We start from the raw sequence: 243,793 nt of genomic DNA, 5'->3' as shown, positions 1-243,793 counted from the left end.
TTTCAAATGAGTCAGATCTTCGCATCAGGTGGTCAAAGTATTGGAGTTCCAGCTTCAGCATCAGTCCTTCCAATGAATATTCAGGACTGATTTCCTTTAGGATGGACTGGTTGGATCTCCTTGGAGTCCAAGGGACTCTCAAGAGTCTTCTCCAACACCACAGTTCAAAAGCATCAATTCTTCTGTGCTCAGCTTTCTTTATAAGTTCAACTCTCACATCCATACATGACTACTGGAAAAACCATAGCCTTGACTAGATGGACCTTTGTTGGCAAAATAAAGTCTCAGTTTTTTAATATGCTGTCTTGGTTGGTCATAACTTCTTCCAAGGAGTAAGAGCCTTTTAATTTCATGGCTGCAGTCACCATCTGCAGTGATTTTGGAGCCCCCCAAAATAAATCTGTCACTATGTCCACTGTTTTCCCATCTATTTGCAATGAAGTGATAGGACCAGATGCCATGATCTTAGTTTTCTGAATGTTGAGTTTCAAGCCAATTTTTTCACTCTCCTCTTTCACTTTCATCAAGAGGCTCTTTAGTTCTTCTTCACTTTCTGCCATAAGGGTGGTGTCATCTGCGTATCTGAGGTTATTGATATTTCTCCCTGAAATCTTGATTCCAGCCTGTGATTCATCCAGCCCAGTGTTTCTCATGATATATTCTGCATATAAGTTAAATAAGCAGGGTGACAATATACAGCCTTGACATCCTCCTTTCCCTATTTGGAACCAGTCTTTTGTAAGATTGGCTGATAATTTCCCCTAATTCTCCTAGGTTATAGAAATTTTAATATTGGTACTTACACTGCATTTGGTGATGAAGGATACTTCCTCAAACAGTCTGTTTATAGTTCTTCTTCACGTGATGCTTATAATCTAGTATTGTTTTCAGAAAAGTAAATAGACAATTAGAACATAGTGTAATAATTCCTTGGGAAGTGGAGCTTGGTTTTTTTCTATATACCTGTATATGAATACTGCAAATAACAAGGGTTAAAAGTTATTAATTCAATGGCCACAGCTTGTACTATTTTAACTATAATAATGAAAAATTTCCAGATCTGCTACAACATATAAAGAGTTTCTACTAAACAATTGGTCATTTATAATTAAAAATTAAACAGAAACTATGGGGGTCTCTTGGCAAACCCATTTTCTGTGCATTTACCAATTTCCAACTCTCTTCCCCTGTTAGGTCAGTGGTTCTCAACTGGGGCCAATTTGTTGCCCTGGGGGCACATTTGACAATGTCTAGAAATATTTGGGGTTGTCATAACAGGAGTGAGGTACTCCTGGTATTGAATTCGTAGAGGGCAAGTATATTGATAAACATTCTAAAATGTACAGGGCAGCAACTCTATAACAAAGACTCACCCAGCCCAAAAAGTCAATGGTGCCTTAGTTGAGAACCTTGGACCTGAGTGACCATTCATCCCAGTTTGCTCAGCACATCCCATTTTCACATTGAAAGTCTTGCGTGTCAGAAAACCCTCCAGTTTTAGGTAAACAGTGAAGAATGATAAACCTAAATCCTACCTACTAATACTAGAAAAGCAGTCTGTATTCATTTAGTTGTTTCTTTTGGCATGAATGCTCAGTGTCCTATTGTAACATAATAAAAATCATAGTCAGCATGAACATACATTAAGCACATATTTTGTTCAATATTATGCCAAATACGTTACCTCTTTTAGTCACCTTAACAATTGCCTGAGATAACTATCATTGTCTCTATTTTACAGTTGATAAAGAGTAGGCTTATAGAGTTTGAATATGTTCTTAAACTTTACACAGCTGGTCATGGTCAAATTCAGATGATAAAGCAAGGTCTATTTTTTTTTTTTTTTTTGCTTAATTTTTTATTTTTTTAAAATTTTATTTTATTTAACTTTACAATATTGTATTGGTTTTGCCATATATCAAAATGAACCTGTCACAGGTATACATGTGTTCCCCATCCTGAACCCTCTTCCCTCCCCCCTCCCCATACCATCCCTCTGGGTCGTCCCAGTGCACCAGCCCCAAGCATCCAGTATCGTGCATCGAACCTGGATTGGCGACTCGTTTCATATATGATATTATACATATTTCAATGCCATTCTCCCAAATCATCCCACGCTCTCCCTCTCCCACAGAGTCCAAAAGACTGTTCAAAAAAAAAAAAAAGCAAGGTCTATCTTGAGTATAGTGCACATATATCCTTGCTTTGAAAGACTGGAATTACTTCTTCCACACTGTGCTAATATCATAACATAGCTTGTATTTATAATGATAATTGTTGGCATTACAAATCAAACAATACATTTGATATAATTATGGCTTTGTTTTCCAAGTTGTTGCTGGTTATGACTGTGCTGCATGAGATTTGAGCTAGCATGAAGAATATAGCCTTCTCTTAAAAAGTATGGATTTTATATAGAACAGTCTTATGGACTCTGTGGGAGAGGGAGAGGGTGGGAAGATTTGGGAGAATGGCATTGAAACATGTAAAGTATCATGTATGAAACGAGTTGCCGGTCCAGGTTCAACGCACGATAATGGATGCTTGGGGCTAGTGCACTGGGACGACCCAGAGGGATGGTATGGGGAGGGAAGAAGGAGGAGGGTTCAGGATGGGGAACACAGGTATACCTGTGGCGGATTCATTTTGATATTTGGCAAAACTAATACAATTATGTAAAGTTTAAAAAAAAAAAAGTATGGATTTTGAAACCAAAGAGATTTGAGTCTAACTTGATATGTGATCTGGGTTGAATTACCTAATTTCTCTAAGTCTCATGGGGGGAAATGCATAAATAAATAAAATAACCTTTCTAAAGTCCTTTGTATAGTGCTTGGTATGTCAAAGGAATTCCGTAAGTGGTAGATATAATTGTCCATGTGGAGAAATGTTTGATTTAGATGGCAGAGATTAGTTTATTCATGACATTTTCACCGGTAGGAAAGGAAAAAGGAAGAGAGATAAACAATGCGAGATAATAAAGAGAGATAAGTAAATGTTGTCATATTCATCACAACAGTTCTAGTCTGGAATAATGAAAAAACTCTGGTGTCAGGGTTTTTAGAAATCCAGTGAGCTACTTAGATATTGTGTAACATTTATCTTTTATAAAAGGAAAGAAACAATGCTCTTTACTAAACACTGTGCAGATTATAATGACATACAATACATATCCTGTACATCTTCCTGCTTCTTTAAAACAAGAAAAAACAGTTCTGTTCTTAGGACATTGTTTCCAAAAAGTTAAAGCAGATCAAAAAGAATCAAATGCTCCACTGCAAATACTACTTTGAATGACAAACATTCTGTGATGAAAATGAAATATCTATTTTGCCTGCAATTGGCAGTCATAGTCAGTTAAACAGGTGCAGTTCTATTTTCTGTTATTTGTATGAAGGTAGGCAGGGACGGGGGAGCCTGGTGGGCTGCTGTCTCTGGGGTCTCACAGAGTTGGACACAACTGAAGCGACTTAGCAGCAGCAGCAGCAGGCACGACACCTGGGCTTCCCAGGCGGCACTAGTGGTAAAGAACCTACCTGCCAATGCAGGAGATGTAAGAGATGCAGATTTGATCCCAGGGTTGGAAAGACTTCCTGGCAGAGGGCCTGACAATCCACTCCAGTATTCTTTCTTGGAGAATCCCATGGACAGAGGAACCTGGTGGGCTACAGTCCATAGGGTTGCACAGAGTCATATGACTGAAGTGATTTAGCATGCACACACAGGCATGGCTCCTAAGGTAACGAACGATGCATTCAGAGCCGCAGGGCAATTGGAATGACTCTAAATTACAGTATACTGAAGGTAACCACCAAATAGTTGTGGATCAAGTCCATTTTTGCTTTGTTTAGAGTAACAGTAGGATTAATTTAGAAAAACACTATAAGAAGTCTGTAATTCTGTGATGAATAAAAATGACACTTGTGAGCACGGGGTAGATGAGAAGGGGATGGATTGTGGAAGAATTACATTATCAAGCTGGGTAATTTCCTTGGCAAAAGTAAGAAAATCTTCCTTGGACAAGATTTCCACATTTGTGGTGAACAGATGGACCAAGGGCATGAAACAGGCTTGTTATGAGAGGTCAACTCAGAGTGAACAGTATTTTCATTGTTGAGAGCTCAGAGGAGAAAGGACAGCCAGGGACTAAATTGAGAGTGTATTTCTTTATGTTCGTGAAGATTTATTCATCTAATTCCTTTATTTTTTATACTCATACTTTTTGTCTCCCTTAGTTGGATTTGGAGAATATCTGACCACTTCCTGTTCTTTTTTTTTTTTTCATATTGGTTATTGAGAGGAGCAATACGGAATCTGTAAATTAAACAGGTGGATTTGGGTAATGAGAAAGGAGTTCTGAAATGATGATACTTTTTGCTGCCACTGAGTTTTATCCAACTTAACAAACCACAAGATGACACAACTGGATTCAGAGCTGCAATAAATGCTGAGGAAGATACCTGTGAATACATGAGGCTATTTGGGTATTATAAACAAAGGGCATATGAATACTGTGAAACTACCCGCAGAAAGTCTCCTAAAAACAACCCACAGACAGGGGTAGATCCAAATTTTGTGGTGGCTGATATTTACATAATTTGGTGAGGCCCTTTATGCAAAATTAGGTACAAAAAATGAACACTGAAATGAAAAAAAAAAATACGATGACTACTCTAACTTTGGAGACTGCGCTCCTTTTTTGTTGTTGAATTTCTTTAGGTGATTGTCAGAAATTCTCCCCCAGAAGTTTGTTGATTGCTGAAACTCTCAACAACTCCTCGGGTGCACAAAGGGCCCTGCAAATGAGGCCTGGCCATTAAGCATCATTGGTAGCATCTTCTGCCTATAAAAATTTCCCGCTGTAGTTTACTTTATCTTGTTTGAGAAACCTAACATTACCATGAAGCATAAATAACAGAAACTTTTCATCTGATGCTTGCCGTTTCATTGTAAGAACTAAAACCTCACACACCTATCCCCTATCTGGACCTCGGCCGCGCAACTTGAGTCCTAGGTTTTAAGGGTACCTGGATGGTGTCCAATTGGGCCTCGGGCGACTCACCACGCTGCACGGCCACAGCGGGAGCCCTCAGGGACCGCACTCCTCGAGCGGCTGGGAGCTGGGGGCGGGCCGCTCGCTGGAGGGCGAGCCCGGGCCGCGCCTCCCGCTGATTGGCCCGGCGCGGGCCCTGGGGGCGGGCTCTCCCCCGCGCTAGCCGGGCCCGGGGTGGCTATCTTGGCACCGTTCCTGCTAGGTCGGCTTGCTTCCTCGCGCTGGGCTGGACTGGTGTAGAGGGCTTCTGAGGGCGGTGCGGGCGCAGGAAGCGAAGCGAGGCTGCCGAGAGCGAGCCGGGGGCTGCGGGGCTGCAGTGAGATGAAGCAGCGGCTCAGGGAGCGAAGACTGGCAGTGTGGCGCGACGGGCCGGCCGGGGGCCGAGGCTGCTGCTCCGGAGGCTGCTGAGTCGCCGCGGCGGCCGGCGCGGAGAGCGACAGGCGAGAGCAGGAGAGGCAGCGGAGCGCTGGGAAGCCGGCGGGGCGGCGGGCGGCTCGAGTTGGCCTCCCCGGTCGGGATCCCCCCGGTGGAACCATGCGGGTGGTCAAGTGGCTGACGGGGCTGCTCTACCAGCTCTCGCTCTTCATCACCAGGTCTTGGGAAGTTCACTTCCACCCCAGGCAGGGTAAGGTCACCGCGGGGCGACTTCAGGAGCGAGGTGGGGCGCGGGCCAGAGGGGGTGGGAGGACGGAAGCGGGGGAGCGACTCTGTCCTTTGGGGGACCGTAGCCCTGCCGGGGCTCTCGGAACTCCGGTGTCCGTCAGCTCGAAGCATCCCCGGAGGTTGCGGCTATGCGGGGTTTCTAGGAATCGCGCGCGCAGGGACCACGTCTCTCTTCGGGGACCACGCGGCGGGGGCGCGAGGGGCAGGATGGCGAGGGCGCCAGCGGGCACGAGTTGGCGGCCACAGGGAGGAGAAGAGGGACGCGGGAAGGAGGTGGCTGCTGAGGACCCTGAATGTCAGAGTCCGTGCTTGGGGAGGGTGGAGAGAATCGGGGGTGTGGGAAAGCAGGCAGGCACACTCACAGAGCGCACGTGTGTGTATGCGCGCGCGCTGGCCAGCGTGTGTCCATTTGTCGCGCCCGGCCGGGGATATGGGGACCTGGGGCCTCGGCGCTTTGGAAAGGAAGTCTGGTTGATGGAGTTCGAGGCTGGGAAGTTGGAAACGGGTGGGGCTCAATGGCCGTATCGCTGTGATTGCAGAAGCCTTAGTGAGGACACTGGCCTCCTACGAAGTGGTGACCCCCGCGCGGGTCAATGAGTTCGGCGAAGTATTCCCACAGAGCCACCACTTCAGCCGGAGGAAGCGCAGCTCGGAGACTCTGGAGCCCACACCGTTCAGAACCCACTACCGAATCCGCGCCTACGGGCAGCTCTTCCAGCTGAACCTGAGCGCCGACGCGGCCTTCCTGGCTGCGGGATACACCGAGGTGCACTTAGGGACTGCTGCGCACCCGGCGGAGGAGCGCAGCGCGGCGCCCCCAGACCTACGCCACTGCTTCTACCGCGGCCAGGTCAATGCTCGCGAGGATCATACAGCGGTCTTCAGCCTCTGTGGAGGCTTGGTAAGCTCCCTCCGGTCCCTTAGCGTTTTCTTGGGATCCAGTTCAGTAAGCCGGGTATTGGCTTTTCCTGAGTGCGCGGTTGGGGGACCCAAGCGATCAGAGTGTGCCACCAGAGGGGTTAACACCTAGACGAACCCAAGCCAGAGGCCACTCCTTCCTGCAGGGGGAGTGGGGTGTGGAGGATCAGCCTGTCCCTCCCTGCTGGGCAAAACTGACCCTCTTTTGCAAAGCTGTGAGAAAAAGTGTTAGATGCTGAGCTAGTCGGGGAGGCAGGCAGGGCTCTTTGCCCTTACGTGAAGTGCGGTTTCCAGCAGGAGGGCAGGCCCTTACATTTACACATCCATGCTGGACTCTGTTGAGGCCAACACCTCTGAATTTACTTAAATATGTTCTTTGAATGAAGAGTGATAGAAGAAAAAGAGAATGAATATAGGGTTTGAAAGGAGTTTTTTTTTTTTTGGCTAGTGTGGGGATAATCATTAATCTGTGAATTACAGGATAGGGAAAAGGTTGAAAGTGTCTGTTTAAAATGTTCACTTAAAAATGTAGAGCATCTACAAAGATCTGGTGCCAATAAATGAGAAATGATTATCAGAATGACAAGAGTAAAAGATGTGGATTTTGTAAAAATCTCATTGTAGAGAGAGGAAATAAAATGAAATATTGGATTCTGTGTTTTATTTGTTTTTCTCCTTCTAAAACAGAGGTTCTAAACCTCTTTTTCTCCCCCATCAACTTTTTCAGCATTCTAGGGGAAACTCAGGACCTCCTGTCAGCGTAATTTTACCGTGCAAAATAGCATACATGTTCTTTAATTGGCTTTCTTTTAAATACTAACAATAATCAAAATGTTATAAGTATATAATTTGTGATGTCATAATACTTCCTTCTTTATTAATGCATTAAATAATATCTGTTGGGGAGAAGACTATTTATATACTTCTGTGGTGGTAATGAGAATAAATAATCCAGATAGTTTCATATTGCATTATGTTAGTGTTGAAGTAGCTATTATTTTGGGGCTTCCCTGGTGGCTCAGTGGTAAAGATTCCACCTCCAATACAAGAGACACAGGAGATGAGGGTTTGATCCTTGGGTTGAAAAGATTCCCTGGAGAAGGGCATGGCAACCCATTCCGGTATTCTTGCCTGGAGAATCCATGGACAGAGGATCCTGGAGGACTACAGTCCATGGGGTTACAAAGGGTCAGACACGTCTGAAGCAACTGAGCACAAATGCACAACTATTCTTTTGTTGCTAACAAAGTCACAATGACTGTAGTTTTACCTGCAATCATAATTGAAGGAAATGTTAGGTATCAGAGGTTAGGGAAAATAAAGATGTAACACTTTTTTATCCAAGTTCACAGAACCTGTAGTTGTGAACGCTTAATGTTAAAACACACATGAACTTACTTCATGTAAGTTAGTGTTCAAGAAGAGGACACTAATAATTTGGCTACAGGATTCTCTCCAAGTATTCTGGCTTTTGTTGGTCAAAATTTAGAAGAGTTTCAGAACATCAACATTATTTACTTTTTGATGAAGTAGAAAATTGATAACAGTTCCCTCTAGGCAAAATATAATACTTCCTTCCAGGGTAATTGATGTAAGATGTCTTTCTGGGTGTGAGTATTGGTCATTACTAAGTAGATTTGGAATGTCTCTTTGTTCTTTTCCCTGCTATTGTCTTGTATATATATATCAAGATATTACATATATATATCTATATATATATATAAAATTATTATTTTGATTTATACATACAAGGAATGCCTTGGACAATTTTCTTTCCTGCTATAGATAAATATAAAATTCAACATCAGAATGGCAGAAACATGCTAATATTTACACAGTCATCTACACATAAAAGGAAAGAAAAATATTCTCTTTTCTAGAAACTTTCAAAATGTTTAGTTTGTCTGGACAATTCTAGATTTACTACCACAAATTTGCCACGGTCAGTATGTTTTCTTGATTTAGTATTTAAGGCATGGAAAAAAGTCCAGATGGGAAAAGTTGTTAGGAATGATGTTTCTGCTTATGTTGATTCATAATGGTGGTGTAGTTCAAATTATTTTTCAGCATCTCCTTTTTGAAAATGTTTTTAAGTCTTAACAGAAGTTCATCCTTTCCTATCACTTCATCAATTTGGACATAGTTGTCCATTTATCCTGCGTTATTAATTTGATTTATGTATGTACTTTGCTTTTGATAGACTTATTGATATTATCAGAGTTTAATTTGATTTAACATTTAAAAACATATTTTTCATACTTACATAAATCAGCTTTATCTCACTTTCTTTGTATGTGTAAGTCTGTGTTGAAGACATCAGTCATGACAGAGATAGAAAATTTCCAGTAACACAGCAAATAACTAGAGGTACCAGGATCTAAAAATCTTTTAGAAGTGTGATGAGGACCAATTACAAGTCTGAATCACTAATGAGATTAGTGACATTTCTTTAATTTTCTTCACTTATGATATTAGTACTAGAACAGATATTAGCTATTATTTTGGGCTTCCCTTGTATACCAGCTGGTATAGAATCCACCTGCAATGTTAGAGACTGGGGTTCAATCCCTGGGTTGGGAAGATCCCTTGGAGAATGGAAAGGCTACCCACTCCAGTATTCTGGCCCGGAGAATTCCACACACTGTATAGCCCATGGCGTAACAAAGAGTCAGACACGACGCCTGAGCAGCTTTCACTTTATGATTGTTTTATTTCTACTTTGACTCGCTCCTTAGAACTCTTTGGAATAATAGTTCCATCAGGTGGCAGAATTTCTGGTAGGCTTTAGAGTCTGTTTGTTGTAACACCAGATTTCTTTTTTAAATCTCAGATTAGTCTTTAGATCCAGATAAAGTTGCATTACCCACAACCTGAACCAGCTGAATTTTTGCAGATCCACCTTGATGCAATGCCCAGGTTGTCAGTAATGCTCACCTACAGCCCTGCTCCTGCTTGTTTCTCAGCTCATCTTTGTGACTTTGTATATGTGCTGCTGTAATGATCCAGCTTTGATCTCTGTCCGTCCATTAATAGCTAAATTTGAGATTTACTGAAGGATATTTAGAGCAAGTCTTACTGAGGTTCTCTTTTTCTGGTTGCTCCTTGCTTTTAGTTTTGCTTTTAATCATGAGTAGATGTTGTACTTAGTCAAATGGTTTTCCCAAATATCTTAAATGAGTGTGAGACTTCCTAATTTTTCTTTTTTCCGTTAATGTTCATTATCTTGAACATTGCTGGATTCAGGCAAATGTTGACCATTGATGAAAATGACCTTATACAGGGCCATAAAGTGTTCTGAGGCCTTTGTATTGCTTGAGAGGAGGGTGGGGAAATCATATGTGTCCTCCAGTTCCTCTGGCCTCCAGTGTCTTTTGTGCCTTGGTCTCTCTGCATTTTTCTGGCACCAGCAGCTATATTCTGAGCCTGATGGCTTTTCTTTGTTCAGTTGGATTTCACTGACTCATTCCCTCGTGGGTTCTCCCTAGTGCTGTGTGTCCCTCTGAGTTCTGGCTGCAACACCTGTTTGATTTCTTGTCTGCCTGATGCATTGTGCAGCCCTCGACACAGGGTCACTTAACTCCTGTGCAGTGCTGTCCCCATGTAAGGTGGTTTGGTGACGCCATTGGTAATCTTCCAGACCCCACTAAGGTTCTAAGACCCTCCAGGGCATGGGGACTTGATTCCTCCCCTTGCCAGACTCTGCCCTGCCTCTTAGTTCAGTGTGTGTGTGAGAGGGCCTTGCAGAGAGAAATCCCTTCCCTGAATCCTGTGTAGCACACTGAAGCACTTATCTTGGCAGTCCCCCTAGAGCATCTAACTCGCCTTCTGCTTCCAGACCTTAACCCCCAGTGAAAGAGTCATCGCACACACTTCCTTCCAACTGTTTCCTTTGCACCCATCCTTCTTTTCTTCCTGGAATCCACTAAGTTCTCCTTTCATGTCTCATTCATCACTTGACTTGTTCCCCTTCCATCTTCTCACTTGCAGTAGCATCTGTCCTTCCTTTCTCTGGTATCTGCTGAGGAACTTGACTTTTAGAGGAAAGGAATAAAAAACAAATTACTATTTTCCAAACATCTCTGAGCATACAGCCTTTAAAAAAATTGACACCGCAACATATTTATTGATTCCTTTTAGTTGCTAGTGTTGCAACTCAGATATATGAACTAAAGCTTTCTTTTAATTTCTATTCAGCTATATTTTCCCTACTTCTGGAAGTCTTAGGTTTTACCTGTTTTTCCCTTTCACTAAACCACTGAACCATAACTTGTATTGTTTAGTTTTCTTAAGTGTTTTAAGACACTTTAAGTGTCTTAAGAACCAGAAGGGGCTATGAGTCTGCCAGAAATTTTCTTTGTTTCATGTGGGTATAACTTTTGCTTTTCTAACCTTACCTTCCCTGTAATTTTTCTTTCTCATAAGTATTTATCACATGCTCAAACATTTCTGATTATTTTTATGTTTCTAAAATCTATAGTAGATATGAAAATACAGCCAAATCATAAAGTTACCTATAAGCAATATAATGGCTAATCAAACTCTGTTTTTAGTTCATTGATAAAGTCACAGACTATATAGTTATCAGGCCTTAATACCCCTAGATTCAACTACAGACTTTTTTTTATGGTCATATTATCTATCTTCTCATAATGTTGATAGGCAGTTGCCGAAGTAGAGGTCAGTATTCCATAAGATATAATATTGGGGGCATATCCTTGTCAGGATGGCATGTGTAAATTGTACAGAGACGTTCCCGACAACCCCTGTCTCTCAGCTCTCTTACATTACCTGGTGGGTTCCCTTCTTCCAAAGGCCCTCAGGGACTAACCCGACTGCCTAGACAATTAACTTCACTGTTTCTTGGTGGGATTTGAAGCAATGCAGTCTTTTTGGTTGAAAGAAACAGTTTCCAGATGTCATAAAACCAGACGTTGCATCTGGCTTTTACAGTATTCTCACGGAGTAGCTTGCAGTGTCTGTGTGCACTTTTTTGAAGTTTCTCATGTGAACCATTCTGCAGCATGTCAGACACTAATGCCCTCTGATGACTGATTATTGAGGTGCTCTAGTAACTCCTTGTTCAGACAGGAAATAACTGCATGGAAACCATCAATAGTGTCTTTACTGTTTTTTTGTCTTCTTGTAAAACTTTTATTTTCTAAACTTTCTATTTGCTCAGAAGTCCTATAGCCTTAGATCATTACACATGCTAGTCTGTATTTTTTGTTGGTAAAATTCACAAGGACCCCTTTTATTTATTCCCATACTCAGTTAAATAAACAACACTAAGGAGACTTTCTTATGCCTCCGCCTTTAACATTGTAGTGTTAGCCTAGGTCCTCAGATGGCAAGGTGGGGTTAACTGTGCAAAGAGTTTATTTAGGGGAAGTGTCTCTGTTAGAGAAAAGGAGAGAGCAGTGGAGTCTGAAACTGGTGAAGAGAGGATGACAGTGTTGGGTAGAAGTACCCCAGGCTGCAGGGCAGTCTAAGCAAGGTTCCGCAAAGCTCCCCCTCAAAACTGTTTGTCCTTCAGAGGAATCCCTTGCCTCCTGAGAGAAAGTTTCCTCTTCATAGCCAGGCCACACTTGGTTACTGACTGAGTGGTGCATGGGAGATACTGCTGGGGCAAGAGCACGATGGATTTCAAAGCATACTGTGGGAGTCCTTAGCTAATTATGCTCAGCCTTCTCAGGGCCACCACACAGTGACGTCAGGCACACACACACACACGCATACACACATCCATTCAATGAAATAGTCTGTTAAATGCTGTTAACAGAGGAGTACAAGAAGTGCTGGGTGAACTTTGAGACACGTGCGAGTAAGAGTGTTATGACACCTAGGCTGTAGGAGGCTTCTCAGCTGGACTTTGAGGGACGACTAAACACTTGGGGATGTGAAAATTCAAGGGCTTCTTGTGGGTCTCAGGTGCTGAAACGTAGCGTGGCTTGTGGAGTAAGGGAGAAAATTAAGGTTAAGTTCAGATGAAGGCTTGAAATGTATTATGAGAGAGTGAGGGCTTAAACTGTAGGTGGTATGTTAGTCTGATGTGTTAGGAGTGGTCTCCCCTTATGCACATTGTGCAGGGGCAGAGGAGGCGCTGAGAAGACCACCGTTGTGGAAGGACGACCCCTGTATGGGGAGGGGAGGGGAGCCGCGGGAAGTAATGTGGTTCCAGTGGCAAGAAGAGTGGGTCCCTGTGGGCAGGGCACATGGAGCCCAGTGTTTCTCAGCTGGGGCAGTTTTGTCCCCTAGAGAACATTGGCAGTGTCTGGGGAAACTTTTGGTGTCACAGCTGTGCAGGGCCAGGGGAAGCTAGTGGCATCCAGTGCGTAGAGGCCAGATATGTTGCCAAACATCCCACGATGCCCAGAGCAATGAAGCATACCAAAATGTCAATGGTGCTGAAGTTACGCAACCTTGTAGGGGACCTATTAGAATTTTGGACCAGAAGAGCAGTCAAAATATGGTTCTAATGACTCATGACTTAAACGACTGAGTGATCCTGTAGCCATTAACCAAGAAAGTCAATACCAGGAGGAGGTGGCAAGAAAGAGATACTTATTCTAGAAATATTTGTTTGATTTTACCACAGATATATTTTAATCTTCAGAAGGATTTGAGTTCATATTTACTCTTCTCTTTGTCTAGAATGTCCTTTTCCTAAAACTCCTACTCATCTTACTAGAGCCATCCTGAGCCTTCCTTTCTTTGCCCTGACCTTCTCTAGGAAGAGCTGACCAGCCCTACCTTCATTCCACCACCAGACTTTATATACATCCTATATGGAATTGTGGTTATTTGTCCATGTTTCTGTCATTTATAGATTTTAAGTAAGAGAATGATAGTCCTGTTTACTTTAGCACCCAGTATAGCATATAGAAACGTTCAGTACTTGAATGAATGATCTAAAGCAACTTTTATTTATATGTTCCAAGTAATTAGGTTAACTCTTTTCTGGAATTCAGTGCAAGAAAATTATTTTATCAATTTTAGTTGAAATAATTTTATCAATTTTAGTTGAAATAAAAAATTTTATCAATTTTAGTTGGACATATTAAAAATTTTTTTTCATATAGGTTGAATCTTTTTCAGATGTCCAAGTTAGTTGTGTTCCATTTATTACTTCATTTATATGGCTTGGAGAAGGAAATGGCAAACCACTCCAGTATCTTTGCCTGGAAAATCCCATGGACAGAGGAGCCTGATGGGTTGCAGTCCACGGGGTCACAAAAAGTCGGGCTTGACTGAAAGACTAACACTTATATGGGCTTACACTGAACCTTTGTTACTTGTGGCTGTATTTCTGTTTATCTTGTAACTGCTGTTTCCCATAAAATAATGTTAATTAAGCTGTCCATTTCATACTAATATTTAGAGGAAGAAATAGATCATTCTTTTCAACTGATCCTTATCAGTCCTTATGTACCAGCCACTGTTATATATGACATACAGTCCTGTCCTTATTACAACAGCAGTAAATCTATTAATTAAAAATATTCATGAGTTACATAAATGCTTTATTACCATAGTAACAGAATTGGAAAGGCATACCTAACCTCTTGACTCCCTCAGTCCAAAGGTGACACACACCACTTCTATCTACATTTTGTTGATGAAAACTTATTGCCTGGCTCTGCCTAGATGTCAGGGGCTAGAAAATGAGGGATGGTGCTATGCGCATGAGGAAGAGAGGACAGTAGATTCTGGTGATCACCAACACTTTTCACTGTAGGCTGTTTTTCTGTTCACCAAGTATACCTTTACTTTTCTCTTCTTACACTTCAAACATATTTATATTGTATATAAGGAGACAAGCCTTCAGGGGCACTGTTTCTGCTCATGTGCAGGATCTCTGGGTAATGCACAGTCTTTGCCATAAAGTTCAGATGTGGCTCCTTGTGGTTTAGCAATTACTGAATTAAAAGGTAAATTATCTGCACCACCCCCAACCCAATATACAGCATGGCTGTAATTCAAATTTTAACTTCCTATAGAATGTTGGGGTAGTTCTGAGGGTCTGTAGATTATTCTACAATGAAAGTGTCCAGGGCTTCTTTAGTCTAGGCTCATGTATCTTGGAAAATGTAATCTTGAAAACCCGGTTGACTTCTGATGGGAAGTCAAGTTTTGGTAATTGTTTCAAATTAGTTTCTTGCGATAGTTACCAAAGCCTGAAAGGCATTTACATTAAATCCGTGATTTCCAAGACTCTTCTATGAAGAGAAGCAAAATATTGAATTCTTATCTTTGGTAAACCAAATTCCAACTGTATTAAAGAAGTATTGATAGAATAAACTTCCTGTATATTATAATCATTAGAGAAAAATGTAAAGGGAGATGTAACGAGTGACAAAGATGATATTTGCCTAATAATTGAAGAGTACCATATGTCCGAATAATGGTAAATAAATTGAAAATTTAAAGTGAAACTAGGAAAATATATGCTGTAAATATGACAGATGGTCTGGCAGGTATATGATATGTGTCCTTCTAGCTATTTTATATACGTAATACTTACATATAAATCTTTGTTAAGTAATATTGGCTTTATAATGTTTTCACACTAGATCATGAACATCTTTTCATTATACATCTATGGAGTAGTTCTTAATCATTTCTTATTGTTTTAAATTTATAATTTGTTATAATGGCTTTAGGCCTTACGTCTTCACAGATATTTTAGTCAGAGGTTGGGAGAGACTTTTCTGAGGACCACTACCCAGACTCCACAAGAGTATAGCCATTTCTTTGACAGTTCTCTCCACTTCTAGTGAGTCCACGCGACTTCAAACACATCTCAGTTCCTCCAGGAAAAAGAAATGTTACAGAATTTACTCTTTGTTAGTGATGTCGCTGGGACACAGTTTATATAGCTGAGTCATTTGGCTGCATGAATCTTGGGTAGATGGATCCAGAGTCTGTCTTATATTCTTAATCCTCATGGGTCAGGACATGGTGAGAGCATTGTCTTTTTCGGTGAGTATCAGCAGTATTTCCTCTCATGTTCACACTGGAGATATGGAGTTGTCCTGTGGAGTGGGGAATACAGAATGTTACCGGAAAACTAGCCAATCTGATCACATGGACCACAGCCTCATCTAACTCAATGAAAGTAGGCCAACCGTGTGGGGCCACCCAAGACGGACGGGTCATGGTGGAGAGGTCTGACAGAATGTGGTCCACTGGAGAAGGGAATGGCGAACCACTTCAGTATTCTTCCCTTGAGAACCCCATGAACAGTATGAAAAGGCAAAAAGATAGGATACTAAAAGATGAACTCTCCCAGGTGGTATATGTGCCCAATATACTACTGGAGATCAGTGCAGAAATAACTTCAGAAAGAATGAAGGGATGGAGCCAAAGCAAAAACAACACCCAGTTGTGGATGTGACTGGTTATAGAAGCAAGGTCCAATGCTGTAAAGAGCAATATTGCATAGGAACCTGGAATGTTAGGTTCATGAATCAAGGCAAACTGGAAGTGGTCAAATAGGAGATGGCAAGAGTGAACGTCGACATTCTAAGAATCAGTGAACTAAAATGGACTGTAATGGGTGAATTTAACTCAGATGACCATTATATCTACCACTGTTGGCATGAATCCCTTAGAAGAAATGGAGTAGCCATCATGGTCAACAAAAGAGTCCGAAATGCAGTATTTGGGCGCAATCTCAAAAACTAGGGAATGATCCCTGTTCGTTTCCAAGGCAAACCATTCAATATCACGGTAATCCAAGTCTATGCCCCAACTAGTAACACTGAAGAAGCTGAAGTTGAATGGTTCTATGAAGACCTACAAGACCTTTTAGAACTAAAACCCAAAAAAGATTTCCTTTTCATTACAGGGGACTGGAATGCAAAAGTAGAAAGTCAAGAAACACCTGGAGTAACAGGCAAATTTGGCCTTGGAGTACAGAATGAGGCAGGGCAAAGGCTAACAGACTTTTGCCAAGAGAACACATGGGTCATAGCAAATACCCTATTCCAACAACACAAAAGAAGACTCTACACGTGAACATCACCAGATGGCCAACACTGAAATCAGATTGATTATATTCTTTGCAGCCAAAGATGGAGAAGCTCTATACAGTCAGCAAAAACAAGACTGGGAGCGGACTGTGGCTCAGATCATGAACTCCTTATTGCCAGATTCAGACTTAAATTGAAGAAAGTGGGGAAAGCCACTAAACCATTCAGGTATGATCTAAATCAAATCCCTTTTGATTGTAGAATGGAAGTGAGAAATGGATTTAGGGACTAGATCTGATAGATAGAGTACCTGATGAACTATGGACAGAGGTTTGTGACATTGTACAGAAGACAGGGATCAAGACCATCCCCAAGAAAAAGAAATGCAAAAAAGCAAAATGGCTGTCTGAGGAGGCCTTAAGAATAGCTGTGAAAGAAGAGAAGTGAAAAGTAAAGGAGAAAAGGAAAGATATACGCATTTGAATGCAGAGTTCCAAAGAATAGCAAGAAGAGATAAGAAAGCCTTCCTCGGCAATCAGTGCAAAGAAATAGAGGAAAACAATAGATTGGGAAAGACTAGAGATTTCTTTAAGAAAATTAGAAATACCAAGGGAACATTTCATGCAAAGATGGGCTCAAGGACAGAAATAGTATGGACCTCACAGAAGCAGATTTTAAGAAGAGGTGGAAAGAATACATAGAATTGTACAAAAAAGATTTTCATGACCCAATTAATCACGACAGTGTGATCACTGATCTAGAGCCAGACATCCTAGAATGTGAAGTCAAGTGGGCCTTAGGAAGCATCACTATGAACAAAGCTAGTGAAGGTGATGGAATTCCAGTTGAGCTATTTCAAATCCTGAAAGATGATGCTGTGAAAGTGCTACACTCAATATGTCAGCGAATTTGGAAAACTCAGCAGTGGTCACAGGACTGCAAAAGGTCAGTTTTCATTCCAATCCCTAAGAAAGGCAATGCCAAAGAATACTCAAACGACCACACAATTGCACTAATCTCACACACTAGTAAAGTAATGCTCAAAATTTTCCAAGCCAGGCTTCAGCAATATGTGAACCGTGAACCTCCAGATGTTCCAGCTGGTTTTAGAAAAGGCAGAGGAACCAGAGATCAAATTGCCAACATCCGCTGGATCATCAAAAAAGCAAGAGAGTTCCAGAAAAACATCTATTTCTGCTTTATTGACAAAGCCTTTGACTTTTTGGCTTTGACAAAGCCAAAGCCTTTGACTGTGTGGATCACAATAAACTGTGGAAAATTCTGAAAGAGATGGGAATACCAGACCACCTGACCTGCCTCTTGACAAACCTGTTTGCAGGTCAGGAAGCAACAGTTAGAACTGGACATGGAACAACAGACTGGTTCCAAATAGGAAAAGGAGTACGTCAAGGCTGTATATTGTCACCCTGTTTTAACTTATATGCAGAGTACATCATGAGAAACGCTGGACTGGATGAAGCACAAGCTGGAATCAAGATTGCCGGGAGAAATATCAATAACCTCAGATATGCAGATGACACCACCCTTATGGCAGAAAGTGAAGAGGAACTCAAAAGCCTCTTGATGAAAGTGAAAGAGGAGAGTGAAAAAGTTGGCTTAAAGCTCAACATTCAGAAAATGAAGATCATGGCATCCGGTCCCTTCACTTCATGGCAAATAGATGGGGAAACAGTGGATACAGTGGCTGCCTTTATTTTTCTGGGCTCCAGAATCACTGCAGATGGTGATTGCAGCCATGAAATTAAAAGACACTTACTCCTTGGAAGGAAAGTTATGACCAACCTGGATGCATATTGAAAAGCAGACATTACTTTGCTGACAGGGGAACGTCTAGTCAAGGCTATGGTTTTTCCAGTAGTCATGTATGGATGTGAGAGTTGGACTTATAAAGAAAACTGAGCACTAAAGAATTGATGCTTTTGAACTTTGGTGTTGGAGAAGACTTGAGAGTCCCTTGGACTGCAAGGAGATCCAACCAGTCCATCCTAAAGGAGATTAGTCCTGAGTGTTCATTGGAAGGACTGATATTGAAGCAAAATCTCCAATGCTTTGGCCACCTGATGCAAAGAGCTGACTCATATAAAAAGACCCTGATGCTGGGAAAGATTGAGGGTAGGAGGAGAAGGAGACGACAGAGGATGAGATGGTTGGATGGCATCACCGACTTAATGGATATGAGTTTGGGTAGGCTCTGGGAGTTGGTGATGGACAGGGAGTCCTGGCGTGCTGCAGTTCATGGGGTCACAAAGAGTCCGACATGACTGAGCGACTGAACTGAACTGAACTGAATCAGAGGAGAGAGGACACATCTTTTCAAAAACTTTGCAGTGAATCTCCTGCTTTAGGCCCCTGGGGCCAGTTACATGTTCTTCCTATCATCTGTTCATTCATTCAGTGTGTGCTTGTCTATAATACACCATTTCCTCGGCATGATTATTAGTGTAATAATGAGGAGCTGTCAGGGGAAAAATCCTTTTGCATTGAATAGAGTGCCCTAAAATAAAGATAAAACTCAGAGTTAATCTTTATCATCTTTTATTACATAACACTTATACTTTATTTAGAATAAAAAATAGTGGCTGTAACATTTGTGGTTTTAGTGGAGACTTTTCCATCCTGTGTCAAATGTACTGACTTTCAAAACAGTTATTGACATTATTTTAACACACACTTTGCCTTTCTAAGGAAGTTAGGTGCTGGACCATGCTAAGTTTCTTCAGTCGTGTCTGACTCTTTGTGACCCTATGGCCTGTAGCCCTCCAGGCTCTTCTGTCCATGGGATTCTCCAGGGAAGAATACTAGAGTGGGTTGTCATGCCCTCTTCCAGGGGATCTTCCTGAGACCCAGGGATCAAACCCACGTCTCTTATGTCTCTTGCATTGACAGGCGGTTCTTTACCTCTAGTGCCACCTGGAAAACCCAGTGACATCATTTTAACAGACATTGCCTTTCTAAGGAGGTAAGATAGATGGAATTATGTGTTTGTTTTATAAGTTGTGGAAATGAGGTTTGAGATATGAAGTGGCTTGTGCAAGATTCCATGAGTGCAAAGCGAGGATTCAGACTTCCTTATTACAAATGGTGTCAAAGTGATTTTCATATGACTTAATAATTAAAGATTGAGAAACTAAACATTTTGACTTCATGATATTAATTACCAGTGTTTCAGACCTTAAATAAAAATCCGATTTTATTAATAGTTGGGAGCAATTTGTTACTGAAATATATTCTCAATATTTGCTCTAATTGTCTTGTTCAATAGTACTGCATTTTGAACTAGTTCTGTAGTTGCCAATGTTAATGTGATTAGCTGTACGTTTTGGGAAAAGAGTCCAAATGGTTTATATTTTGTGCTTGTTTTTTTACCCTTTAATAAAATCTGAGAATACATTATTGTTTGTGGCCACAGTACATGTGCTTGCCATGTTATTAGAAAAAAGTATGTATGAATGAATGTCACAATAGTGAAATAGAAACATTTTGGAAAAACAATTGTATGAAAATCCTCTAAACATAAAAATTTTAGCCTATGAGAGCAAATTAGATCTTGGTGTATAATCACTTACTGCCTTTCAAAACAGTGTGGCAAGTAGCAGATTATTGTTTCAAGAAATTTGGAACCCCTTGCTCAAGTGAAAGCTAGTTATTCTGCTTTTAATAGTCATCAAAAGGAAGAATTTGGAATTTGATTGGCATTTCTCATGAATCAAGTTGCAGTGACTCTCTGTACAGAGGCAGTTGCTAAAAATACGGCATGCTCTAAATATAATTCTATGAGCCACCTGTTTTATTAAGTCTTCCAATGCCTTACCAGGTTCCTTTCCAAGTTAAAAAAAATAAATAAATAAGTGCTTCGTTAGGACCTTTAGGCAAGCTCTAATATTTTTATTATTTATGCAGAAAGTCCTCTGCAGTGGAGTGGTTTATAGGAAAATTGTTAGAAGCAAAATACTTCTTTCACTGATAAATACGGGTAAACCCCTTTGAGGACAATTATTTTTTTCTTCAACTAATTCTTTTAAAACATGAAATTTTGTTGAAGAAAAGACGTTTGAGTTATAAAAGTATTATTATTAGCAGGGTAGTATTCTAGGGTCTTTCCTAGTGGCCCAGTTGGTAAGGAAACAGCCTGCAATGCAGGAGACTGGGTTCAATCCCTGGGTTGGGAAGATCCCCTGGAGAAGGGAATAGCATCCCACTCCAGTACTCTTGCCTGGAGAATTCCATGGACAGAGGAGCCTGGCGGGCCGCAGTCCATGGGGTTGCTAAGAGTCGGACAAGACTCAACAACTTCACTTTCACTTTCACTTTCATGCATTGGAGAAGGAAATGGCAACCCACTCCAGTGTTCTTGCCTGGAGAATCCCAGGGACGGGGGAGCCTGGTGGGCCACCATCTGTGGGGTCGCACAGAGTCGGACACGACTGAAGCGACTTAGCAGCAGCAGCAGCAGCAGCAGCAGCAGCATGACTCCAGGAGGTACTAATGGACTTAAACAACCATATTCACCTTTCATATGAGAATGAAAGTTGGACCTGTGTGTGGGTTTATTTGAACATTACCACTGAAGTACCCCATAGTAAAATTTTGTTCAAAAAGAAATATAAAAAAGTGTCCAAGATATGGATATTTTCAGCATTGCTTGGGAAAAATGTGACATTATTCAAAACATTTTTGGGATGAGTAACAAGCCTCCTCATGTCTATTTGTATCTTTTACCAGGATGCTATCACATTTTCCCTCCTCAGCATGCTTTTTAAAATAGGCAGAAAGTGATTTTTCATATGGGTCCCTTTACTCAGGTTTCAGAAATAGTCTGTTACTTCTAAGTATAGTTAATTATTTTTCTGGGAAGGCAAATAAAGCTAGAATTCTGGTATGCGTTGAAAATAAGTGATTTGTAGTTCTGTTTGAAAAAAAGCACTGGTAGAATGAATGAAATATGCTAGAATATAATATACTAAGAAACATACATATAATATACTAAGAAACATACATATAATATACTAAGAAAAGATATCTATATATCTTTTCTACTCTATAGAATGTCTATATATCTGATGAAATTTCCTTTATATTAAGCCTTTAAAATGTGTATTCCTAATATACATTAGGTTACCAAGAATGTCTGAACATTTAAATTTTTAACATTGAAAGAAATCATGCTAATCTCAGCCAAGTCCCTAAACTATTGTAACTTAAAAATATTAGAGAAAAAAAATAAAAGATCAGTAATGTGTATATGGTGTGGGGAAATCAGGTACATTACCATGTTACAAAAATGTTTATTTCTGTAGATATGTGTTGAGTGCCTGCTATGTCTCAGGCAATGGTTTAGATTTTGGAACTGTAGAAATAGTAAAGACTTGGTTACTTTTGTGTGGTAATAATTATGAATGTAGAGAAGAATTTATGACTATAATTGCCTGAGTCATTTAAATAGCTTTGAGTGACTATTCGGTTAAAATAATGATTTAAATACGTTATTAACAATGAAATTTAAAGCAACCATGTCAAAGTTATTATCCCTAAATAATTTAAGGATATTTACAATTAAGAAATGGAATTGAAGCCTCATTCACTAAAACTGTAGTTGTCATAGCATCCATAATTCAGTAATTCATTTCTGAATTGGCTCTTCCCAGAAATATGCTTTTCTAAGTGGAAATTTGCCAAGTTTTACATGTAGGTAAATGTATATTTGTGTCTTTGGAGGCATGATGAGTGCTTTTCACTGTCAAATGTAATGAGTACAGCGGGCTCCTGCCTGTTGAGCTTCTGCTGTGTATCCCTTGTTTGCAAATCTTCAGCCGCACTCTTCTCTGTCGCTTGAACCTGCCAAGCTTTTCCCCGTCACTGGGCCTTCCAATCACTGCTCTTCTGTTTGCAGTGTTCTCCCAGAGTTTTCCATGGCTACCTCCTCATTATTCCAGCCTCAGCCCAGAGTGCCTCCATCTCTGGGATTCTGTCTCCCTGCCTTATTTTTTCTTTATTGCACCTATTACTACCAGGCATATTGCATTTTTTTTTTATCTGTCTTTTCCCATATAAGTGTGAATTCTTTGAAAGCGGAAATTTTGTCACATTCACCTCTGTATGTCTAGTCCCTCGACCTCTGCCTGCTTTTTAAATATTTGTCAGCTGTTTTTCGGGTTTATCAGAATTGGTGTCCCATCACTAACACAGTGCACTGTATTAAGGCACAAACTATGGAGCCAGCCTACCTGGGTCCACACCTTGATCCTGTTATTTACTAGGTGTAAGACCTGGACAAGGTGCTTAACCTCACTGTTACTCCTTTGTCTCACCTGTAAAGTAAGGATAATAATAACTTGCTCAGAGTTATTGGTAGGTGGAAATAAATGATGAATGTATATGAATGATATCTGCTGTATAATTTCAGAATTAGCTACTGAGATAATGATAAATGCCTGTCCTCTGTGATTTAGCCTCACCAAACTAGAGAAAGAGATCTATTTCCCTCCCCCACTATGTCTACAAGACCATTCTCTACATCTGTATCTCCATTCCTTCCCTGCAAATGGGTTCATCAATACCATTTTTCTAGATTCCGTACATATGTGTTAATACGCTGTATTTGTTTCTCTCTATCTGACTTCTTTACTCTGCATAGCAGGCTCTAGTTTCATCCACCTCACTAGAATTCACTCAAATTCATTTTTTATGGCTGAATAATATTCCACTATACATACGTACCACGTCTTCTTTATCCATTCATCTGCCCATGGACATTTAGGTTGTGTCCATGTCTTGACCATTGTAGGTAGAGCTGCTATGAACACTGGGGTACGTGTGTCTTTTTTGATTATGGTTTTTTCGGTGTATATGCTCAGTGGTGGTGTTGCTGGGTCATGTTTCATTTGTAAATTGAATTGCTTCTTCCATAATATCTTCTCATTGTTTTTTATATATATGAATACTATTTAATCTGTATATTCTGTCACTAAATTCACTTAGTTTTTATAGCAGTTTTTCAATTCTTATTTGTTAAAAGTGTACATCGATGAAGATGACAGTTTTAACTCTTCTAATTTTTTGTTTCTAATCTTTTATCTAATTCTGTTATCTAGAACAGGTGATACTGGGCATCCTTGTATTCCTGACCTAAGTGGGAGTGCCTTTGTTACTCATGATACTGTCTTTGGGCTGTGATAGAATTTATCTTGTTTAGGGAGCATCTGTCTATTTATATTTTATTGATGTTTTTAAAATCAAGAATGTTGACTTTTTTCAAAAAGCTTGTGATTTTTTTTTTCACATTTGTGTAAGTAGCTATGATGAATTAAGATTTCAAATGTTGAACCATAGTTATATTCTTAGGATAAACTCCATCTGGTCATTTTCAGATGGAGTTACTGACTTTTGTTTGCTTATATAATTTAGGATTTTAGCTTGATAGTCACATGCGAACTTGTCCTATATTTGTTTTTTTTTTTGTTTTTTTTTTTGTAGTTGTTTTGCTTTTGTGCTGTCTTAACTAGGTTTTACCATGTGTTTACACTATTCATAAAAATAACTAGTGTTTTTTTTTTCATATTTTGAAACGGTGAAAATAACAGTGAAATTATCTGCTCTTGCTAGGTTTGGTGGGATTCCTCTGTGAAATTATCCAGGCCAGGAGTTTCTATGATATAACTCTGGTATCTTTTTCTATTGTTTGGTAGTAAAGAGGTTTGTTGGATTTTTACCATCTCTGAAGTCATTTTGGTAAATAATATTTTCCCGGAAAATTATCTCTGTCATGAATTCTTCCTCTCACTGTCTGCTTTTCTGCTCTCCTGAGGCACTGACATCATGTAATCTTTCTCTTCCAGCTGCTATACCGTCACTGTCACCGTAATTTAGGTTTTGTTACCTCCCTTCTGGGCTATAGCTTCTACCTTATAAATTCTAGTATTTTAACACACAGTGTCACTAGATTAAATTTTATTGCCTACAATATTATTCATTCCTTTAATATATATTGTCCAATATGCTATGTGGTAGGCATGACAAGCATGCAGAGAAGACAGACAAAGCTCTATTCTCATGCACTTACATTTTGGTGAATGGTGTCAGACAAGTAACACATATAAGTCATAATCTATCAGGTAGTGATAAGCATTATGGAGAAAAATGAAACTGGATAGTGGGGATAGACATAGGAGGCTGGGTAGCATTTTAATACATAGAGTCATGAGTGTTGAGCAGGGACTTGAAACAAGTCATAGAGGGAGCCAGCTGGGAAAAGTGCTTGAGGCAGGTTTAGTAAGTCATAGGTCCTGAGCTAGGAGAATACTTGTCATATTTGGCAAAACCAATACAATATTGTAAAGTTTAAAAAAAAAAAAAAAAGAATAGCAAAGACATCAGGATTGGAGCTCAAGAATGAGCCAAAGTGGAAGAGCAGAAGATGAAGTCAGAGCTCTTGGTTGTCTGTGTATTTGGAGGGATGGGGTGGTGGAAAGGAGTGGGCAGATCGTGCAGGGCATTGTGGACCATGATAAGGAATTTGGATCTTACTGAGTGATTTGAAAAGTTATAATACTTTTTTTGTTTTTGTTCTTTTTTGAGAGCAACATGATCTCGACTAAAGACAAATTATTGTGGCTCCTCTGTAGAGACTGTAGAGGGCTATTGATGTAGTTCAGGAAGGAGAGAAAGTTAGGTTAGTTTATGGATATAGTGGTAAAATTTGGGAGAAGTGGTTGGATTTCAATTATATCTTGAAGGTTGAGCGATTTAGATTTGCAGATGAATTGAATGTGAGATTTGAGAGAGAGCCATCCTTCATTTTTCTCTAAGGCTTTTGTCTGAAGCAACCTGAATAATACTGTTGCCATTTATTGAAAGAGAGAGCATTGAAGAATAGCAGTTTGGACTGAAAATAAAGAGTTTGGCTTTGGACATTCGAGGTTGAGAATGCTATTGTTGATCTAAGTGGAGATGTCAAAAAGCAAGTTGGATATTGCATTCTGGAGTTCAGGTGACAGGTCTTTGTGAAAACTCTTCACTGGCTGTCAACTTCTCACAAATTTTAGATTGCTAGTATCACACTCGATATCTTTTATCTGACCCTAGCCTTCCTTTTTGGAGAAGGCAATGGCACCCCACTCCAGTACTCTTGCCTGGAAAATCCCATGGACGGAGGAGCCTGGTGGGCTGCAGTCCATGGGGTCGCTCAGAGTTGGACACGACTGAGCGACTTCACTTTCACTTTTCACTTTCATGCATTGGAGAAGGAAACGGCAACCCACTCCAGTGTTCTTGCCTGGAGAATCCCAGGGATGGTGGAGCCTGGTGGGCTGCCGTCTCTGGGGTCACACAGAGTTGGACATGACTGAAGTGACTTAGCAGCAGCAGCAGCAGCCTTCCTTTTAAGACTTGTCTCACACTATTACCTTACATAGACCAAGCCAAACAGGCTTTCTCACTTCTAGAATGTGCTAAGCTTTTGGCCATTTTGATGCAGCTGCTTATGCTATTCTTTCTAGCATAATGAAATCCCTGTCATTTCAACTCTGTTTATTGGCATATTATTCATTCTCCATGACTTTATACATAAGAAGAAGACGTGAGCTAGGAAAGGAAACAGTATGTTCAGTTGATGACTTTAGTGACTGAACTCCTGGCTATCTTGTTCTGTGTCCTCATTTTAATCTGTGGGACAGCACAACACTTTTTCTACTTAGTGACAGAAGAAAATTAATTTTTATTTTCTTTATTTCCAGATGGGAACATTTAAAGCACATGATGGTGAATATTTCTTAGAACCTATAATGAAGGCAGATGGGAGTGAACATGAAGATGATCATAACAAGCCACATCTTATATACAGACAGGAATTAAAGAGGAACTATTTTCTGCAGTCTCACAAGCCTTGTGATGTTTCAGGTAAACTGTGAAGTAAAACTCTTTATGGTAAAACTGTAATATTATTTTTATCTTTTTTAGTTTAGAATTTATGTATTTTCTTTAAATTTTGATATATGTGATATTTTAAACAAGTTTTCTTGACCCGAGGGATCCATTAGAAATTTATCTATAGGCAATTTTGTTGTACATTAAGTTTACATTCAAAAAAGTATTCAGTAGAGTTAGCCTTTGAAAAACATGACGGTTACTGATCCCCTGCCCAGTTGAAAATTCATGTATAACTTTACAGTTAAAGCTCCTTATATGCAGTTCTGCATCCATGGATTCAACCAATCATAAATTGCATAGTGCTTTAATATGTATTTAGTGAGAAAAACTCACATAAAAGTGGACCTGTGCAATTCTAACCTGTGTTCAGAGTCCACTGTATTTGAGATTTGTAACAAAGAATCAGAAATTTTTTACTTTAATCTGTTAGTGATAGTAGTATGATTTTTCTCAGCAGAATTCAAATGATTGAAAAAACTGAACCTTAGTAACAATAACATGTTGCTCAACTTTACATCCTTTTAAATTTGTATAAAGGAAATATTTCAAATAGTTTTCGGGGACTTTTTTTGCTCAGCATTGTTTCTAAGGGTTGGCCATGTTGGTACATGTAGCAGCTGTTCATTTTCATTGCAGGGTATATATCACAGTTCACATATCCATCTTCCTGTCAATGAGCTTATGGGTTATTTGCAGTTTTTTGCTACTATAAAAAATGCTTCAGTGAAAATTCTCATCCTCATCTCTGTGTTTGAGTCCATCCAGAGTATACACATTGTTACTAGAGAATTCCACATTATTTTGCAAAGTGTTTTTTTTTTTAATCAATTTTTATTTCCAGCAGTATATGAGAGAAGTATGTTCCTCTTTTTTTTCCCTATAAAATTCAAACTAATGAAGATTATTCATGGTTTAGAACTTAGGAATTGATGATTTCTATAAAATGTAAGTCTGTTGCTAGTAGAATACTTGTATATTGCATAGAAGTTGTATTAAGAGCTGTGTCCTTATAATATACATGAATCTTCATCATATCATTTTATGTCACTCTGTGAAGAATGGTGAAAAGCACCTGCACTTACCATCAAAGTATAAAATCTAGACAAGAGTGGGATTAGAAAGGATTTATTTGAGATTGTAGGTGTCCGTGAACTATGGTTCCAAACACTGCATTGCCATCTGTTTTGGGATATAATGATATGTAGGCCTTTGAAGGTTTTCCCTGGGAATGCACTTCTTAACCTTTGCTATTATATGAGTGCCATTTTGGAGTGGTTCTCACTGTGTCTAAGGCCGTGTTTTAAATCTATTGACATAATAGATGCCTTTCTTATGCTTTTAATATGAGCATAAGGGTTTCATTTTTATGGCTTCAAAGAAAACACAAATGGGTACAGCTCCACAATAGAATTCTACGGAAGGCAGCTTATGCTTGTTCTGATCCACCATTCATGAGCAGCTTGTTTAATGAATTGTTTAGCTTCTTAAGAAGAAAGCCACCAAGTAGACACTCTGAATGCGTAAATGTTTCACATAATGATATGCAGGGTTTTGCATTCACAATCTGTTCATTATCAGAAAGAGAATGGTTCAAGAAAAGCCAGACCCTTTTGTTTAAAAAAACAAAAACAACAACAACAAAAAAAACCTTGTACTAAATTAGATTTATTATAAAAACTACAAATAGCAAGCAAATAGAAAGCTATGAGTTTTAGTTTTCTTTTAATCATGATATATTTTCCCAAAATGTTTATCTACTAAAATGCTAAAGTAGTATCATTCTTTTCAATTCTTAAATTACCTACATTTAACATACATATTTTTAATCACTAAAAAGGCAATCAATTAATGGCCTAAATAATTAGCTGCTAATCATCATCCTGTTAGTAAAATGGAGAGTTGTAAATGTCATTAGTAAAATGTTATCAAGGTTTTTTTCTTCGTCCCCAGTTCACACACTGCTGTTCTGTAATACTTGCAGGATCTTATATATTCTAAAAACATGAGGAGAATTCTTCAAGTAGGTAGGCCTAAAGCTTTAACTTATGAACCAAAAGAATTAATTGGAAAAGGAAAAGCCATTTTCCCCCATATTTCTCTTGATTTAAATTTATTTAAAATTCTAAAAGGCTGTAATTCAGTCTTGATGGATTAAATTTTTTTTACATCAGATTTCATCATGTGGCATATGAATTATGTTTGGTAGCTGAACCTTAGCCATTGTGGATGCCAGGTTTCCAGGTAGATATCAGACATATTAGAAGTAAAATCCAGTGGAAATGGCAAAATAAGCTCATAAAACCCATGAGATGAACAAACAACCACACAGTAACAAAATTAAAACCCAAGGGGGAGGGAAACCCTGAAAAGATTGATAGGAATGAAAATAACCCTCTGGATTCTGCTAAGTGTGGTTCTGCCATTACTCACTCTTCAAGGCAGATCAGAGCTGGTCTGTGTTCCTTGGGAGGCTGGGTGAGCCTTATTCCCATTCTGCCATCACTACTCTGTCTCTCTCTTCTCAGTGTCCTTTTCTTTCTTACCTTTCTTCCCATTTCTCTTCTTGGTTGTTATTGCTATTCCCATCTTCTAAGTTGAATATTTTTTAAAAGTGCACCTCTTGGCCGCCGCTTTATACCACTTCTTACTTAGTCTATGTGATTTTCTTTGTACTTCTCTAATTTTTAGCTACTAATTTAAAAGATACAGAACTTACACATGTTCATCTTCAGCTCGTCCTAAGATGAAATCTCGGGGTTACAACTGCCAGATGCCAGTGTTTTCTTGGATGTCCCAGGGTATCTTAGATTCAATACGTCTGAATCCAAAGTTACTCTCTCTCCCATTTCCCTTTTTACCTGCACTCCCCAAAAGAAGCCTGTATGTTTTTGGTATTCAAAGCATATGCTATATGATGCAAACTTAACAAGTATTAGTTTTTAAAGTCCTGTTCAGTTAACTAGAAAAGATTGATTTCTTTTTGTATAACAGATTATTTGCCTCAACCTTCAGGTTTTCTTTTTTGATTTGTTAATCAGCATTCTAAAGTTCATAAAAGTAGTTTATTTGCTCAAGTGGCTATTCTTCACTTATTATACTAGCAATGTTCTTAAGTGCAGTTTCATCACAAGAAAAGAAAAATACCAAACTGTGAAATTTGACCAACCTATTAAGATTTTGAGACTGTGAATGCTATGGAATAGAATATATCTATCTATCTATCTATATATATATATATATCTTGTTGTTTAGTCCCTCAGTCGTGTCTGACTTTTTGTGACCCTATGGACTGTAGCTCGCCAGGCTCCTGTGTCCATGGGATTTCCCAAGCAAGAATACTGGAGTGGGTTGCTATTTCCTTCTCCAGGGGATCTTCCCAACCCAGGGATCAAACCTGTGTTTTCTACACTGGCAGGCAGATTCTTTACTGCTGAGCTCCCAGGGAAGACTATATATATATATATATATATGGATCTGTACTTTTCAAAGCACTCCTTATAGTCATGTGTCACTGTTCCTTAGAATAATTCTGAGCTGTAATCATCCTTGGCTCATACATGTTTTCTGTGAGGGGAAGACCTAGTAGTGCTGTGACAAGTATTTGTTCTGTGCATATAGCATTATTTTATTAGCTGACCTATTTTGCCAGTTGTGTGTTCTGCTTGCTATAATAGTGAAATGTGCATGTATTAAATAATTCATTCCAAAGAGAAGGATCAGTCTGCCATTTTTGATACTTACTTTGTGTTGTTATTATTATGTCTGTGGCAGTTCCCAGAACTTTGAAATCCTTTTTTATTTGTGAAGTCTTATATTATCTAGTTTTACTTGTAATGAAGTTAATGATTCCCGTTGGGTGAATTGTGTTTTAAATGGGATATGAAGAAGGGAACGCACATGCTGGGAACCAGAGGATATGTTTATCCAGTCTGACAGGTGCATTTTGAAAATATGTATCATGGAAAGTCACTGTGATCCTTCATTTTTTAACTGTGGTAACAACAGTTCTTTCCAGGAAGGACTACCCACGCTTAAAAATTTAACAGTTTTTAAAAATCTTCCTTCCTGGATGCTAGGGGCTGGTGCACTGGGACGACCCAGAGGGATGGAATGGGGAGGGAGGAGGGAGGAGGGTTCAGGATGGGGAACACATGTATAACTGTGGCAGATTCATTTTGATATTTGGCAAAACTAATACAGTTATGTAAAGTTTAAAAATAAAATAAAATAAAAAAAAATAAAGTCCTGAAGATTAAAAAAAAAAAAATCTTCCTTCCTCTGTATTGGGATTATATATTTCATGCTCTGTCTTTAAACTGGAGAATGTTTTGCTGGTAGGAATAATGATCCATTCTTCTAGTTTTGAAGTGTAGTCTTTTTCTTGATGTTGTCTTTGTACTAACTTGGGAATGATGGGGAGAATTGTGCTTCTCGAGGTATAAAAGAAACAATCATAATTATAACCCCTAATTGAAGAGTAAACTACACCTGTGTCTTAAACATAATAGTGTCAAACCACTTCTTATGTTTCTGTTAAAGGTTTGCTTATCTCTCGCTGTAAAATTACAGCTTTTTTTTTGTTGCTAGGCATTCTGATGTCAACTTGTTCTGGTTCATGTGTTCATCAAATCTCTGTTGAGGTGAGACTGAAATTGTTAATCCTTCTTTGACATGCACTGTGCATCTGTGTTTCTCTTCCACCTCCATTAAGAACTTTTCTGTCTTTGTTTCAAATTGATACACTTCCTGTTTTGAAATTTCTTATGTAGTGTTCTTAGTCACTTTGCAACTTGATTGTTTCTATGTGTTTTAACTTGACGGTAATATAAGCCTCACTGCTAGAATTGAATACATCTCCATTTACCCTTTATTGTAGCAGTACTTGTTCTTCAGTGCTTTGTCTCCACCATATGTTTCCTTTGGCTTCTTTCATACTCTTAGTCACTTGTTCTTTAAAGAAATTTCTCCTTAATGTTTTCTCTACAGGGAGAGGTATCTCCTCAAATTTCTAAAAAATCCCTTTGCTGTAAATATGTTTATTTAGATATTTAAGATGCTCTTCACTTATAGAGATAAAAATGTGAATGGAGTTATTAGTTTTTAGCTCTTTTACTAACTGTATCTTAGTATAGTTTCTTACTCTACTAAAAGTTGCTATTCATTTTACTTATATTTAGCATCTTACTCATTCTCCTATGGTTAACATACCTGCTCATGATTTTGTCAGATTAAGATCATGGACTTTTGAATGTCTGGCTCTGTAATATCTCACGATTTAGGGGCTGCTCTATTTATTCTGCACATAATTAACACTATCTTGTATTGTTTTAAAATTTCTTATGTGCTCTGTTATCCTACATTTCAGTTTTAAGATTCCTTGTTTATGCTCCTTAAACTAAAGGGTATATTTTATTTCATTTTTTATATTCCTCACAGCAATTATTACTATGTTATGGTTATAATACATGCCATGTACATAGTTGAGAAATTGTTAGTACTAAAATAACTGTACTGCTTACAGATAGGTATGGAAGATGAGGTTCATTTAGAAGATGATTTGGGGCATCATACAAAGACAGTCTAACTCAGATATGAAAGTTGTAGAAGCTTACTTGAGAAAATAGCTCATTATCTGAAACCCAGAAGAAGAGTAGGGATTAGACAGGGAGAGGGTGAGAAGTGTTCCATACAGAAGCAGGATGATCTAATACCAGGGGGTAGACAAGGGAAAGTTCATGGAGGTCAGTGTAAACTGGATTAGGGGTTTGGGCTTTACCTCAGCACTGATCCTGTAGATATTGAGAGTCATCTCCTCAAGTAGGTCAAACAAAGATCCTGATATGGGGTCTAATTATGTTGTTTGGCCTGACTTGGTCTGAATTAATTGCTGTTATTGGGAGACAGATGTAACCAGGGTCAGGTGAGTGTAACTGGAACTACTGACTAAGTGAATAGATGGGGATAGATACCCAAAGAGAAATTGGGGACTGTTGTGAGGAGTTAGGTGAATAAATGCTAGAGACGGGAAACTGCAGAAACGCAAGATTGGCAGTTATAATGTTGGTGTTATAAAAATTGTTTGGTGCCTATGAGCACTGGCAAAAGAAAATGCCAACAACTTACAAATACAGAATGAAGAGAATATTTCTGACATTATCAGATTAGTAGCTGAACTTTGTGTTGAAATATACAGAATGAGTAGAGGACTGAGACATTAATAACTAAAATACAAGCTCTGGTACAAGTAAGAGAACTAGTAATTTAGTTCTTAGTGAACACTGTCCAGAATTTTCAGTCAATTCATTTTTTTCTGCTGTCATGGTATTCAATAATTTTGCATCAGATCAGATCAGTCGCTCAGTCATGTCTGACTCTTTGCGACCCCATGAATCACAGCACGCCAGGCCTCCCTGTCCATCACCAACTCCCGGAGTTCACTCAGACTCACGTACATCGAGTCAGCCATGCCATCCAGCCATCTCATCCTCTGTCGTCCCCTTCTCCTCCTGCCCCCAATTCCTCCCAGCATCAGAGTCTTTTCCAATGAGTCAACTCTTCGCATGAGGTGGCCAAAGTACTGGAGTTTCAGCTTTAGCATCATTCCTTCCAAAGAAATCCCAGGGCTGATCTCCTTTAGAATGGGCTGGTTGGATCTCCTTGCAGTCCAAGGGACTCTCGAGAGTCTTCTCCAACACCACAGTTCAAAAGCATCAATTCTTCGGCGCTCAGCCTTCTTCACAGTCCAACTCTCACATCCATACATGACCACAGGAAAAACCATAGCCTTGACTAGATGAACCTTTGTTGGCAAAGTAATGTTTAGCAAATTTGGATTTCCTGACCACCTCTCAGTTTTTTATTTTGGTGATGGAGAGAATGCAAATAGAAAGACCAAGATGATATTCAGGTTATGACTTTTAAATTTGTGCCACAAGAAAATGGAAGAAATTTCTGAATTCTTTCTCTTTTACTATAGTAGTACATTCACTACTAGCCCTAGGGGACTCCATTTATAGCATTCAGCAGGAAGGAGAAAACATATGATGTAGGGTCAATGAATAAAAAGCCTGTCCATCTTGTGGTGTGCTAGAAGAAGAATGAAGAAGGGATACAAGAAGAGTTCAGTGGTGAAATATGTGTGCAGGTTTTCCCTGCTCTGTGTTCTGGGGTGAGATTAAATTGAATAAGTGGAGAAAAGAGCTGACCGCTAAGAGGAGACTCTGGTTCTTGTTTCACAACAGTAACTCTGGAGGATGAGGTCTCAATTTGACCCTAATGTGGGTTTGTTTATTCACTTGTTCATTCATTTATAATATATATATTTAAGCACTTCCTTCACTGATGCTGCAGTGGTGCAGGGGCTGTATAACTCATCCCATGACCAGCCTGTACAAGTACAGTTGCTGTGAGCAGGGTGAGAGGGTAGAAGGAGATGAAGTAAACATCTCCTATGGGAGGCTAGATCCTATAGATGTAGGTGAATCCAGGTTGCGGGACCTGGAGATTACACAAGGGGAGCTTCTTTAAGAAAAACAATAAATAAATCATGAGTACAAAAGCTTTTAGGTTTCCTTCAAGGTCTTTGAAAGGGACTTTGTAAGTGAGAGATCGAAAGTTAAGCTATTTTAGATTCATGATGAACCTGCCTCAACATATAGGACGTTGTAAGACACAATAATGGCTTTGGCTATAACTTCAACACTGGAAGCCACTGTAGGATTTTGAACACAGGAGTAACCTGATCAGCCTCTTTTTTAAAGATATCACTCGGATTGTTGTAAGGAATCCTGAAACGCTAGCAGAAGGGCAGAAGCAAGGAAGGTTAAGAGGATATTGCAGTAATCAAGTTGATAAATGATGTCTTGAATTGGGGCAATAGCCATGAAATTAGCCATGTGCACAGATACTGTGTACATCTTAATTGTCAAGCTGATAGGTGGAGTGAAGATGGGGGTTAAGAATAAAAATTTTCACATATTATTTATAAGTTTTATATTTGTTTTTCCTGAACAAATGGAAGAATTGTAATTTACCAAGATGGGGAAGTCTGTGGAAACCATGGATTAGAAAAGAATATCAAGAAATTAGCCTTTAGATATTTTAAATTTAAGGTGCTAATTAGATATCCAAAAGGAGAATAGTCAGGTAGGCAATGGAATATATGAGTTGGAAGATCAGTAAGGAGTCTAAGCTTGGGATAATAATTTTGAAGTCAGACCATATAAATGATGTTTTAAGATAAATTTGTATAAAATTGTGTAGGGAATGGATTAGATGCAGAAGAGAAAAAGTCCAAGGACTGAACAATGAGGCATGTTGATTTTCAGCAGTTGTGGAGATGAGGAGAAAACTAGGAAGACTGAAAAGTAGGGAGATAATAAAAAAAGCTGAGACAATAGTGTCCCAATCCAAGTGATAAAAGATTTTTCAAAAGGTAAGACTAATTGGCTAAATGGTGCTGAGAAATCAAAGAAGATTTAGAACTGATTATTGGATTTTGCCAAGTAGAGATAATTGGTGACCCTAAGTATCGTGCTAATTGGAATGGGTTCCAGAATATTTTCAGGAATAAAAATTCATAAAATTAAGGTATTACAAAGGAGACTTAGATTAACTATCTTTAGGCTTTGAGAGGACTAATCCTTTCAATGGTGAAAACTATTGTAGAAAAAGTGATACATTAAGCTTTGGAATGCAGCATAAAATAAACTAAACTATATCTTTGAAATTAAGAGCTCAATTTATCCATTTCAAACTTTGATTTGTTCCTTTTGTCAAAATCCAGAAATAGTAAACTTAATAAAGCTTTTGAGAAAGCAGTGTAAATAAGTTTATTTCATGTATATCAATTGAGATATTTCCTAGGAATTTAAAACATTTAGCATAACATTTATTTTGAAAAGTGTTGATATATGTGGATCTGTTTTAGATATAATTTTTTTCTTCCATTGGCCTATTTATGATAGTGTGCAAAGACAAAAAAAGCTAAAAACAGTCCCCAAAATATTACAGCTCTGTTATAAGTCTTGAAATGTGGTACAACAGATCCTTGATTTTATTCAAAATTTGTTCAAGATTGTTTTGGCTATTCTTGATATATATATTGTTGATCTCCACAAAAGAATAAAGGGGATTTTTATTGGATTTAAATGGATTAATAGATCAATTTGAAGCATTGACATCTTTCCAGTATTATCTTCTAATCTACCCTATGACATATCTATAAAGTCCTGCTTAATTTCTCATTTAAATGTCTTCTAGATTTCTTTGTAGAAGTCTTGTGTATTTGGATTCTTCCTGGGTATTTAGCCGGTTTTGACAGTATTGTAAATGATATAATTAAATTTTATCTTCTAATTATTATACATAAAATGCATACATTTTATATATAACAATTTCATTTTCTAATTATTATACATAAAAGTGCAGGCAAATTCTTATATTGATATTGTTCTGCTTATATATTCCATTTATCTGTTTATAGTGTTGGGTTTTGTATATGAAAATATAAGACAGTTTTATTTCTTTCTTTGAAAGATTATTTCCATATTTTATTTCTTTTCTTGCCTTATTGCACTGACTAGGATTTCTAGAACAATGTTGAATGGAAATTGCAGTGATGAAAATTCTTGCCTCATTACCAGTTTTGGAATGAAGCCTTTTGATGTTTTCTGATGTGCACAATGTCTACAACAAAATGTTGCAGGTCTTTCTTAGGGAGAAAAATCAATTTTTATCTGATTAAGAAAGTTCCCCTAAACTCCTGCTTCATAAAGAACTTTTATTAAGAATGGATATTGAATTTTATCAAAACATTTTTTCCTTCATATACCAAGGTGATCATATTTTCCCCCTTTGTTCAGCTATTTGATTCTCAAATGGCAAATCTGGCTTGGGTTCTTATCAGACTAGTTTTGGTAATATTTTCTTTAGAGTTTCTGCATCTATGTTTACAAATGGATTTGGTTTGTAATTTTTCCCTTATTGCATAGAAAAGAGCAAGGAAGATGAAGGACTATTGAAAAGAATGATTAAAATGATGGACTATGAAATATAAGCTATATAGTCATTTTTGTTTTATACACTTGATATTCTTTTAAAATTACTCAAAAAGTAAAGAAGTAAATAATTCAATAGATTTTTGGAGAGCAATAAATGTAAAATTTTCTATGTAAAGTATTAGTTTATAATCAGCCAGATTGTTCATTTTACAGTTTTGTTTTGGTCTTCCAACACATGACTTAACTACAAACGCTAGTGAAGTAAATTTTGATCTTTGATCGCTAGTATTGAGTCATGTGATGCTTTTCTCATGAAGAAGATGCAAGATTCTAATTATTTGCAATTAAAATCTAATTCAGAATTGCAGCATTCAAAAGCAGCTCTGTTTAAAGACATCAAGACATGAGATTGTCTACTTTCACAATGAGTACAAATGTTGGAGAAAATTGCACAAGGATGGGCCAGGTTCTTGGCTGGTCCCAGCTGGTGTTTCTCTCTTTATGAGGATCATTACTGGTAGAGTGAGAGCTGGGCCAGTGGTCAGGTCAGCGACAGACATCTGTTTCATGTGGAAAGCATCCAGTTCTCTGGACCTCCCCCAAGGAGGCTTCTTCCTTGTGCTTTTCTTCCTTGGAAAAGAGCCAGAAAACTGAAGATAAAAACTCCCTTCCCACTCTGATCTGATCTGCAGTTTGCAACTTCTTTTGCCTAAATACAAATGTACCTAGATATAAAATAACTTCCTGGTGTACAATTGACAAAAATATTCTTTTAGAAAGTGGTAATTTGTTAAATTCTGAAGTGTAGCATAAGATAAACAAAATACCTGTTTGCAAATAAGAATTTGACCTATCAGTGATTTGAGTTTGATTTTATTCCCCCACTTTTGTTAGTAACTAAAAGAACTGGACTTAATAAAAGCCTTTACAAAAGCAATGTGAATAAAAATTTAGTCTATAATAAAGATGTTAATTACTGTTAAGATATTGCATAAAATTTTATTTTTAACATTTTATGTTCATTTAATGACTGTCTTTTAATTAGAGCTCTGAGTTTTTCACTGTTAAATTTACTTTGGGAAATACCTTTAATATTTCTTTTTTTAAAAAAAAATTAAGCAAATATTAAAGTTTCAAAGAATATTTCATACAAGAAGTCTATTTTCAGCCAAAGCTGTTTCAGGAATTTTAGAGTTAGGAAGAGTACATATATATATATATATATATATATATATATATATATATAGTTTAAGAAATAAATTGTAATGACTGCAGTAACATTGGAATAAAGAATAAGTTAAAGTATATCTTTGTGTTACATTTTATATTTTTATGAGTTATAACTTTATTTTCCAAAAAATCTGAGACATAAATCATAGTTAATAACACTACAGGAAGTGTAAGATTTTAAAGAGTTACTTAGTAATAGTGTGGAAAAATAGTATATCAGTTCAGGGATAGAGAAAATAGGGTGTGTGTGCATGCTCAGTCATGTCCAGCTCTTTGCAACCCTTGGACCATAGCCTACCTGGCTCCTCTGTCCATGGGATTTTCTAAGTAAGAATACTGAAGTGAGTTGCGATTTCCTCCTCCAGGGGATCTTCCCAGACCCAGGGATCAAAGGGGCATCTCCTGCATTGAGGGCGGATTCTTTACTGCTGAGCCATCAGGGAAGACCCAAGTAGCATGTAATGCTTATAAATGTCTGCTTAGAACTAACTTTGTACTTTGGGAGGTGTTCTAGGATGCTTAGTACTTAAAATTATCTCAAGGCAGTTCTGGAATGATTCCACATGAGGCAGATTGTCAGATAATATGGGGAAATGGAGCTCTAGGAGCAAGTCATGGAAAGTTTGGAAAGCAGAGGGAGTTATTTTATCTACTATTAAGTAATAGTAAGTGGCTGTGGTTCAGGAGTGGCTGGCCATGAAAGCTCATCTGAAAATAGGAAGACAAGACTAATGTAGAATTCTTAATTGGTGTCTATTTTAATAGTGTTATGCTCTGTTCTAATTTCAGCAGTCGTGCACTCTTGCAAAATAAGCTCACTACATATCAATGAGATATGTAGTGTTCAGCATGAATTCTGAATAACTGACTTTTCTTTAAAGAATGAAATGTCACATTTCATTTACATGTTTAGTTGCTAAGGGTATAAATTTAACTCATTAAGATTTTCAGCATCTTTTCAAGCAGTTATTATCAATATACAATATAACTTTGTTATATCAATATATGTAGTTGTACATTCAGATTCTTCTTACATTTGTATCATTTGATTAGTTTGTCTTAGTCTCACTTTTTTTTAGAATTTCTGAAAAGAGATAGGATTTTAAGACCTGAAAAGGCACTTCCTAAAATGCAAAGGGCAACACAAGTGTTCCTATTCTATGGAGGTTGGCGTGCCAAAAGCTGATAGGAGACAATGGATGTGTATTCCTCTCCATTTAACAAATCTTAAAGGTTTTGAATTTATGAATGAATGTATGCTTGTTTTTAACTCTTGATTTATGCAAGAATCCTTGATTCAGCTTATTAGAGAAATTGTCTTGTACATCTTCAGAGCTAACCCCAAAGGTTGACTTTTGATAATGTGGAAGAAAGGATATTTACTCTGTAATATTTACCAGTGTTCCCTTTGCCCTGTCAGAACACATAGCAGAAGGAACTAGAATTTCTTGCTATATGTAGGATTAATGGGAGTAATTTGGGGGTTTCCAGTGTCCCCTTTTTTTTCTCCCTGAGGGCCACTAAAGTAAAAAGTAAAGTAAAAGATCAAGCTAAACCCTTTTATATCAGAATTTTAGCTCAACTCTATGGCTCTGTAATGCAAAGAAGACAAGATCCCATATTTTCATGCATATGACTAACTCCTCTTTTAATTTTGTAGGAGGCAGGATTTTCCATTATAACCCTAATTACTAAATTCTTAACATTCTGCATGAATTACCCACTCTTGACCTTTAAAAGGGTCATGTGATGTGGAATTCAGATGTAATAATTGATATTGAGAAAATATGAATTCATCTCTTTGTTATGCCACTTATTTTTGGTGGCTGTTGAAATTTTATGTAACTTGTGTCACATGTCTCTGTTTTTAAAAGTACACTATAATAGTAGCTGATTCAGGGATGTAATGGGGACTAATGATGTAATAATGCTTTTATATTTCGTGTTTCAGCTGGCCACAGGCAAGTCCATGATGCCTGCACTTTTATCACAAATAGATGGGGTTCTAATTATTAACTTGTGAACCTCTTTAAAATAAAGAATTATAAAGTGTTTTATAAGCAAATTCTTTAACAGTGGTTGATATTTCTAATATTGACAAATCAGAGAACTATAGATTTTTATGAATTTTTATGTTATGGAATACTACTGTTTTAAAAAATATGTTCTGAAATTATATTTATAAGCTATGTTAGCATTATATTTGTTAATGAAATTATATTTATAAGCTATGTACAGTTTACTTGACCCTCCTGTTCCTCGCTTTCTTCAAATAAAGATAATCAAAATACCCACCTTATAAAGTTGTTAATAATGAGATAATTTACAAGTACCTGATACATAATAAGCATTCATTGAATATTATGTTTGCCATTATTGTTGCTAGTAATATAAAGAAGAAAACTCAATAGGGTTGCAATATAGGATATATACTAGATCCAGAAAGCAATTTAAATCATGAGAAAATATAATTGAGATTTCACAGTATATGTGATATGATCGTCTTTTATGTCAAGGCACACTCAGTTCTTTGAGCTGAGAGTCCTTTTGAGTATTTAACAAGTAGTTTGAAATATTGAAAGTCTAGAATGAGCTTCATGTGATTTCATGCTTGTTTTTAAAATGGATGATTATGTGCTGTTGGAGAATGTAAAATTTGTTTACTCATCTGGTTAAATACAGAGCAGGAATATCAATTCCAGCCTCAGCCCAGAGACCAGAATGAATGTTGTACTTGATATGTTTTTTTTTTTTAATTCAAGTATAATTGCCTTACAATATTGTGTTAGTTTCTGCTGTACAGTAAAGTGAATCAGCTTTATGTATATAGTTATGCCCTCCCTCTTGAACCTCCTTCCCACCCACTCCCTTAGGTCATCAGAGAGCGCCAAGCTGTGCTATACATGGCAGGTTCTCACTAGTTACCTGTTTTACATACGCTTTGACAGAAATCACAGCAAAGCTCTTTTAGACCCACCTCCTAGAGTAAGAAACAAAAAAAACAAAAATAAACAAATGGGATCTAATTAAACTTAAAAGCTTTTTTACAGCAAAGGAAACCATAAACAAGACAAAAAGACAACCCTCAGAAGGGGAGAAACCATTTGCACACGAAGCAGCAGACAACTGATTGGATTACCCCTGCTCTGATGTGCTCCTCTGATAAATTTATTGTCTTGTTCCTCATTATATTCCTTTCTTCCATCTCCCTCCTTCTATCTTCTCTTTTTCTATCACACTTCCAAATTTATCATCCTCACTTTCTTCCTCCTTCTCCTTTTCCTTTCTTTCCATGAACATTTATTCAGTTCAGTTCAGTCGCTCAGTTGTGTCCGACTCTTTGCAACCCCATGAATCGCAGCACGCCAGGCCTCCCTGTCCATCACCAACTCCCGGAGTTCCCTCAGACTCACGTCCATCAAGTCAGTGATGCCATCCAGCCATCTCATCCTCTGTTGGCCCCTTCTCCTCCTGCCCCCAATCCCTCCCAGCATCAGGGTCTTTTCCAATGAGTCAACTCTTCGCATGAGGTGGCCAAAGTACTGGAGTTTCAGCTTTAGCATCATTCCCTCCAAAGAAATCCCAGGGCTGATGTCCTTCAGAATGGACTGGTTGGATATCCTTGCAGTCCAAGGGACTCTCAAGAGTCTTCTCCAACACCACAGTTCAAAAGCATCAATTCTTCGGCGCTCAGCCTTCTTCACAGTCCAACTCTCACATCCATACATGACCACAGGAAAAACCATAGCCTTGACTAGATGGACCTTTGTTGGCAAAGTAATGTCTCTGCTTTTGAATATGCTATCTAGGTTGGTCATAACTTGCCTTCCAAGGAGTAAGCGTCTTTTAATTTCATGGCTTCAGTCACCATCTGCAGTGATTTTGGAGCCCAAAAAAAGAAAGTCTGACACTGTTTCCACTGTTTCCCCATCTATTTCCCATGAAGTGATGGGATCAGATGCCATGATCTTCGTTTTCTGAATGTTGAGCTTTAAGCCAACTTTTTCACTCTCCACTTTTACTTTCATCAAGAGGCTTTTTAGTTCCTCTTCACTTTCTGCCATAAGGGTGGTGTCATCTGCATATCTGAGGTTTATTGATATTTCTCCCAGCAATCCTGATTCCAGCTTGTGTTTCTTCCAGCCCAGCGTTTCTCATGATATACTCTGCATAGAAGTTAAATAAGCAGGGTGACAATATACAGCCTTGACGCACTCCTTTTCCTATTTGGAACCAGTCTGTTGTTCCATGTCCAGTTCTAACTGTTGCTTCCTGACCTGCATACAGATTTGTCAAGAGGCAGATCAGGTGGTCTGGTATTCCCATCTCTTGAAGAATTTTCCACAGTTTATTGTGATCCACACAGTCAAAGGCTTTGGCATAGTCAATCAAGCAGAAATAGATGTTTTTCTGGAACTCTCTTGTGTTTTCCATGATCCAGCGGATGTTGACAATTTGATCTCTGGTTCCTCTGCCTTTTCTAAAACCAGCTTGAACATCAGGAAGTTCACGGTTCACGTATTGCTGAAGCCTGGCTTGGAGAATTTTGAGCATTACTTTACTAGTATGTGAGATGAGTGCAATTGTGCAGTAGTTTGAGCATTCTTTGGAATTGCCTTTCTTTGGGATTGGAATGAAAACTGACCTTGTCAAGTCTTGGGGCCACTGCTGAGTTCTCCAAATTTGCTGACATATTGAGTGCAGCACTTTCACAGCATCATCTTTTAGGATTTGAAATAGCTCAACTGGAATTCCATCACCTCCACTAGCTTTTTTCATAGTGATGCTTTCCCACTTGACTTCGCATTCCAGGGTGTCTGGCTCTAGGTGAGTGATCACACCATCATGATTATCTTGGCGGTGAAGATCTTTTTTGTACAGTTCTTCTGTGTGTTATTGCCACCTCTTCTTAATATCTTCTGCTTCTGTTAGGTCCATACCATTTCTGTCCTTTATCGAGCCCATCTTTGCATGAAATGTCCCCTTGGTATCTCTAATTTTCTTGAAGAGATCGCTAGTCTTTCCCATTCTGTTGTTTTCCTCTATTTCTTTGCATTGATCACTGAGGAAGGTTTTCTTATCTCTTCTTGCTATTCTTTGGAACTCTGCATTCAGATGCTTATATCTTTCCTTTTCTCCTTTGCTTTTTGCTTCTCTTCTTTTCACAGCTGTTTGTAAGGCCTCCTCAGACAGCCATTTTGCTTTTTTGCATTTCTTTTCCATAGGGATGGTCTTGATCCCTGAACATTTATTAAGCATATCCAAAGGGCAGAACATATTGCCCAGCAGTGTTTTCAGGCCTTGATGGAGTATATTGCTTAATGGTAGTGGGGATGACTATGTTTAGTGGTGGGCTGATGGGGAGGGGCTTGGGACTTCATCTTATCAGCAAAGATGATCCATTGTAGTTTCCTGAATAAGGATGAGATGAAAGGGATAGTCTAAAAATGAAACATTTTGGATACAAATGAAGGGTGAATGGGAGGGAGAAGAGACTAATAATGATAGTGGGATCATTCAAGAGATAGTTTGTGTCTATTTTGATTTACAATTCATGCGGGCCTTAAGAAGTCAAGTGTGCCTTAAGAAGCATCACTTCAAACAAAGCTAGTGGACGTGATGGGAGTAGTTGAGCTATTTCAAATCCTAATAGTTGATGCTGTAAAAGTGCTGCACTCAATATGCCAGCAAATTTGGAAAACTCAGCAGTGGCCACAAGACTGGAAAAGGTCAGTTTTCATTCTAATTTCAAAGAAAGGCAGTGCCAAAGAGTGCTCAAACTACTGCACAATTGCACTCATCTCACACGCTAGCAATGAGCTTCCCTAGTGGCTCAGATGGTACAGTGTCTGGCTGCAATATGGGAGACCTGGGTTTGATCCCTGGGTTGGGAATATGTCCTGGAGAAGGAAATGGTGACCCACTCTAGTTTTTCTGCCTGGAGAATCCCAGGGATGGAGGAGCCTGGTAGGCTACAGTCCATGGGGTGGCAAAGAGTCGGACACAACTGAGTAACTTCACTTCACTTCCCGCTAGCAAAGTAATGTTCAAGATTCTCCAAGCCAAGCTTTAACAATACGTGAACCATGAATTTCTAGATGTTTAAGCTGGATTTAGAAAAGGTAGAGGAACCAGAGATCAAATTGCCAACATTCATTGGATCATCAAAAAAGTGAGCGAGTTCTAGAAAAACATCTACTTTTGCTTTACTGACAATGCCAAAGCCCTTGACTGGGTGGATCACAACAAACTGTGGAAAATTCTTCAAGAGATGGGAATACCAGACCACCAGACCTGCCTCCTGAGAAATCTGTATGCAGGTCAAGAAGCAACAGTTAGATCTGGACATGGAACAACAGACTGGTTCCAAATTGGGAAAGGAGTATGTCAGGGCTGTATATTGTCACCCTGCTTATTTAACTTATATACAGAGTACATCATGCAAAATGCCAGGCTGGATGAAGCACAAGCTGGAATCAAGATTGCTGGGAGAAATATTAATAACCTCAGATATGCAGATGACACCACCCTTATGGCAGAAAATGAAGAAGAACTAAAGAGCCTCTTGATGAAAGTGAAAGAGTAGAGTGAAAAAGTTGGCTTAAAACTCAACATTCAGAAAACTAAGATCATGGCATCTGGTCCCATCACTTCATGGTGAATAGATGGGGAAGCAATGGAAACAGTGAGAGACTTTATTTTTTGGGCTCCAAAATCACGGCAGATGGTGACTGCAGATATGAAATTAAAAGATGCTTGCTCCTTGGCAGAAAAGTTATGACCAACCAAGACAGCATATTAAAAAGCAGAGACATTACTTTACCAACAAAGGTCCGTCTAGTCAAGGCTATGGTTTTTCCAGTAGTCATGTATGGATGTGAGAGTTGGACTATAAAGAAAGCTGAGCGCTGAAGAATTGATGTTTTCGAGCTGTGGTGTTGGAGAAGACTCTTGAAAGTCCCTTGGACTGCAGGGAGATCCAACAAGTCCATTCTAAAGGAAATCAATCATTGAATATTCATTGGAAAGACTGATGTTGAAGCTGAAACTCCAACACTTTGGCCTCCTGATGTGAAGATCTAACTCATTTGAAAAGACCCTGATGCTGGGAAGATTGAAGGCAGAAGGAGAAAGGGATTACAGAGGATGAGATGGTTGGATGGCAGCACTGACTCAATGGACATGTCTTTGAGTAAACTCTAGGAGTTGGTGATGGGCAGGGAGGCCTGGGGTGCTGCAGTCCATGGGGTTGCAGAGTCCACAGCAACTGAGCAACTGAACTGAACTGATTGCAACAATGTTACTCTTAAGTGAGAAAGCTCTGAATAAGTTTAGAGGCAATAATATTATTGACAACAGGAGCAATACAAGGAAAAATATGAAGAAGTGGCAAAACTTGGTGATCAGATACAAACGGTGAAGGAAAGATAGGAAGAGCCCAATTGTGGTGTAGAGTTTAGTTTCAGTATGGTATTTGGAAGTTATTGCCCACATTGATAGAAAAAGGGAAACTCAAGATGGGAAAAGAAAATTAACTCATTTTTATATGCTTTGAATATGAGGTGTCAGTAGAATGTTCACGTCAAATTACGGATAATTTCATTATTGTTTGACAAACTTTTTAGTAGTTTATATTTGCATAGATTATTTAATCACCTTGCATTCTAGAATACTGTATGCTGTTGTAAGAGTTATTTTTGCTTTTGTAATTTTAAGTATTTTATGTTCTAATAAGCAGATTATCATCGTTGCATGATGTTTAAGATGTAGTGCTTTGGTCTAAATTAGTTTTGAGTCATACTACGCTTGTTATTAATAAAGGACAAGACATTGTTTAAACATTTGAGTTAATGGAGCATTGCATAGAAATGGTGTAATTGAATTGGCAAAGAGCTTTGCATAATGCTCATTTATTTAGGGTATTTGGAAAGGTCATTTTTATGATCATTTATTATAGTACTTAAGCATAAATATCAGAAAAAGGTAATGAGATAAAACGTTTAGCCTAGTTACAGATACTGTGTTCAAAAATAATAGTATAATTCAGAAACCAGTAAACAAATTCACTGTAATGATTTAAAGGAGACTGAGATATTAATGAAAGAATTTAGTAGTTGTCTAGTCACACCTCTCCTTATGACCAGTGCTAAAAGTCTGAGGTATATACTTCCATGTATTTTTGGCTCGTCATATAAGTTTTTATGAATCTGTATATTTTGTTAAAGTTTGTTTTCACAAAAATGAGATCATACTATCATTCATATTATTTTGCCACTTACACTTTTTACTTAAAAATGCATCATGAACATCTTTCCTTATGAAAACACATAGACCTCATTCATTTTTTTTCCATATCTGCATAACATTCCATTGTTGAATTATTCCTTTGTTGAGGATTGTTTGTTTAAAAAATTTTAAATGTGGGCTCTTGGTTATTTTAGTTATCAAAGCCATTTGTCTTTGCAAAATTCGATTTGCAAAACATTAGCAATCAAAACATTAGCAAAAAAACTTTCTAATATTCAGCATTTCTTTCCTGATATTTAGCATTTCTAAAACTACTGTATGATGGCTATCAGAACTGTCCTGTTATTTTAATAGTAGTTGGTTTTGTAAATTACTGTTTGTTAAGAACTTGTTAATAATAATAATGAAAGTCATGAATATATAAACAAATATGAAAAACAGCATTTGGACAACAGCCCATATATGGCCACACAATTTTGCTTGCACCCACCCTCTCATTTAGTCCACCTACCTCCCCTCACCTGATCATTCTAAATGTCATGCATGTCATCTCCCTGCTTTTTACATAGTGTTATTGCATCCATATATATTTCTTAAATCTTTATTTTGTTTTTTAAGCTACATAAAAATGTGTCGGATTTAATTTTTTTCATTTTTTTCACTTGTAATTAACAAAATTCACTCATATAGTTGTGTGTTAAAGCATGAAATCAGATTTCTTCCAAATAATTCAAATATTTTACAAAGTCTGCACAATATTCTTATCATTATTTCATTTTCTATAGAGATCAAACCCCTGATATCTGTTTTGGTGAAAGTGTATTTGTTGTTAAATTACAGTTTTCTTTCTTTTTTTCCTTTAACCTTCATTGTCAAGCAATATGTTTTAGTGGTTAAAATCATCAACTTTGGAGCCAGATATCTAGGATTTCAATCTCAGATGTGCTACTTATTAATTAAATATGGCTGTATTTTACTAATCTAATTCTATAAAGCCTTTGCTTTTTGATTGACAAATTTAAACTACCTTTATTTGTATATGAACCAGTTACTTTTTTTTCCTGGTTTTTGAAATGAACCAGTTATTTGTTTTCATTCTCAGCTCAGTCAGTTCAGTTGCTCAGTCATGTCCAACTTTGTGACCCCATGGACTGCAGCATGCCAGACCTCCCTGTTCAGCACCAACTCCCAGAGTTTACTCAAACTCATGTCCATTGAGTCAGTGATGCCATCCAACCATCTCATCCTCTGTCGTCCCCTTCTCCTCCCACCTTCAATCTTTCCCAGCATCAGGGTCTTTTCAAATGAGTTAGCTCTTCACATAAGATGGCCAAAGTATTGGAGTTTCAGCTTCAACATCAGTCCTTCCAATGAACACTCAGGACTGCTGTCCTTTAGGATGGACTTGTTGGATCTCCCTGCAGTCCAAGGGACTCTCAAAAGTCTTCTCCAACACCACAGTTCAAAAGCATCAATTCTTTGGCACTCAGCTTTCTTTATAGTCCAACTCTCACATCCATACATGACCACTGGAAAAACCATAGCTTTGACTAGACAGATTTTTGCTGGCAAAGTAATGTCTCTGCTTTTTAATATGCTGTCTTGGTTGGTCATAACTTTACTTCCAAGGAGTAAGTGTCTTTTAATTTCATGTCTGCGGTCACCATCTGCAGTGATTTTGGAGCCCAAGAATATAAAGTCTGCCACTGTTTCCACTGTTTCCCCATCTATTTGCCATGAATTGATGGGACTGGATGCCATGATCTTAGTTTTCTGAATGTTGAGTTTTAAGCCAACTTTTTCACTCTCCTCTTTCACTTTACTAAGAGGCTCTTTAGTTCCTCTTCACTTTCTGCCATAAGGGAGATGTCATCTGCATATCTGAGGTTATTGATATTTCTTCCAGCAATCTTGATTCCAGCTTGTGCTTCATCCAGATCAGTGTTTCTCATGATGTACTCTGCATATAAGTTAAATAAGCAGGGAGACAATATACAGTCTTGATGTACTCCTTTCCTGATTTGGAACCAGTCTGTTGTTCCATGTCCCATTCTAACTGTTGTTTCCTGACCTGCATACAAATTTAATTAACTGTGTATGTTAATTCCTTAATCTCTGTGTATTTTGGATTACTCATCTATAAAGTGGGGTTAATAATAGCACTTACTTTATATGCCACCGTTAAATAAGTTGGGCTTCCCTGGTGGCTCAGTGGTAAAGAACCTGCCTGCCAGTACAGGAGATGTGGTTTCCATTCATGAGTCAGGAAGATCCCCTGGAAAAGGAAATGGCACCCCACTCCAGTCTTTTTGTGTGGCAGATCCCACGAACAGAGGAGCCTGGTAGACTACAGTCCAAAAGAGTGGGATATGACTTAGTGATTAAACAAAAATTAGATGAGTTAATATAAGTAAATTTGTTAGAAATGAAAAGTTGACCCATAAACAAGGAAGGAGTTTGAGGTGCTGACTTCCCTGTTCAGTGTAAAATCTGCATGTACCTTTACAGCTGGCTCTCCATATCTGTATTTCTGCATCTTCAGATCTGCAGATCATAGTCCTATAGTACATATTTATTGAAAAATATCCATGTATAAGTCAACCCACACAGTTCAAGCCTGTGCTGTTCATGGATAATCTCTACTTGATTTATAATAGACAATATACATTGTGTTATTTGTATTTCATATTAATTTTATTCTGTTGCTTTTTTTTCTATTTCCTTACTTTTGCTGATTTTTCTGTTCTTAAGTCATCCCACAACACTTTGAATTTAGAATTTGTACTAAGTATCTTTTTCCTTTGGTAATGTGCTTATTTTAATAGCAGTATATATGCATACCTATACTTATTGATTTTAAGGGAATATAATAATTGTATCCTTTTTGCACTAAGCTATGTGACATATCCCAATTCCTTCTTAGTCCACTGAAATTTTACAAAGTGATTATTCCACTTTTCACTGTCTCCAGCAGTATATGAGAGGTTCAGGAGCCCCACATTATATTACCATGCCTAGTTATTTTCAATATTTTTCATTTTAGCCATTTGGGAGGATATATAGTTAAATTTCATTGCGTTTTAATGTGCATTTCCCAGATTATTGGTAATTTTTGGTACTGTTTCCTGTGTTTATGCCTTTGAATTTTGCCTTTTGTGAAGTATTCAAGTCTCCCTTATTTTTATTATTATCTTATTTGCAGTGGTTAATGATATAATCTGTATATAAGTCCTTTGTTTATATTTATTCCAGATATCTCTTCCTTTTCCCATAATAATGTTGTTTGGTGAACACAGTTCAAAGTCTTGGTTTACTCAAATGAATAGTCTTTTTGGTTAGTATTTTTTGTCTCCTAAAGTCCTTTCTCAAACAAAAACCAAGGTCATGAATATATTCTGATATATCATCATTTAAAAGATGAAATGTGTTTGAGATCTTTCCCTTTTTTTAAGTTCTTAGAAAAGTTTTGAGAAAGTAGTGCTATTTCTTCTTTAAATGTTTAGTCATGTTTGCTGGTGAAGCCCCTTGAGACTGGGTTTTTGGGGGAAGAATTGATTAGAGTTCAATTTTTTTAAGTTATGTGGCTGTTAGACTTTCTAATTCTTCGTGGGTCAGTTTTGATAAGTTGTGTTTTTTTCAGAAATGTTCTAGAAAACGTTTCTTAATTTGTTTGTATCAAGTTGTTTATAATATCTTCTTAATGTTTATTTTTCCCTTTTTAAAGCAATTACTCCAGAATTGAATTTTAAATTTGAATTGGTATATTTTTTTGTTCTAAGGATTCTTTTTTTTTTTTCTGTGTATATTGTTTATCCAGTGTTTTCATTCCAGTTTGGAGTTCTTCTTTCTTTCTTTCATTATTTCAGCCTACAGAGAGTCACCTATTCTAACTTACTGTCAATCTGACTCCTTCAAGCCACAGTAATTACTCAATTGTGTTCTTGTTTAGCTTACTATTAACCAGTGAGATGTTTAATTTTGTAGCACCCAGGCTGGACAGAACTTTGGGGGCTATCTCAGGTGGAGATATTGACAGGCCCTGGTAACCAACCATTCAATTTTGTTTCTATGATTTTTGACTGTTTTAGATAGCTAATAAGTAGAATCAAATAGGATTTATACTTTTGTGCCTGGCTCATTTCTAGTTATCCTACTATCCTCAAGATTCATCCATATCAGAGCATGTAATAATTTCCTTTTTTAAAGATGAGTAACCCATTTGCTATATATACCGCGTTTCATTTATCTATTTATCTATCAATAGATATTTGAGTTGCTTCCACCTTTTGGTTATTGTAAATAATGCTGCAATGAACATGAGTGGGCAAATATTACTTCAAGACCCTGCTTTTAATTCTTTTGGATATATACTGAGATGTGGAATTGCTGGATCATTTGGTAGTTCTGTATATAAATTTTTGAGGTACTTTTATACTACTTCCCATAGCAGTTGCACCCCATTTTATAATCCAACCAACAGTTCATAAAGGTTCCAGTTTCTCCACATCCTCATCAACACTTATTATTTTCTGTTCTTTTTAATATTAGCCATCCTAATCAGTTTGAAATGATATCTCATTGTAGTTTTGATTTGCATATCTCTAATGATAAGTAACATTGACCATCTTTTTATATGCAGTTGTACATTTTTTACCTTTGGTAAAATGTCTATTCAAGTTCTTTCCCCATTTAAAAAATCAGATTATTTTTATTGAGTCATGAAAGTGAAAGTTGCTTAGTCGTGTCTGACTCTTTGCAACCCCATGGACTATATAGTCCATGGAATTCTCAGGCCAGAATACTGGAATGGGTAGCCATTTCCTTCTCCAGGGGATGTTCCCAAGCCAGGAATCGAACCCAGGTCTCCTGCAATTGCAGGTAGATTCTTTACCAGCTGAATCACAAGGGAAGCCAAAGAATCCTGGAGTGGGTAGCCTATCCATTCTCCAGGGGATCTTCCCAACCCAGGAATCAAACTGGGATCTCCTGCAGTACAGGTGGATTCTTTACCAATTGAGCTATTAGGGAAGCCCTTATTGAGTTATAAGAATATATGTATATGTATAGTGGGTATTACCTCTGTAGCTCCTCATCAGATATGATTTGCAAGTATTTTCCCATTGCATTTTCACTCTTTTGATTGTGTTCTTTAATGCACATGCATTTTTAAGTTTGCAGTCACGTTTGTCTGTTTTTTTGCATTTATTGCCTGCGCTTTGGTGTCATATCCAAATAATCACTGTCAGACCCACTGTCATGGAGCTTTTCCTCTGTTTTCTTTTAGGAGTTTAAAAGTTGTTTTAGATCTTAATCCATTTTGAGTTAACTTTTATATATGATATAAGATGAAGTCCAATTTCACTCTTTTGCATGGACATATCTAGTTGTCCCAACACCATTTGTTGAAGAACCTATTCATTCTTCATGGGCTGTCCTTAGCACACTTGTCAAACATCATTTGACCATATACATAAAGGTTTCTTTCTTGGTTCTTTATTCCATTGGTATTTATGCAGGTCATGCTATGGACATTCTTAGTGTTTTTTGGACATATGTTTTCCTTCTTTTAGGTATCAGGATTGCAATTGCGGGGTCATAGGATAGGTGCATGTATAGTTTAAAAATTGCCAGATAGTATTCTGAAGTGGCTGAGACAATACTTGGTATTATCAGTCTTTTAAGTTTTAGCCATTTTGTTAAATCTTTTGATTGAATTGTTATTTAAGAATTAATTTGAGAAATAACTTTAAGTCCTTTGATATGTGTTCATTTTTTTTACTCTTCCCACTGGAGTATAAACTTTATTAGATGCTATTTGCTGCTTAATTTCTGATGTTTGGTGACATTGAGCAGGTACTCAGTGAAAGTTTATTTTGAATGAATGAAATGAGTGAACAAATAATCAAAATATGAATATTTATCTTTTTCCTGATAACGCTGGGATTTGTGTACATCGGATACATCTAAGATCTTCTCCAGGGTCAAATAATTAGTCATGAATATTTTGGTGGGCTTCCCAGGTGGCACCAGTGGTAAAGAACTTGCCTGCCAATGCAGGAGACATAAGTGATGCAGTTTCAGTCCCTGGGTTGGGAAGATCCCCTGGAGAAGGGTATGGCAATCCACTACAGAATTCTTGCCTGGAGAATCCCATGGACAAAGGAGCCTTGCAGATATGACCGTAGTGACTTAGCACAGCACAGCACATTTTGGTGGTTGACTCACCTTAGGAAAAATATGGCAAGACAAAATGTTAGGAGTCTATATTCAGTTTGTCAGATGCCCATAGTCTCCCACTGAGCTACATTTTAAAACTTAACAGTGTAGTAATATTAAAAGGCAGGATAGTTTTAGAAATTAGAAAAAGCAGTTCATCTGTAGAAACGTTGTTCAAGGACTTTAGTTTCATTTTTTACAACCATAGAGTTGCTACTAATTTTAAGGGAAATGAATTATTTTTGTAATACAGGTTTATATTCTGTCTAATCCTTGTAATACAACTAAATCTTGATTGTTGTAGTATTGATGATTTGACTTATGAACTATCCAGGACCTTTTATTTCTTCTTACCTGTTTGCTTTGATCTACTTTCCTGTTCTAAATATTTTCACCAAACAATTATCAGAAAAATTAGCGGAGAAAAATAAGAAAGAGAGTAGAGAAACAAATTGAAGGAGAAGGAAATAGAGCAAACACTCAAGCTGCCTATGAAATTTTTTCCATTGGCACAAATAATCATGAATTTAGAAATGACTTTTATAGAAGGACTTAAAGTGGTTGCCATAATAATCCCTAATGTTTTAGCAGTTTTAATGCTGTATTTATATATAAACAAACATAATCAAAGTAATCAGGTATTTTATATAATCAAGTATTAAAAAATTTATATCAACATTTGAATTTCTGGGTTTGAAAAGCCATCTATTGCCATATGGATTCATTTTCTTTCGATGCTCTTTAGATGTTGCATAACAAAAAAATATATTTGTTTTCTGTACTTTATGAAGGTTTATCCTATAAAATATAATTTCTCTGTGATGAGATTAGATGCAGTCAGTGGCTTGAGGACCCAATTTACCTACTGAAAAAAGCCTGAGTTCTCCTTGGTTTGTTTTTATTTTCTTCCCAGTGGTTAATACACATTTTGAATAGTCATGGCTGTTAAAGTAAGACTTATATATGGTTTTGTTACTGCAATATGTGAAAATGTGAACATTATATTACTATGAGTAATAGTAATGCTTATGCTAATGCGGTGTAAGACTTTAAAATAAATTTTTTGTCTTTATATTTCATATTGGAAGCAGATGTAAAAATATTAAATATTTTTGGCCCTTCTATTCTGTGCAGTATTTTGAGCCACATCCAATTTAATGACTCTACATTATTATATTTTTCCCCCACCAGAAAGTGAAATAAAGAAAACTACTTTATCCTTTCATAACTACAGCGACGTGAATGAAAATCTCAATATAAAGGAGGAAAGAGTTTTAGGATACACTTCAAAAAATATATCGTTGGAAGATGAAAGAAGTCAATTGCATTCCAGGAAAAAACGTTTTTTATCATATCCAAGATACGTGGAAGTTATGGTTACAGCTGACTCTAAAATGGTTCATCATCATGGACATAACTTGCAGCACTACGTACTAACTCTGATGTCAATTGTAAGTAAACTTAACAGGTCCTTTGTATTTTCTAAAATGTTTTACATAATATTTTTTCACATTTAATTAAAAATTTCCCCAAACTTTAGATGTAAGCAAATTGTTTACATTTAAGCCAAAATATCTGAATGAAATTTAAATAGATGTATATAGCAAGTATTCCATTCTGTTACTTGGACAATTTTTTAAAAAATCTAAAACTCTTTTAAACAAACCCCTTACAGAAAGTGCTTCAATCTTGACTTCATCATGTGAATGACTTCTGCCCCCTAGTGACAGAATTGATCTTTTGCCCTTTGAATCTGAATTTTTAATCTTGTTTCTGTATAGAAGGAGGGAATACTAATTTTACTACTACTGCATTCACCAAATCAAATTGGGACACATATTTTAAGTTATAAAGGTATTTATGGTAATAAAAGGAACTCTATTATTAATAGAGCTGCTTTAACAAACTTGGGATGTAAAACTAATCTTAAGATCATGGCATTCGATCCTATCACTTCATGGCAAATAGTAGAGGAAAAATGGAAACAGTGGAAGATTTTATTTTCTTGAACTCCAGAATCACTGGATGGTGACTGCAGCCTTGAAATTAAAAGACATTTGCTCCTTGGAAGAAAAACTATGACAGATCCAGACAGTGTATTAAAAAGCAGAGACTTTTTAACCTTTTTATCAGTTTGCTAACAAAAGTCCATAAAGTCATAGCTATGGTTTTTCAGTAGTCATGTATGGATGTGAGAGTTGGACTGTAAAGTAGGCTGAGTGCTGAAGAATTGATGCTTTCAAACTGTGGTGCTGGAGAAGACTCTTGAGACTCCCTTGGACTGCAAGGAGATCCAACCAGTCAATCCTAAAAGAAATTAACCCTGAATATTCATTAGAAGGACTGATCCTGAAGCTGAAGCTCCAATACTTTGGCCACCTGATGTGAGGAGCCAACTTGTTGGAAAAGACTCTGATGCTAAGAAAAATTGAGGGCCAGAGGAAAAGAGGGTGACAGAAGATGAGATGGTTGGATGGCATCATGGACTCAACAGCCATGAGTTTGAGCAAACTCAGGGAGAGAGTGAACGGCAGGGGAGCCTGGTGTGCTCTAGCCCATGGGGTCGCAGAGTCAGACACAAGAGTCAGTCAGACAGAGTCAGTCACTTAGTGACTGAACAACGACAACGAACAATAAGAGCACAGTAGCTACAAGAACTTTTGATCTAATGTTAACATCTCTGTTGAGCAGTGGTGGTGGCATATGAAAGATTTCTAGTGCTAGTGAAGAGCACCAGTTCTGTGTTAGTGGTAGCGCTCTATATACATAAAAGTACATAGGCACACATTACATAGGTATGGGCTTTCCTGGTGGCTCAGATGGTGAAGAATCTAGTGCAGGAGACCCAAGTTTGGTTTCTTGGTGGGAAAGATCTCTTGGAGAAGATCCCCTGGAGAAGGGAATGGCTCCCCACTCCAGTATTGTTGCCTGGAGAATTCCATGGACAGAGGAGCCTGGTGGGCTTCAGTCCATGGGGTCACAAAGAGTCAGACACAACTGAGGGACTAATGGGCACATATATATACACACCTGTACCTACTGTCTGGGACATTCCTGGATTAAGTCCTGTTCTATTGAAGTAATTGCTAAAAACAGCTCTTTCATGCTCAGGAGTATCTTGGTTTAGCTGATGAAATTTATAGTTTCCTCTATTTATACACATTCAGGGTATTGGATCATATCTCATATTCACAGGGAGGGAATTCAGGGCTGCTTGGCTGAAAAGATGGGACCTGGACACATCTATTATAAATTTCACTTAGCAAGAACTCTCTGATCAACTTCATTGTGACCAAAAAGACCCTAAGACCTTGTTATTTTCCTTACATATAGCATTTTATCTTAAATTCTTATACGTGCTAGGAATACATTGCTTCTGTGTCTAAACAAAGTATCTGTTATGAAATGAGCACTCAATAGTTAGTAAAAGAATAAGTAGATAAATGATTAAGGTAATACTTTTTTCAGAATAAGTGACATTATAATGGGAAACAAACATATAATCTAAAATGACGCTTTGAAATTTGTGCAGTGTAGATGTGTTTTATTTCCTTGAATTGAATTTTTAAAGTGACAACACAGCAATACATACAGATTTATCCTGATTACTTTTTAACCTCTGAATCCAAGTAACGATCTAGATATGTATAATTATCTAGATGTGTAATTATTTAGATACTGGTGTGGCATGCTCATTGTGAAGGGCTTCTAATGAGAACATTGACATGGAGGATGCTGATTGATATATAGGAAATTATATCATTTATATGGAATCAGTTCAGTTCAGTTCAGTCGCTCATTCGTGTCCGACTCTTTGCGACCCCATGAATCGCAGCACGCCAGGCTTCCCTGTCCATCACCAACTCCCAGAGTTCACTCAGACTCCAGTCCATTGAGTCAGTGATGCCATCCAGCCATCTCATCCTCTGTCGTCCCCTTCTCCTCCTGCCCCCAATCCCTCCCAGCATCAGAGTCTTTTCCAATGAGTCAACTCTTCGCAAGAGGTGGCCAAAGTACTGGAGTTTCAGCTTCAGCATCATTCCTTCCCAAGAAATCCCAGGGCTGATCTCCTTCAGAATGGACTGGTTGGATCTCCTTGCAGTCCAAGGGACTCTCAAGAGTCTTCTCCAACACCACAGTTCAAAAGCATCAATTCTTCGGCCCTCAGCTTTCTTCACAGTCCAACTCTCACATCCATACATGACCACTGGAAAAACCATAGCCTTGACTAGACAGACCTTTGTTGGCAAAATAATGTCTCTGCTTTTCAATATGCTGTCTAGCTTGGTCATAACTTTCCTTCCAAGGAGTAAGTGTCTTTTAATTTCATGGCTGCAGTTACTATCTGCAGTGATTTTGGAGCCCCCCAAAATAAAGCCTGACAGTTTCCACTGTTTCCCCATCTGTTTCCTATGAAGTGATGGGACCAGATGCCATGAACTTCGTTTTATGAATGTTGAGCTTTAAGCCAACTTTTTCACTCTCCACTTTCACTTTCATCAAGAGGCTTTTTACTTCCTCTTCACTTTCTGCCATAAGGGTGGTTTCACATGCATGTCTGAGGTTATTGATATTTCTCCTGGCAGTCTTGATTCCAGCTTGTGCTTCTTCCAGCCCAGCATTTCTCATGATGTACTCTGCATAGAAGTTAAATAAGCAGGGTGACAATATACAGCCTTGACATACTCCTTTTCCTATTTGGAACCAGTCTGTTGTTCCATGTCCAGTTCTAACTGTTGCTTTCTGACCTGCATACAGATTTCTCAAGAGGCAGGTCAGGTGGTCTGGTATTCCCATCTCTTTCAGAATTTTCCACAGTTTATTGTGATCCACACAGTCAAAGGCTTTGGCATAGTCAATAAAGCAGAAATAGATGTGTTTCTGAAACTCTCTTGCTTTTTCCATGATCCAGCAGATGTTGGCAATTTGATCTCTGGTTCCTCTGCCTCTTCTAAAACCAGCTTGAACATCTGGAAGTTCACAGTTCATGTATTGCTGAAGCCTGGAATAGTGTGGGTTAAACTTGGGAATTTTATATGGTTGAAGAAGATATTCATTAATAAAATTGGGAAGGTGATAGAGATACTGAAGAAAAATACTAGATTTTTTAAGTACAGCAGGTTTTGATGCTAAATGACAACTCCCTTATCAGTGCTTTGGAAATACTGACTCTAAGAGGTAAAGGAACACAAGAGTAATTTTTGAATAGTTACATCCAGTTTTGGTGATGGTACCATCCTCAGAAAAGTTTTGTCATGTGTATTTTATGATTAAAATCATTATAATCACAGTATCAATTAGAAGATACTGTGATGTACCTTGTGAAGTTGTCCATGGGGGTTTTAAAACCAGAGTTCATCAATGACAAAGTCAACCTTCTGCCATCATGAAAAGAAAATCTGTTCTGAGATCGCTTGAAACCGCAGACCAGCGCATGCACGTACCATTCCCTAGATGTTTAATTACATTAGGAGAGCCCGTTTCAGTTAAGATGAAATGTTCATAGATGCTGTCAGTTAGTTTGTGTTTAGCTTTCATTCATAGGGAAATACTGCCACAGTTGAGGAACAGGGGGATATTCCAAATATAGATGTTGTTGTTGTTTAGTTACTAAGTCATGTCCGACTCTTTTGCAACCCCATGGACTATAGGAGGAAAAATTTAGGAGGATAAATCTCCCTTTTGAGGTAGTTTTGGTTTTATACATACTTTCTTTCCTCTTCAGAGGTCTAATTTCAGATGACTTCAGATTACCTGGGTTTTTTGTTTTCCCTATTCCTTTTTTCTTTCATTAAATGTTTAAATACGGATATAGGAAAGTCAGCAGACTTTATGATTTTGGACATGCATTGTTATTTTATTAGTTAACAATAGTGGCTATAGCTATATTTGTAGATGTAAACCATATTAAAGGTAAGAAGAAACTTGGAGAAAGAGTCAACAGACTTGTTTTGCTTGGGAATTTCTTAGTTGTAGTATTAAAAGTCTTATATCCCTGGAAATCCCTCAGTCCTGAGCAGACAGGACAGTTGGTCACACTACATAGAGACTCATCAAATATGATCCAGCTTGTTTTATCTGCACTTGTGAAGACCATTTCCAGATTGCTCTAAAGAAGTAAGAGGAATGCTGTCTCCCCAAAACTGTCCCCAAATGTTGCCAGTTGAAGAAGAAACCATTCAAATTTTGTGTATGTCCTAATTTTTAAAGAGACCTTAACTGTATTTATTGACACACTTGGGGTATTGGTAATATTATTTGGTCATAGTACTTTAGGGAAAAGACAAGAACATGTGATTTACACCTGGAATATGATTGAGAGTCATTTAAAGAAAAGTTCAAAGTGATGAAAGAGATTTTGTGTTGAGCCCCAGATATAGTCGGGGAGATTGCTGAATGCTTTCAGCATTGAGCAGATGGATTGTATACATACTTTACAGAGGTGATTATCTACCCTTACTCATCCCATACAAAGTAAACAATTCTGCTGTCTTCTCAAACTTTTCCTTTTCTTTCAACAGTTTAACAATATCTGAGTGCAGTGGATATAGAAATAATGTGCAATTTAATTCACCTTTTAGAGTGCTTTACTCATGTTGTAAAAATAGCTTAGTGATCTCTATTCAAAGAGTTTCTAGAAATAACATTAAAATTAGCTGAGAAAAACACATTTGTGGTGTATAGTGTACCTAATGAAATAAGTGTGTGTTAAATGAGCAGAGATGTTCAGTTTTTCGCTACTCTAAAATTATTCCTTAGAGAATTTGGGGGATATTATCAGGTTAAAATGTCAATTTAAATTCATTATTAAACTATTAAGTAGTATTTAAATTAGGAAAATTACTTTTTTAGCAGATTTATTTTGATATGCAATGACTTACTGTTTAATAAACCTTGGATATATTGTCAGAAGCCTCTGCACTCCTTTTGTATACAAAGTTTGATTTGATAATATTCACCTTGTTACAGATTTAATAATGTAAATCTCAAGAGCATCATTTGTCAGGAATTAGCCCTATTTTTAAAAACACAGTTGCTATTAGAGGCATTTATTAACTAGAAAGTTTCACCTACATTACATTGACATAATATCATTGCTTTCAATTCTTTGAGTTGTTTTTACTGATGTTATTTAGGATGGGGAAAATTTTCAACCACATTAGAGTAAAAACTAATGATTTGCTTTCGTACATCACATTCAACCATTTTATTTTACCTTTTCCTTCAACTCAGTGCTCTACCTGTTCTTAATTCTTTGCATATATTTTCTTTGGACATATGTGGACATACGTCATTTTCTAACTTAAAAACAATAACATCTTTCTGGTAAGTAAGGATCTATGTAACAAAATCTGTTCACTTTGCTAAAATCAGATTTTTATAGATAACTTCAAAGGTGAAGGTGGTCAGAAGGTACAAATATCCAGTTATAAGATAAATTACTCCTGGGGAATGTAATGTACAGCGTGGTGACCGTAGTTGCTGCTGCTGCTGCTGCTAAATCGCTTCAGTCATCTGACTGACTGACTTCAGACTGTCTGACTCTTGTGCGACCCCATAGACAGCAGCCCACCAGGCTCCCCCGTCCCTGGGATTCTCCAGGCAAGATCACTGGAGTGGGTTGCCATTTCCTTCTCCAATGCATGAAAGTGAAAAGTGAAAGTGAAGTCGCTCAGTCGTGTCCGACTCTTAGCGACCCCATGGACTGCAGCCCACCAGACTCCTCTGTCCATGGGATTTTCCAGGCAAGAGTACTTATTGTAGTGGTCATTTGCAATACACACACACACACACACACACATATAACAAATCATTGTATACCTAAAACTAATACACTGATATATGTCAATTATCTTCATTTTTTTAAATGGCTTTAAAAAAATGGTGGTCTCTAAACATGCCATATATGAACATTTGCTGAAGCTGTGTTTCAAAATAGTGGTCAGTTAATAGAGATATAATTTACTTCATGCTTTGCATGAACTGTATGTTGCTTGAGATTTTCTTAAATATTTAAACAATTTATAGCATTTCTTTTCCTTTTGCTAATTATCTATGAAGCAATGTTTACTATTTTATGAAGCCTGTAAAGCAATATGAATTCTATATGCCAGGGGGGCGGAAAACACTTATAGAATAAAGGACTGAACACATTTTAATTGGATCAATAAAAGTCCTAATGCATAGCACTCTAAAATGGAGTGATTACAGTTATATATAATAATATTATGTAGTTTTATAGAACAGAAAAGATACCTTGGAAATCTGATCTAGTGTTTTATACTGTATAGTCTGTGGGGTGGGATGCTAGTCCTGTGGCTTGTTCATGGAGGGGAAAAGAGAATTTGGCCAGGCAATTGAGTGAGATGCTGCATATAATAAATACCTCTCTTGTACATTTAATATTTATGCATGTCAAGACTAGTCAAGGCTAGTCAAGACTTAGCCTAGTCAAGACTCCATGAAGAGTTATCCTTGGAGTTATCCACTCCAAGATATCCATGAAGCTATCTTTTTACTCAACTTTTCTCCAACTGTGGAATAATTTTTTTCTTTAAAACAAATGTTTGCACACCCTTTTCCCAACAGCTTCTGGTGAATACTAATCCAGTACACCAGGGCATTGTGACCAAGGGTGCTTGGTGCTCAGTGTGGTGGGGGGTATTGAGACAAAAAGTAGATAAATCTATTTCCAGAGCTGGATAACTGGCTTGTAACTAGTAAGAGCCAGAACTGAAATCTAGGTCTCCTGTCTGTGTAGGACTTCTGAGGCCATGGTCAAGTAACTGTAGCAGGACAGTGTCAGGGGGTAGGGCATGAATCACTCAGGGTCTAAAATACCGTTTGTGCCAAGAGCTATTTAGGAAGTACTTAGGGTAGAGTGCTGAAATTTCATAAGATCAGACAAAGTAGTCAGAGCTGAAGCTAGACTACCTCGGGTGGAAATTACTCTGTTGCTTCCAGCCACCTAACCTTGAGTGTGTTATGAATTTCTCTGTACCTTAATTTTCTTATATGTAAAATGGACACCATAGTTTCCAGCTCATAAAATTTGTTGTGAGAATTATTAAATGAATTAATACATTTAAAACTTAGATCACATCTGACAAACAGTAAATATTCAATAAATATTATTTCTAGTTATGTATTTATAAGGAAGTTGCAAACATGATACCCTATCATTATGGTGGCCTATTATGGTGTGGCAGTTTTAGGGATAAGAGAAGCATGTTGTCATGATAATTAGAAAATTTTCTGAAATAAAAAGTAGGCCTTCTGATCGTTTACCTGCCTGATTCACCATTCAGCTTAACTGAACAGTTATTCAATAAAAGCACCTCTAAATATCCAAATACTGAAAAAATATATATGTATAGAATGTGAGGACATAGATTATAAAGGTCAATGCATAAAATAGTAAGAAGTAAGTGTCTACAATTAAATAAGCAAAATGACCTTGAAGAGACATGCCATTTAATTTTAATTAATTTTTATTGCCGTGCATTTGCTTTACACTGTTGTGTTAGTTTCTGTTGTGCAACACTGTGAACCAGCTATCTGTATACATATATGCCCTCCCTCTAGAGCCTCCCTCCTAACCGCCACTGTCCCACTCTTCTGGGCTGTCGCAGAGCACTGAACTGAACTCTTTATGCTGTACAGCATCTTCCCACTAGCTTATCTGTTTTATGCACGAAAGTGTATATAGAAACATGGCATTTTAGTGTAAAAACAAAATACCATCCTGAGGATTTTTTGGGGGGTATATGAATAATTATTTAAACTGAACCATCTGTGTCTTTTACCCCTGGAAGACTGAATTTTTAATGGTATTAGGTAAGCCAGTAGATATTTAATAAATATCGAACGAGATAAAACTGTGAAGCTTTTGGATCCTTTGCTTTCAATTTGCCATTCTATGATAACTAATTTGAAACACATGAACTAGAATAAACATTATATGTAACATATGCCTTTTCTTCTGAATGTAGTAATAATAGCTGTCATTGATCACTGTGACCCAGACCCTGATCTAAATCCTTTTCTTTAAAATAACTAGTGTTCTTTATTTTTTATTGTTGTTGCTTTTGTTTGTTTGTTTTTAATTGGAATATAATTGCTTTATGATGTTTTGTTGGTTTCTGCTGTATAATGAAGTGAATGGGCTATATGTGTATATATATCCCCTCCCTCTTGAACCTCCCTCCCACCACTCCCTCCTACCCTTCTAGGTCATCACAGAGCATTGAGCTGAGCTCCTTGTGCCAGACAGCAACTGGCCGCTCACTGTCTGTTTTACACGAAGTGGATGTGTGTCAGTGCTGCTCTCTTAATTTGTCTCACCCTCCCCTCTCCATTCCCCTCCCCGCCGCCCATGTCCACAAGTCCCTTCTCTATGTCCGTGTCTCTATTCCTGCCCTGAAAATAGGTTCATCAGCGCTATTTTTCTAGTGATCTAAATGCTTGTTGTACACCATCTCATTTAATCTTTATAGCAGCCTGGTAATTAGGTGTTATCAACAAGTGGCAGTTAAAATTGGAATTAAAAGGACTCTGCTTCATAACATTGCCCATCTTACATAATTACTTGAATTATTTTTTTTCCTAAAGTTAAATTTTAAAAGAAATTTTGCTGAAGTAATATATTTAAAAACATAGTGTCGGAACACTGGGAATGTGTTTCTAAATTCTAGCTGGTTGCTTGGTCACTTGTCAATCAAGGTGCCACATCTGTTTTCTTCTGAAACTGAAAACATTTTTGTGGTTATTTTATAGTTTATATTATATATCCAGATTGTCATTTGTAGGCAGCACATTTCAGGCAATGCATAGAGAAATTAGCCGTTTAGATACTTCACAGTGCCTAAGCTTTTATCTCTGGAGGACCAGGAATGCATGCCGGCCAGTGACAAGTCTTCTCAATTGGCTTTCATTAGAAGAGCCTTTGTGCTTACCTTTGAGGTGCTTTGTTTACCTTCTAGTTTGACTTAGGGAAACATCTACTTTTAATCTCACATGATCAGAGGATAACTCAGAAGGCACACATATGGGTATACTTTGTTTTTTACAATAGATGCTCATTTTCCATGTAACTCTCTATATATTAGTCAGCCATAGATTTTTCCACAGCTGCCATTTTAAAGTGAGCAATACTGCAATACTAGCCGATCAGCATGAAATTGCCAGTCATCTGCCTGTCTCTGTTTAACTGAACTCTTAACTCCACTGGGGTGACCATCACTCTTGCCAAAAAATACTAGAACAAAAGGCATCACTACAGGTAAAGATGGTCAATCTGTGTTTGTGGTTGTACAGCTAAAACAATAGGAAAAATGCTAGAAACTTTATTTAAGTTCATGCTGACCTACAGGGTCAGCATTTCCAGAGATGCTTTTGGGCCTGGTTCTGATGGTTCTCATGTTATTCATTATGTTGAAGCAACTTTGGCTGATAGCATCAGGGCTTCACTACTGGTTCTTCTAGCAAACTGTAAGCTCCACAAGGTCAGGGACCATCTTCTCTTCCCTGTATCTGGGTCTGTAGCCAATAAAGGAAGGAATATTTGCTCAATATTAATTAAATAAATGAAAGAAGTAGCATCTCCTGAAGGAATTGCTGTCTTGGTTTGGACAGTGGTCCAGGAGATGGTGATCCACATTCAGAAGCAATTTTCATGGCACGGGTGGCCCAGCTCCAGAAAGGTGTATCTCTACAGAAATCCTAGGCAGAGGCGTTGGTCATGGAATACACTCTTGCTATCTGGCAACCTCCATGGTGGCTATAAGAGGAGGATATTATTTGGTGAATTGTACAACACTATGAGTCACAAACTGAGCCCATGCAGAGTCCCTTGTAGAATTGCATTCTCCAATTTTGGAGAGTGGAAGACCAGATTGTGACCTATGACTTCTTCTGTGGCTCTTTGCTGACTTGATGGACATGAGTTTGAGGAAGCTCCAGGAGTTGGTGATATACAGGGAAGCCTGGTGTGTTGCAGTCCATGGGGTCACAAAGAGTTGGACATGACTGAGTGACTGAACTGAACTGATGACTCTTTGTGATTCTTGATGAATTTGTCTCCATGGATTCTAATGGTGCTAAGCAATTAAAAACCATAAGCATATTCAGAATTGAAAATACCCAGTCATGGCAAGAAAGATTAGGTAAAACTACCAAAGAATAGGTAAAATTTATGTGTTTATTTTTATGGAGTATTTTGGTCACATAAATTGTGGATTGTGACACAATTTTTTGCTGAATCATCAAGGACAGTATTTCCAAGCCACAATCCATATTCAGATGCCTTGGAGATCTTATTAAACTAAAGTTTCTGACTCACTTGTCCAGATGGGCCTGAGAGTTTGTATTTCTAATCAGCTCTAGGTGATATGGATGCTGCTGATCAATGGATTAATCTTGGTAACAAGATTAAGGATACTGTTTCTCAAACTTGGCTTCACATTGGAATCAGAAAAATGCCAGGGAGTTTTAAAAGATACTGATGCCTGTGTCTCAACCCTAGAGATTCTGATTTAATTAATAAGGGGGGATGTGGCCTGAGCTTTAAGGTTTATGAAAAGCTCCCTAGGAGATTCCAGTGTGCAAATGAATTGGAGAATTGATGATGTCAGATTGGTTTTAATTTCCTTTTGAGGAAAAAACATTGATTTTAGGCATCAAATCTTATACTTTTTCCTTGCAGGTTGCAGCAATCTACAAGGACTCAAGTATTGGAAATCTTATAAACATAGTAATTGTAAAATTAGTTATAATTCATGATGAGCAGGTAAGAAACAGTTCTAAAACTAATATTCCTAGTTGTAGTAAGCTCTTAGCAGGAATATATGTATGTAGATCATGAAATGGGATAATTGAAAAATACATGTTAAAAATCTTGATTCAGAAAGGAATGAGGTTGACTTTTTCCATCATGATGGAAATGACAACAGAGGAAGTCACAGAAAGTAATAAACAATTTAAAAAGTTAAGGTTGATAACAATCAGATATTCACTTTTTATAATTCTACTGTTAGATTTAAAATATAAATTTTAGAAGTTAGTTTTTTGATCTGAAATATTGGATGCTTACATTGAGAAGCATCTAATTCAATTCTGTTTTCATCACGATGTTTTAAGGATTGCTAAAATATGTTTGAGGCATGAGGGAGCAATGAAGTGACTTCTTCATTTGCCTATAAAAATGCTATTTAATGAACTGCATAAACACTGACAAGTTTGGAAGGGAGAGGGCATGAATGTTTTGATGTAATTTTGAATTGCTGAATTTTTGTGTGTGTATAGGAAGGACCAGTCATCAGTTTTAATGCAGCTACCACGTTACGCAACTTCTGTTTATGGCAACAAACTCAGAATGTTCTTGACGATGCCCACCCATCCCATCATGATACTGCTGTTCTTATCACAAGGTACAGTTCTAGAAATAACCCTTCCAATGAAATTGTTTACCCTTTCTCTCCTGCATGATCACTGATACTTCTTGTTACCTTAATTCTTAATCAGTAGTACATAGTAGTGTTCTATGAGAACTTGTATTATGAAAGATACCCTTGAATGAAAGCATTCTTCTGTTTCTTTCAGACCAGAACACTGGCCTGATTCCTTAGGAAATTAGCAGCATTAGGTTGCTAAGTAATGGCTTGACCTAAACAAAATGATTTCCTTAGTATGTTAGTGACAGAATAACAGAATTAGGAAAATTATTTGAAAATTAACATAGTTATGGAACTGAGAATGCATTTTGTTTTTTCCCTATTTGACCTTCCAATCGCTTGGAAAAGAAAGCCTCTGAATTTATTTTGGACTCCTTATACTTAAAAAAAAACCCTATCTGCTCTGTGTTTTGTTGCTCAGTGCGTATCTTAATTACTGGGCTGCTTTTGCTAGGCTCTTTTCAACCCTATTTATTTATATGAAAAACAGCTGCTATTATTATAAAATGATTATTTTACAAGTACATTGTTAATTCACACTGTTGTTTCAGCAACCGTCATGGTATAAGAATCCCAGGTTTGTAGTTTGTTTTGCTTGGTTGGTTGGCCAAAGGGGAAAAAAATCTTTTGTTTGAAGATTAGACTCAGAGAAATTTTGACTTTCTAGAACCCTGAAATGAAAACCTTTAGTCAGTGTAAAACAACTGACATAGTCCATGTGCTTTATCTGTTTTCCAAAGTAAAGCAGAATTGCTCACATTTATACACTGTATTCTAATGCCCTATGTTATGGCTAGAGATAATATATTAAAATGGGAGGGAAGAAAAGGGCTCTAAGAGGAGACCATGGGGAAGGAGACTAGAGAATTGTCATACTGAATGGTTAGAGACTGAGTAATGCAGAAGCAAAAAGTTTAAGCAACTTGGTAACATTTGAGAACATCATTATTTTGCAGCAGAGAATAGTTTTAGTTCATAATGATGTTGAAACATCAAGAAAAGAGTATTACATATACTACTGCAAAGGTAAAGGCAGAGAGGTGAAAAATACATTGAGAAGGCTTTTCATTGAAAATGATTAAGCTCCAGCTGTTTATAGCAGTCACCTTTATACTGTACCTATTTGCTTATTGGTATGCAAAAATGGTGCCTTACTCTAGGTTTAAACTTATTGAGAGCTTGAGAGAACTAGATCTTAGAAGTCAGTTTAGGGCAATAGACATGTCAAAATTAAAGCTTTTTTGTCTTTGCTTTGGCTTGTTGCAAAAATATTTTCTAAAAATGCTTCAAAATCTTTTGTTTTAAGGGAAGACATTTGTGGAGCTAGAGAGAAATGTGACACATTAGGTAAGTTATTTTGTAAATATAGCTTATATAATTGTTTACTGAATTATTTAGGATGATGTTTAGATTATCTTTCTTTTAATTTACATATTGATCATTTTGTTTAGTTGTCTTAATTAATGATTATAGTGTCACTATTATTTGATTTTTGCTTCTATAAGTTTTAAAGAATAATAGGAACTACTATTTATATAACAATTACTAAACATCAAGTGCTGTGCAAAGCTTGACATATTTAAAGTATTTTATTATGTATCATTTGATCATACAAAATAGTACATAATAACTTATATGCAAATTTAAAGCAAGAAAAATAAAATGAATGGACATGAATCCACTATCAGATTTATGAATTAGATTTAAGAATTAGAAATTTAGCAGTACTGTTCTATGGCCTGTGCTAAGTCCTTATTCTATCCCTTACATTTTCCCAAGAGATAATTAGTTGCATAAATGTTGTATGTGCTAGTTCCTTCCATTTTTTTGAAAAATAGTTGTATGGCACATGTATGTATTCTTAAAAGAAATTGCTTGATTATGTTTATTTTTGAGCTTTAGTTCATGCATTTTCACTGTTACAGAATATTTCAACCACAGTTCACATATCTTTATTATGTCAGTGAATATTTGGGCTGATTTCAGCTTTTTTCTATTAAGAACTTTATTATTATTTTTTTTAATTTTATTTTATTTTTAAACTTTACATAATTGTATTAGTTTTGCCAAATATCAAAATGAATCCGCCACAGGTATACATGTGTTCCCCATCCTGAGCCCTCCTCCCTCCTCCCTCCCCATACCATCCCTCTGGGTCGTCCCAGTGCACCAGCCCCAAGCATCCAGTATCGTGCATCGAACCTGGACTGGCAACTCGTTTCATACATGATATTTTACATGTTTCAATGCCATTCTCCCAAATCTTCCCACCCTCTCCCTCTCCCACAGAGTCCATAAGACTATTCTATATATCAGTGTCTCTTTTGCTGTCTCGTACACAGGGTTATTATAAGACCCTAAGGTATATTCCTAAGATTAGAATTTCATGTCATTAAATGTGCTCATGTTCAACTTTATAAGATATACCAAAGTATTTTGCAAAGTGGTACCAATTTTAATTTTTTATCAATAGTGTATAAGCATTTCTTTTGATTATATTCTTATCAATACAAGAATCTTCAAATTTCTCATTTTTGCCAATCTAAATTTAATATATTTCATTATAGTAGTAATTTTCAGTTCCCTGGTCACTAATGAGTCTGGACATCTTTTTATATATTTACTAGCCATTTATATATCTTTTCTGAGAGGAATGAAATAAATGAAAAAAGTTGCCTGTTTTTCTGCTGTAGTACTTTTCATTTTCTTATGCCTTTTAGTGTTCTTTATAACTTCTTGATACCAAACCGTTTTTGGATTATATGTATTGTAAATATCTCTTAATGATTAGTTCCTTAGTGATTATTGTTGTATTTGTATGAAAATATATACTGTAGCTGAATTTATAATTTTTGAGTTAGAAATCTTATGTCTTATTAATGAAATTATAGCCTTCTAAGAATTCTATAGTGCAAAATCTGCATGTATTATTCTGTTTTCTTATAAGGATTTAAAATTTGTCTTTTCACATTTAAATCTCTATACTATTTGAGTTTTTTTGATATGGTATCAAATAAGGATCCAGTTTTGTAAGATTCTTTTTTGTGTGGATGGATATCCAGTTTCCTGAGATCATGTTTTGATTAGTTTCCTAGACTCTGCAGTGCCTTTCCTTAGAATCTGCAATGCCACATATAAAATTTCTGTTTGCACTGGCATGTGCAAACATCCTGCTGTTTCATTAATCAATACTTTTTATTTAGTTCATCTACCAATTCCATAAATTCAAATTATATAGTTCTATAATAAATCATCATAATTCATAGAGTATATACTCCATCTAATTTTCTTCAAGAGTTTGTGGCTATTCTTGGACCTATGATCTCCTATAAAATTTTAGACCAGTATGTTAAGTCATTATGAAACAATTATCTATTTATGAAGGTCTTTTAAAATATTTTTTAGTAATATGTATTATTTTCTTTCAGAGTTTATTGTGCCCAACTTTCATTTACCTCTTTTATTAGTATATTGGTGTATGATGTTGATTGATAGAAATATAATAAATTATATGGATTATTGATTTTAAATATAGACACCTGATTCATTAATTAATCTCATAATTTACCTGTGGGCATTTATATCATTGTGAATTATGGCTGTTATTCTTTTCCCTTCTTCAATCCTTATAATATTTTTTCCTTTTTTTAAATCTTTTTCTTTTCCTTTTTTTTTTTGTCTTAAAGTAAGATATAAACCTTATTGAATGTTGAATAGAAATGATGATGATAGCCTTTTTCCCCTGGATTTTAAAGGGAATATTTGTAAAGTTTCACCATTAGGAATATTTGCCACAGGTTCTTCTTGGCTGATAAACTTATAGTTTTCTGAAACTTAGAAAATATATACTTTTTATTAAAAAATTTTGCAGATCTAGTAATGATCATATGATTATTTTAATCTTATGAATTCCTTTTATGAGTTTTGTAACACTAAACCAATCTCGATTAAGGTTTTTTCTTTTTTTTGTTGTTTCTAAACACACCACTAGATTTCATTCCATGCATATATTTTCAGGAGTGAAATGACATTCCTTTGATTGTATTTCTCTGATTTTGATACTGTACTACTGCTGCTAAGTCACTTCAATCGTGTCCGATACTGTGAGGAGAGAGCAAATTAGCCAAGATGGCCTGGTCAGGCTATCTCACCGCACGTTTTGTAAATAATAACTATGTAACAGCTGAGCTCACTTACAGCACTGCGCATGCCCATCACGAGATACTTGCTTAGTCACAAGCTGCTTTGTGCCTTACGCCCGTCAGAGCTTCACCACAAAAGCCGTAGCTGCTATGGCATTGGGGCTACATTGGAGTGGCATCATGGTTATGTTATATGAGGTTATGCCATGGCTGTATTACTGCTGCATTATGGTTATGTTGTGGCTGCTGCTACTTCTGCTACGTGAGTCAGGAGAGAGGCTGTGTAATGGCTGCTGTGCCAGCCAGGAGAGAATAAATGTGTCTGTAGTTCCTACGGCTCCTTTCAGCCTCTCAGCTCACGCCTTGTCTAGCCTGCTGCTGCTGCTGCTAAGTCATTTCAGTCGTGTCCGACTCTGTGCGAGCCCATAGATGGCAGCCCACCAGGGCCCCCCGTCCCTGGGATTCTCCAGGCAAGAACACTGGAGTGGGTTGCCATTTCCTTCTCCAATGCATGAAAGTGAAAAGTGAAAGTGAAGTCCCTCAGTCGTGTCCGACTCTTAGCGACCCCATGGACTGCAGCCCACCAGACTCCTCCATCCATGGGATTTTCCAGGCAAGAGTACTGGAGTGGGGTACCATTGCCTTCTCCTTGTCTAGCCTGGGTTCAGCGAAAAGTGTGGACAGTGTGAACAGCGAGACAGTTGGTGTCATGAGTAGGAAGAGCCACACAGATACCAAAGTTTTATTCACCATGCCAAATTTGTTGGGAGTATATTGTTTCTTTTCCCATTCTCTGGAAGATTTTATGTAGTGTTGGAGTGATCTATACCTTGAAAGCATGGGAGATCCCACCTAGAAAACCATCTGGGTTTTTGTCTTTCCTGTGTGGAAATATATTTTGCCATTTAATTTCTCCAAGGATAATCAGACTTAAAAAAACATCTTTTTGAATAATCTTTAAAAACTGTTTTTCTAGATATTATACCATTTCTTTTAGTAGTAAAATTTATAACTTAAATTATTCTCATAGCATTTTCATTTAAACTGTCTTGTCTATAGCTGTCTACAAGCCTCATTTTATTTCCAATATTATTTATTTGAACTTCTTTAAATGGCTTAAATTCACTGAAATATTGTCTATTACAATTTGTATTTTTTTACAGGATCAACTCTTTCTTTTAATCTCATTTTTATTTCTTTAATTTCTCCTTTCTCTCTCTCATTTTTTCTCAATTTACTTATGCTTGTTTAGCTCAAAAACACCCCAAATTTTTCTTTTCTAATTTGTTTAAGACTACCCATTTACTTCAAGGTATCATTTTGCTATGTCCTACATGTTTTTATAGATATTTTCAATGACATTTAAAATTTAAAAATTCTAAGTATGTGTAAACCCATCTTGATTTCTTCACTTATTAACTAGACTTATAATTTAGAAATGCATTTAAAATTTTATGAGTGTATCGAGATTTACTGTTTTTTATTGAATTTCATTGTAGTTGCAGAACATGATCTATATGATACCCATTCTTTGAAGTCTTTTGATATCCCCTGTATGGTCTATTGTTCAGTCACTCAGTCATGTCTGACTCTGTGCGACCCCATGGACTGCAGCACAATAGGCTTCCCTGTCCTTCACCATCTCCCAGAGCTTGCTCAAACTCATGTCCATTGAGTTGGTGATGCCATACAACCATCTCATCCTCTGTCATCCCCTTTTCCTCCTGATCTCTATTTCCGAGCATCAGGGTCTTTTCCAATAAGTTGGCTTTTCCCATCAGGTGGCCAAAATACTGGAACTTCAGCTTCAGCATCAGCCCTTCCAATGAATCCTCAGGACTGATTTCCTTTAGGATTGACTGGTTTGATCTCCTTGCAGTCCAAGGGATTCTCAAGAGACTTCTCCAAAACCACAGTTCAAAAGCATCAATTCTTCGGTGCTTAGCTTTCTTTATGGTACAATTCTCATATCCATACATGACTACTGGAAAAACCATAGGTTTGTTTAGATGGACCTTTGTCAGTAAAGTAATGTCTCTGCTTTTTGAAATGCTGTATAGGTTTGTCATAGCTTTTCTTTCAAGGAGAAAGTATCTTCTAATTTCAAGGCCACAGTCACCATCTGCAGTGATTTTGGAGCCCAAGAGATTAAAGTCTGTCACTGTTTCCATTGTTTCCCCATCTATTTGCCATGAAGTGATGGGACCAAATGCCATGTTCTTAGTTTTTTGAATGTTGAGTTTTTTTTTTTTAATTTTATTTTATTTTTAAACTTTACATAATTGTATTAGTTTTGCCAAATATCAAAATGAATCCTCCACAGGTATACATGTGTTCCCCATCCTGAACCCTCCTCCCTCCTCCCTCCCCATACCATCCCTTTGGGTCGTCCCAGTGCACCAGCCCCAAGCATCCAGTATCGTGCATCGAACCTGGACTGGCAACTCGTTTCATACATGATATTTTACATGTTTCAATGCCATTCTCCCAAATCTTCCCACCCTCTCCCTCTCCCACAGAGTCCATAAGACTGTTCTATACATCAGTGTCTCTTTTGCTGTCTCGTACACAGGGTTATTGTTACCATCTTTCTAAATTCCATATATATGCGTTAGTATACTGTATTGGTGTTTTTCTTTCTGACTTACTTCACTCTGTATAATAGGCTCCAGTTTCATCCACCTCATTAGAACTGATTCAAATGTATTCTTTTTAATGGCTGAGTAATACTCCATTGTGTATATGTACCATAGCTTTCTTATCCATTCATCTGCTGATGGACACCTAGGTTGCTTCCATGTCCTGGCTATTATAAACAGTGCTGCGATGAACATTGGGGTACAGATAAACCAGCTTTTTCTCTCTCCTCTTTCACTTTCATCAAGAGGCTCTTTATCTCTTTGCTTTCTGCCATAAGGGTGGTGTCATCTACATATCTGAGGTTATTGATATTTCTCCCAGCAATCTTGATTTCAGCTTGTGCTTCATCTAGCCTGGCATTTCGCATGATGTACTCTGCATATAAGTTAAATAAGCAGGGTGACAATAATACAGCCTTGATGTGCTCTTTTCTCAATTTTGAATCAGTCTGTTATTCCATATCCAGTTCTAGCTGTTTCTACTTTACCTGTATACAGGTTTCTCAAGAGACAGGTAAGGTGGTCTCATTTCCATCTCTTTAAGAATTTTCCTCAGTTTGTTGTGATCCACACAGTCAAAGGCTTTAGTGTATTCAATAAAGCAAAAGTGGTTGTTTTTCTGGAATTCTCTTGCTTTTTCTGTGATCCAGCTGATGTTGCCGATTTAAACTTTGGTTCCTCTGCCTTTTGTAAATCCAGCTTGTACATCTGGAAGTTTTCTATATAAGCTCTCTCCATGTGTACATAAGATGGAGAAGCTCTATATAGTCAGCAAAAACAGGACCAGAAGCTGACTGTGGCTCAGATCATGGACTCCTTATTGCAAAATTCAGACTTAAGTTGAAGAAAGTAGGGAAAACCACTAAGCCATTAAGGTATGAACTAAATCAAATACCTTTCGATTATATAGTGGAAGTGACAAATAAGATTCAAGGGACTAGATCTGATAGACAGAGTGCCTGAAGAACTATGGACAGAGGTTGTAGCATTGTACAGAAGGCAGTGATCAAGATTATCCCCAAGAAAAAGAAATGCAAAAAGGCGAATGGTTGTCTAAGGAGGCCTTACAAATACCTGAGAAAAGATGAGAAGAGAGGCAAAGGAGAAAAGGAAAGATATACCCATCTGAATGCAGAGTTCCTGAGAATAGCAAGGAGGAGTAAGAAAGACTTCCTAAGTGAACAATGCAAAAAAAAAAAAAAAAATAGAGGAAAGCAATAGAATGGGAAAGACTAGAGTTCTCTTCAAGAAAATTAGAGATACCAAGGGAATATTTAATGCAAAGTCAGACACAATAAAGGACAGAAATGGTATGAACCTAACAGAAGCAGAAGATATTAAGAAGAGGTGGTGAGAATACACATAAGAACTATACAAAAAAGATCTTAATGATCCAGATAACTACAATGGTGTGATCACTCACCTGGAGCCAGACATCCTGGAGTGCAAAGTCAAGTGGACCTTAGGAAGCATCACTAGCAACAAAGCTAGTGGAGGTGATGGAATTCCAGTGGAGCTATTTCAAATCCTAAAAGATGATGCTGTGAAAGCGCTGCACTAAATATGCCAGCAAATTGGAAAACTCAGCAGTGGCCACACAACTGGAAAAGGTCAGTTGTCATTCCAATCCCAAAGAAGGGCAATGTCAAAGAATGCTCAAACTATTGCACAACTGCTCTCATTTCGCGTGCTAGCAAAGTCATGCTCAAAATCCTCCATGCTAGACTTCAACTGTATGGTCTATTATGTGGTCAATTAAAAAATGTTTGTGTATGTTCAAACAGAATGTGTATTCTTAACTATGTCTGTTAAATCAATTTATGCTGTTCAAATCAACTATGTATTTACTATTTTTTTTTTTTTTGCTTACTAGGACACTAACCTGAAACATAAATATATCTTTGTTACTCTTTATTTTTAATTTGACATTAAAATTTCTTCAATTACAGTATTCATATACTTTGTTTCATCTATTTTTGGGCTAACTTATTAGGCACATATAAGTTTGATTTGAACTGTTTGCAGTTGTATAGTGACTTTTTATCTCTAATGCTTTTTAAAGAAAATATAGTCATTATTTTATTTTTATAATATTATGTCTAGCAATACTATAACTAGACCAACTTTTTCTTGTTTAATATTTGCTGGATATATCTTTTGTTTCAATTTTTCAGAGTCTCATTTCTTTAGATAAATCCATCATATAATTGGATTTAAAAAATTATATCCATAGTAATCTTTGTTGCTACCAAAGTTTGTCCATTTACATTTATTATAATTTCTTTATAATTATAATTTCTTTCTTTCTATCTTCTTTCTTTATTCCAGCAGCTCTAATGTGCATTTTATTATTTTTTTTCTTTGGCTGCATCTAATTTAGTATTTCATTCATCTTCTATATTTTCCATTTCAACATGTTTTACAATTTCAAATATTCTACTTAGTTGTTATTCAAAATCTGCCTATTTATTTTGTTTATACTCTTTTTATATTTTCTTATATTTATCATTGCCTTTCATATTTACTGAAACATTTTATTTGGAGTAATTTTATATTCCATCTTTGACAGTTCCCATATTCTAAACATTTGATAACCAAATATGTGGTGTCTGCTAATTTTCTGCTATGTTTACTTGTTTGTATGTTTCATGATCTCTAAGCGTAAGTTCATATTTATATAAAAATCATCCATACGGTTAGTGGTGAACTGCTTAAAAAGTGTTCTTTCCTCTAGAGAGATTTTCACTTATTTTTGCTTTAATCTGAAGGGTGTTAATAACCAAGGTCTCTGACTTAAGGCAGGGACTTCAGAATCAGATTCTCTACTTTGAAGCTTCCTCTAGCAAGCTCTTAGTCTCTGCATCATATTGCTTTTCTCAGTATTTGCTCTCAGAGTAACTCCTATTCTTACTATTCCTTGCTTGCTGTTTAGGATTTAGCACATGATATAAATCATATGGGCCTTCCCTTGTGGCTCAACTGGTAAAGAATCCGCCTGCAATGCGGGAGACCTGGATTTGATTCCTGGGTCGGGAAGATCCCCTGGAGAAGGGAAAGGCTACCCACTCCGGTATTCGGTCCCGGAGAATTCCATGGACTGTATAGTCCATGGGGTCGCAAAGAGTTGGACACAACTGAGCGAATTTGACTCACATGATATAATTGTTTATATGTATGTATGCATGCATTATTAGGTATGAGATGAGCAGGGAGAGAATATATCTTAGGTTTTGGAGGTGTGTGGTTTTGATAGTTCTCATACATCATGAGCTCAGTATTCATTTAAAAAGTAGTTTTTATTACTGGATGTGTTTCTTTGTGGTAGAAGGACTGTCTAGAAGTTAATCTTCCACAAATGTGGAAGTAGGCACCTGCCATTCTAATTTTTACAACAGACCTTATTCTCTTCTCCTTGCAAGCTACTATCTAACTTTGTAGATATATTCTATATAATTTGATATATTTACATATCTAGATGTATTATTCTATATATCTAGGCTTCCCAGGTGGTGCTTGTGGTAAAGAGCCCGCCTGCCATGCAGGAGATGTAAGAGACGCGTGTTGATCCCTGAGTCAGGAAGATCCCCTGGAGGAGGGTACTGCAATCCACTCCAGAATTCTTGCCTGGAGAACCCCATGGACAGAGGAGCCTGGCAGGCTATAGTCCATATGATGGCAAAGAGTTGAACACAACTGAAGTGACTTGGTACTCAGATATATATGTTCTATATTTCTTAGATTATCTTTGCCTTGTTTTCACATATTTATACTAAAAATTAAGTATGAATATATTCGCTATATTTTTCTATTTTAAAAAATGATTTAAAACTAAATTTTGGGTTACTCACTCCCCATTCATTTTTTGCAGTTTTCAGCTACTCCTGTGCACATAAATCATACTGATGTCTAGAAACATAGACTATGCAAATCAAAGTAGCCCTGTTATCCTTTAAGTCAAGAGTAGCAGTGATTATAATGATAGCTGATATATTTGAATGCCTATGTATCAAACATTACATTAAGGTTTAACATGATTATACTCATTTAATCTTTACAACAAACCTATGAAGACCTATTATTCCAATTTTATAAATGAGGATAAATAATTTGCCCAAGGCTACACAAGTTGTATTAACCCAAGTTTTAATATTTTAGTTTCCCTTCTAAAATATGTGGGAAAAAAAACCAAACTGTGAATAGTTCTTAATAACAAATACAAGATACTGGCAATAATTACTAAGTTTCCTGCTTATATCTCCTTTTGCAAGTATTGTTGTCTTAGTCTCTGGGCATATTTTACAAAGTAAGTTAAAAATTGTTGTTATTCTTCAAGATGACAGATTGGTGACTCTGTGCAGCTTCTTGAACTTTCAAACACAGGGAATCTGTGTCAAATTTGGGCTGTGCTAGTTTATTCTGTTAATATCTCTGCCCAGTTTCAGAGAGCCCTGAATCAGAATGAGTGAATCTAGGCATAAAATCTCAGCCAACTGCTTGGTACTATAAGGCTATACATTCACTTTGATTTTTGTTAGTCTTGTTTATCTAATGAACGTGCTTGAGCTTGACCTTTAATCATATGCAATGCTAGTTTTTACAGATATGTCATGTGACTAAGATGTTCAACTTAGAATATATCCATCTTTAGGCTGGAAGGAGTTGCCATTTCTTTCTCCAGGGGATCTTCCTGAGCTAGGAATTGAACCTGGGTCTCTTTCATTGCAGGCAGATTCTTTACCGTCTGAGCTATAGGGAAGTCCCGCCCATCTTCAAGCATGAAGCAAAGTTTGGGTGGTAATGGAGTCAATGAAAAAAGTGAAAAGTTAAAGTATTAGTCACTCAATCATGTTCGACTCTTTGCTACTCCATGGGCAATAGCTTGCCAGCCTTCTCTGTCCATGGAATTCTCCAGGCAAGAATACTGGAGTGGGTATATTCCCTTCCCCAGGGGATCTTCCCAACTCAGGGATTGCACCGATGTCTTCTACATTGCAGGCAGATTCTTTATGGTCTGAGCCACCATGGGAACCCAATGGAGTCAATATTGTATTTCAAATACCCAGCACTGTAAATGAATAGTACACTGGAACTGAGCCACTAGGCAAATTGAAAATACTAGTGAAGGCAAGGGAACAGCACATATTCTTAAAAAGCAATGTGTACAGTTTAACTTATTTTGACAAAGGAGAAATACAAAATTCACTAAAAATTGCCCATACAGTATAAATTTTAAAATCTTAAAGACAGTAATAATTCTCTCATTCTTTCTCAGAGGACTGTTAAAAGAAAGAATATCTTTCTTTTTTTTTTTTTTTTTCATTCTTGCTTTAGTCTTGATTCTAACTAAGGAAAAGTTATTTTGGGGGGGACTTTGCCCAAGCAAGGCTTTTTGGCATTAGAGTCAGAAAGAGGGCATCTTTCATTTTTGTTAAGAATGTATTGGTGAGTGAACTCATTAGTCTGACTTTTTTCCAGTATTTTTAGATTCTTTAGTTAACTTCTATTTCTTTTTTTAGGTACACATAATAGGAAAGACCTAAAACATAGTAGCTAATATGTCTGTTTATTTTATATTAAGAAATTTCTAAATGAAAAACAGTAAGAAACTGGTTATTGTACATATGAAAATATATATTTTTTAATCAAAGGAATCATCATAGGAGAGAAGATAAATTTGTAAGCAAATGTTGAAGGATAGCAATAGTGAAAGCCATGGTGTTATGTTAAAAAGTAAAATGGAATGCTAACTTGATGATGAAATATAGAATATTGTAATGAGCACTTATTTTATATTTCTTACCCTAGATTAAAAGACTATATCAGTTGTAACTATTGTCTTTGGTGTCCAGCCAGTTCATGTTGTCATCATTTTTCGGCAGCAATTCCAGTTGCAAGTTGTTATTTAAATGAGTGGCTAGATCTTGATGTGTGATACGTTTTCCACTGCTAAAATGGTTACAAAATCAAGTGCTTCCAATGATTATGTCATTATCATGCTTTATTTAACATCTATTAACTCCAGGCACTATTCTAAGTATTTAACATATTTTTAGTCATTTAATTATCATATGGTAATTGAATAAGTGTATGCTGCTTCAAAGCTTTAAAAAATTAAATAAAATTTATAATTTATATTGTTCTGGACTATTTTCTTTATTAGTACTGTTACCAGTTTAGACATTCAATATCTTTCCTACTAATTAGTACTGTTACCAGTTTAGACATTCATTACCTTTCCTACTAACCCTGCTGCTGCTGCTACTGCTGCTAAGTCGCTTCAGTTGTGTCCGACTCTCTGTGAACCCATAGATGGCCTCCTACCATGCTCCTCTGTCCCTGGGATTCTCCAGGCAAGAACACTGGAGTGGGTTGCCATTTCCTTCTCCAATGCATGAAAGTGAAAAGTGAAAGTGAAGTCGCTCAGTCGTGTCCGACTCTTAGCGACCCCATGGACTGCAGCCTACCAGGCTCCTCTGTCCATGGGATTTTCCAGGCAAGAGTACTGGAGTGGGGTGCCATTGCCTTCTCCACTAATAACACTAACGTGGCCTAAAATTTCATTCTTCCTGTGGCCTTTTCCTTTTCCTGTCTTTTACAAAATTGTTTGCTTATCCCATATTTTGGATTATTTTATTCAGTAAAAGTATATGGTTTCAGCTACTGATAAATCATTCTGTTCTTTTTTTTTTTCCTTTGCCTTATAAAATATCTGTGCAGTATTAACAGTCAACTGTGCATTTATTTCTAAGTAGTAATGCCAAATGATAAATGCTTTAGTGCTTTCTGTATGATTCTGCTATTCCCCATTTTGTTGAAATACAAACATGAAATTTTTCAGGTTTAGCAGAATTAGGTACCCTGTGTGATCCTTTACGGAGCTGCTCTATTAGTGAAGAAAATGGACTCAGTGCTGCCTTTACTATAGCCCATGAGCTTGGTCATGTGTAAGTACCTTCTGTCACTTCAGTAGTGTGCCTTCTACATAGCATGGCATGAATGTCTACAATTCTGTCTTCAGCTGAGTAATTAGCATCTTTATATCTTTACAAAATATTAGTAGTGTAATTTTAACCCCTGAAATGCTAACTCTGGCTCTTTTGTGATCTATGTTAGGTCAGACAGGCTACACAGATCAACAGACTAAGCAAAGAACTAGAACTTTGGAACTCTTTTCTTTCATTTACTGTATTGGATTATATGACAAGCACTTCTGGCCTCTATCCCTTGTTATCCTATGCATGACCAGGTACTGTGCTCTACCGTCTTATGGGAGGGCCTGTAGGGTCCCCTGGTTCTAGGGAACTCCCCCAAATATTTGTAGTATCAATTCATTTCTTGCTTTTATTGCTCAGAGCCCCAACAGAGTATGTGGTCTGTGGGAATTTCTTAATCACTGAAATATTTTCTTAAAACTTTTTCTCCCAGATCTATAGTTTTTTTTTTTTTTGGTAAACATTTGGAATTCTCCCATAGGTTCCTATATTATTAAAAATTCCGCTGGGGTTTTATGCTCTAAAAATGTGGAGGCCATGATTTCCCCTGATACCCGTGAAGCTCCCATAGAAAGTCAGAAATCCCTAGAAGTTCATCCTCTGAAAAATGATTCCCAATGTACCCACCCTACTCTTTTGATTTTTTGGTTATTTGCTAATAAGGAATTGAAGCTGGAACGGCTTCTCTTGAACTCCATTGTCTTTTCCTGGTCATGCCTTGACATCCTTAGAGTATTCAACTGGAATAATTTCAGGCAGAGATAATTTTTATTAAACTATTTCCTCTTCAGTTCCCTGTAGCATAGTTATATCTCATGACCACCCACCAAATGCACACTCAGATTTGTACGTGTTTGCTGAAGTAGAGCAGGTTCAGCAGCATGCCCGAGGTATATCATGCATTGCGGTAACATCCTGAAGGCAGTGTTTGCTGGTTACCAAGGGTGTTAACTAGTACAGTGTTCTTGCAAAGGATACTACCTTTTATTTTCTTCCTGAGAAACTTTTTAGGTGTGTTTAGAATATAAGTAAGTAGTTTAATTAAAACACTGATATTGAGTACAAATTTTGACAGGTAAGGACTGAATCAAGTGGTTTCAATATCCCTTCTAAATGTAGTTTTTACTGGGATCCTCAAAAAATATGTAGAATCTGTTGCTGAACAGCTGATCATTTAATGTCATTGCCCTTGTAAATATTTGGTTGCCATTTGGGAATATTTTTACTATTCCAGTCCTATCAGTCATAATTGCTTTATGATTATAAACCAGAAAGAGCAGTTAAGCTGTTTCATGTGAAATAGGTGGAAAGCATAAAGTGATATGGAATTAAGAATTAAAGAAGTTTTTTTTTTTTTTTTTTTTTTAATTCTGTAGTGATAGTCAGTAGTCTGGAAGTTATTGTGGTAGAGCCTTTACCTAATCTTTCTACACACATTGCCTTGGGTATGCATGTTGGAAATTATAATTGTTTTATGTGAATGCTGTGTTGATATTGTGATGAGGTGAGCCAGAATCCAAATAATTTGATTGTTGAAATTAACATACCAAAGCAGCAGACTGTGCTACTGATCAGAATTATAATCTACTATTTCTTAAACATCATGTACTTTTAAACATGAAGGTAAGCCTAGCATTTCAGTACTTTATGAAGAGATCAAGAGTACAAATCCTGATATAATCAGATTGATCTACATTTTAGATTATATTATAAAATAAGAGATCTGTTTCTAATGTGTACATTTCATTATTCTTTTTAAGTGTTTATTTTTATTTTTAGATTTAATGTTCCACACGATGATAGTTTTAAATGTAAGGAAACTGGAATTAAACATCAGTATCATGTCATGGCTCCAACTTTAAATTACCACACAAGTCCTTGGACCTGGTCAAAATGTAGTCAGAAATATATCACTGAATTCCTGGAGTAAGTGATTTCGTGTTACTTTAGTTACATAATTGAACATTTATTAGATTATAAAGTTTGAAATGTGTATTCTTTTAGAATAGTTCAATCTCTGTTGAGTTTTTTGTTGCTTAAATTTAAGTTTGCTTCCACTGTACAAATGGATGTTTAAAGACAAAGAGTTTTATTATTTCATTCTTAACTATATTTTTTTTTGGTGGGGGATTTAATTCAGAGCTATCTTTTTTTTTTTTAACTTGCGTTCCTGTTATGATAAAAACTCCTTCTTAGGGGGATGTTTAATGGGAATCAAAGCTTCCTTGTGTATTAGAATTTCTTCAGAAGCTGCTAAATAATATTTTGAGAGGAGTTTGAGTGGCTCAAGTTTGAGGTGTCCTTGAAGGACAGAGAATAGCTGAAGTCAAATTATGAGCATTCCAAATAGTTCCTTAAAGAGATGTGGAGTCTCTGGGTTTACCTGTCCTTTGGAGGCTATTGCTAGCTCAGATTGCCTCTTCATCTCCTACATTTCTCTGCTTCCCAACTTATCCAAATGCTGTTTCTATCCTAGTTACTGAAACTTGTTCTAAAAGCAAAGCCAAACTCTTTCCAGGTAATCTTTTGGTGTAAACATAATATTGTTTGATTTTTTTCTACTACATATTCTAATCACCAATTTACACAGTTTCACTTACCTATCTCTATGAGAACTATGGGAATGAATGAAACCATCTTTTGGAATATATATTTATAAATGTATACCTTAGTTATGATTAGCAGTGATTATTTATCCTTGTATGGGAACTTGATTTAAAAGCATAGCACATAGTTGCTGATCTGTACATGGTGGCATATGGCTTTGTTAGATTGCTGACTGAAGCACTGATTAAAAATACCAGTAGGTATGCTTATTTTTGGAAGGAGGTGATATGATTCTTGCCAATGGGTATTTTAAAAGTTATATGTTCATTTTTGGGGGACAAAATTTATTATGCCCTCTAGCCAGTAAAAAATTCCCCCCAAAATGTTTCTTCTAATTATTTCAAATTGAACAAATGGTTGCTTTTAACTGAATTGAAGTGGCTGAACATTTTCACAGTTTTCTATATACTATATATTACTTGACAAACTAGGAGTAGCAAATACACATTTTTGCCACTATCTACTATTTTGCAAACTCCTTTGAAGATATTAAATCATGCATTTAATAGCAACTTGCAAGGCAGACATTTCTACTCTCAATTAGCAGATGAGAAGTCTTAGACCCAGGGAGACTGACTAACTTGTTCACACCATGCAATTCGCAAAGTGGTGACACCCAAATGCAAAGTCCCAAGGCTGGCATTCTTTACCCTGCATTATATTCTCTTCCTAAGAAAATCTGTTTGAGACAGAGACAGCATAGCACTTTCTGAAATTCCTTTATTTTGTTGTCAACTATAAACGAACTTTCTCAGATGATCTGAAAATGTTACTTTTTACATTTTGACAGATTGGACATTAGATATAGGGCATTCCTGTTGGATAGCAAAGCAGACCAAAAGTGTAGTGTGATCAACATAGGAATGCATGTTTTAAACATTATATTTGATGAATTTTTGATTATTTTTCATTATTCTTTAAAAAAATTTTTTACCTTTAAGGCAGTTGTGGGGGTTAAAGGAGAACAAACACATATAATAAGTCCTTTATAAACTGTGAGGTTTTTTTATTGACTTTGATGTGAATTGGTTTTTAAATTATGAAAAAATACTGATGTTCTCTTTGAAAGTGCAGAGCTACAGAAAAATGTAGTAAAGAATCTTCTACTGAAATACATCCATGTGTATTCACAATATTTTTTTCCCTGTCGTTGCTACAGTACCGGTCATGGGGAATGCCTCCTTGACAAACCAAATGGAAGAATATACGATCTATCTTCACAGCTTCCTGGATTAATGTATGATGTAAACAAGCAATGTGAGCTTATGTTTGGTCCTGGATCACAAGTGTGTCCCTATTTAGTAAGGAAAATTATGTTCTTTTGTTTGCAAACTACCATAAAGTTGTAGTTAAGATATATTTCAAAATGTACTTTATTCTCTTGGACAGGTAGTGTGCTGAACTTATCTTGATTTTTAAATATTAGAAAAATTTGGTGTTTGTCAGAAAGAGGTTTTTAAAAAAGGGAAACTATAATTTATTGAATACTTATTATTCGCCAGGTGCTGTTTTAGATGGGCTTCCTTGGTGGCTCAGATGGTAAAGAATCTGCCTGCAACGTGGGAGACCCAGGTTCGATCCCTGGGTTGGGAAGATCCGCAAGAGAAGGGAATGCCTACCTACTCCAATATTCTTGCCTGGAGAATCCCATGGACAGAGGAGCCTGGTGGACTATAGTCTATGGGGTCGCAAAGAGTCACTCTTTGTTAGTCACAACTGAGTGACTGACTTTCACTTTCACTTTGTTAGATACTCAAAAATTATCTTTCAGTTCAGTTCAGTTGCTCAGTCGTGTCTGACTCTTTGCAACCCCATGAATTGCGGCACGCCAGGCCTCCCTGTCCATCACCAACTCCCAGAGTTCACTCAGACTCACGTCCATCAAGTCAGTGATGCCATCCAGCCATCTCATCCTCTGTCATCCCCTTCTCCTCCTGCCCCCAATCCCTCCCAGCATCAGTCTTTTCCAATGAGTCAACTCTTCGCATGAGGTGGCCAAAGTACTGGAGTTTCAGCTTTAGCATCATTCCTTCCAAAGAAATCCCAGGGCTGATGTCCTTCAGAATGGACTGGTTGGATATCCTTGCAGTCCAAGGGACTCTCAAGAGTCTTCTCCAACACCACAGTTCAAAAGCATCAATTCTTCGGTGCTCAGCCTTCTTCACAGTCCAACTCTCACATCCATACATGACCACAAGAAAAACCATAGCCTTGACTAGATGGACCTTTGTTGGCAAAGTAATGTCTCTGCTTTTGAATATGCTATCTAGGTTGGACATAACTTTCCTTCCAAGGAGTAAGCGTCCTTTAATTTCATGGCTGCAGTCACTATCTGCAGTGATTTTGGAGCCCCAAAAAGAAAGTCTGACACTGTTTCCACTGTTTCCCCATCTATTTCCCATGAAGTGATGGGACCGGATGCCGTGATCTTCATTTTCTGAATGTTGAGCTTTAAGCCAACTTTTTCACTCTCCACTTTCACTTTCATCAAGAGGCTTTTTAGTTCCTCTTCACTTTCTGCCATAAGGGTGGTGTCATCTGCATCTCTCACAAAATCCTATGAAATATCCTCGGTCAGAAAACAGTCACATACAGGTTAATGAAAATTAAAACATTCAAATAGTTATTTTCAAATGATGTTGTTTTGTGGGTGGGAGAGATAATACAAGTGCTTTGATAATGAATTGTATTAAAGACCCCAAGAATTTCATAGACTATATTTTACTTTATACAGATTTGAATCCAAAGGAATGAAATTTGGAGCCTATTGTTTAGTTTTCTTTAATCATTACTTTATAATTGGTTTCAAGGATTTTTTATAGGTTCAGTTCAGTTCAGTTCAGTCACTTAGTCATGTCCAACTCTCTGCGATCCCATGAAATGCAGCACGCCAGGCCTCCCTGTCCATCACCAAGTCCTGAAGTCCACCCAAACCCATGTCCATTGAGTCAGCGATGCCATCCAACCATCTCATCCTCTGTTGTAGCCTTCTCCTCCTGCCATCAATCTTTCCCATAATCAGGGTCTTTTCAAATGAGTCAGCTCTTTGCATCAGTTGGCCAAAGTACTGGAGTTTCAGCTTCACCATCAGTCCTTCCAATGAACACCCAGGACTGATCTCCTTTAGGATGGACTGGTTGGATCTCCTCACAGTCCAAGGGACTCTCAAGAGTCTTCTCCAACACCACAGTTCAAAAACATCAATTCTTCTGTGCTCAGCTTCCTTTATAGTCCAACTCTCACATCCATACATGACCACTGGAAAAACGATAGCCTTGACTAGATGGACCTTTGTTGGCAAAGTAATGTCTGCTTTTTAATATGCTGTCTAGATTGGTCATAACTTTCCTTCCAAGGAGTAAGCATCTTTTAATTTCATGGCTGCAATCACCATCTGCAGTGATTTTGGATGTTTTTCTTGAACACTCTTGCTTTTTCCATGATCCAGCGGATGTTGGCAAATTGATCTCTGGTTCCTCTCTGCCTTTTCTAAAACCAGCTTAAACATCTGGAAGTTAATGATTCATGTATTGCTGAAGCCTGGCTTGGAAAATTTTAAGCATTACTTTACTAATGTGTGAGATGAGTGCAATTGTGCGGTAGTTTGAGCATTCTTTGGCATTGCCTTTCTTTGGGACTGGAATGAACACTGACCTCTGAAAAAGTTGAGTTGACATTTTTATTGACTCTGTAGCCAAGATTTTGTCTTCTTTTGGGGGTAAATTTAGGATTTAGTTCTAATAAATGTCATTACTTTGGTGAATCCATGCCTTGCTTTTCCAAGCAGAATACTCATTTCATTTTCTTCAATCCCGTGCGGACCTTTGCCAAATTGCTTACTATACTACTAGATTGTGAAGATCATTGAACCAGGAATCTCACTTTGTTCATTCATTTAAATAAAGATATATTCCAAGGATTTAGTTCAGATCTGTCATATAATAGGAGCCATAAAACAAATGTTTACTGACTGTTGAATGAGTGAATACATGAATGATTTATGAATGAATGAATGGATGTATGAATAAATGAAAGGTACTTAACAGTGAGCACAGGGACATGCAAAGCATACTGCATGTAGTGAATATTATTCCTAAAATCTTAAATTTAAAATCACAATTATTTATGTCTTTAAATATCTACTCTGAAGAGGGGAAGATTTACGTCAATTATTTTTTATAAAAAAATACGTTTTTTTTCATACTGACTTGGATACTGAATGAACTTTGAATTTAAATTCAAAGAAAGAAAGGGATTATCTTGGGCATAGCTCCTATGAGCCTCTGTGGATTTTCATATCTTGTGAAAACTTCAGAACCCTATGTTCAAAAATTGAAAGTATGCATTATATTTACAAAATAGGAAACCAAGATACATTATACAGTTTTTCTATGCACATTATTCATACATTCCACTGTTGGATCAAAAGGACTTTTGGAAACTCCTTGTGATTAACATTTAACAACAAAAAATCCTTTAGAAAAATGTCTTGCAAAGAGAGAAAAGTATCTCAGTAATTTTGAATGCTTTGCTCCAAGTCATCTCTTCCATTGTTCAGTGTTTGATGATAATCCAATTTTTAAAAAACTAAATGTTGCCATTTTATGTGTTTAGAGGAAAATTGATGACCAAGACTGACTTAGTAAAGGTTATTATGTGTATCTGTGTTAGTTGTTCAGTTGTGTCTGACTCTTTGCAACTCCACGGACTGTAGCCCATCAGGTTCCTCTGTCCATGGAATTTGCCAGGCAAGAATACTGGAGTGGGTAGCCATTCCCTTCTCCAGGGGATCTTTCTGACCCAGGGATCGGACCCAGGTCTCCTGCATTGCAGCCAGATTCTTTACTGTCTGAGCCACCAGTGAAGCCCTAGTAAAAGATTATTACTGATTATTTCCAGCTCTGACCATGAAACCAGGAAGTATCTAGGATCAATGTATAAATCAATGCATGATACTGAATTGATCTGGTGGTTGTAGTGTTATTTTTACTCTTGCTGGCCTGCCTTTTATTACTCTGCAGAAACAATGCAGGCGTCTCTGGTGTACCAGTGCAGAAGGAGTTCACAAGGGCTGTCGCACTCAACACATGCCACTGGCAGATGGAACAAACTGTGGTCCTGGGATGGTAGGTTTTCTCGAAGGGTGAGTTTTGTATCAAGAGATTATCCAAGGATGTGATTGCTCTGTGTTTCAGCACTCTTCATTATTCACCGTCATATTTTCTTCTGCTAGTTGAATTAATGTTTTTGCTGTATTTGTTTACTGTATGTTTTCAAGTGAACTAGAATTTCTATTTTATCCTTTTTTCAAGATAAAGCAGATGGATATTATAGTTATATAATTGCATGGACATTTACTTATGTAAGCATATTATAGTCTTGTTATTAAAAATGTGTCTAGCCATAAATATTTCAGAAAATATCTGAAATACTCCAAAATTTAAGGATTTACCATTGTATACATTTCTTCTAAAAATTCAGATAAATATAAATGAAAGTTTTAAGTTTCTTTGGAACTTTATTGGTTTTAGTGTTTTTAAATACATTGTATCTCTAAGACAAACTGTCAATCATACTGCATCTTTTCCATTCTAGCATCAGTGATAAACTTATGTAAATCTGCCAACATGATGTGAAGTGACTGGGTTCACCGTGATAATGACATGTGATCTATCACATACATTGATTGGTGGATATTGAACAATACATCCCACTCAATCATAGTGTATGATCCTTTTAATGTATTGTTGAATTCAGTTTGCTAATATTTTGTTGAAGATTTTTGTATCTATGTTCATCAGTGAACTGGTCTGTAATTTTCCTTCTTGTGATACCTTTGTCTAGTTTCGTTATGAGGGTGATGCTGGCTTTGTAGAATGAATTCCAGAGCATTTCTTCCTCTGTAATTTTTTATAATAGTTTGAGAAGTATGGGCTTCCCTGGAGGCTGAGCCGGTAAAGAGTCTGCCTGCAATGCGGGAGTCCTGGGTTCGATCCTTGGGTTGGGAAATACCCTGGGGAAGGGAAAGGCTATCCGCTCCAGTATTCTGGGCTGGAGAATTCCATGGACTTGTATAGTCCATGGGGTCACAAAGAGTCAGACATGACTGAGTGACTTTCACACCTGCAGAAAAATAGGTGTTACTCTTCTCTAAATGTTTGTCAGAATTCACTTGGGAAACCATCTGGCTCTGGACTTTAAGGGTTGGGAGTTTTTAAAATTATTGATTCAATTTCATTACTAGTGAACTTCATTAACTGGTATTTTAACATTTTCTTCCTGATTCAATCAGGTAAAATTGTACATTTCTAGGAGTTTATCCATTTCTTCCAGGTTATCCATTTTATTGGTATGTAAGTGTTCATCGTAATCTCCTAGGATCCTTTGTGTTTCTGTGGTGTCAATTATAACTTCTTTTTCATTTTTTATTTCATTGATTTGCTGCTGCTTAGTGGCTTCAGTCATGTCCAACTCTGTGAGACCCTATTGACTGCAGCCTGCCAGGCTCCTCTGTCCATGGAATTTCCTAGGCAAGAATACTGGAGCGGGTTGCCATGCCCTCCTTCAGGGGATCTTCCTGACATAGCTATTGAACCATATCTCCTCCACTGCAGGCAGATTCTTTACCACTGAGCCACTGAGAAGGTTTTAGCCTTCTCTTATTTTCTTGATGAATCTAAATAATAAATTTTGTTTATCATTTCAATTATCAGCTCTTACCCTCTTTGATCTTTTCTATTCTTTTTTTGGTATCTTTTATTAATTTCTTCTCTTTCTGATCTTTATAATTTCTTACCTTCTACCAACACTGAGTTTCGTTTGTTCTTTTAATTCTAGTTCCTTTAGGTACAAGGTTGAGGTATAAGGTTTACTTGAGATTTTTCTTCTTCCCTGAGGTAGGCTTGTGTTGTTACAAATATTCCTCATAGAACTGCATTTGCTTTCATTGCATAGTTTAGATTGTTGTGTTTTCATTTGTCTCCAGGGTTTTTTTTTTTTTTTTTATTACTTTAGTGACCTATTGGTGGTTTAGTAGCACAGTGTTTAGCTTTCACACTGTGTCTTAGTTTTCTCTTTGCAAAATGTTTCTTGTAGTTGATTTCAGGTTTCATAGGGCAATGGCACCCCACTCCAGTACTCTTGCCTGGAAAATCCCATGGACAGAGGAGCCTGGTAGGCTGCAGTCCATGAGGTCATAAAGAGTCGGACACGACTGAGCGACTTCACTTTCACTTTTCACTTTCATGCATTGGAGAAGGAAATGGCAACCCACTCCAGTGTTCTTGCCTGGGGAATCCCAGGGACAGGTGAGCCTGGTGGGCTGCCATCTATGGGGTCGCACAGAGTCGGACATAACTGAAGTGACTTAGCAGCAGCAGGACTGTGGTCAGAAAAGATGCTCAATATGATTTCAGTCTTCTTGGTCTTATTGGTTGCCAGATTCTGTCTTGTGCGGAGATTGCTGGCCACTTGCAGGTTTGATGGGGTCCTGATGTGGCTGGCTGCATGGTCAGTGGACGCTTGGTCTTGGTGCTGGCTCACTGGTGGTTGGATCTCGATTCCAGGGCAGTTGGCTGAGGTTCCCAAGAGGTCCCAGAGCTAGTGCCAGCCTGCTGATGGCCTCCTGATGGGTGGTCCAGGTCTTTACACAGCTGGCTATGGAGCCATGGTACTCCCAGGAATGGTGTCTGTGGGGTCCAGGGAGTCCATGTACTTGTCCCTGCCCACTAGCGGCTGAATCTGGCCTCAGAGCTAGTAGTTGCCCATGGCGAATGGAGCTGGGTTCTGGGGTCCCTGTGTACCTGGGATGTCCTGGAGCTGGTGTTAGTTTCCTGGTGGGTAGGCTAAGGCCCAGGAAGCCCTAAGACTGATCTGGTCTACTGGTCGCTGAACCTGGTCTGGGTTCCTGTCTTCAGGGCCCTGCTAGTCCCCAGAGTCAGTGTGGGCCAGCAGGTGGTATGGCTGGAGCCCAGGAGTTATAAGGGCTGGTACCTGCCCCTGTTTGGGTGGAGTCTTCTCTGATGGCTGGCTGCAAATCTCTTGGAACTTTGGGGTTAGTGATGATCCACTGGTGGTTGGGGCTGGGTCCTGGGCCCTCTGGTGGTCAAGACCAGCTTTTGGAGTGGCTGGGGTCTCAGTAGGTTCTATGGCAACTGGCTGGCTAGAAGATGGGTCTGTGTTCCCTCCCAGGTAATTGCTTGCCATGGGGTGACCCAAGGTATGTGCCAGCAAGCCAGTGAATGGGGCCAGGTCCTGATGCTAATAAGCTAGCAGAAGTGAAAGTGGTGCTTGCCAGTACCAGTGTCCTCGTGGTGGGACGAGATCCCTAAAATGCCTTCTGTCAGCTTCTGTGTTACCAGGGTGAGGCCCAGATGCTTTCTTTCTTTTTGGGAAGCTCTCCAAGATCAGCAAATGGGTCTGACCCAGGCTTCTTTCAAATTTCAGCTTCTTCTCTGGGTCTTGAAGCATGTGATATTTTTTGTGTGTGTGTGCCTTTTAAGAGTGGAGTCTCTGTTTCCTACATTTTTCTGACTTTCCTGAAAGTAAGCCTTGCTGGCATTCAAAGCCAAACACTGTGAGGCTCGTGTTCCTGGTGCAGGACTCCCAGGCTAGGGAGCCTGCTGTGAGGTTTAGACCTCTGGGTCCTTGGGGAGAACCTTTGCAATTCTAATTATTCTTTCGATTGTGGGTTGCCTACCCAGGGGTGTGGGTCTTAACTATACTATGTTCCCTCCTACCCATCTTGTTGTGGTTCCTTCTTTATATCTTTAGTTATAGTCTTTTCTTCTGCTCTTCAGGTCACTCTCATTGATAGTTGCTCTATAAATAGTTGTAATTTTTGTGTGTCCTTAATGAAACTATCTAGTATACTCTCTCTTGGCTAGGAGCTAGTGGGTCAAGCTTCTTTTGTTCAACATGATGGTTTTGAATTCTATTCATATCATTGTGTGCATCAATACTTCTTCCTTTATGTGGCAGTTTAATGCAGTTGTGCCATAATTTGTTTACCATTCTTCTGTTGATAGATATTTGGGTCATTTCAAGTTTGGGGCTTTTATGTATAAAGCCACTGTGAGCATCCTTATATAAATCTTCTTGTGGCCATATGTTTGTATTTCTCTTGAGTAAATTGTTAGGTTATAGGGTAGGAGTGTGTTTAACTTCATAAGAAAGTACCAAACTATTTTCCAAAGTACGTGAACCATTTTAGACTCACCAACCAATATAAGAAAGTTTGAATTGTTCTGCATTCCCTGCCAATTTATTTTGTTAGCCTTAACAAACTTTTAGCCATTCTAGGGGGTACAAAATAGAATTTAATTCTTATTTTGACTTGTATTATCCTAATTATTATCAATTTTGAGCATCTTTTTTATTAGCTCACTTAACTATTTCCCCAATGAGACAGTATGGAGAGCATGGGTTTGTTGAAATCCAGGTAAATATGGTGAGATACTGAGACCTACTTTAAAACCCATGTAGATTAACAGTAGGGGTGACATTTGGCATAAAATGTAAATCATGCTAGGTATAAATTCCCTTTAAAAAATTAACTGAAAATAGTTAGCCCCTATGCATTAGCCATATTGAGTATTAAGAGGTCCTGTTAATCAAGGAAAGTTTAAACAAATATCCTATAATTTTTCCTTTAGTTCTTTTATCTTGTGACTATCTTACATGGGTGATGTCTGTTAAACACTTTTCATAGAAAATCTATTTGCATGTAGACATGCTGAACCCATCTGACAATGAGTTAATTTTACTGCACGATGAACAACATAGCATTCTTTTTCATGGTCTGTTCCTTCAGAAACATATAAATAAAAAGGGAATGTGCCAGGATTATTTAAACATTTCTGGAAGATGCCCATAAAATTTACCTGCACACAGTATATTCTATTTTGAGATTTTATTTTTGTTCACTTCTAGTATGGCTTTCTCATATTAAATGATTTTTTCTAATGGAGGGCACAAAGCATTTTTTTTCTGCTAATAATCTTGGTTATATGATTAATTAATTCAACAAAAATTTGTCAAGGGCTTCCTACATGTCAGATACTATTCTAGGTGCTCAGAATATATCAGTGAACAAAAGAGGAACAATCCCTGCCCCCGTCCTGGAGCTTATATTCTAGTTGGATACTGCAGTATTAAAAACAATATAATGGTACCATGAATAAGAGAAATAGAGCAGAAAAAGGATTAGATGTTGTGTGGTAGGAGAGGGCAGATTTGCAATTTAAAATATGATGGTCAAGGGTGATCTTATGGGAAGTTGCCTAATGAGCTGTTTTAAAGGAAGTGAGGGAGTTTGCTATGAGGACATCGCAGGGGAGTTGAGCTCCAGGCAGAGGGAACAGCCCGACTTCTAAATCTGGAATTTTCCTAGAGTGTTTTACTATTGCTACTGCTAAGTCGCTTCAGTCGTGTCCAACTCTGTGCGACCCCGTCCCTGGGATTCTCCCAGGAAAGAACACTGGAGTGGGTTGCCATTTCCTTCTCCAGTGCATGAAAGTGAAAAGTGAAAGGGAAGTCGCTCAGTTGTGTCCGACTCTGAGCGACCCCATGGACTGCAGCATACTAGGCTCCTTCGTCCGATGGAGGGACTGATTTTGGATTTTTCATGTCTACTAATGGGCAGGAAGGCTGCGTACTGGGTGGAAGGGATGGTGGGAGATTTTGGGTATTGGGTGGGTAGAAGAGGTTGTGGGAGATTTTGGACACATTCTTTTGTAGATTTCCACTTTCTTGATGAAAACAAGAAATAAAGTGATCTTTGAGACTTTGAATAAGATAGAGTAGAAAGTTAGCTAAAAGAGTAGGAGAGTGATAGATACCTTTGCATAAAAGGTAGAAGCATGGTTATAGACCATATTAATCAAATATTTGTTTGCTTCTTTTTCAAAAATACTTTTCATTATTAAGTTTTCCCCATAGGTATAGGTCTTCCTTCTCCAGTGAGACTCCAGCTCTCATAAGCACAGTAAATTTCCTGTTCTTTTTTGCATTCTGTTGATTTGTTTACAGTTACTCAGTATATACTCAGGAAATATTCACAAAATGGTATCAAATGTAATTTCATTTCTGAATTGATAACATTCTGCTTAAAGTTGTATGCATTTTCTGCTACTGGTCTTTCTGCTGTTGTTATTATTACTGTGATGTCCTAACTAGATAACACACGAATCATTTCTTTTTGTGTCATTTTCATAGCATTGCCACCATGGGCTATGTGTAAATAAAGAAATGGAAACACGTCCTGTAGATGGCGATTGGGGACCATGGGGACCTTACAGTTCTTGTTCAAGAACATGTGGAGGTGGAATCAAAAGCACAAGCAGGCTCTGTAATCGCCCCGAGTATGTCTTTTTTATGTCACTGTAAATTAAGATTATCTCAAGGCACCAGAAAGTAAACATCAGTTTCATTCACTTCTAAAACTGGAGGTCAGTCTGTAAGTTTCTGAGATTCAGAAAACTTCTGGAATACTTTAAGCCATATTACTCTCTATCTTGGTAGATTCAAAGTAAAATACTTTAAAGAATTTGAGTTAAGACAGCCATTTTCTTTCTTTTTTGATTTAGTGTAAATTTGAGAAATAGTTGCAAATAATGACAGTAATATAATGGGATTTTTACTTTTACTGTGCTTTTGTTAAAAGAGCCTGGCCCCTTTCAACTGTGCTTTGGTTTTCCTGGGTAAACTAGGTAGTTTTGTTACTGGTTCTTACTGTTTGGTATAATTTGTCATGTCATATTTTCTTTTTCTTATTTTCATCTTATAGTTGCTTCAATGTCTTTAGCTTGAATAAGTACTGAAGCACAGATCCTGCTCACCAAACTATTTAAAAGAATTTAGGCATTCCATAAAAATTTTTAAAAATGGTTCTCTTATTATAGATATAAATAAAGAATTTTTAATGCAGAAATATGACATAGTATGAATAGAGTATGACTTAGTTTATTTGAATTTTAAAATAGTTGAATTATGCTGAAAGTCTTCATATAAGAGTTTAATCTTCCAACATAAACTGAAATGGAGTTGGATGTCTATAGATTGATACCATGAAATTCTTTGAACTGAGTGATATGTAGGATATACACAACAAAGAGTAATATATACTTCTTTTTAATTTTAACATGGTGTCATCTTCCTTTGTGATCATCTTGGGCTCACTCTATATGTCTCCCTGCCTCCAAAATGAATAAACAAATCCCCACCATTAGTTCCTTGTTAGTTAATCTAGTCGTGAATAAGACATCATTTCTGCCCTCCGGGCCACAATGTCCATGTTAAAATGGATTTTCTATAGTTCATTAACCACAGAGTTGCTTCCCAATCATGTTACGTACTTCTGTTAAAAACAAAAAGTGTTAGTGGGACATCAGTGATTTTCCAGATCCTGGAAAGGGATGGAACAGTTTTAGAATGAAATGGCAGAAATAACCTTGTACTGATGTGCTTTAAACTGTAATGAATTTGACTAGGCCAAGAAACGGAGGCAAGTACTGTGTGGGCCGCAGGATGAAATTTCGATCATGTAACACTGATTCATGTCCAAAAGGCAAGCAAGACTTCCGTGAGAAGCAGTGCTCTGATTTTGATGGTAAACATTTCAACATCAATGGTCTCTCCCCTAACGTGAGGTGGCTTCCAAAGTACAGTGGGAGTAAGTAATTAGAATGTTTTTTTGCTGTGAACAATTTTGAGACAAAGGAACACACAGCTGTGTTCGTGTCCACCCAAATTGGACTTTTTCTTACAGTTGCTGTAAAAGATCGTTGTAAACTCTATTGTCGGGTGGCTGGAACCACTAGCTTCTACCAACTGAAGGACAGGGTTGCTGATGGTACTCCTTGTGGAACTGAAACAAATGACATCTGTGTTCAAGGCCTGTGTCGGGTAAGTAAAATTATTGCATTTAAAATGACTTTCAGAATACTGTTTTCCTTCTATTTTTCTAGCCAGATATTACTTCTGCAACTTGATATACATTCTTATGAATTTCAGTGCAGCATCCTTTGTTGCTACCCTGCTGTCTATAGGAACATGGTTAGGAGCTATTGTTTGCCATCAGGAGTGACTCACGAAGCAGTAAGATGAGTTTGCTGGTTTTGTTTTGCCTATGGTGCTCAAAATCAAGATGAGGGATGAAGTTAACTTCCTAAGATGTCTCAGGACCCAAGGAATGCAAAGTTCTTTCGCTAGTTTGAACATGACCTTCTGTGGAGACACTTTTTCCTTCTGTGTTGGAAGTGGTGATATCCTCCCACCCTCTTTCCATTCTCCTATTTATATGCATTAGACAAACTTTTACCAAATTTCTATTTGGGCTCCCCCAGTGGCACTAGTGGTAAAGAATCTATCTTCTAATGCAGGAGACACAGAGACACAGGTTTGATCCCTGGGTCAGGAATATCCCTTAGAGGAGGAAATCGCAACTCACTCCAGTACTCTTGCCTGAAGAATCCCATGGACAGAGGAGCCTGGATGGCTACAGTCCTCGGGGTTGAAAAGAGTCAGATATGACTGAGTGCACACACACACACTCTGAATGCAACATACTGTTCTAGTCACTGAGATGAAAGGATAGAAAAGAACACCCGCCTCTGACATGGTGGCAGATCTGTGGGGGAGATGGGTGCACACACAGGGCTGTGGGCTTATCTGCAAGGTGGCATGCAAACATTGTAGATGGCATGTCTTATTCTATGGGGAAGTGGCTAAAGGATTTGGGGAGGCTCATGCAGGGTGTGAGTCTGGATCTAATTATTAGGATAAGAAAGTTTTAGAAAGGTGAAGAAGTAAGGGGCCAAGGTTGGAGGTGGCCACCAGCTAATGGTTGTTATGTGAAAGTGTTTTCCAAAGTCCTTGAAGATCCAAGGATTTGGAGTTAAGCAAGAGGTGTGATTTGATTTGCATGTTAAAATCTTCAGAATGTACTGAGTTGTTAGGAAACTGGAGTTAGGAAGGCCATTTAGCAGGGCTTCCTAGGTGGTGCTAGTAGTAAAGAGCTGGCCTGCCAATGCAGGAGATGTAAGAGACGCGGGTTCAATCCCTGGGTTGGGAAGATCCCCTGGAGGGGAGCATGGCAACCCACTCCGGTATTCTTTCCTAGAGAATTCCATGGACAAAAGAGTTTGGCAAGCTGCAGTCCAAAGGATTGCACAGAGTTGGGCATGACTGAAGCGACTTAGCACACATGCACTCAGGCAGGGTTTTAGGTGAGAGCAGATGAGCCCCTGAATTAAAGCATGTAAATTGCAGATGGCAATTCTAAAAATGGATGGTGAGTTTGAGAACTAGGATAGTGAATGTTGTCTAAAGAATATAAGTATCATCTTGTGAACTCATTCCTTAAGTGGAACTTAATAGGACCAATTCTTCTCCCTATAACCAAACATCTGTTATTACCTAGGTGATAAAGGCCTTGCACCCAAAGGGCTAATGAGATGTTTAGAGAAGCTGAAAATAACTTACAGATTGGAAATAGCTTTCAACTTCCCTGATAGTTCAATTGGTAAAGGATCTGCCTGCAGTGCAGAAGACCCAGGCTTGATTCCTGGGTCAGGAAGATCCTCTGGAGAGGGATAGGCTACCCACTCCAGTTCTTGGGCTTTCCTTGTGGCTCAGCTGGTAAAGAATCCACCTACAATGTGGGAGACCTGGGTTGGATCCCTGGGTTGGGAAGATCCCCTGGAGAAGGGAAGGGCTACCCATTCCAGTATTCTGGCCTGGAGAATTCCATGGGCTAGTCCATGGTGTTGCAAAGAGTTGGACATGACTGAGCGACTTTCACTTCACTTTATTTGACTTTTAAATGTGAGAAAAAGGGCACTTGGTGCCTGAAAACTTGTTTTATCTAAGTTAAACCCAGAGAGTCAGATATAATGAGAAAATATGACATATGTCTGAACATAAAGATGCATGTTACTTTCAGAAAATATCTGGATGAAATTTTCATTTTGGAAATATTTACCTTGTAAATACAAAGTCATAAGGCCTATGAATTTTTCTTATTCTCCTGATCACTAAATTTAAAGGAGTGTTCCAAAGAACTAAATGTTACTGCAGTGTATGCAGAGGGCACCATCTGTGTGGAAAAGAGCTGCATTTGTTCTTTCAAAGCCTTGGGTCAAACTGTGTACTCTCACCTTTATTTATTTACTCATTTGTTTCTGAAACACTTTATTATGCTGGATATTAATTTTAAGGAAATAAGTTATTTCTTTCAGATATGCTCAGTTTATCCTCAGACTTCTAAGGTCATAAGTTAAAAAAAAAAAAAAAAAAAGTAAATCATCAACGACCTCTTTTTGAAGTTAGTATAGTGTGTTACTTTTTGTCCCATTTGAATCACATGTCCTTAAAGAATTACTCTCAAATAATTGAAATAGGAATCACTGTCAATATTTATTACAATGTGGATTCTTAGTTTTTAACCTCCAGGAATTTTTAAGAACATTTAAGAATCTATCTTTAAATCCTACACCAGGTGATTTTGATGCAGGAAGTATGTAGATGATCCTTTAAAAAACTGCTTTTTCAACCATGTGAACAGCTATGTGAAAATACCGGTGTACATATAACAAGATCATTAGATATTCTGAAAAAAATCCTGTTGTATTGAATTTCCTGTTAATTGAAAGAATATTTTTGGAAAGAACTTTGTAAAGCCCCATTAGTGGTTTGCTGGTCATTTTAATAATCTTGACTGTAATTATTGTATTTTGAAGCAAGCTGGCTGTGATCACGTGTTAAACTCCAAGGCCAGGAGAGACAAATGTGGTGTGTGTGGTGGGGATAACTCCTCCTGCAGAACAATGGCAGGTGTCTTCAACAGCGCACATTATGGTGAGCTTTGCATTTCTTTCCAGTTTTCTCTTTGGATATAATAATGGGACTATATCATTAAGGAATAATAGTGTTGGTTTGTTATTGTTTATTCTGTATTTTAGTTCAAAATGATTAATTAAATCTTGTACAAGTTGTATGATTGAATTAATGAATTTACCTGCTTAAGACAAGTTTAATTCTTAAAAAAAGTTTAGGTGCATTTATTAGAATAAATCCAGTACAATTTGACAATGATGTGTAAATAGTCCCCCTGTCGTACCAGTTAATGAAGTGTTTTTAATGCTGCTTCTGCAATCTATATTGTATATGTTTATAATCTTTCCAGGAAATTTGCTTTCAGTTATTTTTAATCATCTGAACCACATGCTTTCTGTGTGATCTGGCCTATCTGTTTTTTTTTTTTTTTTTTTTTTTTTACTCTTTTTTTAAATTAATTTATTTTTATTTTCTATCTGTTGTTTTTTATTGATGATATATTGAAACTGATTGAAGGTGAAGGATGAAGCTGTTAACTTAAATGTTAATTTGGAATTATCATTACATTTGATTTTTCAGTAAGTCTGGATTACAGATATAATTGATATTTGGCCATGGCTTCATTTTTCCTGAAAATTTTTATGAGAATATTTCAGATATTTTCCATTAAATTTTCTGAGAAATGTTTTTTATGGTAATAAAATAAACCCATTAAAACTTTCTTTGCAAAATAAATGATGTATGTTTTACAGTTTTATTGTTCAGCTTCAAATTGTATTCACTTGTTTTTGAACAGAGTTGTTTAAGGTAGTAAGAATTGCTTCAGTTAAAACAGAGTCATTTAGATCACTATATTTGTATGAAAAGTGTAGAACATTTACTATTCTGGTCATGCTTATGCATCTAAGTTACTAGATGATTTGACATTATTTTTCTAGTTGTTATGATTCTTTATTTCTTGGAAACCATATATATTTGATCCCTTTTTATCATCAGTGGCACACATTTATCAAAGTCTGGTCTGTATTCACTGAAAAGTAATTTTGCTATATAAAGCCGAATGCACCAAATTAGAATTTAACCTTGCAAAATTGTGCTATGAATTAATCAGTTTGCAAATGGAAAAAGATTAAATTCATGCGCAGGTTCTGAACAGCATTTGTCACATTACTGCCCCCTAGTGTTAGCTTTCATCTTGTCACATTTGCAATGCCTTGGAATACTTTCTTGAAAAGCATAGCAAAGACATAAATAGTGGAGCTGGTAGGAACATTTTATAGTGAAAAAGAATCATGAGTCAAATTATTTTTGTAGGCTTATAATCTACAACCAGTATGCATTTAATGTATACAGAATAACCATACCATTTATCACCTTATATTTAAATGTGATATCTTAAAGAGATATAAATAAATAAGGCTGCTCTGAAAACACAAGATAATCTCATATGAGACTTAACCTCTTTTAAAACTTCCTCTTCTAAAGTTAATTTCATATTTATAAAATTTAATGTATATGAAAAATTTCAACTCTTTTTGTTTTTATATTAAATGAAAGAGGAAAATCCTAGTAAGAGAAAGGAAAACCTTAGAATAATATCACTAGAGCAGAATTAATTGTTGACTTAAAACCTGAGAGTATTTGGAAAACGATGTGACATGAGTGGTTTTAGTGCAGGAAAAATGTTTCTTGTTTAATGTATATTTGTATATGTAATGTAATGTATATTTGATATAGTGTTTCCTTATATTTTGAGAAGTGCCAGTGTTATTGAATTTGGTCTCATAAAACATTTCTCTAGAGTAAACTTTTTACTTTTCTCTTGACAATTTGTTAGTAGACTTTAAAAAATAATGTAAAATTTGGGGGATAGCTATGGAGATTCCTGCTTACACTGGAACCTAAAAGCTTAAGAAAAATATTTCTCTTTAACGTTCACTATTTTGCTGTTCACTGAGTCTGTGTAAACATCTAGCAATGGTCAACTATTTTTATATCTCCTGGATTTGTGAATAGCATTTGGAATCCTGTATTTTTCCCCATTAGGAAGTATAAAATGTTAGCAGTATTGGTCATATTTAAAAATTAATGTGTGTGTTAAGTAGTTCAGGAGCTAAATTACTAGATTCATTTTTATTCTATATTCAGAATTTTAAAAGTAAGAGAAATTAGGAAGTGCACCTTAAGAATTGCAAACTCTGTGTTTCTAGACAACAACCACTTTTTGTTAATCCTTAGTAATTTGTATAAGATATTGATTCAAAAAGAATAAGCACATATCATCTTTCAGAGATAAAATGAAATTAATTCTGACTATACTATTCAGATTTTTCACTCAGCAGTACTAGCCTCTGGGCCATCTGCTTTTCATGAAAGTTAACATGTATAAAATTATATTGCAGGTTATAATGTCGTTGTAAAGATTCCCCCAGGAGCAACAAACATTGATATTCTTCAGCACAGCTATTCTGGAAAACCAGAAGATGACAATTACCTGGGTAAACATTTTTAGTTCAATGGCAGCCAGTATGTGCAGTTTCATGGAGGTCTGTGGTTGTAAATTCTTGGAAGGCAAGAAGAGCCCCTTGAATAAACATGCAATTTCGGCTCAGACTAAGCCAAGTCATCTGACTCCATATATGTGTTCTCTTTTTGAATTACATACCATATCATGTTTTAAAGATACTGAATTAAATTCTGGAAGACAAATTAAGCTTTTTTCCCCATGAGGGTGTTTTAGATAACCAGGGGTTATATTCAGTTAAAGTTGTGTGTGTATTTAGAATACAGTTCTCTAGTTATAAACCTCATTGGGGTTAAATGTTTTTAAAAAAGTGAAGTCGCTCAGTAGTGTCCGACTCTTTGCGACTGCATGGACTGTAGCCTACCATGCTCCTCTGTCCATGGGATTTTCCAGGCAAGAGTACTGGAGTGGGTTGCCATTGCTTCTGCAGAGGATCTTCCCAACCCAGGGATCGAACCTGTGTCTCCCACATTGTAGGCAGATTTCAAACCATCTGAGCCACCAGGGAAGGGAAATGTTTTTAAAATTGTTTCTTAAATATCTTTACCATGTAGTACAAGTCTTTTAAATACAGTTTTTTATTGTGATTGTATTTTTATTGCTCTTGTGTAACAGAAAGAGAACTATAGTTTCATATTTTTGGATGTTAATGAACATAGTCCTAATATATTCTCTTTTAGCTATTTCTAGAGTATACATTTCAGTTGTTATTTACTTTTTGGAAATTGACTTTAAAGTATTTCACTTAGGCCCAGAGATGAAAAGAATGCTTTACAAATCTTTTGTTTCTGTCTGATAAATACCTTAATATTGACTTACATGTAATTCACTAAGCTGGCGATATAAAGCTGATAATGCAAAAACACCTGCCTCACATTAATGAAATGTGAAATATTGGCTCAAGTAATCAATGCTTTGAATTGATTGGGAATCTGAATCGATAATGAACAGCCCATTTCAGAAATTATATTTGGCTTTATAGAGTCAACTGTAGAAAGAACAACTGCTGAATGGATGCAGATTTTCCTTCCAGGGTGGTGAAAAAGTTTAGACAACTAGTAGAGGTTACACAGTGTTGTGAATGTACTACATGCCATCAAGTTGTTCAGTTTAAAATGGTTAATTCTGGTTTTGTTAATTTCACCTCTATTTAAAAAAAAAATTCCTAAAGGGTAAATGTTTTAACTGTTTACATTTAGTTGCACTTCTTTTTCTTTTGCATATACATAGATATATGCCATATATATCATTTGGTATAGACATTTGCCATATGTATTATAGATAATTTGTTATGTCTCTCTTAGGATCCAAATGTAGATATTTGGTTCTGCTCAAGTTTAAAGATTAGAAATGTTCACTACTAAAATATCAGTATACTTTGTGAAAGAACTACTAATGGGAATATCAAAATCTAAATAGGGGAGCAAAATATATGTGTGGAGTCTTTAGAAAGGACTTGTAATTTGCTTTGGTAACTAAAAATAATGAAATATATTTAGTTTTTCTCAGTAAAATTTTGTTTATTTCCCTTAATTTTAGTGTAACAGGCAGTCCTTTAAACAGGGCTGTCCACTTCTGATAATGTCCAAATTTACAGAGTGACTTTCATTTTGTTGGTTCTTCACTGAATTCAGTGTAGTGTATAAAGACAATCACAATAGTCCACACAGACACAGAATCACCAAACATATTTGGTAGTATTCCCTTCAGCATTGGTTTAAAGTGTGTAGTATTTGTTAAGTTTAGTCATGGTAACTTGTGTGCTTTGGGTAGGGTTTCCTGGAAGACCAAATAAGTGTTTTCCAAAAAGATTATTCCACTGAGAAGTATAGTAAATCAGCAAAAATGTATTTAATTAACATGGGGGTTTTATTAGTGTAAAATTTAAAATATTAGACACCCTCTCGAAAATTTAAACTAACAGCACAGTGCTTTACAATTTATACATTAAAAAAAAAAACATTTTCCAAATTTTATTCTAATTAAAAGTCTGTGAGTTGGGAATTTTTATTATTCCTATTATGCAATTAAAAAGCAAGTAGTTTATCCAAGATCACATAGTAATTAATTGGAACAATTTGAATTTAAATCAACCGTACCAAGTCCTGTGGTCTTTTTATGACCACAACACTGTGGACGCCATGCATTTTTGTATTTACAAAAGTAACAAATTATGAATACATACTCTGTTCCATACTCATATACACATGTAAATATTAGTGTATAGATAGGCACACATATACTTATTTGATATGCAGATGTTAATACCTGTCCATGGGAAAGCGCAAGAATCACCAGGGGCAAGAACAGAGGGGGCAGTGGAAGGGTTCTGAAAAAGTAACCACTCACACAGGCATGACCAATGATGAGTGCCTCCCATGAAAAAGATCCAGATGTTTACAGAGGGAGGAGTGGATAGGCATGGGCTTTTAAAATATTGACCCTAGGATGTTGAAGCTTTATACATGTTTTCCAAGGTAAACAGAACACTACAGCAGCCTGGCTGCCCTTTCTTTCCTCCCCGTGGATGACCAGGATTGATTTAGCTGATCTGTCTGCATGACTTCTCTCTGTTTTTCCACTTCCTGTATGTCTCTCCTGGTGCTGCATGCTTTGTGAAAGATGACCTTCTCAGAAAGAAAAATTATAGAGTGAATGTATTTTCATGGGTTTGGCTGATATGCTGAAGTTTCGCTGCTTATGGGTTAGATACCACTTTATAGTAAAATAAAGTTTATTTCCTCTGTATTAATTTATATTTATATTCTCTAACTGCAGAAGAAAAGAATGTGAATTGTAAAAGTTAAAACTGTTTCTGGACCGTTGACGGTTTTGCTGTTTCATGAGCACTATCCTTTTACAGCATTATCGGACACGCAAGGGAATTTTCTTTTGAATGGGAATTTTGTTGTAAGTATGTCCAAAAGGGAAATCAACGTACAAGGAGCTATTTTTGAATACAGTGGTTCAAACAACTCAATTGAAAGGATTAATAGTACTGATCGACTGGAAGAAGAACTTGTTTTGCAGGTAAATTCTTAGTAGTTGTTACTAAGACAATTTTAATCATAATAGTAAAATATGCTTAAGTAAATAATTTGTATTTATTATTAAACATAAAGTGATATCTTTTAAGAATACATCTTTTATGAATTGATTGTGTGCCCCTTTGCATTTTTATTGAGGTTTTGTGCGTGGGTAATCTATACAACCCTGATGTACGTTATTCCTTCAATATCCCCGTGGAAGAGAAGAGTGATCTATTCACATGGGACCCATATGGACCATGGCAAGACTGTACAAAAATGTGTCAAGGTACACTAGAATTAAATAAAAGGGACATAAGTTCAGCTGTGGCATGCTGGTATAATTTGGGGTGCTCTTGAGTCTGGCTGCCTGTGGAACCCACATACTTATACCACATAGACTTACAAAGGTTTCCCGTCTTTGTTCTCTGTCTGCTTTTCTCCCCACTCATTCTGGGCTTCTTATGCTTAACAGCCTCCCTTATCTCAGCCCTTTTCAACGTTTTGCATCACAGCTCCTTTCCTACCATGTCCTTAATCTTTTTCTCGCAGTTACAGAAAGGTTCGCTTACCGTGACACAGTTTTCTAGTGAAATGCTCACCTTCTTGTCCTTTTTCTTCCATCCACTTTCCCAGACACCCATCTCCTTCTTTTAGTGTTGTGGGGTCAACATTCTCCCATCCTCTTATTTCCCTTCTCTGACCACAGGGAAATGTGTTTGTATTGATGGATGAATAACTGAAAGGAGCACAGGGGAAGATGAAAAAGCCATGACATTATAGTAGAAAAGCAAGTGAAGAGGCTGGTATCTTTGGGCAGTCTATAATTATGAATACCTGGTTGTGTGATGCTACCTTTGTTTGAATCAGTAAATGTTTATCGACAGACTATTGTTTTGGATTATTAGGACCCTGGTTTTGCATTCAAATTTTAAAGTCTAGTGGATGAAACACAAGAATGAGTAAATTTTCTTAATTTTAAATGGTAAAAGCCATGCCACAAGTAGGCATCGAGGAGACCCCAGGAGAGATGGAATGAGCAGTATGAGGTGAAATGGGAAGATAGAAATTGGTGTAGAGTGGAAAAGTAGTTCCCAGGGGCACTAGAGACAAGGTCTGGGAATTAGGGGAGCAGTGAGTCAGAGGAGAAGCAGCTCCGAACAGTACAGAAATGAGCTGAAGAAGGTAGGTGGCCAGAGGCAGGAATCACAGAAGATGGGAACTTGAAGGGCATGTTAACAAACTGACCTCAAGGTACTAAAGGAATGGTGGTATCCCATCCCAGAAAAAGGCACAGACTTGGTCCTGTGGTACTAGAACAGCAGTGCCCGGATGCTGGTGTGGCTGTGGAAACAGGCATTCCTGTTTGAACAGTGTCTCCGGGGAGGGAGACTGAAGCAGATGATGCCAGGCTGACTGGAGCAAACACTGCAAGTAGGAACAAAGCTTTGGTAACACACAAGACAGAGGAATTCATTTCGGCAAAAAGAACCTGGTTGTGCTTTATAGAAGAGCATAGAGAAGTGGTTTGGGCGTCTGGGACCAGTATTCCAACATAACTGGGTAAAACTGGTCTGTGGCAGTAGAAATGGGGAGCTAGAAGAAATCTAAATAAATAGTTGAATGAAGGAACATTCTAAAATATGGGGGACACACCAAATAAACACATAGCAAGATGCAAAATGAAAGGCTGGAGAAGGCGTTTTGAGATAGTTTGAGAGTCTGAACCAGGAAAGATCTCTTTCCTACAGAAGGAAAGGAGCCATTAATTCAATGGCCACAAAGTATATACTATGATTATAGTTCCTTTTGTATGTGTATAACTTTTGCGTTTCTCTAAAGTGAAGTTTCTTTAGTTTTGTTCACTTGTTTCCCTGTGCACTGAAAATGATCAGGCTCCAAACATTTTGTGAACGCTATAAATTTTGTGTTAATATTTTGGAGCTCTATATTCAGTGTATTGGTTTCAGCTTTCCTTTCCTTTTTCTTATCTGTTGCTCCCTTGGCCCTCTCCTCTCCTGCTCTCACTTGGCCATGTTGCTTTTCAGGCCTGTTACCCGGCTGTCATCGTGTGCTTTCCCTTCTTTATCATCCTGTGAGGTCTCTTTAACTTTCTTCTGTGTTGGATTCCCTGTGTCCCAAATTCTGTGAATTCCTCTTTTTATTTCCTCCACTGAGGATAACATAGCTGTCGGACATTTCCTGAGAAAGCAAGGCAGTTTTTAGAGACCTTTCCTGTCTGAAAATAGCATTATTCTGTTCTCACCCTTGATTGATAGCTTGGCTCATATAAAATTCTGAGATAGATTATTTTCCTTTAGAATGCTGAAAATCTTGTTTTCCAATTTCCAGTGCTTGGATATGATACTTCCTGGTATAGAAATTTTGTGTCTCCCCTCCTAAATTCCAGGAGTGAGAAATGTCAGGACACTGTGTGTTGGGTTGGCTTTTCCTTTCATCTATTTCCCTGGTAATTAGGATGCCTTCCAAACTGGAAACACAGATTCTTTGATCTGAGAAGTTTTATGTATGATATCTTTGATAATTTCTCCACATTAAATTTTCTCTTCTCTCTTTGTAAAATTTATATTGTCTGGGTATACAGCCTCCTGGTCTGATCTCTTATCTCGTAATTTTCTCTCCAAATGTACATTTTTTTCCTTAGTGTTTCTCATCAACAGCTTGCTTTTGTTTCATGGATGTAATACCTGTGTCCGTGAGAGTATTAATTATAGTCTTGGAACTTTCTTCTTCTCCCTGACATATTTATTTCCTTTTAATTCTGTTTCTGCTTATTTAGGTCTCTTTTGTGTGAGTTGTCTTTCCTATATTGCCTACTGATCCTTTGATGTTTATTCATATTTAAGACTAAAATGCTAATTGAAAGTCCTGTGTGGGTTAAATAAGTCTTCTTATAGTTCTTTACTGTGTCTTTGGGGGAAAGGCTCAAATGTTGCTGTCACTTAATCTTTCTTCTTGAGCTAAAGAGTTTTCCAAGAAAGGAATTCTCCCATCTTCTGATGGCCAGTGAGGGGACTGGAGAAACTGTAAAAATTGGCTTGGAGCCAGAGGGAAATGGAGGGTGAGCCCAGTGGGCCTGAATCTCATCATTTCAGCATGGAGACTTTTATTGAGTCCCTCTCTTTTCAGTACAGAGCTTCCCCAGCTTCCCTCAGCTGCTGTGTCTGTGCCCCCAAGGTCATGTGCTCTGGAGCTATGCTATCCAGTATCCGGTATGGTAGTTACTAGCCACATGTGGCTAGCCCATTGAAATATGGTACAAGTGTGAAATGCACAATGAATTCTGAAGGCTTAGGATGAAAAAAGAATGTGAAATATATCATCAATAGTGTTTCTGCTGACATCATGTGGAAATGATCCTATTTGGATATTTGTATCTTTTTACTTTTTCATGTCACTACAAGACCATGTAAAATCACATGTGGTTCACATTGTTTTTATTAGATAGCGCTACTGTTGACTCTTAGGTGAAAGTCTGACTGTTCTTCATGAATACTTTTCAATCACGTCTCCATTTTTTCAGGCCTATGCCTTACACATTCACCTCTTCAGGGGAACCTGGTGTTTTTGATTCCTGGGCTTTGGTTGGATTCTGTGGCATGAATGGTTTGTTTCTTACTTTCTTCCTCCACAGGCTCAGGTTTCAGCTTCCTTGGCTCTGTTAAAATAGTAATTTCCATCTTCTTTTCATATTTAAAATTTCCTTTTCCTGCCTACTGTTCCCTCTTTTATTCTTTTAGGTTTTTGCCTTTTCAAAATTCTTTATAGTTATTTCAGATGGTACGCATGCAGAGATAAACATGCATGTTCATGTTTCGCCAACTGGAAGTACACAGTTGAACTTGGAGAAAACAGAAATTCGATCATGCCACTGACAGCTTGAACTTTTTCCTATCTCCTCATTGTGGAAAGTGCAAAATTCAGTCTACTCTGGCCTCTCTGACTTCTCTAAGTTTCCTTCATTGTGGTTATGCACCATATAAACAACTGCTAAATCTCAATGACTTAGAACAACAAACATTTATTTCTCACTCATACTGTGTGGTGGCTGCTAATTGGTTCTGACTCTTCTTCAGCTTGTTATTTACATCCATGTCATTCTCAAACAAATTAATAGACTTTATTTTTTTAGAGGGGTTTTAGGTTTGGGTTCAATCCCTGGGTTGGGAAAGTCCCCTGGAGAAGGGAACAGCTACCCACTCCAGTATTCTTGCCTGGAGAATTCCATGGACAGAGGAGCCTGGCAGGCTGTTGTCCATGGGGTCACAAATAGTCAGACACCACTAAGCGACTTTCACTTTCACACTAGGTGTATAGAAAGTTGGGCAAAAACTGCAAAAAAGTCTTATATTCTCTTTTCTTCTACAACCCCTCCCCAGTTCCCCTATTATTACCATCTTGCATTCATGTGGCATATTTATTCCAGTTGGTCCATTATTATCAACTGAAATCTGACCATGCTGCCTTTTCATTCAGGATTCCAGGCTTGATTGATCAGCCCCATCTGGAGAAGGCTGTTTTAGAAACAGAGAGATAAGAGTTGGCAGAAGCAGGAAAAGACTTTGAGAGCTTCTGCTTGGAACTGGAATAGTCATATTCCCTTCCAGGTGGTTGGCACAAACCTGCTGTCAATGGGCAGGGAAGTCTGCTCCTCCTCCGGGAAGTTATAGAAATGTTGTAGCAAGTAGAGATGTATAATTTTGTTGCAGTGAAAAGGCAAGCAAATAATGGGGAGCAGTAGTATACTATATCATATCAGCAAGGATTCTGCCCACTCAGTTCTCCACTAGCAACCCTTCCATCCAGCTGTAATAAATTTCTTCTTACTTCACACACTTGCCCCACCTTCCTTACATTTCCTTACTCAGCAAACTCCTCAGTGTTTCAGGATTCAGCTTGCTTATTGTAGAAAGTGATTCCTGACTAGTTCAGTATGCTAGCCTATTTGTATGCTATGTTGGAATTGTTTTTGCTTTCTTAGCTGCATCCTTCAAGCTTTTAGCAGAAGTAAATTATTATAAACACATGTATACCTGTGGCGGATTCATTTTGGTATTTGGCAAAACTTATACAATTATGTAAAGTTTAAAAATAAAATAAAATAAAAAAAAATTATTATGGAACATCTCCTTATGTGAGTTTTCCTTTAATTTTTATTTTTCATTTGACTTTGGCCAAGGTCTTCATAAAAGAAAAATTACTTGTGTACGTAAGAGTGATCATATGGTCGTGTCTGATCAAAGCTGTGACCACTTACCACTTCCATTGCTGGTGACTGAAAGGTGCAATACAGACTGTGAACTCAGGTAAGAAAAAAAGAAATAACGTATAATATAACCAGATAAAAATCAATAAGTGAGATAAGATGTAAAGAATCTACTGCAGTGCCTGGTATAAGGTGGACATGTAATTAATGTCTGTCCTTTCCCATTCCCTTAAAAAAACTTTAGACCCACTAATTTATTGTGAAACTCACCAATTGGTTTGAGTTTTTTATTCATAGTATTTGCTGAATTTCAGTATAGAGACCTCAATATTTTGTGTAAGAAATGGAAACAGATTTGTCTGTAAAATAAATACAGGAAAACTCTAATCTGAAAACCTATGGTTTAAAGCTCTGAAACAATACATTTAAGCATGATCCTCTAATTCCCATTGAACTCATGTACCAATAAACTTTTAAAGTTTGAGGATTAGAGAATCGATAGATTGATTTGTCTATCTTATCAACATTTTGTCCATTAAACTTTAAGTAATGAGATCCTAGACCATGGCAGGCAAGTTTTTTCTTCTAAAATTCTTGTCATTTGTTTTCTTGTGGTGGGTCTTACAGTGATGCTAAGAGCAATAACCCCGTCTAGCAGGCGACAGTCAACGTTCAGAGATGGCCAGAATCTCCTTTACTCAGCAAGGATGAGAATTTTTATGTACTTGTGGTGGTGTTTGGAGACATGTGGTGCAAGGCTCATGGTAGAATGGCATGTACAAGTTGCATCCTCTGCCTTGCTGTAGAGTGAAGTGCAACGAAATCCTTGAGATGCTGTTCAGATGGAAAGAAGCTCCATGAATTCTCTTCTTTGCTGTACTGCCGTGCTCATACTGAGAGATTGCTTGAGTGTAATTGGGATAATTTGGCTAACGCTGGCAGATTTTACTTGTGGAAAAAAAAAAATGTTCTCTCTGAAAGCATGTCTAAAAGTAGATTATATGAGTTAATGAGAAAATGTGATATGCTTTATAAAGACAAGTTTACCAACTTTTAAAGGCTTTTGATGTAGTTATGTTCCCAGATGTTCTCTGATCCTCAGTCAAATAAAGATGTTACATAGGGAGACACCACCTGATTATAGGTCAGATATATTTGGTTATAGTTTTAAATCTGCCACTTAGTAACCTTAATCTCAATCTTAATCTCAACCAGGTGTTTTCAAAAGTCTAGGGAGAGGCTTGGGATTCCTAGGAAGAGAACCCAAATTTCCCTGGGGTTCTTCTAGGGTGAGGCTTGTGGTTCCTCCAAATGCCTGGGTGTAGTGCTGGTTCCCTACCTCCAACTTTTATGGATTTGGAGTAAATGTTAAATTTTATTTAAAGAAAAGTAAAATTTCTGACAGAAGCCAAGCATATATACCATTTGAATGCACAGCACCACTGAGCTTCATTTTCTCATCTATATGATGAAAGTTTGGACTCTCTGATCTCTAAGAAGTTTTCATCACTAAATCAATGATATATCAAATATTTTTATTGTGGCTTGTCCATAAATTCTAACATAATTTTTAAACTTGAATAATATGTGTGAATTTTTCTGAATCCATGTTTTAAATTGTGTTCATCAGCATACCTTCTAAGCATAATAACATCATTTTTTATAGGTGGCACATCACTGGCAAAAGTGAATGTTCAGCCCTTTGCGGTCAAGGATACAAGTCGCTGGACGTCCATTGTATGAAGTATTCCATTCATAAAGGACAGACTGTTCCAGTAGTTGACCACCACTGCAGTGACCAACTTAAGCCTCCAACCCGAGAACCCTGCCATGGTGATTGTGTCTTAACCAGGTGGCATTATTTAGAATGGTCTCAGGTACAAAGAAAAAAGTATAGCTTAAGAAAAGTTGCTCCTTTATTCTACATCTAATTAAATATTTGTCACTTCAGAGAAGCGTTTTGTTCAACTTTTTATTTCGTGTCCATTTCGCACCACTTTTCTTTTTTTAACCAGTGTTCCAGGAGTTGTGGAGGAGGGGAGAGGTCTCGAGACTCTTACTGTATAAATAACTTTGGCCACCGTCTTGCTGACAGAGAATGCCAGGAACTTCCCCGAGTGACAGTAGAGAATTGCAATGAATTTTCCTGTCCCAGTTGGGCCACTAGTGAGTGGAGTGAGGTAACATTAAACACTTGAGGCTTAGAATTATTATAACATTGTACAGGAGATCTTTGTAATGGAAGGCTATATAATCCAAAAAAATATTTCAATTTGCTTTATCATTTGGTAAATAACTGTATTATCAGGGTAGTAAAATTTAAAAATGGCTGGTCCTTAAGCTATTTACAGCATCTGGCCAAAAATGACATAATTGGTGTTTAATCTAAAACCATTTTCATAGTGGGCTTTCCTGGGGGCTTCCCTGGTGGCTCAGATGGTAAAGAATCCTCCTGCAATGTGGGAGACCTGGGTTTAATCCCTGGGTTGGGAAGATCCCCTGGAGAAGGGCATGGTAACCCACTCCATTATGCTTGCCTAGAGAATCCCCATGGACAGAGGAGCCTGGCAGCCTACAGTCCATGGGGTCACAAAGAGTCAGACACGACTGGGTGACTAAGTACATTTTCATGGTGTGCACAGTAGGCTGAGATACATACTTGTTCTAAGATCGGTTTTGTATCTTTATTTCTGGAACAAATAGATGTTGTGCTGGGATTTGGGCAGCAGAAATTTGGGGTGGCTGATTTTACCCCATGAAGATCTCTGGTTTTTCTGAGGCGTGGAGGGAAAATATCCTTAAGGATGATCTTTAACTGTATTTGAATATACAAATTGATCGTTGCATTTTTTTGGGTATTTGTGTTGACTAATACTGAAAGTAATGGTCAGTTGGATTTTTCCAGTGTCTGGTTACCTGTGGAAAAGGAACAAACCAGCGGCAGGTGTGGTGTCAACTGAATGAAGATCACTTGAGTGATGGCTTCTGTGACCCAAGCACCAAGCCTGAGTCTCAAAGACCGTGTGAGCTTCATGCGTGCACTTCCTGGCAAGTAGGACCTTGGGGTTCTGTGAGTATATTACAGTACATGCACTTCTGCTCTAATCCATCATTACAGAATAGCACAGAATTATAGTATATTCAGTCTTTTAGTGGCTGCATCTAATTTTGGGTGGCTCTTGGAGAAAGATTCCTGAAATGTAAATTTGTACCTGTACAATTTTTTCAGTACTGCTAATTTTGCTGTGGTAAATATTCTAGCTTTGACTTTTAACTCACTTTTGTTAGCCACAATACTACAAATTTCTGTATTCAGTATCATGCCATAAGCCGTAATAGAAAAGAATATGAAAAAGAATATATGTATGAATAACTGATTCACTTTGCTATATGCCAGAAATTAACATAGCATTGTTAATCAGCTGTACTTCAGTAAACAATTTATGCTTTCACCAACTTTATGTAAACTATGCATTTTCATGTTTGGTGCCTAAATTATTCGTTCTCCTGTATTTAGAGTAGCCCTTGTTGGGAAGTTTTCCCAAACAGGTGGTTAGGAGATAATCTGATGGATGAGTTGTGAGCAGCTTAATATTCTGTGCAGATTGCCACACTTGCAAGGAAAACTGCTCTCATCTGCCCTTTAACTCTTTCCTGTTCTTTTCTTTCTTTATCTATTCAAAATTTACTTAGTATATTAAGCGACATGCATACACCAGGTCAATTTTGAAAAGTATTTAGTTTGCCTAAACTGTATTGACTCTGCCACCAAAATATGAAGCTTCTATTGATAGTTTTACATGATAACTTTTTAAAGATACAATAATAATTGCCATTTCAATTTCACTATTTTCAATTCAGTTCAGTTCAGTTGCTCAGTCGAATCCAACACTTTGCAACCCCATGGACCACAGCACACCAGGCCTCCCAGTCCATCACCAACTCCTGGAGTTTACCCAAGCTCATGTCCATTGAGTCGGTGATGCCATCCAACCATCTCATCCTCTGTCATTCCCTTTTCCTCCTGCCCTCAATCTGTCTCAGCATCAGGGTCTTTTCAGATGAGTCAACTCTTCGCATCAGGTGGCCAAAGTATTGGAGTTTCAGCTTGAGCATCAGTCCTTCCAATGAACACTGATTTCCTATAGGATGGACTGGTTGGATCTCCTTGCAGTCCAAGGGACTCTCAAGAGTCTTCTCCAACACCACAGTTCAAAAGCATCAATTCTTCTGTGCTCAGCTTTCTTTATAGTCCGACTCTCACATCCATACATGACTACTGGAAAAGCCATAGCCCTGACTGTACTGACCTTTGTTGGCAAAATAATGCTGTCTAGGTTGGTCATAACTTTCCTTCTAAGGACTAAGCGTCTTTTAATTTCATGGCTGCAGTCATCATCTACAGTGATTTTGGAGCCCCCCAAAATAAAGTCTGTCACTATTTCCACTGTTTCCCCATCTATTTGCCATGAAGTGATGGGACCAGATGCCATGATCTTAGTTTTCTGAATGTTGAATTTTAAGCCAACTTTTTCACTCTCCTCTTTCACTTTCATCAAGAGGCTTTTTAGTTCCTCTTCACTTTCTGCCATAAGGGTGGTGTCATCTACATATCTGAGGTTATTGATATTTCTCCCGGCAATCTTGATTCCAGCTTGTGCTTCTTCCAGCCCAGCATTTCTCATGATGTACTCTGCATAGAAGTTAAATAAGAGGGTGACAACATACAGCCTTGACGAACTCCTTTTCCTATTTGGAACCAGTTTGTTGTCCAGTTCTAACTGTTGCTTCCTGATCTGCATACAGATTTTTCAAGAGGCAGGTCAGGTGGTCTGGTATTCCCATCTCTTTCAGAATTTTCCACAGTTTATTGTGATCCACACAGTCAAAGGCTTTGGCATAGTTAATAAAGCAGAAATAGATGTGTTTCTGGAACTCTCTTGTTTTTTCGATGATCCAGTGGATGTTGGCAATTTGATCTCTGGTTTTCTGCCTTTTCTAAAACCAGCTTGAACATCTGGAAGTTCACGGTTCACGTATTGCTGAAGCCTGGCTTGGAGAATTTTGAGCATTACTTTACTAGCCTGTGAGATGAGTGCAATTGTGTGGTAGTTTGAGCATTCTTTGGCATTGCCTATTTTATTAGTATCTATATAAATTTGAATAAAGATGTATGTTGATTAAATTTCCTCATTTTAAGTCTAGAATCTGGAATAAAGGACTAATAAAAATATCTACTGAAAGTAGATTCTTAACTGTGTACATGTTAAGAAAATTAAGTCTATGTAATGTCTGAGCGATGGTGTTCCGTATCTGCTTATATTCTTCCAGTGCACAGCCACGTGTGGACAGGGGTACCAGATGCGTGCTGTGAAATGCGTCAACGAGCTGTTCAGTGCAGTGCTAGATGACAGACTGTGCCATGGAGCTAGTCGCCCAAGTGAAAGGCAGGTAAACAACACCTCTCCATGGATTATAAACAAAAATGTTTGATACAGGAAGATTATTGATGTGTTAAAATTATTTCCATATGTATTTTTCCACTTAAACGTATATGCCTTAAAAATGTAGGTGGGCATCAGAGAGTTTATTGTTCTTGGTTTTGCCAGCTTTATTGATGGATTTGTTTTTACTCTTCATCTGATATTGGATCACTCATTTAACTTATGTTTCCATCCTTTGAACTACAGAAGGATGATGCATTATTATGAGTATAATGAACTTCTCAAGTGTGGCTTAAGGTAGTGATCTGTGTTCATTCAGAAGGTTTCAGCTTAGTGATATTTTTCAAAGACTATTACTCTTTTCTTTTTAAATCATTGGGCAGAATGATCCAAACTTTAACCTTCAGAGTCAAACTATCCACTTCTAGCCCTTGATAGTACTTTGTGCTTTTGGAAAATAAAAACCTTTACATTGCTTATTTGTAGTTTACTATGCAGCCGTTCTTGACTTACATAATTGAAAAAAGAAATGAAGTATAGGATTTTAGTATCAATCATAGTGTTTAATTCATTAATGTTTCATGAGGTCCATTTTTCTTTTGAACAGGATTGTATTGTTACACCTTGCCCAGTTATCCCTAAAATTGGGGCCACTTCCTTGCCAGCTGTTCCCGTGAGAAAGATAACACAATGGCGATATGGTTCTTGGACCCCAGTAAGTGAATTTCTTTAAGAGAGACAGTATTTCTACTATGGAGGCTTTCAGTTGCTCCAGATTTGCCAAATTAATATATGCATTCATTCTCAGGTATTTTGATGGAGATGGTGTTAGAAGAGCATAGGGTTTCAGATCAGATCAGATCAGTCACTCAGTTGTGTCCGACTCTTTGCAACCCCATGAATCGCAGCACGCCAGGCCTCCCTGTCCATCACCAACTCCCGGAGTTCACTCAGACTCACGTCCATGGTGTCAGTGATGCCATCCAGCCATCTCATCCTCTGTCGTCCCCTTCTCCTCCTGCCCCCAATTCCTCCCAGCATCAGAGTCTTTTCCAATGAGTCAACTCTTCCCATGAGGTGGCCAAAGTACTGGAGTTTCAGCTTTAGCATCAGTCCTTCCAAAGAAATCCCAGGGCTGATCTCCTTCAGAATGGACTGGTTGGATCTCCTTGCAGTCTGACGGACTCTTAAGAGTCTTCTCCAACACCACAGTTCAGAAGCATCAATTCTTCCACGCTCAGCCTTCTTCACAGTCCAACTCTCATATCCATACATACATGACCACAGGAAAAACCATAGCCTTGACGAGACAAACCTTTGTTGGCAAAGTAATGTCTCTGCTTTTGAATATGCTATCTAGGTTGGTCATAACTTGCCTTCCAAGGAGTAAGCGTCTTTTAATTTCATGGCTGCAGTCACCATCTGTAGTGATTTTGGAGCCCAGAAAAATAAAGTCTGACACTGTTTCCAGTTTCCCCATCTATTTCCCATGAAGTGATGGGAATTAGGTAATTTAATGACTAAATCCTGTTCTGTCTTTCAAGAGCTCTGTTTCTGTGGGCAAGAATTTAAGTTTTCTAGATCTGTTTTTTAATCCTACCAAATAAGGATAATATTTATGTCATAGGTTGTTATGAGAAGCAGATGTGATATTAGACTTTTATTAGATTTGGAATATATACTTGCTTTAGTCTTATATGAAAGATATATTTTTAAGTTTCATATATTCTCTGAATATTTTAATTATGAGAGTCTATCTTCTCTATTACCTAGGTCTTTCAGAGTTGTCTTAAATGTTATCTTAAGATTCTCTTATCTATAATCTTTTTTATAATTTTGACAAATAGCTAATCACTATTCTGAAAAGTTGAGTGTTTTGTTTTATTATCACAAGCATTCTGATTTGTGAAGTTTATTTTTTAAACTCATTGGAATATTCACTGCCCTGTCTTTGACTCAGAAATGATGCCAGGTGATAATATTTATAAATTAAGTTTTTTCAAGAATCTTGAGGTTTAGAAATTTGAACAACAACCAAGTGTAAGGGATGTAGGAGTGTCCTGTATAATGCTTTGGTATTATTCAATTTTTCAGTGCTCTGTGTCTTGTGGAAGAGGAAATCAAGCCCGCTATGTAAGTTGTCGTGATGCTCATGATGGAATAGCAGATGAATCATTTTGTGCCCACTTACCCCGACCAGCTGAAATAGCTGTCTGTTTTAGCCCTTGTGGAGAGTGGCAAACAGGGAATTGGTCACCTGTAAGTACTTTTTTGCAAACAAAGTGAAATGAGAAATTTAAATATAATATTTGAACTTTGAGGTAATGCAGTTTATTGGCTAAATTTGTGATCAGTGTTCAGCTTCCTGTGGCCGTGGAAAAATGACTCGACAAGTTTTATGCATCAACTATCATCAGCCAGTTAATGAGAATTACTGTGACCCTGAAGTCCGCCCTGTGATAGAACAAGAATGTAATCTGGCAGCCTGCCCTCCCACGTACAGCCACTTTCCGAGTTCCTCTGAGCAGCCAAGCCATTTTCCAGGCAGGAATTTTCCATTAACTCACAAACCAGAAGATAATCAAAATCAGGGGGTCCATCCATCAATCAGAGAAAACCAGTGGCGAACAGGACCATGGGGATCAGTAAGCCCTCTTTATTGAGTTATACTAATTCTGTAATTTTGTTATGTTATATGGCCTTTTAACAGAAATGTACATAATGACATCAGATGCTTTTAATGCTAATTATTTCTGAAGATCAGTAGTTTAAATCTTAAAAAGATTAAGCAATTTTTGATGCAGATTGCAAATCTCTAGAGTTCTAATTGAATTATACCCTAATGTGGTATTATGATTACAGAGGAATCCATTTGAAAAAAATCTTAGAGTCCATTATAGTAAAAATGAAATCTTTTAAGTGTTAAGATTACCAATGTCTATGAAGAAAAATATCAAACCCAGAAATTACTATGATAACAGTGCAGTAAGCTGGTGTAAAACCATGATTACTTTGTACAAAAGGTACAATTGTGGTTTGTATTTTGTATGAGATTAATGATACCAAGCAAAGAAAAATAACGTGAAAGTTGGGAAACTTAACATTATCTTTTTTTTTTTTTTCCTTCCTAGTGAGACCTGAAAACTTGAATTCCTTTTTACTTAATGCCTAGGACAAGGGTGAATTTTTTATGGCAAACTTTAAAGATTTACCTTCCTACCAATAAATTTTAATGAAACTCATGGTAATACCCAGGTTTTTTTGACAGATATTCTTTATTCAAATTATGATTCCAAAGGAAGGGTAACTTGACGAGCTTGAAGTTGAGTCAAAGAAGCGTTTTTCTTTTATCTTAGTGTTTTGTATGTAATTTTGTGACATGGAGTCTCAGCTTGTGTGTTCCTGTGTTCCATCCTTTCCAGTGCTCTAGCAGTTGTGCTGGAGGTGTTCAACGTAGAGTTGTGGTCTGCCAGGATGAGAATGGACAAAGTGCCAGTTACTGCGATGCAGCGTCCAAACCCCCAGAGTCAAAGCACTGTGATTCGGGACCTTGTCCACAGTGGAACTATGGAAGCTGGGGAGAAGTAAGTCCTACTGTCTCCTAAACTTGCGGAAATTATGACAGCCCCTAAGACCGAAAGTTAAGCGCTTCATACCCTTCCTGTTGAATAATCTTACTTCACTATACTAGACAGATTTTTAAAAAATTGAGTCACTAAAACTATAATCTTTTAATAAACATTGTATCATGGTATAAATCACTCATTTATGATAGGAAATATATGCTCCAGATTTTTGACAGAATGCTATGTGCTAGCCAGTAGGTGACTTCCTAAACCTCTCTACGGAGAAGGCAATGGCACCCCACTCCAGTACTCTTGCCTGGAAAATCCCATGGACGGAGAAGCCTGGTGGGCTGCTGTCCCTGGGGTCGCTAAGAGTCAGACACGACTGAGCGACTTCACTTTCACTTTTCACTTTCATGCATTGGAGAAGGAAATGGCAACCCACTCCAGTGTTCTTGCCTGGAGAATCCCAGGGACGGGGTAGCCTGGTGGGCTGCTGTCTATGGGGTCACACAGAGTCGGACACGACTGAAGTGACTTAGCAGCAGCAGCAATACCTCTCTAAAACTAGTATATTATTGTCTTAATTTCTTAGAAAATTAATTGATATAAAGACAGAAAAATAGAGTGATATGTAGGCCATGTTAATATCCTATTATGGAACCATTCATTTGATGAATCTAAAATGAATAGCTATCAATTATTGAGCACTTTCTTCATGTCCTGACCTTCTTTTAGGCACTGGGATATGAAGATAATTTTTAAAATGGTTGTAATAAATACTAATTCCACCTATATTATGCATGAGAAAGAAGAAAGACTTACATTGGCTTTGGATAAATAAAACAAGCCACCTAATTTAATTAGTCAAATATTTGTGTTTAATGATTTTTAAAAAATTAATTTATTAATTTTTGATTGCACTGGGTCTCTGTTGCTGCGCTCAGGCTTTCCTTAGTTGCAGCAAACTGGGGTTCCTCTTTATTGCAGTGCTCGGACTTCTCATTGCAGTGGCTTCTCTTGTTGCAGAGCACAGGCTCTAGGCGCATGGGCTTCAGTAGTTGGCAATGCGCGAGCTCAGTAGTTGTGACGTATAGGCTTAGTTGCTCTGCAGTATGTGGAATCTTCCTGGACCAGGGATCAAACCCCTGTCCCCTATATCGGCAGGAGGTTCGTATCCACTGCACTGCCAGGGAAGTTCCCTGTTTAATGATTTTCAGTACCTATTTTCTCTCCATTGGGAATTTGGAAATCATTGTTTAAAGATACACTTCTGATCAGGTGCTAATAAAGTATGTCTTTAAAATATACTTTTACAATTTTCCAAAATGAAAGTAACTTTTTCAGTTGTGAGTTAATTCTTGTGAAAATTCAAATAATTTGAAAAATTGTGAAAAGATATGAACTTTTAATATTGATACATTTCCTGCCAGACTTTAGTTCTGTGTGGGTTTCAGAAATAGGTTCATTAATTATACATGTTGCTTTGCCACCTGCTGTTCTCATGTAATAGATATATTCAACATCTTTCTGTCTTTATAAATTTAGATTTCCCTTCATGGATACATAGCTATGTATCTTTTGATAGGATACCATATACATTATGTAGTTATTACCTATTACAGTACTAATTTTCAAAATTTTGTCTTTAAAAAAAAGGATGGAACTGAAACTTTGATTTATTTTTGAAGAAATGTTGAGAGTTATGAAGAAAGGATAAACTTTAAGCTGTAGCAGTTCTGATTATGTACTCATCACTGAATCAACCAGCATAATATTCTCTTTGAAGCCACATAGTTTTTCTCTTCCTTCTTATTTTTAGTGTACACAAACGTGTGGAGGAGGAATAAAATCAAGATTTGTAATATGTCAGTTTCCCAATGGCCAACTGTCACAAGAGCAAAACTGTGAAATGTTGAACAAGCCACCTAGTGTGGTACAGTGTCATATACATGCTTGCCCTGATGATGTATCATGGCATCGGGGACCATGGAAATCGGTACGATAGTACTCTTATTTTTATCCTTCTGTTTTGTTTTATTCTGTCCCTTTTACTTTAATTTTCTCTCTTTATAAATTGTGATGCACACATTTTATCTTCCAATATTTTTTAAAGCAGACCATTGGCCATGTTGGCTTGTGTCATTAAATTTGATAGTTTGAAAGAGTATTCATTCAAGTACTGTAATATATACATATATATATATATAATAGTTTTACATGTATTTATTTTTTATAAGTGAATTTTGAACCATAGCACTAATCTAATGGAAGTGTTTTTCTCCAGTACCGTTTTGGCTTGCCACAAATTAATTGAAAATGTTTTACTATTTACATTTGTACATAATGTTAACATTGTGCTTGTAACAATGGCAAGTTAAGGCTGTGTCTTGTTTGAGTGTATAACTGTTTGTGGCTTTTGTCTGTCAATGTCCAGTAACTGATCTAAAAGCAAATAACATTTTTATAATTGTTAAACTTTAATATTTTGTTGGAAATGTGAAAATATTGTATTAAAAAAGAGAAATTTACTTACACAAAGTAAATTAATTGTTTATAATTTGTTACATACATCATGAAAAAGTATGATTTATGTAGTAATTTATATGAATGTTCATATCTTCCACTGTGTGGAGTTACTGTATTTTGGACTGTTTTAATTTTTTATTTTTTGAAGCCATAGATAAAAATTCATAAATAGTCATGAATGATTAATTTCTTCTAGTATTTTTTAACTACCCAGGCTTTGAAGAATAATTAATATATAGATACAGTGAAACTAGCATTTTGGTCAATTTTGATATTTTAAATCACAAACAACCAAGTATACTTCTTTCTGGTGATAAAATGATTGGAGTCTATAATCTATTTATAATTAAGATTATAAAGTTAAGCAGTTCTTTATTTGGAAAATAATTAACTCTGATTTTATACCCGAACCTGATGTAGGCACTTGTTTAGCTTCACCCAGGTCAAAGTTTTACAGTGAAATGTAAACCTGTTTCAATTCATGCTATTTGAAGAACAGGTCAAGTTCTAGTTCAGACTAAATTCATCTTTTTAGTCACTATGACTGATACAAAACAGCAGAGCATTTTAACTTTATGGGAAGATCTTAAATTGCTGCATTAGAATTAGAGAGCCATAACTTTTTGGGAGCTAACAAAAAGCATTTTGCTATAAGCATTCACATATGTACTTAAAATGTTCACTGACCATGTGCTATATCCTAGGGACTATTCTGTCGTGATACTATAAAGACATATTTGTTAGCCTATGGAGTTTACAATCTAATTGGAGAGATATGAAGTCCTGTAAGAAGTCACTATAGATTTTTTTTTGTTAGTCGTTTTTGGTTGGAAATTCACTTTCTCTGTACTATATCTGTTACATTTTCTTTTGTTTTATTGGTTTAATTATAAGCCTAGTCATTAATAAGACTTAATCCATAGATTGCCTTCTTGGAATTTGCCTCAATTGGGACAGCAGACATAAAGGTTTTATTTTCTCCATTCATGAATTCATTCATTCACAAAGCATTCAACATTTACTCATGGCTTCTGCTTTGTGCTGTATATTGAAGTTCCTAAAATTAAGTGGTCTGAATCAGATCTTCTATATCAGGGATCAGCAAATTATCAAACCTGGCCAATTGTCTATTTTTATAAATAACTTTTATTGGAACACAGGCATGCACATTTTTTATGTATTACCTATGGCTGCTTTTGAGACTTTCTTAGACTCAATAGAGACTTTCTTTTACGATAGAGACTGACCCTCAAAGCCTGAGATATTTACTATTTGGTCTTTCTGGGGAAAGTTTGTTGATTCCTGTTCTATTTAATAAACATCATGAAACTTTAAAAATTTGACACACCTAAATTTATAGCATATTGGAATTGCAAATATTCATTTGGAGTCAGTTTTAGATTTTTTGATCCTTTGTTTAATATTTTAAAATATTTTAAGGTTTATCAATCTTTTCTACATATTCACTATAGTATTTACATAATTTTGCCCCATCTTTATTGAGATATGTAGTCATATTGTATGTTTAAAGTGTACAACCTCACAAAATTTTGATTGTGTTGGATTCCATCAAATGCTATATTCCAATAATTTGTATCATGATATTTTTTGGTATGTCATAAGTGAAAAACCCGAATGTTCACTAAAGACCCTTTGCAGAGATAACTTTGTCAACCTCACAAAAACAAGTGACCAAGAAAACAATAATTTCAAATTACAAAATAGTAAAACAGAAGTATATAATTCTTCATTGTTTATTACATGTCTATCCCACAAAGGAGTTCATTGATTAATTCAGTCTTTGCACTAGTAAAGAACTAGTAAATTGAAGATAATTTAAAAATTACAATAATTTTATTTATTAATTTTTAATAAAGTAAATATATATCATTAAAGTTTCTGGATTTCTTATTATATGAAGAATTTTAATCCTTAAATTAGCCTTTTATATTAAAAGGGTTTAAGGGATCTGAAGTTTTATTGTTAAAACCAGTTATAACTTTTAATTTACCTCTTTCAGTGTTGCTACGTATTAGCCAGATTTCAGAATACCTCTTATTAACATATCAGGTTAATATTCTTTAATGCATAACTTTAATTTCAGAAGATCCTATTTACTAGGTTAGAAAAGTAAGAAAACGTGTATATATGTATATAAGTAAACATATATAAATAACATGAAATCTTAAATACTTTTCATTTTAAAGTAAAATTAAAGTACCAAGTGCTAAATAATTAAAATGTAGCTAGGAATTAAGTTGTAAATATACATGTAAATTTTCTCCATGTTGGAAACTTTATGTTGTAATAATCTATAAGCATGATTAAAGAAAGAAAGTAATCTTAACATATATCTGTTAATGACTGCATTTTTGTGACTAGTCAATGTGAAATGATTGTATTTTAACCCTTGCTTATTAATGATGTGTTGCTGGCCTTGTGCTTTTCTTAATTCACATGTATGTTGTATTTTTATTCTTTGAACCAATATCTAAAATGTTTTAAGTCACTGAACCGATTCTGTATTGTAAAGAATGCCTCTTTTCTTTTGAGGGTTTTTTTAAATAACAAATTGCTAATTTTTCTTATTAAACATTTAATTGTTGAATAGTATATGTTTTTATAATTTTACTGAGTATGTATATAAGCTACTGTTATTTTTATATAATCTTATTAGAAATTGACATTGGTTTTTAAAAATAAGATTTATTGTTTAGCTATCAATTTTTAAATACTAGGAATTTTAATATTCATATATTATAAATAATGAATAAAAATTTATGGTGTAAACAAACTTACTTAGTAAATTAATAGATGTACTCATGCCCAGTATAGTCTTTAAAAGGTGAGTAAAATTTTTATTTTTCTTTGATAAAGTGAGGGACACTACATGTAACATAGACTATTTTAGCAAATGCTCTTTAAATAAATTTGTATTAATTTCTTTATATTTCCCCATAGGCTTCATTTAAGTAATTCATTTTCCTAGAATGTTTTCATTCTGTACATAAAATCAGTTCATATTTGGTAAGAAAATAATGTGCATTCCATTGTTTTCTGGAGTTAATGATGATCCAACAGAAGTAAAGAGAATAATTTTTCATTTAAGATTGTTTTTTCTTCTAAAATTGAGAAAATATTTTTTAAAAAGATGAAAGCTTGGTGCTTGAACCCTCTTGATCCTACTGCTTTTTCCAAAGCATTTCTTTATAAAATAGTACCCTCCTGTAGCACTGTGTTAAAACATATATATGTATACGTGAGTGTGTGTGTGTGTGTGTGTATGACTAAATTTCTATTAAGATACAATGGAATGTGACAAATAAAAACACCTTCAGAAATGAGCATGGGGTAGCTGCACACACCTAGTAAATTTGCAGTTTGTCAATTTAACAGTTTTGTGTAACAAAAGAACATTGAGAGTCTGAGCAGGAGGGGTTGGGCTCCCACTCAAGGTGGAATGCACTTGGAAAGGAACTTGCTCCTAAGTTCAGCAGCAGCCAGGGGAACAAGGTAATGTGTGGGGAAATGGTTTCAAGAAGCTGTCAATTCTTTGTAGAGTGTTCAGTAAAACTATAGTAATTGGTTATTTTCTTGAATTTGGAAAAGACACACATAAGTATAGCAAAGGGCTGGAAATCTACTTCATTACCAATTTATCATGGAAATCTACTGAAATAATGTTTCTATTTGTTATATTGCCATACCGTTTTATGGTACATTCAGTAACTCCCCCAAATTCTAAGCATTCCCTACATGTTATAGGCATTATGTTAGTCACTAGAAGTAAATCGGCACAATCTCTGTATATAAAGAATTTGCAGTTTAGTGGTGAATGTACTAAATAAACAGATGATTAGAAGCAGAATGGGATTCCTATCTCTTTTCAGTAACAACCTTGTGATTTGTAATAGTGAAGACTCATAATATTAGGGGCTTAATAGACTATAATTATTCAAGAATTTGTAATGAGGATTGTACTTGACAACATAATTATTATTGCAACAATTCCTTCCAGAAAGCCTAAACTAGTATGATATATTCCATTACAACCTGGCAAGAGATGAGTGGTGTTAAAGTCTATGCTAGAAGAATACTTTAGTTTTTGTGTAATTGCAACATCTTTTTCTTTTTTTGTGTATGCATAGATTTCATGAATCACTAAAAGGGAGGATGTGGACTGATTTATAGTTCGCCCTAGCTGTGATGCTTTGAAAACAGTTTTAGAGGCACAAATGGGCCTTGCAGGTTTGACATGTGCAATCTAGGCAAAACTGAAGGAGACAATCTAATGATGAGAATGTAGAAAAGACATTTGTATGTGTGTTTGGTTGAGTGAAGTTAGAATGTAATTTGAAATAACTAAAAAGTTAACTTTATCATTATAGTTAACTAAAAGTTTATATGCTGCTGCTGCTGCTAAGTCGCTTCAATCGTGTCCGACACTGTGCAACCCCATAGACGGCAGCCCATCAGGCTCCTAAAGTTTATATAGTTTATAGTTAACTATAGTTTGAAGTTAACTAAAGTTAACTATATCATTAAATGGTGATATATGTATTTTTCTTAATATTAAAAAATAGACAATCATGTTTCTGTTGTAATTCTATTTTTTCAGGCATAGTGCTTCAGAATATTTAAGAATCTCTGGAAATAGATTTTTAGATGTTTTAGAAGAACGTAGTCTCAGTATTCTACAATATCTGTGTGCTATATAGAACTATATAGCACATTATTAATATTAGCATATTTATTAGATACTCTGACTTTGTTGTTAATTATATAGGCACTAAATCTTATTCTCAAGCTACCAAATGTTGATACTAAATTATAACAAAAAATCAAACATTAATATATTTGGCAAAACTAATACAATTATGTAAAGTTTAAAAATAAAATAAAATTAAAAAAAAGTCTATTTGACATTTCTACACAATTTTCTAATTTTTTAAATTATATGTATATTTCTCAGTAAAATAGTTTGATCATATACCCTTATGTATTATTATATAATCTATACATTACAAGCATAGACTAACATATAAATGTAATTTATAGAATAGATACAAATAAGAATTTAAGAGGATAAGATGAATATTTAATATATTTTTAATTTTGTGGATAACAAAATTTTTCTCTATTTTTTCAATAGTGAGCTATTGTTATAGTCATCTCATTTTTAAAAAGTGATAGAATGTTTCATTATTTTCATTAGTTTGAAATCTTTGTTCAGCACAGTTAGAGTGGTTCAAAAGTCTGATTTATTCTAATATGTGATTTCAATAGCTTCCATAGCTGAAAAAATTACTTTGCAAAAGTGCATATCTCCATGTAGCATTACCACTGACTGTTCCTGTTATAAAATAGTAATTCAATTTAAATCCAATATTCTAGTTATTGAAAAAAATTTATTGAAATTTAACAAATTTCCATTTTCCATTCTGTCATTCACTTCTTGAAAAGTATCATACTAAAAGGAGTTATATCTTTGTATTTTAACAAATAGTGTTAAAACTCAGTGAAAGTTTGAAATATTTGGAAACAATTTAAACATATTAGAAAATTTTGCTCCAAAGTTTTAAATACAATGGAGAGTTTTTATAGTTGGTATATTTACAGTGAGTGAGTGAATGAAGTTGCTCAGTCATGTCCCACTCTTTGCCACCTTGTGGACTGTAGCCCGCCAGGCTCCTCTGTCCATGGGATTCTCCAGGCAAGAATACTGGAGTGGGCTGCCATTTCCTTTTCCACGGGATCTTCCTAACCCAGGGATTGAACCCTGGTCTCCTGCATTGTGGGCAGATGCTTTATCCTCTGAGCCACCAGGGAATCCCATAACACTAGAAATACTTCAAATAATTTCAAAATGTTCTCTCCTTAGGAGAAGGATTTTAAAGAAGCACTTATTATTATTATTATTGTTTTTGCTGCACCAGGTCTTAGTTGTGGCATGCGAACTCTTAGTTGAGGCATGTGGGCTCTAGTTCCCCGACCAAGGATTGAACCCAGATCCTCTGCATTGGGAGTTCAGAGTCTTAACCACCAGACCACCAGGGAAGTCCCCCAAAAGCAGTGTTTTCTTGTCCAGTGTTAAATGTCTCCTTTGCCTTAAAGAGAGATTATGACTATTTGTTTAAGTGCCAGGTATCACATTTTTATCATTATCATAGAAAAAATTCGGCAGATTTTGAACAAGCCTCTTTTTGTAATAGAGTTAGTAATTACTTCATCTTCATGAGCCCATTTGGTACTTTGAATACAATGTGTAAAACTCTGGAGAAGGGCATGGCAACCCACTCCAGTATTCTTGCCTGGAGAATCCCATGGACAGAGGAGCCTGACAGGCTACAGTCCATAGAGTCACATAGACTACACATGGCCACACATAGTCTCATACACTATGGCTACAGTCCATGGAGTCACATAGACTACACATGGCCACACATAGTCTCATACACTATGGCTACAGTCCATGGAGTCACATAGACTACACTCATAGTGTATGAGACTATGAGTCTTATACACTATGGCTACAGTCCATGGAGCTGGACACGACCGAAGTTATTTAGCACACTGGGCCTAAAACAGAGAAAAAAGCAGCAGCAGTGTGTCCTGACACTCATCTCATTAGAGTGTTACAAATGTATAAATGTGTAACTATAACCGTTCATTTTTCTAAATGGGTGTGTGTGACGTGTGGTGAGTACACTGAAGGTGAGTTGCAATTGATGCTCTCCCTGCCAGCATACCTGGTGTATTATATGCTTGACATATCAGGCTGGCACATAACTCCATATAGTAAAGCCTATTTTCTTATTTTAGGTAAAAATAAATGTGAACAGAAATTATTAAAAATGTTTTGGGTACTCCGTTGAATCACCTTGTCTCTGAAATACACTTAAAGATTCAGTAACATCTCTAAAATCTCATACACTACACAGGAAAGACTGGAATTATGTAATTTGTTTTCATAGACACTATCATCTGCTCTCTGGTTGTACTCCCCCACCCCTAAGATTGTACTTAAACTCACCAATGTACCTAAATCCAGTAGGAAATTGCTCTATCATATCCTATTGTGATATGACCTTTGTACTAAAACTGGTATCATATGATATATATATATATATATCATATCATATTCATATATTTGGGATAATTCAATGAAGTATTACAAAGTTTTTGGTAGATCACATAAAAAATTCTTCTATACCAGTTGTAACTGTGCTCTAAGGTGATCCTCTAAGACCACTCTGATCCATTTTCAATCTTCTTGAACTTTTGACATTTTGCAGTTGTGACCCAGGGAAACTCAGAGACTTTGGAGGTAACTATGAAGGGAATGGTGGCTACTGAGCTGCCAAAAAAATCTCCCATCAATCCATTCAAGGTTATAAAGAGTCCATCCTTAATAGGCACTGGGCTAAAAAAGCTCGAGATGAATAAGAATGACACACTGTATTCAAAGGACTCACAGTTCAGGGAAAAATAAATACACACACAAATAACTGTAACAAGACAGAAATAAATGTCATGGAAAGTGAGAAAATATTATGTATCCCGTTGGAGAAATGTAAGACTTTCTGAAGAAGGCATGAGCCCTGATACAGAGATAGGATTTAAGTGGGAAAAGAGGTACCAGATTGGAGACCACTCTGAGCAAAGCCAGAGGCCAAAAAAGTAGTTTCATTTGACTGGTGTCAGTTGGTTTGTGAGAGACAAGGGGCAGGAATAAAGTTAGAAATATGAGTTGGGCCACAACAAGGAGGACTAATGAATATTATACTTGAGAGTTTTAAAAAGTGAAAATTCTGTAAGTTTTTTTATGTGCCATTGAATTTTTTGGCGTACGATCACAATGGTGTTTTAGGAAGATTTATAATAGGCATTTCTCATCATGAAAACATTCAGAACATGAGAGACTAGAGAAATCCAGGACAGGACTCTTCTAAAAATTTAGGGTGATGATTTAGGGACCAGGAGAAGGTAAAGGCAACCCACCCCAGTACTCTTGCCTGGCAAATCCCATGGACAGAGGAGCCTGGTAGGCTGCAGTCCATGGGGTCGCGAAGAGTCGGACATGACTGAGCGACTTCACTTTCACTTTTCACTTTGATGCATTGGAGAAGGACATGGCAACCCACTCCAGTGTTATTGCCTAGAGCATCCCAGGGATGGGGGAGCCTGGTGGGCTGCCGTCTATGAGGTCACACAGAGTCGGACACGACTGAAGCGACTTAGCAGCAGCAGCAGCGGCGGCAGTTATTATCACATATTTACAGATGACTCACAGCACTCAAACTGTAGTGGAGTAGATGAAGCCAGTAGACGAGAGATTCATGGAACTATTGGACTTCGCAAATGGGAGGAAAAGATGTATAAGAGAAAACCTTGTCAAGTACTTTATTGTCAAGATAATAAAGCTGAGAAAAGTCATGGTTGATAATTATAAGATCAATTAAGTTTGGGTTTGAAGAGAGTAAACATGTGGGGCAATGAGTCAAAGACTGAAGAGTATTAGGATTACAAACTGCAGATTGAAGAGCCCATTTGATGGTGTATACTTGGTTTTGTGTTAGTTTCATGTAAGAGAATATAATCAACTTTACCAAGAGAAATATAATTTTTCATTTACCAAAAAAGCTTTGAAGCAATACTATTATTCTTAAGCCTCTTGAATCTTTAAATATTAAGTCTCTCCTACATCTTGAGATTAAGAATTGTGGTAGCATGCCTAGGTTTGGGTTAAAATTGCTGTTGTTTAGCAGAGTAACTTTTGGAAAGTTACTTAACATTTCTAAGATTTTGTTTCTTAGAGTATAAAATAGTGCCTATCTAAAGAGGACATTTTTTAGTATTAAAAGGAAAAATAGGTAAAGTGGTTGACACAAAGCTCATTACTTAAAGATTCCATTATTTTGATTTGTATTATCACTGATCTACTAAGAAGTACTGGATATTTATGTAGCAGTTAAAAAGTGTTACTGATAGTTATGCAGCACTAGATGTGGAGGGTAAAAATACAAATGTATCAAGAGATAGAAGGTAGGACAAATTACAGGTTAAGTACATATTACTGGTTAAGAAAAGACTAAAACAACACAAATTATACATTTAATTATGACTATCATAATTTTGAGACAAATGTTTGTTTTAATGTGTAATTTATCAATAGCAGGAAATATAACTTTAACCTAGTTCCAGTTCAGTTCAGTACAGTCGCTCAGTCGTGTCCGACTCTTTGCGACCCCATGGACTGCAACACGCCAGGCCTCCCTGTCCATCACAAACTCCCGGAGTTTACTCAAACTCATGCCCATTGAATGGTGATTCCACCCAACCATCTCATCCTCTGTTGTCCCCTTCTCCTCCTGCCTTCAATCTTTCCCAGCAGAAGGGTCTTTTCCAATGAGTCAGTTCTTCCATCAGGTGGCAAAGTATTAGAGTTTCAGCTTCAACATCAGTCCTTCCAATGAATATTCAGGACTGATTTCCTTTAGGATGGACTGGTTGAATCTCCTTGCAGTCCAAGGGACTCTCAAGAATCTTCTCCAACACCACAGTTCAAAAGCATCAGTTCTTCGGTGCTCAGCTCTCTTCACAGTCCAACTTTCACATCCATATGTCACTACTGGAAAAGCCATAGCCTTGACTAGACAGACCTTTGTTGGCAACATAATGTCTCTGCTTTTTAATATGCTGTCTAGGTTGGTCATAACTTTCTTTCCAAGGAGTAAGCGTCTTAATTTCATGGCTGCAGTCACCATCTGCAGTGGTTTTGGAGCCCCCAAAATTAAAGTCTGTCAATGTTTCCACTGTTTCCCTATTTACCATGAAGTGAAGCAACTGGATGCCATGATCTTAGTTTTCTGACTGTTGAGCTTTAAGCCAACTTTTTCACTCTCCTCTTTCAATTTCATCAAGAGGCTCTTTAGTTCCTCTTCACTTTCTGCCATAATGGTGGTGTCATCTGCATATCTGGGGTTATTGATATTTCTCCCGGCAATCTTGATTCCAGCTTGTGCTTCATCCAGCCCAGCGTTTCTCATGATGTACTCTACATATAAGTTAAATAAGCAGGGTGACAATATACAGCCTTGATGTACTCTTTTCTCTATTTGGAAGCAGTCTGTTGTTCCATGTCCAGTTCTAACTGTTGCTTCCTGATCTGCATACCGGTTTCTCAAGAGGCAGGTCAGGTGGTCTGGTATTCCCATCTCTTGAAGAATTTTCCACAGTTTGTTGTGATCCACACAGTCAAAGGCTTTGGCATAGTCAGTAAAGCAGAAATAGATGTTTTTCTGGAACTCTCTTGCTTTTTTGATAATCCAACAGATGTTGGCAATTTGATCTCTGGTTCCTCTGCCTTTTCTAAAACCAGCTTGAACTGGTTTTAGAAGTTCACGGTTCACATACTGTTGAAGCCTGGCTTGGAGAATTTTGAGCATTACTTTGCTAGCGTGTGAGATGAGTACAATTGTGCAGTAGTTTAAGCATTCTTTGGCATTGCCTTTCTTTGGGATTGGAATGAAAACTGACCTTTTCCAGGTCAGTTTTGAACCTAGTTCCAAAATCTAAATAAAAACATAATTGAAAATACTGTGACAAGTAATCAGATTTCTGCGGAACATAAATTTGGTCCAGTTATTACAATTGCCAGAAAAAGGCTCATCCACAGTAGAACCATTTTTGTTTATAGGCTGTAATTTTTTTCAGGGTATAAACATATTTGGGCCTCCCTGGTGGCTCATTGGTAAAGCCTCCACCTGCAATCTAGGAGACACAAATTTGAACCCTGAGTTGAGAAGATTCCCCTGGAGAAGGAAATGGCAATCCACTCTGGTATCCTTGCTTAGAAAATCCCATGGACAGGAGCCAGGTGGGCTACAGTCCTAAGGATCTCAAAAGAGTTAAATGCAACTTAGCAACTAAACAACAACAATATAAACATTCACAAAAATTTCTTTCTTATGGTAGATTTTACCCATCATAAACAAACTGACAAGTAGAACCAAAAAGCATTTTCTGTGATTAAAGATTATTCACTATGTTTGGGATATCATTAAATATAGTGTGAGAATTAAAATGTGCAAATTATACTGTATAAATGGTGATGTGTGCTCTGTGAGAATATAGTCTTTATAGGAGAATGAAAGAATAAAAGGAAATTTTTACTGCCACACTAATAAAAAAATGTTTCCATATTCTACCACCAAAGTTTGCACCCTTCCATCTAAGGGAAACTTTTTCACTGTTTATTCTTAGGCCTTTGGAGCATTTTCACATCTCGGAGTAGGGACGATAACCAGGCTTGGCTCCTCCCACATCAGTGTCCAAGCTCAAAAGAACAGTAGGAGTTCATATGGGCTCCTGTTTCCAAGTCAGCATTTTGCTGCAAGATCTTAATTTTAGATACAACCAGAAGATTGCATTCTTCTCATCTCTGCTGACCCACAGGGTACCCCATAGAATCAGAACAATAACATCAAAAATCTTGAGGAAAGAGATGTAAATTAGATGAAGCTTTCCTTTCTGTATAATTTTTGTAGAACTAAAGTTCATCCAATCTACCTCATTCAAGTAACATAAACTGCATATTTAAATAATCTTCGTGTGTATTTGCTCATACATTTTTTCTATATAACATTTATTCAGTAAACGTTTATAGATATGGTTTCTGACCTTATTAAATTTAGAATTCTCTTTTATTCTTTATTTCAGCACCTTTAATGTGTATACCTACTTTGATAGAAAATCTAAGTATTTTTGTTGATACATAATTTAAACATGAAAATCATCCTAATATCTAAATTTTTATTGTGCTAAGAAGGATATGGTATTTATTTAGATATATTAAATGGACCATTTAAGATTATGGTTTAAACTGAGAAGAACACTGGAGACTTTTTTTGTATTTTATGAAATTAAATATTTTCTTCAAGTTAAGAAACCGCCTGCAATGTGGGAGACCTGGGTTCAATCCCTGAATTGGGAAGATTCCCCTGGAGAAGGGAAAGGCTACCCACTCCAGTATTCTGGCCTGGAGAATTCCATGGACTGTATAGTCCATGGGGTCTCAAAGAGTCAGATATGACTGAGTGACTTTCACTTTCACTTTCAAGTTTTTTGTGACTGTGTCACTATCAAACTATGAGTATTTCTTTATAGTTACTTTTAAAGTCAAAATATGGAGAAAACTTTTAAATAAAACTCACTTCCTTATCTATTGGGAAAATGTTTCCATGTAGAGTGTTGAGGAAGTTTCTAAAAAAGTTATGAAAGGAGAAATTAGTTGGAATGTTTTTATTTTACATCTGTTGTAATAAAAAACAGATTATTTTTTCAAAACTATTTTATCAGAAATTAAAATTTAAAAGTCTGGAAATAACTTCAGGATTTCACTCGATACCTATGTCATAGTAAATGAGGCAATATCAAACTATAAAATTGATTTGAAATTCTTAAGAGTTAAAGGATGGCATATTCTCCAACTGAAGGATGTCCTATAATTCATGTGTGCAGAAATTTTCATTTTCTCATTTTAGTAAATAATACAATTTTTAAAATAAACCCCTAAATATATATATCTGAAGAGATTGTTGTGATATTTGAAATATTTTAAAAATAGTTTTCTTACATTTTTTGGTATTATATCTTTAAAATTGGGAAAGACTTACAATTTCCTCTTTCATATCCTACTACACAAAGCGTACATTATTAAGTTTCTCATCTGAATTATACACAGTTTCTATATTGAACATTTCTAAAGGTTGGAGACTATGCATAACACAACATAACCCACTTTCTTTCTAGGAAAATTATGTGATTTCTGTTCTGTATTTTGAGCTGAAATTGATATATATGAAATATTCATCTGTAACTTTCATTCTGTACCCTGAAGTAAGAATACATCAAATTCCTCCTCCACAGGGCAAATATTTGAAGGCAGCTATTTTTCTGTTTTCCTCATTAAATATATCTATTTTGTTCAGCTCTTCATAAAATCTGACATCTAGAATTTCATTCATTGGCAAAATTGGTCTAACTGTTAAGAATATAGCTAGAAAGAATATTGCCACTTTTGATATGAACACTGTGCCCAATATAATCAATATTACATCAAAATTCAGTTCCTAGTTGTCACCTAGTCTTTTTTTATACTATTTACATCCGTATAAGCCTAATATGTATAGTATATGATAGGGTTTTGAATAATTTTATTTATCCATAGCAGTAGATATTTTTAAGCAAAAGTATAGAACTTCTATTTTTCTGTAATATTTTGGATTCACATATCTTTTTAAATTCTTATATCTGAATTTTATTTTTAAATTCTTTTCCAGTGAAAGGATTCATTTTATTTATTTTTAAAATGTTATTATTGGAGTATAATTGCTTTACAATGTTGTGTAAGTTTGTGCTGTACAGCAATGTGAATCAGCTATAAGTATACATATATCCCCTCCCTCTTGAGCCTCCTCCACCCCATGCCATTCCTCTAGATCATCACAGAGCACTGTGCGAGCTCCTTGTGTTATACAGAACCTTTCCATTATCTAGCTATGTTACACATGGTAGTGTATATCTGCCAATGTTACTCTCCCAATTTAACCCTCTCCTCTCCCTTTGTATCCACATGTCCATTCTGCACATCTGCATCTCTATTCCTATCCTGCAAATAGGTTCATCTGTACTGCTTTTCTCAACTCCACATGTATGCGTTAATATATTATAATTGTTTTTCTCTTTCTGACATACTTCATTCTGTGTGACAGACTCTAGGTCCATCCACATCACTACCAGTGATTCCAATTCATTGCTTTTTACGGCCAAGTAATATTCCATTGGTATAATATTCCATTGGAGTTGGTGATGGACAGGGAGGCCTGGCGTGCTGCAATTCATGGGGTCGTAGAGTCAAACATGACTGAGCGACTGAACTGACTGAATATTGCATTGTATATATGTACAACAACTTCTTTATCCATTCATATATTGATGAGTGTTTAGGTTGCTTCCATGTCCTGGCTTTTGTAAATAGTGCTGCAATGAACATTGGGGTACATGTGTCTCTTTCAGTTATGGCTTTCTCAGATTATGAACCCAGTAGTGCAATTAGTGAGTCATATAGTTGTTTTATAGTTTTTTAAGGAACATCTATACTGTTCTCTTAATGCCACCCCACTCCAGTACTCTTGCTTGGAAAATCCCATGGACGGAGGAGCCTGGTAGGCTGCAGTCCATGGGGTCGCTAAGGGTCGGACACAACTGAGCGACTTCCCTTTCACTTTTCACTTTCCTGCATTGGAGAAGGAAATGGCAACCCACTCCAGCGTTCTTGCCTGGAGAATCCCAGGGACAGGGCAGCCTGGTAGGAGGCCGTCTATGGGGTCACACAGAGTCGGACACGACTGAAACGATTTAGCATACTGTTCTCCATGGTGGCTGTGCCAATTTACATTCCCACCAATAGTGTAGAAGAGTTCTCTACTCCATACCCTCTCCAGCATTTATGGTTTGTAGATTTTTTGATGATGGCCATTCTGACAGGGTGAGGTGATACCTCTTTGTAATTTTGATTTGCATTTTTCTAATAATGAGTTGTGTTGAAGATCTTTTCATGTTGGCCATCTGTATGTCTTCTTTGGAGAAATGTCTATTTAGGTCTTCCACCTATTTTTCGCTTGGGTTGTTTGTTTTTTAGATATTGAGTTGCATGAACTGCTTGTATATTTTGGAGATTAATCCTTTGTCAGTTAAATACGTCCTTCTAACTTTATGTCAAAAGTAAATTTGGAAACATGCTTTTCATGTTTTCATAAAGTAATGAATAGTGTTCTCCATGCAGACTCAGTCGTTATGGCATGGGGGTTTAGTTGCTCCATGGCACATGGATCTTAGTTCCCTGACAAGGGATCAAACCCGTGTCCCCTGCATTGTAAAGCAGATTCTTAACCACTGGACCACCAAGGAAGTACCCCAAATGAATTTTGATTCAGTCAATAGTTTTTCTTATGTCACTGTGAAGTCAAGTAATGTACTTGAAGCACTGCTCCTTTCTTGAATAACTCTTTGATTTTCTTAGAGTTAATAATTGCAACCTTTAAAAATTTTCTGTTTCTTTTAACATTCCAACTATTATTTTTTCTCTTAAGCTTGAACAGTTACATAAAAGCTCTATTAATTTTTTCCCCTAAATGCTCAGATAGTTTCTCTTTCCTAAACACTTCCCAGAGCCACCCACCCCCAAACCCTGATCTTCTCCCTCTGATCTGGTTAGGATGAACTTAACCTTGCTGATCCTTCTCTCATCCTGTGAGGTCTTTTCACTCAATTTCTATTTTGATGACTTTTTCTTGCATCTCATTTACTTTTTTATTTACTCTTTTATATGAAAGCACTTTGCCCTGTATCTTCTTGAAAGATGAAAAATGGGAGATTCATTTTTCCTTTTGTGCAAATCTGAAAATGTCTTTAGTCAGTCCTCATATTTCCTTGATAACTTGGCCAGTTATAGAATTCTAGCAGAAAAATAATTTCCCTCAGAATTTTAAGGCATTATCTTATTCTTTAGCCTTTTGAGAAATCTAGTGAGCGACTTCACTTTCACTTTTCAGTTTCATGCATTGGAGAAGGACATGGCAACCCACTCCAGTGTTATTGCCTAGAGAATCCCAGGGATGGGGGATCCTGGTGGGTTGCTGTCTATGGGGTCGCACAGAGTCGGACACGACTGAAGCAACTTAGCAACAGCAGCAGCAGGAGCAGTGATTCTGAATCCTTGTTATAAGTGCCTTTGACTCTGTGCCTATGCCACTGAAACTTTGGTATCATTGTCCTTGTTCTGATATTGCGTGAAGTGGCTTAGTGTGTGTGTTTAAAATTCACTTTGTTAGGCATTCTATGCCATGCTATGTGCTGTTCTTAGACACTCAGTCATGTCCAACTGTCTGCGACCCCATGGACTGTATCTTTCCAGGCTCCTCTGTCCATGGAATTTCTCCAGGCAAGAATACTGGAGTGGGTTGCCATTCCTTTCTCTGGGGATCTTCCCCACCCAGGGATTGAACCCAGGTCTCCCGCATTGCAAGTGGATTCTTTATCATCTGAGCCACCAGGGAAATCCATAGGCATTCTATAGGCCTTTTCATTAAGGAGATTTGTGCTGAGAAAATCTATTTTATTATTTCTTTGGTAATATCTATGCAACTATTTTCTTTGTTTTTCTTTTTTTCAACTCTTTCTCATTGAATATTCGAGTTTTTGAATTTTGTTTTTATTATCTTACGTTCTATCACTTGGTTTTACTTAATGGGAAACTTTGTCAATGTCTAAGGCATCTCTTGAATTATTAATGTTATTATATGTTTAATTCAAAGTCTCTTCTTGCCTTCTCATTATTTGGGGTCATACTAGTCTATTCGTTTGTCCATATAACATCTAGTTTACCTCTCATTAATATCTGTTTTTTGAGGGGAGAGTCTCTTCTTAATTGTCTCTTTATCCCTTGGACCCTTTTTTTTTAAGGATAAGAGTGGGAGTGGTTTTCTGGTTTTCCTAAGGAATTTTTTTTCCCCCTAAAGTTGATAATCCTCTGCAGCTCATTCTTACTTAAGAGTTAGGCAATAGAAAATTGATATAAAACTGCATTTGGATAGAGTTTAGTGGCGGGTGATTTCCCCTGTAAGTCACTATTTTAGATCTTTTCTCTTGGGGTCTCCGTTTCTCAAAGGACCCTGGAATGCCTTGCCTGTGAGCAAGAGTACTATGTGCCAAGAGACCAAGGGTCAAGAATTCAATGTGCAGAATTCCCTTGTTCGTCCTCCAGCATCCTCAGTTCTGGGGCTCCCACATTTAACTTCTCTGTAAAATAAACCCCTAATCTACCCTCATAGCTCAGTTTGTAAAGAATCTGCCTGCAATGTAGGAGACCCCAGTTTGAATCATGGGTTGGAAGATCTGCTGGTAAAGGGATAGGCTACCCATTCCAGTACTCTTGGGCTTCCCTTGTGGCTCAGCTGGTAAAGAATCCACCTGCAATGCGGGAGACCTGGTTCAATCCCTGAGTTGGAAAGATCCCCTGGAGAAGGGAAAGGTTACCCACTCCAGTATTTTGGCGTGGAGAATACCACGGACTGCATGGGGTGCAGAGTCAGACAGGACTGAGCAATTTTCACTCACTGCCTAAGGAGGAGTGGAGGAGTTGTAGCTTTCCTTGTTGCATCCAGGTACTGAGCCACTCACTGGTCCTGCTGGTACAAGGTTGTCTTGCTTCATATTGGTCTTCTTTTCTCTTCTTGCATCTTCCAAATCTATTTTATTTACTTTGATATTGTGGATTGAAAATGAAAATCGATCAGGGAGGGCAAATGAATACATATGGTGGCTCCACCATTTTTAACTGAAATTGATTATGGTTTTTTGACCATATGTCTATTCACCTTCTATTCTATTTTCTTTTCTTTTTCTCCACTCTGAAATAACTTGAGGTATGTCTGATGTGTTTTTTAGTATCTTGGTAAACAGATTTTTTTTTTTTTTGCGGGAAAAACAAGATAGGATCTTAATGAAATTCACTTGAAGTGGTTACCCTCCTTCTCTCACCTATGAATGATCTCTAAATGTAAGAGCATTGAACAACGCACCTGTTCCATTCGAGTGTTTAACAGAGAAACCTACACCATAGATTGTATTTTCATGACATATTTTATATTTCCTGAGGATCTGGGAAGGATGAAAAAAGGGGAAAAGAGGTTTAATATGACGTTAGAGTATTGTGTCAAGCACTGTTTTAGATTCATTCATCCATATCACCTTTAATCTCACAACCACCCTGAGGTGTAGGTGTTGTTATTGCCACTTTATGATGAGAAAACTGAGGACCAGCAAGGTAAGCATCTAGCCCAAGGCTGTTCAACAGCTGACAGTTGAGTTTCAAGTGTAGGTCTGTGATTCTAATCTCATGTCTTTTTTTATTATTCTATTTTCCACACCACAGTAGTAAAAACTATAAAACCCAGCCTTAAATTTTAACATAAATAATTTACTTTTATCTGATTAAGATGATTTTAAAATTAGCTTAAAATCACTCAGAATTAATCCCTATAACACTCTCACAAGTTTTATTGCATATGACAAATAGACATAAATAGGTGTTGTGGATATTGTTCCTTTAATTTCAACTTTGACTTTTCCCTTATCAAAGCCTTCATAGAGCTCATTTTTTATTTCTCATCGGAGAGTTCTCAGTACATATTCCTTTTCAGACCCTTATAACCCTACTGGAAAGCAAACTTCTTGGCTTGACTTCTGCTAATTCCCACAGGTAGTGCAAAAACATTTGAAGAAACTTGAAATGGTAAATCCTGCTATTTTATTAGTGCTTGATTTTAAGAATTTTGTAAATGTTACCATAGTAAGTAATGCCTTGAAAGTCAATATATTTTTAAAGGTTTCAGTTAGTTATTTTTCTGATTTCGTTAACTTTTTATGGCCCACCCACACTGAATAGTTTTCTGTTTTTTTTTTTTTTTTTCCATTCAGGAAAGCAGATGCTCATGGTTCTGAATGTAAGCTCCCAGGGGATAAAATAGGAGTGGGTTTGCATCATGGAATGTGCCATACCATCTAACAAAAGTAACGTCCCAGTTGTTGTCATTTATATAAAAACATCAAGAAAAAGTAAATGCACAATAATGACCCATAACAAATTGTTAAAATTAGAGAAGATCTATGTTAGTCTCATATTGACAATAACATTTTTTCCCTCAGTTCAGTCAGTTCAGTCACTCAATAGTGTCTGACTATTTGTGACCCCATGGACTGCAGCACACCAAGCCTCCCTGTCCATCACCAACTCCCGGAGTTTACTCAAACTCATGTCCATTGAATCGGTGATGCCATCCAACCATCTCATCCTCTGTTGTCCCCTTCTCTTCCCGCCTTCAATCTTTCCCAGCATCAGGGTCTTTTCCAATGAGTCTGTTCTTCACACCAGGTGGCCAAAGTATTAGAGTTTCAGCTTCAGCATCAATCCTTCCAATGAATATTCAGTACTGATTTCCTTTAGGATTGACAGGTTGAAACCCCTTGCAGTCCAATGGACTCTCAAGAGTCAACACTACAGTTCAAAAGCATCAATTCTTCGGCACTCAGCTTTCTTTATAGTCCAACTCTCATATCCATACATGACTACTAGAAAAACTAGATGAACCTTTGTTGGCAAAGTAATGTCTCTGCTTTTTAATATGCTGTCTAGGTTGGTCATAACTTTTCTTCCAAAGAATCAGTGTCTTTTAATTTCATGGCTGCAGTCACCATATACAGTGATTTTGTAGCCCCCCAAAATAGAGTCTCTGCCACTGTTCCCCATCTATTTGCCATGATGTAATGGGACCGGATGCCATGATCTTAGTTTTCTGAATGTTGAGTTTTAAGCCAGCTTTTTCACTCTCCTCTTTCACTTTCATCAAGAGACTCTTTAGTTCTTCTTTGCTTTCTGCCATAAGGGAGGTATCATCTGCATATCTGAGGTTATTGATATTTCTCCAGGCAATCTTGATTCCAGCTTGTGCTTCATCCAGCCCAGTGTTTCTCTTGTACTCTGCATATAAGTTAAATAAGCAGGGTGACAATATACAGCCTTGATGTACTCCTTTCCTGATTTGGAACCAGATTGTTGTTCCATGTCCAGTTCTAACTGCTGCTTTCTGATCTGCATACAGATTTCTCAAGAGGCAGATCAGGTGGTCTGGTATTCCCAGAACTCTTTTCCAGTTTGTTGTTATCCACACACTCAAAGGCTTTGGCATAGTCAATAAAGCAGACATAGGTGTCTTTCTGGAACTTTTACTTTTTCAATGTTCCAACAGATGTTGGGAATTCGATCTCTGGTTCCTCTGCCTTTTCTAAATACAGCTTGAACATGTGGAAGTTTATGGTTCATGTACTGTTGAAGCCTGGCTTGGAGAATTTTGAACATTACTTTACTAGCGTATGAGATGAGTGCAATTGTGTGGTAGTTTGAGCATTATTTGGCATTGCCTTTCTTAGGGATTGGAATGAAAACTGACCTTTACCAGTCTTGTGGCCATATAATTGTAAAGATTTGTGTTACTCAGAGAGTCAATAAAATCTCTGAACAGGAAGTCTTCGGATGAGTTCCACTTGCTAAGCAGATTTTATAGAGGAGTCTGAAATGTGCATTACTCCTTTGTCATACACACAAACCATACTATTAGAAAGTTAAAACAATAAACTATAAGTTTTAAATTAATAGAAGTTTTTCTTGACAATTTTTTGCTACAAATAGTGCTTACGTTTTGAATTAGAAATACATTTACTGAGAATCCCATGGATGGAGGAGCCTGGTGGGCTACAGTCCACGGGGTCTCAGTGAGTCGGACATGACTGAGCGACTTCACTTTCACTTTGCTGTTGCTTCTAGCACAGTAAACCTGAGTTCAGTAACTTATGTTTCTGGGTTTGTAGTGATTGTTTGTCAGGTCTTATTGTTGAAGAAAATGAATCCAATTATTAAATATTTTAGTTATCATTTACTGAGATGATTTTCCATTCTGATTTTCTAGTATTTGTGTGTGGAAAATAATGTATGATAAGTGAAAATTTCTGTATAAAGTACTTGCTTGAGTTAATGCAATTTTGCTTTGGGTTTTACATTAAAAAATAATCACAAAACTTTTCCATATTATAGTAAATTATCTTTAAACATTACTTACAATTGAATTAGCCAAATGAATTATGCATGAGATAATCATGTTGCATTGATTAGTTTTGAATTGTAAATGTATTTTGTGTTTGTACATAAATATATACATATATACTCTAAAATTTTAGAACATGAAATAGAAATTAAAATGTTCTAATTTTATGATGATATAAATATAGTGAAAATTTATTGGATATGTTTATTATTAAGCCTATGTTTTTTTTAATTTTATTTTATTTTTAAACTTTACATAATTGTATTAGTTTTTTGTCCTTTAAGTTGAAACTCAAACATCTTTGCAAATAAACCTGACTTGAAATATTTTAGATGTCTGAATTTGCAAATTTTATATATAATCAGATGCAGTACAACTGAATGAAATATTTCATAGTACATGTTTTAAAAACCAAATGCTGTCTTGGGTTGTTAAAGCTACATAGTCAAAGGGTGTCTGTAACAGGTTAAAAAGGAAATTTTCAGACTCCATTAAACTTTAAAACTCTAAGTATAATCTTTCAGGAAATACTGTGAATGGGGTCCCTGTTGATAGATTTAGTATCTTACTCCTTACTGCACATATGCATCGAATTAAAGGAACAGTAGCAGTACTATTTTATAGAGTTGACACTACATTTAATATGCATATTTTGACTTTTTTGTGTGTGTGCTTCTGTTTAAACACAGAGATACTCTACTATACTTTGGCTGTTTCTTGCTATGTTGTTTTACTTCTCTAATAATTTAGGAGCTCTATTTTAAATAGTATTCTAGCATTGTAGGGAATGCTCTTAATTACAAAGTAGTTGTACAAAATTCATATCTAATGTTTTTCTGTGCATGCATGAGTGCTAAGTTGCTTCAGTTGTGTTCCACTCTGCGTGACACTATAGACTGTAGCCCCCCAGGCTCCTCTGTCCACGGGATTCTCCAGGCAGGAATGGGGGACTGCATTGCCATGCTCTCTCTAGGGGATCTTCCTGCCACAGGTACAAATCCATAGCTCTTGTTTCTCCTGCATTGGCAGCAGGGTTGTTTTTGTACCACTAGTGCCACCTGGGAAGCCCACAGTTTTTCTGTAGTGGGGCTTTTCTCTTAGGTAGATAGTTATCATTGGCTTCCTGAAACTTCAAAAACCATGCTGCTCCTGGGTTTAGCTTTGGCCTGTTTTTGTTGTTGTTGTTGTTTAGCTTCTTTATTCTTAAAAATCAGAAAGAAAAATGAAACATACATAGTGTTTTATTCAACAGGATATCTAATTTCTGGTCTGTTTGACCTGAAGCTCTATTATTTCCCTTTGTAATATGTCATTTCATAGACAAATCTTTTGTTTCATTAGTGTTACAAAGACATTTAACATGATCACCAAAATGTCATTCTAAAAAATTCTCTAGAAAAATAATGATCAAATATATCCCATGAAAAAAATTTTAAATTTAGCTTTGCTACAGAAGTATATGATAGTTTAGTTTTGAAAAGTACAAAACAAAGATAGATAATACATATTCCTACAGAGAAATCCATTGATACTTTTGGAGTTGCCACAAGGACTAAGAAAAACACAACTAATCCTCTTAAATTGTTTCAAGAAAGACACTTCAAATACCCAATTATGTTTTAGCTACTGTGATATGTTTGTGTTTAAATCTACATCACTCCATTTTATTCCTTGTAAATTGATGCTTCTCATTCAGTTGCCCTTGTCTTGATGGAAAGGATTTTGGGTTTGTAGTAAGGTGTATTGAATGATTGCATTTCTGTGAGTTTAGCTCTCCTAAAACAGACTCTGTGTGAACCCCTTTGTCACTTGGTAGCAGATTTTTCTTGGTTGTTTGAAGAAATTAGCTAATATCTGCCATAAACAGATATCATACCATAAGCAATCAGGTAGACATGACATCCTGTCATCTGGTTGTGAGCTTTTACTTTTTCAACTAATGACTGTGAACCTTGCTGTATGTGAAACAAAGAGATGATGCAATATCTAGAAATAAAGTAAAAATTTGTTTCTTCATCAGATTGCCTAATGACATAAGAATTAGTTTCAAAAAACAATCAGAAAAATCCAAAAATTTTGAAAAGCAAAGATAAATTAATAGGGCTTCCCTTGTGACTCAGATGTTAAAGAATCTACTTGCAATGTGGGAGACCTGGGTTTGATTCCTGGATGGGGGAGATCCCCTGGTAGGGAAAGGCTACCTACTCCAGTATTCTTGCCTGGAGAATGTCATAGACAGAGGAGCCTAGTGAACTACAGCCCATGTGGTCGCAAAGAGTCAGACATGACTAAGTGACTAACACTTTCACTTTCAACTTATTTATATTCAGTTTTATATTTGTTTGTTAATCATTTTTTGTATAACATCATTTTTTGTAAAACTAAAGTCAAGGTATTTCTGATAGCTGAAAAACCAAATGTCATAACTTTAGCCATCCCTGAAATGGTTTTTGAAAAAGTATAATATTGAATAAAATGTATACATAGTACTATCAAATTTTGATAATAGTTTAATATTTTCCTTATCAGCAATTGAAGAGTGTTAAGGAAGCTGTACTTTTATTATTACAAGATACTTCTAGTTATGATGAATTGACCATGAATGACTAACTCTGCTCACTTTAAAAATGGGATCATCACCAAATTTACTGACTTAAGTCCATTTAGAAAACTGGAAAATATTTAGGCTATATATCAAATTAATTTAGAAATTTTAAATGGAAAACCAAGAATCTATATGAATTTCTGAGTTTTTCTTTAAAATCTGTACTTTTGCTGATTGGTTGCTTATCTTGATAGTCATTAAAAATATTTAATGTAGAACTTACTGTTGATGTTAGAGCTCTTTTCTAATATTAGGTATTTATAATAATAATTTTCTAATATTAAGAATCAAATGTTAGTTTTAATACTTATCCTTAGAGTTATTTAGCTAAAATTTACATAAGGAACATAGAAACAAAAATATCTTCCTTCGTTCATAGAGAACACTATGCAGAAGCATTGAAATAAACATTTCTAGTCAAATTTCTAGTCTAGATACTTTTCTAAATGTATTTATAAATTGTATGTTAGTGACTCTGTCTTGTCCGACTCTTTGCAACCCCATGGCCTGTAGTCTGCCAGGCTCCTTCTAGTCAAACTTAATTAAAATAATTAGTAATTAATTCTTACACTTAACTTTGACTTCATTTGTTATTCAGTAGGCCAAACTTTACGGTTTTTTTTTTAATCTACTTCTTAGCTAAAATTGAGGGTGACCATTGCTATGTAAAATAAGCATTAAATTTAAAACATATCATCTAAGTCAGCTCATGTACCACCAGTGAAATAGCTATTATTTTAGAAGACCTATGGTTCATGGTACACAGGAATTACTTCTTCCTTTGAGACGAAGAATAGTTCATAACACATTTAATTAGAAACAAGTGATTCTGGGTTCTTTTTCATTTTCCATGATTTCCTGCAGTAGGTCTGTTCCCAGGAGAATTTATAGTCTAGCAGGTAAATGAGACATGGAACAGGTAACTGAGTATTGTGGTATAAAAGCTGTGTAAGAGCCACACCTAATCTAGTTAGGACTCTGATATCAGGAAAGGAGGGAGGGAAAGTAATTTAAAATTTAGCATTGAAAAATTTGTAGGGATGCAATGTAAGAAAGGTGTTAGATTGGAGGAAATGACATGTACAAAGGGATGGGGATGAGTAAACCATTTTCCAGGAAACGATATTCTTTATGTAATCTTCACATTTTCTTTTACATTATGAGAGACATTTTCAAGGTTGTCCTTCATGTAATCAACACTATATTTTGCAGGATTCTTTATTAATTTTATTTTTACATTTTGCTATAGCTTTATAAATTCTTTAGAGTTTTCTGAGTCTGGTCATTTCTCTTGTTTAAAAAATACCTTTCTCCTCACCTTTGTGTCATGTCATGACATGTGCTGAGTTGTGTTCGACTCTCTGTGACCCCATGGGCTGTATGTAGCCTGCCAGGCTCCTCTGTCTATGAAAGTTTTCAGGCAAGAATAATGGAGTGGGTTGCCATTTCCTCCTCCATTCCTTACCTTTGCCCAGACATTTATATGAAATAGTTCTTCTTTTACTAATATTACATGTGAAATATAGGGGTTGAATGAGATTTAAAAAATTACCTAAAGTCACCCAGTTTGTTTTCAATAAAAGGCAATTTACATATGGCTAACGTACAGTGTAATAGTTACTTTTCAGGGCTATTTTTTTTTCTAATTAGGATACAAACTAATTAACCCAGTATCAGTATGTTTCCCAGTACTTTCAGAGATGATAGAGACCTAGATCACCATTAAAATCTATGAAAGTCTCATGTGCGTGCACACACACACACACCCCCCCTCCATTGTTTCCCATTTCCTAGAACTGGAGCTAGATAAACTTCATTTCCTTATTTTATTTTGTCTTGCAATTGAAGTTTGTAGAATTAATCAACAAGTTTCTCACAAATTGTCTATTTATTCTTCTATAGTATCCTTATATGTAAACAAAAAGAACAATAGTCCACATTTATAATGTTGGAAGGAATCTTATTCTGTAATTATATACAACTTCACTTGAAAAACTAGACTTTTGCTCCAAAGTTAATCATGTGAGAATGGACTCATTAATTCTGACTGTCCATTTTGGGATTGAATGTGCCATCCAGCCTGCACAATTCTGGATATTCCATTGCATTTTTAGGGCTTGCAAATTCTACATTTGTTTCACATGTTCTGTTTTCCTTAAATAGGCACGTGTCTTCACCTAATTTATAAGAATAGTCAATTCAGGTTACTTGTATTTAATGTCACCATTTCCTGTAACTAATCCTCTACATTACTTATGGAAAAATCTCAGAAGGAGATTGTCTGTCAAAAGTGTAGAGGTGATTTTTAAAGAAAAAAATTCTGAGAAGCATGCTGGAAATGAGTTATACAGTGTTAATATATCTTCAAGGAGATAAAATTGTATCAGGGACATAAAATAGAGAAAAGCAATGAAAAGAGTTACTGGGATCCCAGAGAAAAGAATGGCCAAGTTGAGTTTTTCTACCAAATAAGCTATTTTTTAGGATCTTTACAACTCAGAATGTATTGTGGTTTGAGAGAAGGAAAGTAATATTTCACTACTTATTTACAATGTGACTGCCTCATTCCAACTAAAACATGACTCTTTGCATAACATGTTCTCTTACTTAAATCCCCACATGAAATTCATCAGACATGACAAAATAATATATCTATTCCTTTTCAGATCTTGGGGAAAGAGTTCTTTAAAAGTGTTATTGAAGCATAATTTACTTAGCAATTCTTTGATTTTATATTTTTTGTCTATCTTTCCTAGAGCACCTTGAGTTTAATACCAATTAATCTATTTCATGGAAATATAAGCTGTTTTAATAAATTATTTTAGAGTTTAATAAAAACAAATTAGAACTGCTTGCACCCAGGATCAACATCAATTAATCAGCTGATATTTATTGTACCTACCAGTTGTGGGTCACCTGGGTGATCTAAAAGGTCCTTGACCTCTAGAACTTTGGGTAGATAAAGGATGACACAAAAATAGAAAATGATGAAATGCTAAAAGCCGAGTAAGACAGAAGAGTTCAGAGAAGTGAATGATATGTGTCCATAGAGTTGACTTTAAGCTTTAAAGATAAATACTATTTAGAAACACTAGGGCAAGTGAGTAGTCCAGGTAAAAGGAAATAATACCAATCAGGCATTGGTGTGAGTGAAGATGTCACCTTAAAGGGAAAGTAATCATATTATGCCTATTTAGAGCAAAGGTTGTGTGTTGAAAAGAAACAGAATACGAGGTTGGAAAGGGATGTTGCCTGAAATTTGGTGGATCAAGAAAGCAAAGAAGAGTGTAAGTTTGGTTCACCATTGTAGACAATAATGATGCATTGTCAGTTCTTAAGCAAAGAAAAAAAAAGCAATATGCTTAAAATTATGTTTAACCATAGTCTTGGTTACAGATTAGAATAACAAAGAAGAGAAAGAATCAAAGGAGACTTTGAGTTACATGAGGAGAAGCCAGTCTTCACTTTAGCAGTGAACTATAGTATCACAGTTTACATTCCATACAAAGATGTTGCTTATAGAGAAAATGTATTGTTCATTCTAAAGTAGTATCTTTGGCTGAATGTCTCCTCTTGTGTTACATAGTTTCGTTAAGTGAATTGGTCATTCTTATAAAAAACATCAACAATTTACTGCATGTTTACTGTGAGATTCTTGGATTCTTGGCACTGATAAAAGAACTATGAGAATGCTGAAAAACAGAGACACAAGGGCAATGTATAGATAAGATACATCTAACAAATATATAAGACCATCCACCTTTGTCCATCAACAAACCTACATCTTCAAGACTGAGTTTAAATATCACATCTTCCTGAGTGCTTACCAAATATCCCATAAAGAAATGGCTATTTTTCATGATTGTCTTGATTTAATCATAAATTTTATTGTATTATTTTAATGGCTGTGCTTTTAGCTGTGGTCATGTATGGATGTGAGAGTTGACTGTGAAGAAGGCTGAGCGCCGAAGAATTGATGTTTTTGAACTGTGCTATTGGAGAAGGCTCTTGAGAGTCCCTTGGACTGCAAGGAGATCCAACCAGTCCATTCTAAAGGAGATCAGCCCTGGGATTTCTTTGGAAGGAATGATGCTAAAGCTGAAACTCCAGTACTTTGGCCACCTCATGTGAAGAGTTGACTCCTTGGAAAAGACTCTGATGCTGGGAGGGATTGGGGGCAGGAGGAGAAGGGGAGGACAGAGGATGAGATGGCTGGATGGCATCACTGACTCGATGGACGTGAGTCTGAGTGAATTCCGGGAGTTGGTGATGGACAGGGAGGCCTGGCGTGCTGCGATTCATGGGGTCACAAAGAGTCGGACAGGACTGAGTGACTGAACTGAACTGAATGTTTTTTTTACTGTCTTATATTTTTATTCTGATCTTTATGGAGTAATATTATTTAAGACGTACTCTGGCATTATTCCCCATCTATTTCCCATGAAATGATGGGACCATGATCTTAGTTTTGGTCCCATCTAAGATGCCATGATCTTAGTTTTCTGAATGTTGAGCTTTAAGCCAACTTTTTCACTCTCCTCTTTCACTTTCATCAAGAGGCTTTTTAGTTCCTCTTCACTTTCTGCCATAAGGGTAGTGTCATCTGTATATCTGAGGTTATTGATATTTCTCCTGGCAATCTGGATTCCAGCTTGTGCTTCTTCCAGCCCAGCGTTTCTCATGATGTACTCTGCATAGAAGTTAAATAAGCAGGGTGACAATATGCAGCCTTGATGCACTCCTTTTCCTATTTGGAACCAGTCTGTTGTTCCATGTTCAGTTCTAACTGTTGCTTCCTGACCTGCATATAGGTTTCTCAAGAGGCAGGTCAGGTGGTCTGGTATTCCCATCTCTTGAAGAATTTTCCACAGTTTATTGTGATCCACACAGTCAAAGGCTTTAGCATAATCAATAAAGCAGAAATAGACGTTTTTCTGGAACTCTCTTGCTTTTTCCATGATCCAGCGGATGTTGGCAATTTGATCTCTGGTTCCTCTGCCTTATCTAAAACCAGCTTGAACATCAGGAAGTTCACGGTTCATGAATTGCTGAAGCCTGGCTTGGAGAATTTTGAGCATTACTTTACTAGCGTGTGAAATGAGTGCAATTGTGCGGTAGTTTGAGCATTCTTTGGCATTGCCTTTCTTTGGGATTGGAATGAAAACGGACCTTTTCCAGTCCTGTGGCCACTGCTGAGTTTTCCAAATTTGCTGGCATATTGAGTGCAGGACTTTGACAGCATTATCTTTCAGGATTTGAAATAGCTCAACTGGAATACCATCACCTCCACTAGCTTTGTTCGTAGTGATGCTTTCTAAGGCCCACTTGACTTCACATTCCAGGATGTCTGACTCTAGGTGAGTGATCACACCATCAGGATTATCTGGGTTGTGAAGATCTTTTTTGTATAGTTCTTCTGTGTAATCTTGCCATCTCTGCTTCTAATGTCTTCTGCTTCTGTTAAAGCCATACCATTTCTGTCCTTTATTGAGCCCATCTTTGCATGAAATGTTCCCTTGGTATCTCTAATTTTCTTGAAGAGATCTCTCATCTTTCCCATTCTGTTGTTTTCCTCTATTTCTTTGCACTGATCGCTGAGGAAGGCTTTCTTATCACTTCTTGCTATTCTTTGGAACTCTGCATTCAGATGCTTATATCTTTCCTCTTCTCCTTTGCTTTTTGCTTCTCTTCTTTTCACAGCTATTTGTAAGGCCTCCCCACACAGCCATTTTGCTTTTCTTGCTTTTCTTTTCCATGGGGATGGTCTTGATCCCTGTCTCCTGCACAATGTTACGAACCTCAGTCCATAGTTCATCAGGCACTCTATCAGATCTAGGCCCTTAAATATATTTATATTTCCCACTTCCACTGTCTAATCATAAGGGATTTGATTTAGGTCATACCTGAATGGTCTAGTGGTTTTCCCTACTTTCTTCAATTTCAGTCTGAATTTGGCAATAAGGAGTTCATGATCTGAGCCACAGTCAGCTCCTGGTCTTGTTTTTGCTGACTGTATAGAGCTTCTCCATCTTTGGCTGCAAAGAATATAATCAATCTGATTTCGGTGTTGACCATCTGGTGATGTCCAGTACTTTGGCCACCTCAGGCGAAGAGTTGACTCATTGGAAAAGACTCTGATGCTGGGAGGGATTGGGGGCAGGAGGAGAAGGGGACGACAGAGGATGAGATGGCTGGATGGCATCACTGACTGGATGGACGTGAGTCTGAGTGAACTTTGGAAGTGGTGATGGACAGGAAGGCCCTGGTGTGCTGCAATTCATGGGGTCTCAAAGAGTCGGACATGACTGAGCGACTGAAGTGAACTGAACTGAATTGGCATTATTCATTTAATAGGTGATATGTGTCATCTGGATTATAAGCACTTTGAGGATAAATCAAAGGCAAGAGTTGTTCAATGAATCTATATTTATTTGCTGCTTTTGGTATATGGTAGAAACGTGATAATATTCACCAAAAGAATAAAATAATAAGTGTTTTCCCATCTTCCATAAGTATTGCTGCATTCATATCATGAATATTCACAAATGATTACTGTTTAAAAGGGACATTCAGGGAGAGTAATGAATGCTCTTTTGCTCAAAAGGTCACAATTGAAAAGTTAGAAAAAATTATATGAACCTGAGAAGAAAAACTTTCTTTGTGTGTCTGTGTGTGTGTGTGTTTTAAAAAGCAGCTTAATATATTTTTAATTGAAGTATAGTTGATTTACAATGCTGTGTTTGTTTCAGGTGTAAAGCACAGTGATTCAGTTATACATACATGTATAGCTATTAGTTTTCAGATTCTTTTCCCTTATAGGTTAATACAGAATTTTGAGTATAGTTCTCTGTACTATGCAGTAGGTCCTTGCTGGTAAAAGCATTCTTCTATGTGTGGACATGCATGTATACTCCCTGATAATATATGCTTGCTATTCAACAGTATGTGATTTTTAAAAGTTTAGTATACTTTATACTAAAGTATAAAATATGTTATATTCTTTGAAAAAAAAAAAAAACACAAGTCAAGAAGCAGGCAGGGAAGTACCTAAGATAAACAGCCAGGGGAAGTATGTCATACAGAAAGGTAGGTCTGAAAGAGAAGATCAATAGCAAGAAGGAATGAACACAATACAATTTATGAAGATTCATTAGCAATTCACACAGAATTAAATATTTTTTAAGTCACATGTAAGGGTGTAGGTGTTAAGGGAAAGAGAACATCTCAGATATGGTAATAAGTCTTAATAATCAAGGCAACAAGTTCAATTAATTGCCTATTCAAATGGGATATACCATTGTAATCTAATAAAGGTAAATTATCCTCAAACTATTCATTTTTTAATTTAAAATATTTAGGCAATATATAGTCTATATTAGATATGCAGTCTTTGAACTCATACATAAAATGCATAATATATTATCTAATGTTCTCAGAACTCAGTATATGTTTTCAAATGAAACCATATGTGACCAGCTATTCCAGGAGAATGACAGGAGTTATCTGGAATCCATGTCTTCTTAGCTTAACTCTTCCCTGGTGCATATATCATGCTGAAAATTATCAACATCCTGAGAGTTTATGAAGGAAAATGGTAGGAGAAGCTAATACTCACTGAGGATGCACCATGTGTAACAGGACCAGACATTCCATACACTTTATCTCATGTTAATCTTCATAATAAACCAGTAATATTGGTGAAATTATCATCTTTATAATGAAACCAAGGCTTGGACAGGGGGTGAAATATGTCTAACGTCACCCAGCTAGTAAGTGGCAGAGCTGGTATTTAGTGCTAGAGCCCCAGCTCGTCTCCTCTGCAATGACTTCACTCATAAAATGGTAACTGGTTGAAAACTGACGCCAAATTATTTAACCTGTATATTTACAGAGATTTTAGTTAGTTTTCTGCAAAATATTTTGGAGGGTTTGTGTTGGAATGATACCATTGCCAGATCGATTTAAAAAAAAAAAAAACACTTCAATTGAATCATGCTTAAAAAAAATAAATTTGGAGGATTTCTCTGGTGGTCCGGTGGTTAAGAATCTGCCTTCCAATACAGCAGATGCAGGTTCAATCCCTGGCCATGGAACTAAGATCCACACGCTATGAAACAACTAACCCCTCTTGCATAACTGGAGAGTCGTGTGCTGTAACTAGAGCCTGTGCACTGCAATGAAAGATCCCACGTGCCACAATAGAGACCCAGTGCTGCCAAATAAATTAATGTATTGAAAAAAAGTTTTCTGCTTTCTCATGTTTTCCTACATTGAGAGTTTTTTTTTTTTTTAACATTCAAAACATAGTTTGCACTGTGGCAAGACATACAGGGTTAAAAATAGAGCAGGACATGACCATACAAAATTGAAAGCAAGTTTTTTATTAGAATATGTGTGGTAACGGTAGTTAGTTGCAGATAGTCTTTAAAGAACTAAAGCATTTATGTGCCAGAAGAGTGCTTAGTGTATGGTAGTTAATCAATACTTTTTATAATATAAATGGTTACCTTATGATACCAACATTGATTTATGGTCTAGGGCAGACTGGCAAATTTTAAATTCTCTCCTTAGAAATATCAAAGTATAATTTGATGAAAATATCAAAGCAATGATGTTTTGATTGTTTCATTTCCTGCTTCTTATAGATAAATCAGTCAAGGTAAAATGAATCAAGTGCATTCATATTTATCTTCCAGTGCTCAGCTTCCTGTGGTAAAGGTTTAAAATACCGTGAGGTGCTTTGCATTGACCAATTTCATGGGAAATTAGAAGAAAAATATTGCAGGCATCTACAGAAACCTCGAACACATAAAGCTTGTAGATCTGTCCGATGCCCTTCATGGAAAGCCAACAGATGGAAGGAGGTATGTAAGGTGTTTTATGGTTATATATGTATTTTTGGATTTAAAAAGAAAATCTTAATTCATTCTGCATGCTTTCAATAACCTTGAAACCCACTAAATGTGTTTTATTCTATTACACATTTTTTTTCGCACTATGCTCTGAATTGATACTATACAGTGTTAACACGTTTGCTAAGTTCATAGTTTAATAACAAATTAGTCTTGATTATTTTGGGGGCTATAAACTTTATAAGAAATTCTGTTACTGAATACTAGGGAGGCTACCAATGATTATAACATTATTCCAGGTGGTCTAACCGTAAAATACATATGTTGAGGTATTTAGTAACTGCCTTGTTACCGCACTAAAGTCTTGGATTTGCGCTGAGGTAGCAACTTGGAAAAGGGACTGGTAAGTTCCAGATGGATCGTAATTGGAGATGGTTTAAGAGTTAGGGACATGACAGATCCAGGGAGCCTTGCTGGTCTAAGGCCAGAGTGGACACACTTGAAAAGACTCAGCAAAAACAAAGCTTATACTGAGATGAGAACAGGGCTAAGAATGTCAGTTTATAGAAGCAGGCTGATGGATACTTGCTTTGGCACACTCAGAGAGGTAAACTCAAAATCTAAACTTGGAAAGGCATATATTTGAATGTGGTTGTTCAGCAAAGACCAGTGTGGGTAATAGTAAAGAGGAGAAAAACATAAATGAGGCCAGAAATGTTAACCAGAATAATTTCCTGAAGCTTGATTTCAGTGGGGCTAAGCTTTCAGCAAAGCTACCTGGCTGCTTGCCGCCGTATCTCAGGGTATGTATCCATCTCTTAAAAGAGCTAGTCCTGCCATGGGGAAAAGAAACCCATCTTCTGCTGATGGAACTTTCTTGTCTTTGTCTGATGTAGGAGCTACATTAGAAAGCTAGGGGCTCAGACAGGAGCTGGAAGTGGGGTTCCACTGGGCCCCTAAATTTTATCCTTCACTCCTTGAGATTGGGGCTTCCCAGGTGGTGCTACTGGAAAAGAATCCACCTGTCAATGCAGGAGACTCAAGAGACCTGGGTTTGATCCCTGAGTTGGGAAGATTGCCCTGGAGGAAGGCATGGCAACCCACTCCAGTATTCTTGCCTGGAAAATCCATGGATAGAGGAGTCTGGTGGGCTACAGTCCATGGGGTCACAAAGAGTTGGACACAACTGAAGTGACTGAGCATGCACACACAGTAAATGAAATTATTTTTCATGGTTTAGCAGAGACCATGGTTTAAAAGATTTCACATTAATCTGTTCTGTTTAGTGAATGCCACTACTACCCACTAAGTCATTCAAGAAAGAAACACTGGGTCTATCCTGTTTCCCTTGACCCCGGTTAGTTATTCCCTGAGTGAGTGAGTGAGTGAAGTCGCTCAGTCGCGTCTGACTCTTTGCAACCCTGTGGACTGTAGCCCCCCTAGCTTCTCTCAATTCTTCCATCGGAGTCCCTCTTGTGTCTCCATGGCAATCACCCCAGTCTAGTTCATCATCATCTGTTTCCAGGTGACCTCGTAACATATATTTTTGCCATTATTTACTTACATGTAGTATGAGCTCTGGAAGAAGTCTTAATTCTTCTATGACTTTGTTTAAAGTCTTTGTGAGTGTGTGCTCAGTTGTGTCCGACTCTTTGCAACCCCATGGACTGTAGCCCTCCAGGCTCCTCTGTCCATGGGTGTTTTCAGGCAAAAATCCTGGCCTGGGCTGCCATTTCCTCCTCCTGGGGATCTTCCTAATCCAGGTATTGAGCCCATGTCTCCTGTGTCTCCTGCATTGGCAGGCAGATTCTTTACCACTTATCTAACCATGCCTATTTCTTTAGCATTATCACAGGCCTCGAAATCTTAGATACAATGGATATCTTGTTCACTAAGTGCCCAGCTTAGTACGGAGCTACATACTTCTTACTTTGAATTCTATAATTCAGTTGCAAAAGGACCTGCCATCTGTTAATTTATACATTTTTCACGTTGTGGTTTTGCTTAAAGTAGGGGTAGGCTTTATTTTATCTGGACCAAGATGTGGCAGGGTAATGACAAAGCAGCTTTCCACTGGAGAGGCAAACCTTCCAAAGGCCCTGCACCCTGCACGTGGCAGAAACCTTTCAATTCTGACGTCAGGTGGGAGATGCTGGGGGATGGGAGTGGGAGAGACTCCCCTTTTGGCCAGCAGTAGCCCTGGTGATCCCCTGGACTCTTTCGCTGCCTTGTAGCTGCTGTGGTCGCTATTCGTGAGGGACTCTTCCTGACCCTTGGCCTCCAGTCCCACAAGAGCAAAGCAATCACTGGCGCTAACAACTCAGCCTTGGCTTTCCACCAAGTCTGAAATTATATAAGATTCACTAAAGGAACATATTCCAGGGGTTTGTAAGATACAGATATGAATATGTAAAGACTATAAAAAACACAGATGCTTTTGTACAGAGTCGACCTTCTTCTCTTTGAATTGATTTTCTTGTCATAGAAATTAGCTTCATACACCCACACAGAACCTAAAACTCTGCCAGAAACAAATGACCACTTGTGAAGTCATTGGTTTTTGATTTATTCTATAAAAAGTACCCACATGGAGTTAACAATCGCAGGCTGTTGCTGCGCTACATATAATAATATATTTAACAGAAGCGTAATTTCAGAGGTAGTTAAGAGATAATTACTGGTTGCTACGTTGTTCTGACTGCATAAATTGTAACATTGCTTTAATAGCACTCACTAGAAAATAATTTCATTTTATTACTATTTTACATTATGCCTCTAATGGAAAGATTTGTTTGGCAAATTGTGACCACAGAGGTGTTCAATTAATTTTGAAGTTAACACTTCTGAGTTGGTATTTGATATCATTTTTTTTAATGAAAGGATTTAGTAATGCATTTTAATGACTGCAGCCAAACAGGAACAAACATTACTGCATTGAATTCTTTGTCTCCTGGGTCCAGATGTATGCCATTAGATGCAACAGAAATACTAGAATCATTTAAAAAGAAAAAAAAAAGGCTCATCCTCTTCTTTTTGGAACCAGACATTTTTTATTTATGTTTTCACATAATTTTACCCATTTGAGGGTACCAGCTTTACTTATAAATTCAAGTTTTTAAGGCTAGGCTGGTGTTAGATTCCTCATGTCTCATGCTTAGTTCAGTGCCATCCAAAGATAGTTTACATGCTCAGAAAAAAGTTGTTCAGAATTCTCCCCTCCCCTTGATCAAGAGAAACCTGCTGGACAGCTTAGAAAGGACCTAATCTCAGGCCTTGCTATTGAATCAAAAGCCTTGTGACTACAGTCACTTACTTGGTTCCCCTTCTTAGAGACCCATAATTTTCTTTCTAGTATTTTAATCTCAGAGCTGGAACCAAAGGTGATATGTGTTCCAAAAATCTCACAAATCTGTTGGTTAGTGCCCTCTTTCCCAAACCCCCTGATCTGGAAAAAACTTTTTTGGAAACTATCTGCTAAATGCTGGCATGTTTAAGTGATTTGGTATTTCTCTGTAATTCCATATTTTATATATTTCCAAAATACACACACACACATGCACATATGTATATAGTCATACTTGAAAAAGTTCCATTGTATACATATATATCTTTTATAATCTAAAAAGATAGTAAACCTTAAGCTCCCACGGGCCCCTCATCTTTATACCCAGGTTGAGTGTTTCTCCCAGGAAGACAGCTTGGAGCCCAAGGTGAAGGAGGATGCCTCTTTGCTCTGGGAATGGGTGAATATGCTTCTCAATCTTTTCTAGCTAGTGCCAGCAATTATGTTTTTGCATTTGTCTGCTGCCTGTGAAATCTATTCCTTTATCATCCTTCTTGATACTTAAGACAGTGTGTCTTTGAGTGGGCTGAGATGACTAATACTCTGGTTTGAGGCGTGTGTTGAGAAATTTTTCAACGCAGGGATTATTGTATCTCTGTAAGAAAAGTGAAAAAATAGGAATAGGAAGGAAGCAGCAAGGGTCAGTGACCTCCTAACACTGTGTGAGAGACTTCTGTATTCCTCACAATTGTAGGTCTTATTCATTATGTATATGAGGAAACAAGGCTTAAATGGTCTAAGTAGCTTGTGCAGGTCCCTGGCAGGAAGTGATGGGGAGACAGACGAGCATTTGAATACTGGTCTGAGTTTTCCCTACTGCAATTGCTGCCATAATTATTTTATTTTTATCATTTTACATTAGCTTGTCTTTATATTTTCTTAGCAACATCTTTTACTTCCTTAGCAACCTATTGCTCCTCTTACGAAGCACCTAAAGTCAACAATTGCAGAATGTCACTGGGCTACACATAATAATGCATTCAAGAGAAATATAGTTTCTATGTTGTATTGAGTTCATTACAGGCTTATTTATATATAAAAAAGTCTGTTGCATCAATTTAAGGTATACATGGATGTCACACAACACAGGTAAATAACTGAAGGTTCTATTGCTTATGTATTAAATCACTAGCAACATATTAGATTACATTAATAGGTGAAGTGTTCATATCTTTGCACTAATAAATTCTGCTCAGATTTTTGGAGTAGTACCTATTCTGAGACCCACACTAAATGAAAAGTCTTGCCAAATTACCAAATCCCCAGAGAAGCACAATTGAATTATAACTATTCTGTATAAGTTCCATTGTATTCTGTTGCAAGCAGGAAAAGCCCTGATTATTAGTGGCTTGAACTCAAAGACATTTATTCTTTACATAATAAAATCAGAAAGTCACTAGATTTAAGTTAGATTCAGGAGTTCTACAATGGCAAGGGTGCTGGATTGGCATTTCTGTAGTTCTGTTGATCAACTGCTAATGGTCGTAAAACAGCTGCCACAGTTCCAGGCATCACATCTTTATACTTTCTCACATGGAAGTCAGTATGCATTTGTTCTATGTTGGTAGGGAGGACAGATTCTACACAGTGGGTAAAAGTTTAAGGAAGAATATTTCAGCTCAATATAAGAGAGAATTTGCTAACTTCAGAGTCAGCCAAACCAAAACCAGAATGCTTTCAGGATATAGTGAAGGTACCCATATTGAAGCTATGGAAGTCTGGATGAATTTGATGTTCATTCATTCACCACTGCTGTAAAACAGAGTTCAGTATTGAAGAGAAATTGGAATCAGATATTTCTAGTCTTTTTTAACTCAAAATTGTCTACTACTGCTCCAATACAATTACATTTTAAATGATTGTTTCTTAAATGACAGAGTGAATTAGCATTAATGAACCCATTTTGGCAAAGCATGTTCTAACATTTCTTCATCTCTGTTCTGTAGTAGTTAATGTGGCTATTGTACCTGTGGATTGGCTAAAATTTATCTTCTACACTTCCACTTCACACTTCAGGCTTATGTTGGACAGTTGAAGTGTTGTAGCACATTTATGCATAAGTAGGAGATATGGCAGACTTTTCCTATCTGAATTAAATTATACAGTGGTGGTGAGTTAAGTGCCTTAAATCAATTATTTGTGTCATACTTGTAATAATAACCTCAAATTGCCTTCATATGAGTTACTTGGATTTTTAAAGAAAGACAAAATTTAACATGCTTATAAATATGTGGCTCTAAAAAGCTGTTGAATAAGGGTGCCTATTTTGGAGGTAGGGATATACCTTGGGAGGTCATTCTAATAGTAATATATTGCTGGACTTAAGAGTGAGGTATCATATCTTCGCAGCATTTACAACTGGAAGAGGAGCTAATGGGCAAAGGCCCTAAGTTCTCCTTTGGAAATGTTGGATTTGAGGTGCCTTTGATAAATCTATGTAGAAAACACATGAAAATCTTGTCAATAGATAAAAAAGTATAAAAAGTAGTGTTAGTTGTTCAGCTGTGTCCAACTCTTTGCATTCCTGTGGACTGTAGCCCTCCAGGTTCCTCTGTCAATTGAATTCTCCAGGCAAGAATTATGGAGTGGGTTGCCATTCCAGCTGGAGAGAACAGATTTAGAAATTATTGGTATATAGAAGAAATTGCTCAGAGAGACCTCAGAAGGTATAAAGAGAAGCAAGTTATAAACCCTGGGAAACACTAACATTTAAAGGCTAAACAAAGAAAATAAAGTCAATTAAGGACTCCAAGAGAAAAGTACCTGGAACCAGAGAGGATTGAAGCCAGAATGGCTCAACAGAACATGGTTAGTGGTGCTGAATGTGTCAGTGAGATTAACTAAGAAAAGACATGAAAAGTTTTTGCTGGACTTGGCAGTTAGGGTTATTGATGACACTCAGCTAAGAAATATTTCATTTAAGCAATTGGTTCTCTTCTCTGTTCAAATCTGAAATACATCAGTTTACTCTCAATCTTAGGTTCACAAGTGGGGATGAGAAAAATTTCTCTAATCAAATCAAACAAAATAAAAGTTGTACTTTAAAAAAAAGAAAAGAAAAGAAAAGCAAGCAGTAGTCCAATAGTCCAGTTTTTTTCATTTTTTTTGTTTGTTGGTTTGTTTCCTTTGAGGATAAGCTCCACAATAGTAGTTACTCATGGCCTCAGTGGAGTCTTCTAAACCTGTGCTATGGTCAGTCAGGATCAATCAGCAACTTGGATTATTGCATTACAGAATATTATATTTGTGTGACAAAATGTTTTACTAAGCTGTCTTTGTGAATTTCTTTCTCAGGAATATTTTTTTTTCAGGTTTAGAGGTAGAAAATTTTCTGAATATAGTTTATATTTCTGTAATTATTGCTGGAAAATATTTGCAGGAGTCTTATTTTATAGGCTAAACATTTTTGCCAGAGGTTCAGATAAGCAAAATCACATCCCAACATCTTCGCCTGCTTAATATTGTGCCCTGGACAAAATATACAAAATAATATGTGATTATTATCTGCATACAAAGGAGCCATGTCTTTTTTTTTTTTTTTTAAACATTCAACAAGTTGGCAAAATTCAACTGCAAAAGCATTCATTGAGGGTTAGTATAAGTAACCTACGGGCTTCCCAGGTGGTGCTAGTGGTAAAGAACCAGCCTGCCAATGCAGGCAACATAAGAAACACGAGTTCGATCCCTGGGTCTCGAAGATCCCCTGGAGGAGGGCTTGGAGAATCCCAGGGACAGATGAGTCTGGTGGGCTATCGTCCATGGGATCATGAAGACTCAGACACAACTAAAGCAACTTAGCATGCACGTATAAGTAAGCTATGTGGATATGCAGAATATTCTTCGTAAGTTAAAAAATAATATAAAAATTCTCTTTTGAGTCAGTGGTTGCTATTTACAGACACAACACAAAAAACTAAATTTAAAGGGGCCTCTAGAGTAAAACTGCTATAAGAATCGATTAGAGAAATTTGAATCCATCAAGTGAACTACGTTTTTTAGCATTTGTGGCTTTAAATGTTTTTTTAAGTTCATGATGAAACTATATTCTGCAGATAAATATTTACTGTTAGGAAAGAGAGATCAATGACTCTGGGAATTTTGTAGAAATAAAGACCTTAATGAAAAACCTGAATTTTTACCCTTATACTATCACAGTTGGGAACAATGATAAGGCCCCACATAACACTCAATATGACCTCCAGTCCCTTCTGGAATAACAAAGAGTATAAAAACCAAGCTCACAAATTAAATAAATACCCTTAGACATTGTCCATACTTTATTACTGTTGGCATCACAGCTCTTGGTTGTGGTCAGGCTCTGTTGTTTTACGGCTTGGCCTTGTGGAGCTGAAAAAGCCCTGAGAGGCTGCCAAGTCCTTCTCCGTTCCCTGGAGGCGGCACAAGGAGAGTTCGGAAAGAAGTGAGCTTAAATCTGCTTCACCAGTGACTCCAGGCAGCAGCTCAGGCAAATGACCCAACATCTCTGAGTCTCAGGACCTCAGTCTTGGTACGCCCTTTGGAGATCTGCTGTCAGGAATAAATGTGTGGAACGAGTTCTATGAAATTTTACAAACAACGCAAAATCTTCTTTGTGTAGATAAGGCAAATGAGACCTGGAGAGGTTAAGGCAAGGTTGCCTAGGTAAACTGTAAGTTGACGCCGTTTCCTCAAACACCTCTTTATTGAAATATAATCATGAGTCAACAAATATTTGGACTCCCAAGCTATACTACCTACTGTAGGTATAAAGATGAATAGAACCCAAACTTGGAAATTATTGTTGCTTTGAGGGAAATTATGCATACAGTGTAAGGATTTAAATAATTTTCAAAAGCAATGTAATAGTAGAATAGTTTGATTGAATGTTGTGGCAAATTTTGTAGATATTAAGCATGTTTAAGTCAGAAGAGAATTACCAATTCGGATGGAGTATCAGGTCATAGTTTCTATACAACTTGAATAAATATTGCAAAATAAAGAACATCTATTTGTGTATTCGAATAGCTGCTCCAGACAAATGTTAAAAATACTTCCTGCATGTATTTTCTTATTTGTGATATAATATCAGGCTATGTTAAAAGAAACAAGAAAATAGGTCATGACTCTATTTTGTGATTTTTACATAATTTGATGTTTGTTAGTTGATTATTCAAATCGTTTCGGCTTCTTCATAGTGCTCTGTGACCTGCGGCTCCGGAGTTCAGCAACGGGATGTGTACTGCAGACTGAGAGGAGTTGGTCGGGTGGCGGAGGAAAAGTGTGATCCATCCACGCGGCCTTATTTTCAGAGAGAGTGTTGGCATCGGAACTGCACACAGTACCACTGGGTGGCAGGAGAGTGGTTGGATGTGAGTATTGTCAAGTAAGCTTTCACACGGCCGTTCAGTGAGAGTGTTCTTCATTTCATCATTGTATTTCTAGTGCTCAATATCATGTAAGAAAAGAGAGACATATCGGCAAGTGAAGTGCATGGATGCACAAAACATTGAAGTGAGTGAGAGTTTCTGTGACCTCGCAACCAGACCTCTCGCCATCAAAAAGTGCAGAAACTCTCCCTGCAAGTATATCGTGGTAACAGGAGACTCATCCCAGGTAAGGCAAAGAAAGGAAGTTGAGGATTTTCACTCTTAGAAAGTAAAATTGAATCTCAAATTTGATACAGTTGAAACTGGGTCTGAATTTGAACATGGGAGCGGGTAATAGTGTATATATTAACCTAAGGAATAAAAGCGCTGGGAGATTAGATGGTGCAAATACAGGAATAGTGGCATGCATGTTAAATTCTGGTGCATTTCTGAAGTGTCAAGCGGTGATAACTGTGAAACCAACTACCAGGAACAGTTTGGCATCTGGCCCTGCATAGTTGGCAGCTTTAAAAAATGTTTTTCTTCCAATTTTATTTAGGTATAATTGACCCACAACACTGTACAAGTTTAAGGTGTATATAAGAAGTATATACTTTATTTATTTATGGACACTTAGATTGCTGTCATATCTTGGATGTTGTAAGTATCGGTGCTATGAATATTGGGGTGCATATATCTTTTTGAGTTAGTGTTTTCATTTTCTTCAGAAAAATATCCAGAAATGGAGTTGCTGGATCATATGGTAATTCTACTTACAATTTTTTGAGGAAACTCTATAATATTTTCCACAGTGACTGTACCAATTTATATCTCCACCAGAAGTGCATGGGGGTTACCTTTTTTCCACATCCTTGCCAACACTTGTTTTTTTTTAAATCTTTTTGATTATAGCCATTCTGACAAGTCTGAGGTGATATCGTGGTTTTGATTTGAATTTCCTTGATGATTAATAATGCTGAGCATTTTTTCATGTGTCTGTTGGCCATCTGTATGTCTTCCTTGGAAAAGTGTCTATTCAGAGTCTCTGCCCATTTTTTAGCTGGATTGTTTGCTCTTTTTTTTTTTTTGGATACTGAGTTGTGTAAGTTTATTTATTTTAGGTATTTTCTTATCAGATGCATTATTTGCAAATATAGTGTCCCATTCAGTAGGCTGCCTTTTCATTTTGTTGATAGTTTCCTTGGCTATGTAAAAGATTTTTAATGTGCCGAGGACCCATTTGTTTGCTTTTGCTTTTGTTACCCTTGCCTAAGGAGATGTATACAAAAAAAAAAAGAAAAAGAAAAAACATTGCTAAGCCTGGTGTGAAAGAATATATTGCCTATGTTTTCTTCTGGGAGTTTTATGGTTTCAGGCACTATATTTAAATCTCTAGTCATTTTAAGTTTATTTTTGTGTAAGTTGTAAGAAAGTTGTCCAGTTTCATTCTTTTGCATGTAGCTGTCCAGTTTCCCCAATGCCATTTATTGATAAGACTGTCTATTCTCCGCTGTATAGTCTTAGCTTTTTTGTTGTTTGATTGATCACATAAGCATAAGTTTATCTGGGGGCTTTCTGTTCTGTACCATTCATGTGTGTGTCTGTTTTTGTGCCAGTATCATAGAGTTTTGATTACTATAGCTTTATAGTGTAGTTTGAAAACAGAGTTTGGTACCTCCAACTTTTTTTTTTCCTCAAGATTGCTGTGGCTATTCAATTCAAATTTTAGGATTCTTTGTTCTACTTCTGTGAAAAATTCCACTGATATTTTGATAGGGATTGCATTACATCTGTAGATGGCTTTGTGTAGTATGGACACTTTAACATATTAGTTCTTCCAGTCCAAGTGCACATGCTGTATCTTTCTGTTTATATGTGTCTTATTCTGTTTATTTCACCAATGTCTTACAGTTTGCAAAGTGCAGGTCTTTCACTTTACTGGTTAAATGTAGTCCTAGATATTTTATTCTTTTAAAGGAGGCTATAAATGGAATTAAACTCTTTTTGTCTTTATGACAGTTCATTATTAATGTATAGAAATGCAATAGATTTCTGTACATTTATTTTGTATTCCACAACTTTACTGAATTCATTTATTAGTTCTAATAGATTTTTGGTGGAGTCTTTAGAGTTTTCTATATATAATATCTTGTCCGCTGCAAATGGTGAAAATTTTGCTTCTTCCTTTCCCATTTGAATGCCTTTTGTCTCTTTTTTTATCTGACCACTATGGTTATAACTTCTAAAACTATGTTGAATAAAGGTGATAAGTGGGTATTCTTGACTTGTTCCTGTTCTTAGAGGAAAAGTTTTCAACTTTTCATCATTAAGTGTTAATGCTAGTTATGGGTTTACCATATATAATTTTTATTATTAATATATTTAGGTATATTGCCTGTACTATTAAGATAATCATATGATTTTTATCCTTCATTTTCCTAATGTGGTGTATTATACATGTTGACTAGTGGATATTGAAACAGTCTTGCATCCCTGGACTGAACTCCACTTGAATTTGATTTGCTAATATTTTGTTGAGGATTTTTGCATCTATGTTCATCAGTGATATTGACCAGTATTTGTGTGTATGTATGTGTGTGTGTGTGTGTGTGAGAGATATTTGTCTAGTTTTTGTAGGTTTTGGTATCAAGCTAATGCTAGTCTTGTAGAATGAATTGGAAAGTGTTCCTTCATCAATTTTGGGGGATATTTTGAATAGATAGATGTTAACTCTTCTCTAAATGTTTGGTAGGATTTACCTGTGAAGCAGTCTGGTCCTGGATTGTTGTTTTTTAAGAGTTGCTTTACTACTGATACAATTGCATTACTGGTAATCAGTCTGTTCATATATTTTGTTTTTTCCTGGTTCAGTTTTGGGAGACTGTACATTTTTAGAAATTTATTCATCCATGTCTTCTAGGTTGTCTAATTAGTTGGTATATAATTGTTTGCAGTAATCTTTTATGATACTTGTATTTCTGTGATGTCAGTTGTAAATTTTACCCTGTGTTTTCATTTTCTTGGTGTCTTTTCACGTACAAATGTATTTAATTTGATGAAGTCACATTTATTTTTGTTCACTTATACTTTAGGTATCATATCTAAGAAAATAAGGTTACAAAGTTTATATTTTCTTCTAAGAATTTTATAACTTTAGCTGTTACATTTAGGTATGTGATCCACTTTGTATTATTTTTTGTATATGATATAAAGTGGGATCCAACTTTATCCTTTTGCATGTGGCTATCCAGATATTTCAACACAATTTTTGGAAAAATTATTCTTTCTGCATTGAATTATCTGTTATTGAAGAGTTATTTCTGCACTCTCAATTCAGTTACCTGACCTATGTGTCTATCCTTATATTGGTTCCACATAATCATGGTTTTATAGTAAGGTAGTTTTATAGTAAGTTTTGAAATCAGGAACTGGAGGGAACAAATTTTGCTTTTCTTTTTCAAGATTATTTGCTTATGCTGTGTCCCTCACATGCCTATGTAAATTTTAGGATCAGCTTGTCATATTGTGTGTAAACTTGAGCATCATTGAATCATGATCAAGTTGAGGAATATTGCCATCTTAATTGTGTCTTCTAATCCATGAATATGACCTGTCTTTTCATTTATTTAGGTCTTATTAATTTCTTTAAAGGATGCTTTAAAGTTTATAATTTTCATTGTGCAGACCTTACACTTCTGTGGTTAATTTTGTTCCTAAGAATTTTGTTAATGTTTTATGCTTCTGAAAATGGAATTGTACTCTTTTCATTTTCTGCTTATCCATTTATAATGTGCAGAAATATAATTAATTTTTGTATGTTGCTGCTGCTAAGTCACTTCAGTCGTGTCCGACTCTGTGCGACCCCATAGACAACACATTTATTTCTTTTTTTGTGTAGATTACTTTTCTATATGCAGAAGTATATCATTTGCAAATTCAGGTAGTTTTACTTCTTCCTTTAAATATGGATGCTTTTTGCTTGTTTTTCTTGCCTGGTTTCCCTGGCTAGAAACTCCAAATCTGTTGAGTACAAGTGGTAAAAACAGACACCTTCCTCTTTGGAGGAAAATTTTCTTTCAATTTTCATAATTAAATATGCTAGCTATTAATTTTTTGTAGATTCTGTTATCATGTCCTTATATACCTAGTTTGCTTAGTGTTTATATCATAAAAATGTGTTAGATTTTGTTAAATGCTTTTTCTGCATCTATTGAGATACTTATGTGGTCTTTGTATATGAGTCTATTCCTATGATGTAGTCTATTGATTGATTTTCATATATTGAAACAATCTTACATTCCTGGGATAAATCTCACTTTGTCTTGATGTACAATCCTTTTTATTTGCTTCTGGGATTGTTTTGTTAGTGTTTTATTGACCGTTTTTGCATCTATATTCATGAGATATTGGTCTGTAGTATTTTTTCCTTGATATGTCTTCATCTAGTTTTGGCATGAGGGTAATACTGGCCTCATTAGGAAGTGTTCTTTTCTAGTCTGTATTTTGGAAGTATTTTGGAAGAGTTGGTACTAATTCTTCTCTAAACATTTGGGGCAATTCACCAATGAAGCCTCTAGTCATGGATTTTTGATTGTATGAAATTTTTTGATTATTAATTCAACCTATTTACTTGTTTATGGGTCTCCATGGATTTCTATACATGTTATCCCATCTCCCCATAGTTTCTTTACTACTATTTGTTGTTCTTTGTGACTTTTCTGAACTAACTGTAACATGTTTTCTTTGTCACATGTGGTCACTAAAGTCTCTATGTGATTAATTTAGTTTTAAACTTATGACTGGATAATTATTTTTTTAGTTATTTGGAACCAATAATCTCCAGTCTTTGCCAAGGGGCTCTGTGTAATGTGTGAGCACCTTTAACAGACAACTGTTCCTTAACTTTACTTCCTGCTTATGCAGAACCTTGACATCTGTTATGCAGAACCAACACTCTCAGGAGTGAGAGTGTAGGCACTTCTCAGTTATTTCCTAAGTTTGCAACAGCCCTGGATAAACTTGTGGATGTCCATGGCCTCCTAGTTGTTTATGACTCTGTTGGAGCCTTTAAAGCCTTGTGGACATTTCTTTTCCAAGCTTTTCCTTTTAAGCTTTTTTGGTTTGCCCATTGATTGCCTGCTTATACACCTCCTGTGGAAGTTGCAAAGTTAAACATAGCCTTTAATTGTGTCCAAAAATGCCCTCAAGGAGAAGGCTTTTAGCACTGGGCAAATGCTGAGTAAAGTCAAATAAAGAGAGACTTGCAAGGGAGGTCTTTCAGAAAACCACCAAACAGTTCAAATAATGATAGTTTTCTGGAAATGAGGCTTAGACAGTTCAGTTCCTCTGGTGGCTTCCAGGCTTTTGTTCCTCACTATGTTTGCAGAGGTATTGATTTTCAAGGCCACGATAGGGCTGGAGAGGGGGAATGGGAATAGGGCACCTAAAACATACAAAAGTCTTCTTCCCAAGATTTAGCCTTATTTCTTTAATAAATGCTTCTAGGATTGCTGCAAGCCTTTGGTTAGTTTACAAAGCTCGGAAAAATTTGATTTTCACAAGTTTTGCCAGTTTTCTCACTGCGTTTCTAGAAGAGAACATTTTCAGACATTCTTGCTCTTCTATTTTCACTGATGTCACTCACCCCTCAGGATTGGCTTTGACAGATGGATTTTTCTCATCATAGTTTATATTTTCCTGTCTCTTGGCATGCTAGTTATTTTTATTGTGAATTTTGATTGTTATTGTGTTGGCTACTGGATAGTTTTTATTCTTGTATCTGTATGTATATTTTGAACTTTGTTCCAGAATGTAGCTATTTTGATTGTAAGCAGTTTGCTCTTTTCTTGTCTAGCTCTTACAATTTTTTTTATGTGAGACAGGTGCGTTGTGAGACTGGTCTTACATAAAGAAAATCCCAAAGCATTGTTTAGGCCTTCCCTGGTGGCTCAGATGGTAAAGAATCTGCCTGCAATGCAGGAGACCTAGGTTTGATCCCTGGGTCAGGAAGATCCCCTGGAGGAGGGCATGGCAAACCACTCCAGTATTCTTGCCTGGAGAATCCCATGGACAGAGGAACCTGGTGGGTTAAGTCCATGGGATCACAGAGAGTCAGACATGACTGAAGTGACTTAGTATGCTTGCACAGTGCATTGTTTAGTCTAGGGTTAGCTATTCCCCTCTACTGTGCCACAAGACCCTTTTGAATACGGTACCTATTGCTGCGTGTATATAAGGTTTTACAGTCTCAATGAAAGGAACTGACACTATGTCTGGTCCTGTGTGAGTGCCAGATACAGTGATTCATTTTTTGATCAGTCCAACCTTGGCCTCAATTGGTGTCTTCACATGTTTACACTAATCTGAACTCTTGCTGTCCCACTGGGGTCCCTTTCCTTGTTCCAAAACCTGGGCACTCACTCAAGGCAGGAGGCTGGAGGAATTACAGGGTCACTTTGTTTTGCTCTCCCAGGGACCACTATCCTTTATTGCCTAATATCCAGTGTCTTAAGAGCTATTGTTTTATATATTTTGTCCAGGTGTTTCTGTTGTTTTAGGTTAGAAGGTAACTCTATTCCTTGTTATTCCTTTTTCCTGGAGTCAGAAATTTGTTTGCCCATTTTTGCTCTGGATCTTTCATTTATATCTAAATCACTTACCTATTCTAGTCAGTGGTAATATACATCACATTGTGTGTATGAAGATAGATGTATGCTAAACTTATATAGAGTTACAAGCATGTTAAGACTAATAAATGTCCTTTATTTCAGTTAAGAACCATTGATGTTTCATTTTTCCAAATCTGTGCTTATCAGGAGATAACTTTTGATTCAGTTAAGCTGTTCTTAAATATCAACAAGAAAAATAAGCGTAGTAAAAAAAGAACCCAAACGAGCAAAACACATAGGCACTACAAATAGACAGTCAGTCCTGAATCCAGATCCTTTCCATTTACTGGGAAAGTTGCCTAATGTCTCTGAACCTTTGTTTACCCATCTGTAAATGAGGCTAATATATAGGATTGTGTGGGGAAACGCTAAGCAGTGACCCTTAAATTTAAGGGCGTCTTCTTCAGCCCTTGTAACACTGTATTTTTCAGTGTGCAGGTAACTGTGGATTTAGTTATCGACAAAGGATTACATATTGCGTTGGGGTCCAGTCTACGGAGAAACATAAGCTTCATGAGCTGTGGCCTATAGACTATCGAGTATGCCCTGTGCTGCCTTCCCCTCAGGTTTACAAATGCAATTTTAGGACCTGTTTGCATATGGCCACTTGGAAAGTTGGAAAATGGAGTGAGGTCAGTATGTAATTATGAATTTAAAATCTTATGAATGGGACTTTCTAGTTGTGGGTGCATGGCTATCTGCACATCTATCTAGATATCAGAGTTGTCTCATAACCCTGTTTTCTAGCAATCACTATCAGTTATTTGTACAAATATCTAGTCTCTATGTTTCCTATAACTTGGTTTATGACTGATCCTGTGTCTGTTCCTCAGAGAGCCTGGCATGGTGGCTTGCATTTTGAGCAATACTTACGCAGTATTTTTTAGTTCAGTGAAAAAGTAAATAAATTTAACATATGAATAGTACAGGTTATTTGCACCCTGCTCCATTTCCAATTTAATTGATAGAAAGCAGGTAAATATTGCTATGCAAACTTAACCTGTATCACTGAGTAAAAACTCAGGAGTTTGAATAACCATCATTAAATAATATTTAGCAAGGATTTACAACAAACTGCTGAGATAACTATACAAAATGAAGGGAAAGAAGTCAGTAACCGAGAAAGAATAGCTTCAGTCTCTTAAGGATTAATCCCACCTGTGACTCTTCAGCCTCCTGGATGTTACTGATCATCAGTTTGTTCCAAAAGGACCTAGTCAGGGAGGAGGAGATGTGCATTTACTGGCCTTATTATCTGTCTTATAGTTTACCTTCCAATTTTACTCTATTCACAGTGCTCTGTGACTTGTGGAGTTGGGATGATGGAGAGAAGAGTGGAATGCATGGCCGATAATGGTCTGTCCAGTGATTTATGTTTAAAGCATTTAAAACCAGATGCTCAAAAGAAATGTTATGTCAGTGACTGTAAGTTAACACTTCAAAAATATATTTAGAAACTAAGTATTTTAAAGAAGTTTTAGTTAAAATTTGAAAATAATATTTAGTCATACACTCCACAAAATGAAGGTTTCTTTTTTCAGAGTATAACGATATTGGTATAATTAAGTTAAATTCATGTTGTGTCTATAATATGTTCTTTGTTGATAAGTTGTACTCACTTGTCCTTGAAGGTAAAACATTTACCAGCTGTAAAGAAATACAAATGAAAAACAACATTACCAAGGATGGTGACTATTACCTTAACATTAAAGGAAGAATAACAAAGGTATTATGTAAACAGTTCCTATTTGATTTTAACACCGACCATTGACTTTGAAACAAGCTTTTCCAGATCTTTACATTTTCCCTTTAGATCTATTGTGCTGGCATGCACTTGCAGAACCCTAAGGAATATATATCACTGGTCAAAGGTGAAGAAGACAACTTTTCTGAAGTGTATGGTTTTAGGTATGAGCTGTATTTTGCCCTCTCTGTGCATTTTTATGGTCCATAAAGAGAATTAGAAGTTCCAGAGTTCGAAGTGGTAGTTGAATAGCTCGCAGCGGAACAGGTAATTTAAGAGCAGGTGGACATATTAGGACATAAGTCAGATGTTGTCCATGCCTGTTCAGTAATCAAACTTTGGGTATTAACATGTACTCACAGAAAGACTGAATAAGAAGGAAGCTGTGGGTGAGCAATGGGACAACAGAGGAGGGTAGACTTTAAGACCTGTGTACATTTTCATAGAAATCAAGTTCATTCCGGTAACAAAAGCTGGGAGAACTACAGCTGAATTATTTTTCTACAAACTGGTCTTGAATTTCCCATTGATCATTTTGTACGTTAACCTTGAGTGATTTTTACTTCTTTCACATTTAACTTGTTGACACAAAAAATATTGAAGAGGGTGTCTTTTTCCCTCCCACTTCCAAAGTTACTATTTACATTATGGTCTAATAACTGTACCTAACACCAAAATATTCTAATGTTGTTATAGACTACGAAATCCATATGAATGTCCTTTTAATGGAAGCAGGAGGCAAGACTGTGAATGTAAAAATGACTATCTGGCTGCTGGACACACTGTTTTTAGCAAAATAAGAATTGATCTTACTTCCATGCAAATTAAAAGTAAGTACTGAATCGCTAGTTGTAAAATGAGAAACATTTATTTGCTAGTCCAAGTTTAACAATATGCTATATGGTGTATGTGGTAACTGGGGTCTAGCATTGTACAATAATTACTTAAAATTTTTTAAAAAATGTTATTAGCTACATACTCCAATGCAACAATATAGACCTTGGGAATTCTTAATAAAGATGTGGTGGTAATGACACTGTTATTACTAAAGATACTGTTGTAGTAAAGATATCGCCCTTCCGAGATATAACCCTGTACCCTAAAATTCCAAATTACATTAAAAACAAGGAAATCAATATTTTAAATGTAGTTGTATAAGCTTCCTGGAAAGGTTTAAAGTAATAATTAGCATGAGTTTTAGGTGACAGTTTGTCTAATATTTTCTTATGCTTTGTCTCCTTTGATTTTTTTAACAACCTTATACTAGATAGGCAGTATTTCATCATATCGTTGCAAGTGATAAAATTAAGATGCACTTAGAGAATTACGTGACTTGCCCCACGTCTTGGAGTTAGTACTGGCACTGCAGGGATAAAGTCCCTCCCACCCACAATCCCAGATTATGGACCAGCTGCCTTTCTAGGAATCAATTTACAGAATGGTAAAGTTTAAGTATATTTATGAACCCTAACATACACTGACCATCAGACAGTCTACCCTCCTGGATATTACATAGTGACATGAAAAGGCAAAGAAGTTCATTTCAGAAGCAGAAACTCTAAATCAAAATTAAATCACCAAAGCCTAGCATAGTGCCTAAATCATAAAAAGAAACAAAAAAATGTTTGTTGAGACAGTGAATGCATGAATACGTAATCTCTAACTTGCAGTCATATGATGGTGAACTATTACTGTTAGTAATAGTGGCTACCATGTGCTAAACACCCGCCACTACTATAGTGGGTAAGGATTATGCTGCTTTGGATATGATCATAAACTGAAGTTAGACTCCTGAGTGTAAGCTGTCTTCATCCAGTTACTAGTCTGTGACCTTGGGCATGTCTCTCTAAGCCTAAATCCCCTCGTTTCTAAAGTAAGATGCCTCTCAAGCTTTTTCTTTTTCTTTTTTTTTATGTCTTCTTTCCTTCTTTTCTTTATTTATGTTTTGTTTTTGGATAGAATTAAGAGATAATACTTGCAACATACCTAGTAAATTCCCTGTAGGTAGTAAGTGCTCTATAAATAATGTTATTATTTAATAATATATGCTGTGTCAGTATTGCTGAGTAAATAATGGACATTTAGGAACTTATTTGCTGTTCATTAACTTTTTATTTTTCATTCATTTATCTAACAAACCTGCCATTTTGCCAGGCATTGGGCTGGGCTCTGAAGATACAATATTAAATGTATACACTTTCCACTTGCTTTCATTGTCCTTCCTCAGACGTGTGTGCCAAAAGTCCAGTCTTGATTAAATTAAACCTTTCACCTGCTCTGCATCTGCACCATGAATTTTGTGTGTGGCAAATAATACACAGGCCTCCTGACTGATTTACTTTAAATGCTGACTCCTGAGCTTGCATGGACCCTATTCCATTCCTCCTCCACTCCTTTCAATGTCTAACTCACAGCTTCTTCTCCAGCTTCAAGTTTCTAAAATTTCTAATACCTCCACTCTAGTCCCTAATTGCTGATGATCTGTTTCCTCTCTCATTGAGAAACTAAGAACAAGAATGGAATTTCTGCAAACTACCACTGAAATGGAGCAGGACCCTACAGTCCTTGCCTTTCATGTCCTCAGCCTGCCTTCTGTCTGTAGAGAAACTTTAGCCAAAGAGTAAGTTTAATCAGAGAAGTGAGGAAATGCAGAAACAAAGGAAAACAGTCAAAGGACACCAATAGTCATTAAGCAAAGTCAAGGATCTTTAGTTTCTCCCCAAGAGCTATAGATAATATTCTGAGCCATATCCTTTGAGCTGTCTTATAGATACTGAAACTCCCAGCAGGTTGAAGAAGATAACTACATGATGATCATCAGACTGTAGCTGTGACATAAGCTGCCACAATTTTGAGAACTGGCCTCAAAGAAATGGGAAGAAACTGATCCTGGAACTAAAGACTGTGTGGGTGCCTGATGCTTCAGTCGTGTCTGACTCTTTGCGACCCCATGGACTATAGGCCTCCAGGCTCCTCTGTCTATGGAATTTTCCATGCAAGAATACTGGAGTGGGTTACCATTTCCTCCTTCACGGGATCCTCTTGACCCAGGGATCCAACCCGAGTTTCTTATGTCTCCTGCCTTGGCAGGCAGATTCTTTACCACTAGTACTACCTGGAAAGCCTGGAACTAAAGACTAACTGTACTTAAAACAATCAGGATGACTCTGATCAGACTACTGCATGACTAATTCCAAGGTGACTCTCAGAGCTGACTGTGCTGTTTTTGCATGTAGCCCCCTCCCTCTTCTATAAAAGCTTTTGCCCACTGACTGTCAGTGGTGGGGGAACCAGCTTGTGGATAGGAGCCTGCCCAGTCCTCTGGTTGCTGGCCTCTGAAATAAAGCAACCTTTCCTTTTCACCACCCTTGACTCTTTATTTGGGATTCCCTGGTGGCTCAGATGCTAAAGAGTCTGCCTGCAGTGCAGGAGACCTGGGTTCAATCCCTGGGTCAGGAAGATTCCCCTGCAGAAGGAAATGGCAACCCACTCCAATATTCTTGCCTGGAAAATCCCATGGACAGAGGAGCCTGGAGGGCTACAGTTCATGGGGTCACAAAGAGTCGGACACGACTGAGTGACTTCACTTTCTGACTCGTTATTAGCTTGAGACCTGGGTTCAATCCCTGGGTCAGGAAGATCTCCTGGAGAAGGAAATGGCAACCCACTCCAATATTCTTGCCTAGAAAATCCCATGGATGGAGGAGCCTGGAGGGCTACAGTTCATGGGGTCACAAAGAGTCGGACACGACAGAGTGACTTCACTTTCTGACTCTTTATTGGCTTTAGAGTGGCAAGCAGTTGGATCCCACTTTTGGTAACATCACAACTACTAACCCACCTAAACCTTGACCTAGACTTTGCCTTCTCTCCTGGTTACTGTGGATGAACTGTTCCCACTCCCATTTGAGGCAACCCTCTCTACTTGTGCTCTGGGTTTCTTGCTTTGAACCAACTCCAGAACATTATTTCAGCAAGCTTTCCTTTCTCTCTTACATCACCAGTTTTTCCTCCATTTATCTAAATCCAATGACAAATTCTTGGTTTTTATTTTACTCGATCCATCAGCAGCATTTGGCTTCCAGGAGTCCACATGCTCATGATTTGGTACCTGTCTTGGTCACTCTTTCTTCCATTTTTCTCACTGTTTCTCAACTAGGTTCTTTATCTTCTACAACAATGAGTATTGAAGAAATTCAGGACTCCATCATTTCCTTAGAGGTCTCTTTCAACTTACAGATTTCAAACACCATCTGTTAAATGACAGTCCCAAATGTATAGCCCCAATTTGGACTGCTGCCCTGAATTTCAAGAGTCAACTCCCTTCTCAGCATACCTACATCTAATAGGTACCTGACAATGTATCCACAACTCAACTTTCAATGTTTCTTCACAAAAACTCCTTCTATGCCTAATTTTCACCATTTCAATATATGGCAACTATAATCTTCTAGTTACTCTTGTTGAAACACAGCAACATCTTTAACTCCCCCCTTTCTCTCACACCTGCATGCCATCCATTACCAAGTTCTACAAGCCAGGTAGGGGCCTTTCATCAGATCCTGATGATGTTGGTACCTGATCTTAGGGTCTAGAACTGGGAAAAATAAGTTTCTGTTAAGACACCCAGTCTTTGAGTTTGTTAGGGAAGCTTGAGCTAAGACACACACCAAGTCCCTCTTTGATATTCCTCATTAGCTACCACCTTGATAGAAGTCTATATTATTTTTTTCCACCTGAATTATTATACCTATGGAGTGGCATCCCTGTTTACTCTCGTAGCGCTCAAGTTCCTTTTTACCTTTCCTCCTACTCCTGACCTAGATTCTCTTCTTAGCAGAGAAGCCAGAGTGATCCATAAAACAAGCCATGTCATGCCTCACACATGATCTGCTTTCATCTTTTTAACAACTCCAACCTTTGCTCAAAACTCTCCAAACATCTCCCATCTAACTCATAAAATAAAAACCTTGCCAGTGGCCAGTAAAACTCAACATGACCTTCCCAACCCATTATTTTTCTGCTCCTTCCCTCCACATTCCTCCCGTGCATGAACTGCTTCAGACACACTTGTCCCTTTGCTGTTCTTTGAATACATCAAGCATCTACCCCATCCCTCCTTAAAGCCTTTGCACTTTCTGTTCTATCTGCCTAGAATGATTGTCCCACAGTTATATGTTGGATTTACCACTTAATATTTTTTGGGTCTCTGCTTAAATATACTTTCCCAATGAATGCATCCTAGACCCTCTCCATGCCTAAACTTCCTTTTCCCCTGTCCTTTTCCTGGTTGTTTATTTTTCCTATAGCAATAATCACCTGTAACATATGATAGTATCTACTCTGTTACTTATCTCTCTCTCTGGTAGCACTCAGAGTCCATCGGGCCCTTTTTCATTCACTTGCAGTACTTATAATAATGCCCAATACATAATGTTCTAAAGAAGTATTTGCTGAATGAGTCAACTTTCCTCAAGAAGCTATCTTGAGGAAATCTTGAAGCCAAATTTGTATTAACCAAAGAGAGAAAATGGAGTTTCAGGAGGCAGAGACATCTTGAACAAAGCATGGGATGGTGAAGCATCTTGGTTCCATCAGAGATTAAGTCATCCAATTTTTCCTAAGCATAAATTGAGTGGATGTTGGTAGCAGTTTGTTAAATAATTTCCCAGAAAGAAGATCATAAATGACAATGTATACTAAACTATAAATTGAATTTATCTTTTTTTTTCTTTTGAGTTATGAGGACCTTTGGGGTACAAGTATAAGCAAAGGAGGAAACAGACTTATTTGGAGGGAAAACAAATTTTATCCATGAAGATGATTAGAAAGCTAATATTATTAATAATATAATAGTTCAGATAGACAGTGATGAGGGTCTAAATTATTAAGGACAAGGTTTAAGACAGAGAGCATAAGAACCTGAGAGGAATATTAAAGAGGCACACTCTGTGATTTTCTAACAGACAGAATATGGGGATTTGTGGCATGAAATGTTAATTGTGACATGAAAGGATAATTGCATTTAGCTTGGGACCTGTTATTGTTCAGTCACTCAGTTGTGTCTGACTCTTAGCAACACCATGGACTGCAACATGCCAGACTTTCCTGTCCTTCACTTTCTGGAGCTTGCTCAAACTCATGTTCATTGAGTTATTGATGCCAAACCATCTTGTCCTCTTGTCCCCTTCTCCTCCTGCCTTCAGTCTTTCCCAGCATCAGCATCTGTTTCAGTGAGTCGGTTCTTCACATTAGGTGGCCAAATATTGGAGCTTCAGCCTCAGCATCAGTCCCTCCAATGAATATTCAGGATTTATTTCTTTTAGAATTGACTAGTTTGAGCTCCTTGCAGTCCAAGGGACTCTGCAGAGCCTTCCCCAACACTACAGTTCAAAAGCATCAATTCTTCGGCTTTCAGCTTTCTTTGGACTCTTTAAGTGAAAGCTATTTTGGGGTTATCCAGGTAATCGTGTAGGAGACCATAGCAAAGGATGATTTGAAAATTGTGTCTGTTGTTTGCCTCAGCCTAACCCTAAGTGACATGCATAAGCAATGGGTAAATGTTCAACAACCAACTCTTAACAACCAGGAAAAAAGTTTGATTTGTATTATTTTTCAGTTTCTTGAGGTATATATTCCCACCACGACCAATTTTAAGCTACCATCATGAGCTCATTTTGCATGCAGATAGGAAAAGACACACCAAACTTGTTCTCATGATTGGGTACAGGCTGACCTGGCACACCACGGAAGGCCTCCTGGATTTGGAAACTACTCTTAGAGATATGATAAATATTTCCAGAGATGCTACCTTTGGGGATTGCCTCTAGGGGACTGGTGTCATCACTGGGGCATGCAGTGGTCTTGCAGTCTTCTTGAAAAGTATTTGAAACAACGTTAGCAGAGGTGAAAGCCACTGACTGAATGAACATTAGTTGTAATGTTAAGTGGTTTAAGCATCAAAAAGTGATTGGGCCAGCTTATTTTCAGGGTTTCTCCTATTTTTGAGCCAAGATCTCTATTTTTTTGATACTTTATGTAGAATCCCCAGCATTTTTGCCAATCAAGAAATTTTGTTAACACCATTAGAAAAAATAAAATAGGAATGAAATAATAATATAATGTAATAATATAAGAAATCAAAGAAATAGCACACTTTTTAGCTGGGTGTTTTTGAATTCCCTAAATTAATTGATAATGTGTACTCTCTATAAGCACTTGCATATTGCTTTGTCATAATTTATCTTTTTTAAAATTTGTTTGTTTTTTTGGTTGCACCACAGTTTGTAGAATCTTAGTTCCTGGACCAGGGATTGAACCTGGGCCCTTGAGCAGTGAAAGCACTGAGTCCTAGCCACTGGAATTCCCTATTTATCTTTAGTATGTGTCTTGGTGTGTTCCTCCTTGGGTTATCCTTCCTGGAACTGTCTGTGCTTCCTGGACTTGGTTGACTGTTTCCTTTCCCATGTTCAGGAAGTTTTCAGCTATTATCTCTTCTAATATTTTCTCAGGTCCTTTTTCTCTCTCTTCTCCTTCAGGTACTCCTATAATGCAAATATTGGTGTATTTAATGTTGTCCCCAAGGTCTCTTAGTCTGTCTTCGTTTCTGTTCATTCTTTTTTCTATATTCTGTTCTGTGGCAGAGATTTCCACCATTCTGTCCTCCAGGTCATTTGTCCATTCTTCTGCCTCAGTTATTCTGCTGTTGATTCCTTCTAGTGTACCATTTATCTCTGTTTGTTTGTTCTTTAGTTCTAGGTCTTTGCTAAGCATTTCTTTCATATTCTCAATCTTTGCCTCCATTCTTTTCCCAAGATCGTAGATCATCTTCACTACCATTATTCTGAATTCTTTTTCTGGAACGTTGCCTATCTCCACTTCATTTGCTTGTTTTTCTAGGGTTTTATCTTGTCCCTTCATCTGGGACATAATTTTATGCATTTTCATCGTGATTAACTTTATCTAATGTGGTTTTGTTTTAGCTGCTTTGAGACTATGCTTCTTCTTGCTTCTTCTTGTTTGCCCTTTGATGGATGAGGCTAACAGGCTTGTGTAAGCTTCTTGATGGGAGGGAATGGTGATGGTAAAAACTGGGTCTTGCTCTGGTGGGCAGGGCCTTGCTCAGTGAAGCTTTAATTCAGTTATCCGCTGATGGGTGGGTTTGTGCTCCCTCCCTGGTAGTTGTTTGGCCTGAGGTGACCCAGCCTGGAGTCTATAGGCTCTATGGTAAGGTTAATGGTTAACTCCAAGGGGGTTTACACCGGGGGACCTTCCAGTGCCACCGTCCCTGTGGTAAGCCCCTGCCAACCCATGCCTCCACACCTATTTATATTTAAATAATGCTTCTTCTAATTTTGTTCCTTGACCCCACTTTATCTATTTTAGATATTCACTATGATCTAAAATACAATAGAACATATATTTAGCTTTTAAAACATCTGGATTAGTTACAGATGTCCCTGCCATTTTTAGGGCAGTTTTTGAGATGAACATTTTTATGTTAAATAAAAATTTGAGAGCCTAATCTATGTTACATATGACAATTGTGCAACAGTTTTGCTTAAAGTTTTGGATTAATTATATGAATGTATTTAAGAATATAATGTGAAGACTGTATGTTTTGTATTCAATGAAGATTTGAATACAGTGTCTTAGTGCTGAAGAGTTTCATTTATTATTTTTTAGCTACAGACCTTCTTTTTGCCCAGACAATATTTGGAAATGCAGTTCCATTTGCCACAGCTGGAGATTGCTATAGTGCTGCCAGATGCCCACAGGTATTTCATATTTGTTTATTATTTTCTCACTGAAAAAAATTAATAATATTTGTCCTCATTTATTTTCTTGACCACAGTACTGCAAAAAGATAAGTAAATAGAAAATGCTAACTTAGATGAAATTTATTGCAAAGTTTATAGATAAACTTTGGAAGAAAAGCATCTTTGCCAATATTGCATTTGTTTGAAAGGTATAATATAAGAATTTAAAATAGTTTAGATCCTGTTTCTCCTTCCACAATGCTTTATTATTTTTACTCTTTCCACTTAGTTCCTAGAAATGAATAGACATATATTACAAGGTAAAGAAATGCCTCACAAGCATGTGACTTTCATTACACTGCTACTAACATCAGTTATTTTAGCTTCCTGGGCCTGTAACATTCTCAGAATAATTTTCTATTATTTGTGAAGTAATACATTTCCATGTCTTCTTGGTTTTATTCTTTCTTTTCCAGGGTCCTCTTCATATATTTTTTTATGTCACCTTTGAGATTTCTAGTACAAAGTGTGTTTTCTAGAAGAAATTTACTATCTCATTTTTAATAAAGGATTTTATAGAGTTGTTATGAGCGAGCAATATTTTTATAATAAGATGGAGAGATAAAAGCTAGGTGAATATAGCATCATTAGGTAGATTTATTGAAAATTTAAAAATCATGCACAGGAGGACTAATTATAATATTGATATCATTTTGAAGACAAGTAGTCAATAGTTTGCTTGTATTGTCTCTTCCAGGAATTTTGTATTCACAATTTCCATCAAATTGCATAGAAGATATGCTTAATGTTAAAAAAGTGGACTTTTTCTGTATTAGAGAAGTGCACTTAAAGGAGGTCACTAGAACTATAGGCTCAAATGAATATGAAAAAGTTAACTGAGATAAATATATAAATCTTAGACCCAGAAATACAAATAGAACCTGGTAAAGGGATATGAGGGCTACCCTGGTAGCTCATTCCAGTACATTTTAGTCAGTTCAGTTTAGTCACTCAGTTGTGTCTGACTCTTTGTGACCCATGGAATGAAGCATGACAGGCTCTCCTGTCCGTCATCAACTCCCTGAGCTTGCTCAAATTCAAGTCCATTAAGTTGGTGATGCCATTTAACCATCTCATCCTCTGTCATCTCCTTCTCCTCCTGCCTTCAGTCTTTCCCAGCATCAAGGTTTTTTCCAAAGAGTCAGCTCTTTGAATCAAGTGGCCAAAGTATTGGAGCTTTATCTTCAGCATCGATCCTTTCAATGACTATTCAGGACTGATTTCCTTTAGGATTGACTGGTTTGATCTGCTTCAGTCCAAGGGACTCTCAAGAGTCTTCCCCAGCACCACAGTTCAAAAGCATCAATTCTTTGGCACTCAGCTTTCTTTATAGTCCAACTCTCACATCCATATCTGACTACTGGAAAAACCATAGCTTTGATTAAACGGACCTTTGTCGAGAAAGTAATGTCTCTGCCGTTTAATATGCTGTCTAGGTTGGTCATAGTTTTTCTTCAAAGGAGCAAGCATCTTTTAATTTCATGGCTAGAGTCACCATCTGCATTGATTTTGGAGCCCAAGAAAATAGTCTGTCACTGTTTCCATTGTTTCTCCATCTATTTGCCATGAAGTGATGGGACCGGATACCATGATCTTAGCTTTTTGAAGGTTGAGCTTTAAGCCAACTTTTTCACTATCCTCTTTCACTTTCATCAAGAGGCTCCTTAGTTCTTCTTTGCTTTCTGCCATAAGGGTGGTGTCATCTGCATATCGGATGTTATTAATATTTCTCCCAGCAATCTTGATTCCAGCTTTTGCTCAGTCCAACTCGGCATTTTCCATGATGTACTCTACATATAAATTAATGAAGCAGGGTGGCTATATACAACCTTGTCTTACTCCTTTATGGAACAACAGACTGGTTTCAAATCGGGAAAGGAGTATTTCAAGGCTGTATAGTCATGCTGCTTATTTAACTTATATACAGAGTACATCATGAGAAATGATGGACTGGATGAAGCACAAACTGGAGTCAAGATTGTTGGGAGAAATATCAATAAACTCAGATATAAGATGACACCACTCTTATGGCAGAAAGTGAAGAAGAACTAAAGAGCCCCTTGATGAAAGTGAAAGAGGGGAGTGAAAAAGTTGGCTTGAAACTCAACATTCAGAAAACTAAGATCATGGCATCTGGTCCCATCACTTCATGGCAAATAGATGTGGAAACAGTGGCAACAGTGACAGACTTTATTTTGGGGGGCTCCAAAATCTCTTCAGATGGTTACTACAGCCATGAAATCAAAAGATTCTTGGTCATTGGAAGGAAGTTATGACCAACCTAGACAACACATTAAAAAGCAGAGATATGCTTTGCCAACAAAAGTCTGTCTAGTCAAATCCATGGTTTCTCCAGTAGTCATGTATGGATGTGAGAGTTGAACTATAGAGAAAGCTGAGCACTGAAGAATTGATTCTTTTGAACTATAGTGTTGGAGAAGACTCTTGAGATTCCCCTGGACTGCAAGAGGATCCAGTCAGTCTACCCTAAAGAAAATCAGTCCTGAATATTCATTGGAAGGACTGATGCTGAAGCTGAAACTCCAATACTTTGGCCACCTGATGCAAAGAATTGACTCACTAGAAAAGACTCTGATGCTGGGAAAGATTGAAGGCAGAAGAAAGGGACAACAGAGGATGAGATGATTGGATGACATTACTGACTTGATGGACATAAGTTTGAGTAAGCTCCAGAAGTTGGTGATCGACAGGGAAGCCTGGCTTGCTGCAGTCAATGGGGTCGCAAGGAGTTGGACATGACTGAGTGACTGAACTGAACTGATATTGATTTGGCATACTGTACAAAGAAAATTTCAAATAAAGGTTTTGACTTTATGGTTTGTAGAGAAACACAAATGCCAGCTACGAAGCAGGAAAATTCCTTTACTGAGTAAGTGGTTGAAAAGAGCATCTTTTGTAATACTAATTATCCATCTTCCACTGTATTTAATGAAGATGTGGCCTGTGTTCATTTTCTTTCCCCACAAAAATGCATTCAGTACTGTACAAGCACAAATCTAGGCAAAGGAAGTGCCCGGATCACAAGTTTTGAGAAAACTCCAGGAGTTAATTATAGACAGGGAGGCCTGGCAAGCTGTAGTCCATGGGGTCGCAAAGTGTCAGACACAACTAAGCAACTGAACTGAGATGTTCTTCTGGAATTCTATTATTTTTTTTTTAGGATCCAATGTATGTTGACAATTTGATCTCTCGTTCCTCTGCCTTTTCTAAATCCAGCTTGAACATCTGGAAGTTCTTGGTTCACATATTGTTGTAGCCTAGCTTAGAGAGTTTTGAGTATTACTTTGCTAGTGTGTGAGACGAGTGCAGTTGGGTGTTGAGGAAACGTGGTCCAAGGAGAAGGGAAGGGCAAACCACTTTACTATTCTTGCCTTGAGAAACCCATGAACAGTGTGAAAAGGCAAAAAGATATGACAGTGAAAGATGAACTCCCCAGGCAAGTAGGTACCCAATATGCTACTGAAGAAGAGTAGAGAAATAGCTCCACAAAGAATGAAAACAATGCCCAGTTGTGGATGTGACTGGATGTCAACACAAAGAATTGAACATTCTTTGGCATTGCCTATCTTTGGGATTGGAATGAAAACTAACCTTTTCCAGTTCTGTGGCCACTGCTGAGTTTTCCAAATTTGCTAGCATATTGAGTGCTGCACTTTAATAGCATCATCTTTTAGGATTTGAAGTAGCTCATCTGGAATCCATTTTAGTTCGCTGATCCCTAAAAAATTGATGTTTACTCTTGCCATCTCCTGTTTGACCACTTCCAATTTACCTTGATTCATGGACCTTCCATTCCAGGTTCCTATGCAATATTGCTGTTTATAGTAGTGGACTTTACTTCCGTCACCAGTCACATCCATATCTTTCAGTGTCATATCTTTTTGCCTTTTCACACTGTTCATGGGTTTCTCAAGGCAAGAATACTGAAGTGGTTTGCCATTCCCTTCTCCACCTGACCACATTTCCTCAATACTCTCTACCATGACCCATCTGTCTTGGATGTCCCTGCATGACATGGCTCATAGTTTCATTGAGTTAGACAGCACTGTGATCCAAGTGATCAGTTTGTTTTCTGTGATTGTGGTTTTCATTCTGTCTGCCCTCTCATGGATAAGGATAAGAGGCTTGTGGAAACTTCCTTATTGGAGGGAATGGCTGTGGGGGAATCTGGGTCTTGCTCTGATAGGGAGGGTGCACAGTAAATCTTTAATCCAATTTTCTGTTTGGGACTGTGTTCCTTGCCTGTAGTTTGGCCTGAGGCCAAACTTGATGTGGAAATGGGGTTCCATTAGCTCAGTCAGTAAAAAGTCCTGACAGGAGCCTGTCAGGCTACAGTCCATGGGGTTGCAAGAGTCGGACAAAACTTAGCAGCTAAACCAAATGGCGATAATGGCAACCTCCTTCAAAAGGACTTATGCCAGGGCTGTTGTATTCAGTGCGCCGACCCCATGACAGGCCACTGTTGACCCACATCTTCACTGGCTACTCCAGGACACTCACAGGCAAGTCTGGCTCAGCCTCTTGTGGGGTCACTGCTCCTTTCTCCTGGGTCCTGGTGCACACAAGGTTTGGTTTGTGCCCTCCAAGAGTCTGTTTCCCAGACCTGTGAAAGTTCTGTAATCAAATCCCACTGGCTTTCAAACTCAGATTCCCTGGGGGTTTCTAAAGGAAATCAGTCTTAAATATTCATTGGAAGGACTAATGCTGAAGCTGAAGCTCCAATACTTTGGCCACCTGATGGGAAGAGCTGACTCATTGGAAAAGACCTTGATTCTGGGAAAGACTGAAGGCAGGAGGAAAAGGAGATGACAGAGGATGAGATGGTTGGATGTCATCACCAACTCAATGAAAACATGAGTTTGAGCAGGCTCCAGGAGTTGGTACCAGACAGAGAAGCCTGATATGCTGCAGTCCATGGGGTCACAAATACTTGGACATGACTGAATGACTGAACTGAATTGAACAGGCAGCTCAGCTGGTCAAGAATCCACCTGCAAGCAGGAGACCCAGGTTTAATTCCTGGGTCGAAAAGTTCCCCTGAAGGAGGGACAGGCTACACACTCTAGTATTCTTAGGCTTTCCTGCTGGCTCAGTAGGTAAAAAATCCACCTGCAATGTGGGAGACCTGGGTTTGATCCCTAGGTTGGGAAGACCCCTGGAAGAGGGCATGGCAACCCACTCCAGTATTCTTTCCTGAAGAATCCCATGGTCAGAGGAGCCTGGCTGGCTACAATCCATGGGGTAGCAAAGAGTCGGACATGACTGAGTGACTAAGCACAGCACACAGCACAGGGATATGAAAGTGACTTCAGTTCAGTTCAGTTCAGTCGCTCAGTCATGTACAACTCTTTGCGACCCCATGAATTGCAGCACACCAGGCCTCCTTGTCCATCACCAACTCCCGGAATTCACTCAAAATCATGTCCATTGAGTGAGTGATGCCATCCAGCCATCTCATCCTTTGTCATCCCCTTCTCCTCCTGCCCCCAATCCCTCCCAGCATCAGAGTCTTTTCCAATGAGTCAACTCTTCGCATGAGGTGGCCAAAATACTGGAGTTTCAGCTTCAGTATCATTCCTTCCAAAGAACACCCAGGACTGATCTCCTTTAGAATGCACTGGTTGGATCTCCTTGCAGTCCAAGGGACTCTCAAGAGTCTTCTCCAGCACCACAGTTCAAAAGCATCAATTCTTCGGTGCTCAGCTTTCTTCACAGTCCAACTCTCACATCCATATATGACTACTGGAAAAACCATAACCTTGACTAGACGGACCTTTGTTGGCAAAGTAATGTCTCTGGTTTTGAATATGCCATTTAGGTTGGTCATAACTTTTCTTCCAAGGAGTAAGTGTCTTTTAATTTCATGGCTGCAATCACCATCTGCAGTGATTTTGGAGCCCCCAAAAATAAAGTCTGACACTGTTTCCACTGTTTCCCCATCTATTTCCCATGAAGTGATGGGACCAGATGCCATGATTTTAGTACTCTGAATGTTGAGCTTTAAGCCAACTTTTTCACTCTCCTCTTTCACTTTCATCAAGAGGCTTTTTAGTTCCACTTCACTTTCTGCCATAAGGGTGGTGTCATCTGCATATCTGAGGTTATTGATATTTCTCCAGGCAATCTTGATTCCAGCTTGTGCTTCTTCCAGTCCAGCATTTCTCATGATGTACTTTGCATATAAGTTAAATAAGCAAGGTGACAATATACAGCCTTGACGTACTCCTTTTCCTATTTGGAACCAGTCTGTTGTTCCATGTCCAGTTCTAACTGTTGCTTCCTGACCTGCATATAGGTTTCTCAAGAGGCAGGTCAGGTGGTCTGGTATTCCCATCTCTTTCAGAATTTTCCACAGTTTATTGTGATCCACACAGTCAATGGCTTTGGCATAGTCAATAAAGCAGAAATAAATGTTTTTCTGGAACTCTCTTGCTTTTTTGATGATCCAGAGGATGTTGGCAATTTGATCTCTGGTTCCTCTGCCTTTTCTAAAACTAGCTTGAACATCTGGAAGTTCACGGTTCACGTTTTGCTGAAGCCTGGCTTGGAGAATTTTGAGCATTACTTTACTAGCATGTGAGATGAGTGCAATTGTGCAGTAGATTTTTTCATTCAACTACCCTAAGTTCAATATGACTCATGTAGAGCATGTAGTAATGTCTAAACTGCCCAGTATAATTGTAAGGTACCAAAACAATGTTGAGACCAAAAGATTTATTTGTACTTGACACTGGAATATTATATTTATTTAAAATTTTCTGCCTGAGAAAGATAAAATTTTAATCTATCTAGGAGTAGAATAGGGGGGAAAAGGGGAAGGTCTAAGTCATGTTTTGTAAAGAAAATGAAGAAGGTAGCCAGGAAAAGGGGTTAGATTAACTATCATTAAGTATGTTGAGCGTGCCATGAGAGAGCAGTGGCATCAGTATGTGTTACTCAAGGAGATATTAATGAGACAGAAGATTCCAGTTTAAGGTAAAGAAGACTTTTGTCAGAGCGAGTTTTCCAGTAAGGAGACACTCTGCAAAATCTGAGGCCTCAGTAAATCACTAATTTTTGTCCATATTTTTGTAAATTGATCTTGTATTCTGCAAGCCTGCTAAATTCATTTATTAGTTGTAATGATTTTTTGTTGGATTCCTTAGGATTTTCTGTATACAAAGGAATGTTATCTACAAATAGTTTTACTTCTTCCTTTGCAGTCTGGATTTTTTTTTTTTTTTAATTTCTTTATCTTGCCTCATTGCACTGTCTAAAACTTTGAGTATACTGTTGAATAGAAGTGGCTACAGTGGACATCCTTGTCTTATTCTTGATTGCAGAGGAAAAGCATTAAGTCCTTTATCATTTATTGTGTTAGTTGTGAGTGTTTTGTAGATGCCTTTGATCAATTTGAGGAAGTGCCCTTCTATTCCTAATTTAAGTGGTTTTATCATAAATGTTGTGTGTGTGTTCAGTCACGTCTGACTCTTTGTGACCCCTATGAACTGTAGCCAACCAGGCTGCTTTGTCATTGGGATTTTCCTGGCAAGAATACTGGAGTTGGTTGCCATTTCCTCCTCCAGGGTATCTTCCTGACCTGATCAAACCCATCTCCTGTGTCTCTTGCTTCTCCTGCATTGACAGGCAGATTCTTTACCGCTGAGCCACCAGGGAGGCTCATCATGAATGCTGGATTTGTCAAATGCTTCTTCTGCATCTGTTGAGATAATCCTGTGGTTACTGTTCATTACTATAGTGATAGTGAAATGGTGTATCACACTGATTTTTGTGTGTTGAAGCAGTTTTGCATTCCTGGGGGAAATCCTTGATGATATCTAATCCATTTTGTATGTCACTAGATTTGGTATGCTTTGTTGAGAATTTTTTGTCTGTTTACAGAAAAGATAGTGGCCTATCATTTTCTTTTTTTGTGATGCCTTTGTCCGGTTTTGGTATCACAGAAATACTGGCTTCATAGAATAAATTGGTAAGTACACCCCCGCGTCTAGTTTTTTGGAAGAGTTTGTGAAAAAGTAATGTTTGGTGGGATTCACCAGCAAAGCCATCTGAGCTTGGGCTTTTCTTTTTGAATGTTGTTTTATTTACTAATTCAATCTCTTTATTTATTGTGGATTTTTTCAGATTTTCTAGCTCTTAAGTCTATTTTGGTTGTTTTTTTCCCCTAGGAGTTTGTCCATTTCCTCAAAGTTATCTAAATTGTTGGCTTACAATTGTCCATAGTACTGCCTTATAATCCTTTATAGTCCTGTAAGATTCGCAGTTGTTAAGGGTTTCAGTGATTTGAATCTCCTCTCTTTTCTTGATTTTGTTCTTTTCAAAAAACCAACTTTTGATTTTGCTGATTTTCTCTGTAATTTTTCTCATTTGTTTCTTCAGTTTCCACTCTATTCATTATCATTTCTTTCCTTCTGCTTGCTTTAGATTTAATTTGCTCCCCCCCCTACCTTTTTTTTTTTTTTTTTTTCAGTGCTTAAGGTAGACGTTTAGGTCATTGGAATGAGAGCCTTTTTATCTTTTAATATGGGCATTTACAACTATAAATTCCCCTTTAAATACTTCTTTTGCAGCATTCCTGAAGTTTTGGTGTTGTGCATTCATTTTTATTCATCTTGAGTGTTTTCTATTATCATTTGTGATGTCCTATTTGACTCACTGGTTATCTAAGAGTGTGGTGGTTTTGTTCTTGCATCGCTGAGTCTTGTCTGACTCTTTGCAACCCCATGGACTGCAGCACACCAGGCTTACCTGTCCTTCACTATCTCCCAGAGTTTGCTCAAATTCATGTCCATTGACTCAGTGATGTTATCTAATCTTCTCATCCTCTGTTGTGAATTTCCCACATTTCCTTCTGTTATTGATTTCTACTTTCATTCCATTGTGGTTAGAAAATACATTTTGTATTATTCAATCTTTTGAAATTTATTGAGGCTTGTTTTATAGCATAGCATATGGCTATCCTGGAAAATGTGCAGTGTGTGCTTGGAAAGAATGTGTGTTCTGTTGTTGTTGGGTGAAGTGTTCTCTGGATGTCTGTCAGGGCTAGTTGATTTAAAGTATTGTTCAACTCTTCCGTTTCCTTGTTGATCTCCCTAGTTATTTTATCTATTGAAACTGCAGTTATTATTGCTGAATTATCTACTTCTCACATCAATCTTTTAGTTTCATTTACTTTGTAATTTATTTACTTTGAGATTTTTATTGCACATGATTGTCTGTTTATAATTGTCATAATTTCCTGATATATTGACACTTTTGTCTTTATAAAACGTTCCCTTTTATCTGTAGTATCATTTTATGTTTTAAAGTCTAATTTATCCGATATTATAGTGGCAACTCAGCTTGTTTATAGTACATGGTATATATGTTTTCCTCCCATTTGCTTTTGACTTATATATTTTTGACTCAATACTGTCTCCTACAGAGAGCATTTTGTTGAATTTCTGCCATTTGATTGGACTGTTTAATGTTATTATTGATATATCTGTATCTTTGCCATTTGCCATTTTGTTTTTTATATGTCATATCATTTCTGGTTTTCTGTCCCCTTTTTACTGTTTTTTAAAAATTCAGTGAATGTTCTCAAGTGTAACATTTTCATTTCTTTAATAATTTTCTCACTATGTTTTTAATTGCTTTCTTAATAGTTGCTCTAGGGCTTATAGTGTACATCTTAATAGAATTTACTCCAGATTTATGTTACCTAATTGCAGTGACATAGAAGTATTACTTCTACATATACTTTTTGCCCTTTCCTTTTCTGTTGTTGTATTTGTAATGCATACACCATCTAACCTATATAACAAACCCACAATACATTTTTATAATATAACTTTATATAATTTGGGGCTTCCCTTGTGGCTTAGCTGGTAAAGAATCCACCTGCAATGCAGGAGACCTGGGTTCGATCCCTAGGTTAGGAAAATCCCCTGGAGAAGGGAAAGGTACCCACTCCAGTATTCTGGCCTAGAGAATTCCATGGACTGTATAGTCCATGGGGTTGCAAAGAGTCAGACACGAGTGAGCAACTTTCACTTTAACTGTATAATTTTATATCTTTTAGAGGTAAGAAATGAGAGAACTTAAATTTCATAGAGTTTTTTGTGTGTGTGTGTGTGTGTGAAACTTTTTGCTTCTCTTCATTTCCTCCTGTGGATTTCAGTTATCAGCTGCTTTCATTTAATTATTCCCAAACATCTTTGGTTCCACCTGCTTCATTTGTGGCAATCTTTTCAAGTATGTTAAATTTCTGTATGTGTGCTAAGTCGCTTCAGTCATATCTGACTCTTTGCAACCTATGGACCATAGCCAGCAGACTCCTCTGTCTGTGGCATTCTGTAGGCAAGTATACTGGAGTAGGTTGCCATGCCCTTCTCCAGAGGATCTTCCCTGCCCAGAGACCAAACCAGTGTCTCTTACGTCTCCTGCATTGGCAGGTGGGTTCTTTACTACTATTGCTACCTGGGAAGCCCACATTTCTATATATTACTGGTCAATGGTATAATTACATACATGCTGGTTTAAACAATTACTTTTAAATAAGTTGAGAATAAAGAAACATACAATTATAATGTCTTGTATAGTTGCTATTGATGAAATTATCTTTACTTGTATGCTTTACTTCTGTGGCAACTTTAAATTCATTCCCTAAGTCTGTGAGTCTAAATATGCCATCCCACTGTCCTCTGGCTTCTAGATGAACAACAGAACTCAGCAATTTATCTTACTGAGATTCCCATACATGTGCTTATTTTTCTCTAGATGCTCTCAGATTTTTTCCTTTGTTTTTGACTTTCAGCATCTTTCTTGTGATATATTTGGATATGGATCTCTTTGTGTCTACTTACTTGGAATCCGTTGATTTCTTAGACGTGTAGATTAATGTAGTTTCACCAAACTTAGAAAATTTTCAGCCAGGATTTCTTCAAATATATTATCTGGTCCTTTTGGTACTTCCATCATCCATGGTTTGGTGTACTTATGGTGTCCCTCATTTCTCTGAGGCTCTATTCATTTTTCTTCATTTTTTTTGCTACTTTTTCAGCTTGTATCATCACTATTGGTATCTTTTCAAGTTTGCTGATTCTTCTGCCAGCTCCAATCTGCTGGTTGATCCCCTCTAGTGAATTTTTATTTTGGTTATTGTACTTTTCAGCTCCAGAATTATCCTTTAGATCTTTTTATAAATATAATGTTTATCTCTTTAGTGATACTCTCTTTTGATGAGACATTATTATCATACTTTTCTTACTTTTTTAAACATGGGTTTTCTTTAGTTCTTTGGACATATTTTTAATAGCTGCTTTGAATCTTTATCTGTACAGTCTGACATCTGAAACCTCTCAAAGGCAGTTTCTGCTGCCTTTTCTGCCGTTATATGAGTCATCCTTTCCAGTTTCTTTGCGTGTGTCACAGTTTTTTGTTGAAAACGGATCATTTTAAATAGTATATTTTAGCAACAGTGGATACTAAATTTCCCTTCCCCTTTAGGATTTGTTGTTTGCTTAGTTGTTTATTTGTTTGGCTCCTTGGCTGGGCTATTTCAGTGACATCTATTTCCCCTGTGATATGTAGCCTTTAGTGTCTCTCAGCCTGGGACATGTACACAGTCACCCAATCCTTCTGGAAAGACAGTGTTTTTAGCTGGGCTCTCTTTGATGAAGTTTCTAGCTGGTCTGCCTCTACTGATATCACACTCAACTCTTACCCACTACTAATTGGTAGATGATGGCTCTGTTCTTTCAATAACATCCTGGAGGGATAAATTACTCTATGGTCTGAGCCAATTAAACTCAAGCCCCAGGGCCAGCGTAGGCTTATAGGTCAGTCTTTGAGGTCAGGTCAGAAAAACCTCAAAAAGAGACATTCTTAGCTGTCTCTTTCCCTGGTTTTCTCTGTTAAACTGAGATCTGACCTACTGTTTTGCTTGTTGCTCTCATCCAGTTACTCCCATGCTCCTCTTAACTACACACCACTAAAATCTTTTTTTTTTTTTTTAATAGCCCCTTTAGGCTTGAACTTTCTCATTTTCTGTCCCAAATACTCAGGCTACTTAAGAAAATCTGTGAAACTTTCTGTTCTTACAACTTAATTTTTCCCTGAGGAAGAGCCTTTGCACCCATTCTGTGGATTGAGTGGGTAGGTCCCACTTTGCAGATCTAGATCCCTAGTCTATAAGCAGAATGCTGGGTCAGGATATTATTCCCTGGTCTTCTCAGCTTGTACTGCTCAGCATGAAACCTGTGCCCTACCAGTGATTTTAAGTGGGAATGATTCAGGCCTTGAGTTCTTGGCCAGCATTGCCTGGGGCAGATCTCCTGACCACTCAGTAAGGACTGAGTGGTGGACAGGAGCTACAGATCTCTGTAGTTCTTACCTCTGATCCAGTTTCTGTAGCACAGAGCTGTGTGAGATGAGGAGTGCTGGTGTCCTGCCTGCCTCATGCTGCCCTTGACATATACCCTGGAGAAAGCTTATCCCTAACAGAGAGGTGGGGGAAATAAAATCCTCTGTTCTTAGCTGTACCCAAGAAGAGTGGAGCTATCATCTTGCTGAGGTGGGGAAAAGAGAGGACAGGCCATAGACAGGTCATGGTTCAAATGTCACAGATGCTTACTCTTCTAACCTAGATTTCATAGATTTTCTTGAATAAATGTTTCTCCAATTGTTGTATAACCTTAGGATGATTTCAGTCAGTTCAGTCAGTTCAGTCACTCAGTCGTGTCCGACTCTTTGCGACCCCATGAATCGCAGCACGCCAAGCCTCCCTGTCCATTACCAACTCCCAGAGTTCACCCAGACTCATGTCCATCGAGTCAGTGATGCCATCCAGCCATCTCATCCTCTGTTTTCCCCTTCTCCTCCTGCCCCCAATCCCTCCCAGCATCAGAGTCTTTTCCAACGAGTCAACTCTTTGCATGAGGTGGCCAAAGTACTGGAGTTTCAGCTTTGGCATCACTCCTTCCAAAGAAATCCCAGGGCTGATCTCCTTCAGAATGGACTGGTTGGATCTCCTTGCAGTCCAAGGGACTCTCAAGAGTCTTCTCCAACACCACAGTTCAAAAGCATCAATTCTTTGGCGCTCAGCCTTCTTCACAGTCCAACTCTCACATCCATACATGACCACAGGAAAAACCATAGCCTTGACTAGACGAACCTTTGTTGGCAAAGTAATGTCTCTGCTTTTGAACATGCTATCTAGGTTGGTCATAACTTTCCTTCCAAGGAGTAAGCGCCTTTTAATTTCATGGCTGCAGTCACCATCTGCAGTGATTTTGGAGCCCAGAAAAATAAAGTCTGACAATATTTCCACTGTTTCCCCATCTATTTCCCATGAAGTGAAGGGACCAGATGCCATGATCTTCGTTTTTTGAATGTTGAGCTTTAAGCCAACTTTTCACTCTCCACTTTCACTTTCATCAAGAGGCTTTTTAGTTCCTCTTCCCTTTCTGCCATAAGTGTGGTGTCATCTGCATATCTGAGGTTATTGGTATTTCTCCCGGAATTCTTGATTCCAGCTTGTGTTTCTTCCAGTCCAGCGTTTCTCATGATGTACTCTGCATATAAACTAAATAAGCAGGGTGACAATATACAGCCTTGATGCACTCCTTTTCCTATTTGGAACCAGTCTGTTGTTCCATGTCCAGTGCTAACTGTTGCTTCCTGACCTGCATACAGATTTCTCAAGAGGCAGGTCAGGTGGTCTGGTATTCCCATCTCTTTCAGAATTTTCCACAGTTTATTGTGATCCACACAGTCAAAGGCTTTGGCATAGTCAATAAAGCAGAAATAGATGTTTTTCTGGAACTCTCTTGCTTTTTCCATGATCCAGCGGATGTTGGCAATTTGATCTCTGGTTCCTCTGCCTTTTCTAAAACCAGCTTGAACATCAGGAAGTTCACAGTTCACATATTGCTGAAGCCTGGCTTGGAGAATTTTGAGCGTTAGTTTACTAGCGTGTGAGATGAGTGTAATTGTGTGGTAGTTTGAGCATTCTTTGGCATTGCCTTTCTTTGGGATTGGAATGAAAACTGACCTTTTCCAGTCCTGTGGCCACTGCTGAGTTTTCCAAATTTGCTGGCATATTGAGTGCAGCACTTTCACAGCACCATCTTTCAGGATTTGCAATAGCTCAACTGGAATTCCATCACCTCCACTAGCTTTGTTCGTAGTGATGCTTTCTAAGGCCCACTTGACTTCACATTCCAGGATGTCTGGCTCTAGGTCAGTGGTCACACCATCGTGATTATCTGGGTCGTGAAGCTCTTTTTTGTACAGTTCTTCTGTGTATTCTTGCCACCTCTTCTTGATATCTTCTGCTTCTGTTAGGTCCATACCATTTCTGTCCTTTATCGAGCCCATCTTTGCATGAAATGTTCCTTTGGTATCTCTAATTTTCTTGAAGAGATCTCTAGTCTTTCCCATTCTGTTGTTTTCCTCTATTTCTTTGCATTGATCATTGAAGAAGGCTTTCTTATCTCTCCTTGCTATTCTTTGGAACTCTGCATTCAGATGCTTGTATCTTTCCTTTTCTCCTTTGCTTTTCACTTCTCTTCTTTTTACAGCTGTTTGTAAGGCCTCCCCAGACAGCCATTTTGCTTTTTTCCATTTCTTTTCCATGGGGATGATCTTGATCCCTGTCTCCTGCACAGTGTCATGAACCTCATTCCATAGTTCATCAGGCACTTTATCTGTCAGATCTAGTCCCTTAAATCTATTTCTCACTTCCACTGTCTAATCATAAGGGATTTGATTTAGGTCATACCTGAATGTTCTAGTGGTTTTCCCTACTTTCTTCAATTTCAGTCTGAATATGGCAATAAGGAGTTCATGATCTGAGCCACAGTCAGCTCCTGGTCTTGTTTTTGCTGACTGTATAGAGCTTCTCCATCTTTGGCTGCAAAGAATATAATCAATCTGATTTTGGTGCTGACCATCTGGTGATGTTCATGTGTAGAGTCTTCTCTTGTGTTGTTGGAAGAGGGTGTTTGCTATGACCAGTGCATTTTCTTGGCAAAACTCTATTAGTCTTTGCCCTGTTTCATTCCATATTCCAAGGCCAAATTTGCCTGTTACTCCAGGTGTTTCTTGACTTCCTACTTTTGCATTCCAGTCCCCTATAATGAAAAGGACATCTTTTTTGGGTGTTAGTTCTGAAAGGTCTTGGAGGTCTTCATAGAACCGTTCAACTTCAGCTACTTCAGCATTACTGGTTGGGGCATAGACTTGGATTACTGTGATATTGAATGGTTTGCCTTGGAAATGAACAGAGATCATTCTGTCGTTTTTGAGATTGCATCCAAGTACTGCATTTCGGACTCTTTTGTTGACCATGACGGCTACTCCATTTCTTCTGAGGGATTCCTGCCTGCAGTAGTAGATATAATGGTCATCTGAGTTAAATTCACCCATTGAAGTCCATTTTAGTTCACTGATTCCTAGAATGTCGACATTCACTCTTGCCATCTCTTGTTTGACCACTTCCAATTTGCCTTGATTCATGGACCTGACATTCCAGGTTCCTATGCAATATTGCTCTTTATAGCATCAGACCTTGCTTCTATCACCAATCACATCCACAGCTGGGTATTGTTTTTGCTTTGGCTCCATCCCTTCATTCTTTCTGGAGTTATTTCTCCACTGATCTTCAGTAGCATATTGGGCACCTACTGACCTGCAGAGTTCCTCTTTCAGTATCCTATCATTTTGCCTTTTCATACTGTTCATGGGGTTCTCAAGGCAAGCATACTGAAGTGGTTTGCCATTCCCTTCTCCAGTGGACCACGTTCTGTCAGATCTCTCCACCATGACCCGCCCGTCTTGGGTTGCCCCACGGGTATGGCTTAGTTTCATTGAGTTAGACAAGGCTGTGGTCCTAGTGTGATTAGATTGACTCGTTTTCTGTGATTATGGCTTCAGTGTGTCTGCCCTCTGATGCCCTCTTGCAACACCTACCGTCTTACTTGGGTTTCTCTTACCTTGGGCGTGGGGTATCTCTCCACGGCTGCTCCAGCAAAGCGCAGCCACTGCTCCTTACCTTGGACGAGGGGTATCTCCTCACCACCGCCCTTCCTGACCTTCAACGTGGGATAGCTCCTCTAGGCCCTCCTGCGCCCGGGCAGCCACAGCTCCTTGGACGTGGGGTTGGTCCTCCCGGCCGCCGCCCCTGGCCTCGGGCTTGGGGGCGTGGGGTAGCTCTTCCTGGCCACCGCCCCTGACCTTGGATGCGGGGTAACTCCTCTCGTCACCGCCCCTGACCTCGGACCCTGGGTAGCTCCTCTCGGTTGCCCCTCCTGACTTCAGACCTGGGTTAGCTCCTCTTGGCCGTTCCTGCACCGCCGCAGCCTGGCACTCTCGGCTGCTGCCCCTGACCTCAGACGTATTCAAAGGCCGTGGGGTAACTCCTCTTGGCCGCCACCCTTCAGGCATGGGGTCCTCCCGGCTTCTGCCCCTGACCTCAGCCACGGGGTAGCTCCTCACAGCCGCGCTTAGTGGGCCGGTTGCAGCCACCTGTGCTTAGTGTGCCGGTGATTTCAAGAGAATTTAAATGGTTGTTGTATTTTATAATTTTTTTTATTGCTTGAAATGAAACATTTTGTTCTGAGATAACCGTTGACATGTAGCTCTAAGAAATAATACAGGGATCCCATGTACCCAGTATCCCCAAATGGTAACATCTTATAGGATTATAGTATAATATTGCAACTAGGATATTGACATCACTACATCAAGATACAGAACATTTTCATCATCACAAGGACTTTTTTAATGACAACTACTCTCCTTGCACCACCAGCTTCACCTTATCCCCTAGAAACCACTAATCTAGTCTTCCTTTCCATAATTTTTGTCTTTTTTTTGTCTATTATATAAGTAGAATCATATTAGTACATATGTCTGTAACTTCTAGCATTTTGAAGAGTGGCAATAGTGAATATGCTTTAATTGCTTCTGATCTTAGGGGGAAAGCAGTCAAACTTCCATCATTAACTGAATTGTTGGCTACAGACTTTTGGTATGTTTTCTTTATCAAGTTGAGGAAATTCCCCTCTATTCCTGTTTTTCCCTATGTTTCACTCTTTAGTCCACAGGTCTCTTCAAATTGTCATTCCAAAAGTGCTCCCTCTCTTGGCTCTGTTTTTTAAGGTAGATTACTTTTCAGAGGAATCTCAAGTTCTTACTCAATCTTTGAGCCTGGTCAGCTCGATTCATGCCCATTCTTCTCTTTCTCTCCTTCTCTCATGTTGGTCTACCAGATGATTGGTCTCCCTCCAAGATGATGACTCTCTGACCTACATCTTTTATTTAGTTCTCTTCCCAGGACTGTGTTTCCCCTGATGAACTCCCCCTTCTGAAGTTTTATATTGCATCTCTTTGAACACCTGCTCTAAGGTCAAGGATGTGTAATCTAAAACTTTTACTGCTCTAAACAATCTTTTCCCTCATATATGTATTTTTAAATAACATTTCCATTTTTACTCTTTTAAATGGAGATTATTCATTCTCCAATGACCAACTCATGTCAAGACTGGTCAGCTTTGTCCAATAATCCGTTTTCCTTCTAATCTCTTCCTTTTGGTCATGTACTTGATATGATCAGAGAGAAGGAAATTGAAGATGCCACCTCGAGATGTGAAGAGTCTGCTACAAGGTACCATCATTTTGGGAAGATCATGAAGTTCTGGAAAGCTGGTCCTTTGTATAACATGTTGAATTGAATAAGGTCTGGAAAATGAGAAGATGTATGACATATGTTCACATAGAGACTTGTAAACTAACGTTTATGGCTGTGCTCAATTGCCCAGTTGTGTCTGACTCTTTGTGATCCCATGGACTATACCCTGCCAGGCTCCTCTCCTCTGTTCATGGGATTTCCCGGGAAAGAATGTTGAAGTGAGTTGCCATTTCCTTCTCCAGGAATCTTCTCAACTCAGATACTGAACCCTTGTCTCTTGCATCTCTTGCAGATTCTTTACCCCTCCACCACCTCGGAAGCCCCTGGTCAATGAGACATCAATAAAATTCACAGGAGACCGATACACAAATAAGTAATAAATGGTCATTTTCGCCTACAATATCTTGAGAGAGTTTTGTAGTTATAAACTAGGTAACCCCAGTTTACAGTTGGAGAAAGAGACACTCTGTGTCAACAACCTATCTAAGATCCTTGAGAAAGTCAAAGGCAGCATCATTATAGTAATAAAATGCTCCTCCTGCTCATCAAGGTGAGATGTCTTCCCCACAGAGTTCTCTAGGCATTTCTGGAACACAAAGCTTTATTTCCAAAATTAGATGTTATTGGGCATAAGTATGTGCTGCCAAAAAAAGATATGCCCATTTTTTTCCCAGTCTGTGTCCAATTGCCTGAAGTTACTGTTACTAAGAGTACAAACTGCCCAGTATTCTTGAAGATATTCTGTCAAATATATAAACCAGATTCTGTGTTAATTTATACAACATTTTCATGAATACTCTCCAGATGTTTAATGTCACAGAAAGAACTTATTCTGTTGTTTAGCATTCATCCAAACCACATCCTCTGTGTTTGCATATGACAGGGCACCCCAGGACATAAATGCTAAAAAGAGAATGGACACATATGGCAATCTTTAGGGAAAATAAACTTTGCCGCATTGTAATGTAAGATGAAGTTAAGGAGTGTGATGAGACTTTAGAATACATATATCAAAAGTGAAGTGAAGTAAAATGTTTGGTACTTTTCACAGAGCCACAAAAAAGAGAAATCCCCAATGTGTATCTCTTTATCTATTTTGTAATTAATATTGATTATACGAGAACAGGAGAAATGCCCAGTGCCAGAGGATCATGGCCAGCATACATTTTGAGTATTTGGAGCCAGTTTTTAAATATTTTGAATGTGTATTCTTTGTTATAATGTGTCGAGTTAGATATATATGCATACCCTTTTGATTATATTGCTTAGATCCTCTTTCTCCTTATTCTTGTCCTCTTGATCTATCTTGTTGCTAAAAGTGGTATGTTACAATTTCCTATTTTTAGGGTGTTTCTACCTATGTCTTCTTTCATCTCCTGTAGTTTTGCTTCATAAAAGTAGCTGTGTTATTTGGTGTATAATATTCATGTGCTATATCTTCATTGTGGATCATGGTTTTCAGCACTTCTTTGTCATGTTTTCCTGATTTCAGACTTGAATTCTATTTTACATTATCAGGATTTGCTTCACTTGCTCTCTTTTTATGCCCAGTTTCCAGGTATACTCTTGCATGCATGTGTGTGTGCAAAGTCACCTCAGTCATGTGCAACTCTTTGCAACCCTTTGAACTGTAACCCCACCAGGTTCATCTGTCCATGGGATTTTCCACACAAGAATACTGGAGTGGATTGCCATGTCCCTTTCCAGGGTATCTTCTTGACCCAGGGATCAAACCCACATCTCTTCTGTCTCCTGCATTGGCAGGCAGGTTCTTTAGCACTGGCACCACCTGGGAAGTCTGTATAGTCTTGCACATCCTTTTTTTAAAATTAATTAATTTATCTTAACTTTTTTTAAGACAATCACCGTAAGTCAACACAGTAATTCTGTCTTCACTGTTGCACATACTTTTAATTTTTGCTTTTCTGAGTCACTTTGTTTGAAATGTGTTTCTTACATATAGAATGTAGTTGGGTTTTGTTTTCAAGTCAAGTGGAATTTTTTTTTCTTTAGACGTTATATCCATTCACATTTTAAATTGAAAAAAGATAACAGTAAAATTGCCTTTATTAATATACAGTTTTAAACATGTATGCAAATTCATGTTGTTAGCACCATAATCTGAATATAGAACAACTCCCTCACACTTTCTCCGTGGAGTCAATTCCTTCCTCCCACCTACCTCCTGGTAAACACTGATCTTTTCTTTATTGCTTTAATTTTGCATTTTCTGGGACGACATAGAAATGTCATAGAAATGAAGTCACACACTGTGTAACCTCTTGAGATTGGCCTCCTTCTCATTACATTGGTCAATGTAATGCTTTTGAGGTCCATCTGTTTTTTGCATGCTGCATGTATCAATAATTTGTTCTTTTTCATTGCTAAGCATTACTCCATCAATCAGATGTCATACAGTTATCCTACAGTGTTCATTTGTTGGAAGAAAACGGGTTGCTTATAGAATTTGGAAATTATGGATTGAGCGGATATGCACATTTGCGTACAGGTTTTTGTGTGTACATGTATTTTCATTTCTCTGGGAGAAATGCCTGTGAGTGAGATTGTAGGGTCATATGGTGTATGTGTGTTTAACTTTATAGGAAACTTGCAAACTAGTTTATTTTTGTTGTTTTAATTTATTTTTAATTGAAGAATAACTGCTCTACAATGTTGTATTGGTTTCCACTGTATGGCCATGTGAATCAGTCATGAGTATACATATATCCCGGCCTTCTTGGACCTCCCTCCTACCCACCCCCCATCCAAACTGTTTGATACAGTGACTGTACCATTCTAAAATTCCCATCAGCAAAGATTAAATTTCTAGTTGTTTTTCTTCTTTGTCAGCACTTAGTATTGTCAAGTTTTTTATTTCTCCATCTTCAGTGATATCTTTTTGTAGTTTTAATTTATATTTCACTAATAATGTTAAGGCAGCCCACTCCAGTATTCTTGCCTGGAGAATCCCAGGGACAGAGGAGCCTAGTGGTCTGCCGTCTATGGGGTCACACAGAGTCAGGCACGACTGAAGCGACTTAGCAGCAGCAGCAGCAATAATGTTAAGCATCTTTCATGTGCTTATTTGTCATCTGAGTATCCTCTTTGGTAAAGTGTATATTCAAGTCTTTTCTCATCTAAACAATTAAGTTGTTTGTTTCCTAATTGTCCATTAATGTTTATAGTTCTGACAGTTCTTTTTTTAAAATTAGTTAATTAATTTTTGGCTTCCCTGGGTCTTTGTTGCTGCTCATCAGCTTTCTCTAGCTATGGTGGCAGGGGTTTCTCTCTAGCTGTGGTGTGTGTTCTTCTCATTGCAGTGGTTTATCTTGTCGTCGAGTATAGGCTCTAAGTGCATGGACTTAGTTGCCCCATGGCATGTGGAATCTTCTTACACCAAGGAGCAAATCTTTCTACATCTGTGTCCCCTGCATTGGCAGGCAGATTCTTATCCTCTGTACTACCAGGGAAGTCCTGAGAGTTCTGTATATAGTCTGGATACAAATATTTTGTTGTATATAGCGTTTGCAAATGTTTCACTCATGGTCTGAACCTTATCTCTTCTTTTTCTTAAGTGTCTTACACTTAAGTGGAGGCTTTAAAGTTTAATGAATTCAAATTTACCATTTTTTTCTTTATGACATTTAGTGTCTTATTTAAGAACTCTTTGACTTAGTCCAAGTTACAAAGATTTTCTGCTATGTTTTCTTAAAAAAATTTATAGTTGTATGTTTTACATCTAGACCTGTGATTGATTTTGAACTAATTTTGTATGAAGTTGGAAGAGTTTTGCCTATAGACATCCAATTGTCCTAACACCACTTGTTGAGAAGGCAGTTGTTTCTCTCCTTTCCACCTTTGTCAAAAATCAAATGGAGGGGACTTCCTTGGTGGTTCAGTGTTTAAGAATCTGTGCGTCCAATGCAGTGGCTCCAGGTTCAATCTCTAGTCAGGGAACTAAGATTCCACTTGCCATGTGGTGTGGCCAAAAGAAGTCAATTGCACATATTTTGAGTCTATTTCTGACTCTCTGTTCTGATCCATTGATCGACATGTCTCTCTCTCACCATCACAGCACTGTCTTGGTTATGATAGCTTTATGTTTGGGTGTGGATGTGTGTGTGTGCTGAGTTGCATCTGACTCTTTGACCCCATGGACCATAGCCTGATAGGCTCCTCTGTCCATAGAATTTTCCAGGCAAGAATACTGGAGCATGTTGCCATTTCTTACTCCAGGAGATCTTCCTGATCCAGGGATTAAACCCACATCTCTTATATCTCCTGCATTGGCAGGCAGGTTCTTTAACACTAGCACCACCTGTGACAGCTTTATGCTCACATGTGTGCTAAATTGTGTCTGGCTCAATTGTGTCTGGCTCTTTGCATCCCTATGGACTGAAGCCCACCAGGCCCCTCTGTCCATGGGGTTCTCCAGGCAAGAATACTGAAGTGGGTTGCCGTGCCCTTCTCCAGTGATAGCCTTATAATAAGTGTTAAAACAAGGTAGTGTGGGTCCTTTAACTTTATTATTTTCTTTTCAAACTTGTTTTAATTATTTTAATTTCTTTATAAAAGAAATATAAATATAAAGTTATATAAATTTTAGAATCAGTTCTCTTTTTGGAATTGCATTAGATTTATAGATCCCTTTCATAGTAAAATAGATGGAACAAACTTTAAAACTGTAAAACCTAATGACATAATGGGGACGTATGAACCAAGCAGTCAGTCCAAGAAGTGGAACTTTAAAGCTTGCATCTATTTCTATGCTTTCCCTCTGTATCCATAAGTATATTTTCCTTTAATGAAGCTAATTATTCAAGGAAGACATTCCTATTTGTCGAATTCTTAGTTCTTTGGAATCACCGTACTTCCACTTGTGATTTATCTTGTCACTGGAAGGTTTTCTTTTTTGTCCACCCTCACACACTTCCCTTCCTCTTGACTCCTGCCTCTGGCAACCATCAATCTATGCTTCCCTTCTCAGATCAAGACTAAGACCTTTCTCTGTACTCCCACAGTTGTTGTTATTCAGTCACCATGTTGTGTCTGACTCTGTGACCCCATGGACTGCAGCACATCAGGCTTTCTTGTCTCTCAGCATCTCCCAGAGTTGTCTTCTGATTTCATGGCTGCAGTCAACGTCCACAGTGATTTTAGAGCCCAAGAAGAGGAAATCAGTCACTGCTTCCACCTTTTCCCCTTCTATTTGCCATGAAGTGATGGGCCGGTTGCTATGATCTTAGTTTTTTAAATATTTCGTTTGAAGCCGGCCTTTTCACTCTTCTCCTTCACCGTCATCAAGAGGTTGTTTTTTTCCTCTTCACTTTCTGCCATTAGAGTGGTACCATCCTCATATCTGAGGTTGTTGATGTTTCTCCTGGCAATCTTGATTCCAGCTTGTAACTCATCCAACCCAGCATTTCTCATGATGTGCTCGGCTTATAAGTTAAATAAACAGGGTGACAGTAAACAGGCCTTGTCGTACTCCTTTCTCAATCTTGAACCAGTCAGTTCTGTACAAGATTCTAACTGTTGCTTCTTGACTGGCATACAGGTTTCTCAAGAGACCGGTAAGATGGCCTGGTATTCCTGTCTCTTTAACCGTTTTCCACAGTTTGTTATTATCCACAGAGTTGAAGGTTTCAGCACAGTGAATGCAACAGAGGTAGATGTTTTTCTAGAATTCCCTTGCTTTCTCTGTGATCCAGCAAATGTTGCCAATTTGGTCTCTGGTTCCTCTGCCTTTTCTAAGCCCAGGTTGAACATCTGGAAGTTCTCAGTTCACATAATGCTGAAGCCTAGCATGCGGGATTTTAAGCATAACCTTACTAGCATGGGAGATGAGTGCAATTGTTTGGTGGTTTGAACATTCTTTAGTACTGCCCTTCTTGGGAATTGGGATAAGGATTGACCTTTCCACTCCTGTGGCTACTTGACACTAAGTCTGCCACTCAATTTTGAACAAATGAGTGAAATGTATTTTTACCTCAATTGATATCATCCCCAGTTTCAGATGATCTGTTTTTCTACTTCTTGGTACCATTATGTAGCTTTTTTTTTTTTTACAAATGTGTTGGATTTTTATTTTTTTGTTTGCCTTCCATATCAATTTCCATATCAATCATTTTCTCTCTGATTCTTTACTTCTTTTTTTTTTTTGCTATTTACCTATTTTATTTTTATTTTTAAACTTTACAATATTGTATTAGTTTTTGAAGAAGGACTAAAGACGTAAGCAAAGCTCTTGAAAATTAATCTGAAGAAATGAAGCAATAGATATTTCTAGACCCAACTGATTGTGTTAATGACCACTTGACTCTCTCATTACTCAGTTGGATTTTTTTCTTTCACTTCCAGTGTATATACATTTGAATGCTTCCCAGCAATGTTGAGCAGGGAGGTAAACGATAAATATTAAGTTGTGAAAATACTGCATGACACAACAAGAGTGCCGTAAATGGTTAGTTACAGAAAAGCTACTTCACAGAATATATTTCCATTTCTTTTATTTGGCAAGAAGCTGACTTATGAGTTAATGTGGGATTAAGTATTTAGTCCAAAACCTGTATCAGATGACTAAGTATCAAATAGTAGAATATATCCTTAGAATTAGTTTTAATTTAAATATTTACTAATATAAAATTCTGATGTGTCTAGTGTTACTGTCATTATCGCAAGTTTAAGGGTTTAGATATGTATTTATATGTTAACTTTTAGATGCTAAAATTTAATATTTATAATATTGCACTTAATTCATCCATTTAAAAACACTTACTGAGTACCTGAATGGACCTTCCTGATGGCTCAGACAGTAAAGAATCTGCCTGCAATGCAGGAGGCCTGGGTTCTATCCCTGGGTTGGGAAGATCCCCTGGAGGAGGGCATGGTAACCCATTCCAGTATTCTTGCCTGGAGAATCCCCATGGACAGAGGAGTCTGGAGGACTATAGTCCATGGGGTAGCAAAGAGTTGGACGTGACTGAATGACTAAGCACACACACACACTGGGTTCCTAGGCCTTCTTTTGGAATCTAGGGTTACATCAATGAAGCAAACATACAGGCATTTTAAATTCCATAACTAAATGATGTATATAATAATAAACTTTGTTTGGAATTTATCTAAAACAAATTATTTCTGTTTTGGGGAAAATTCTGCATATATTATCATTGTATTATAAATACATTTGAATCTATTTTGATTTTAAATAAGTATGTGAGTGATAAGAAATCTAACTTAATAAACTGAATTGATACATAATTTTTAGCAATTGTAGTAATTTATATTACAAATATATGTGAAATCTATTTTACTTTTGCTTTCATGAAAGATAGTATTTCCCGTCACGTAACATAATTCTTAATGTTTTATCACAGTTTTGCTCAAGATTCCTGTGCCCTAGGCCACGGAATATTGTGACGTGATCTAAGATTGGCCTAATATAGCTCTAAATCTATATGTATATTGAACATTGGAGTAGGCTTAATTAGCATTCATTAAATACTTCAGCTTTTCAGTGTGTAATTCTGTACTGTGAGATCACATACATGAATGCCACAAATTTTATCCATTTTAGTCATGCACTTTCTTACTTAACAGATATTTAAAGTTTAGTTTTTAACAGTGATAGTCTAGAATATTTTGACATAAAATGGTTCTTGTGTCTTGAAAATAATTAGACCATAATGCCACTAGGGGGCTCACATACCATGTGTGTAATTCATGTGGCATCACACATCTGCATAACACTTTTGGGTACTTAAAAGGATGTGATAGCTGGGACCATAATACTATATTCAATAGTTTTTGTGTGATAGATGTAAGGGCACAATAACAGAAGGAAATACATTAAATAGGTGTAACTTATCAGTGAAGTTAGCAGTGAGGGGTCAAAAATGGAAACTGGATAAATGCTAGTCTGGTACCAGTCCCTATGACGCCCCTTCTATCTAGACTTGCTGTTGCTGATGCTATAGGAATGTAAGCTCTAGCTGTCAATTACTAGAGTCCTAGGACTGGACAGAATTACTCTTCAACAAATAACACTATCTGGCATTATTTCAGTTTTCCCTTGTAATTAAGAAGATTTATTTGTAATCAGTTAAAAAAATCTTTAGCTTGCTCATTTCGTTAGTGTAAGAAAGTGTATGGTTTGTATCAATGTTCTTTCATTTTCTAAAGAACCTAGGAAGGCAAGTTTTTTAGATCATGCCAATTCATGTGTTTCCAGCCAAGTACATGCGTAAATATTTTTTTTACTAATTCCATCTAGTCTTATTTTTTTATTTTTTATTTATAATCAAGGGACAGTTCAGCATTAATTTGGCAGGAACTGGGATGAAGATATCCAGTACAGCAAAGTGGCTGGCTCAGGGCAGTTATGCCTCTGTGATCATTCACAGATCACAGGTAAGTCCTGCTGGACCAAAAAGCCTGTCTGAAATACTTCTGTAATGTGAAGTAGTGTTAAATTACTCTGCCTTAAATCCAGAATTATATGAAGTTAATTACTAATGAGTTCTTTCATATAATGGGGTATGTTACATTATGATGGGGTATAACTAACATGAAATTATGGACTGAGGTTCATTTTTATTCATGTGCTTGTGGAGGTTTTATATATATACACATTCATGTTTAGGCTATAGATATCTGTGCATGAAATCAAGTGCCAGAGCATATAGATTTAAGTAGTTCAAGTTTGGGGCTAATGGTTTGTAAAACAGGTGCTTCAAAAAAAGGTAGTCTTTTTAGCTATACTCTAATTATTAAAGACTGTTACATTTTAATATTTCAAAGTGAGAGGTAAATTTTTGGTTTATTTTCCTCACTGCTTTGATTTAGTGATTTAGTGATGTTGGAGTCATTTGTCATTTAATGAACATCTTTTATAGTTTCTTCAAGAATTAGGAATATTTTTATGGTTGTATGAACATTTTCCTCGTCTATCTTTATTTAGAAAACATTGTCATGATTTGAGAGAATAGCACTGAAACATGTATATTACCATGTGTGAAACAGATCACCAGTCCATGTTCAATGCACGAGACAAGGAGCTCAGAGCTGGTGCACTGGGATTTTAATTTTTCCTATAGCACACGTATTATCTAAAGTATTATCTAAAGTATTATCCTCCTAATTTTGGTGCTGGTGTAGTGTGCTAGCACATAAAATTTATGAGATGGCTCCTGGTACTTAGAATTACCACATCTTAGATAGCATGACCTGATCTACATTAAATCAAGATCTGTGTTATAATTTCTGTTCTCACCTATATTGCACCATTTAAATCAGTACCATCAACAGTCCCTGCCTACTCCAAGGTTTTATAATTTTTCTTTCTTTTGCTAAAAGTGACTTCATTCCTATATATGAATACTACTTGTAAATGAAATTCAATTTTCTGATATTTGCAGACTTTAAAATACTTTATTTCTGACTATTATGAAATTGTGTTTTAATTAATAAAGAATTTATATTTTTATTATTTCTATCATATGGGTAAATAGTAGGCTTTTAAAATGGCTATTTATTTCTAAATATTTATTTGGCAAATTTAGGTCTCATTATTTGGGGTAGAAGAATGGAAATAAATCAATTACTTAGTTAAAATATGTTCTGAGCAGGTATAAAATTTAGACAGTGCAATGCTGACTTTATCTAGTTGTTAGGTATCTTCTGGTTAAATGACAGCTGGCCAAGGGCAGCAGTAAAAATGAATATTTAGTACAACCATTCCTTTTGCGTTCAAGTTTTATTGTACAGACTATTTGTTTACTTAATTAAGAATTTCTTCCTTAGTCAAAGAGTTTGCGCATGAAGGTATTTCCTGAGATCTGATGCATGGTGTGAATGAAACTCTGACTTATGAAACCCAAATGTACTTATGGAAATGAACACATATTTTCATTTCCTAGTAAAGTTAAACAAGATTAGGGGTTTACTTGATCCATTTGAGGACAGGAATGTATATAAATTGGAATTTTTACTGCCATCCCCTTCTCTGTTTACTCAGATTCTCTAGAGTGTAGAAAGCTTTTGAAAGAAGAGGCAACTTCAAAAGCCCCTGATCTCAAAACATTCTTTATCCTCAAAAGTTTCAGGAACCCAGTTTCCTTTCCTATCCTCCCTCCTTAGATTAAAAAAACAAAAACATAAATAAAGCAAAACTTACCTTCTGTAGAAACCATAAGAGTTCAAACTATTTTTGTTTCATCCTATCAAAAGGCCTTTTGACTTTTGGACCTAAAGTTGGAAGACAGTCTGGAAAGAAAATCTATCCTGTCCTCATCACTTCCTTCACCAGCCTCTGCCCACCCATTCCTCTGTTAGCAGCTCTGCTTTTCTAAAAAACAAACAAACAAAAAAAAACGAAGAAGAATCTCCTTTTTTGTTGTTGTTTAGTCACTAAGTTGTGTCTGACTCTGTGTCTAATTATAATTATTACTTTCAATCCAATTCTTTCCCTCCATTCTATCACCTTTTATATTTTCTTCAAGCTGTGTTTCTAATGCTTCCAGGAGATGTTTGAAGTTAAGGTCAAGTTTGCATAATATCCTTCTTTTATTTAGTCCATGAGAATCTTATATAAAATCCTAATACCTTTCTTTTATTCAGTCTGTGAGAAACACTGGATAACAAATTGGGAGAGGTTTTAATAAACTCATTGAAGCAAATAGACACCTTGATGAAAAATACGTGGATTGAGATGAATTGTCTAACATAAAGTGTGGTTTATAATCATCAAGTGGCTAATATGAATCTCGGGTTCTCTAATTCCTGTGACCACAGATTTCAACTAATCCTGAAATGGCATGATCTTTGACCTCAAGTGTAATTGTTATAGGAAACCTTGGCTAATTATTTCAGCCACATGATTCAAAGTGTTTGCTTTTCTGCCTTGTGCACACAGATACCAGCATGTAACAGATTCTCCTGTATCTCTGCCTCTTCTATTTTCAGGATGGAACCAAAGTCTATGGCAGATGTGGAGGATTCTGTGGAAAGTGTATTCCTCACATGACTACTGGTCTCCCAATTCAAGTAGTGTGAACATTCAGAAGAAAAGTGTGTCCCAAAGAGAAGACATTCTCTGGAACCTGCAAATAGCTGGTGCTTGTTTTTTTATTCCTTCCTGAGATTTATGTCTAAAATATTTGTGCCTTTTTTCTAGGATGCTCATGAGGAGTCAATCACTGCTTAATTTTTCAAGGCCTTTGAAATAAACTCAATGATACATGGCTCTAATCAGGATCCTTAAAAGGATGAAATAATTTATGGTAGGGCATACAGGGATGTTTGAATTATGCTAAGATAATACTGCTGTTAACAGATTGCACTGGACCAGAATTATGTTATGCCTGTAAACACACATGTAAATCTCTGCTCACATCCTACTGTACAATGAAATGTTTATTCTACTTGTTAAAGTGGAGCAAGTAAAAATTAGGAAAATGAACTTAAATCATAAACATTATTGAATCTGTCAGGAGAATAACAAATCAATGGTCACATCAAAAAAGTACATAGCCATTATACTTTCTACTGATACAGCTTAGATACCTTGTTTTATGTTTCCTTTAATTTTTAACTGTGCATTATGGTGCTTCAAAAAAATCACCCTAAAATATAATATAGTTTTGTAATTAAAGTATATAGTTGGGTTAAATACTAAACATAAAATTTTGTGGGTATAATACAGAATAAGATATGATATAGTAGAATTTCACTTAAAAACACCTACCTCTAATTTGATTGTACTTATAAGAGCAATACATTGTTTTTAAAATGTTTATATTCTATCATGTCTTTATAACTTATATGCCTATATGTCTACTCTTAAAAATTTATTTTCTCAAAGTTATGTACTGTATTTTATTAATCAAGTAGAAAATTAAGAATTATTGACATTTTGAAGAACCTGTTTTGGTAAACATAAAATTATGTTTACATATGCAAAATTTTTATTAGAGAGTTCAAGTTATTTTATATCTGAGGTCTCTCAAATCCAGAACGTGAAAGATAGTATAAAAATTAACTATTCATGAGTAAATGCTCAGGTATTAAGAGATTTTTTTAGGTGAATAATTTGTGTATTATACAACCATTTGATTTTAAAAGAATCATAGATAATATTTTTCTATGATAACCTCCTCTATAAACCAAGGAAGCTGAATCTAATGATAGATTTTTGCCAGGAAATAGTAGTGTAGTAATTTTACCCACAAAGTTTTTCTTTTTCAAACTATTAGGGGTATACTGTACCATATAAGGTACTAAAGCAATTTTGTACCAATGTGGTTAAATAAACATTTAGGGATCTCTGTATCAGAAAAGAAGTATTTTGCACTATGTGCCTGAAACCAGTTACAAACATTATTACGAAATGTATAACATGTTCTAGAAATGTTTTTATGCATAAATAAAATCATATAATTTATAAACATTTGAATAATAAAGATATTTGTGTGATACATTGGGACTTTGCTTTCATTTTCCTTACATGTAAAAAAAAGAAAAAAGAATTCTTCACCAAAAGAAGTCTGTAACTGGAAAATCTCTTCAGAAATTCTAAAATATTTTACTCTAATTGTTGCAATTTCAATGGAAATAGCTCCTGCCTAGTGCACACCCTTATGGAAATAGGGGCATGGGGCTGACAGAAATTTGCAATGACTTCTATTTATAGAAGGGGTACCATGTATGCTCATATTCAGTTGGCCAAATTAAATCACATGACCAAATCCTGGGCAATGGGACAGGGAAATATACTTCCGCTACAGGGCACGATGGCCAGATGTATGGAAATGAGTGAGGACTCACAATCTTCTCCCAAGAGAGGGAGAAGATCCTTGGAAACAATAAGATTTTATGTCCACCTGTCTTCAACTTCACCAGAAATTGCCAGAGTACTACTTTCTAAAGGGATGGAATAAATTTAAATTACCACTGCCTCTGTATACAAATATTAGAATATCTACATTCTCAGTGACATGTCAATTTTTTCTGATCTGATGGGGTAGAGAGCAATATTCAACTGTTTGAATTTATATTTTGTCTAACACAATTGCACTCATCTCACATGATAGGAAAGTAATGCTCAAAATTCTCCAAGCCAGGCTTCAACACTACGTGAACTGTGAAAATTTCAGATGTTCAAGTTGGTTTTAGAAAAGGCAGAGGAACCAGAGATCAAATTGCCAACATCCAACAGATCATTGAAAAAGCAGGAGAGTTCCAGAAAAGCATCTATTTCTGCTTCACTGACTACAATAAAGCCTTCGATTGTGTGGATCACGACAAACTGGAAAATTCTGCAAGTGATGGGAATACTAGGCCACCTTACCTGCCTCCTGAGAAATCTGTATGTAAGTCAAGAAGCAGCAGTTAGAAACAGACAAGGAACAACAGACTGGTTTCAAATCGGGAAAGGAGTACGTCAAGGCTGTATATTGTCACCCTGCTTATTTAACTTCTATGCAGAGTACATCATGAGAAACGCTGGGCTGGTTGAAGCACAAGCTGGAATCAAGATTGCCAGGAGAACTATCAATAACCTCAGATATGAAGATGATACCACCCTTATTGCAGAAAGTGAAGAAGAACTAAAAAGCCTCTTGATCAAAGTGAAAGAGGAGTGTGAAAAAGCTGTGTTAAAATTCAACATTCAAAAAACTAAGATTATGGCATCCGGTCCCATCACTTCATGGCACATAGACGGGGAAACAATGGAAACAGTGACAGACTTTATTTACTTGGGTTCCAAAATCACTGCAGATGGTAACTGCAGCCATGGAATTAAAAGACGCTTGCTCCTTGGAAGAAAAGCTATGACCAACCCAGACAGCACATTGAAAAGCAGAGACAGTACTTTGTCAACAAAGTTCCACCTAGTCAAAGCTAAGGTTTTTCCAGTAGTTACGTATGGATGTGAGAATTGGACCATAAAGAAAGCTGAGTGCTGAAGAATTGATGCTTTTGAAATGTGATGTTGGAGAAGACTCTTGAGAGTCCCCTGGACTGCAAGGAGATCCAACCAGTCAATCCTAAAGGAAATCAGTCTGAATATTCATTGGAAGGACTGATGCTGAAGCTGAAACTCCAATACTTTGGCCACCTGATGGGAAGAACTGACTGAATGGAAAAGACCCTGATGCTGGGAAAGATTGAAGGCAGGAAGAGAAGGGGACGACAGAGAATGAGATGGTTTGATGACATCACTGACTCGATGGACATGAGTTAGAGTAAGCTCAGGGAGTGCTGCAGTCCATGGAGTCACAAAGAGTCTCAAAGGACTGAGGGACTGAACTGAACTGTTGAGAGGGCCTTGTAGAGTAAAACTTACAATTAAAACTTAATCAAGTAAAACTTAATCCAGTTATCTGCTGATGAGTGGGGTTGAGCTCCCTCCCTGGTAGTTTTTTGGTCTGAGGCAACCCAGCTCTTTGATCTAAGGGTTGTATGATCAGGTTAATGGTGACCTCCAGCAGGGTTTAGGCCAAAGGGGACCTTCCCAGAAAGCTGCTGCCAGTCCTTCCATTCCTGTGGTGAGGCCCTGCTGACCCAGGCTTCCACAGGAGACCCTCCAACACTAGCGGGTAGTTTTGGTTCAGTCTCCTGTGGAGTCACTGCTCCTTTCCTCTGAGTCTTGGTGTGCACAAGGTTTTGTTTGTACCCTCCAAGTCTTGAGTCTTTGTTTCCCCCAGTCCTGTGGAAGTTTTGTAATCAAGTCCCTTTGCTCTTCACGGTCAGCTTCCCTGGGGTTTCCCAATCCCTTTGTCGGGTCCCCAGGCTGGGAAGCCTGACACATGGTTCCAAACCTTCACAACAGTGGGAGAACTTATTTGGTATTATTGTTCTCCAGTTTGTGGGTCACCCTTGCAGCGGCTATGGGATTTGATTTTATCATGATTACCCCCTCCTACCATCTTGCTGAGGCTTATTCTTTGTCTTTGGACATGGGGTATCTTCTTTTAGTAGGTTCCAGCATCCTCCTCGGAGAAGGCAATGGCACCTCACTCCAGTACTCTTGCCTGGAGAATTCCATGGACGGAGGAGCCTGGTAGGCTGCAGTCCATGGGGTCGTGAAGAGTCAGACACGACTGAGCGACTTCACTTTCACTCTTCACTTTCATGCATTGGAGAAGGAAATGGCAACCCACTCCAGTGTTCTTGCCTGGAGAATCCCAGGGACGGGAGAGCCTGGTGGGCTGCTGTCTATGAGGTCGCACAGAGTCAGACACGACTGAAGCAACTTAGCAGCAGCAGCAGCAGCAGCATCCTCCTGTTGATAGTTGTTCGACAGTTAGTTGTGATTTTGGTGCTCCAGCAGGAGATGAGTGCCTGTCCTTCTACTCTGTCATTTTGAACCAGAAGAAACAAAACAATTTAGTATTTAACTGTGAGGAAATAATGCAGTCGTGGAATGGAGTAGATCAACACTTTTAACGCACAAAACCTGTTCAGTTTACTAAACAAAGCAAAAAGATTTCATTCACAGTGTTTCATAGTTAAGTCTGCCTGAGTTTTTGATGTACTTTGCATTTTCTATCTTTTGGGTCTCATAATAGACACACAACTTTAACCTCAATGTTGTAAATTGTAAAATGGTGGGAAGAAAAATTTCACTGCTTGCCCTCCTAATATATAAGTTATGAGATTAAATGGGCTACTGTTTGTGAATATGCCTTGAATGGTAGAAAGTGCTAAATTAGCTATCTTCTTTAATATTAAACATAGAAAATAATTCCAAAAGGGCTCTAGTGACCAAGCAGCAGGTTCTGAAGGTCTACACTCCAGTTCTGCTGCTTATGTAAGCTCTATGACCTTGGGAAAATAACAGACTTTTTATGAACATTATGGTAACTATACATGGGAGCTGTTAGTAGTATCTTTCTCACTTTGTGGCTAAAATATTAATCTATAAAAATTTGGCACTAGGTCAGGTTCATAGGTTAAAAATCATTTTTGCTTAAACATTCGTATTGTGGTAAGATATGCATTACATGATATTTACCACCTTACCCATTTCAAAAGTTCAGTTTAGGGATATTCAGTACTTCAGCCATTGCCACCATCCATCTTCAGAACTCTTTTCATTTTGGAAATCTGAAACACTGTGCCATTAAACAATAATTCCCCATTTAATGTTCATCCATGTTGTAGCATGTGTCAGAACTTCTATTTTTAAGACTAATAATATTCCATTGTATATACAGTCCATTGCTTATCCATTCAACTGTCAGTGGACGTTTGGATTCCTTTCATGTTTTAGCTATTGTGAATAATGCTCTGTCAAGATGGATGTACAAGAATTTCTTTGGGACTCTGTCTTCTTTTGGGTGTATACCCAGAAGTGAAATTATTGATAATATGGTTGTTCTGTGTTTATTTTTTTGAGGACCCAGCATACTGCTTCACGCTGTTTTCCAAAGTGGTTGTTCCATTTTACAATCCCATGAACAGATCCAATTTCTCCATATCTTCACTGACAGTGGTTATTTTTAATGTTTCTCCAGTGCATGAAAGTGAAAAGTGAAAGTGAAGTCGCTTAGTCGTGTCCGACCCTCAGCAATCCCATGGACTGCAGCCTTCCAGGCTCCTCTGTCCATGGGGTTTTCCAGGCAAGAGTACTGGAGTGGGGTGCCACCGCCTTCTCCGAATGTTTTTGATAGTAGCCACACTAATGGATGTAAGGTGCTATCTCATTGTGGTTTTGATCTACATTTTCTTAATGATTAATAATTTTGGCATTTTTATATGCTCATTGGTCATTCATATACCTTCTTTGGAAAAATGTCTATTCAAGTTCTTTGCCCATTTTTTAATTAGGTTGTTTGTTTTTGCTGTTGTTGTTGGGTTTTATTCTGGATTTACTCCTTTATATGCAAGTATATATTTTCGGTTGCATAGTTTGCATCAATGTTCATAAGGGTGTTGGTCTGTGGTTTCCTTTCCTTCTAGTGTCTTTGACTTCGGTGTTAGAGGAATGCTGGCCTCAGAGAATGAGAAATTTGAAGTTAGAAAATGTTCTCTCACCTTCAAATTATTTTTTTAAAGTTTGAGAAAAATCGGTGTTAGTTTTTCTTTAAATGTTCAATGGAATTCACAAGTGAACCCATTAAGTTGAGAAATTTTGTTGGAATGCTTTTGATTTCTGATTCAACCTCCTAACTAGTTATCAGTTTAATCATGTTTTCTATATCTCTGTGACTCAATCTTGATTGGTTTTGTGTTTCTCAGATTTGTCCATTTCATCTAAATTATCCAATTTGATGGCACAAAGTTATTCATCTTACTCTTTATAATCCTTTTTCTTGTCTATATTTATTATTGATGGTAATGCCGCCACTTCCATTTTTTATTTTAGTTATTCAGTTCTACTCTCTCTTTTCTTAGGCCAACTAAAGGTTTTCAGTTTTGTTCATATTTTCAAAGAATCAACTTTTGGTTTTATTGATTTTTCTTTATTATTTTTATGTTGTTTCATTGATCTCTACTCTAATCATTATTTTCTTCCTTCTGCTAGTTTTATTTTTAGTTGGTTCTTTTCTAGTTCTTTAAGTTGCAAAGTTAGCTTGTTGATTTGAGATATCTCTTCTTTTTTAATGTGCTTGTAACAATAAATTGCCTAGTTAGCATTGTTTTTATGTTCCCAAATGGTGCTAGTGGTAAATAACCCACCTACCAATGCAAGAAATACAGGTTAAGTCCTGGGATGAGATCCCCTGGAGGAGTGCATGGCAACCCACTCCAGTATTCTTACTTGAAGAATCCCATGGACAGGGGAAACTGGCAGGCCACAGTCCATAGGGTCTCAAAGAGTCAGACAAGACAGCACTCACATAATTTTCAGTGTATTCATCTATAAGTATTTTCTAATTTCCCTTGTGATTTTTTCATTGATGCATTTGTTGTTTAAGAGTATGTTGTCTAATTTCTACAAATTTGTGCATTTTCCAATTTTAGTTCTATTTAATTTTCTAACTTCATCGTTGGATGAAAAAAAAATACTCCATTATAAAAAAATACTCTGTATGATATCTATCTTATTAAACCTATTAAGACTTAATTTGTGGCCTAACATATATTCCGTGCTGGAGAATGTCCACTGTTTAGTTGAGAAGAATGTGCGTTCTGTTGTTACAGTGTTCTGTATACGTCTGTTAGATTTAATTGGTTTATTGTGTTATGAGTTCTCTATTTCCTTACTTCTGTCTGATTGCTCTATCCACTATTGAGAGTAGAGCATTGGTGTCAATTATTGCAGAAATGTCTATTTCTCTCTTCAATTTTGTCCATTTATATTTCATGTATGTTTGTCATCTGTTATTAGTGTAAATGCTTCTAATTATTATATCTTCCTGCTGTGCTGATACTCTTACTTATATATGATGTCTTTCTTTGTCTCATACCTTTATTTGATTTAAAGTCATTTTGTCTATTAGTATAGCTTCTCCTGTGGCTCTCTTGTTTAGTATTTGCAAGAAATATTATTTTCCATTCTTCAAACCTATTTTTGTCTTTGAACTAAAGTGAGTCTCTTATTTCTTTTCCATGGGGATGGTCTTGATCCCTGTCTCCTGTACAATGTAACGAACTTCAGTCTATAGTTCATCAGGCACTCTATCAGATCTAGACCCTTAAATCTATTTCTCACTTCTACTATATAATCATAAGGGATTTGATTTAGGTCATACCTGAATGGTCTAGTGGCTTTCCCTAATTTCTTCAATTTAAGTCTGAATTTGGTGATAAGGAGCTCATGATCTGAGCCACAGTCAGCTCCTGGTCTTGTTTTTGCTGACTGTATAGAGCTTCTCCATCTTTGGCTGCAAAGAATATAATCAATCTGATTTTGGTGTTGACCATTTGGTGATGTCCATGTGTAGAGTCTTCTCTTGTGTTGTTGGAAGAGGGTGTTTGCTATGACCAGTGTGTTCTCTTGGCAAAACTCTATTAGTCTTTGCCCTGCTTCATTCCGTATTCCAAGGCCAAATTTGCCTGTTACTCCAGGTGTTTCTTGACTTCCTACTTTTGCATTCCAGTCCCCTATAATTAAAAGGACATCTTTTTTGGGTGTTAGTTCTAAAAGATCTTGTAGGTGTTCATAGAACCATTCAACTTCAGCTACTTCAGCGTTACTGGTTGGGGCATAGACTTGGATTACTGTGATATTGAATGGTTTGCCTTGGAAATGAACAGAAATCATTCTGTCATTTTTGAGATTGCATCCAAGTACTGCATTTCGGACTCTTTTGTTGACCATGATGGCCACTCCATTTCTTCTGAGGGATTCCTGCCTGCAGTAGTAGATATAATGGTCATCTGAGTGAAATTCACCCATTGAAGTCCATTTTAGTTCACTGATTCCTAGAATGTTGACGATCACTCTTGCCATCTCCTGTTTGACCACTTCCAATTTGCCTTGATTCATGGACCTGACATTCCAGGTTCCTATACAATATTGCTCTTTATAGCATTGGACCTTGCTTCTATCACCAGTCACATCCACAGCTGGGTATTGTTTTTGCTTTGGCTCCATCCCTTCATTCTTTCTGGAGTTATTTCTCCACTGATCTCCAGTAGCATAGTGGGCATGTACTGACCTGGGGAGTTCCTTTTTCAGTATCCTATAATTTTGCCTTTTCATTCTGTTCATGGGGTTCTCAAGGCAAGAATACTGAAGTGGTTTGCCATTCCCCATGGAAAATAAATGCAAAAAAGCAAAATGGCTGTCTGGGGAGGCCTTACAAATAGCTGTGAAAAGAAGAGAAGTGAACAGCAAAGGAGAAAAGGAAAGATATAAGCATCTGAATACAGAGTTTCAAAGAATAGCAAGGAGAGATAAGAAAGCCTTCTTCAGTGATCAATGCAAAGAAATGGAGGAAAACAACAGAATGGGAAAGACTAGAGATCTCTTCAAGAAAATTAGAGATACCAAGGGAACATTTCATGCAAAGATGGGCTCGATAAAGGACAGAAATGGTATGGACCTAACAGAAGCAGAAGATATCAAGAAGAGGTGGCAAGAATACACAGAAGAACTGTACAAAAAAGAGCTTCATGACCCAGATAATCATGATGGTATGATCACTCACCTAGAGCCAGACATCCTGGAATGTGAAGTCAAGTGGGCCTTAGAAAGCATCACTATGAACAAAGCTAGTGGAGGTGATGGAATTCCAGTTGAGCTATTTCAAATCCTGAAAGATGATGCCGTGAAAGTGCTGCACTCAATATGCCAGTAAATTTGGAACACTCAGCAGTGGCCACAGGACTGGAAAAGGTCAGTTTTCATTCCAATCCCAAAGAAAGGTAATGCCAGAGAATGCTCAAACTACCTCACAACTGCACTCATCTCACATGCTAGTAAAGTAATGCTCAAAATTTTCCAAGCCAGGCTTCAGCAGTATGTGAACCATGAACTTCTAGATTGTCAAGCTGGTTTTAGAAAAGGTAGAGGAATCAGAGATCAAATTGCCAACATCCGCTGGATCATCGAAAAAGGAAGAGAGTTCCAGAAAAATATCTATTTCTGTTTTATTGACTATACCAAAGCCTTTGACTGTGTGGATCACAAGAAACTGGAAAATTCTGAAAGCGATGGGAATACCAGACCACCTGACCTGCCTCTTGAGAAACCTATATGCAGGTCAGGAAGCAACAGTTAGAACTGGACATGGAACAACAGACTGGTTCCAAATAGGAAAAGGAATACATCAAGGCTGTATATTGTCACCCTGCTTACTTAACTTATAGGCAGAGTACATCATGAGAAACACTGGGCTGGATGAAGCACAAGCTGGAATCAAGATTGACGGGAGAAATATCAACCTCAGATATACAGATGACACAACCCTTATGGCAGAAAGTGAAGTGGAACTAAAAAGCCTCTTGATGAAAGTGAAAGAGGAGAGTGGAAAAGTTGGCTTAAAGCTCAACATTCAGAAAACGAAAATCATGGCATCTGGTCCCATCACTTCATGGGAAATAGATAGGAAAACAGTGGAAACAGTGTCAGATTTTATTATTTTGGGCTCCAAAATCACTGCAGATGGTGACTACAGCCGTGAAATTAAAGGACGCTTACTCCTTGGAAGGAAAGTTATGACCAACCTAGATAGCATATTCAAAAGCAGAGACATTACTTTACCAACAAAGGTTCATCTAGTCAAGGCTATGGTTTTTCCAGTGGTCATGTATGGATGTGAGAGTTGGACTGTGAAGAAAGCTGAGCGCCGAAGAATTGATGCTTTTGAACTGTTGGTGTTGGAGAAGACTCTTGCGAGTCCCTTGGACTGCAAGGAGATCCAACCACTCCATCCTAAAGGAGATCAGCCCTGGATGTTCTTTGGAAGGAATGATGCTAAAGCTGAAACTCCAGTACTTTGGCCACCTCATGCGTTGAGTTGACTCATTGGAAAAGACTCTGATGCTGGGAGGGATTGGGGGCAGGAGGAGAAGGAGACGACAGAGGATGAGATGGCTGGGTGGCATCACTGGCTCAATGGACGTGAGTCTGAGTGAACTCCAGGAGTTGGTGATGGACAGGGAGGCCTGGCCTGCTGTGATTTATGGGGTCGCAAAGAGTCAGACACAACTGAGTGACTGAACTGAACTGAGTCTCTTATAAACAGCATATAATTAACATAACAGTATATCATATTTTTTATCTATTATTCCAATCTCTATCTTTTAATTAGAGAATTTAATTCTCTTACATTTAGAGTAAATACTGATAAGGTCTTACGTCTGTTATTTGCTGTTTATATTCTGTGTGCTCTATGATGCTTTTTTTTGTACCTCATTTCCTGAATTATTGTCTTCTTTTTTATTTAGTCAATAACTTTTAGTAAAGTATTTTAATTCCACTTTTATTGCCTTTTGTGATATTCTATAACTATTTTCTTTGTGTTTACCATGGGGATTACATTTAATATTCTAAAGTTAAAATATTCTAATTTTAATTTATACCAGCTTAACCTCAAAAACACACAAGCATTTTTTTACAGCTCCTTCCCATGTTTTTCAGCTATTGATGTCATGTAAGTATAGCTTTATACATTATGTGATCTAAAACATGTCAGTAATTGGTTTTCATAATACATTATTCTCTTAAATCATGTAGAAAACAAAATTAGAGCTACAAACAAATTTTAAAATAATATTAGCTTTTATAATGAGTCACTTATTTACCTTTATTGACATCTTTATTTCTTCTTATAACTAAGTTACTAGCTAGTGTTCTTTCATTTCAACCTTCAGGAGTACTTGTAGCATTTTTTACAGCGCAAGACTAGTAGTAATAAGCTCCATCTTTTGTTTATCTGGAAATATCTTAATCTTTGTCTGGTTTTGCCAGATATAGGATTCTTGGTTGATTTTTTTTTTCTCTTTACACTTTGAATGTATTAGCTCACTGCCTTTTGATCTCCAAAGTTTCTGGTGACAAATGTGTCCAAAATCTTATTAAGGATCACTTGAATATGATGGGTTAATTCTCTCTTGCTGCTTCCAATACTCTGCTTCTTTTTGAATTTGGACAGTTTGATTTTAACGTGTGTCAATTTGAGTTTCTTTTAGTTCATCTTACTTGGAGTTCATTGAGCTTACTGTACACTTTTGTTCATGTCTTTCATCAGATTTGGAAAGTTCCTGGTCATTATTTCTTTAAATAACTTCTCTGCCCCTTTCTCTCTTCTCCTTCTGGGATTCCCACAATTCATATGATGGTCTGTTTGATGGTGTGCCACAGGTCCCTTAGGCTCTATTCACACTTGTTTTTACAATTGTTTTTCTTCCTGTTTCTCAGACTTGATAATTTAAATTATCCTGTCTTCAAGTTAATGGGTTATTTTGCCACTCAAACCTACCTTTGAATTTCCCTAGTATATTTTACTTTTCAATTATAGTTTTTAAAAATTTCTTTACAGGTTTTCTATGCCTTTACTGATACTTCCATTTATTTCCATTTTCTTGACTTTCTCTAAATCTTCCTTTAGTTCTTTGAGCATCTTTCTAAAATCTTTATCTAGTAGGTCTGCCATCTAGTCTTTTTTCAGGGGCATTTTTGTTTTGTTGGTTTATTTTTCCCCAATGAATGGTCTATACTTACATGTTTTTTTGATATGTCTTGTGACATTTTGTTGAAAATGGAACATTTAAATTTAATTATGTAGAAATTCTGGCAGTCAGATTCTCTTTTTCAAAAAGGATTTGCTCTTTGTTGTTTCTTTCTTGATTTGGACTGTTATAGGCTGTCTCTGTGCCAACAATCAACTTGGATGTAAGTGTAAAGTCTTCTCAGATCTTTTTTGAGTCTGCTTCTTTTCCAAACCATGCACAGTGACTTTCTAAATTCAAATAAAATTGCTTTTGAATGTCTTGGTCATTAATGTCTGGCTCCCAAAAGGGGAAAAAGAGAAAAGCAAAGGAGGGAAAAAGATCTTGCCCTTTAAATCTCCTGGAAGTTTCTTTAGGCTGAGAGTGAGGGGATTGCAACAGTGGGTGTGTATGTGGGGATGTGTTTCATAGTAACTGCCTGTCTCCATATCTGTATTGTCATGATCAGAAGCAGCTCACAGTGAACAAACATATGTCCCCCACACTTTCAGGACAGTTCCTTTTTGCTCACCCTGGATTCCTCAAGCTATGTGCAAGCTCCTCCAAGAACAAATCATGACTGTCTTCCTTGGGAATGGGGATGGGCTATGGGTATGCTGTTGAGTTAAATATGAAATTGATTGAGTATGTATGATAGTCATTCAGTTGTATCCAACTCTATATGACTCCATGGACTGTAGCCCACCAGGCTCCTCTGTCCATGAAATTCTCCAGGTAAGAATACTGGAGTGGTTACCATTCTCGTCTCAAGGAGATTTTCCCAACCCATGGATCAAACTCAGATCTCCTGCATTTTAGGCAGACTCTTTACCATCTGAACCACCAGGGAAGCCTCCAAGTTGACTGAAATTGATCACAATTTACTGTCCAAGCCATCCCCTGGAAGTTGCAAAGCTTCAGTAGATGCCAGAGATCTAAAATGGTTATATCAGACAGGTTCTGCCAGTACAATTGTTTTCTAGGTGGGAAAACAGATTCTTGATGATTCTTACTACACCATTTTCCTGGATTTCTCTCTCCAATAAGTTTTTAAAGTGTTAACTGTCATTACTACTTTTATCATGACCTGTGGGATCATAGATAATGCTTTTGTGAACTAGTTTCACAGTATACAAACATGTTATATGTATAGAGAGATTGGGTGTGTACCCCTTTGGAAACCTAGAGTCTCAGGGATAGTAGAGAGACTGTTTACTTTAAAATCTTAAAAAAAAAAAGTATTCAATTTTTAAAAGTTGAAGTGAAGTGAAAGTCATTCAGTCATGTCCGACTCTTTGCAACTGTAGAGTCCATGGAATTCTCCAGGCCAGAATACTGGAGTGTGTAGCTGCTCCCTTCTCCAGGGGATCTTCCCAACCCAGGGATCAAACCCAGGTCTCCCAAATTGCAGGCAGATTCTTTACCAGCTGAGCCTCCAGGGAAGCCCAAGAATACTGGAGTGAGTAGCCTATCCCTTCTCCAGCATATCTTCCTGACACAGGAACCGAACCAGGGTCTCCTGCGTTGAAGGCAGATTCTTTACCAGCTAAGCTACCAGGGACTCACTTTTAAAAGTTACTTTCAATTTACAGTTATTACAAAATGTTAGCTGTATTCCCTGTGTTGTACAATACATCCTTGAGCCATCTTACACCCAATAGCTTGTACTTTCCATTCACCCACCTCTGTATTGCTCCTCTCACCTGCCTATTGGTAACCACTAATTTGTTCTCTATATCTGTGAGTCTGCTTCTTCTTTGTTGTATATTTTAGGTTCCACATATAAGTGATATATAGTTTTTGTCTTTTTCTGTCTGACTTATTTCAATTACCATAATGCCTTCTGCTGCTGCTGTATAAGTTGCTTTAGTCATGCCTGACTCTGTGCGACCCCATAGACAGCAGCCCACCAGGCCCTTCTGTCCATAGGATTCTCCAGGCAAGAATACTGCAGTGGGTTGCCATTTCCTTCTCCAATGCATGTATGAATGCTGAGTCACTTCAGTTGTGTCCGACTCTGTGAGACCCTACAGACAGCAGCCCACCAGGCCACTCTGTCCACAGGATTCTCTACACAAGAATAATGGAGTGGGTTGCCAATTCCTTCCCTAATGCCTCCTAAGACTCTCTGCTACTGCTGCTGCTAAGTCGCTTCAGTCGTGTCCGACTCTGTGCGACCCCATAGACGGCAGCCCACCAGGCTCCCCCATCCCTGGGATTCTCCAGGCAAGAACACTGGAGTGGGTTGCCATTTCCTTCTCCAATGCCTGAAAGTGAAAAGTCAAAGTGAAGTCGCTCAGTCCTGTCCGACTCTTAGCGACCCCATGGACTGCAGCCCACCAGGCTCCTCTGTCCGTGGGATTTTCCAGGCAAGAGTACTGGAGTGGGGTGCCATTGCCTTCTCCGTGAGACTCTCTATATTACTGCAAATGGCAAAATTTCTTTCATTTTTATGCTGAATAGTTCATTAATTATAAATAAACCATATCTTCTTTTATCCATTCATTTGTTGATTGACAGGTTGCTTCCATGTCTTGGTAATTGTAAATAATGATGCTATTAATATTGGGGTGCAGGTATCTTTTTGAATTAGTGTTTTTGGTATATATATATATATATATATATCCAGGAGTGGAATTGCTGGTCCATATGGTAGTTCTATTCTTAGTTTTTTGAGAAACCTCCATACTGTTTTCAACAGTCGCTCTACCAATTTATGTTCCCACCAATAGTGTTCAGGAGGACAGATCTTATGTTAAGTATGCTTATCATAAATAATAACAATAATAGAGAGTAGAAGGCAACTTTGTGATCTGATTTGTATGTTTATGGTATAGATTGTGGTGATGATTTTAGTCTTATCTCCAAGCTCATCAAGTTGTATATATTAAATATGTGCAGTTTTTTCCATGTCAGTTACATACCTCAATAAAGTAGCTTTAAAAGTTAAATACCAAGGTTTTATTTTCATTCTTAAACAGCCTAAAATAAAGACAGAAGAAACACTGACAAGGGCACTAAAGAAGAATGGTGCAAATCACACTGAAATACTGAAGTGAACTGGTGCCCCTTTGACGTTGTAACGCACAGTCAGTAGAGGATGCTGTTGCTCCTCTTTCAGAGACAGTTTTCCAGGGCTATGACCCTCTACTAAGGGCATGAAGGGAAAATGAAAGTGAGTTGCAGAGATGGGGGTTGCCTGGTGGAAATGATTCACCCAATTTGACTTCCTGCGGGGTAAAGCAGCAAGGACTGAAAAGGCCATGAAAATGCAAGGGAAATTATAAGCAGATGGAGGCTTTGCTGCCAAAAACTGTCCTGAGAGTAATGCTCAAAGGTGATTTCAAAGATCAGGAGACTGTATAATTGAAGCATGTGTATACTGCTATTTCCTTCAATATACGATTAGTCAGCCTAAGAGTTGACCATTCCTGGATTTCTGGAAGCTTGACCTTAATTAACAAAGTTGCTCTGATGTAATATATGGGTTCAGACAATTTTGATTTATTTCATTGTTTTTTGACTTCTTGGCAAGGTCAAATGTGTACAATATGCTTTGCAGCGTTTTCCCTATTCCTCAGATTGTAGATTTCTTTCATTTATCCATGGAGATATATTTTGGAGTACGATTGCAAAAAATAATAGAAGTCACCAACACAGACATTGGAATAGGGCTGAAAGACCTTCAAAGTTGCACAATCATATGGTCATAAAAAGTGTGGGAGCAGTTAACTACTGGTTGGGACTGAATACCCATTGAACTCTTCTCTGGTTTGCAGTGTGAATCCTGACAAGTTGTTTTGCCTCACTGATACTCAATCTCTTTATTTGTAAATTAATTGCCATAGTAGCTTGGATACAGTAATCCTTCAATATGTGTTAGTGTTATTTATAAATTGTTTCCATTGTCATGTTTGATTTTCACAATAGTTATGAGGTGGGTGAACAAAGTATTCTTGTCCCCACTTTAGAAGTGGAAAAAATAGGGGCTTGGAGAGTTTAGCGCTAGTGGTAAAGAACCCACTTGCTAATGCAGGTAGACATAAGCGATGCAGGTTAGATCCTTGGGTCAGGAAGATCCCCTGGAGGAGGGCACAGCAACCCACTCCAGTATTCTTGCCTGGAGAATCCTATGGACAGAGTAGCCTGGTGGGTTAAGGTTCATAGGGCTGCAAAGATTTGGACATGACTAAAGTGACTCTGCATGCACACATGCATCCCCATGACTAATGAGGGATTCTGGTTCTGCTTTGTCTGAAGTCAAGGGTCACACCCTTTTTTGTAATCTACATCAGTTCTGGTGTAGTCGTTAGTGGGCATGAGGCTTATCCGTGGATTCCGATGAAGTACAGCTTCCGGTTCAGTAGGACTGCAGTTGGCCTGAAGTCTTGCATTTCACACCTGCTCTGTGGTGGCCAGTGGGCCAGTAGCATCTCCTGGGAGTTGATTAGAAATAAGAATCTTGACTCCAGATCCACTGAATCTGCATTTTAACAAGAGTCCTGAAAGATTAATTTGTTAACGTTTAAGAAGTATTCATTTAGAGCAGGAGACAGCAATTTTTTTCTGTAATGATCATATAGTAAATATTGGCTTTGTAATCTTTGGTGATTCTCTTGTATACATACCATAAAAGTCTCAAAAGCTCAGGTTTTATCCACACTTTTTCTTCCATGAGGGCAGAGTGATGTCTGATGAATTTATGTCTCACTAGGGTCCCATGGAGAAGGCAATGGCACCCTACTCCAGTACTCTTGCCTGGAAAATCCCATGGACAGAGGAGGCTGGTGGGCTGCAGTCCATGGGGTCGCTAAGAGTCGGACATGACTGAGCAACTTCACTTTGACTTTTCACTTTCATGCATTGGAGAAGGAAATGGCAACCCACTCCAGAATTCTTGCCTAGAGAATCCCAGGGATGGGGGAGCCTGGTGGGCTGCCGTCTATGGGGTCTCACAGAGCCGGACATGACTGAAGCGACCTAGCAGCAGCAGCAGCAGCAGCAGGGTCCCATAGACTTCCCTGGTGGCTCAGATGGTAAAGAATCTGCTTGCAATGCAAAACTGGGTTCAGTCCCTGGGTCAGGAAGATCCCCTGGAGGAGAGAATGGCAACCCACTCCAGTATTCTTACCTGGAGAGTTCTATGGACAGAGGAACCTGGTGGGCTACAGTCCATGGGGTCGCTAAGAGTTGAACAGGACTGAGTGATGAACACTTTCACTTTCAGGGACTCATGAGTAACTGTTTTTCTCTGGACAAGTTCTGTAAAGGTCAGGGTTCTCAATTGTTGCCCGACAATGAGATACCTTCTAGTAGAAAAACACCTGTATCTGTGGTAACTGAAATTCCAGTTAAGTGAAATGTTTGACACCATGTATGTTTTAACCACCATTTTGTGATGCTTTTTTGTCAGTTCTTTAAGTACACCACAAATATCCTAAAACAAGAATTTTAAATGGCAGTGTTCATAAGAACAATGTGCAACTCTTGATTGAATGCATATGGGATCTTCCATAAGCGATGATTGGAAGTTCTGGAAAGACCTAGGAATCTTCCTTTGAAGACAGCTGCTCAGGTGATTTGAATCAGGGAGGCCTCGAGAGACCTTGGTCTGAACCAAATGAGCTGAACTTGGATTTGGCACCTCTGGTAGAAAAGCTTTTTCACTGAAGTCTCAAGAAGAATTGATAAGTGGGATTTCAAATGATGTTCTTTTGAATTCATTATATCTTGTTTTACATTGATTACATGTCAAAATTATATTTTTAGACATATAGGCTTATTAAAAATTTTAAATTATGTTCTTTTATTTTGATGACTGAATCAATTTTCCCCGAGTTTACAAAATGGCTGAATGTGTCCTCTAGAGGCCATGATAAAATTGTACCAAGGCCAAGTTACTGTTACAGCAACAGTTCTCTAACCTTCTGTTTCAGGGCCTCTTTAAGCTCTTAAAAATTGGTGAAGACTCCAAAGAGCTTTTGTTCAGCTGAGTTACATCTACATTGATATATGTATAAGTATATGTATATGTATTCATATGTATAAATATATATGAAATAAAACTGAGAACTTCAAAAATATTTATTAGTTTATTATAAATTAACTTTAATAAGCCAATACATGTTGATGTAAATTATATATTTTTATAAAAATTAACTATATTCTCCAAAACAAAGCACACGTATAGAGAAAAATGGCATGTGTTTTTGTTTTATAAATGTCTTTAATGTCTGCCTTAAGAGAAGATACATGGATTCTCACATCAGCTTGTGCATTTAATCTTTTGTGATGTCGCACATCATGGGAAACTCCACAGTCAACCTGTGGGACAATGAGAGTGACAATGGCTATGAATATCTTAGTATTATTATGAAGATAGTTTCGTGGATTCTGAAAACCTCATGGAGGCTCCGATGTTCCCTAGACAACACTTTGAGAACCACTACTTTGAATAAAGGTAAAGCCAGGATTTCAGAGGCTGGAGAGTAAAAGTACAAATTATTTATCTTAGCATTCTCAGACCTTCAAATTCTGATTCCAACCATCCTTTCAAATACTTATCTCTCATTTCTCTACTACCTGAAATGTTTAGTTATACCAATTGCTATTAATCTTCTTATTTATTTTTCTCCTCTTGAAGCTCTTTTTTTGTGTGCTTGTTCCACTGCTTATTTTGATTCCTCTTTTCAGATCATCCTTAGTTATACTCTTTACTGTATTCTTATTGTATCAAAGATAAGATTTTCACATACAAACTTTCTCTATTCAGAATAAATTGCCTTTTCCTAAACACTGGTCTTGGGTTAAATGATGTCATTGATTTTTATCATAGCCTCTTCAGCATAAATTTGATTTCTCCTTGCTAAACTGAAAGTTCATTGAAGATGCCTTTGTATACCAAACTCAGTACACGTATTTTCTTTCTGAATGTGATTACTAGTGCTATTTAATGGATGAATAAAGGAAACATAGTGATTTTTTTTATATTAAGATTCTGCTATATAAATTGAAAAATGAGTACATCAAGGCTGTATTATGTCACCCTGCTTATTTAACTTACATGCAGAATATATCATGCAAAACGCTGGGCTGGATGAATCATAAACTGGAATCAAGATTGCCAGAAGCAATATCAGCAGCCTAAGATAAGCAGATGATGCCAATCTAATGGCAGAAAGTGAAGAGGAACTGAAGAGTCTCTTGATGAGTGTTAAAGAGGAAAGTGAAAAAGCTGACTTGAAATTCAACATTCAAAAAAATAAGATCATGGCCTCGGTTCCATCTCTTCATGGCAAATAGAAGGGGAAAGAGTGGAAGCAGTGACAGATTTATTTTCTCAGGCTCCAAAATCACTGTGGATGGTGACTGCAGCCACAAAATTAAAAGATGCTTTCTTCTTGGAAGTAAAACTATGACAAACCTATACAGAGTGTTAAAAAGCAGAGACATCACTTTGCTGAGAAAGGTCCATCTACTCAAAGCTCCATCTACTCAAAGCTATGTTTTTTCCAGTAGTCTTGTATAGATGTGAGAGTTGGACCATAAAGAAGGCTGAGTGACAATGAATCAATGCTTTCAAATTGTGGTGCTGGAGAAGACTCTTGAATCCCTTGGATCTCAAGATCAAACCAGTCAATCCTAAGGGAAATCAACCTTGAATATTCATTGGAAAAACTGTTGCTGAAGCTGAAGCTTCAAAACTTTGGCCACATGATATGAAGAGCTGACTCACTGGAAAGAGCCTGGGAAAGATTGAAGGCAAAAGGAGAAGGGGGAGACAGAGGATGAGATGGTTAGATAGCATCACTGACTCAGTTGGACATGAATTTGAACAAATTGCAGGTGATAGTGGAGGCCAGTGGAGCCTGGTATGCTGCAGTCCATGAGGTTGAAAAGAGTTGAACAGGACAGCAACTGAACAAAGCAATATAAAAAGCATTTTAAATAAGGTTTCTAAAAAATAGTCAAATCTTTTAAATAAGTTCTTTATAATGTTAGAATTTCAGGGACCTCCCTGGTGGTCCAGTGGTTAAGACTGCACCTTCCAATGCAGGGGGTGGGACTGATTCCTGTTCAGAGAGCTAAGATCCCACATGCCTCTTGGCCAAATAACCAAAATATAAAACAGAAGCAATATTATAACAAATTCAATAAAGACTTTAAAAAATGGTCCATATAAAAAAAAACTTTAAAACTGTTAGAATTTTAAAACTTAAAATGAATAATTATATATAAATGAATTTATAATACTTACATAGAATCAAAGCTTATAATGTAGTATTTAAAGTGTTGCTTAATTCCCAAGATCATATTCGTCATATGGCAAAAGGTGATGAGCTAAAAAGTGGAGCTAACTTCATCTGTAGTTTAGCAGAAATTTGGAAACTTTTTAAATATAGGAATGATAAGTAATTTTAGATATTTCATAACCTACAAAGTGTCATTTGGAAATATGTTTATGTAGACAAATCATATATTTCATGGTAGTTTTCTTTTTTCAGACCATATAACCAATGAGTTTGCAGCCAATTTCATATGTTTATGTATATCTTTCCATGTGCCTGAGGAGGAAATAGAGTCTCTTTACCTGTTCTGTAGTATCATCCATTAGGCTGTCAGTATGAAAATTACCAGTTCTAAACATACTTGAGACAAAGAAATAGTCCCTTTGTAGCTAGCAGAAAGCAAGAATGAAGTTCCTATGTTCCCTAATATTACTATTCCTTTCTATTATATCTCATTCCCTCGTGGCTCAGATGGTAAAGAACCTGCCTGCAATGCAGGAAACCTGGGTTTGATCCCTGGGTTATGAAGATCCCCTGGAGAAAAGAATGGCAACCCACTTCAGTATTCTGGCCTGAAAAATCCCAAGAACAGAGGAGCCTGTTGGACGACAGTCTCTGGAATCGCACAGTCAGACACGACTGAACGATTAACACTACTACTACTATAAGATTTTCAATTGTAAACTTTCAAACTAAAATTTATTGCAAATAGAATATTTTAAACTAAAACATTTGAATCTCTGAGTTCTTTTCTCATGATTAAACTGCAAGAAAAACCGGAATCTCCACTTAACTGCTCATTCAATCCAATTTTAAACTTCCTTTAAAATGTCCACACTGTAATTTTCTCTTAGAGTGCAGAAAACTGACTTTCAGCAGACCATGATTTAATACTCTGTTTCAAATCTCTGGCAAGTTAGTACACATTTCTGAGACTGTTTCCTCATTAGTTCAAAACAAATTTTACCTTGCAAAATTTTGATGGCTTATTCAAATGATAACAGTTATGATTTGATGGGAATTTTTGAATGCATTGTCTTATTTAACCCATGAAACAAACCTATGTGATAACTACTGTGATTTTCCCCCCCACTTCTTACAGTAATGATAATTTTAAAGCAATTTTGTCCTTCTTAATTGAGATATAATTTATATAAAATAAAATCCACACATTTTAAATGTTCAGTCAAATGGAATTTGATAAATTTTTACATCCAGTAACCAACTCTCCAATCAAGGTAAGCAATATATAAGAACCTTGATTTTAATTAATTTGCTTAAGATTACATAGTTAACTTTTGAGCTGGGATTTGAACCAAGGCAGTCTAGTTTTTTAGAGTCCTCACTCTTGACCTTGATGTTCATCCTCAGCTACTTTTCAATTTAATAGTGGAATGTAGAGACAGGAGTGCTTAAAATTATGCACATCACAACATATATGTTATTTTATTTACATGATTTATATGTATTAAATACAGGCTGCATCAATGTATTTATATGTATTAAATACATCATCAATTGGCTATTAATTTACCCATTTCAAAAGCCAGATTTGCTGAATTAAATAGTTTTATTTTTCTTATGTAAATACAACCCAAATAGCTTTTATCAGATTATCCAGTGATGGGAGAGAGATCGCCTGCTATAATCTCTTTCAACTGTATTATTAATGTTTCAAGCTTGAGACTCTTGTGCTTGTTTTCTTAAAGTCCAAGTCCACATAAGCTGATGATGGGCAATGATAAGTACTTTTTGGAAAATCATGACTCATATAGTTTTATAGAACATGACAATTGATCCTTCACAGGTGACAGAGAAAGGAATTTAGCTAATGCAGAAATGTGTTTCTCTGCATCATTTATAAAGCTTCTCATTGACATTTTGTTTGTTCCAAATAGGGTTTAAAAGATCATTTTACCAAGTTTCATCATTTATTTATTTATACTTTAAAACTAAGGGTCTTTACTTTGAACAATTTTATTTAGGGTGGGACTGTTTCTGGGAAGTATTTGTTAAATGTAAAGTATCCAACTACATGAGTAATAAGCATGACCGCATAACCCGAGAAACTGAAGATAACAATGGCACTTTGGATTTGAGTTATGTTATCCTTCTGAGGTGCTGAAAGCACTTTGTGGATAAATACTGAATTTTTAAACTTTAAGATTGACTGTAAATCAAAACAAACATATTATCCTACTTTGTGAAATATTTTGTATTTGCTCCAAATCATCTCTCTGTACGAAGGGTTTGAAGGTGGTCAGGCTTAAAGAGAAGAGGCAAAGAAGAGGTTGACCTTGGTACAAGCAATCATTACAGGCAGTCTGAATACCCCCACCCCCAAGATTGCAGAAATATAGTGAAAATAAAAGTTTAAGGGGGAGAGAATAGGCTCCCACACTAGAAAATCTCTATACAATTTGACATCAGTTTATTTTTGAATACATATGTGATTCACTCTTTTATTCATTTACCAGTGTTTATTGACTATGCCAAAGCCTTTGACTGTGTGGATCACAATAAACTGTGGAAAAATTCTTTAAGAGATGGGAATACCAGACCACCTGACCTGCCTCTTGAGAAACCTATATGCAGGTCAGCAAGCAACAGTTAGAACTGGACTTGGAACAACAGACTGGTTCCAAATAGGAAAAGGAGTACGTCAAGGCTGTATTTTGTCACCCTGCTTATTTAACTTTATGCAGAGTACATCATGAGAAACACTGGGCTGGAAGAAGCACAAGCTGGAATCAAGATTGCTGGGAGAAATATCAATAACTTCAGATATGCAGATGACACCACCCTTATGGCAGAAAATGAAGAGGAACTAAAAAGCCTCTTGATGAAAGTGAAAGAGGATAGTGAAAAAGTTGGCTTAAAGCTCAACATTCAGAAAACTAAGATCATGACATCTGGTACCATCACTTCATGGCAAATAGATGGGGAAACAGTGTCAGACTTTATTTTTGGGGGCTCCAAAATCACTGCAGATGGTGATTGCAGCCATAAAATTAAAAGACGTTTACTCCTTGGAAAGAAAGTTATGACCAACCTAGATAGCATATTGAAAAGCAGAGACATTACTTTGCCAAAAAAGGTCCGTCTAGACAAGGCTATGGTTTTTCCAGTGGTCATGTATGGATGTGAGAGTTGGACTGTGAAGAAAGCTGAGCACTGAAGAATTGATGCTTTTGTATTGTGGTGTTGGAGAAGACTCTTGAGAGTCCCTTGGACTGCAAGGCGATCCAACCAGTCCATACTAAAGGAGATCGGTCCTGGGTGTTCATTGGAAGGACTGATGCTGAAGCTGAAACTCCAATATTTTGGCTGCCTCATGCAAAGAATTGACTTACTGGAAAAGGCCCTGATGCTGGGAGTGATTGGGGGCAGGAGCAGAAGGGGGCGACGGAGGATGAGATGGCTGGATGGCATCGCCGAGTCTATGGACATGAGTTTGGGTGAACTCCGGGAGTTGGTAATGGAAAGGGAGGCCTGGCGTGCTGCGGTTCATGGGGTTGCAAAGAGTCGGACATGACTGAGTGACTGAACTGAACTGAACTGAATGTTTATTATTCTTTGTTGAGCAAAATGTGATTAATGAATATATATATATATATATATATATATATATATATATATATATTTATTACCATATAGTACCTGATTTCTAAATTTTACATTTTGGTAGTAGAGATATACAAGTCAGTATAATGTTAGACAGAATATAGTAAGCACCAAAGGACAAGTTAAAACTATATAACAGGAAGATGGGGTTTTCCTGGTGGCTCAGCTGGTAAAAAAAAAAAATCTACCTGCAATGCAGGAGACCTGGGTTTGATCCCTGGCTCAGGAAGATTACCTGGAGAAGGGAATGGCTACCCACTCTGGTATTCTTGCCTGGAAAATTCCATGGACAGAGGCTACTGCATGGTGTCTCAAAGACTGAGCGACTAACACATACACTCACACACACACACACACACACACACACAACAGGAAGATGTAGAGGCAAGCAAACTCATGAGATCTTGCTGGAGCATAGATGAAATTTTCATAAAAAAAAGTAGTACTTAAATAGTGACTTGGATAACAGGTAGGATTTCTAAAGCAAACGTTTAAAGAGAAAATGACTAAATATAACTTGGAAAATGGCAAGTAGCGGTGATTTTGGGGATACATTAATGGAGCACTAAAGAGTTTGGTTTGAGTGAACCATAAGCAATAGGAATCATAAAACAAGAAATACCTTGGGATAAAAATTTGACATTCAACTATAGCAAAAAGCCAAGGAAAAATTCTAGCTGAAAACTAGTATCATGAGAACCGTGCTTAACAGTGGTGAAGGGAGGAGATTGGGCAGAGGAATAGGTGGAAATGAAATTCAGGTGCAACAAATTCTTTGCCAATTTGGCAGGGAGCTCTGAGGCAGGCATTGCCCTCAGAGTTGTCCTAGGCTGTGTTGAAATGGCCAGGCATTTACAACTGGCTCAATCTCCAAATGCGTGCAGCGCTGGACGAAGCAGGGAAATGTGGAGGTGAATGTTCCCTTGCAACTGAGGCAGACCCTGAGGGAGCTGTTGGTGAAAGTCATTCTTCTGGTAATGCTTCCTGTCGCAGGGTGACAGGCCTCTTTCTAGAAGATGTGGGAAATACATCTACCTGTCTATCAGTAAATGGTCTAAATAGTTAAAAAAAAAAAAAAAAGAATATTGTCAGACGGATGAAGGGCCAAAAGATTATTACAGGCAGCTTACAAGAGACCTCTTAAATATAAGTACACAGAAAGTTTAAAAAGAAATACAGTCACTATGGAAAATAATATGGAGAGTCCTTAAAAAACTAGGAATGAAGTGACCATATGACCTAGTAATCCCACTATTGGACATATACCCTGAGAAAACCATAATTCTGAAAGACATATGTACCCCAGTGTTCATTGCAGCACTATTAACAATAGCCAGGACAAGGAAGCAAACTTGATGTCCATTGACAGATAAATGGATAAAGAAGATGTGGTGCATATATACAATGGAATAGTACCTGGCCATAAAAGAGACTAATTTGAGTCATTTGTAGTGATGTGGATGAATCTAGAGCTTGTCATACAGAGTGAAGTTAGTCAGAAAGAGAAAAACAAATATAGTATATTAATGCATATATACAGAATCTAGAAAAATGTGCTGATGGACATATTTGCAGGAAAGTAATGGAGATGCAAAGGAGAAAAGGAAAGATAAACCCATTTGAATGCAGAGTTCAAAAGAATAGCAAGGAGAGATAAGACAGCCTTCTTCAGCGATCTATGCAAAGAAATAGAGGAAAACTATAGAATGGGAAAGACTAGAGATCTCTTCAAGATAATTAGAGATTATCAAGGGAACATCTCATGCAAAAATGGGCTCAATAAAGGACAGAAATGGTATGGACCTAACAGAAGCAGAAGATATTAAGAAGAGGTGGCAAGAATACACAGAAGAACTGTACAAAATAGATCTTCATGACCCAGATAATCATGATGGTGTGATCACTCACCTAGAGCCAGACATCCTGGAATGAGAAGTCAAGTGGGCCTTAGGAAGCATCACTACGAACAAAGCTAATGGAGGTGATGGGATTCCAGTTGAGCTACTTCAAATCCTGAAAGATGATGCTATGAAGGTGCTGCACTCATTATGCCAGTAAATTTGGAAAACTCAGCAGTGGCCACAGGACTGGAAAATATCAGTTTTCATTCCAATCCCAAAGAAAGGCGATGCCAGAGGATACTCAAACTACTGCACAATTGCACTCATCTCACACGCTGGTAAAGTAATGCTTAAAATTCTCCAAACCAGTTTTTTAAGGAATCTCCACACTGTTCTCCATAGTGGCTGTACTAGTTTGCATTCCTACCAACAGTGTAAGAGGGTTCCCTTTTCTCCACACCCTCTCCAGCATTTATTGCTTGTAGACTTTTGGATCGCAGCCATTCTTCCTTATGATCCAGCAATCCCACTGCTGGGCAAACACACTGAGGAAACCAGAAGGGAAAGAGACATGTGTACCCCAATGTTCATCGCAGCACTCTTTATAATAGCCAGGACATGGAAGCAACCTAGATGTCCATCAGCAGATGAATGGATAAGAAAGCAGTAGTACGTATACACAATGGAGTATTACTCAGCCATTCAAAAGAATACATTTGAATCAGTTCTAATGAGGTGGATGAAACTGGAGCCTATTATACAGAGTGAAGTAAGCCAGAAAGAAAACACCAATACAGTATACTAATGCATATATATGGAATTTAGAAAGATGGTAACAATAACCCTGTATACGAGACAGCAAAAGAGACACTGATGTATAGAACAGTCTATTGGACTCTGTGGGAGAGGGAGAGGGTGGGAAGATTGGGGAGAATGGCATTGAAACATGTATAATATCATGTATGAAATGAGTCGCCAGTCCAGGTTTGATGCACGATACTGGATGCTTGGGGCTGGTGCACTGGGACGACCCAGAGGGATGGTATGGGGAGGGAGGAGGGAGGAGGGTTCAGCATGGGGAACACTGTATACCTGTGGTGGATTCATTTCGATATTTGGCAAAACCAATAAAATATTGTAAAGTTTAAAAATAAAATAAAATTAAAAAAAAAACAAACCAGCTTGAACATCTGGAAGCTGTAAAGTAATTAGCCTCCAATTAAAATAAATAAATTTTTAAAAAATTTAGAAAAAAAAAAATTCTCCAAACCAGTGCTCAGTTCAGCAGCACATATACTAAAATTGGAAGGATACAGAGAAGATTAGCATGGCCCCTGCGCAAGGATGACATGCAAATTCATGAGGTGTTCCATATTTTTAAAACCTCAAATAGCCAAAACAATCTTGAGAAAGAAGAATGGAACTGGAGGAATCAACCTACCTGACTTCAGGTTCTACTACAAAGCCACAGTCATCAAGACAGTATGGTACTGGCACAAAGACAGAAATATAGATCAATGGAACAAAATAGAAAGCCCAGAGATAAACCCACACACCTATGGACACCTTATCTTTGACAAAGGAGGCAAGAATATACAATGGAGAAAAGACAATCTCTTTAACAAATGGTGCTGGGAAAACTGGTCAACCACTTGTAAAAGAATGAAACTAGAACACTTTCTAACATGATACACAAAAATAAACTCAAAATGGATTAAAGATCTAAATGTAAGACCAGAAACTATAAAACTCCTAGAGGAGAACATAGGCAAAACACTCTCCGACATACATCACAGAAGGATCCTGTATGACCCACCTCCCAGAATATTGGAAATAAAAGCAAAAATAAACAAATGGGACCTAATTAACCTTAAAAGCTTCTGCACATCAAAGGAAACTATAAGCAAGGTGAAAAGACAGCCTTCAGAATGGGAAAAAATAATAGCAAAGAAGCAACTGACAAAGAATTAATCTCAAAAATATACAAGCAACACTTGCAGCTCAATTCCAGAAAAATAACGATCCAATCAAAAAATGGGCCAAAGAACTAAACAGACATTTCTCCAAAGAAGACAGAAAGATGGCTAACAAACACATGAAAAGATGCTCAGCATCACTCATTATCAGAGAAATGCAAATCAAAACCTCAGTGAGGTACCATCTCATGCCAGTCAGAATGGCTGTGATCCAAAAGTCTACAAGCAATAAATGCTGGAGAGGGTGTGGAGAAAAGGGAACCCTCTTACACTGTTGGTGGGAATACAAACTAGTACAGCCACTATGGAGAACAGTGTGGAGATTCCTTAAAAAACTGGAAATAGAACTGCCATATGACCCGGCAATCCCACTGCTGGGCATACACACTGAGGAAACCAGAATTGAAAGAGACACATGCACCCCAAAGTTCATTGCAGCACTGTTTATAATAGCCAGGACATGGAAGCAACCTAGATGTCCATCAGCAGATGAATGGATAAGAAAGCAGTGGTACGTATACACAATGGAGTATTACTCAGCCATTCAAAAGAATACATTTGAATCAGTTCTAATGAAGTGGATGAAACTGGAGCCTATTATACAGAATGAAGTAAGCCAGAAAGAAAAACACCAATACAGTATACTAATGCATATATATGGAATTTAGAAAGATGGTAACAATAACCCTGTATGAGAGACAGCAAAAAAGACAGAGATGTGTAGAACAGTCTTTTGGACTCTGTCGGAGAGGGCGAGGGTGGGATGATTTGGGAGAATGGCATTGAAACATGTATAATACCATATGTGAAATGAATCGCCAGTCCAGGTTCGATGCATGATACAGGATGCTCGGGGCTGGTGCACTGGGATAACCCAGAGGGATGGTACAGGGAGGGAGGTGGGAGGAGGGTTCAGGATGGGGAACATGTGTACACCTGTGGCAGATTCATGTAGATATATAGCAAAACCAATACAATATTGTAAAGTAATTAGTCTCCAATTAAAATAAATAGATTTATATTAAAAAAATAAATACAAAACATGAAAAAATAAATAAAATAAAATTCTCCAAACCAGGCTTCAGCAATAGGTGAACCATGAGCTTCCAGATGTTCAAGCTGGTTTTAGAAAAGGCAGAGGAACCAGAGATCAAATTGCCAACATCCGCTGGATCATGGAAAAAGCAAGAGAGTTCCAGAAAAACATCTATTTCTGCTTTATTGACTATGCCAAAGCCTTTGACTGTGTGGATCACAATAAACTGTGGAAAATTCTTCAAGGGATGGGAATATCAGACCACCTGACCTGCCTCTTGAGAAACCTGTATGCAGGTCAGGGAGCAACAGTTAGAACTGGACTTGGAACAACAGACTGGTTCCAAACAGGAAAAGGAGTACGTCAAGGCTGTATATTGTCACCCTGCTTATTTAACTTCTATGCAGAGTACATCATGAGAAACACTGGGCTGGAAGAAGCACAAGCTGGAATCAAGATTGCTGGGAGAAATTCCAATAACCTCAGATATGCAGATGACACCACCCTTATGGCAGAAAGTGAAGAGGAACTAAAGAACCTCTTGATGAAAGTGAAAGAGGAGAGTGAAAAAGTTGGCTTAAATTTCATCATTCTGAAAACTAAGATCATGGAATCTGGTCCCATCACTTCATGGCATATAGATGGGGAAATAGTGGAAACAATGTCAGACTTTATTTTTTTAGGCTCCAAAATCACTGCAGATAGTGATTGCAGCCATGAATTAAAAGATGCTTACCCCTTGGAAGGAAAGTTATGACCAACCTAGATAGCATATTAAAAAGCATAGACGTTACTTTGCCAACAAAGGTCCGTCTAGTCAAGGCTATGGTTTTTCCAGTGGTCATGTATGGGTGTGATAGAGCACAGAAGAATTGATGCTTTTGAACTGTGGTGTTGGAGAAGACTCTTGAGAGTCCCTTGGACTGCAAGGAGATCCAACCAGTCCATCCTAAAGGAGATCAGTCCTGGGTGTTCATTGGAAGGACTGATGCTGAAGCTGAAATGCAAATACTTTGGCTACCTCAGGCAAAGAATTGACTCATTGGAAAAGACTCTGATGCTGGGAGGGATTGAGGGCAGGAGGAGAAGGGGACGACAGAGGATGAGATGGTTGGATGGCATCACTGACTCCATGGACATGGGTTTGGGTGGACTCTGGGAGCTGGTGATGAACAGGGAGGCCTGGCATGCTGCGGTTCACATGGTAGCAAGAGTCGGACACGACAGAGCGACTGAACTGAACTAAACTGAATGGAGATGTAGTTATAGAGAACTGACTTGTGGACACAGTGGGAGAAAGAGAAGGTGGGACAGATTGAGAAAGTAGCATTGATGTATATACAATATTATGTGTAAAATGGATAGCTAGTGGGAAGCTGCTGTATAACACAGGGAGGCCAGCTTGGTGCTCTGTGATGACCTAGAGAGGTGAGTTGTGGAGGAGGGGAGGGAAGCTCAAGAAGGAGGCTATATATATTTCATAAATATACACACACACACACACATGTGTATATATATATATATATATATATATACACACATATACATATATAAAGTTGAGTGGTTCACATTGTTTTATGGCAGAAACCAACGCAACATTGTAAAGCAATTTTCCTTCAATCAAAAAATAAATTAAAAAAAGAGAAAAGAACTATAACATATAAACACTACCCAAAGTAAAGCTGATGTGACTATTCTTACCAAAGAAAATATAGACATTAAAGCTCAGAGCAGTATTGAAGATTAGGAAGAACATTACATAATGATCTCTTCCAGCAGAAAGATATCTCAATCATCAACCTGTATGCATCCAATAACAGTTTAAAAACAAAGGAAGAGACAAATTTGCTATCTTAGTGAAGACTGTAATACACCTTTCTCAATTGAATATGGAAAATGCAGAAGGAGTAATTAACATACATAGAACACAACCTCCAACAAGAACATAATCTCGTTTTTTTCAGGTACATGTGGTACATTTATTCAAACAAAATCAAGTGGAAATGCTAACAATCTAAAGTGTGTTAACAGAAAAAAAGAATGCCTTTGATAGGCCCACGGGTAGACGCAACAAGCTAAGGAAAGCACAGGTGAACATGAAGAGAGGTCAAAAAATATTACCCAAACTGAAACACAAAGAGAAAAGAGAGTGAAAAGAATAGAACAGAGCATTCAAATGCTGTGGGATGTTATCAGTCTAAATACATCGAATGGGTATGCCAGAAGCAGAAGAAAGTATTGAACTAACATTGTATTCCTTGATAAACTGTTCTTTGTCATAAAATGGTCATTTTTGAGTTACTAATCAGATTTTTAAACTAATATTGTATTTAGAGATTGGCCAATAGTTTTCTCTCTTTGTGTTTTTTCTCTATGTTTCTATTTATATCTTTTTCACTGTCTCTGTCTCTCTCTTCCTCTCTTATTGGTTCCCTGGTGGCTCAGATGGTAAAGAATCTGCCTGCAATGCAGGAGACCTGAGTTTGATCCCCGGGTTGGGAAGATCCCTTGGAAGAAGGCATGGGAACCCACTTCAGTATTCTTGCCTGGAGAATTCCCATGGACAGAGAAGCCTGGTGGGCTACAGTCCATAGGGTCACAAAAAGTTGGACATGACTGAATGACTAAGCACAGAGCATACATATCAGGTTTTGGTATTGAGGTGTCTGGTTTGATAAAATAAACTAAGAATATTTATATCCTTTTACTATAGTCAGGTAAAGATACAATATATCCTGAGATTACCTGTTTTTAAGATTAGAGAAAAATCAGCTATGAAATTTTGTATTTGATTTTTGTCCATGCATCTTTTTGGTTAATTCTGCCAGTCTTAGTTTTTATACTGTATTCCTTCCTTAAATTTGAAGGCATTCCAGTTTTAGCTGTATCTGAGATTTTGGTATAATGCTTTCTTTTTTTTTTCTGTATATAGTTCTATAATTTTAGGTTTTAGCTTGTTATTTAGAGTTTCTTTAGAAAGATAATTCCTAATTTACAGATTGTTCCATATATAAAGACTTCCTATTACCTTTTTATATTTTATTTGATTTATGATAAAAAAACGTAGCCTTTAAAAGCTCTACTATTTTTTATTTCATCTAGGCTTGTTTGTGGGAAATAATGGAGTAAATTGGTTTTTAAAAAATATTTCTTTCTTTTATGTATTCTACTAAGTATGTCTGATTCTGAAGGAGTTATACAAAATCTGACACTGCAAGTTTTTAATCAAGTTCTATATGTATTTATGTTATTTTTGTTTTGCATATTTATCTTCTTTTTATTTGATATATATGAGTTATGACTTTTAGTCATATGATGTTATTACCCTATTTTGTAATTTTCTTAAATTATACCTTCTCTGTTATTAATATTATCATTCTGCTTTTCACTTTTTGCCCATTCCATTGTGTGCATATATGTAGTATTACCTAGTTTTTAGTGCATTTTCGGAGAAGGCAATGGCACCCCACTCCAGTACTCTTGCCTGGAAAATCCCATGGATGGAGAAGCCTGGTAGGTTGCAGTCCATGGGGTCGCGAAGAGTAGGACACGACTGAGCGACTTCACTTTCATGCATTGGAGAAGGAAATGGCAACCCACTCCAGTGTTCTTGCCTGGAGAATCCCAGGGACGGGGGAGCCTGGTGGCTGCCGTCTATAGGGTCACACAGAGTCAGACACGACTGAAGCGACTTAGCAGCAGCAGCAGTACATTTTACCTAAAAAATATTTTCTGATTTTTTTAACCTAATCTCAAAAATCATTTAAGAAGGGAATTAATCTTGATCACTTTTAATTTTGTAATGTTAATGCATTTTAAAATAATATTAATACATTAATACATTTTATTTTATTTCTGCTCTTTATATTCCTGTATATGTATGTGATTTTGTTACCTAAAAAAATTTCCACTTGCTAACTTAGAAGTGAATTCTGCTATCTCCTCTACTAGTAGTTAGAATTTATCCTTTGTTACAATGAGATAATGGTGTTACTGACAGATGCCAACAGAAGAGGATGCAAAATGTTTTCAATGACAAAAGCTATGGGATGTGAATGATATCACTCACTCTTTGTAATTCTCACATGGGCTTTCTTCCTTGATCTCCTTCGCATCTGGCTGTTCTAAAGACTGGCCTGTTCATCAGAAGCAAGTGGCTGATATAAACAATTCCAACACATTCCAGATGTTTACTGAGATATTGGGCAAAACAAAGATCAATTTCCTAAAGCCCAGAGTACTCCTCAGTGAACTCAGGCTTCAGTTTGTCTGAAGACTGCTCTTATTTCCCATTCCAGGACCCCAACTGCCATCTGTGTCAACTCAGCAGGACTGCTTTTTCCTTCTCTTTCTTTTCATGTTTCTTTCTTTATTTCTTTGGTTTCTTGTTTCCTTAATATTTTTCACTTCCCAACCAGAATTATAAGGAAGAGGATGTATCAGTTAAACATATCAAAATATTTGATCCTTGTTATTAATAGAATGGCTTATTCTCTGAATCGTCTCAATTTTTAGCAGACATTGGACATTGATCTTTGACTCCCATCAGTAAGTATAACTTTTGTTTAGCATGCTTTATATTTTTTGTCTTTGTCAAGCATCCTCATAGACATGTAGCCTGTCCCAAGCTCAACCTATTCCAATTAGCTCCCTTTTCCCAGATCATAAGTCATGCTGCTACTTCCAATTCAAATAAGTGTCTTTTTCACTTTGCTCTAATATAATAGCTTATTAATACATTCCCCCCTGCTTTTCACTAGATTTAGTGTACTATCCTAAATCAGACATATCAAGCAATGTGTTCAAATTAGTATTTTTCCTCGTTTTGAACAATTCATTTCCCTTTTCAATGACCTTGGAGTTGAATGTAAGCATGCTGTCTTTATTAAGTGTGCTAATTTTGTATGAAAAGGAAAAAGGAAATCCCAGCCCTCTCCAAGGACACTCCAAACAGCAAGCAAGCACAGAATGCATGATGGCTCAGAGAGCATCCAGTTCAATAGGCAAGGGATAGGAAATGGACATTAGCGACAAATAAAAATCTTCAGATTTTTGCCTAAAAGTCTCTCCTGACTATTCATGTTCACGATTATTAAAGTCATTTTTAAACTTTTATCTCAAGCAGTTTTAGTACTGTGCTCTTGATTCTTAAAGACTTTTGGACAGTTGTAGATATAACTCTTAAGGATACTGTAGTTATCAGTATGTCTCAGTCAAGTCAAAATCAATTAAGAAGGAATGCTAGAAACTACAATCCAATTGACATAAAAAAATGTCAGCAATGTTTACAACTTTTCCCAGAGTTCAAAGTAGGGCAATTTCTTTAGGTCACAATATTTTTATGTTCTTGTGTTCCACCACAGGCAGCTCATAAAAGATGCTAGCATATTTAGATTATGTACAGCTGTGGACCATACCACCCACAGAGTGCAAGGCTCTGACCAGGTGTGAGAAATTCCTTTTTGCTGTTCCCAGATGATTTGTAAAGGGTTGGGCCCTTAATGCCCACCACCCTTCCTGACCAGCCTGTTCTGCAGATTCTGGCTACATGCCTGCAGTGGAGGTCTATTTCTCAGAAATACCCTTCCTCTTTTGATGCTTGTAATCAAATGCATATTTCTCCACTCTTCTATAGAAATAAGACACTGACCCACTGCCCACCACATGAAGTCATTTTTGTTCCCAGCTTAGTGTCTCCTCACCAAGATAAGAGCTTTAGCACATTGTTACTTGCCCACACTTGTTTGTTGACAGAGCAAAACTGTAAGAATATTTTAATTCTGCCAACTCACCAGCCCTACATCACTAATTCCCAGACTTTACTAAAACAGCTAATGTTTTTAATTACAACTTACTATTAGGTTTTCCTTTGTAAGTACTGCAGAACTATTTTCTATCTGTATAGAACTATACCTTATCTTTTTTTAACCTACAGGTAAAAAGTACTTTTAAAATAACTATTGATAGCTGATTTATACCTTGCCTGACCTCTCTGATTACATGTCCAGACCTGTGTGATTTTGGATACTCAAAGATAATGGCCCTGACAGTGATCTGCTCTGTTCTGAAACTGTTGGGAAACCTAGAGTATGCCTAAGAGAGAGATTCCATTTGTTACTCATCAGTTCAGTTCAGTTCAGTAGCTCAGTCGTGTTCGACTCTTTGTGACCCCATGAACTGCAGCATGCCAGGCCTCCCTGTCCTACTCATACTCAAGTGAAAATGACTTTTCTGATGATGTCCAGTCAAGACCTCAAGACATGATAACTATAAAGGAAATGAAAAATGCAAATAAGGGGCCTGGAAATTCAGTGCTGTTTATGAGCAGAAATAAGATAAAAATTTTTAATTAAAGAAAGATCCCCTTAAGTTTAAGTTGTAGAATGTAAAAAATTCTCTGTGACATATCTGCTGTTTTATCAGCATGGATGTCTCACAGAGTGGGATATTAGGATAAAATCCTAAGCAAATATTTACACTATTCCAAGAACAACCCTAAGTCAGTTGTTGGAGGAAAATGGATGATGTCAAGGAAGGAAAGAAATGCAGACTTTTGTAACCAGTCTCTGTCATAATGGGTAGAGATTTGAGAATGAAAGAACGAAACAAAAACTGCTCAGTTAAAAATTATAGCAAAGGTAGGCTACTTACTGGCTTTATGGGTGGCCAATTAAAAGAGAAGAAAACGGGGGAGAAAATAAGTAGAGAAAAAAATGCAATTAGGAGAAGGAAGCTAAAGTTTAGAAAATAAATATGCAATGAGTAAATTGGTGAATGCACTGCATAAAAAGAGAAATTAAAGTTGATGTCAAGAAGAAACTTGGCAGAACATGGTAGTACACCTAAAACAGAGCTAAGTGTGAAGGACAGCATGAGAAAACAGATCCTGTGGAACTTCTAAATCTCACAGAAGTCAAAACTATACAGTATCTCTCCTATTTTTTTTAAGTCTTCTGAGAACAATGACCAGGGGTTTATAACTTTGAATTTTTTGCCATTTGATGACCATACTGATGAAAGAAAGAATGTAGTATCACAGTAACATGTATGATTACTGGAAGCTAGATGTTAAAGAATGACCATCACTAAATAATTGAGATAATATAGTCATGTTGGACTCAACAGAATTTTAGGGAGTTGTTTTAGTGGGGTAGAGATGATATTTCAAACAACTCCAAGATGAATTCATAGATTCAATGCTGTTTCTGTAATTTGTAAGAACAGATTTTGATGTAGAGGGTTTCATTTCTTAGATTGATGGATTAAGACCCTACTAGGAAGAAAAATCCCAGGGACGGCAGAACCGGTGGGCTGCCATCTATGGAGTCGCACAAAGCTGGAGACGACTGAAGTGACTTAGCAGCAGCAGGAAGAAAAATCAGCAGAAAATAATTTAAAACTTGAAAGTAACACATAAAACAGTTACCAGAAGGTATTGGACAGTGAGGAGAAGACAGACTGATGGGGAGTCTATGCTCACTTGAGCAAACAGGGGGCATTCTCTTTAAATAAATTCCCCTCTCAGCAGCTCTTATCCTGGGCTAAGTGCACTCCAGGGAATAAACACAGAAAGAGTAGGGGTTCATGTGGAAAGATCCAGACATTCTGGCCAGTGAAATTAGAAACATGTATCCCCAAAATGTGATCCACTGAGCCAAAATATGAATCCTTAAATTCTGTCTGCCAACACTTTTGACTGACACCTGAACAATGCATGCATGAAGCAGAGTCAAGCAACCAGGTAAAGGCAAAAGACCAGAACTGAGATGAAAGAAGTCAGTCAAGATATTCAGCAGTTTGTAGTTCAAGCTCAGTGGAGAAAATTGCTTGCTAAAAGCAAATGCTTATCACAGCAAAAGAACAGAATCTAGAATCCTCACAACTTAAAATTCATCAAGCCCAG

At 37.3% G+C, this 243,793-nt stretch overlaps 1 protein-coding gene and 1 non-coding gene across 7 annotated transcripts; both read left to right on the top strand.

The window, feature by feature from the left end:
• Positions 1 to 5,298: 5,298 nt before the first annotated feature.
• Positions 5,299 to 209,157, top strand: ADAMTS20 (ADAM metallopeptidase with thrombospondin type 1 motif 20). Of its 6 annotated transcripts, XM_006077067.4 has the most exons (39): positions 5,299 to 5,678; positions 6,256 to 6,617; positions 26,358 to 26,520; positions 53,436 to 53,695; positions 64,948 to 65,031; positions 65,547 to 65,671; positions 67,002 to 67,042; positions 79,315 to 79,420; positions 81,248 to 81,394; positions 83,235 to 83,376; positions 87,097 to 87,201; positions 93,290 to 93,435; positions 94,564 to 94,745; positions 94,842 to 94,978; positions 97,813 to 97,930; positions 100,312 to 100,407; positions 103,297 to 103,463; positions 103,619 to 103,748; positions 108,660 to 108,786; positions 110,353 to 110,563; positions 110,702 to 110,866; positions 111,592 to 111,756; positions 114,018 to 114,137; positions 114,738 to 114,845; positions 116,225 to 116,389; positions 116,485 to 116,775; positions 117,553 to 117,714; positions 119,519 to 119,695; positions 152,250 to 152,417; positions 160,923 to 161,096; positions 161,170 to 161,340; positions 168,193 to 168,393; positions 169,057 to 169,186; positions 169,393 to 169,487; positions 169,575 to 169,669; positions 170,202 to 170,335; positions 178,191 to 178,282; positions 204,327 to 204,431; positions 206,985 to 209,155. In XM_006077067.4, the coding sequence occupies exons 1-39, from the start codon at positions 5,588 to 5,590 to the stop codon at positions 207,072 to 207,074; spliced, it is 5,748 nt and encodes a 1,915-aa protein (XP_006077129.3). In that variant the 5' UTR covers positions 5,299 to 5,587; the 3' UTR covers positions 207,075 to 209,155. The 6 variants fall into 6 exon arrangements, with proteins under 6 accessions (XP_006077129.3, XP_044797587.2, XP_044797589.2 ...); XM_044941652.2 differs by lacking the exon at positions 204,327 to 204,431; XM_044941654.2 differs by lacking the exons at positions 5,299 to 5,678; positions 6,256 to 6,617 and adding an exon at positions 19,522 to 19,585 and having other exon boundaries at positions 206,985 to 209,156.
• A 24,993-nt stretch (positions 209,158 to 234,150) lies between these two features.
• LOC112584858 lies at positions 234,151 to 234,257 on the top strand. Its single transcript, XR_003109243.3, has one exon. It is a non-coding gene; the product is annotated as a U6 spliceosomal RNA (small nuclear RNA).
• The last annotated feature ends 9,536 nt before the right edge of the window (positions 234,258 to 243,793 follow it).

This window comes from Bubalus bubalis, chromosome 4 (genome assembly GCF_019923935.1).
Source record: "Bubalus bubalis isolate 160015118507 breed Murrah chromosome 4, NDDB_SH_1, whole genome shotgun sequence".
Taxonomy (NCBI): Eukaryota; Metazoa; Chordata; class Mammalia; order Artiodactyla; family Bovidae; genus Bubalus; species Bubalus bubalis.
Note: the sequence above shows the minus strand (reverse complement) of the source record. Positions and strands in the feature narration are given on the sequence as shown.

Bases quoted from the DNA above. Each gene is read 5' to 3' on its own strand.
- ADAMTS20 (XM_006077067.4), top strand. From the start codon at position 5,588: ATGCGGGTGGTCAAGTGGCTGACGGGGCTGCTCTACCAGCTCTCGCTC. The intron at 87,202-93,289 runs GTAGGTTTTCTC...TCATTTTCATAG, and splicing joins CAAACTGTGGTCCTGGGATG to CATTGCCACCATGGGCTATG. The intron at 161,097-161,169 runs GTGAGTATTGTC...TTGTATTTCTAG, and splicing joins TGGCAGGAGAGTGGTTGGAT to TGCTCAATATCATGTAAGAA.